Source organism: Oncorhynchus clarkii, chromosome 11 (assembly GCF_045791955.1).
Source record: "Oncorhynchus clarkii lewisi isolate Uvic-CL-2024 chromosome 11, UVic_Ocla_1.0, whole genome shotgun sequence".
Classification (NCBI taxonomy): domain Eukaryota; kingdom Metazoa; phylum Chordata; class Actinopteri; order Salmoniformes; family Salmonidae; genus Oncorhynchus; species Oncorhynchus clarkii.
In genome coordinates this window covers 32,944,876-33,146,798 of record NC_092157.1, presented here as the reverse complement: position 1 = coordinate 33,146,798, position 201,923 = coordinate 32,944,876, and the positions used below count along the sequence as shown (strand labels likewise).

Genomic DNA, 201,923 nt, shown 5'->3' with positions numbered 1-201,923 from the left:
CCTGGAACATCCAGTGAACTGCTATGCTGCTTTACAATGTTACCACGGCCAAAACAAGACATTTGGGGACGAAGTTTAATCTGAAGTTTAAAAGATCTCGGAACGACTAACATTTTGTTATTCTTCTCAGGTGTTTTGGATGGGATCCAGAAAGCGCTTTGTGTTTTGCAGAGTAACCACTCCTTCTCTCCGTTATAGGTTGGATCCCGTCCACTGACACCTTGCGTCAATGCTAACACACCTTGCGTCAATGCTAACACTATATGTTTGATTTGCAGGTCCTGTGAGAACACAATTGACAAATTTTTCCTCATCTTGATAATTCTGTCAATTTTGCAGCATGGTTTTGGACCTCAAACACCCGTGGCCAGACTTCTCCTTATTCCAACCTCTTTTCCTGTAACCCCCCCCCCCCCCCCTCCCCCCCCTCCCCCACCTCCAAGGTTGGCGTTGACTCAGTTGAGGTTTGTTGTTATTGTGGTGGTTGTTGCTGCTCTTAACCCTCTGTATCAAGCAGGGGCCTTGCCTGGATTACCTTTGTTTGTTAGCCCAATGGATGGAGGTTAACAACTCTGTGACGACACCCGGGGGTCACAGATCAGACACACTTAAAGCCACTCGCTTCCACTCCACCCAACTCATGCTAGCTATGCTCGGCATTCAAATGTTTGGTTGGATCGTGGAAAAGGTACTACACTGATTTTCTTGTGCGGTGTGATATTGTCAAGCACTGAAAAAAACGGACTTGAATCGTTGAAAAAAATAATTATACCAAAATGTAAGTTTCACATTTGTGTTGGAAGACATGTTGATCCGTCAAGATTGTACAACCCCAAAGTATGTGGTGCAATGTTGTTGTTTAAGAACTTCAGTGTTTCTCCGTGAAATGTTTGCCTGTGATGCGTTTGTACACTGAATATTGACGCAACACGTTGAACAGTTAAATGATTTTTACGAAATATACAAGCTACAATGTACTTGGTTGAATAGTTAAGTGGTTCTTACCTAAATAAACACTTAAATGTATTTTGTCTTTTGTTTTTCTTGAAATAACTTGTCTAGAGTGATGAAGATAATCATAATAGTAGTAGTATAAAGAGCTTACTAGAAGCAGATAAGAAATATGCTAAAGTTATGCTTATAAACATATTTCTATGTTATTACCACTTCCTTTGAAGATTGTGGTCATGTGCTCTTTTGGGGCTCTAGCTTTTTCCAAGTTACTACCAAGCATCTACAGTGTTGCAGAGACACCTAGTGGTTGGTGGAAACATTAGATGCAACCCATCAAAACTGTTTCCACTAACACCTTTAATGGAAACATCCATTTTCAAGCAGCCATAATTCAATCTGCCATTGCGGCTACATAACCCCTATGAAACCAAGTTGTGTTTTCAGAAATGCCGGACGATTGCTCATGTTTGCAAATGTCACCGATTGTTGAAACTGTTGTTCCAACTGCAGCAGGCAGGCAGCAGTCAGACATGAGGCCCACGCAGGGATTAGCGTGCTTTATTTACCTGCTTTGTGGAATGCTTTCACTCGGCAACTTTTGTATCTGCCAGAGACCCAAGGTCAACGCTCTGGAGGAGACGTGCCACTTTGTCCCTCCCAAGTTTCCACCTCACAATATCAACAACAACACATAATGTAGGTGACTCGAGAGAAGGAAGTGAAATTCCTAGTCGTGTTGCAACAGTGTTCAGACTTCAGAAACCTTGCAGTGGCCCTACCTCTTTTTGGAGACTTAAGGAGCATTTACTCTTTACCCCCCCCCCCATCCCCCATTTTTCTTTTAGTCTTCGTTTGCTCTTACTTTCTGCTCAGTATAAGATGTACAGCATTACACATCAAATCAAATTTGATCGGTCACATTTAGCAGATGTTATTCCGGGTGTAGCAAAGTGTTTGTGTTCCTAGCTCCAACAGTGCAGTAATATCAAACAATGCACACATCTAAAAGTAAAATTATGGAATTAAGAAACATATAACTATCAGGAGAAGCAATGTCGGCGTGTCATTGACCATAATACAGTGTGTTTGGAGATTATTCAGACCCCTTGACCTTTTCCACATTTTGTTACGTTACAGCCTTAATGTAAAATATATGTAATTGTTTTTTTCCCCCCACAACAATCTACACACAATACCCAAGAATGACAAATCAAAAACATGTTTTTAGAAGTGTTAGCAAATGTATCACAAATTGAAAGCTGATATCACATTTACAGAAGTATTCAGACCCTTTACTCAGTACTTTGTTGCCTTGGGTATTACGCTACAAGCTTGGCACCCCTGTATTTGGGGAGTTTCTCTTATTTTTTTCCAGATCCTCTCAAGCTCTGTTGGGGAGCGTCGCTGCACAGCTATTTCCAGGTCTCTCCAGAGATGTTTGATCAGGTTGAAGTCCGGGCTCTGGCTGGGCCACTCAAGGACCTTCAGAAACGTGTCCCGAAGCCACTCCTGCATTGTCTTGGCTGTGTGCTTAGGGTCTTGGTCCTGTTGGAAGGTGAACCTTCATCCCAGTCTGAGGTCCTGAGCTCTCTGGAGCAGGTTTTCATCAAGGATCTCTCTGTATGTTGCGCTGATCATCTTTCCCTCGATCCTGACTAGTCTCCCAGTCCCCGCCACTGAAAAACATCCCCACAGCATGATGCTACCACCACCATGCTTCACCATAGGGATGGTGCCAGGTTTCCTCCAGACATGATGCTTGGCACTCAGGCCAAAGAGTTCAATCTTGTTTTCATCAGACAAGAGAATCTTGTTTCTCATGGTCTGAGAGTCCTTTAGGTGACTTTTGGCAAACTCCCAAGTGGGCTGTCATGTGTCTTTTGCTGAGTAGTGCCTTCTTTCTGGCCACTCTAACATAAAGGCCTGATTGGTGGAGTGCTGCAGAGATGGTTGTCCTTCTGGAAGGTTCTCCCATCTCCACAGAGGTTTCTTGGTCACCTGCCCGACCAAGGCCCTTCTCCCCCGATTGCTCAGTTTGGCCAGGTAGCAAGTTCTAGGAAGAGTCTAGGTGGTTCCAAACTTCTTCCATTTAAGAATGATGGAGGCCACTGTGTTATTGGATACCTTCAATGCTGCAGAAATGTTTTGGTACCTTTCCCCAGATCTGTTCCTCGACACAACCCTGTCTTTGAGCTTTACAGATGATTTCTTCGACCTCATGGCTTGGTTTTTGCTCTGACATGCACTGTAAACTGTGGGACCTTATATAGACAGGTGTGTGCCTTTCCAAATCATGTCCAATCAATTTAGTTTACCACAGGTGGACTCCAATCAAGTTGTAAAACATCTCAAGGAGGATCAATGGAAACAGGAGGCACCTGAGCTCAATTTCGAGTCTCATAGCAAAGGGTCTGAATACTTAATGTAAATAAGGTATTTGTTTTTTATGTTTTATACATTTGCAAAAATGTATAACCTGTTTTCACTTTGTCATCATGGGGTATTGTGTGTGTATTGATGAGGAAAACATTTAATTGAATCAATTTTAGAATAAAGCTGTAACGTTAAAAACAAATGTGGAAAAGGGGAATCATGTGGCTATATACAGTGGAGCAAAAAAGTATTTAGCCAGCCACCAATTGTGCAAGTTCTCCCACTTAGAAAGATGAGAGGCCTGTAATTTTCATCATATGTACACTTCAACTATGACAGACAAAATGAGAGAAAAAATCCAAAAAATCACATTGTAGGATTTTTAATGAATTTATTTGCAAATTATGGTGGAAAATAAGTATTTTGTCACCTACAAACAAGCATGATTTCTGGCTCTCACAGACCTGTAACTTCTTCTTTAAGAGGCTCATCTGTCCTCCACTCGTTACCTGTATTAATGGCACCTGTTTGAACCTGTTATCAGTATAAAAGACACCTGTCCACAACCTCAAACAGTCACACTACAAACTCCACTATGGCCAAGACCAAAGAGCTGTCAAAGGACACCAGAAACAAAATTGTAGACCTGCACCAGGCTGGGAAGACTGAATCTGCAATAGGTAAGCAGCTTGGTTTGAAGAAATCAGCTGTGGGAGCAGTTATTAGGAAATGGAAGACATACAAGACCACTGATAATCTCCCTCGATCTGGGGCTCCACGCAAGATCTCACCCCGTGGGGTCAAAATGATCACAAGAACGGTGAGCAAAAATCCCAGAACCACACCTAGTGAATGACCTGCAGAGAGCTGGGACCAAAGTAACAAAGCCTACCATCAGTAACACACTACGCCGCCAGGGAATCAAATCCTGCAGTGCCAGACGTGTCCCCCTGCTTAAGCCAGTACATGTCCAGGCCCGTCTGAAGTTTGCTAGAGAGCATTTGGATGATCCAGAAGAAGATTGGGAGAATGTCATATGGTCAGATGAAACCAAAATATAACTTTTTGGTAAAAACTCAACTCGTTGTGTTTGGAGGACAAAGAATGCTGAGTTGCATCCAAAGAACACCATACCTACTGTGAAGCATGGGGGTGGCAACATTATGCTTTGGGGCTGTTTTTCTGCAAAGGGACCAGGACGACTGATCCGTGTAAAGGAAAGAATGAATGGGGCCATGTATCGTGAAATTTTGAGTGAAAACCTCCTTCCATCAGCAAGGGCATTGAAGATGAAACGTGGCTGGGTCTTTCAGCATGACAATGATCCCAAACATACCGCCTGGGCAACGAAGGAGTGGCTTCGTAAGAAGCATTTCATGGTCCTGGAGTGGCCTAGTCAGTCTCCAGATCTCAACCCCATAGAAAATCTTTGGAGGGAGTTGAAAGTCCGTGTTGCCCAGCAACAGCCCCAAAACATCACTGCTCTAGAGGAGATCTGCATGGAGGAATGGGCCAAAATACCAGCAACAGTGTGTGAAAACCTTGTGAAGACTTATAGAAAACGTTTGACCTCTGTCATTGCCAACAAAGGGTATATAACAAAGTATTGAGATAAACTTTTGTTATTGACCAAATACTTATTTTCCACCATAATTTGCAAATAAATTCATTAAAAATCCTACAATGTGATTTTCTGGATTTTCTTTTCTAATTTTGTCTGTCATAGTTGAAGTGTACCTATGATGAAAATTACAGGCCTCATCTTTTTAAGTGGGAGAACTTGCACAATTGGTGGCTGACCAAATACTTTTTTGCCCCACTGTATACCTTTTTATTAGCGTTGATTCAGGTTAATATGCCTACCGCACTTTATTCAAGAGGATTTAATACCTCAGTTTACTATTAGTGATCAGCCTCTGAAAGTCATTTATTTTATGTTACATTTCAGTTAAACACTTTATATAAAGGGGGCATACATAAGCACCTATATCAACCACCTTTGATTGTTACAGTATCAAGTATCATTCATAACACATGAATTCAACATAACTCATAAGTCCACTCAAATAAAACGTTATTCATCCATTTTACAACTGAAATGTGTATTCTTAGTGTCACAGTGCCCAACCTCCTGACACACTTCACTTAAAGGGGTACTTCGGGATTTTGTCAATAATGCCCTTTATCTACTTCCCCAGAGTCCGATGAACTCATTGATACCATTTTTATGTCTCTTGAGTGCAGTTTTAAGGAAGTGGCTAACTAGCGTTAGCGCAATGACTGAAAGGCTATGGTATATACCAGAATGCCAGCAGTTACCATAGACTTCCAGTCAATGCACTAACATTAGTTAGCAACTTCCTTCAAACTGCACGCAGACATGAAAATGGTATCCACGAGTTCATCTGACTCTGGAGATGTAGATAAAGGGGCTTCATTGCCAAAATCCTGAAGTATCCCTTAAAGACATTACCCTTATAACAGTTAAGAGGATTAAATGCCGTGCTGAAGGCCAACATGGCAGTAGGGGATGGCACCAGCCCTGGGTATGGTATCTTTCAAATACATAAGCTAGCTGTGCTTGATTTGAGCTTGCCTGGCGCAATGGAATAGTCACTAAAGTGCAAACCCCACCTGACCCTCTGGCACTTCAGGCAGCCTCATTGAAAAGCTCCCAGTACTTGAAAGATTTCAAATCATATTTGATCCCAGGTCTGGATGCCACCCGAGCAATTGTTGCCGTTGTAATGCTGTGCTAAGCAAATTTAGCTGAGACCTGAAGCCTTATATTAGATCCACAAACGAATGCCTCACCCTACCCTTGAACTCAGCAGGCTAACACAGTCTTGTGTTTACGCAAGAGACCCAACAAAATTAGTAACAGCAGCAAACCGTATGGCTTAATCCTACCAGATTATTTTATTTACGGAACTTTTTTGTACTCTAATGAAGAGGGAATTTTATTTTGAAGACCTTTTATGAATGATGTTGAATAAATGTATTATGAATGTTGTATGCATACCTCCTTCATGTGAACAAGTGTTACCCTACCTTCCTCACCTGGTGTGTTTGTAGAACGCATTCCTAATATTGAGTTGCACCCCCCCCCCCCCCCCCCACCCTTTTTTTTTGGCCCTCAGAACAATCTCAATTCATCGGGGTCTGGACTCTACAAGGTGTCCAAAGCGTTCCACAGGGATGCTGGCCCATGTTGACGCCAATGCTTTCCACAGTTGTTTCAAGCTGATTGTTCTTTGGGCGGTGCACCCTTCTTGATACACACGGGAATCTGTTGAGCATGAAAAACCCAGCAGCGTTATTGTTCTTGACACAAACCGGTGCGCCTGGCACCTACTACCATGGCCCGTTCAAAGCCACTTAAACATTTTGTCTTGCTCATTCACCAAGTGACATCAATAAGGGATCATAGCTTTCACCTGGATTCACCTGGTCAGTCTGTCATGGAAAACGCAGGTGTTCTTAATGTTTTGTAAACTCAGTTGCCTTCAGTAAGTATTCACACCCCTTGACTTTTTCCACATTTTGTTGTGTAACAGCCTGAATTTAAAGTTGATTCAATTTAGATTTTGTGATACTGATCTGCACATTCATATTCCACAATGTCAAGGTGGAATTTTGTTTTGAGAAATGTTTACAAATTATTTACAAATTAAAAGCTGAAATGTCTTGAGTCAATAATTATTCAACCCCTTTGTTAGGGCAAGGCTAAATGTGTTTAGGAGTAGAAATGTGCTTAACAAGTCACATAAGTTTAATTGACTTACTCTGTGTGCAATAATAGTGGTTAACATGATTTTTGAATGATTATCCCATCTCTGTACCCCACACATACAATTCATTTATCTGCAAGCTCCCTCGGTCAATTAGTGAATTTCAAGCACAGATTCAAGCACAAAGACCAGGGAGATTTTCCAAAGTCTCACAAAAAAGGGCACCTATTGGTAGATGGGTAAGACACTGAATAATATCCCTTTGAGAATGGTGAAGTTAATCATTATGCTTTTGATGGTGTATCAGTATACCCAGTCGCTACAAAGATATGGGCGTTCTTCCTAACTCAGTTGCTGGAGAGGAAGGAAACCGCTCAGGGCACTAAAGGAATACTGCAAAAAAATGTGGCAAAGAAATTCACTTTTTATCCTGAATACAAAGCATTAGGTTTGGGGCAAATCCAACACCAAACAACACTGAGTACTACTCTTCAAATTTTCAAGCATCATATTATGGATATGCTCGTTGTCAGCAATGACTCTTGAGTTTTTTAGGATAAAAATAGACAGAATAGAGCTGAGCACATGCAGGCAGAATCCTAGAGGAAAACCTGGTTCTATCTGCTTTCCAACAGACACTGGGAGACAAATTCACCTTTCAGCAGGACAATAACCAAAAACTCAAGGCCAAATATACACTGGAGTTGCTTACCAAGACGACATTGAAAGCTCCTGAGTGGCCTAGTTACAGGTTTGACTTGAATTGGCTGGAAAATCTTTGGCAAGACTTGAAAATGGCTGTCTAGCAAAGATCAACAACCAACTTGACAGAACTTGGCAAGTTTTTAAAAGAATAATGGGAAAATATTGTACAATCCAGGAGTACAAAGCTCTTAGAGACTTACCCAAAAACACCCACAGCTGTAATCACTGCCAAAGGTGATACTTACATGTATTGAATACTTATTAGTGTTTTATTTTTCATTCATCTTTTTAAAAAGTATTTTGTGTAGATCATTGGGGGGAAAAGAAAATTACATGCATTTTGTTGTTACACATTGGAATTAAAATGTTTATAAAAAGTCAAGGGGTGTAAATACTTTCTGAAGGATCTGTTTGTGTCAAATATATGTCATATGTGATGCATGCCAAATTACCATTGCACCACTTTCTCAGCTAGAGCCTTGTGTAGAACATGACCAGCAATTTAGCATCAGCAATCTCACCTACAGTTTAGTCTCCTGGGACATCCTACCAATTTACCTAAAGTTATATTCCTTCCACCTTTTCTGCTCACTCCTTTATAGGAATATTAAATAAAGGATATTTAGACATTTTAGAAGGTCAATGTGATGTTTTTAATCGTGATGGTGTTGCACCCCAGATTGAATTCATGGAGAGATGACGCTCGATTCCCATAGCTCTGTCTGTCGCCTGTGTACGGAACCATTTAAAATGCCTGAACCACGTGGTGTCGCGCTTGTACACGTTAACAGATTGACTAAAGACCGTTTTTATTGTGTCGAGTCTAAATCTGCGGATTTCATTCCTATCAGTCGTGCCCAATCATATCGATTTGATGAATATCGATAATCGAATGGGTAATGATGACCAGAAAACAAAGACTTTGAAGGTTGACATGTTCGATAGCTTTGACCTTAAATATAAACTAAATCATTTGCCAGCCTATCTTTCAGTTGTATGACCATGTGTAAAGTAAATCTTGACTTCTAAACAGTGTAGACTAGGTTCCTCAGCGCGATGTAGACTGCAGCCAGAAATATTTCCAATAACTCGCCATTGTCTGAGAACAACAGTCGCTGTTTCTTGAATTGACAGGCATCTGTGTATTGTGTGGCAGTGAAATCTTCATAAGTAGTCTGGTCATTGAGCAAATATCTGATTTAACGACGTTTCCTGTAAATGGATTTGCCGCTATGCTCACAGTCTGCAAGCAGTTTTAGGGCTAACAAACACAGTTCTGTTTAATCTGTCTGCACGTTTTTCAGAAGTTATTTGCGAAGGCTAACCTCGTTAAATGTGACATGGAGTCTCTACATTTCGCAAGCAGACATTGGGCCGTTCAAAGCAGAGGAATCCCTGCACTTTTACCTCAATATGTTAAACTTCACATTTAATTTGAGAAAAAAAATTCTACGTAATTCATAGCTATATAGAACTATTCCATGGGTTGAGTCAAAAATGCGCTTAACTGGAATTGTATAAATGCATTGGTGTCAGAATGAGATTTGCGCCAAAGTTATGCAATTGAAGCAGCATTTCGAATTCTAGATTTGAGTAGAACTAATATTAATTTCATTTTGATAGTCTTTAGGTTCTCTTATGGACCCAGAATGTCAATTTACAAGAGCTACTGGAAAAAGACATGTAACAACTGCAGGTTTGAATATTTTCTTTATCTCATTTTGTAATAAACATATAAATAATAAACTCTAGACATTTTTGACACATCGCCCTGTTATGAAAGTTAACTTGAACGCTATTATATACTATCCAAACTGTGCATCTGCCGCATGTTATTTCTATAAAACTATTTCCCTATTACAAAATATGAAAAGAAAAATACATTTTAGTACATTTACAGGAGTTACTTTTTAATTTATTCAACGAAACGTTTTGTTCTGTACTACTTAAACTGTTACTGAATTGTCAGAATGTGCATTTCAAATTTTCTAAAAGAAAAATTGAAAAAAGAAATACAACAAAAGCTGAGGAAATAATTATACGAGGCAGAATATCTGTCCCAATCTGACAATTGAAATGAAACGTTTCCAAAATAATACAATTCTTAATAAACAAAACAAGATTTCCAAGACTTTTCCCAACTATTTAAATTAAAATATATTCTCGTATCTAACACTATTTCAAATAACGAAATGTGATTCGGTAACGATCTGTCAAAATCAAATTTACAATTCTGTGTATAAAAATATAATTTATGGACCCCCACGAAGTTTGTTTATCCCCAAAATATATCAGTCAGTTGCACATAATATGCACAGAACATTGCAACCTGTCAAGAAGTTTGCTCCTTTTAACATGGTCTTCTTTTTCTTTGTGGTTTACTTGGAGATATACAAAAATAGATTCTGCACAATTTTGCTGGTCACACCGTTTTAGGATCCATCCGCGTGATACCAGCCAGTTCACATGAGAATAAATGATTCAAAGAAAACTTTTAAGGCTCCATTCATTCTTTAAAAGGGACACACATGTACAAGTCACTGAAATAAATATCCCAACTTCGCTGGGGGCTTTGTATTTTTCATTCCACTATTGTTTATTGTCTTATTTTGCTTTGCTTCAACTTGAGTTTATTGACATCCCCAGAGGGTGAAGCGCGTGGCTATCCAAGAGCCACGTTCCTAATTGATATAGAATTTTGGAGTACCAGTGCACTCCGTCCTCATGTAAGGTGGCGTTGGGCATCGAGTAGTCTTTCGGGGATAGCAACGAGGACAGCCAGTAGCTCAGTCTGACAGGTGCAAACGCCCAGTGCGCTAGATTGTGGTCTTCAATTACCGCGTAACATGACGCAAGCACCTGATCAACAACGATGGTTCCTTGAACAGTCACGGGCGCAAAGGACCCCTCGTGCTCCTCCATGTAAATCCGTCCCACGGTGACTGACTTCAGTTGGTTATGCAAATCATCAAAGACAACCACCTTTTGTCCAGGTTTGACTTCGCTCGCAAATACTGCTGACATGCTGTGGAGATCATCCGTTGAGTTGTTGACCACGAAGAGGAGATGTGCAGCAGTAAGTGTAATTTTCTGAGCCGGTTCTTTAGTCTCTATCACATAAAATACTCGTCTAGTTGACGAGTCCTGGTCCATGAACATGATGAAGTCGCTGTATGCGAGGTCCCCATCACTGTTGCCACCTAGCACTTTGTCGCCAACTCTGAGGTCTTTCACTGCCTTCCTGCTTCCATCTTTGAGAGTCACCGAAGCAGTGCCTGGGAAGCAGCCGCCTGATTTGGCAGCAACTGAGTTTTCTGTTGAAATAAAATATTGTATTAGTGATGGTGAATATGATTGTAAAAATACAGTATATCCATATACTAGGCTTTTTTATCTCCCCGTGAAAGCAGGACACGTTTTGGGCTCACCACTGTGGAACGTATGCAGCCTATAGCGCATGTGCCTATAGGTCTATGAATGAACCACTGTCACACATATAAGCTTTATTGGCTATATCCACACGTTTTAAAGAAAAGAGGAATGAAAATTCTGATTTTGGTCCATATCTCTCATTAAAACGAATTTGAACTTAACATCATTGAGATTGCATTGTATGTTCCCGCATATAAAACATGGTGCTTTCATTTGGCATAATGTGAATGTGGAACTCCGTCACAAAAAAACGTATTGGTTGCTTCTCATTGTGTGAGATGAGAAAACCGAGAGCCCTGGCTCCTCTAACGTTAATTAAAAACCAATAAAGAGCTGACATTGTCATTCTAAATCAGCTTGTGGACAGAGCCAGTCTTGGAAAAGAACATTTACGCCTTTCCCAGCTACTCTTCCCATATTTGCTCAGGTGCAGAAACCTCTACGTGACAATTCACACACATAGCCTACTCAGAAAAAAAACAAGAGCGCCGCAAACACTATTTACCCAGTGGAGCCACTTTTCCAAGCCTCTCAAGATGTAGATTTGAATTTAAATGAGGACCCAGACTCTAAATGCTTGCAGTCGACCAACATCAATGTCCCTTCTTTTTACCACTTCTCCCCTGCTTTGTTGTCAATCTTGATGACAATAATTCGGGTCTTGGGACTGGGAGAACTCTTCACATTCCGATCTCCAGGATCACAGTCAGTAAACACACACATCCACAGAATAGAACCGTCCCTCTCTGAATTTATGCATCTAATCTTCTTTTAAGATTCCGAGGCATGAAATAAGGTGACAATTGAAAACCAGATTTGCCCCTAACGAATTCAACGTTGCTAAGTCCAAATCCCTTTGGTAAAGTCACATGACCCCTAATGACACGGACTATATGATCTCAACACGTGTGTGTTGCATTTTAAATATAAGATTTCCCATTCAATTCTAAACGAATATGCTCTCCACGGGTAGAATAGGCCTACGTTGATTTCCATAAGGTTTTTAGGAAAATCAAGAGATGATTTTAACCCAAAAGATTTGTCTAAAGTAGGCCTATTTTGGTCAAATTCATTAGGCTAAACATTTTTGACGGCCAACACCGACGCAAACATAGGCCTAGAATAGATGATTTCGATCAAAAATAATACAAATCAACACATCTAAACATGTAATGTATTTTGTTGACGTGCAGTGATTTTGAATTCCATAGCCTATCAGTTGAATAATGAAAATACTTTTTTCCATATATGCAATGACATTTTATTTGTGTGAGAATATGTTTTGTGTAATAAATGGTCGTGGTTCCATCGAAGAGACAGTGTGGGGCGATATAAGATCATAAAATAGATGATATGCATTAACAATGAACAAGCAGCAAATACCCATATAAATAAGACAACTACTATGAAATACATATACATCCATATATTAAATATGGATATGAAAGGATAAAAGACCACGACATAACGAGTGTTAATAACGAGAATAGCGAGAGGACACATTGTGTGGAATTCTGAAATAGAAGGGGGTTGCCTAACGAGATAGCATCAAATAAGATCATAGTTGTTTATTTCATCCCAATAATATATGTTAATTCATTATCTAGCTGGAGTAGTCTATATTGTAAAAAAAAATATATATATATATATACATATATATATATATATATATTCAATATGAGGCGGGAAACGTTATCACGTTTTCCAAAATATACCAACATCTTTTTGACTTGACACCCTACCTGCTTTGACAGAACAGTGGATGTGGGCCTTGGACTCGTAGTAGACCCAGTCGAACCCAGCCTCCACTGCTAGTCTGGACAGCGTGCCGTATTTGCTCTTGTCTCTATCGGAGGTCGTGATATCCACTGCCCTTCCCTCGTAGTGTAGCGACTCTTCGAAATGGTGCCCATCCTCGTCCCAGCCCTCGGTGACGCGGAGCTTTACCCCTGGCCACTGGTTCATGACAGAGATCGCCAGGGAGTTCAGCTTGTCTTTACATCTCTGGGGGAAGGAACATGGAACACTTAGTCGTCTATTAAGATATATCAAATTCACTAATCATGCTCACCAGATGCCAATACCCTCCTGTAGGTTATATCAGGCCTGGGTAGTAAGACGACATTAGGCTCATATTTGATATATGATATTTAAGTGTTATGTTCCAGACAGCGTATATTCATTCATTCATTCATTCATTGGCTCTTGATCTTAAACTTAATTCACAAGCCTGAAGGTATTGTGATTTTGTAGATGCATTATTGGTGGCCAAAACAGCTATCCTATAGAGTTGACATTATACAGTTCGTCTTCATATCTGCACTTTGTGGACCAGAGACCAGGATTTATGATCTGAAACAAGGAGCACACACCCCCACCTCCCTACTGGTTTATGGATTACATAACACAAATCACTCAAATAGTTAACATTTCACATCCCATTACATCTGGTGAAGCTGAATATTCCACACTGGTGATCCTCCATCTATTGGTCTAAATAGTGATGTGATTGGATATATGCCTACACACAACAATGTGAATGGTTTGTTTGAATAAGCTTGAATATTCTGTGTGAAGAGCAGAGTCAGAGGGCACAATGTCAGATAGAGAAGCTTGTGATAAAAAATTGATAAGGCATTGCATTCGCTTCACTGGCCTAAAACATATAGATTTGGTCCTTGGAAAGATGCGACCACTCAATGGCCTATTTGTACTCTCTCCCAATATGCTACAACATGATAGACCCTGTCCAATAAAACAAAATGCTGGAATTAATGACATATTTGAAATTCATCGGAATTGAAAAAATATATATAACTCTATTGAAAGCAAGAGTCTTTAGTAAGACGTGTTTTATTTGAATAAATAACTGATATTGAGTATAATCTTCAGGAATAACTGAGTTATAAAACAGTTGTCTTATAATTGGAACGTTGCACTTCCTAACCTATCTAGGGACCCTTAGTGGAGATGCTTGGCCTTCTCCAGGACAACTCTTCTCGACACTTAACCAATATGTCAAATAAAACATCACAAAGAGTCTTTTCACCGCAACCAGAGGGAACGTTTCATTATTCTTGTCCCGCAAGTTCTTGGGACGTGACAGGACTACTCAACTGGAGGTGTTTTGGTTTTCTTCCCTAAAGGGCTAACTATCTGTATAGAGCAAGTAAGCCCCCCCCCCTCTCCCACACACCACATCCCTAGCATGGGCCACCACTCTCCATCCTCTTTCGTTTGTTGGTAAGGATCTCAAATGCTGGTCATATGGCTAGCCTACCAGTGATATCGCAATTAGCCTAACCTGTCTTTCCTGCGAGACGTCAAAACAAACCAACAATATACTCGCACTTGTAGCAGGCAGTGGGTAAAACAAATGCAAAGGGACCATGCCAAAAACCCTTTCCTGCACATTCTGAGTAGGACTGCCGGAGCCAAGAGCCGTGAAGCCTAAACTATTTATTAATTCATTGGGTCGTGTGCCGCAAATCCAGCCAAATTCTGTTCAACCACCGTGAAGCCCAGCAGGATCCCTCCGCTGGCGCTTTGTCCTCAGACTAAAAGTTTTTCAACAAGCCTCGCCCGCAGTCTGTCTCTTAATCTTCTCACAAATGAATTGGTTAGAGGAAACACTTATCATGTACCTGTCAGTGCAAACAACCCGCTGGTCCGTCTCAATTTCGCTTCGTTTGTGGGGCTATATTCAGCTCCCATTAAGCTGTGCTCGCTACAGACGACCATGTGACGTTTTTATTCGCGACAGAAAGGTCCGGGACTGCGCGCTAAAAATGTCTGTAAAGCGACGACCTCGTTAACTTTCCCCGAGACGAACTGTCTTTGTAGTTGTTAGTGGGCTGCTTGGTTAACCCGCTTACTCAAAATGAGTTGGAACAGCCAGGGGACATCACGCTTTTATAGTCGTCATCACCTTAAATGGAGTATGATTTACATTAGGGAACCACAACAGACAGACGTCTAATCTCCATTGAAATTGCACTTTGTTTAAACAATTGACAGACTGAGCTCTATTCCAGCTAGGGATCCATCCCATAGTTTATACCTTCCAGTGCACCTGTGCACCCACAGTGCGTCAGCGCCTTCCCCAAGACAGCCCACTGGATTGACCTTTACGCACAACAACCATACAATATAGAAGATGGCAAACATATTCTAGATGCTAACCATTAGCTCTTCATATTATTCAGATACTACGTTTGTAGGCTGTAACTATCTCTCTAACTAATGACGTGGTTGCAGGTGCATCTCGTCGTTGGGGCTACGCAGTGCGCCACTAAACAGCACATACTTTCAGTACTCCATACTTAATACATGTTTTGAACTTTGTTTATGTGTCCTCTTCTCATTGACTAAAGGTCATACGTTCAAATGCTCCCGCATAATGTAGGCTGGATGTCAGGTCGTGTTAAATGAATGGAGGGAGTGGGCATATTCCCACGGGGGTGTTTGTCTATGAGCCTCCTTTTGCCTTGCCTGGTCTATATCTATAGCAAATATGTAATATTTTAAATATTTCACCTTTCTATGAATTATAGTCTAGCACAAAGCATAAAACAGTGAGCTTATTTTGCTATTAATATGTTGTTGTTTTTGTAAATGGTTTGGCGCATTTTTTAAATTCGGTGATAACATAATAAACCAACATACATCCTCTACTTTCAGACCAATAAAGAAGGACGGTAAATGGAGATGAAAGCGCACAGTGTGTCAAAAAGTGGAGTCTTTGGCACAATTCCCTGTTCAACCACATCTTTAACTGGCAGTGGCCGGAGGGCTATAGACAGAGTAGAAGGTTATATCTCTCACTCTAGCCTCCATTTGAAGTGTGATAACGTATAGGCTATATTAGAGGAAGGGAAGGGAGCGTTTAGAGATATTTTGAGACTGCACGCAGGGCAGGGTGAATATTTAATCAAAGCTCGTGCCCATGTCGCGGTATACGGTTCAGGGAGTCTGGCGCGCGCGCCTCCATCATCACACTCCTTCAGGTTCAGTGGCATTTTTAGGTGGCCGGACGGAAGTAATTGACGTTCTTATTAAAATAGTAACACAGCATTTGCAAAATACGTGCAACAGACACCCAATATAGGCTAACAGTTGGTGGAAATCAAGTAACCCCATAGGTGAGAGACACATGCTGCCCAGACTGCATTTCTGACCGATATTTTTATGGACAATGCATGCAAGATAGCCACCCAAAATCGTATAAAGAAATCACAGACACGGATTCGACAGAGGGAAATCTGATTCAAAGAAAGTACTATGCTTGTTTGCCACTAATGCTTTCCAAAACAAATGCATTACCGGAGGCGCAGTCGGTGCAGCTTGCTATATCGTTGCACTAATTGGCCGCGTCCCAACCCATTTTTTAAGTAGTGATAGTGTTCAGAACATTCTCAAAGAAATGTCAATGTCTTCATGGGCCGATAAACAGTATACTGATAAATGGTGAATAACAGTATGCAAGAAAATGTCTGAATACGCCAACCATGCATACATAAGGCTACTGTTTTAGTCATATGCCAAATCAGATGACTGAAATTAAAGATTTAAAACGAGATGTAATCTAAATCTTAAAGGTGCAATTGCGGAATATCCAAATGCTATAGTGTTGCATAGACAACCGATGTGCGTCTGCACAAGGCCTTGATACAAATATAGATATGAGAGGACCACATCAATATTTCAAATAAACTGCCACAATCATGAAGGCCGAGTGTCCCACTGGTCTGCCAGCAGGCCTATGTCATGTCTCTGGTTTGATTATGAAAGCCCATGTCCATGCAGGACCTAATCAAAAGTGCAATGCTCTGGGATTGAAAAGGAACCTTTTCACACATCTACTAAAAAACAAACAGATTTGAGACTTAAATATGTATATGAATTTGTTTGTGGTGCGCAATCTGCATCCAATGTGAAAGGCTATGTTACACAGTGTCCTAAAAGATGCGAGGCATTTAAAAAGGTTCAATTTACCTGAGTCATGAGCCGGTCCGCACCAGTGTTCTCTTCATCCTTAAAGATAATGTCAGTATTGTAATTGGGAGTCAGTTCTTTAAATCGCTCGGAGTTCCGCGTGATCTTCCCTTCGTATCTGCCACTGGCCCCTAGGGTCTTCTCCGCGACGTTTGGGATGAACTGTTTGTACGCAAGAGGTGTCAGCTTCTTCGGATGTCTTCTCCTACCGTAGCCCCTGCCCGGTCCACAGCCCATCCCAGAGGACACGGACAAGGACAAGCAGATCAACCCGACCAGAACGATTCTCGTCAACAGCAGCATTTCGTCCATAAAATCTAAATGACTCGGAGCCTCAGTGTGTTATCAACCAGCGGCCGTTTGTTTCTATATTTCTCCTCCCTCTCGCGCGGCTGGTTCCACAATGTCCTTGTCTCCTCCTCTAGTTCGTCTGTAGGCTACGGTGCCCCCCGATCACTACCGTGGCAGGTGCGGAAATGAACGCCTCTGCAAAAATGATAACGGAACACATCGAAGGAGAGACGTTGCTGCTTGGGTAAAAAGTGAGAAAATTAACAACGGAATCTCTGCGCAGTCGAGCTACAGCCGCTTGTGCGAGCAGACCGCGTTTACTGCTATGTATTATAGCTCCGATCTATGGCAGGGGAGGGACCTGATTGGTTCGCCTAGACAAACCCATCTGATGTTATCACACAAAAGAGTAAAAAAAATCTTTAAAGATTTTTTCCACCTGAAGGGTGGGTTTAGGGGAGGGACTGCACTCCATGGGAAAACATAAATTACACCTTTTCTCTCTCTGTTTCTTAAAACGATTCCCAGTTGAGGAAAAACCCAACTCGTAGCCTATAGGCTTATGTTGTTATGTTATGTGACTTAGTGTGGGTGATTCGAATGTTGTGTCTAGAATTATTAGAATTATTACTTAGGTACATATTGACTTCACACTCATGGGAAATAGCATGAAAATGCGTGTGCGCGCACGGATGCCCATGGACATGCATGTCTCTGACTCTGGGAGTTTTTCACTGTGTAAGAGTCTATATTAGAGCGTCTGGGTCGATAGGCTCCATGAATAACCCGAAAGTTGTCAAAAAGTTGTACAATTAGTTAACCATATAGCCCAGTATTATTGCTTCTCGTATGTAACATTTACTCAGTGCGTAACCGCGCATTTGGATATTGCCTACAAACGAACGTTGGGAAAAATAATGGGTGAATCACGGTTTGGAAATTAGACGGGCCAGGGGGAAAAAAGATTATACAGAATATAATTTAGGCTAAACTATGTCCAAATGTCAGTTGAATAACTAATTTGACTCGGGCATGATACCCCTTATACTAGTTTTAGTATGGTAGATCAATTTTCAGTCTGAACAGAAAGTAGCAGGACACATTGCGTTTCAGTCTGAGATTGCATCAAAAGAGTACATCCCATGGCCGTATATGATATGTCAGTAGATGTGAAAATCCCTGCGTTTATTTTCTTGCATAAAAATACATGAAAAATATAAATGCGCATGACACTGCCATATACCATGGCGCACACATAGCCTATGTGGATGCATGTCACGCTTTAGCGCCACCGTCCAATTGTTCTTTTAGATACAGCGTCGCATAGAAGCAAGCTTATTTGAAATGGCCAAAACTAACCAATGACGTCTAACTCAAACTCTAATTTTATGTTAATGTTGCATGCGTAATGCGCGCTCTCGGTGCGCCTTTCCAAAATTCGCCAAAAGGTAATAAGTGGAACGCCACTTTCAAACCACGTGGACACACAAATTCTAACAGTAACAAAGACTTTTCTTTTACTTTGTCACACTTGTTAATACAAATGTTGAATTACATTTACATTGTTACAGTACACCTACGTTGTGTGGAAGAGTAGGCCTGTAAATACAGGTTCAGATTTTTAGCCTTAGATCTAGGGGAATTCCTTAGCAACAAACACTTTGAAAAAAAATCCTATTTCACCCTTACTCCAAACTAGTAACATCCTAGTATGGAATAAAATTATGTTTAGGCCTATCTTAAAATAAATTCCCCAAAGTCAATGGAACCATAATCCAAAACATATGGATAAAATCAGACAGGCACAAAAGGTTGTCCTGGTTTGAATGATGTTTTGGGGGGGGGCGACAACAACGACGACTTCGGGTGTTTCTGAGGGTGTTATCCCAGGCCTCTCCTTCCTTCCAATCCTGGGCCATTGGTTATTGGAATTGGCTTGTCAAGTGTACACAAACGTGCTGCTGTCTGTTTGGGCCAGGGATCAGACCACAAAGCTTGTCCCCCAAAGTCCACTTCATTGACAGATTAAGTCATGGTAACCACTGTATTCACTGGTCCATAGCAGCAGGCGAGGTATGTGGTAATTGTCTTACTTTCTCTTGTCTTCACATGTTTGCAGGACCGCTCTCAAAGATGGTGGCTGTTTGTCTTGGGAGACATATTAATGCTCTGCTTCTGCTCCTCCATGGCCAGGCCTTTTTTTTAGCAGGCCCCTTTGCAGATAATGATTTGTTGTCTTCCATTGGATGCTTCTAGAGATGACCAAAACTCCAGTGTTCATCGGTGACAATTTGATGCTGTATTGCAGACCATATCTGAATTTCACATAGATGGTGCTCTTTTAAAATGGCTTTATTCACTATTTTATGGGTACATCTTAATGAAAGCCTTGTCTGTGAGGTATCAATGAGTGAACCACTCTGGTCTGACACAATATAAAACATTGGGAGAGGCCTTGAAGATCTTGCCAGGATACTGCCACTGTGAATGACCACTGTAAAGGTAATATTATTTTCTTGCACTGATATATGTATATTACTACATACATAAGCAACACAGAAAGAATCCAAGGCTTGGTTGAATAAAAGTCGATTGGGAGGGGCTTTGTATGTAATCACAAAACCCTTTGTTAAGTAAGGAGGTGCTGATTTGGGTCGAACAAACAATGGATTACTTATCATTTGGAGATTATTCATTCAAATGTCTATAAATATAAATCATATTTTGTGTCATTACATAACGTGTCCAGGGTGAATTATTGGTTAACATTGGGATTCAATATCATAGTGATATTGCAGAAATATGAATAGTTCAGATTAACCTTTATTTGCATGCTAGAATAGGCCTGTAGGTCTTGCTTGTGCTTTGCTTTTCCCACATTCACCACGGTTGTGTGGCACATGAGATGGGGGAGATCCTGCCAACCACAGGAGAGATGGGTTAGGTCTAATTAAAACCTGCTCTGGCTGACCTCCAGCACTGCCAACAATGTGCCAGTGGCTCATGCCAGCTCAGTCAGGGCAGGTGAAGCTACCTACCGCTTAGTGTGCCCAGGAACGTGATGAGGCCCTTGCCAAAAGATGACCAGCGTAACTGGCAGAGCGCCAGGTCAAACCGAGAGTCCCCCTCTTCAGTGAGCGAGAAAAAAAATGACATGATTGGCTACGTATAGCTGTGCGCATGCACATCCTTGAAATGCCTCTGTGTTATTTGATTGCAGAGTGACAAGAGAATCTCAGTCGTCTTGGCAGTAGACACATTTCAGCAGCCGTCAACATGAAAGTCCAGAGTAAGCACAGGGAGGACAAGCCTACAGCTGCAGAAGACGTTCCAAAACCAAGGGCAGTGTTTGGGCTGAGGTCACAGGCAGTGAACAGGAGTTCAGGTATCATTACTCTGAGATATAGACCTAGGCAGGCATTCCAGTGATGCCACCCAGGTACCTCAAAACCACAGGGACAGACGCATGGTGTGGTGGGGATTGGTGAGGTCAGGTGAAGCCCTCACCCTCAGACTCCACCACCACATCCACCCTGGTAGCTGACGCCGTGACGTTGCGCTTTGTACCACCGACCGTCGACCGAAAAGGGTACATTACCTCAATCACACGAGGAGAAGAGAAAAAGGCCTCCCTGTAAATGTGTAACATGTAAAAATGGTAAGCAATGTAAATAATGCAGACTGAAGGCCATAAATAATGCAACCTGTACAGACGACTAGGAGGCTGTGCTGCTGCCTGGGCTCCGAGGGAACCAACCAGTCCACTGGAAGCACAGCTGACAACAAGAACACAGCCCAGGCCAGCATCTCTTCTCCAGCATCGACACAGCACCATGTGGCCATGACCATGGCTTCCAGGATGGAGTTTCCCCTAGGTACAGATCTAGGATCAGCTTCCCCTCCCCCAATCCTAACCTTAACCATTAGTGGTGGGAAATGCAAAACTGACACAAGATCAGCATCTATGGGCAACTACACACTATTCCGAGGCCATGGACAGGGGGTGGTGGTGGTAGAAATGGGGGAGGCGGCGTGAGATATCTGGATGATCTGAACACTGGGGCAGAATCTCAGCAGCATAATATTTATACAGCGGTAGAGACTACCCCATTTAGAGACAGCTCTCATAAATAGTAGAACATATTCACCAGGGACAGCAGAGCAGTAGCATAATGCCATGCTTACTGCTACCGGGAGTGACACAGCAACATTGAGAGTTGTTTGATGAAATCATTAAGGAGGGATTGAGGGCATTATAAATTGTGTAGCGCCGCAGGGCCTGTTGCATGTGATGGATAATACACTGTGAGAAGTAGTGAGAGGGATGACTCGTCAGTTCTCTCTGCGGCCATAGATCTCTCTTCCAGGTGACTACAGGCAGTGGCGATGTTAGCATGTAAATCTTGGTGGGGCAAACTCCTCCCCAATTTTCTTTAGATGCATGCCAGCAATGCCACAACACAACACTAAACAATACATTAATTGCACTATAACGGCGACAAACGGTACCCACAAACAGTTAGGCCCTATATAAAGCTGTCCCAACAGCAGAGCTTTCTTTTCAGCACCATGGAGTGAATCCTTACCACTGCTACACCTGGCTATCAGCGGAGCCTTGTCTGGCAGCGAAACAATTCATTCAGCCTCGTTTACTGCCTGTTTAAAAAACATAGCTGATATGGCTGACCATATCTCCCTGGCGTATTATATAATTTATGCAGTAACATGTAAGACATTTTAGGACTCACCTTGTTGTGCGCGGTGGTCCTTCTTTGGCAAATTTTGTCAGCAAAGAAAAATATTTACAATTCCGAGTTGGATGACCGTTCAAAACGTATTTTCCCAGTCTGACGTCCCAGTTGCAATGCTTGCGGAAAGTCACTGTCACCGATTCCCTCCAAACAACTCCTTGTTGAATTTGCGATTTCTAACTGGTTGTGTAATGTTTATGTCCAATGGCCGCTGAGCACCGATACGTTTTATCTATAATTTATCTTCATTATCTATCTTCATATGACAAGGATGAAAAAGGATTTGCCGGTAGATTGTCTACTTGATTCATGATGATGACGGCTAGCTAAGATTTCAAATGTAAGAAGTTGACATGATCAGTCCAATCAAAGCTACTGTAGATATAACGTGATTTAGCATAATTCTATCTGTGGCCAATGACCTTGAGTCTTCTTGGAAGGGCACTTCTAATGTAACTCTATGTATATATATACATTTGATTTTGTATTTTTTGGGGCAAAAAATGTGGGTCTCTAAGCCCCACCTTCCCTGAATGACGGGTCACCACTGACTACAGGGACATACCTGTAGTCAAATACCCAAATACAGCACTGGCTGTTTGAGCATGTTCCCCTCACCAGTTGGAGCAGGCATGCAGGATCTCAATTTGCCTCTGATCTGATTGAGTCCAAACAGGTGGATAATTTCGCCCAATACAGTGATAACCAAGCATGTGGCGAAGCAGAAATAAAGAGGTTGAACAGAGCTTTTGGTGGTCCTTCATGACTGTTCTAAGTTCCCCTAATGTCTAAGGTTTTGAAATCCTGTTTGATGGATTAAGGCTGCAGAATAATCACACACACACACACACACACACACACACACACACACACACACACACACACACACACACACACACACACACACACACACACACACACACACACACACACACACACACACACACACACACACAAATTCTCTGTTATGATTTGTTAGGGAAAAGGAGGTTCCTTTATTCAACCCAATAGAAAACCATCACCAAGGACAAGGTTAATAGTTTCAAATAGCAGGTCCAGATTCAGGGCTTGAGGGTTTTCATCCTGGCCTGAACCTCTGACAATCTGTAAAGGTGGAACTGGCACACTTATGCCAGTTATCTCACAACCTTTCCGCAGGTGGAATTATTTTTATATCTACAGTGCCAGTCAAAAGTTTTAGAACACCTACTTATTCAAGGGTTCTGTGTCACGTTCTGACCATAGTTCTGTTATTTTATTATTTGTTTTAGTATTCTGATTTATTTTTAAAACTATTTTCTACATTGTAGAATAATAGTGAAGACATCAAAACTATGAAACACATATGGAATCACGTAGTAACCAAAAAAGTGTTAAACAAATCAAAATATATTTTTTATTTGAGATTCTTCAAAGTAGCCACCCTTGGCCCTAATGACAGCTTTGTACACTCTTGGCATTCTCTCATCCAGCTTCATGAGGTAGTCAGTCACCTGGAATGCATTTCAATTAACAGTTGTGCCTTGTTAAAAGTTATTTTGTTTGAGCCAATCAGTTGTGTTGTGGAAAGGTAGGGTTGGTATAGAGAAGATAGCCCTATTTGGTAAAAGACCAAGTCCATATTATGGCAAGAACAGCTCACATAAGCAAAGAGAAACGACAGTCCAGGATCACTTTAAGACATGAAGGCCAGTCAATCCGGAAAATTTCAAGAACTGCAGTCGCAAAAAGCATCAAGCGCTATGATTAAACTGGCTCTCATGAGGACCGCCACAGGAACGGAAGACCCAGAGTTAACTGCACCTTGGATTGCAGCCCAAATAAATGCTTCACAGAGTTCAAGTAACAGAAACATCTCAACATCAACAGTTCAGAGGAGACTGTGTGAATCAGGCCTTCATGGTCAAATTGCTGCAAAGAAACCACTTCTAAGGAACACCAATAAGAAGAAGAGACTTGCTTGGGCCAAGAAACACGAGCAAAGGACATTAGACCGGTGGAAATCTGTCCTTTGGTCTGATGAGTCCAAATTAGAGATTTTTGGATCCAACCGCCGCGTCTTTTTGAGACGCAAAGTAAGTGAGCGGATGATCTCCGCATGTGTGGTTCCCACCGTGAAGCATGGAGGAGGTGCAATGGTGTGGGGGTGCTTTTCTGGTGACACTGTCTGTGAATATTTAGAATTCAAGGCTCACTTAACCAGCGTGGCTACCCCAGCATTCTGCAGAGATACGCCATCCCATCTGGTTTGCGCTTAGTGGGACTATCATTTGTTTTTCAACAGGACAATGACCCAACACATCTCCAGGCTGTGTAAGGGCTATTTGACCAAGAAGGAGAGGGATGGAGTGCTACATCAGATGACCTGGCCTCCATAATCACCCGACCTCAACGCAATTGAGATGGTTTGTGATGAGTCAGACAGCAGAGTGAAGGAAAAGCAGCCAACAAGTGCTCAGCATATGTGGTAACTCCTTCAAGACTGTTGGAAAAGCGTTTCTCTTGAAGCTGGTTGAGAGAATGCCAAGAGTGTGCAAAGCTGTCATTAGGGCCAAGGGTGGCTACTTTGAAGAACCTCAAATATAAAATATATTTGGATTTGTTTAACACTGTTTTGGTTACTACATGATTCCACATGTTATTTCATAGTTTTGATGTCTTCACTATTATTCTACAATGTAGAAAATAGTTTTAAAAAACAAAGAAAAACCCTTGAATGAGTAGGTGTGTCCAAACTTTTGACTGGTACTAAATGTCTTTGAATCACTTAACACGATTCAATCAACCTTTCAGCGTGGAGACAACATTGGTCGTACTTTGCATTGAAAGGATTGATACTGTATGTCCTGTAGGCTTTTCTTTTGAGTTACAATGGAGATTGCACTATCACAGTACCTGGGGTTGTAACTCTTAGTGTGTCACAGTGTCTGTAAAGACGTTTTATTTGCTCCCTGTAGCCGCTCCCAATGCTTAAACATTAAGCGCCAAGGCTAGACAGGTAAACCCCCCATGAACCACGGAGCAGGGTGAACCCAACACTGGGAGGGGTGGAGGGGCATGGTGTCGTGATTCAGGGGGGGAGTGAGGGGGTAAGTAGGCAAAGAATAGTTCTTCAGGTGTGTCAGAGGAGCCATGCTAGACCATCCATGTCTTGATTAGGATAATATGTGATGAGGAGAGAAAGTCTCAGGCCTGGTGTTTTCAGCAATGCCACTTATGTACTATTTCAACTTCAGTCCTAATTCCTACACTGGGAGTCACACAGATACACTGAACTAAGTTCACAAATCTGAACCTATCTATGGCTGCTTTTAGACAGGCAGCCCAATTCAGTTCTTTTGACCAATCACGTCAGGTCTTTTCACATCAGATATGTTTCACAGCTGATCTGGTTGGTCAAAAGACAAACAATTGAAAAAAAGATTTATCAGAATTGGGCTGCCTGTCTAAACGTATTCTTAGGTTCAAATTTTGTCCGGTTTGGACGGGCCTTGATTTGGCTCAAATGTAAACCTCGTGGTAGCCTAGTGGTTAGAGCGTTGAGCCAGTAACTGAAAGATTGCTGGATTGAATCCCCGAGCTGACAAGGTCAAAATCTGTCGCTCTGCAACCTGAACAAGGCAGTTAACCCACTGTTCCCCAGTAGGCTGTCATTGTAAATAAGAATTTGTTCTTAACTGACTTGCCTAGTTACATTTTTAAAAATGGTTCAGATTTAGTCTGGTCCAGACTGACCTTGATTGGCTCAAACATAGACGTTTATGATTGGATCAGATTTGATTCCAAATCTGAACCAGTCATAGACATCTACAGTGCATTTGGAAAGTATTCAGACCCCTTAACTTTTTCCACATTTTGTTACATCTAAAATTGATTCAATTGTTTTTTTCCCTCATTAATCTACACACAATACCCCATAATGACAAAGCAAAAACAGGTTTTTAGAATTTTTATCAAATTTATATGAAAATAATAATAAACTGAAATACCAAATTTACATAAGGATTCAGACCCTTTACTCAGTACTATAATGAAGCACCTTTGGCAGCGATTGCAGCCTTGCGTCTTATTCACCTGTATTTGGGGAGTTTTTCCCATTCTTCTCTGCAGATCCTCTCAAGCTCTGTCAGGTTTGGTCATTTTCATATTTTTTTGTATAAGGCTGTAACTTAACAAAATGTGGAAAAAGTCAAGGGATCTGAATACTTTCCGAATTGCACTGTAGGCTAGGATATTCTACACGCAACAGACCGAAGACTGAACACATCATTACCCACGGGGAAAAAACTGGTTGAATCAACATTGTTTCTATGTCATTTCAACCCAAATAATCTATATGATGACGTTGAATCAATGTGGAAAACTGAATGGATTTGAAAACAGTCATCAATGTAAGGGAATTTCCTATTTTTTTTCAACAAACTTTTAACCTAAATCTAATGACATGCTGAAATGTTTCATTAATTACACGTTCACGTTAGTTGACAGCTCAACCAAATGTAAATCAAAACTAGTTGAACTGACTTCCGTGCCTTGTGGGTAGCAAAGAGAAAGAGCAGGTGAGCCAGCGCAAAGCTGTATCGCGTTAGTGGAAACCAAGGCTAGCAGAAGTGACTTTCCGTAGCAGGTTAGGAGAATTAACGTGGCAGGTTAGAAGAATTAACGTGGCAGGTTGGGAGAATTAGGTTAAGGTTAGGAAAGGGTTGGCTAAAATTGTCCCAGAAGATGCGATAACCAGGCCTGCCCTGAGAAGTGCCTTGGTTTCCATGAGGGAGTGAGAGATGGGGGCAGGCAGAAATAACCGTGTGTCCGTATGTCTTGGTAGTATGTATCTCTTGTCTTGTATGCCTGGCAAATTCCCCAAGTAGCCTAAAATGTGCCTCTTCCTCTCTGGTTTAATTTAAATGACACACCTTTCACCAGACCTAGATAGCCTAGTTAGGCTAAAACACAGAGAATAATATGTTTTGTGATAACTGCACTGTGATTTAAAAAAGAAAAAAACAACAACATTGTTTCCGGTTAGGAATTTTTCTTAACGTGAAGGATCCCAATTTCATTAAAACATTTTAACATTTAAACATTCACACCCCTAAAATGTCCACCAAAGACTTTATTTATTTTTTATTTATTTGTACCTTTCATTCAGAACCTAAAAGGAACTTAACTTCAACATCTGGAAAGTACGTATTTTCGACGTATTTTCAACGTCATTTTGCTTACTGGGTTGGCCCTCTGCTGTGAAACAGTAATGGCAATTTCATCAAGACACATGATAATTGCTTTGGCGTAGAAATCTGGATATGCAAAACCAATGCTTATGGTGAGCAAACTCTGCTTCGACATGATCTGTTTAATCTGCGTTTTTTCTAAACCCAAGGAAACAGATACTATCTGTGTAATGATCCCGAGTCATTCAAGTGTGTGCCATATCACCTCAGGCCTACCAAATAGAGGCTATAATTCCCTCCTTAGTCAAATGAACTCCGGAACACAGAAAACACCAACATAGCTTAATTATGCCACAGGAACAGGCTACTGCGCTACCCCATGCCAACCACACTAACCACCCCAGTATCTGCTAGTCGTTAGCGTATGCTAACATGCCAGCCAAGCACACTCTCAATCTGCTCTTTTCCATCCATGTGGATGATTTCTGTCCTTGGAGCAACAATGCATCTGTCATCAGACTGGGTCTTTGCTGGTTCTTTGTCAGAAGTAAGCTTGGAAAAAATGTTCAACACTGTCCAGGATTGATTCCAAAGTATTACTCATGCTGTCTGAAGATACAGTTCGTCCCTATTTCCTAATTGATTATGATATTAACCAAAGGTAAAGTAACCATTAACTTCATGAGTCACAGACTGCATATTTGTAATGTCTGCTTAGACATCATAAAGCCAACGAGTCAAAAGTAGACAACTACCTCATACCAATATGGATAGAGTTGCATCCAACTGACCAGCTAGCGACAGTGACGATAACACAACTGACCAGCTAGCGACAGTGACGATAACACAACTGTCCAGTTCTCTTCGCAGGCAATCACACCAGGAGTCCTTTACATAGTTCACACTTAACCTGCAAACGTCAAAACTTCCAACTGACAAACTCTCGGGAAGAACTGAGTTTTGTGAGTGTGTGTGTGTGTGTGTGTGTGTGTGTGTGTGTGTGTTTGTGAGGGTTTGCGCCAAGACTAGCTTTCAGAAAAACAGAAAAACAGAAGCTAATAAGGCGAGTGACTGATAGAGTGGGCTATGTCAATAGTGTGTGGCAGACAGACAGTGGGGCTTATACTGAGGGTGCATCCCAAATGGCACCCGTTCCCTTTGTACTGCACTACTTTTGACCAAAGCATCACCATATAACGGTGTAACCCACAGTTATGGATGAAGAGCGTCATTAAAATAAAATACCTGTCGTATCCGTTGAAAAAAATATCTACGTCTACTTTGGGGGGGGGGGGGGGGGGGGGGTTCGAGGGGGGTGGAACCAACAGCTGACTGAAGGTGGGATCTATTCATTCTATTCGTTCTATTTTTACGGCAGCACATGCAGTCGGGAGAGGAGAAGAGGAGAAAATGTGTGCCTATTCGAACGGTTATTACGGTGACCGCGGTCATTTGGCTGGCCAATTACCGCCATCCAAAATGCCATGACCGTCACAGAGTGTCCCTGGTCAAGTGCACTATCTAGGGGATATGGTGCCATTTCGGACGCACCTTGAGAGACCAGCCCAATGTGGCAAACTAAGTTGAGGAGAGCAGAGCTGTGAGCGGGTATTGAAGGCAGATGTCAAACTGCGCTCTGGAGGATGAGCCTGGATTGTAGTGAGCTGATTAGACCCTGATGGCGCTGCACTCTGAGTCACACTTTCCCAGTGACCCCTGCCAGTCATTCCTCATCCCCACACCCCATCTCCTCACCACCACCGGGAACAATATAATCTCCCTCACAAACAGCACTTTAACAAAGGCTCGGTCTTCGTACTTCTGTTGCTGTTGTCTGTGGACTGTCTGGGGGTTCCTCCCAAATGGCACCGTATTCCCTAGAAAGTATTCCCTGACCAGAGCCATATCGGCCCTGGTCAAAGGGATCTGGTCAGAAGTAGTGCACTCAATAGGGAAGATGGTGACATTTGGGACACACACGGTGGGTTAGCATGGAGATCAAGTTCAGACGTTCAAGCTCACCTTCCTTTCAGCTCTGAAGCCTGGTGGACACTTCAAACAACACATTAACTTTCCAAATCCCTTTATGATGGCTTATAAAAATGCTCTGTCCCCCAGGCAAATAACAACCAGGTCCCTGTTAAGAAGACGTGTTTATTACTCACAGTCCTTGTCATGTTTTTATGTTTTAGACCACATGTAAGTGATACGATGTAGACACTTGTGTTCAAGTACCTGTTGTAGTGGTTGTGCACGCGATTGTGGTTTGACCCCTATTAAAACAGCTTTGATGTCTGATTAGTTAAATAAAAGTGAAATAAAATAGCAAAATAAAATAGTAACTGTGTAAAAATGTATCTTCTCATGCCTGTGTCTTATGTGTCATAAGTAACTGTGGATGTTCTATTCTGGTACCTCATTTCAGGTAAACAAACTGATTTCAGGGAAGAGGAAGTATTCAAACTAAAGCTATTGATGGAATGACTGTGCATGCAGACAGACAGTCAGCTATTGATTGAATGACTGTGCATGCAGACAGACAGTCAGCTATTGACTGAATGACTGCACAGACAGACAGACAGACAGACTAGTGCTAGGTGTGTCCTTTTACAATGTCCACTCCACACATACCACGCCGATAATACCCCTCCTATGAAAAGAGCAGAGAAAATCTCTCTCTGTCTCTTTCTCTGCCGCTCCATCTCTATCTGTCTCTCTCCTCTGGGGGCCTCTCTCTCTCTCTCTCTCTCTCGGTCTGTCTCTGTGAATTATAATGCTGTTAGTAGAGATGTAAAAATTGGCGTGTTAGATTAGTGCTGGGATAAACTGCTGTGGAGTAGACATAGCCCAGCTCCAGTGGCTCCAACCTAAAGAGCATGGCTATCGATCGCAGGCTGCTGCCATTGATTGCCCGTTCCCTTCTGTGACGTAATTGTGTTCTCCTCGTTATCTCTCACCAGACAGTGTCTGACTCCAATCTTCTAGTATTCTCCCAAATGGCACCCTATTTCCTATATAGTGCACTACTTTTGAGCAAGACAGACTTGACCTTTGGGCACTGATCAACAATCATGCACTGTAAAGGGAATAGGGTGCCATTTGGGATGTTGACTCTGAGTGCAGTTCCTCTACCTCCAAGTCGAGCCAAACCCGATTCGTTAACACTAGCCTGCCGGGATCATAGTCCAAAGAGCAATGAGGAGCCCCTCCTTCCTTCCTGATGACTAAAGTCTTGCAGTAAACTCAGTAAGCTGTCACTAATCCTGTGGCGGTCGGGAAAACAAGACGACACAAAAAACAAAATACACTTCAACGATTCAAAAACAAATGAGAACATTGTTTCCGGGAGTGTAGAGTGTTTGAACACATACTGTAAGCTTAGGACGTCAAATCTCCATATGTTCTAGTACGTCATCAGCTAAGGACGAACTTCACGGCCAAGCCAATAATGTACACAACCGCCAGTTCTATAAACCTTAAATTCTTTAACAAATCAGACATACGGTAAATTGGAATAAGGAGATCGTGAAGTATGGTGTATGTTATTACCGGAGCAACAGTAGTGCATTTTGTGACTGACATGAATAGTGGCAGTTGTGCTTATCTCAGGTCTCTTTGTGCAGGTGGGAAAGCACCCCGCCCTTTATCTTTACAGCCTGACAGCAGGTCGGTGCTTCGTCAAGTAAGGAGAGGGTTAGGTTTAAAGCTTTGTGCACTGCATCTTTAGGCTACTGTGGGTAGTAAAGTCTTTAAAAGCCCAGATCACAAGCTAAGGGGATCATCGCAGGGGGACTAGACAGGTGCCAGCTGTTTTGAGGAAAGGGATTGAGGCCTTTCCGATGCCGTGGACCATTAAACTATTAAACACATCACATCAGTTACGCCATCTTTGTAAAGACACGTCATCATTCTCATCCCTTACATCTGATAACATGTGAAAGCGACGTGTGATAACAGGAAACAACACATGTAAAAATGTGACCTCGTGAAATACATGTGACAACATGGGGATGCGAATGGCGGTCGGAGCCGTTTTAGGGCACTGCCTTATTTCTATTACAGCAAGTTGTATGACTATCATTCGTATTCCATTCACGCAGCTCAATGTAACATCAGTAGGTTTAAGCTACTACACGATACTCAAACTTTTCCTTATACCCATCATGAGGTTGCTACAACCTGAATGAAAGTTTACAACGTAAGGGCAACAGGTCGAGAGAAATTTGAGTAATCAAGGTGACAGACAGTGACACATTCAATACCACCTTGCACCTTGTGAAATCATTAGTCCGACAGTTGCAAATGAGAGTTTCTATTGGACAAATTCAGGTATGTTTATCCCCGCTTGCTTCCGTTTAAGAAAACGTTTTTCAACCGAATCGTTTTTCAACCAAACGAACACACTCCTGATCACAAGCAAACACACTTCACTTTCATAGCAGTCACATACAAACAGCGTGATCCCTTTGATCAATGCATTCCTTTTGGCATCTACACGCTCTCCTTCTCTCACCTTTTCACTTCGCTTGTGGACTTCAGTGCCTCTGTACGCCTATGTAGATAGTCCATAAAAAATCTGCCGTTTCCAGCTACAACAGTCATTTACAACATTAACAATGTCTACACTTTTTTTACTGATCAATTTGATGATATTTTAATGGGCAAAAATGTGCTTTTCTTTCAAAAACAAGGACATTTCTAAGTGACCCCAAACTTTTGAACGGTAGTGCATATTTCAGTTATCAGTTAATCGGACTATTCTCTCATCATCTGATTGTATAGTTGTATAATGTTGGTGGGGCATACCATTCTGTTTTAATGTTACTCCTGGATCACTATGATGAATATAATAGTCTTTCTTGAGTGTATTTTTAACAAAGCTGAGATTTACTTTACACCCCCAAAAAATTCTGGGTTAAAAACAACCCAATTCACTTAAATATTGGACACAAACAATCCATTGTTTTCTTTAAGTTGGGTTGTTGATGCTGGGTTATTGAGCTATGATCCACCGGGTCAGATCAGAAGACTAGAGGAGTGTTTTACTAGCGGTGTGGCTTTCAGATAGTTATTTTTGGCCACCCGTGAGAGTAAATATCATTCCAGTTAATCTGTTCTGTTCTATTGTCAACACATGTTAAGGTTGAGCACTGACAGTTTTGTAGGTTTGTTAGGGCTTACACAAGAATCATCACATGTGAAGTGTTCTAAAAACACATGATTTCACATATGGAAATTTCACATGTGAAATCGTGTGGTTCTTTCTCAATGGGATAATCCTAGTGTTTCTCTATAAACTGTCAGTTTGTACAATGTTAATGCAGGACCTAAGAAATCCACACGCTCAAACCCCAGCCAGCACAGAATGTTCCCTAAATATTCTTGGAACGTTGCTATGTTGGTTAAGGAGAATCACATATTTCTCATACATTGGTTATGGGTTTTTACAAATGCAGACGTTTCAGTCATGTACGCGTTCAGTTTAATTAATGTTCTTGGTACACAGTGTTTTGTCCGACCTCAACAATCTAAGAGAGGCCGGTTTCCGGCGGCATTACAGTTGGATCTGACCCGTGAGACTTTGCCACATCCTCTGCTTGCGAAGCGCCCTGAAAACTGACAGGGAAGTGTGTAAAAACTCACTCACTCGCTACAGACTGGACGTCGGCACTACAAAATGTGTTGAATTTACGGCCCCAAATGCTTTTCTATAAATACATGTCTGCCTCAGAGTCAATGAGAGGGATTCTTGTCATTTCACACACAGCGAAAACGAATGGACTCTCAGCCTTTCAGTGGAATGATTGTGATGATGGGGGCTATACCTCCCAGTCATCTCATTTAGAACTAGCTGGACCTGGTTTGGCCTAAATCTCTGCCTTTGTTAACTGGATGGTGAACAGACATGCCACTCACTGTTAAACGTGTCTGAATCGACAGAGTTTCATAAATACTTTATACTTCAACCATGTATTAGTAAAGAGAGACACGTTGAGCAATTGAGTAAGTTTGACTTAATGTAATCAAGTCATCATGACTACTGCTTGCGTTTTGTAAGTTGCCACTACTTAGTTCATTTAGTTACCTAGATTGTTATATTTGACACTGTAAGTTAAACAAACAGATATGGGAAATTAATATGATTTTGAATTGTTATAGAGCACTGTAGGAGAGCTGGACAGGGCACGTTTATATGTGGGAAGGAGGCCTACTCTCCTCTCCCTGTCTGTTTGTGGGACAGAGGGTCATACGCCCACCCTCACGGGTCAGGGTTGAAATAACGTGCACCGTGACACTGTGCAGGCAGACGGGAAGCGGCACGATACAGACAGACCAATTAGATGTGACTGTAGAGACCATTCAGCTGACTGGCATTGAGCATGACCCCTGGGACTCACAGGCAATTTGTATCTCCTCCCAGGGAACTTTGATGTGAGCCTCCAACCACCTTGACTTCCTTTGAAAGACACGTTTTATGACATCTTCATTCACTTCACCAGGCACCGACAGCGCCCCCAAAATATGCTATTACTTAGCTTCGTCCAATTTCCATCCATTTGCACATAACATGATTTCTTTATCATTGTATTTCCATCATCACTGCTATATGAGGATTTACTATATGTGTTCCACGGTGAATCTGAGACCTTAGCTTCTCCCACTTCATTTCGGGGGTCTTTCATATGTGAACACCGTGTCAGAAATAATGGGGTTCTCTTAAGTGGACATGCTTTGGAAGGACATGTTGGGAGTCGGGCAATACATTTATAATGTTAGGATTATAATGACTATAAAAAGGTTCCTAAGCTAGAGTCTGATCCCCAAACTATGTTAAGAGCCTTACTTTCCACTGGAAAAAAAACATGCACAAGCAATAACATAAAATCAGGCCATACTCTTGAATGTATGGAAAAATACAACTATTTTTATTCTATTAACATGACATGACCTGACAAGGTTCCTTTGCATAATGCCGTAGCCCGCGTCCCAAATGGCACCCTATTCCCTATTCCCAAAGGGCTCTGGTCAAAAGTAGTGTAGGGAATAGTGAACAGGGTGCACACCCTGGGTAGGTTGTCTCAATAATGGCTGCTGTCAACAGCTCTGAGAAATACACTCTGACTGATGCCGCGGTTCAAGCCCTTATAGAGAAAAGATTGCACAGGGGGGAGACAAAAGGGACTAAATACCTTTAATGGGTCTGTGATCAATGTGTAAGAATTGCAGAGTGTTATTGTCGCGGAAGAGGGATAGTGAGGGAGCGAGCTGATAGACAGGGTTAGAATTGGACCCTCGCTCTCGCTATTCCCCATAATAATCATACTTATCAGGACACCTCACCTCACCCCTGCATCAAACTGCAGGGGTGAGGGGGGGGGGAGAGAGAGAGAAAGAGACAGAGAGAGAGAGAGAGATGGAAAGAGGGAGAGGAAGGAAGAGAAAGTGTGCTCGCGGAAATGCTAATCACTCCATAGGGATTGTTTACAGGGAAGAGATTGTTTAAAATCGATATGTTTAATGACGTGCGTGGAAGAAATCAGAACACCTCCAGCTGTTATTTTAGTTGTTGTCAAAAACCCAATCTGTAACAATTTAAAATAGTCTCTAAACAAAGTGGGCTTTACTATTTAGATAAAGTATTGACTATTTAGAGAAAGACTAGGTCCATGGAGGCAACAGATGAGTGGGGGACCAATAGGGGGCACTGGGGGGCTAAGCCATGAGTTTGGGGAAGTGTGCCGAATTAGATGGACCCATTCTGTTACTTCTTTTAAGATGTATAGCAATGAATATAGGGTGTAAAATAGGATGCTGTTCTTTGCAGCACAGTGCTCAGGGTCTATTGAAAATCCTGCAGGTCTGTGACATCCAATCAGCAGCTTGATTGGCATCCTCGGTGGTGAGGCCAGTTAAATAATCAGGAGGTGAAGACGTGGAGTGGGCTGTTTCCAGGGTCTCTGCCATCAGAGAGCATGCATAGTATGTTTCCTAAATGGTACACACTATTCCCTACATAGTGCACCGCTTTTGACAACAGCCCTGGTCAAAAGTATTGCATTACATAGGGAATAGTGTGCCATTTTGGATGCAGACCATGTGTATGCTCCCATCATTACGACCCCACAAAGTTCAATGTACTGCTATGGAGAGTCATGATGTAGGATGTAGGATATTCATTTGATCACTCTTTTGATGCTGAGAACTTCTAGTGTAATTTACACTTTAAAATGTCAGACTTGATTTCCCCTAATCGAAAATATATCAACCCCTTCCCCAAAAGTTTTTATTAATTATAAACCACTTAACCACATAATAATTCCCATTTCCTGTTGCTGTAGGATTATTTTCCTGCTGTAGCATACCGGCTGAAATTAAGATCATACATCTGTAAAAAATACGGGATCTGTAAAATGTATATAGGTTCAGAACTTTTGTGAAATAGCACAGTTACAAATATATGCCAAATTGAAATCAAACTGAATGGACTTCAGAAATAGAGTAAGGGTAGGACAAAAAAATAAATATATATAACTACTGTAAAATAGATTGTGTCTGTAAAATGTGTATAGTATGTATAAACTGAAGGTAGAAGCCTAAATGTTATTAGTTTACTCCAATTGGGGGAGAGGTGGTAGGATTTGCAGGGAATAATAAGGTGTATTCTAAAAAAAAGTGTATATAAGTATGTATGTATGTATGTATTTACCCCAAAAATATATGGGAGATTGGAAATTATGCAGACAATTACATTGATGGAAGCAGTAATCTATCTGCAATATTAAAGCTGATCCACCCCCTAACTTTTTACTTTAAAAAAAAAAGATCATACATCTGTATAAAGGTAGCTGTATATTGTACAAACAAGACATGAAAGCAGGTAATTACAATGCAAAACACCTAGTATTGTCTGTGAAATTATAAATTGAGTCCTTCCCATTTGCGACATAGAAGGTGAACAGAGTGGACTGATGCCTGGCAGATTGACCAGCCGGTTTCATGCAGGCCTGTTGGTTACTAATGGAAACAGCAAGCCTAACATTTACCTTCCCCTTAAAGACCCTGCCTGCCAGACACAATGAACCGGGCACAATAACATGCATAAACCATGAAGGGAATAACATACGTGTCTCTGAGGAGAGTCTTGACTAAGCTCAAAAATAGAGAGAACGAGAGAGAGAGAGAGGGAGGGAGAGATAAAGAGAAAGAGGAGAGAGGGAGCAAGAGAGAGAAAGAAGAGAGAGAGAGAGGAAGAGAACAGAAAAAAAACCTTCCCAACTCCTACTCCTTCTCCTCAGTGGTGACAAAGATTAATTAGGCAAAGAAAGACAACAGCAGCCGACCCTCTGACATCAATTACCAGATTGATTATGCGGCTGAGAGGAGCGGACACTTGTCAATCAGTGCCATACAGGGGGAACCACAGGAAGGACGGATCTGGAATGCCGCAGGAACAAGAGGGATGTCTCAGGAGCACCATAGAGATGCACTGATCCATATGGCAGCTGTGCGCTCAACACCTCAGCAACACAAAAACACCAAAGGTGAAAAACACCACTCTACCACCACCAAACCCACAAAATGACACTAAAACAAATCTCAAATAGCAATAGAAGTTGAAACATATTGTTTCTGGTTCACAAAATCCTCTGGTTCATTGACAAACTGGGCTCTAAAGACCTCAGAGCTAGTTCCTTAGTGCGATGATAGTGTATATACCTGGATGGGATTGTGACCATAGAGATTGGGAGGGACTGTGTGTGTCCTTGTGCGTGTGTGTATGTTTGTGCATGCACCCATAAGTGTGTGTGTATGTGCAATGCACCTATCATGCATGTGTGCGTCTGTGATCCATGAGTTCCCGAGGGGTTGAGTGTACAGCGTGCTGCTCTGATTGGTGACAGGCCTGTTCGCCCTTCATTTAGCAAGGACACTCCAGCAAGGGCATCAGGTAAATAAACGCCAGCGCTAAATTTAGTGCCGCCTGACAGATGCAACGCCGCAGTCCTCGGGAGAGAGGAGAGTGTTCATCTATTTAACTTAAATTCACTGGAGGACTCTGCTGCTGCTGTAGAGACATGTTCAGGGGATCTATAGGCATACACTGAAAATGTATGGTTACTGAGCTAATACTGGTTCAGTTAACTGAGCTAATACTGGTTCAGTTGACTGAGCTAATACTGGTTCAGTTAACTGAGCTAATACTGGTTCAGTAAACTGAGCTAATGCTGGTTCAGTAAACTGAGCTAATACTGGTTCAGTAAACTGAGCTAATACTGGTTCAGTAAACTGAGCTAATACTGGTTCAGTTAACTACATTTATAGTGAGAGTGGTAAGTTATATATCAACATAAATTAGTTAGCTTCTTATATGGAAGAGACAGATACAAAGACATACGGGGATTATATTATATTTAAGTCCAAACACACACAGGTGCAGTGCCTTCAGAAAGTATTCACACCCCTTGACTTGTTCCACATTTTGTTGTGTTACATCCTGAATTTAAAATGGATTAAATTGAGATTTTGCGTCACTGGCCTACACAAAATACCCCATAATGTCAAAGTGGAATTATGTATTGAGAAATGTTTACTCATTCATTAAGAATGAAAAAATGTAATGTCTTGAGTTAATAAGTATTTGACCCTTGGTTTTGGCATGCCTTAATATTTTTTATATATATATATGTTTTTCACCTTTATTTAACCTGGTAGGCTAATTGAGAACAAGTTCTCATTTGCAACTGCGACCTGGCCAAGATAAAGCATAGCAATTCAACACATACAACAACACAGAGTTACACATGGAATAAACAAACATACTGTCAATAATACAGTAGAAAAATATATATTCAGCATGTGCAAATGAGGTTGGATAAGAGAGGTAAGGCAATAAATAGGCCATGGTGGCGAAGTAATTACAATATAGCAATTAAACACTGGAATTTTAGGGTGTGCAGAAGATGGATGTGCATGTAGAGATACTGGGGTGCAAAGGAGCAAGATAAATAAATAAATAAGCTTCAGTGATTTTTGCAGTTCATTCCAGTCATTGGCAGCAGAGAACTGGATGGAGAGGCGGCCAAAGGAAGAATTGGCTTTGGGGGTGACCAGTAAGATATACCTGCTGGAGCGCGTGCTACGGGTGGGGTGCTGCTATGGAGACCAGTGAGCTGAGATAAGGCAGGGCTTTACCTAGCAGAGACTTGTAGATGACCTGGAGCTAGTGGGGTTTGGTGACAAGTATGTAGCGAGGGCCAGCCAACGAGAGCATACAGGTCACAGTGGTGGGTGGTATATGGGGCTTTGGTGACAAAACGGATGGCACTGTGATAGACTGCATCCAATTTGTTGAGTAGGGTGTTGGAGGCTATTTTGTAAATGACATCGCCGGGAGTAAGTATTTGCTTAACAAGTCACAAAATAAGTTGCATTGAATCTGTGTTAATTAATAGTGTTTAACATGATATTTGAATGACTACCTCATCTCTGTACCCCACACATACAATTAAGGGTGTGTTTGTAAATTCAATCTGGCATTCTAAATTCCGAGCTTTGTCAGATTGTCAGATTGTAAATTCAGAGCGTGTGGCGCACACTGGACGCTCTGGTCGAGGAGTAGGGTTGATCCGAGCGTTCTGACCTCACAACTGCAGTCAAGCACCTAAGCTCACTGGCTAATGTTGGCTAGCTACTTCCAGAAATAAATGAGAGAACACCCCACTCTGACCATTTTACAGGCCCTAGCAGAGCTGGTTAGGCTGTTTTCATGTTATCCAGAGCGTTGGTGACTGTAACTGTGCTGCTGGAAACTTTTTAATAAAGTTTTTTTGCCAATGTTTACTGAACACCGGCCATATTGAACGGGTGTTGGTTGTTCGTAAATTCATCAGTTATTCTGTGAATTTACGAATGCACCCTAATTTTCTGTAAGGTCCCTCAGTCGAGCAGCGAATTTCAAGCACAGATCCACCCAAAAGACCATGAGGTTTTTTCCAAAGAAGGGCACATATTGGTAGATATAAAATTTTAAAAATACATTGCATATCCCTTTGAGCATGGGGAAGTTATTCGTTACATTTTGGATGGTGCATCAACACCCAGTCACTACAAAGATACAGGCATCCTTCCTATCTCAGTTACCGGAGGCCAATGGTGACATTATAACAGTTACAGAGTTTAATGGCTGTGATAGGAAAAAACTGAGGATGGATGAACAATATTGTAGTTACTCCACAATACTAACCCAAAATGACGGAGTGAAAAGAAAGAAGCCTGTACAGAATAAAAATATTCCAAAACATGCATCCTGCTTGCAATAAGGCACTAAAGTAAAACGGCAAGAAATGTGACAAATAAATTAACTTTATGTCCTGAGATACAAAGATTTATGTTTGGAGCAAATTCAACACAACACATTCAAGCATGGTGGGGGCTGCATCATGTTATGGGTATACTTGTCATCGGCAAGGATTGGGGAGTTTTTGGGGGATGAAAAGAAACGGTATTGAGCTAAGCACAGGCAAAATTCTAGAGGAAAACCTGGTTCAGTCTGCTTTCCAACAGACACTGGGAGACAAATTCACCTTTCAGCAGGACAATAATCTAAAACACAAGACCAAATATACGCAGGAGTTGCTTACCAAGATGACATTGAATGCTCCTGAGTGGCCTAGTTACAGTTTTGACTTAAATCAGCTTAAAAATCTATGGCAAGACTTGAAAATGTCTGTCTAGCAATGATCAACAACCAACTTGACAGAGCTTGAAGAATTTTTAAAAGAGTAATGTGCAAATATTGTACAATCCAGGTGTGCAAAGCTCTTAGCGACTTACCCATAAAGACTCACAGCTGTTGCTGCCAAAGGTGATTCTAACATGTATTGACTCAAGAGATTGAATACTTATGTAATCAATATATATTTGGGGGGTTTTCTTCCACTTTAACATTAGAGGATTTTGTGTAGATCGTTGACAAAAAATTACAATTAAATCCATTTTAATCCCACTTTGTAGCACAACAAAATGTGGAAACATTCAATGGGTGTGAATACTTTCTGAAGGCACAGTACTTAGTTAAACCATCTCAATCATGTATTCTGTGGGGTACTTGAAATGGAGAAGAGAAGGGCACAATGTGATTTGTCTGGATGAGAGAAGAAAGATAGATCATTATGTTCTGATATTCTCCTCTGCTCTCCTCTCAAAATATATGGTCCACAGTCACTCTTAAAAGGATGAGACTATGACATCACCTCCTAGTCTGAATACCCGTCAGTAAAATGAAAGAGTGGGGGGGGGGCAAAGGAAACAGGAACCAATTTCTTTGACTAAAAATGTATCATGCAGGCGCATAGGAGTGCAGGAGAAATATCAGATATGTGTGAGATGTGTGTGTGGGACATTTCTATTGGAGGGATATCACAAAATTAGAATTTTTCTTTTCTACAAATGTTCACAACACACAATAACACAGCCAGACAGCCACACAGACGAACACACAAACACTCTGGCCACATGATCCTGTGATCACCATGGCTCACATGTGGCCAGCCCCCCCCCCTGGAGGTTGTTGGGCCCCAGACAGCATATAATAGCAAAATGTGTAGAATTGCCAGAAATGTTCTCCGGGGCCCCAAATCCGATAGTCCGGGACTGCACATAGTAGACATACACAGGTACACACGTGTAAACTCACTCAACCCCCCCGGAAACTCCCCAGACCCACACACGGCTCTGACCACAGCAAACTGATCCCATTCTCCAAAGCCCTCTATTTCCTATTACTAAACAAAGGCCGGGTCAGGAAGAATTCCAGATTGTCTATAAACCCCGTAAGTAGCCAGGAAAAATGTTAAGCCGTTTTAGTGTTCCTTTCTTTCCTTTTTTTCACTTCCCATAATCATGCGCTCTCAGGCAGAGGTGTAACATTTTTCACCAAGAGGAAGTAAACATACACGCACTCTCTGCTTCGCCTCTTCTCACCTTTTCGTAACTGTGGGCGTGTTGTCATCTAAAAATGTGATATTTCACCTTGAACATGACACACATGTATCCCAACAGTATGAGGCAGAAGTGCTCAGCGTCCTTACAGACCCCTGGGACTTATGCAGGTGAACACATACGCTGAAATACCACACTTCTACACGGTGGATGCGTCCCAAATGGCACCCTATTCCCTTTATAGTGCACTACTTTTGACCAGAACCCTTGTCAAAAGTAGTGCACTTTAAAGGGAACGGGGTGCCGTTTGAGAAGCAAGCAGACATTTCCTTAAGTAAACCCTGTCAACCAAGTGTCAATCCTATAGCACATGATCAGACTGTACAACTATATTGCTTGGAGAAATCTAAGCAAACAAAAGGTTAGGATTGTTACATTTCAAATTTCATCAACGTGGATCAATGGAGTTCTCCTCTTGACTCCAACTGTAAATGAATGTTACATTGATGCAACCGGTATGGAAAAATAGATTATCCCTCAAAGCAAATGCATGACATGCTGACAACTGGAGTCCGTCTTGGAAGACGAACATTTAAATACAGTCTCTCACATATCTCTCACTGCCCGGCTGACTGAGAGTCTACCCTTGGAGTAGCATGTTTTTTTTTAAAGTCGAAGGCAGCACCATAGTGTCAAGCGGGGTCATCACAATAAACATTTTTGTTCAGCTTTTCAGGAGAGACTGCCTTAGTTTTCTCCTTTAAAGAAACCCAAAAGACGTGTGGACAGACACCTCAGTGGACCAGCTAAGCTGTTGCTAGCAGACATGCTCTGTTATGAACCACGGCCACTTCAGTCAACAGGATATATCTGGCCCGAAAAACACAAAAAAAGAGACGTTTCAAGATGCCCTCTTCTTCTTTTTTCCCTTCTTCTAGCTCTCTCTATCCTCTAAGACTGATACACAGCTCTTGCTCCCTGCCATCTAATTCTCTCTCTGGCATGTCGGGGCATAATTCAAGCTAAAAGGTGAAAAGCACTTCATCAAATGAATGGCTAAAATCCAGCAGACCGTTATTATTATCAGTCCAAATTGACTCGGTGGGTTCCTGTGAAGAAGACGGAGGTGCAACAGAGCAGCACACGTAATCTCTAACTGGATATAATTGCTAGTTGATGGGGGGAGGAAAGAAGGAGGGAAGGAGTACAGGGGATTGCCATACATGTTATGAAGATAAACACGATACTCTGTTTCTATGCTCCTCTCTTCACATGTGGTTTCTTAATATCGGGTCATCTAGCCTGCATCTGTTCTTAAAAAAAAAGGCAAGTGCTTGGAAATAGTTAATTATATATAATTAATGATATATAATTAATTATACGCTGTGCGGTTAAACGTTGTCTGGGTTATTGGTGTGGCAGCACGTTAAAATGTTTGCCATTCATAATTTCTAGGGCTTTTTTTTGTTGCTGTTTGAGGGTTTACTACAGGACCAGGCTTGTTGACCTGTCTGTCTGCAGTGTTTAGTCGACCCGTGAAGGCTGCATCCCAAACGACACCCTATTTCCTACACGACATAGTGCACTACTTTTTCAAAAGTAGTGCATTTACATTACAGCAGACACTCTTAAAGTTGTGAGTGCGTACATTTTCATACTCCCCCCTCCCCCCCAGTACTGACCCCCCCCCCCATGAGAATCAAACCCACAACCCTGGCCTTGCAAGCAGCATGCGCTACCAACTGAGTCACACAGGAACACATAGTGTATAGGGTGCCATTTGGGACCCAGATGTTACGTCTTCTTTGTTTGTGTATTCAGAAATAAAACAACGACTCTTTCGGGGAGTCCAGACGACACCCGAAGTCCCGTATTGAAGAGGAGACAGTCCTTTTCCGTTTAAGTGAGTTATGCACACCAGCCCGAACAAACATAGTGTCGAGATTCTCATCCTCCTAAAACCTCTGTCAAAGCCTTATTGGATGTGTAATTTACAATGTGGTTATCATCTGATATCAGTTTACTGTATGTGTAATGGTTCTCCTCTTCCTCTGAAGAAGAGGTGTAGCAGGGATCGGACCAAGACGCAGCGTGGTTATAATTCATGGTTCTTTTAATAACGAAACTATACATGAAATAGACTATAAAACAAGAAACATGAAAACCCGAAACAGTCCCGTGTGGTACAAACACTGACACAGGAGACAACCACCCACAAAACCCAACACAAAACAGGCTACCTAAATATGGTTCCCAATCAGAGACAATGACTAACACCTGCCTCTGATTGAGAACCATATCAGGCCAAACATAGAAATAGACAAACCAGACACACAACATAGAATGCCCACCCAGCTCACGTCCAACACTAAAACAAGGAAAACACACAAGAACGATGGTCAGAACGTGACAGTATGACTCAATAATAATCCAGTGTCATTGCCACACAAAATGATTGACATTTTAGTAGTTTGGTAATATGCTAATCAAATGATTGTAATTGTATGGGTGACATTGCAGCGACTTGCAGAGGATATCCCATTTCTTATGAGTTTCTGGGGAAAATGATCGTCCGTCTAGTCTTAAACATGTGCTTGATATATGAGACGGATTGCTGTCAAAAGGTTGGAAATGAATAATCTCATTCATTTGGATTGAAATCTACCTCCATGCTCATATGACTTTTCATGACTTGGATTTTTTCAATCTCCATTTGATGTGTTCTCACTGTGAGTAGCAGCAGCAGCTAATGCACAGGTATCAAGAGGAATGGCAGGACTGCTCCTGCCTGCACACTGTCAGACACACTTTCTTGTGGCTTCCTAAATAGAGTTGGCTGGCACGAGAGATGAAGGGGACTGCTGTGAAGTTAAACATAGAAGATCATGTCTCGTTTTTTTGATGTTCTCAAGCTCGACCCTTTGAACACAGGATGTGTTTGCTGGGTTGTTTTCAACTCAATTAGCTGAGAGCTTAGCCGTATTTATCCTAGAACCTGAGATAGAATGCTAAATGTTTTTGTGTTTGTATGACATTCCAAAATGATGCAAACTAAATACAGTATGATATTTTGTATCATATTTTGTAGTAAAAAGTACAAAATATGATATTTTGTACTTTTTTAGAGTGATTACTTAAACGATGACATGAGGTCACTGGTGCCAACTTGATTTTATCCAGGCACTCTAAAAAACCCTCTACGACTGAGTTACAATTCAAATGCCTCATCTGAACCCATTGCCATGCATTCTCAGAGGGGGGAAGTGTATTAAGGAATATAAATTACAGGGATATGAAATGACAAAGCATTTTTGGTGTGTCCTAAAATAAGACGATAAACGATCTAGGCGTCTGGTACCTGGAGGTGTTATGTTTTTATGCATTCACATTAATTATTCTCATCATGGTCTGGAAAGTGCAATTAACTAGAAACATTCAACGAATGGTGAACACACAGGGCTGATTCTCTAATATTGTTCACACACGAGCTGTCTATTATTCTGTAATGAGGTGGGAGGATGTCTTGAAATCAGTTTCGAAGAGAAGTCTTGCACACAACTCATTTTGTTGTAGTGTAGAGATGGACCTGGCGTCTCAATTTGAATTTTGCCCCACCAAATCCAAGGCTATAGTGTAAACAGAAAATGTGGATATCTGATGTGGAAGAAAAGCAGATCTTACTTCACATATTTTGTTAGTGTAAAAACGCAAAATGTCTGTGTTCCATTCCCTCTGTGATCTGATCTGGAGTCAGTGTAAAGGCAGGTGTGAAGCAGGAGTCGTACTCTGGAGCATTGCTCTGCATTCCTCCTCCCCTCACAACCAGGATAGTGAGAGCTTCTTGTAGCTCTGCCAGGATGTCACTCGATACAAGGGCTGGAGAAACAGTTTCAAGCTCCTTGACTAACAGCTTCCTCTGTCAAATGTGTCACAAGAGTTATGTCTCTCTCCCTATAACTTTCTCTCTCTCTTTCTCAGTCTTTGATGATGTGGAGAGGATCCAACTCAATGAGGAGGAGGAAGAGGGGGGTGTTGGTCGGGACACAGGTGAGAGTTTCTCAATCTAGAGGAGCAGGCAGCTGCAGCAGTAAGGATTCTGGCCTGGTGTTGGTGCTGCTGACAGATCCTTGTCTTCACTGGGGCTATGGCACCACTTCAGCCCAGCCTAGAAGCACCTGACCCGGGTCATGGCCTGCCTACCTGCCCCAGGCTCTCTGCTCCTCCAGCTCCATTACACTATCACAGCACACCCAGCTAGCACATTTGGTTCCTTGTAAGTTGTAGAAACGAAGCCATACGTTTCCTGACCAGTAAAACCATTTTTTTAGAAATAGAAATTAACATTTTGGCTGTTCTGGGATTGTTTATTTTTAGGTTGCAGGGAGGTTCTGATAACATTTTACTCTGGTTCCTTGAAAAGTTTTACTAAACTGATAAGGGAAATTCTAGGTTATTTGGAGGTTTTCAAATAATTTCCAAAAAGTTCACTGAATGTTTCAATAAGACTTTTAACAACACCGCTAGCTTATTTTTGGTTAACTTTTTTTTTTTTTAACTCCAAGTACAGATAGAAATTAATTTCCCCACTGGCTCCAGGTCATCTATTAGTCTCTGCTAGGCAAAGCCCCGCCTTATCTCAGCTCACTGGTCACCATAGCAGCACCCACCCGTAGCACTATATAGGCCACTATGGCCTATTTATTGCCTTACCTCCCTTATCCTACCTCATTTGCACACACGGTATATAGACTTTTCTATTGTATTATTGACTGTATGTTTGTTTATTCAATGTGTAATTCTGTGTTGTGGTTTGTGTTGCACTGATTTGCTTTATCTTGGCCAGGTCACAGTTGTAAATGAGAACTTGTTCTCAACTAGCCTACTTGGTTAAATAAAAAAATAAAAACATTCAAATCAACTTGATCACAGTGGGAGTTGTTGAGTCATGGCTATCTGCCACGGTGTCACCTTGAGCTGAAGGTTCCAATTATGTAATCCTCACTTCACTCAGAGATAGTGTTAGGGTAAGACAAGGTAGGAATCTGCTACTTCATCTACTATAACGGGGTGGCAGGTAGTTTAGTGGTTAGAGTGTTGGGCCAGTAACCAAAAGGTTGCTAGATCGAATCCCCGAGCTGACAAGGTAAAAATCTGTTGTTCGTCCCCTAAACAAGGCAGTAAACCCACTGTTCCTAGGCTGTCACTGTAAATAAGAATTAATTCTTAACTGACTTGCCTTGTTAAATATTTTTTTTTACATGGAATGGGAAAAAAGACACCAACCTTCTCTCTGGCATCTTTTTAGAGTTGTAGCCTAACACAGACAACAGGGAAAACAAAAATACGCAGGATGATTGAGCCGTTGATGCTTTTAAAAGGTGCCATTGTTAACGCTCAGCGGCTTTTCAGTTCTTTTTGAATATGGTGCTAATATGGCAATGATGGTGTCTTTTATCATATAGCAGACTCTTTCAAATTATGTGAAGTAGTGTGGGGAAAAGGAACAACTTGGGTGTCCATGAAGAGTTGGAAGAGGGGGAGGAAAATGTCAGTGACTATGTCCCAAATGGCACCCTACCCTTATATAGTGCACTACTTTATATCAGGGTCCATAGGGTAGTTTTTGGCAGAAATGTCTTCTGGAAAATGTATACTTTCATGTGCCTTAATAACAAAATTAGTTTGCCATTTGTAAATATGAATGAAATAGATCAATTACAAGCCAAGTTGGTTTGGCCACGGAAAAGACAGGAACCTTCCTGCTAGTCATGATTGGCTGAGATAATGGATGGGCTGGACATACATATATGCTTCTGTCTATAACAAGAGCGGCTCAGTGTGTGTATGTAATCCTTTCTAACACAGCCTTTTTGAAAGATATTACGAAGACTCTGCAAAAAACACCTGTCTCCGGATTACATCTTCAAACTAAGGGCAACCATGGCAACCGTGACAGAGAGGATGAAGCGTTCATCCACGTATACTGGTAAGAGAGTCTAGGTAGCTACATTTTCAGATATTATACGTTTCTAGTTTTGTCAGAAAGTCATTTTCATTGCAAGTTAAAGCATACTGTCAGCTAGCTAATGCTATGTGTATGATCTGTGTAGTAATATTATTCGTATCTCAGAACCACATGCATTGCTAGTTTTAGCCTAATGTTAGCTAGCTAGCTAGCTAGCTAACATTGAACCTAGTTGGTTAGCTTTAGCTAACTGTAGATTCATGCAGGATAATAACGTTATGAGTTGGGATTATGGTTAATTGTTTAGCTAGCTAGCTTCATGTCTAAACAAAATAATCCACTATGTGTAACGAGTGCGCTGAGAGTTGGCAAGCAAGTACAGGGAGTGAGTGTTTTAATAAATAAACACGAAACACAAAAATCGCACTGACATGAAACAGAGTCCATAACACCTGAGGAAAGAACCAAGGGGAGTGACAGATGTAGTGAAGATAATCAAGGAGGTGATGGAGTCCAGGTGAGTGTCATGAGGCGCTGGTGCACTTGACGAGGGTGACAGGTGTGAAGGATAATCAGCAGCCTGATGACCTAGAGGCCAGAGAGGGAGTATACGTTACACTATGCAAGTAACAATTTTACTGTACCATTTACACCTTCTGTATCCTGTGCATGTGACAAATACACTTGTGAAGAACAACATGTCTTTTTCTTCTTCTAGGGGGTAGATCAGCTTTAATACTGCTGATAGATTGTAGCTTCCATCAACGTAGTTGTCTGCATCACTTCCAATCCCCCATATATTGGTTTGAAAATATATACATATAATATAAATATATACATACAAATATACATACATACATGTCTTGCACCAAAGTCAAATTAGGATATAACGTAGACCAAGACACAGTTTCCAAGTAAAAAAATTCTCCAGTAGAATGCCCTGCTTTTATTCGTCACACTCACAACCGTAAGCTCATTTCTGTAAATAATGATCTTGTTGTGAGTTTATTTTCCTGTAATAATGAATACAAATGAGCTAAAATTAAGATGTTGTCAACTATATGATAGTTGGTTGGCTTATTGCTGTTATGTTATTTTGGACCAGCAGGCTGCTGATGTCACGCAGTCTGTTGTTCTTTGTGATTTTACTTTCTCATAACGACAACGTTCATAACGACAACAACAACGTTATACTGTTATGGTGAGTGAATGAGGACCCAAAAGCGAACTAACTTAAACAGAGCTTCTTTAATAACCAAACATAGGTAGGCTCAGATAGACCGGCAGATTCCGACAGGACAGGACAAGGTTACAGCAAACATGACGATAGTCTGGCTCAGGCATGAAACACAAACAAGAATCCGACAAGGACAGGAACAGAAACAGAGAGAGATATAGGGACCTAATCAGAGGGAAAAAGGGAACAGGTGGGAAACGGGGTGAATGGGTAGTTAGAGGAGACAAGGAACAGCTGGGAGAAAGCGGGGGAGAAAAGGTAACCTAACAACGACCAGCAGAGGGAGACAGGGTGAAGGGAAAGGACAGAGACAAGACACAACATGACAGTACCCCCCCACTCACCGAGCGCCTCCTGGCGCACTCGAGGAGGAAACCTGGCGGCAACGGAGGAAATCCTCGATCAGCGCACGGTCCAGCACGTCCCGAGAGGGAACCCAACTCCTCTCCTCAGGACCGTACCCCTCCCAATCGACAAGGTACTGGTGACCACGGCCCCGAGGACGCATGTCCAAAATCCTGCGGACCCTGTAGATGGGTGCGCCCTCGACAAGGATGGGGGGGGGGGGGGGGGGGGAAGACGAGCGGGGGCGCGAAGAACGGGCTTAATACAGGAGACATGGAAGACCGGGTGGACGCGACGAAGGTATCGCGGAAGAAGAAGTCGAACTGCGACAGGATTAATGACCCGAGAAATACGGAACGGACCAATGAACCGCGGGGTCAACTTGCGAGAAGCCGTCTTAAGGGGAAGGTTCTGAGTGGAGAGCCAAACTCTCTGACCGCGACAATATCTAGGACTCTTAGTTCTACGCTTATTAGCAGCCCTCACAGTCTGCGCCCTATAACGGCAAAGTGCAGACCTGACCCTCTTCCAGGTGCGCTCGCAACGTTGGACAAAAGCCTGAGCGGAGGGGACGCTGGACTCGGCGAACTGAGATGAGAACAGCGGAGGCTGGTACCCGAGGCTACTCTGAAAAGGAGATAGCCCGGTCGCAGACGAAGGAAGCGAGTTGTGGGCGTATTCTGCCCAGGGGAGCTGTTCTGACCAAGACGCAGGGTTGCGAAAAGAAAGACTGCGTAAGATGCGACCAATAGTCTGATTGGCCCGTTCTGCTTGACCGTTAGACTGGGGGTGAAAGCCGGAAGAGAGACTGACGGAAGCCCCAATCAAACGGCAAAACTCCCTCCAAAATTGAGACGTGAATTGCGGACCTCTGTCCGAAACGACGTCTGACGGAAGGCCATGAATTCTGAAAACATTCTCGATGATGATTTGTGCCGTCTCTTTAGCAGAAGGAAGCTTAGCAAGGGGAATGAAATGAGCCGCCTTAGAGAACCTATCGACAACCGTAAGAATAACAGTCTTCCCCGCTGACGAAGGCAGTCCGGTGACAAAATCTAAGGCGATGTGAGACCACGGTCGAGAGGGGATAGGAAGCGGCCTGAGACGGCCGGCAGGAGGAGAGTTACCGGACTTAGTCTGCGCGCAGACCGAACAAGCAGCCACGAAACGACGCGTGTCATGCTCCCGGGTGGGCCACCAAAAACGCTGGCGAATGGAAGCAAGCGTACCCCGAACGCCAGGGTGGCCGGCTAACTTGGCAGAGTGAGCCCACTGAAGAACGGCCAGACGAGTAGGAACGGGAACGAAAAGAAGGTTCCTAGGACAAGCGCGCGGCGACGGAGTGTGAGTGAGCGCTTGTTTTACCTGCCTCTCAATTCCCCAGACAGTCAACCCGACAACACGCCCCTCAGGGAGAATCCCCTCGGGGTCAGTGGAGGCTACTGAAGAACTGAAGAGACGAGACAAAGCATCAGGCTTGGTGTTCTTAGAGCCCGGACGATAAGAAATCACGAACTCGAAACGAGCGAAAAACAGCGCCCAACGCGCCTGACGCGCATTAAGTCGTTTGGCAGAACGGATGTACTCAAGGTTCCTATGGTCAGTCCAAACGACAAAAGGAACGGTCGCCCCCTCCAACCACTGTCGCCATTCGCCTAGGGCTAACCGGATGGCGAGCAGTTCGCGGTTACCCACATCATAGTTACGTTCCGACGGCGACAGGCGATGAGAAAAATACGCGCATGGGTGGACCTTGTCGTCAGAGAGGGAGCGCTGAGAAAGAATGGCTCCCACGCCCACCTCTGACGCGTCAACCTCGACAACGAACTGTCTAGAGACGTCAGGTGTAACAAGGATAGGAGCGGATGTAAAACGATTCTTGAGGAGATCAAAAGCTCCCTGGGCGGAAACGGACCACTTAAAGCACGTCTTGACAGAAGTAAGGGCTGTGAGAGGAGCGGCCACCTGACCGAAATTACGGATGAAACGACGATAGAAGTTCGCGAAGCCGAGAAAGCGCTGCAGCTCGACGCGTGACTTAGGGACGGGCCAATCAATGACAGCTTGGACTTTAGCGGGATCCATCTTAATGCCTTCAGCGGAAATAACAGAACCGAGAAATGTGACGGAGGAGGCATGAAAAGTGCACTTCTCAGCCTTCACAAAAAGACAATTCTCTAAAAGGCGCTGGAGGACACGTCGAACGTGCTGAACATGAATCTGGAGTGACGGTGAAAAAATCAGGATATCGTCAAGGTAAACGAAAACAAAGATGTTCAGCATGTCTCTCAGGACATCATTGACTAATGCCTGAAAGACAGCTGGAGCGTTAGCGAGGCCGAAAGGAAGAACCCGGTATTCAAAGTGCCCTAACGGAGTGTTAAACGCCGTCTTCCACTCGTCCCCCTCCCTGATGCGCACGAGATGGTAAGCGTTACGAAGGTCCAACTTAGTGAAAAACCTGGCTCCCTGCAGGATCTCGAAGGCTGAAGACATAAGAGGAAGCGGATAACGATTCTTAACTGTTATGTCATTCAGCCCTCGATAATCTATGCAGGGGCGCAGAGACCCGTCCTTCTTCTTGACAAAAAAAAACCCCGCTCCGGCGGGAGAGGAGGAGGGGACTATGGTACCGGCGTCAAGAGCTACAGACAAATAATCCTCGAGAGCCTTACGTTCGGGAGCCGACAGAGAGTATAGTCTACCCCGGGGGGGAGTGGTTCCCGGAAGGAGATCAATACTACAATCATACGACCGGTGTGGAGGAAGAGAGGTGGCCCTGGACCGACTGAACACCGTGCGCAGATCGTGATATTCCTCCGGCACCCCTGTCAAATCACCAGGCTCCTCCTGTGAAGAAGAGACAGAGGAAACAGGAGGGATAGCAGACATTAAACATTTCACATGACAAGAGACGTTCCAGGAGAGGATAGAATTACTAGACCAATTAATGGAAGGATTATGACAAACTAGCCAGGGATGGCCCAAAACAACAGGTGTAAAAGGTGAACGAAAAATCAAAAAAGAAATGGTTTCGCTATGATTACCAGAAACAGTGAGGGTTAAAGGTAGCGTCTCACGCTGAATCCTGGGGAGAGGACTACCATCCAGGGCGAACAAGGCCGTGGACTCCCTTAACTGTCTGAGAGGAATGTCATGTTCCCGAGCCCAGGTCTCGTCCATAAAACAGCCCTCCGCCCCAGAGTCTATTAAGGCACTGCAGGAAGCTGACGAACCGGTCCAGCGTAGATGGACCGACAAGGTAGTGCAGGATCTTGAAGGAGAGACAGGAGTAGTAGCGCTCACCAGTAGCCCTCCGCTTACTGATGAGCTCTGGCTTTTACTGGACATGAAGTGACAAAATGACCAGCAGAACCGCAATAGAGACAGAGGCGGTTGGTGATTCTCCGTTCCCTCTCCTTAGTCGAGATGCGGATACCTCCCAGCTGCATAGGCTCAGCTCCCGAGCCGGCAGAGGAAGATGGTAGTGATGCGGAGAGGGGGACAACGGAGAACGCGAGCTCCTTTCCACGAGCTCGGTGACGCAGATCAACCCGTCGCTCAATGCGAATAGCGAGTTCAATCAGGGAATCCACGCTGGAAGGGACCTCCCGGGAGAGAATCTCATCCTTTACCTCTGCGCGGAGACCCTCCAGAAAACGAGCGAGCAAAGCCGGCTCGTTCCAGCCACTGGAGGCAGCAAGAGTGCGAAACTCAATAGAGTAGTCTGTTATGGATCGATTACCTTGACATAGGGAAGACAGGGCCCTGGAAGCCTCCTCCCCAAAAACAGATCGATCAAAAACCCGTATCATCTCCTCCTTAAAGTCCTGATACTGGTTAGTACACTCAGCCCTTGCCTCCCAGATTGCCGTGCCCCACTCACGAGCCCGTCCAATAAGGAGAGATATGACGTAGGCGACACGAGCAGTGCTCCTGGAGTAAGTGTTGGGCTGGAGAGAAAACACAATATCACACTGGGTGAGGAACGAGCGGCATTCAGTGGGCTCCCCAGAGTAACACGGCGGGTTATTGATTCTGGGCTCCGGAGATTCGAAAGCCCTGGAAGTGGCCGGTGGATCGAGGCGGAGATGGTGAACCTGTTCTGTGAGGTTGGAGACTTGGGTGGCCAGGGTCTCAACGGCATGTCGAGCAGCAGACACTTCCTGCTCGTGTCTGCCTAGCATCGCTCCCTGGATCCCGACGGCTGAGTGGAGAGGATCCGAAGTCGCTGGGTCCATTCTTGGTCGGATTCTTCTGTTATGGTGAGTGAATGAGGACCCAAAAGCGAACTAACTTAAACAGAGCTTCTTTAATAACCAAACATAGGTAGGCTCAGATAGACCGGCAGATTCCGACAGGACAGGACAAGGTTACAGCAAACATGACGATAGTCTGGCTCAGGCATGAAACACAAACAAGAATCCGACAAGGACAGGAACAGAAACAGAGAGAGATATAGGGACCTAATCAGAGGGAAAAAGGGAACAGGTGGGAAACGGGGTGAATGGGTAGTTAGAGGAGACAAGGAACAGCTGGGAGAAAGCGGGGGAGAAAAGGTAACCTAACAACGACCAGCAGAGGGAGACAGGGTGAAGGGAAAGGACAGAGACAAGACACAACATGACATATACTTTTTCATAACGACATAACGACAAAATTCATAACGACAACGTTGTGTTTATACTTTTTCATCACGACAACGTCAACGTTGTGTTTATACTTTTTCATCACGACAACGTCATAACGACAAAGTTTGATGTCGGACGACAATAGAATGTTCATGATGTCACTGCGGCAACTGTATACAGACATGTCGACATGGTATAAAACAGCCTTAGTCTTGAAATCTTTGGTTGTTTAGTACAATACCACACTCACTCTGTTTAGGACATGGCCTCACATGCGAATCATTAACGAGATGGATGGGACTAAGGCTTAAGCAGGTGTGAACGAGGCTGAATGGTTGTAGACAAATAAGAGCTCTCCAGTAGGTGTACCAAAACATTCAAGGGCCATTTTCTCAAAAGTGAAGAGTTTATCAACTTTCAAAGCAGAATAACTTTCCCATTGTTCCTCAACTGTAGTGTATGATATACCATGTTGTAGCTATGAGTCTTTACTTTTATCCAATGTAAAAAACACCATTTAAAATGTTGCTACATAAGACCAAATCGAGCCGGCCTGTCACATTTTCCCTATCTGCCGTTTGCACATCTGACTGTGGAAAAGGGAGATTAGATGCCTTTAAAGTTTGTATCAATAATGAATGTTATGCCTGGGCAAATCACTGAATATTGTCAATGGAAATGATGTAGCTAACTCATTGTTTTGCACCCATTGAGGATTTGGAATACTTTTATTTTTCTAAATGTTCTTGAGGATTAGCCTGAATATAATCTTGGAAACCCAGAACCAGATTTCACGAGACCAAATGCTCAGTTTAGTTCTGTTTTTTAGTTTTTTTATTTAACTAATTTTGGAGATGTTGAACTAGTGCGAGTGACGGAACCAGAGCGCTTCCTCTTTGATAGTCCACAACATTTACAAAAGATGCCAGGTGTAGGTGCACCCCCACAGTTCGAGATTCATCCAAATAACCAGTGACACAAAACCAGTGCACCAAAATAATTGTTCCTCGTTATCTGACAGATCCCAGTCTTCCGACAGAGGTAACGTGTTTTCTTCTATCGCGAGAGACTAGCCCGAAATATTAACTTTCATAATGGTTTTGCAGTGCTATATTAATGAGGATGTACAACAAATACAGTTGCTATACATACATTCTCATACTTTGAACGTGCATGCATTGATCGTGTAAGAAAATCTTTGAATGAAGAAGTACATTTGTACTGGTTGGTAGACAAACTATTTGAGTAGAACATGTTAATGTTCATTTGATAACACCGTGCTGCACAGCCACAGTGCACTTACCCTGCTGTAGAAAGAATACCCTGCAACACAAACTCACATTATTATCCTGACTAATTTCATTATGATAATTGATGACAGTAAAGGAGGGGACAACATTTAAGGGTCAAGGAAACTGCATCTCTGTCTATTTGCCTTTAGCTGCAACGCTACAGGATGCATAACATTTATTATGTTCATGCCTAAACCTCTGGCATTAAATTGGCTATATGCATTGTATCAGATACAAATTGGGCCCTATTGATAGGCCGATAGCATTGTCTTCCAAAAAAGCACTGCAACACCAGCCAGAGGCCACACCTTCTCTCGACCAAGGTGGAAATCACTCAGCTAGCTACAATCCATCATGCTAAACCATCTGCAGCCTAAACGTTTTATTGGAACGGAAATATGTAATAAAAAAGTGATATGTACATCTCTTTATAAATCAGCCTCTCTTATCTGAGTTGTAATCAATTGGCAGATCCACATTTGGGATCAATCAGACATTCCTGTGCACTTTGTCAGAGCCTGCAGCATATTTGCATCCAGGGTCGCAGCCAGCTAACCTGGGAGAAGGAGGATTGTCTTTCTGCTGGCGACCACATTCGGGCTCTGGATTCAGTTCAAGTGTATCCTGAATTCCACAGCGGTCTGATGGGAGGAGTGATTTGAACTACTGTAAGTACTCCCTCAAATACTGTACATACATGTCACGTCTGCTGCAGCTCTCTGATCCAATTAGTTACTCATGTGGATTAATGACTTGGATAATATTCAATTCAATAACTACTGTATTCACTGTGACAGCAAAATATGGGTGAGCATGTCTGCATCTCTCTCTCTGTCCCTCTGGGGGCAAGAAGAGGAAATGCAACTCCTCTCACTCAACATCTACATGCATAACGCAATGCTGTGTGCACCGCAAGTGTCCCTGGTTTTGTCACGAGTAAACAATTTTACGTAACGGGACATTTATCTATTTGTTTGAATATATGCCATCACGTTCTTTTAAATAAAAATAGAAAGTTCTATTCAGTTATGTTAAATAGAAAGTTCTATTAAAACTGGATTGGGTACTTTGACACCGCAAATTCATTCCCCCTTCTGAGGGCGCTGGACTGTGAAATGACTCGTAAAACGGCTCATAGTTTAGTCTGTATTTTCCCATGGAAATGATAGATTGAGGATTACCTAGCAGTAACTATACTAGTCATCTCTGGCAATTATCTGTAAGTATCATCATTGTTTAGTTGAATACCCTCTGCTATTATTTTTCTTTCACCATGAATTAGGGCCTATGAAAATTACAGGTTGGAGGCCTGTCTCACTGTATTACGGCCTGTAAGTGCTGATATTGATGGGAAGGTAATGGTAGTCCTCGGCCCTAAATGTAAACAGTATCTAAGGTGATATTTATTCTGCTCTCACGTGGAGTGTTGTGGAGCAGAGCACTGGGGTAAAGGCAGGAGTGAGGCCTGTTGTGGATCTGTGTGGGTCAGGCCCTAGCCTACATATTATACATACCTCATGAGTGGCACAAGTCTGGCTAAGAAAGAAAATATGTAAAAATGTAAAATTACATGTTTGTAAATGTACATTTACAATGTCTGAAAATACGTACGATAAAGTGTTATGACGTAATGCCTAGAGGCTGGCATTAAAACGGACATTGTCAGTTACAGTTGAATTTGCTAGCACTGCCTGTTGTGCAAAATCTTCAACAGAGTGCAATAGACTACAACTTCTTAGCCAGGTAAGTATTTTTTCCCCGTGAACTCTGTTTGTAGTTGTGAACCAGATATGAATGTGTGATCAAGAGATCTGGCAGTCATCCACAATCTGTTCAGCTCCACTCCCCAGCTGAGATCTTAGTGACACTGAAACACATCTACTACCTTGAGTGTTACTTACTCTCCAATCAATCTGACTGCCAGCTCCTCTATTCAGGTTTAAGGGGCTGTTAAATTGTTATGGTTAATTTAAAACCGGGAAGCTCTTGTTACGCAACACCTCCTGAAACAGCTCTCTTGACACCCTCGCAGTGGTTAAGATATTCCGTTTTCATCTGTTAGTGGGTCGCCTTCTCTGGGAATGCAAACTGCATTCTCCGGGGTAGAATGTAGAATAGAATACGGCCGATAGCTTTCAATCAGAGCTTCTCTCAATGCAATCACACTGTCATTGTTCGTCTCATGTTGTGGAAAGCGCCTTTTGACAGAGCCCTGTAATGAATCACCTGGCCAAGTCTTTTGGAAAGGAGCGATTCAGATCCCATCGGCAGCCTTTTTCATAGAGTTAGAAGGGGTTGAAAAAACGACATTCAATTCATTTCTCATGCTCTTTTATGTCTGCTGCTTTTCATTGGAACACAGTGTTTTAAAAGTTATTCACTGCAGCATCCCCTCTCTTTTCTTCTCGCAGAGCTTCGCAAAGCAAATATCTAGCAGGGTAGTTCATAAAGAAGGGGTTTTACTTACTCAAGGTGCTGACGGCAGGGCACACTGTTATGTTGGAGGCTTAGAAAAACAAAACTTAAGCCAAACTGGCAGAGGCTTCTAATTGTACCGCGTTCATCTGGTGAACAATTATTTATTTGCTCAATCTTTTGTTTTGTAAAGCCATAGCGATGAAGATTTTTTTTTTTTTTAACTTTGACCAAAAAATCAATTCTACTATCAACTTCCAAGAGTCAAGTATGGGGACAAATATAAACTTGCAGGAACAGCATGCAAGCACATGATCTCTGGTGCAATATCAATGTTTTTCAAAAGGCTGAATACATCATAGGAAAACCAACGGACAAAATAGTGTAACTGACACTCCCTAATACTAAGCAGTGAAGATGAGTTGAAGCACCTTTGATTTACAGTGCATTCGGAAAGTATTCAGACCTCTTCCCCTTTTCCGCATGTTGTTACATTACAGCCTTATTCCAAAATTAATCAAATAAGAATGTTCCTCGTCAATCTACACACAATGCCCCATAATGACAAAGCGAAAACAGGTTGAGACATTTTTGCTTAAAATGTATAAAAATAAATAAATAAATGAAGTACCTTATTTAGATAAGTATTCAGACCCTTTGCTACGTGATTTGAAATTGAGCTCAGGTGCATCCTGCTTCCATTGATTATCCTCGATGTTTCTACAAGTTGATTGGAGTTACCTGTGGTAAATTCAATAGATTGGACATGATTTGGAAAAAGGCACAAACCTGTCTATATTAGGTACCACTGTTGACAGTGCATGTCAGAGCAAAAACCAAGCCATGAAGTTGAAGGAATTGTCCGTAGAGCTCCGAGACAGGATTGTGTCGAGGCACAGACATGGGGAAGGGTACAAAATAATGTCTACAGCATTGAAGGTCCCCAAAAACACAGTGGCCTCCGTCATTCTAATAACCACCAAGACTCTACCTAGAGCTGGCCGCCCGGCCAAACTGAGCAATCGAGGGACAAGGGCCTTGGTCAGGGAGGTGACCAAGAACCCGATGGTCACTCTGACAGAGCTCCAGAGTACCTCTGTGGAGATGGGAGAATCTTCCATAAGGACAACCATCTCTGCAGCACTCTACCAATCAGGCCTTTATGGTAGAGTGGCCAGATGGAAGCCACTCCTCAGTAAAAGGCACATGACAGCCCACTTGGACTTTGCCAAAAGGCACCTAAAGAACTCTCAGACCATGAGAAACAAGATTATCTGGTCTGATGAAACCAAGATTGAACTCTTTGGCCTGAGTACAAAGCGTCACATCCGGAGGAAACCTGGCACCATCCCTACGGTGAAGCATGGTGGTGGCAGTATCATGCTGTGGGGATGTTTTTCGGGGACTGGGAGACTCGTCAGGATCGAGGGAAAGATGAACCGAGCAAAGTGCAGAGAGAAAATCTGTACAGAGCACTCAGGACCTCAGACTGAGGCAAAGGTTTCCCTTCCAACAGGACAACGACCTTAAGCACACAGCCAAGACAACAGGAGTGGATTCGGGACAAGTCTTTGAATGTCCTTGAGTGGCCCAGCCAGAGCCCGGACTTGAACCTGATCTAACATCTCTGGAGAGACCTGAAAATAGCTGTACAGTGATCCTCCCCATCCAACCGAGAATCTGCAGAGGAGAATGGGAGAAACTCCCCAAATAGAGATGTGCCAAGCTTGTAGCGTCATACCCAAGACGGCTCTAGGCTGTAATCGCTGCCAATGGTGCTTCAACAAAGTACTGAGTAAAGGGTCTGAATACTTATGTAAATGTGATATTTCCGTTTTTTATGAAAAACTGTTTTTGATTTGTCATAATGGGATTTGTGTGTAGATTGATGAGGGGGGGAAATGATTTATAAGGCTGTAATGGAACAAAATGTGGAAAAAGTCAATGGGTCTGAATACCTTTTGAATTCACTGTACCTGTAATGTAGTATGCATTCAATTCCTGTAAAACATCACTGCAAACTGTTGTTTATGAGTGTTATTACACTAATATCATTGTAAAACATGTATACCAAGCTCATTTAATTTAGACAAGCAATATACTTTCCTTAGCATTTAGCTACAATGGGTAGACCATGCCCTGCTATGCCTATGTACACTCTGTTCTTAAAGGGGTACAAATGCTTGTCATAGTACACTGAAAGGTACTTCCTTTGTACCTTTAGTAGATAAAGTGACTTAAGAAAAATTTCATACCCCTTCCACATTTTGTTGTGTTAAAGCCTGAATTCAAAATGGATTCAATAGATTTTTGTTCTTACCCCTACACACGATATCCCATAATGACAAAGTGAAAACGTGTTTTTAGAAATGTTTGCACATTTACTGAAAATAAAAGAAGGAAATATCTAATTGACATAAGTATTCACACCGCTGAGTCAATACTTTGTAGAAGCACCTTTAGCGGCGATTACAGCTGTGAGTTTTTTGGGGGGTAAGTCTCTAAGAGTTTGCACACCTGGATTGTACATTTGCCCATCATTACGCTTCATTCTATAGTTAGAGGACTCCTGATATCTCCAGGAGTGGTAAGTACAGTGCATTCGGAAAGTATTCAGACACCTTCACTTTTTCCACATTTTGTTGTGTTACAGCCTTATTCTAAAACGTTTTCAATTGTTTGTTTTCCTCATCAATCTCCACACAATGCCCCATAATGACAGTCCCTTGATATTGTGGCTCTGACGGAGACAAACACTGCTACTCCAGCTGCTCTCTCTTCATCTGACTATGTTTTCTCTTATAGTCTGAGAGCATCTGGTCGTCGCGGTGGTGCCACAGGTCTACCCATTTCTCCTAAGTGGAGATTTGATATTTTCTCCCTTTCTCACCTGTCCATCTCCTCATTTGTGAATTCCATGCTGTCACTGTCACTTGTCCACTCAAGCGTAACATTATTGTAATCTATCGTCCACCGGGTGTCCTTGGAAAGTTCCTCAATGAGCTTGACACTGTGATAAGCTAATTTCCTGACGATGGCTCACCACTCTTCGTACTTGCAGACTTCAACCTCCCGATGTCTGCCTTCGATTCATTTCTTTCCAACTCTCTCTTTCCCATCCTTGCCCCTTTTGGCCTCACCCTTTCCCAATCCCCTCCAACTCACAGGGCAGGCAATACACGTGCCCTCATTTATACTAGAAGCTGCTCACCTACTGATTTCACTGCAACCCTCCTCCAGGTCTCTACTTTGTTTCGTTTTTCTGTCTCCCTTCCCTCCAACCCTAACCACTCAGCACTTACCCAGATGATCATGCGCCGTCACAATCTTCAATCTCTCTCTCCCACTTCTCTCTCCTCTTCTATCCTATCATCTCTCCCTTCTGCTAAATCCTTCTCCTGTCACCTGATTCTGCCTCTTCGACCCTACTCTCCTCCCTTTCCGCATCCTATGACTCGCACTGTCCCTTTTCCTCCAGGCCGGCTCAGCCCTCACCTCCTGCTTTGTGGCTGCGTGACATTGCGAGCTTACAGAACAGGGCTGCGGGCAGCTGAGCGAAAATGGAGGAAAACTAAACTTCCAGAGGACCTATCATCCTTCCACTCCCTCCTCTCTACCTTCTCTTGCTCTGTAGCCACTGCTAAAGCCACTTTCTACCTTTCTAAAGCCACTTTCTACCTTTCAAGCTTCTGCCTCTAACCCTAGGAAACTCTTTTCTACATTCTCCTCCCTCCTTAATCCTCCACCCCCTCCCCCTCCCTCCTCCCTCTCTGCGGACGACTTTGTCAACCACTTTGAAAAAAAGGTTGACGACATCCACTACTCATTCACTCAGCCTATTGAGTCCACTGGTCTCACTCACACAGAACTATCCTACACCTTGACCTCTTTCTCCCCTCTCTCTCTGGATGACATGCTGTGACTAGTGAGGTCTGGCCACCCGACAACCTGCCGCTCAACCCCATCCCTCTTCCCCTCTCCAGACCATCTCTGGAGATCTTCTCCCATTCCTCACGTCCCTCATCAACTCATCCCTGACCACTAGCTGCATACCCTCTGACTTCAAAATGGCCCGAGTTGCTCCCCACCTCAAGAAACCAACACTTGACTCATCTGACATCAAACTATAAACTTCTATCCCTTCATTATTTTCTTTCCAAAACACTTGAACGTGCTGTCTCTGATCAACTTTCTCGTTATCTCTCTCAGAACAATCTTCTTAACCCTAACCAGTCAGGCTTCAAGATGGGTCACTCAACCGAGACTGCTCTTCTGTGTGTCACGGAGGCTCTCCACACTGCCAAAGCTGACTCTCTCTCCTCTGTTCTCATCCTCCTAGATCTATCCACTTCCTTCAACACCGTGAACCATCAGATCTTCCTCTCCACCCTCTGAGGGCTGGGCGTCTAAGGCTCTTCACACTCTTGGATTGCATCCTAGATGCAATCCAAGAGTTTTCAACCTTCCCAAGTTCTCTCATGTCATCCCGCTCCTCCCCACACTCCACTGACTTCCAGTCGAAGCTCGCATCCACTACAAGACCATAGCGTTTACCTATGGAACAGCAAGAGGAACTGCCCCTCCCTACCTTCAGGCTATGCTCAAAACCTACACCCCAACCCGAGCACTCCGTTCTGCCACATCAGTTCCCTTGGCCCTCCCACCTCTACGGGGTTCCACCACCCCAATGGTGGAACCAGCTTCCCCCTGAAGCTAGGACAGCAGTCCCTGCCCATCTTCCGAAAACATCTGAAACCCTACCTCTTCAAACAGTATCTTAAATAATCCTCCTCCTCACCTCGACCCCACCCCCACATTTAAAAAAATGATAATAATGAACCAGCACTTGAATTTGACACCCGCTCCCCTTCTAGCTCTGACTCTACTGATAGCTATGTTATTGAGGAAAAATGTACTTTCTATGACTGTGATATGTGGTTTTCCCATCTAGCCATCTTAAGATGAAACTGTAAGTCAGTCACTCTGATAAGAGCACCTGCTAAATGACTAATATCTAAGACTAAAATTCTTCAAGCTCTGTCAAGTTGATTGTTGATCATTGCTAGACAGACATTTTCAAGTCTTGCCATAGATTTTGTAATGCGATTTAAGTCAAAACTGTAACTAGACCATTTAGGACCATTCAATGTTGTCTTGGTAAGCACCTCCAATATAGATTTGGCCTTGTGTTTTAGGCTATTATCCTGCTGAAAGGTGAATTCATCTCCCAGTGTCTGATGGAAAGCAGACTGAACCAGGTTTTTCTCTGGGATTTTGCCCATGCTTATAGCTGTATTCTGTTTCTTTTTATCCACCCCAAAAATCCCTAGTCCTTGCCGATGACAAGCACACCCATAACATGATGCAGCCACCACCATGCTTGAAAATATGAAGAGTGGTACTCCGTGACTTGTTGTGTTGGATATGCCCCAAACATAACGCTTTTATTAGCCATATTTTTTGCAGTATTACTTATGTGCCTTGTTGCAAACAGGATGCATGTTTTGGAAAATATATATTTTTTCATTTAGATTAGTATTGTGGAGTAACTACACTGTTGTTGATCCATCCTCAGTTTTCTCCTATCAAAGCCATTAAACTTTGTAAATGTTTAAAAGTCACCATTGGCCTCATGGGGAAATCCCTGAGCATTTTCTTCCTCTCTGGCAACTCAGTTAGGAAGTATGCCTGTATCTTTGTAGTGATTGGGTGTATTGATACACCATCCAAACTGAAATTAATAACTTCACCATGCAAAAAGGGATATTCAGCGACTGCTTTTTTAAATGTTGTTGTATTCGGCGCATGTGACAAATACAATATTATTAAATGTAATTTCTTTTGGAGTTAATATATCCAACAGTTGGAATTTGTATTCACCCACAACCTGCATTCAGAATAACTGTCAAGGTTAGGAACATTGATAAAGGAGACTACCTAAACTACGGGTGTCAAACTCATTCCATAGAGGGCTAGTACATGCAGGTTTTTGTTTTTTCCTTTCAATTAAGCCCTAGACAACCAGGTGAAGGGAGTTCTTTACTAATTGGTGACCTTAATTCATCAATTAAATATAAGGGCGGTGAGAAAACCCTCACACACCCGGCCCTCCGTGGAATAACTTTGGCCCCCTGTGACCTAGACCATTTAAACTGGAACAACCATTTCAGTAACGGGGTGCAATAAATCTAACTAACCGACTGGACTGATAAGTTTAGAAAATGTATGTTATTTATAAAATATAAAATAACAACAGACAGATTATTAATGAAGACTTAACTGATAGAATATACTGAACTATAGATTATCATTGCTGCACAAAACCATCTGGTTTCAGAGACTAAAATAGATCATGAAGATTCCAACTTTCTTGAAACTGTCACGTCCTGACCTTAGTTCCTTTTTTATGTCTCTATTTTAGTTTGGTCAGGGCGTGAGTTGGGGTGGGCATTTTATGTTTTTTTCCTATGTTTTGTATTTCTGGTTTTGGCCTGGTATGGTTCCCAATCAGAGGCAGCGGTCAATCGTTGTCTCTGATTGAGGACCATACTTAGGCAGCCTGTTTTCCCGCTATGGGTTGTGGGTAGTTGTTTTCTGTTTTGTGTTGCTACACCTTGTTTCGTTTTTGTTTCACTATCTTTGTTATTTTGTTTAGCGTTTCTTTTCCAAGTCAGAAGATAACCGTTACAGAAACGCTTTAGAATATTATGGAAACTAAAAGATAGCCACCTTGCTTTTCACACAGACTCATCATCTACACATGTACTGTATACATCAATCACCTGCAGACTGTATTCTGAGTGCAGCCAGGGTTGGGAAGAGTAACATGTGAGACTACCATAAACATCTAAACTGGAACCATCATTTCAGTAACAGGAGCAATAAATCCAAGTAACCGATTGGAATAGCTTAGAAAAATGAATGTTATTTATATTTTAGTAACATGAGATTAATTCATCAATGTACATGCAAAAATATAGATATTGAAACCAACAATTTAAAATATCAACCTGTAATAGAGCATGCTGGGAAATATGATAATGAAGGGTGTGGTTTTGGTTCAACTCTGGTTATCAACACCTACACTGTTTTTGTTTTACACCACTGAATGTTAATTTAACTCTTTACAGTGTTAATTTAACTCTTGAATAAACAATAGAAATGTTCCACTGAAAAATCATACTAGTTAACACTGGCCAATTTGCTGTGTGCTTTGAAAGGAACATCTGCAGGCTTCCATACATTCAAAGAATCTTTTCGAATTCTGAAGAACCGTAGACTTAACTCAAAGGTTCTTTATCGGGCAAGAGTTCTCCAAAGAGCCTTAAGAGCTGAGGAAAAACCATTTAAGAAACTTACATTTTTTTCAGTGTAGATTATCCATACAGGTATCGAACAGTACCATGTCAGAACATATGAGTGCCTCTGAAGGTACATTATGTATATTTTTAACGTTTTGTGTACCCCCAGGGAACAATACTGTGCCCTAACTGTACAGGGATTTATCTGCCATTGAAATTCTTGGGTGGAGGCCTCCTGAGTGGTGCAGCAGTCTAAGACACTGCATCGCAGTGTTTTGCAGCGTCACTACAGCCTGGTGTTCGATCTCGTGACATAGAGTCCCATAGGGCGGCGCTCAATTAGCTCAGCTCTGTCCGGGTTAGGGGTGGGTTTGGCCAGGTCGGCTTCTAGGGTTAGAGCGTTGGGCCAGTAACCGAAAGGTTGCTTGATCGAATCCCAGAGCTGACAAGGACAAAAATCTGTCTTTCTACCCCTGAGCAAGGCAGTTAACCCACTGTCCCCAGGCACCGAAGACGTGGATGTCGATTTAAGGCAGCCCCCCGCACCTCTCTGATTCGGAGGGGTTAAATGCATTCAGTTGTACAACTGACTAGGTATCCCCCTTTCCCCTTCACTGGCTCATCGCATTGTTGTGGTGGGCCGGGCGCCTGCAGACTGACTTCAGTTGTCAGCTGAACAGTGTTTCCTCCAACACATTGGTGCAGTTGGCTTCCGGGTTAAGCGGGCGGGTGTTAAGAAGCGCAGCTTGGCGGGTCGTGATTTTGGAGGACGCATGACTCGACCTTCGCCTCTCCCGAGCCTGTTGGGGAGTTGCAGCAATGAGACAAGATTGTAATCATGAAATTGGGGAGAAAAAGGTGGTAAAAAAATAACAATTAAAAATAATCCTTGGGCGGGCTGCGTAAGCTTTCTTTTGGGATGCCCATGTCCAAACAGTGTAATTAAAAATATATATATATATTTTTGATAAATATAATGTCGGGATGGGTCTGCACTCAAAAATATGTTGCTTAAAGCTTGTGTAGAAATGTGTAGAATTGCAGGAAATTGGCTTGAAAATGCAACATTTTCTGTGCAGAGAAAATTCAGGGTCACGAGGGGCCGACTATGGCCATTATCATGCCCCCTGCCACGCCCAACACCTATGCCGCTTTTTGTTCTGAAAAAACCCCGCTGTCCCCTTATTTCTAAGAGTGTAATGCTATCGAAGAAAACTGTGGATGTGAATTAACATTAGAGGTTTGGAGGGGAAAGGAAAATGTAGGCCTTGCTTACTGAACAGCTAAGGACAGGATAAGGGGTAAATTAAGGTTGGAGTTAAAGGAAATATTATTTTGTATTTGTGCAACTCAGAGCGATGTTCTATCGATTCCAGGGATAATTTCATGTTTTTGTGTGCATCTGAGCGATTCACCGTTCAATCAGGCAGAAATACAGTTGGTATGGTGCATTTTGCATCATTGAATCCCCCCGATGCCTCATATGATGCAATACTCATCAAACTTGGCTGTATTTCTGCTTGCTTGAACGATGAATACGTATGAAAACATGAAATGACCCCTGGAATCAATAGAACATCGCTTAGAGATGCACAAAGATGATATAACATTCAAAATGGATGAATCTTTCCTTTAAGGTTAGGTATGGTTGTTGTTGTCTCTGCTTTATGACAGTGAGATATAACTTATACACTGAACAACAATATAAATGCAACAATTTCAAAGATTTAGCTGAGTTACAGTTCATATAAGGAAATCAGTCAATTGAAATAAATAAATCAGGCCCTAATCTATGGATGTCACATGACTGGGAATACTGATATGCATCTGGTCACAAGTAGGGGCATGGATCAATAAACCAGCGAGTATCTGGTGTGATCACCATTTGCCTCATGCAGCGCGGCACATCTCCTTCGCGAAGAGTTGATCAGGCTGTTGATTGTGGCCTGTGGAATGTTGTCCTACTCTTCACTGGCTGTGGGAAGTTGCTAGATATTGCCGGGAAGTGGAAGACGCTGTTGCAGACGTCGATCCATAGCATCCCAAACATGCTCAATGGGTGACCTGTCTGGTGAGTATGCAGCCATGGAAGAACAGGGACATTTTTTGCTTCCAGAAATTGTGTACAAATCCTTACGACATGGGGCTGTGCATTATGCTTATGCTGAAAAATGAGGTAGTGGCGGCTGATGAATGGCACGACAATAGGCCCTAGGATCTCGTGACGCTATCTATGTGCATTCAAATTGCCATTGATAAAATGCAACTGTGTTCATTGTCCGTAGTTTATCCCCGCCCATACCATAACCCCACCGCCACCATGGGGCACTTTGTTCACAACATTGACATCAGCAAAACGCTCGCCCACACAACGCCATGCACGCGGTCTGCCATGTACAGTCAAAACGGGGATTCATTCATGAAGAGCACACTTCTCCAGTGTGCCAGTGGCCCTCTGAAGTTGATTACAATGCTGAACTGCAGTCAGGTCCAGACCCTGGTGAGAACAACGAGCACGCAGTTGAGCTTCCCTGAGACGGTTTCTGACAGTTTGTGCAGAAATTCTTGGGTTGTTCAAACCCTCAGTTTCATCGGCTTTCCGGGTGGCTTGTTTCAGATGATCCAGTAGATGAAGAAGCCGGATGTGGAGGTCCTGGGCTGGCGTGGTTACACATGGTATGCCATTTTGAGGCCTGTTGGACGTACTGCCAAATTCTCTAAAACGACGTTGGAGGCAGCTTATAGGTAGATAAATCAACATTCAATTCTCTGGCAACAGCTCTGGTGGACATTCCTGCAGTCAGCATGCCAATGACACGCTCCCTCAAAACTCGAGACATCTGTGGCATTGTGTTGTGTGACAAAACTGCACATTTTAGATTGGCCTTTTACTGTCCCCAGCACAAGGTGCACCTGAAGAATGATCATGCTGTTTAATCAGCTTCTTGATATGCCACACCTTTCAGGTGGATGAATTATCTTGGAAAATTAGAAATGCTCACTAATAGGAATGTAAACAAAACTAGACCCTCAAAAGAAGTCCTTATGAAATATGTAACGCCTTAAATAATTTCATTTTAATGGCAACATATTCACTTAAGATCTCACTTGGTGAAGCCCGAAGGACAAAAAAAAAAATCATGAATTTAACAACTCTGTCACTAGCAAACACAGTCATGGGTGGTACTGGTAATAAATGCTCACTAACAGGGATGTAAACACATTTGTGCACCAAATTTGAAATACATTTCTGGGATGATTTATTTCAGCTCATGAAACATGGGACCAACACTTTAAATGTTGTGTTTATATTTTTGGTTCAGTGTAGATCCAGCCGGACTGTATCTGTCAGCTGTGCAGCGATCAGTCCGCACAGTCCTCACGACTACAGACAAAGTACCTGAGTGACAGGATCCAAACCTTGGATGGCCCCTTCACCCCGGGACACAGGGACTTGACCTTAGACAGACTGTTAGAGCACATTTCATTAACACGCCCATGTCATATGAAGTGTTCCAAAACGGTTTTAGCTGCTTCTCTGCGTCTATATTTATCTATCAGAAATTCCTCAACGATGTTGCCAAGCGCCTCAGGAGATGCCTTTTTGACACACCTGAGCAAATATAAACTTTCACTCCAGATGCGTACAATGCAATCATATTTTGCAAGGTGAATTCTGGGCTTGATGATTAATGTTGTTCGGGAAGAGTAATGCCGCTGAGCTAGTAAAAGAATTTGCACAAAACATAAACAGCATTCAAGTCAAGCATCAGATCTTTCAGAGTATCACTTTTGCGTACACTGAAAAAAATATGAGGTTCTTAAATGGTTCTTCCTCAGCTCTTAAGGTTCCTTGGAGAACTTTTGTCCAATAAAGAACCTTTGAGTTAAGTGTGGGGACTTTGACGTGGCAACTAAGGTTCTTCAGAATTTTAAAAGGTTCCCAAAATTGTATGGAAGCCTGCAGATAGCACACAGACAAGTTTCAACTAGTGTTGATTTTTCAGTGTAACATTTTTAGTGTTGATTCAAAAGTGGTGTAAAAGTACTCCAGTGTTGGTGTTAATAGCCAGAGTTGAACCAAAACCCTTCATTATCATATTTCCCAACATGCTCTATTGCAGGATGATTTCTACAATTGTTGGTTTCAATATCTATATTTTTGCATGTACATTGATTGATTTAATTAATCTTATGCTACTCAAATATACTGTAAATAACATACATTTTTTTAAACAATTCCAATATGTTACTTGGACTTACTGACATGGTGGTTCTGGTTTAGATATTTAAGGTAGTGTCATATCTTAGTCTTCCCAACCCTGGCAGTCATTCTGAATGCAGGTTGCAGGTGAATAACAATTCCACATATTGGATATCCAACAATTCCAATAAGAATTACACATAACTTTGCAGGCCAGCATAATGTGACTTGAGTTTTAGGCCCCTGCATTAGGTTCAAACTAGGCCCTCAAAAAAAAGCCTTATGAAAAATGTATTGCCTTAAAGAACTGGATTTTAATGACAACATATTAACTTAAGACTCTGTCACTAGCAAACACAGTCATGGGTGGTACTGGTAAAATCCACTCAAAAGGCTCCCTAGGACATATGCAAATAAGCTGAAAACACTACAGCAGGGCTTTTCATTTCCGGTCCTGGAGGGCTGAAACATTTCTGGGTTTTATATGGTTCTTCAGAGACCCTAAAATAGTTACCCTATGGCGGAGGTGTCAAACTCATTCCACGTATGGCCGAATGTCTGCCGTTTTTTTCCTTTCAATTAAGACCTACACAACCAGGTGAGGGAGTTCCTTACTAATTAGTGACCTTCATTCATCAATCAAGTACAAGGGTGGAGCGAAAACCCACAGACACTCGGCCCTCCGTGGAATGAGTTTGACACGTGCCCTATGTTATCGCTCTCAATAACCTTATTTGTTTCCAACTTGTACCTTTAATTTTAAGGGTGTAGGGCATTGTGATTGTGTATACAATTTTAAAGTTAATTATTTGTTCGACTCTAATCTTTCTGGTCTCAAGCTGATTTTGTTACAGCAGCTTGTGTCAACATTAAGTAGGAATGAAATCATTTCCACGATTTTCACTATTTGTTTCACATTCAGGCTTTATAACGCTTTTGGCCATCTATATAATATAAAGATGTCAGAGGTACTGAAAAGGTTATCCATACCATCAAGACATTGACATGTGTAGACATGCAGGTTGAAGACCTGGACAAGCCCTTTGCTGTCTCAGTTAGGAAGACTAACACCTGGGCAAACACTGGAGCCCAAAGATCTTCCATCAGCTATGGAAACCAGTACAAACCTGGTCGCTTTCGTCGACACACAAAATAAATGACTTCAAATTCATTTAGCACCGCATTCATCTGCACTGGACACTTAAGACCTTGTTTATACTTGCAAAATGATAAGGGGTCTTCATTGGAGAATATTGGTTGGTTGATAGGCGCAGTAAAATGATATAAAGACATGACACGCTGACTGTTTAGTCAAGTGTCTGCATCCTGTTAATTTAGACAGTTGGTAATACCTTGGATCTAAAGAGCCCTCAGATAGTAATTCTGTATATACTTCACTTCTCTGATCTCTTGTGTTGAAGCTGTCCTACAAAACGACAGACCTCTTAAGGACATACAAGATAATTGTCCCTCAACGTTTCTCTCCCACAGCCAACTTCAAACAGAGAAATTCCAAATTCGAGATTACGTTAAGCGTGGTTGGTGATGACTTATAGGGATCTCTCAACGATGACATGTTTTTGTGTTCTTTAGTGTCTTTGTGACGCATTGTATAGACCTGAGGAAAATACTCATGCTGTCTGGAATGCAAATAATGAATACAGGGATTACATCTACAAACCCAAGGACCGAAGGCCTCATGTCTTCAAGAGCCCGAACACAGACTAAAGACTAAACGCTTTCGCTAAACTGATGATGGAACATCCATCTTCTCATCTGATATATTGTCTCGAGAATTTCATGAACATGTATTTCATTTATGAAGCTAGTTGTCTGGATTCTGAGACAATTGGTGCATATAATGAGGGTACATGTAAGAGACACATTTCATATTTCCGAGTAAATTGGCATTATCTGAATCTGAGCAGCTACAAGCTGGCATAATGTTAAACTAGCAAATGTCTTACATATATGACCTAAGTAGTTTGCCCAAGAATCTAATACATACAAAGACGGTGACCTGAGTGCCATTTCCATGGTAACTCCTATTGGCTGGTCTGTAATCAGGGTGTAAGGCTATTCAGACAGTACCGGAGACCTTGAAAGTATAGGGAGAGAGGTGCTGTGACAAGACCCGTTGCTTTTCAGCAGTTCATTACATGGCACACTGCTCAGACTTGATCACATACAAAAGGAACTCATTTTAAGCTCTTTAAGCTACCCCCATAATCCACCAATGTGTGCAATGTGACATGAATATTTGCAAAGAAAAGGAGACATGCTCATGCATTCATGTCGCCTAATTCATTGTCAATGTTATGCTACCCACATTGAGGTTCCTTTCTTCTCATAATGCAGACAGCCAGAATTAGCGACCTTAAAAGGGTAGACATTGGAGACGATTTGGATCTGAAAGGAGTAAATAACTACAGTATTATAAATCACAACATCTATTAGAGAGACGTGGGCCTGATGTACATAAGCAAAGATGTCACCAGACCACCAATCCCACGGCTTGCTTCCCTGTAGGTTCATTTTTTTGGGGAAAGGTTAGCCACAAGAGCAGATTAAAACCCCACCAATCATCCTCTAATACCAGCAGTCTCTATAGAGCCCTTGTTGGGTTTTGCCTGTTGAATGTGTGGCTTATGGCGGCCAAAGAACTCTCGAGGGGGGAATCCTGAGGGGATTACTCTGACGTTTCCCATAAAGTGGGAAATAAAAACAGTCTTGAGGATGATCATAAACACGCTTCATCTCCAAGCCGCCCCCCACCCCGAACTAAATAGTGGACGCCCACTTTCTCCATTCAGCTTTTTTTGACACCCAGGGATAGAGACCTGACAAGAGGCAACTCCACTTGGAGAGGGATTAGTGTAAATCCAACTGATAATGAAATCAAGGGCTGAGTAGCTCTTGTTGGATTTGATACAAAAGATGGGCGAATTACTTTGTCTTTTTGGAAAATCCTCTATTTTCCTATGGTGAGAACTCCCTGATAAGTAGCCCAGGGTTCCTGCACAGCATACGAGCCTGTGGCCCCATCCCTATGCCCAACGGACCAATCGACGCCTCCATCCACTCCACATTGCTTGGACATTTCCCCATCCATACAGAAAACGATTTATACTGATCTAGTGACCAGCTAATCGTATTGTTATTGAACTAATCTGCAATCCACGGACATTTTGATTGGGATGACACAGTTTATCATTGTTGCCCACATGAACTCTCACCCCAATAAATCATTATGCTAAGTGGATAGAAAACTGTGACTGTGCTATTGTAACTATCACGCTATGTATGCAAGCACTGATACACATTTCTCCAATGTCAGAAAGCTTGTCAAAATGTTGTGGTTTTCCTAGCGGTCTCTTGCTATATCAAGGAACTCTGCCAAAACAGACACAGCCTTTTGAGTATGTTGATATGACCAGAGGCAGAAATGGCTCCTTGCTTGTGACAATGCATGATTGTGGGTCAAGAAGAAGGTACATTTGAATGCAGAATATCAACAACCAGCAGCTGTTTTTTTAAGAAACTACAGAGTGGGTTGTGTTGACTGAATGTCTAGTTATTCGATCTCAGACAGCAGTTATTAGTCAAATTTGAGCTTAAGTCATGAGGGAATGGCCAGTCCCCACTGGGCACACAGTGGTTGAATCAACATTGTTTCCACGTCACTTCAATTAAATTACATTGAATCTAAGTGGATTGATGTCTGTGCCCAGTGGGTCAGTCCTTCCAATATATGACTGTATAAAAATAATACAAATACTGAGCTATATTTGCTGGTTAAGTGTGCCTTGAATTCTAAATAAATCACTGACAGTGTCACCAGCAAAGCACCCTCACACCATCACACCTCCTCCTCCATGCTTCACGGTGGGAACCATACATGCGGAGATCATCCGTTCACCTACTCCGCGTCTCACAAAGACATGGCGATTGGAACTAAAAAATCTCAAATTTGGACTCATCAGATCAAAGGACAGATTTCCACCGGTCTGATGTCCATTGCTCGTGTTTCTTGGCCCATGCAAGTCTCTTCTTATTATTGGTGTCCTTTAGTAGTGGTTTCTTTGCTGCAATTAAACCGTGAAGGCCTGATTCACGCAGTCTCCTCTGAACAGTTGATGTTGAGATGTGTCTGTTTCTTGAACTCTTTGAAGCATTTCTTTGGGCTGTAATATCTGAGGCTGGTAACTCTAATGAACTTATCCTCTGCAGTAGAGGTAACTCAGGGTCTTCCTTTCCTGTAGCGGTCCTCATGAGAGCACTTCAAGAAAGATGTTTCCGCATTGACTGACCTTCATGTCAAAAATGAATGATGGACTGTCGTTTCTCTTTGCTTATTTGAGCTGTTCTTGCCATTATACGGACTTGGTCTTTTACCAAATAGGGCTATCTTCTGTTTACCACTGCTACCATGTCACAACAAAACTGATTGGCATAAATGCATTAAAAAGGAAAGAAATTCCACAAATTAACTCTTAACAAGGCACACCTATTATTTGAAATGCATTCCAGGTGACTACCTCATGAAGCTGGTTGAGAGATTACCAAGAGTGTGCAAAGCTGTCATAAAGGCAACTTTGAAGAATCTCAAATATAAAATATATTTTGTTTAACACATTTTTGGTTACTACATGATTCCATATGTGTTATTTCATTGTTTTGATGTCTTCACTATTATTCTACAATGTAGAAAATAGTCAAAATAAAGAAAAACCCTGGAATGAGTAGGTGCTCTAAAACTTTTCACCAGTAGTGTGTGTGTGTGTGTGTGTGTGTGTGTGTGTGTGTGTGTATATACTGCTCAAAAAGGGAACACTAACACATCCTAGATCTGAATGAATGAAATATTCTTATTAAATACTTTTTTCTTTACATAGTTGAATGTGCTGACAACAAAATCACACAAAAATTATCAATGGAAATCAAATTTATCAACCCATGGAGGTCTGGGTTTGGAGTCACACTCAAAATTAAAGTGGAAAACCACACTACAGGCTGATCCAACTGTAATGTCCTTAAAACAAGTCAAAATGAGGCTCAGTAGTGTGTGGGGCCTCCACGTGCCTGTATGACCTCCCTACAACGCCTGGGCATGCTCCTGATGAGGTGGAGGATGGTCTCCTGAGGGATCTCCTCCCAGACCTGGACTAAAGCATCCGCCAACTCCTGGCCAGTCTGTGGTGCAACATGGCGTTGGTGGATGGAGCGAGACATGATGTCCCAGATGTGCTCAATTGGATTCAGGTCTGGGGAACGGGCGGGCCAGTCCATAGCATCAATGCTGACACACTCCAGCCACATGAGGTCTAGCATTGTCTTGCATTAGGAGGAACCCAGGGCCAACCGTGCCAGCATATGGTCTCACAAGGGGTCTGAGGATCTCATCTCGATACCTAATGGCAGTCAGGCTACCTCTGGCGAGCACATGGAGGGCTGTGCGGCCCCCCAAAAAAAGCCACCCCACACCACACCATGACTGACCCACCGCCAAACCGGTCATGCTGGAGGATGTTGCAGGCAGCAGAATGTTCTCCAAGGCGTCTCCAGACTCTGTCACGTCTGTCACATGTGCTCAGCGTGAACTTGCTTTCATCTGTGAAGAGCACAGAGCGCCAGTGGCGAATTTGCCAATCTTGGTGTTCTCTGGCAAATGCCAAATGTCCTGCACGGTGTTGGGCTGTAAGCACAACCCCCACCTGTGGACATCGGGCCCTCATACCACCCTCATGGAGTCTGTTTCTGACCGTTTGAGCAGACACATGCACATTTGTGGCCTGCTGGAGGTCACTTTGCAGGGCTCTGCCAGCATTCAAAAGTGACCAAAACATCAGCCAGGAAGAATAGGAACTGAGAAGTGGTCTGTAGTCCCCACCTGCAGAACCACTCCTTTATTGGGAGTGTCTTGCTAAATGCCTATAATTTCCACCTGTTGTCTATTCCATTTGCACAACAGCATGTGAAATGTATTGTCAATCAGTGTTGCTTCCTAAGTGGACAGTTTGATTTCACAGAAGTGTGATTGACTTGGAGTTACATTGTGTTGTTTAAGTGTTCCCTTTATTTTTTTGAGCAGTGTATATATTAATACATTTGCTCAGAGAAATAGATTTTGTCATTTGAAAAAATCAAAAAAAGACGAGGGTCAAAATGATTCTGCTTTCAATATTCTATCACTCTTCCCTTGCGAGGATAAGGACACGGAGCCTTTTTCTAAAATGTTTAATGAGATTGGAGACCATATTTGAAGGGATATTAGACTATTCTTCCATACAGAATCATTCCAGATCATTGATAACCTTCGTCTGTGCTTATTGCTCTCTTCAATTCAAACCACAGGTTTTCAATGGTGTTCAAGCAGTGGAGTGTCCAGAGCGTAGACTCAGGGTTGCCACGGCCCCCACTGACATCTGATTGGCCACCGCATTGGGTATGCTAATACCCATATATAGATATATAGATCCAGGGACCATGACACAACGTCGCAAGAACGTCCTAAAAAACATCATCGGGGATGTCCCCAGAACCAACCAGAACGAGACAAAAATCGAATCCAATTTTATTTGTCACATGCGCCGAATACAACACTGTAAGGTGTAGACCTTACAGTGAAATACTTACTTACAAGCCCTTAAACCAACAATGCAGTTTTAAGAAAGTAGAGTTAAGAAAATATTTACTAAATAAACTAAAGTTTTTAAAAAAGTAACACAATAACAACAACAAGGTTATATACAGGGGGTATCAGTACTGAGTCAATGTGTACAGGTTAGTCAAGGTAATTGAGATAATTTGTACATGTAGGCAGGGGTATAAAACAATGAGGGGTGGGGGTCAATGCAAATAGTCCAGGTGGCCGTTTGATTAATTGTTCAAACAGTCTTATGGCTTGCGGGTCGAAGCTGTTAAGGACCCTTTTTGGACCTAGACTTGGCCCTCCGGTATCGCTTGCCGTGCGGTAGCAGAGAGAACAGTCTATGGCTTGGGGGACTGGACAATTTTTGGGGCCTTCCTCTGACACTGCCTAGTATATAGGTCCTGGATGGCAGGAAGTTTGGCCCCAGTGATGTACTGGGCCGTACGCACTACCTTCTGTAGAGCCTTACGGTCGGATGCTGAGCAGTTGCCATACCAGGCAGTGATGCAACTGGTCAGGATGGTCTCGATGGTGCTGCTGTAGAACTTTTGAATGAGGATCTGGGGACCCATGCCAAATCTTTTCAGTTTCCTGAGGGGCAATAGGCATTGTCGTGCCCTCTTCACGACTGTCTTAGTGTGTTTGGACCATGATAATTTGTTGGCGATGTGGACACTAAGGAGCTTCGGGAGAATGTCCTAAAAAGGTTGTGACATGGTTCTCAGTGACCTCCTGGGAACGCACAGGGAACTAGACAAAGATCCCGCAGAGAAAGTTCCCTTGGGACCATCAGTGGGAAAACGTTGAGCTTAAACCTGGAATTTTACACATCTTGTCATGGGTTTTGAGGGAAGAAAATGTCAATTTTAAGCAAATTTCGTGCAGTTTTACACATTTTGCCATGGAATGGGGAGAAAATGTTGCAGTTTTAAAGCAAATTTCCTCCAATTCTCCACATTTTGCCATGACTTATGCTCAGCCTGGTATCAACTGATAAGCATCAGTCTGGTAAGCTTTTGCAAAAAGGTATACATCAAGAAGCGTGAAGCATAACTCAATACATTGTATTCAATACAAAAGGATATGCATTGAGATATGCTTCTTGGTGAAAGGCTAAGACAGACCGACATATACACTCACAGACAGACAGGCAGACAGGGAGGCAGGCAGGGGTACGGTGGGGGTGAAACTCCATATTCGCAGCCATGGCTTTACAGGAAACTACATATGTGAAAACATGATCGCATGTGAAATAAATTTGACAACATGAGGATGCAAAATTTCAACATGTGATACCATGAAACTACAAATTTGAGCACGGGAAAAGACAATCTCGTGAAATATATGTGACAACATGGGGATACAAAATGTCAACAGTGTGTCACGTGAAAATGCAATTCCACATGTGAGAGTTTTCACGTGAACATTTTTCACATTGTGAAACTGCAAATTTCACATCTGAATCTGCAATTCACATGAGGTGAATTTTTGTAATGCTCCTCACATGTGAAAAGGTGGTGTTAACATGTGAACTCTAAATTAATACATGTGAACATATGAAGACTTTCATTCCAAAACACTATATGTCCATTTACAGAAGTGTTAGTAAATGAGCTTTTATTGTTTAAAGAAAATATGAGATTGGTGTGTTTTTTCACTATCATATTATGACATGAGTTTGTTCAATGACAGATATGTATTTGTTTAAAATCTATCACTTGATGGTTTTATTTAAGAGACACAATTGTGTTTTTTGCAAAATCCTATCAAATCTGAGAACAGTAATATTTTACCATGAAGGTAAAATCATTTAGGATGAAAAAACACGAATGTGAAACATTTGTGGATAAATCATTTTTGAAAAATTTACCTCAAATGTGTCTGTTGTTTTCCATGTGAAAATTTCAGCTCATGAATGAAAATGCGATTTCACATGTGAACTGCAAATTTCATTTCTTTTTTTTTTGGTAAGGAAATGAAATGATCTAGGGGTTTTAAAGTAGGTGGTACGCTAAAATAATGTAAAAACTGTTGAATCAAGGAGAACATTATTACATTGGACATGATCACCTAGTACTGACTTTTCAATATGATCTTTCTGCTGCACCACAAAGTCTGTAGCATGTCTCTACGCATTCATTACCTATAAAAAAAAATATTATGCCATCTGCACTGCTATTTTAGTTATCAGTTAATATGACTATTCTCTCATCATTTGAGTATTACATTGTTATTGATTATTGCATTGTTGGGTTCTGAGTTTGCAAGAAAGGCATTTCACTGTACTTGTGCATGTGACATTAAAACTTGAGTTCATTTACTGATATCAGCAATTTGAAGGGTTTTCTGAATAGTTGTCTGCTGTTTGTTGGGGATATTATTCTGTTTTAATGTTACTCCTGAATCACCATGATAACTATAATAGTTTTTGTTGAGTGTATTTTTTAACAAAGCTGAGATTTAATTTGAATTCCAAAGTGTGAGCATAGCAGGACATAGCAGGACAGAACAGCAGCCTCTGGTAAAAAACGGGGCGGGGGCCTATGCATATTTGTAAACAATAGCTGGTGCACGATATCTAAGGAAGTCTCAAGGTTTTGTTCGCCTGAGGTACAGTATCTCATGATAAGCTGTAGACCACTCTATCGACCTAGAAAGTTTGTATTTTTCGTAGCTGTCTACATACCCCTACAGACCGAGGCTGGGACTAAAACCGCACTCAATGAGCTGTATTCCGCCATAAACAAACAGGAAAACGTTCAACCAGAGGCGGTGCTCCTAGTGGCCAGGGACTTTAATGCAGGGAAACTTAAATCAGTTTAACCTAATTTCTATCAGCATGTTAAATGTGCAACCAGAGGGGAAAAAATTCTAGACCACCTTCACTTCACACACACGTACAAAGCTCTCCCTCGCCCTCTGTTTGGCAAATCTGACCATAACTCTATCCTCCTGATTCCTGCTTACAAGCAAAAAGTAAAGCAGGAAGCACCAGTGACTCGGTCTATAAAAAATGGTCAGATGAAGCAGATGCTAAACTACAGGACTGTCTTGCTAGCACAGACTGGAATATGTTCAGGGGTTCTTCTGATGGCATTGAGGAGTACACCACATCAGTCACTGGCTTTATCAATAAGTGCATCGAGGACGTCGTCCCCACAGCGAATGTACGTACATACCACAACCAACAGCCATGAATTACAGGCAACATTCGCACTGAGCTAAAGGAGTTCATAAGAAATCCCGCTATGCCCTCCGACGAACCATCAAACAGGCAAAGCGTCAATACAGGACTAAGATCGAATCGTACTACACTGGCTCTGACCCTTCGTTGGATGTGGCAGGGCTTGCAAACTATTACAGACTACAAAGGGAAGCACAGCTGAGAGCTGCCCAGTGACATAAGCCTACCAGACAAGCTAAATAACTTCTATGCTCACTTCGAGGCAAGTAACACTAAACATGCATGAGAGCATCAGCTGTTCCGGATGACAGTGTGATAACGCTCTCCGCAGCCGATGAGATTAAGACCTTTAAACAGGTCAACATTTACAAGGTCGCAGGGCCAGACGGGTAACCAGGACGTGTGCCCCGCGAATGCGTTGACCAACTGGCAAGTGTCTTCACTGACATTTTCAACCTCTCCCTATCTGAGTCTGTAATACCAACATGTTTCAAGCAGACCACCATAGTCCCTGTGCCCAAGAATACTAAGGTAACCTGCCTAAATGACTACCGACCCGTAGCACTCACATTTGTAGCCATGAAATGCATTGAAAGGCTGGTCATGGCTCACATCAACACCATTATCCCAGAAACCCTAGACCCACTCCAATTTGCATACCGCCCCAACAGATCCACAGATGATGCAATCTCCATTGCACTCCACACTGCCCTTTCACACCTGGACAAAAGGAACACCTATGTGAGAATGCTATTCATTGACTACAGCTCAGCATTCAACACCATAGTGCCCCCAAAGCTCATCACTAAGCTAAGGACCCTGGGACTAAACACTTACCTCTGCAACTGGATCCTGGACTTCCTGACGGGCCGCCCCAGGTGGTAAGAGTAGGGAACAACACAACAACACACAACACGCCACTCTGATTCTCAACACGGGGGCCCTTCAGGGGTGCATGCTCAGTCCCCTCCTGTACTCCCTGTTCACTCATAACTCCATGGCCAGGCACGAATCCAACACCATCAAGTTTGTTGATGACACAACAGTGGTAGGCCTGGTCACCGACAACGATGAAACAGCCTATAGGGAGGAGGTCAGAGACCTGATTGTGTGGTGCAAAAAAACAACCTCTCCATCAATGTGATCAAGACAAAGGAGATGCTTGTGGACTACAGAAAAAGGAGGACCGAGCACGCTCCCATTCTCATCGACGGGCTGTAGTGGAGCAGGTTGGTTGAGAACTTCAAGTTCCTTGGCGTCCACATCACCAACAAACTAACATGGTCCAAGCACACCCAGACAGTTGTGAAGAGGGCACAACAAAACCTATTCCCCCTCAGGAGACTGAAAATATTTGGCATGGGTCCTCAGATCCTCAAAAGGTTTTACAGCAGCACCATCGAGAGCATCCTGACGGGTTGCATCACTGCCTGGTATGGCAACTACTCGAACTCCGACCGCAAGGCACTACAGAGGGTAGTGCGTACGGCCCAGCTGGGGCCAAGCTTCCTGCCATCGAAGACCTCTATACCAGGTGGTGTCAGAGGAAGGCCCTAAGAAAGACTCCAGCCACCCTAGGCATAGACTGTTCTCTCTGCTACCGCACGGCAAGCGGTACCGGAGCGCCAGTCTAGGTCCAAGAGGCTTCTAAACAGCTTCTACACCCAAGCCATAAGACTCCTGAGCAGCTAATCAAAATGCTACCCAGACTATTTGCATTGCCCCCCCCCCCCCCCATGCTGCTGCTACCCTCTGTTATTATCTATGCATAGCTACTTAATAACTCTACCTACATGTACCTAATTACCTCAATTACTTCAACACCGGTGCCCCTGCACATTGACACATTGACTCTGTACCGGTACCCCCTGTATAAAGCCCAGCTATTGTTATTTACTGCTGCTCTTTAATTATTTGCTATTCTTATCTCTTACTTTTTGGGGTGTTTTCTTAAAACTGCATTGTTGGTTAAGGGCTTGTAAGTAAGCATTTCACTGTAAGGTCTACTACACCTGTTGTATTCGGCGCATGTGACAAATAAAATGTGATTTGATTTTGATTTGACATGTCACATATGGAAATTTACGTGAAATCATGTTATTTTCCCGTAAGGGTATCCTGTCTGTGGATCTGAGGAGAAAGAGGTGGAGGTGGGACAGAAGAGGGAGAGAGAGGAGGAAGGTGAGAGAGGGAAAGGAGGGAGGAGAATGGAGAGTGGGAGGAGGGCTGAAGAAGGGAGAGATAGGAGGAGGGGAGAGAGAGAGAGAGAGAGAGAGAGTCAATATACAGACAGACTATCTATGTGTCAATATCCTGTCTGTAGAGGTGGGATAGAAGAGGGGGGAAAGGATAGAAGAGTGGGGGAGGAAGGAAAAGAAGGAGAGAGATATATTGGAGGGGAGAGGAGGGAGAGAGAGAGAATGGTGAAAGTGGGGGAAGGAGGGGGAGAGAGGGAGAAGGCGACGGAGGGAGGGGGAGAGTCTCAAATGTCTCAAGGCTTCAAAATCCTTCTTTAACCTCTCCTCCCCTTCCTCTACACTGATTCAAGTGGATTTAACAAGTGACATCAATAAGGGGTCATAGATTTCACCTGGATTCACCTGGTCAGTCTATGTCATGGAAAGAGCAGTTGTCCTTAATCTTTTGTATAGTTAGTGTATATGTGTCAATACCCTGACTCGTATATTTTCGCATTGAATATTTATATGTTATCGGAATGAGAGTGACTAACAAAATCAATGTGAGCCCCCTGGAGGTCAGGGCCCCTGAGCATGTGCTTTGCTTGCCCGGTCAGTAAATCATCCATGATTACTACAGGGTTTAGATAGCTGGCTAGACTAACGCACGGTTCAGATGACGAACTCACGACGAGTCAAACTGAATAGAAATGAATAGCGGGTTGGCGCGGTTGAGATCTTTGCTTGACATATCGATTGGTTTCATACTACCACTCTCAAACCAACACTGCAGACTTCCTCGTTGGTTTTGAGTCGATTTCAGGCATAACAGCGACCTTCTGTGTTAAAGAAACCACCAAGTTTATTGCAGTAAAAAGACAAATAAAGACAATTCACACACTTGTGCAGCAGTCGATGTTTGAAACAGTGAATATGATCAGTTGAATGTGTCTCTTCAGGTTTCATAACTCCCTTTTACTAAGGAATCACAAAAGGTCTCCTCATCCCTAAAATAAACCATGAGATTGGTAAGCGATAGTGATATTAAGCCTACTGTGCAACATAGATGTTCTATTTTCTCCAGAGATAACAAAACAATTTGTAGGTTGATGTAGTGCCCATCGGTTAAGAATGTTTCAACCTCTGTGTTGAGAGGTTGTGTTTTAATGTGACCACCTGTGAATCTGAGTCCATGATTGTGCCTCCGTTTTGGGCGTGGTAGTGAAGCAACCTTTATTTGCATGCAATTAACATATTTGTTAATTAACATATTTGCATTTGGAAAGTATTCAGACCCCTTGACTTTTTCCACATTTTTACATTACAGCCTTTTTCTAAAATTGATTAAATTGTTTTTCTTCCTCATCAATCTACACAGAATACCCCATAATTACAAAGCAAAAACCGGTTTTTAGAAATGTTCACAAATGTATAAAAAAAACCAACTGAGATATCACATTTACATAGGTATTCAGACTGTTTACTCAGTACTTTGTTGAAGCAGCTTTGGCAGCAATTACAGCCTCGAGTCTTCTTGGGTATGATGCTACAGGCTTGGCAACCTTGATTTGGTGAGTTTCTCCCATTCTTCTCTGCAGATCCTCTCAAGCTCTGTCAGGTTGGATGGGGAGCGTTGTTGTCAGCCATTTTCAGGTCTCTCCAGAGATGTTTGATCGGGTTCAAGTCCGGGCTTTGGCTGGGCCACTCAAAGACATTCAGAGACTTGTCTGCGTTGTCTTGGCTCTGACAATGACATGGTCGTTGTCCTGTTGGAAGGTGGACCTTCAGCCCAGTCTGAAGTCCTGAGCACTCTGGAGCAGGCTTTCGTCAAAGATCTCTCTGTACTTTGCTTCGTTCATCTTTCCGTCGACCCTGACTAGTCTCCCAGTCCCTAAAGGTGAAAAACATCCCATAGCACGATAGCACCACCATGCTTCAATGATGCCAGGTTTCCTCAACACGTGACGCTTGGTATTCAGGCCAATGAGTTCAATCTTGGTTTCATCAGACCAGAGAATCTTGTTTCTCATGGTGAGAGAGTCCTTTATGCTGCCTTTTGGCAAACTCCAAGTGGTCGGCCACTGAGGAGTGGCTTCCGTCTGGCCACTCTACCATAAAGGCCTGATTGGTGGAGTGCTGCAGAGATGGTTGTCTTTCTGGGAGGTTCTCCCATCTCCACAGAGGAACTCTGGAGCTCTGTCAGAGGGACTATCGGGTTCTTCTCTCCCAATTGCTCAGTTTGGCCAGATCTAACAAGTCTTGGTGGTTCCATTTAAGAATGATGGAGGGCACTGTGTTCTTGGGGACCTTCAATGCCCCAGAAATGTTTTGGTACCCTTCCCCAGATCTGTGCCTTGACACAATCTTGTCTCGGAGCTCTACTGACAATTCCTTCAACCTCATGGCTTGGTTTTTGTTCTGACATGCACTGTCAACTGTGGGACCTTATATGGACAGGTGTGCGCCTTTCCAAATCCTATCCAATCAATTGAATTTACCACAGGTGGACTCCAATCAAGTTGTAGAAACATCTCAAGAATGATCAATGGAAACAGGATGCACCTGAGCTCAATTTCGAAGGCTCATAGCAAAGGGTCTGAATACTTACGTAAAAAAAGGTATTTCTGTTTTTAATTTGTAAAACAAATTTGAAACCTGTTTTCACTTTGTCATTATGGGGTATTGTGTCTAGATTGATGAGGAATCAAATTAATTTAATACATTTTCGAATAAGGCTTTAATGTAACAAAATGTGGAAAAAGTCAAGCGGTCTGAATACTTTCCAAATGCACTGTACATTTGGTCATGTAGTGAAGGTGCAGTGGAGCAAAATAGGGTTAAGTGCCTTGCTCAAGGGCACATTGACAGATTTTTCACCTTGTTGGCTAAAATTAGGCTGATGAGCTATGTCCAGATTTTTTTAGATTGAGTTCCACGTTTGGTTACACAGATGGCCAGAGATACTGTATATAATGAAGAGATGCTTGTGTCTCCGCCCTAACAATGGGTGGAACAGAGCGGAACAGCGGGCTGTCAATTTGCTCCCGCCTATTCCTCTTTGGATTGGTGGATACCAGTGGAGGCTGCAGAGGGGAGGATGGCTCATAAAAATGGCTGGAAGAGAGCGAATGGAATGGCATTTGAAACCATGTATTTGAAACCATTCCACTTACCCCACTTCAACCTTTACCACCAGCGTCCTCCCATATTAAGGTGCTTATGGTGGAAACATCTTGTAATTTGAATACTTTTTTAAATATTCGATGAGGGGTGTTGACATCAACCGTCTGTACTCAATGGAGAGTGAGATGAAATTCTAGCCTCATGAATATGCATAGACCGTCTCCAATTTCAACAGGGACACCTCCAATATAAAAAAAAATGCTCAAAGTTTCCAGGATTCATGTACATCACACTTATACCAGTACACTCGTAAAAACCTAAGCATGACAAAACTTCTATTCGATCAAATAAGCCTCACATATCAAAATAGCAATTCATTTTTATCTTGACTAAATTCAACACTCTCTTATTGACCCCTGTACAAACTCTGCACTTTCTTAATAATTCATGATCTGCTTAACATGGACAGATTTTGGGCGGAGTAAACCCTCTCACTTTGCCTCTCCCACTCTGAGATGGGTCCTGGCAACTGCGTGTCTCTTTAGAATGACGCCATCTGATGCGAGACAACGCACACAGCCATAAACAGTTAGCTGTGAAAAGGAAGCTTACGTACTTGGTCTTCTTGAAAGTCACAGTTGTGGTGGTGAGAATAAAATAATTGCCTTGAAATGGCATGACTTAATCCCAGGGAAACTGACCTGCGCCCTACACACGAAAAGCCTGGGAGAAATGTAGGTCAAAAGCTAATTATGTGGTCTGGCAGTGGGGCTTATATATCAGGATATTTCACAAGGACTACTAAGAGCTCCACGTGCACACTCTCACTCAAAACATCGGTCATGCGATTGGTGGTGTTTATACCTCTTGTTTGGGTATGAAATGTCACACCTGAACCCTGTGAACTAAGTGTGCTACTAAAGAAAAAAGCCTTCAAGTCTCTTGATTTAAAGACAGCAACAGCATCATATATGTTGATTGGACAGTGAGATAATTGGGACATAGCGTGGGTCTGAAGAGGCATTATGGGTAGTGGTCTTCCGGTCAACTCTTCCTGAACCCTAAAATACTGGTCTCACAATGGGGCGACAGGTAGCCTAGTGGTTAGCGCGTTGGGCCAGTAACCGAAAAGTTGCTGGATCAAATTCCTGAGCTGACAAGGTAAACAATCTGTCATTCCATACATTAAGGGAAAGGGGGATACCTAGTCAGTTGTACAACTTAATGCATTCAACTGAAATGTGTCTTCCACATTTAACCCAACCCCTCTGAATCAGAGAGTTGTGGAGGCGTTGCCATAATCAACATCCATGTCTTCGGCACCCAGGTAACAGTGGGTTAACTGCCTTGTTCAGGGGCAAAATGACAGATTTACCTGGTCAGCTCGGGGATTCGAACCAGCAACTTTTCAGTTACTGGCCCAACGCGCTAACCACTAGGCTACCTGCCGCCCCATCGTGAGACCAGTATCTTAGGGTTCAGGAAGAGTTGACCGGAAGACCACTACCCATAATGCCTCTTCAGACTCACGCTACATCCCAATTATCTCTCCTTCCTCAGAAAGTGTACATTGAATTGAAAGGAAATTACCGATGGAAAGTCCCACTAGCCCATGTCTCCACCAATCCAATGCTTTTAGATTTATAATGTAGTAGGGATGGGGCATTTGAAATATTTTCACTATTTGAATAATATCATGATTTTTTTGGGGGGGAAATCTGGATAGTCAAAAAAAAATAATTCTCAACAGCACCTGTTTGCTGAGCGACTCAGGAGAGCCACAGCAGGTCGGGGAAGGGCAGGGCCTGGTGACGGGAGGTAGAGAGAAAGTAGTCATTCTCGTGCTCATTAGACAAACTTTTTGCTGCCATATGTTATCTGTTGTACCATCTGGTAGTGCCTGTATTGACTGCTTCAAATTGAGGTAAAGACTCTAGCTGCACTAGGTTAGTCAACTAGCTAGCTTTCCAGGCTAATTGTCTACAACAACTCCATTCAGGTTAAACAACAACCTACCTGTTGGTTGCTCATAGTCTACTCCTTCTCATTAAGATAACTTAATTGTGTAATTTTTTATTCCATTTTGCATTGACTAGAAATATCCTACTCCGCATTCTAGGCTACATATGGCTGTAGTGCCACTTTGATTACCCGACAACAACAAGCTACAAGTGTGAAACTGTGCAGGCTACCGCTATGTCTCTTTTATGGGGCGTGCTTCATAAAAACTATATTCAAAAGTGTGTTGTTTTATTCAATTAAGAATGTCAAATGTCATGGTATATACTTGTATGTAGCAATGTCACATGGATCATTTTATTTCATTCAGACAAATGCCTTTTCATGGTTAAAATAGGCCTGTAACTGTCTTCTAAAAAGAAGCAAGAATACTCTTGCAAGTCATCCAATACTGACATCCTTTTGGATTTTCCAGTAATCAATTAACCGTGCGCACATCCCTAGAATGTGGTCAGTGTAAAAGCTGGCCTTCTCAGAATGTTTATGTCACTGTTATGTTTTACCAGACAATTGTTTCTGCCGAAGCTATGCATAAGAGTGTTGGATCTCCTAATCACAGCATAGTATGGCGATAGAGTTCTGTCAAAATTCACATTGTTACTCATTCGTCAAATCAAAATCAAATCAAATGTTAATGGTCACATGCGCACGGTTAGCAGATGTTATTGCAAGTGTAGCGAAATGATTGTGCTTCTAGTTCTGACAGTGCAGCGATATCTAACATCTAATCTAACAATTCAACAACAAATATCTGATACACACAAATCTAAGTAAAGGAATGGAATAAGAATATATACATATAAATATATGAGGAGCAATAACAGAGCAGCCTAGACAAGATGCAACGGATGGTATAAAATACAGTATATACAAATGAGATGAGGGATGCAAGATAGGTAAACATTATTAAAGTGACTATTGATCCATTTATTAAAGTGGCCAATGATTTCAAGCCTGTATGTAGGCAGCAGGCCTCTCTGTGTTAGTGATGGCTGTTTAACAGTCTGATGGCCTTGAGATAGAAGCTGTTTTTCAGTCTCTCGGTCCCAGCTTTTATGCACCTGCACTGACCTCGCCTTCTGGATGGTAGCAGGATGAACAGGCAGTGGCTCGGGTGGTTGTTGTCCTTGATGATCTTTCTGGACTTCCTGTGACATCTGGTGGTGTAGGTGTCCTGGAGGGCAGGTAGTTTGCCCCCCCCCCCCGGTGATGCGTTGCGCAGACCGCACCACCCTCTGGAGAGCCTTGCGGTTGTGGGCGGTGCAGTTGCCGTACCAGGCGGTGATACAGCCCGACAGGATGCTCTCAATTGTGCATCTATAAATGTTTGTGAGGGTTTTACAACATTTTGACAGAAATCTATCTCCATAGCTTTGGAGGAGACTATTGGTTTGTCAGCTGAAAACTACGACAACCATTGTATGTAGACTATGTAGTCCTACCTTTTTATTTTAATTGAATTTTACCTTTATTAAACTAGGCAAGGCAGTTAAGGACAAATACTTATTTTCAATGACAACCTAGGAACAGTGGGTTAACTGCCTTGTTCAGGGGCAGAACAACAGATTTTCACCTTGTCAGCTCAGGGGATTCAATCTAGCAACCTTTCACTGCCGCCCCAGTCACGTTCCCAGTCACGTTCCTCGGTTAACACCATTCTCCTGAGTGCTCAGCAGATCCATCCAGTCTCAATAACACGGTAACACCAATGGGTTATTATGAGCTCAGTGGAATGCCATTCCCACAGTGAAAAAAAAAAGTATATTTAATCAGAATATTAGCTCGAAAAAAATGCCAGATATCTGTCCTGGCCTAAGACAGTATTGTTCTTGGGCTGTCCCTATCACCAAACCCTTTTAGACTTGCCTACATAACAAAGGATTTTATGGGGTTTTTAAATGATTGATGCATAGGTGTGGGCTTGGTTCCTTAGAACAGCATGTCAGTGGAAAGGTTTTTCTATGGCACAGTGTAAATGATTAAGCTGTGTTTGTCAAGGTAAACATACAAAGAAATGACTGCCAATAGACTCTTTATCATTTTGATTCCTATACCACTATTGACTTTTTTTTTCACTAGTTCCTCCTTCAGATAAGACATTTCACACAACAACAGTCAACAGGTTGCTTGTTCAAAACAATGCAGTTGAAAGCTAGTAATTAGAGGTACCAAACGGATGTATTCTCTAACATAGATTTTCATCCTTTGAAGAACTCCAATGACAGAACACTATCCGTTATAGGAGAGCAAATGAGCTCTAACCATGACAGGGAAGTCCACGTGCTCTTCTTGATAAAGTCGAGGCTAAATGTGACACTTTTCCCAAGGGATAAGAGGAATTGATTTATTCACAGTTTGTGTGTGAAGGAACTCCCACATCTAGAGATGAGAAACCATTCATAAAAGGATTGCATGGTTCAGACCCTATTCCTAAACAACTATTATGTTTGATGAGTGAGCACTTTCTGAGACCAGCGAAGAGCACTTAGCACTACGATTTAAGCGCGCTAACTAGATGTCAGTAGCACAATCAAACTATTTCAAAGGAAAGCATGTTCCCCAAGAGAGAACTGATGCATCACCCTCTGACCTCAGAAGTCAAAATAATACAACATATCTGGGAAAATAATGATGATAATCATGATGATCCCATTTGGCCTGCTCTCAGGCCACCTCATAATTATGCATAAATCAAACTGAGCTGTGATATAACTGAGTCAGCAAAGATTTGAAGGGTCTATAACTGAAATAGAAGCGGATCACAAAAATGTAACCACCCAAGCAAATATGATTTCTAATGTAGTGTACATTTTTATCCCTATCCAGCATGGAAATGTGTCAAAACGGACTTCGATTAGATCTGACAGCAAACTGGTGTTTTCAGCAATACAACGTGTTAGCAAAGCGCCCCGAAGAGGAATTCATCTTTTATTTATCAAATCTTATTAACCCATAAAAATACTGACAAATACAGGCTGTGTTTCAAAAGTATGTCTCCTTATACAGTGGGTATGCACAGTCCAATACATGCGTCTGTGATTCAGTGGTTTTCAAGTGGAAAATCAAAGATGATTTGCCTGAATCAAATATGAATCAAAAGATGATTTGCCCTTGTGCATCCCTTATCGGTTGTACGTAATCTACTTGTGCATCTAATTGGATATTATTTTTTTTTTTGTCACTTTACTTATAGTCAAGCTTTTGAGGTTAATGCCATTAAAAGACCAACTCTACTGAATAATTGAATTCCTTTATTTAACCAAGGTAGCACTCCCAACAGGGAGAGTGTTTCTATAAAAGAACAAGCGAGTCGTGAAGCTGGACTGAACTGAAAGCAGGGAATGCAACACAACTTCTTTTAATAGAACATCTGTAGCCAAATATACTTCAAATCTGTCTCTCCAGAGAGGCAAAATACATTGTTAAAGACAATGACCCCTCAACAATTTGTCCTAGACTTTTCCTTCTCTTTTAACCAGTTGCTTAAAATACCTACGGACAAACTTTTTTCCCATGCTGTAATTGCATAATTGCAGGAACAATAGCAAAGTATTGTAGGTGAACAAAATACAATTCTGAAGGTCAAGCCAATATAATTTCTGCTGACTTTCCATTTCAACTCTCCATTCTACCAAACTGCTCACTTATAGTAATAGGGATGTCAGTTAACAGGGGGGAGATATTTCTGAGCCACTGCAACCTCTTAAGGGCAGAAATTCTCCACAAGGTACCATTTTCTTCAATCAGGAGATTCGCCTGGGCCCTTGTCAAAGACGGCTATTGCTATAGCAACCGCTGTCTGAACCTCTGCATTGAGATATGAACAATGCGGCCGGGCAAATGGAAAAGGGCTGGCAGAGGAGTACGGGGAGAGATAGAAAACTTCAGCTATAATGAAGATGCATTGGGCCTGGCTTAAAGGGCAAATCCGCAGTTGGAACAATAACAAAGCCGACATCCCGCCTCTGTTTTGCAACAAAAACAATAGAGTTTTGAGACTACACCGTGTTATTTTACATTGACAATGTTTAAATTAGGTTTACAAACATTGGACTAAAACAAACGTATATTTGGGGGTTTCTGATGGGGTCTCACTGGGCACGGACATAAATTCAAAGTCTATTCCATGTTGGTTCAATTGGATTTCATTGATCGATTTAACCCGTGCGTGCCCAGTGGGGTGTGACAGTTGAACTAAGCTAATGAGACATTTACGGGTCGCATAGTATATGTCATTAATGTATGCGTCCAAAAATGGATGTAGCAACTGCAGATTGGCCGTTTAGCGACGCTCATCCTTTTGTGTCGTCGTCTGTTGATAACCTAGAGGGCATGCATGTAGTCTGGAAGCAAAAGGTACCGCGGTGGATGATTTCCATTGGCATGTGGTGTTCATTCATACTAAATATGCATTGGAGTTGGAAAAAATAAGGATAAATGAATTGCATAAGATCTGTGCATGGAGTAATTTGCCCTGTGTGGCACGCTTTAGTTCCGAGGGCACTTGGAATTACGCAATCTGTTATAAGGAGCACCAAACGAGATATATAAATGCATGGGCAACGGGTCGATAGAAAGGCTGACACGACGAGGAGAATGCTTGCCATACTGCACACTGTACCGGTGCGAGGGACACATGAGTGCCAAACCCAGCCAATGCTGAATATGTCATCCAGATGTGGCATCATTCTCCTTAAGGAAACCCCTTTTCCCTCTTGGTGGAATGAGTCAGGAAAATTCCTGAGGATCCGGATGGAGCGCTGTGAATATCACAGTGAACACAAAAAAAAAACAAATACTGTGAATTAGAATCAAAAATATGTACCTTCTGATTGGTTATGTGATATACATGCCCTGTAACAGAGAGGGGTTCATCTACCAGGTTAGGCAGAACTCACCGTTCTCGTAATGCAACATAGATGATTTTGTGCATCACAAATCTTGTGGATGACGATGCCGAGGATTCAGATATGCTATAGGAGTAAGAATTATACCGAAATGTCTGCACACCTAAAGCTGAACAATCAAAAGCTTTCAGATCCTAATGCCTCACCTGCAAACATCTGAGTTATAAAAACCAAAGGGGGTCAAATGAAATCTCAGAGAAAACTTCCGTTTCCCAGAGGTGCAGGTGAGAGAGAGAGGATTCACTTGTACTTTTAATCTGACACAGAATACCCTGAGGCAGTGTATGTCTACTCTGCCACAGATAAATAGCACAGTCAGTCTGATACAATATGTACTGTCTGTATGAGAAGCCAAGAGATTGCATGATGCAGAGGTCAGCAACACACCCTTAGAAGTAATATGGCAGTAGTAATAACAACTCCGAAAAGTTATAGTAAAACTATATTAGCGCAAGGATCATGATAACTGTGCATCAGAACATAGTTTTTTGGGGGCGGGAGAATGAAAGGAGAGGAAACACCCTGTAGGTGACAACATAGTTAATTATGGACAGACAGCATAGTATAGTGGTCTAAATTCAATTTTTTTTAAAAGGCCCGGCCGAACAGAGTTCGCTCCAACACCACAGCCCTGATTGGATGACAAAGATAAAAAGGGGGCTTTGAGAAAAAAAAATACAACTTTTCAATAACTCAGACTAATGTTGTCGCCTTAGCCCAGACCGGCTGTTGCCCAGGGTGCGTGTGAAATGCTTGGTGTGGACAAAGTAAACCTCTGCCGGTGCCCATACACCATTGTCCCCAAAGCCTCCTAAAGAGCACTCTTCACAGGTCCAGCAAACACACTCTCCAGACTCTTGGCATATCTCTGAAGATCCTCCCTTTGTGTGTGGAAACACATTACTCTCTCAAGGAGAGGAACGGGGGAAACAAGGCAACACTAGTGAAAAGGCTTAAGTAGCTCACCCCCCCACCCCGGTCAGACCCCCTTTCCTCGTTGCCAGATGATAATTGGTATTGAAACACTTTTTTTGGTTTAGGCCTAATTCAGTGAGTAAATTGCAACATGGGAAAAACATGAATGGGGCCCAATCCTCTGTAGTGACTCAGCCATAGAGATGCAGAGGGCTTCTCTTTGTAGATGGCTACAATAGATGGGGAAATGTGTTCTTTTAATCAGCATTTGTTCTATGAGCTGGCCTCTTGCTTTCCCAGATATTAATTAACGGAAATATTTACTGATGGAGAACGATAACAAATAAGATTGGTGAGTGGGATGGAGTCATGAGGGATCTCGGTAGAGCATAATCAACGGTCAAGGGAAAACCGTTGTCAAGCCTTGTATGCATCTCTCATTGGAGGTGAACAGACACGCAAGAGTGTGTGTGTGTGTGTGTGTGTGTGTGTGCGTGTGTGTGTGTGTGTGTGCGTGCATGTGTGTGAGCACACACTAATCTATGTGTGTGAGACAGAGAGCACAGAGAAGGGGAGAGAGTTTGAGAAGAGTCTCTTTCTGCACAGTGTGTACAACATGTTGGTCAGTTCGGCTTTAAATCCCAAGAACTGGCATGGAAAACAAACCACAGAGCTGACCTGAACAGCTTATCCTGCATTGTTTCCCTTATGTCCATGAAAAAAAGCAAAGCAGATTCAAATGTTGTAAGGAATGTAAAATATGCCACACTGCAAGGATAAACAGTGGTCCAAAGTATGCAATTGCTAGACGCTTGTTTATCTCACAACATTGGCCATATTGGGGCGGCAGGGTAGCCTAGTGGTTAGAGCGTTGGACTAGTAACCGGAAGGTTGCAAGTTCAAATCCCCGAGCTGACAAGGTACAAATCTGTCGTTCTGCCCCTGAACAGGCAGTTAACCCACTGTTCCTAGGCCGTCATTGAAAATAAGAATTTGTTCTTAACTGACTAGCCTGGTTAAATAAAGGTTAAAAAATAAAACAATATTGCAGAGGTGAATGTTATCTGCAATTCCAGAGAGAGAAAGGACAACAACACAATTAGACCCAACCAAATCATGAAAAAACGAAAATATAATTACTTGACACATTGGAAAGAATTCACAACAAAAAAAACAGAGCAAACTAGAATGCTATTTGGCCCTAAACAGAGAGTACACAGTGGCAGAATACCTGACCACTGTGACTGACCCAAACTTAAGGAAATTGTTGACTACTCAGTGAGCATAGCCTTGCTATTGAGAAAGGCCACCGTAGGCAGACATGGCTCTCAATAGAAGACAGGCTATGTGCACGCTGCCCACAAAATGAGGTGGAAACTGAGCTGCACTTCCTAACCTCCTGCCAAATATTTGACCATAGAGACACACATTTCCCTCAGATTACACAGACCCACAAAGAATTCGAAAACAAATCCATTTTTGATAAACTCCCCTATCTATTGGGTGAAATACCTCAGTGTCCAATCACAGCAGCAAGCTGTTGCCACAAGAAAAGGGCAACCAGTAAAGAACAAACACCATTGTAAATAAAAACCTATATTTATGTTTATTTATTTTCCTTTTTGTACTTTAACTATTTGCACATCATTAAAACACTGTATATAGACATAATATAACATTTTAAATGTCTTTATTATTTTGGAACTTTTTGGAGTGTAATGTTTACTGTTAATTTTTTATTGTTTATTTCACTTTTGTTTATTATCTACTTCACTTGCTTTGACAATATAAACATATGCCAATAAAGCCCCTTAAATTGAATTGAGAGAGAGAGAGAGAGAGAGAGAGAGAGAGAGAGAGAGAGAGAGAGAGAGAGAGAGAGAGAGAGAGAGAGAGAGAGAGAGAGAGAGAGAGAGAGAGAGAGAGAGAGAGAGAGAGAGAGAGAGAGAGAGAGAGGACTCCAAGAATAACTGTAGAAGCGTGATGTAAAGTAGATCCTCAGAATGATTGTTTGGAAAAGAATAGTCACACACAAGTGAAACAAGCAATTCCAAGTTCAAATCATTTAATGTACTGGGAAGAAAGATAAGAGACTGATTCACAATAAGAACAATACTGCAAGGCTAATACTACAATCAGGTAAAACATTATACATTTTTGTGCAAAGCTGGGCATGAAAAAGCCAATGATTCAAAAATATCTTTGAACATCTAGAAAACGAATTTTCTCAAACAGTGTGCAAAAGCCTATATGTATTTCGCTATAAATGTTTCATATATAATGTAACATTCAGAAAGGTCAGCTACCCCGTCACCAATGGGAACTTTCAGGACGCACACAGATGGGAGAAATCAAGCACCACAGACACGAGTGCATTTAACTGTATTTTCGAATGAGAACGCATATCTTCAAAAATAGGGGTGTGGTGGAATCGAGACTGTGAGCACTAAAGGCCCTGGATACGCAGCTCTAGTTGTAAATATAGTGTCAGCTCAACACTGGCTGGAGGAAGAGAATGACTAACTCCAAGAACCATTATTTTGGAGTCAGATGTTACTGTACGGCAAAAGAAAAGGCAGCAAATGGAGCTTGTCTGGATTGTGAGAAGGCATCAGAATGACCATGGTACATACAGAAGGGTAACTCTAAATGTAGGTCCCAACGCTATGTGTCGTATGGATTTTTAGCGTTCTGTATATTTTGATTTTATTGTAAAAATAAATATTTTGTCTTTATTCCAACAAAAAAATGTAGACTTTATAAAAAAAAAAATGTAAAACTTAAATCCAAAAATATTCTTTATTCTCGAAATATTTAGCCTTAATTCTGAAATATTCAGAATTTATTCCTGAAACACGATTTTGACCTGAATCTCGAAATACTTTTCATGTTTTGAATTATAATGCTTACAAAAATATACAGTATGTATATTTGTACTTAAGATTCTTCCAGAAAATGTATTTTTACCTCAAAGTTGCTTTTTGTTTGTGCCTTAGAGAAACTATTTTCTGCTCTGAAATGCACGATTTAAAATGTAGCCATTTAAAGGAAAGCTATTTCTGTTAAGAATGAACCATGGGAAGCTTCTGTTCAGTTAAATGTCGTGTTTGTTCCTTGACCCTCAGAGTATACGGCTGTGATATTCATGAAAACCAGAAAAGGAGAGACAAATGTGAATTTCCTTCTAGAGCTCCGTAGTCGTAAAATGCCCCCTAAAACAGAGAGAAATACTGCAACTGGCAAAGCAAACATGATTCTTAAAGCTGCGTAACTCACCAACCACGTGGCATTTTTTTACTCAGCTATCTGAAGCATGTCTCACCACCACTCTATGTTGAGTCTCGTCAGATGTGTATCAGGAGACAGGAAATGTTTGTTAAGATGACTTATTAAGGAAAGCATCTGGAGATAGGAAGTCGTTCCTTGGAGAACAGAAAATGGTAAAAACCATTCATGGACACCTGTGATACACAGAAGCAATTATGAAAAACTATCATTCCACTATTAATGTAGATATATTAAGGACATTTTCTGAAATGACAATTCAAAACTATTACACATAGCTCTATTGTGTATTAAATATTATACTGTACCCAAACATAACTCTAAGATCCACTAATTAATCATCTTCTCAAGTTAAAAAAAATTAAAAAGTAAAAAATGACATTATTATTGCTACATTCTGCATTACGCGTTTATGTTTTTGAGTTTTGAGGTCAGAGTGAATTCCACAGTGACATTATCCTTACCACAGTTTCAGAGGCATGGAAGAAAGGTAAGAAAAGAAAACCTAAGGATAGAATTAGTCAAAGCCAATTGGCTGGCATTACTGTAACTCATGGCACCTTGCTAAATGGCCATTATTCAACGGAGAAGATTCAATAGAGAAGACAGGTCTGCCTATACAAAGCCACTCATTACATCAAAAATAATAAGAAGGGATCAACATAACTATTTATAACTATTAATCACTGGATAAGTAAGTGCAGACTCAGACATTGTTTTCGATGACAGCACAGATCTAACTCTCCAGGGTCGTAAAACATGTCATCAATGCAGGACATTATCACCTCATCAACGAGTCGTCTTGCATCCATCCCCAAACCCAGAATATAACTGAGTACTCCACATGAATTCAACACAATAACAGAACTTCAGCAATTTGTACCTGCAATCTACTATTACAAGTCTTTAACTGGAAATTATAATTGCTGCACTATGATTCTTACTATCATTTCTCATTTCATTTGTTGTGGAAGGCAAAACAACACACACGAAGGAGTGCAGAACTAATCAAAATGCACTCTCACCTCATAGTCATAAAGTTACAGGAAACAGGTTGAAGATATGAACAAGAAAGTACAAAACTATAGCTTTGGGCTGTCTAAAGCAATAATTTTCAAAATTGCTAGTCTTTTCTTTCCCTGTCTCACCGTAGAAGTTCAAATCCCTCACCCAGACAGGGCTCTTATTACAATTTACTGAATCTAACTTGAGTGCTAGAATGCTATTTTCAAGTAGAAGCGACTTAATCAAGCCACACTAGCGGTTCACTGACTGTGCAACTGCGAGATGCTCAGTGACACTGTCATTCTAGGTGAGCGAATTCAATGAAATATGGAGTGATGGGAATCTTTCACGAGTTATCACACAAATGAATCTAGGCATGTCTGTATTTTTGTTGTATTGTTATATTATTGTTATAAAGTATATTTTCTAGTTGTCAAAGACCTGTGAAAGACTATTTAACTCGTGAAAAATTCCCATTCCTCCAGATTTCATTGAATTCGCTCACCTATTGACCTTGAAAGCTTCAGTGAAATACATGCACATACGTAATTAAAATGAACAGACCGACCGACAGAGACAAAATAGATCATCTCCCTGGAATTCCAAGGGACCTTTTCTTGTTTTCGAGGCAAGGAGCGTCGGACAGTGGGGTTGAGGTCAACGGGACCAGTTTGCTGAGGACCAGCTGTCGGCCTGCTCTGTATACGCACCATCCCTGAAGTGAAAGCAAGCGCCTCAAGAGCTGTCCTGTTCTCATAACACTACACCACATCATAATGGAGGAGGAGAGAGAGTCCTCATGCTCTGAACCCAGCAGCCTACCGACCAGGGCTGCACTCATTCAACACCTAGCAGGGCTATAACAAGGTATGGATAAAAGATAGAAGTCTCAGACGCCATTTCCTTATTCATGCTATGTCTTGCTTTGAATACAGAATGGTGCGTATCTTACTGTTAAAACAATATTTTGAAGGCGAGCTGAAGGCGAGACATCACGATTCTACTATACACGTTCTAACCTGGAGGCTACCAGGCCTAAAATAAGTATTTCCTAAATGGTATTTTGACTCAACAGTGTGTAGTTTCATTCACAAAATCTATGATTACACATTTTAATGATATGATTCCAGGCCATGACAGAAACCATAGCTGGTGTACTTATTTTTTTTTATTTTTTTTTTACTGAATATTAAAAGGTAATATTTTAAATGAGATAGTTTTCCTAACGATTTGAAACGTTGATACTGTATTTAAAGCAAATGGTGCCTGCACTTGTGAAAAAATTACAGTGCTCACTATGTATTTAAGTCAAGCTGAATACAGTAAGAGAGCAATATGAGAATCCCCCATGACCACATTAAACAGCAGAATATTGACTGACTTCAAAGGGGCAAAGCCAGGGCACTAGGAGCGAGCACCGAGAGCAAAAACAATAATTTAATACATCATTATAAATATTAGGTGAAATTCTAATTGATCTCATAATCTTTAAAGTGGGATTTTATTATGTTTACTCTGTGTAATAAGAGGTTATAGCATAATTAAGGTGTCAGTTGAGAGAGACCCATCTTGTGGGCTATATTTGATGAAATGACTCACTTTTCACCTGTACACTTAACAGATTTTGAACTCTCTGTGGTTACATAAAGTGGCTAGCTTACACTTTTCCCGATTAATGTTGGGGTTGATCGAACTTTGTAACACTACGGTGTTTTGATGTGATTGAATACACCAAATGTTTGTTTAAACAGTTTTGAGTGATTGTTGAGGTTTATATCACACACTGTAAACCCCAGGGCGAGATGAACTAAAATACTTCTAGTAAGTTGAACTGAAAGTCAATGAAAAGTAATTATTTCTTCAAATGTTTACGTGGTACTGACTCAAAACTAAATGAGGAGTCACATCACCTCTATTTTTGTAAATTATGATAACAAATCAACTTTCTCCCCAGCATGCTCTAATGCGGGTTTATTTGTTTTTGATATCTGTATTTTTGTATGTACAGTTGAAGTTGGAAGTTTACATACACTTAGGTTGGAGTCATTAAAACTCGTATTTCAACCACTCCACAAATTTCTTGTTAACAATCTATAGTTTTGGAAAGTCGGTTATGACATCTACTTTGTGCATGACACAAGTTATTTTTCCAACAATTCTTTACAGACAGATTATTTCAATGTATCACAATTCCAGTGGGTCAGAAGTTTACATACACTAAGTTGACTGTGCCTGTAAACAGATTGGAAAATTAATGGCTTTAGAAGCTTCTGTTAGGCTAATTGACATCATTTGAGTCAATTGGAGGTGTACCTGTGGATGTATTTCAAGGCCTACCTTCAAACTCAGTGCCTCTTTGCTTGACATCATGGGAAAATCAAAAGAAATCAGCCAAGACCTCAGGAAAAGAATTGTAGACCTCCACGAGTCTGGTTCATCCTTGGGAGCACTTTCTCAATGCCTGAAGGTACCATGTTCATCTGAACAAACAATAGTACGCACGTATAAACACCATGGGACCACGCAGCCGTCATACCGCACAGGAAGGAGACGCGTTCTGTCTCCTAGAGATGAACGTACTTTGGTGCGAAAAGTGCAAATCAATCCCAGAACAACAGCAAATTACCTTCAGAAGATGCTGGATGAAACAAGTACAAAAATATCTATATCCACGAGTCCTATATCGACATAACCCAAAAGGCCGCTCAGCAAGGAAGAAGCCACTGCTCCAAAACCGACATAAAATAGCCAGACTACGGTTTGCAACTGCACATGGGGCCAAAGATTGTACTTTTTGGAGAAATGTCCTCTGGTCTGATGAAACAAAAATAGAACTGTTTGTCCATAACGACCATCGTTATGTTTGGAGGAAAAAGGGGGAGGCCTGCAAGCCGAAGAACACCATCCCAACCATGAAGCACAAGCCTCCCGGGTGGCGCAGTGGTTAAGGGTGCTGTACTGCAGCGCCAGCTGTGCCATCAGAGACTCTGGGTTCGCGCCCAGGCTCTGTCGTAACCGGCCGCGACCGGGAGGTCCATGGGGCGACGCACAATTGGCCTAGTGTCATCCGGGTTAGGGAGGGCTTGGTCGGTAGGGATGTCCTTGTCTCATCGCGCACCAGCGACTCCTGTGGCGGGCCGGGCGCAGTGCGCGCTAGCCAAGGTTGCCAGGTTTCCAGGCTTCCGGGTTGGATGCGCGCTGTGTTAAGAAGCAGTGCGGCTAGGTTGGGTTGTGTATCGGAGGACGCATGACTTTCAACCTTCGTCTCTCCCGATCCCGTACGGGAGTTGTAGCGATGAGACAAGATAGTAGCTACTACAACAATTGGATACCACGAAATTGGGGAGAAAAAGGGGTAAAAAAATAATAAAAAAACATGAAGCACGGGGGTGGCAGCATCATGTTGTGGGGGTGCTTTGCTGCAGGAGGGACTGGTTCACTTCACAAAATAGATGGCATCATGAGGTAGGAAAATTATGTGGATATATTGAAGCAACATCTCAAGACATCAGTCAGGAAGTTTGGTCGCAAATGGGTCTTCCAAATGGACAAAGACCCCAAGAATACTTCCAAAGTTGAAGCAAAATTGCTTAAGGACAACAAAGTCAAGGTATTGGAGTGGCCATTACAAAGCCCTGACCTCAATCCCATAGAAATGCTGTGGGCAGAACTGAAAAAGCGTGTGCGAGCAAGGAGGCCTACAAACCTGACTCAGTTACACCAGCTCTGTCAGAAGGAATGGGCCAAAATTCACCCAACTTATTGTGGGAAGCTTGTAGAAGGCTATGTAAACTTGTACGTAGGTGTACGTAAACCTCCGACTTCAACTGCACATTAAATGATTGATGAATCTCATGCTACACAAAGATACATAACATACATTTTTCTAAACTAATCCAATCATTTAGTTTTTTGCACCCATTACTGAAATGGTTCTTCCAGTTTGTTCCTAAACCCGACAGTCATTATGAATGCAGGTGAATAATAATTTCAACTGTTGAATATCCAAACTCTGGCTGGATTCCAATTGGAATTACACATTACTTTGCAAGCCAGCATAGGATGGCAAAATTATGGTAAATTGCCCAGGATGTCCAGAAATCCTAGTTGGAAGATTCCTGGATATCCTTAAACAAGGATTTTTGGAAAATATGGACATTTTGTAAAAGTTACCGGACTTTTGCAGCCCTATTTGTAGGCCTGATGTCACCTGTAAACCCAGAGTTTCAGGCTGCTGTATTAGGGTAAAGCTAGGCCTCAAAATAAGGCCTCATAAGATATTTAATTTATTGTCATATAGCGTTAATTTATAATAACATTTGCCTAGGAACTCACTTGGTGAAGGCCACAGGACTGAAAAGGAATGAACTCAACAACCATGTCTCTGTCACTAACAAATACAGTCATGGGTGGTTACTCTACATTTCTACTTGAAAAGGCAAGGCACACTGGGAAATTATATTGGAGGCTTAGTGGGGGGGGGGGGGGGGGGGGGGGGGGGGGGGGGTGTTACTCAGAATATGATTATTTGTCAAACGGCAGTCAAGCAATGATCATCATGTCACCAGACTAAGCCCCTCGATATTTTTTGAAAAGGAGTATCAAGCTCATCCCCGTGCACTTTCACCATCCTATGAAGTACATCATCATTTATTTAATCTGTAGCCAAATGCCATGTTCAAGAAAACTAGGAACTCTCCGACTGAGATGTTCTTTTTTAACAGTCATCCAACTCGGAATTCCAAGTCGGAGACTCTTTCTAGAACTCTGACTTTCTGACCTGAAGATCACTGACATCCCAGTTGTCTTGAAAGCACCATCATCGCATGGTTTTCTAAATCGTAGTGGGAGGTCCACACACCATATCATCATGTGACTCTAAGTTTACTTCGATATGTTGGTTATTATATCAATATTTGTGCATAAAGGCATTTTTCTACCACCAGTTCTTGCATTATTAATTTTACTGACACAAAAAGATCCCACTACGTTGAACAAACAAATGACTTCTCTGCATTTATGCAATTCTACAGAAACTTCCTGTTTCCATCACAGCTGTCTTGATTTTTTTTATACTATGACTTAACACGCATAAAAACTGTGGATGGAAATGTGGTTAATGAGGCTGAGTCTTCAGAGATAACCTCTCTGGCTGAGTTGTGTAAACCAGGGAAATTCCTATTGTTGGCAGATGTACCAGCAGGCCTCAGACGTCCTTAGGCATTTAATGTGCAAGTCTTGGCTACACAAGACACTGCCTGGGGAGCTCAGACAGAATATACAGACCCCAAATACCAAAAAAAAGAAGTGAAAAAACTTGAAAATATAAACTGTCATTCCATCTGGCTCCAAAAGGGCATACTAGTGTAAATTGTTAAACGCTGTCACCTCTACCCGTATCATCTACCATGTACTTTTGAAACAGTCACAGACTGTGTGAACGTAAACAATGTAAAAGTAATAAAAGCAAGGACGTGAAACATCTTCTTAAAAATGAAGACTAGCTTTGTGTACATGGCAGACGAACTGAGCAAGTTCAAGCTTGTGCTCGTGAACTGTTTAATAAATCTTACATTTTGAAGGAGGAAAACACTTAACGGACTGATTAACCGCTGACAGTTTTATGGCAAAATGACTATTGTTGCACTTTGAGCACTCATCATTAGTTAAATCAATGATAAGGTACAATCATTTATACTTTTACCACACTTCTTGTGTCTGTTGCTTCCTTTTGATTTGCACCCACTCCATCACCATGCCACTGCAGTGCAACAAGCAGAAACTCATAATCGCCCCAAATATCCTATGACAAAAACAGTCACATGACACTTAATAAGTAGGCTTAGCCTATATCATATCTCAGCAATGCACAGTATGGGAAATCTGAAGGTCCCAAACACAAAGGGGGGAAATTACACAATCACAAGGAAGCCTAGGAGCATTGAAAACAATGTATTTTGGCAAAATGATTTTAAATCATTTACGTTTCATTTACGTATGATCCAACTCACCTGTGTTGGCCGTGATCTTATCCCAGGCAGCATACAGTACGCCTACTGCAGCTCGGTTGGAACTACAGCATCTTAAACTGGTAAGAAACCGTTTTTTTCAGCTATCATTAACAGAATAGGCATATTCCAATTGTGTTTTGACCAAGGATATTAGATATTTGGAACACCCTCTCTTTATAAATTGTTGTAATTAACTCTGTGGCGCGATTAAATAATTAGCCTACCTGTAGGAAACAGCCGACATAAAACAGTCTTTTAGGTCGCAAAAGATGAATATGCCCATAGGCTACCTCTAGCCTACACAGTAGCCTACACACTAAAATACGTAGCAAAGCAACCTTCAATGTGAGAACAGTCTTCATTCATTTGTGGTGTCTAATGACAATGACGCCATGTAGAGATTCATTTATTTTCTTCTTGTTTATTTCATCTAGTGAAATATCTAAGAAATGCAAGGAATGTCTTTTGTTTGGCTTCCTATATTGATCAGCCTACTCAAGAGGCCACTTTATGTCCTCTCTTTGTGGGTCTTTGGCCGGACACTAAAGCCTGATCCCATAGTTGGGTCTCAACCCTCCACTTCTGTTGAGAAAGGGGTGGCAGAATACCCCAGCTTGCTCAGATAATCCTCTCTGGACATGCGGCTGCAGAGAGGGGCTTTGACCATTGCAGAGTCTGTATCCAGGCTTGCAAGGTAGATGTTCTATGAGCTGGTAGTGATTACCTCCCTCACTCCCATCTTCCCTCCCTCCCTCCCTCCCTCCCTCCCTCCCTCCCTCCCTCCCTCCCTCCCTCCCTCATTCAAACCTTACACAGCAACTCTCCAAGGTTGACAGACATACAGTCATAGAATTAGGAACTTGGAATAACAATAATTTAATAGGATCTACAGTATATGCATACAGTCCACCTATCTCCTTAGAAAATGTATGTCATCAAAGTATCATGTATCCTATCCTTCTAGGAAAGCAAATCAAGCGTGTTTATTTTCAATTAGGCAAACTGGTGGATAAAAAGTGGGAAAACAATAGAAAATTGTTGCCTGCATCACACTCGGTTGGCTAAATCAGCTTTAAGCAAGAAACATTCACCACCAACAGTGTAATAACACGCTGACTGGAGAGGGGCTTAAACCATGTCGAAACACTGCAACAACTCAAACAATGGTCAATTGTCATCATTCTTTGTGTGCCATGGCATGACAGCACAAACTTTTAGTTCTATCAGGTTTAGACATCTCTTAAGCATTAAGATGTTGAAATAGTTTACTTGAACATTTGTTTTAAATTAATGCCAATAATCTTTATGTAAAGAAAGCAATCTTTCATGGTGAGTGTTTTGTGATGTTAAGGTGTCCAGGTTTGTCCAGGTATTTGTAGTACCGTGGTGATAGCTGACTATTTCCTCATTGTTGTTGATGTTGATCATTTACTTCAGGTCAGGTGAGAGTGTTTTCAGTGATCAATAACAAAGCGTGTGTGTGTGTGTGTGTGTGTGTGTGTGTGTGTGTGTGTGTGTGTGTGTGTGTGTGTGTGTGTGTGTGTGTGTGTGTGTGTGTGTGTGTGTGTGTGTGTGTGTGTGCGTGCGTGCGTGCGTGCGTGCGTGCGTGCGTGCGTGCGTGCGCGCGCAGACCTGGGTTCAAATACATGTGTATTTGAGTACCTTTAAAATACTTTTTCTGTGTAATTGAGCATTTTCAAATACACAGCCCAAAACAAGTACTTTTATTTGAGCATTTTAATGGTTATTTGTAAAAAACAAATTTGTATTTGACAGTATGTTCAAATACTTATTTCAAATACTATTTTCAAAAACCTGGGTTAAATGCTTGGGAGTGTATTTGAGTCAGTGTATTTGAATCTTTCAAATACTTTCCAAGTGCATTTGCAAAAACATTAACATATTCAACTACTTGTCTTTTCAAATAAAATGTATCTGAATACTTACTTTGAATGTATGGGAACGTACATGAGATATTTAAAATAGTATTTGAACCCAGGTCTGGTGTGCACCTTTACTTGTATGTACATGTGCACATGTGCATGTAGAGCTATGCCAGCTGAACCTTCTAAATTCACTCCACACGTTAGCCTTTCAAAGGGCAATCTAATATGACCTCAGCCTCGGGTCACCCACTTCTTCCTCATGTTATTTCAGCAACACAGGCCGATCTAAAGTAGTTAGTAACTTCATCTCTGGACATATTCTTCCACAAAAGGTGTGTTTGTTTACAAAACCCTGCAAACGTGACACCTACCCAGTCGGCGGGTACAAAGCCCCAGTCGTGTGAGTCGAGTGATCGCGGCACAGGGAGTGAAAGATGAAAGCTGGACTGAGGCTAGGGCTCTGCGCACATGTCGGGATGATGCTCTCACCGGCCTCATCGGCCTTCAATTAGACAGGTGGAAGAGTCAGCTGTAGAGAGGTCTGGGGGGGTGGGGGGGGGGGGGGGGGGTAAACCCAGACCGGTGTTGGTCTAAACGTATTTTTAGGGGTTGGATGCACTTTGATATGTACACTCCACATGAGCAGCCCAGACTGTGAGTGGTGCAGGGCGATGAGCAGGGACTTGTCGGAAGCTTTATGGGATGCAGCGTTTGTTTATTAATCACTGGGTTCTGTGATGTGTCTCTCATCACTCCAACAGGTATAATTAAGCTTTAAAGGGCATGGGAGGCTTGATGTGTCTGAGATACATTTTGTTTTATCTCCACGTCTCTTTTGAAGTCAGTGGTGCAGCGTGAGTGCGTTGTGTGTAGTGTGTAGTGTGTAGTGTGTGTGTGTGTGTGTGTGTGTGTGTGTGTGTGTGTGTGTGTGTGTGTGTGTGTGTGTGTGTGTGTGTGTGTGTGGAGGGGAGACTACTCAGCCGGGGTTGCCATGTTACATGTTCTTCAAAATGTATGCAGCAAGCTTTTTAAAACAACAGCTTGTGAAGCCTTACGTAACTTACTTAGCCTCAGTTCATTCATTGACTTGAAAAGATTGATCGTTCAAAACCGTCAGTTCATCAATGGCCAGAATGGGGAATAATTGTTCCCATGACATCCTTGATTTCCATCAGACAGCTGTGACAGACTGTTTCCCAGGCAAAGCTTCTGACAAACGTTGGGGGGGGGGGGGGAACAACACCTCATCATCAGAACCTGTGCAGCTTGACTGTCGTAGCCCAATTGACCCAATCGAAAGGTCAAGTGAATTGGGAGATACATCACAGGACATGTTTGAATTTCACAAGTTCCTCGTCACTTCATCTCATCTGATATTGATTTACGGCGTCAAGCGGGAGATGTTGAGTGGGACATCAGAGAAGAATGTAAACACACTGCACGTCACGGCCTTGATCTTCCATTTCACCTTTCCACCTTTAACGACCGGTCCTCTGCCGGACTGAAGGATGACATATATTTTTCTCTAATATACATTTTTCAGATTTAGGATAGCTTCATAGAGAGAGGAGAGAGAGAGAGAACGTGAGTGGCGAAGCAGGGGATCAAACCAATGTCTACAGGGGCTCGAAGGTGGCAGCACTACCAGTAGACCAGCCCCCAGCACGATTCTCTTTTTCTTTTTTGGAATAAACTTCAAACAGAAGTTATTATCTTTGTCAAGTGCTAGAGCTACATATAGCCTGGCTAGCTAGTGTTTCAGGACGCAGAACCAATGGGGGAGCGAATGGTGGCTGGCTACGCCAGCTAAAATTAATTCTACAAGTTACTGGGGTACGTTATATATAATTGGTGATGTTTCATGTGTGAAACCAGGTAACTTGAAATAGTAAAAAAGGTAAATTTGCTTAATTTTGGTTGTGTTCCATGTGCTTGATCAAGCTGTCATAGAGCTGGAGCTGGGGAGGTGTGAAGAGATGAGAAGCTCACCTGTTTACTTTGGCAAAGGAAGATAGAGCAGGCAAACAGCCAATGAGCTGTCACCTCTCCAATTCGATCACACGGTAATGTCCCTTCACATGTGAGTGAGTGAGCGAACACAAACCTTACAGAAAATGCTATCTGACACGGCACATAATAACAGTATAGTGGGCATTCAGAGTCTGAACGTAGTCTGAACGTTTCAGGAACAGTCGAGTTCGAGGATGTCAATGTATCTATCTATGTCAATGAGGCGAAAGGCTAATCCAATGGAACATTTCGTAAGCCTAGAATGGACCCCAGCCATGTTCTCAAACATCCAGTTGCTTTATTAATTCATACATTTAGCCTTTAGCGCCATAGTGGCATATTAGCGTGACATCTTCTTGAATTTTTAGTGAGGATGCTTTGTTGATGCTAGGGGCACATCCTAACACCTGACCAGTAATCAGAATGACATTAAGAAGTCTATTGACTACTTAGTAATACTTATTCATACTGTAGATGGACAGTTACATGACTGAAATACTCACTAAGTTGGAACACAAGTACAGATTGCAACAAGTCCTGCTAGAGATTGAAAGAAGTCTGCCCTATTTTGAACACTGTTAAGGAGGAACAAATTGCAGAGCGTATACATTGTAGATCAAAGACATATAATGACATACTGTATGTGCAACTGACTGGAGATTGAACTCAAGTTTTGGATTTGACTAATGGTCATGTTAGCCTACTGAGCTAAAGCCTAGGCATTCTCGGGTGTCGTTACTCATTCATGTGACCATAACTGACCAATGAACTTCAACCTTCTTTGACCTCCTAAACATAAATGTGACCAAAGAGGTATAAACCAGGTTTGCGAGAATAAAACAAGACTATATTATCATTATATTGCAGAACTCATGTCCTGTTCACAAACTGAATTCAAAGTGGTTCACTACATATTAGAATGAGTGTACAAAACATTAAGGACACCTTCCAAATATTGAGTCCCTTCCCCTTTTTTTCCTTCAGAAAAAGCCTAAATTCGTCGGGGGCCTGGACTCTACAAGGTGCCCAAAGCGTTCCACAGGGATGCTGACCCATGTTAACTCCAATGCTTCCCACAGGTGTGTCAAGTTGGCTGGTGGGCCATTCTTGATTGTGTAATGACGGGGAATGATCTAGACCAGGGTTCTCTAAACACAGTTCCTGGAGAGCTACCCTCCTGTGGGTTTCCGCTCCAACCCCAGCTGTAACGAACCTGATTCCGCTTATCAACCAGCTAATTATTAGAATCAGGTGCGCTAGATTAGGGTTGGAGCGAAAAGGATGGTAGCTCTGCAAGAACAGGTTTTGGAGAGCCCTGCTCTACACATCCTTTTTTGAAAACGTAACTGATCTCTAGACAAGTCATTATATCTCGGCCTCACTACACCACAAACCTAGGTTGAGGTTCATAGATAATCATTAATCACATGATAGAAGGGAGGGGTGGGGGGGGGGGGGACGTGTGATCGGACAGATAACGGAAACGAGAAAACAACGCGCTGTACCTTTGGCGCATTGAAAAATAAGTAAATAGGTGTTGCTACTTTACCTTTCATCGCTGTTTGAAATTACAACACGAGGCCAAAAGACTGCTTGCATTTGGCACAACCTCAACATGCTTTGAAGTATGAAAGCTGTGGTGAAGGACTTGCCTCCTGAATGGTTAAGCAACATGTGTCATTTAGACTTTGGGGGTTTTATGTTGTTGTTTTTTATGATGGGCTTGGCTTTTGACAATCAAACCATTTTGATTTTTTGAGTGAGGGAAATGTTTGGGAGAGGTTAATCCTGTGTGCTGTATTGGCACGAAAGTGTAACCAATGCCAAAATATATTGTCATGTATAATGGGAAATGTGGTAGCATTGAGTTCACTTGTGGTGGCACTGGCAGCAAAGGTACACCTGCCACAAAAACACCTTTTACCTAAAGACATTTGCGTTTTCCGGAGTAAGCACAGTAACACAGAAGACCAGAAAACACAAAACATTCAAGTCACGTGCCTTGATCTGTCAGTCTATTTGAAAATGTACATCTAACCACAAACCTCAAGTACCTTCTTAAAAAGTGCACCGTTGTTGTTGTTGTTGTTTTGAGCAGTTCAGTAACCCTGTGTTTTGTTGTTGAATTATTTTTGACTGGCACAAGAACATCTCTACCATGTTGTAAGCTCTCATCACCTGAACATGTATTCATACAAGCACTGTAGAGGAGACAGTGGGGTCCTGTACTGCAGACGCGGAAAGTCCTCAGTTATGTGGTAATTCTAGAGAGTGGTTGGGATATTTATTCTTATTGCCCAAAGAACTTGGCATTTACGAGACTCACCACAAAACACATTCCACCAAGCACAGCACAGGCAAACTTGAGGCTCCCTCCCTCCCTCCCTCACTCACTCAGATGAAATAGCTACTGATTTATGGTGTATTTTGAAGGAAGTCTCCAGGCTTAGTTTTTAATTCTGGCGCTTTTTAATATTAAATCAGTTAATTACCTTTTCTTTGAGGAGTGGTTGGCAATATTAACGAGTATGCAAAGAAACTACAACAAACAACCTGCAGTATTTTCACCTCACACCTCCACCATTCAATATGCCCCCCCTTAGGTAGGGTGTGAAAACCATAGAAGTACACATAGATAATAGGATCTCTATGGTGAAAACATTGCTGTAAATTACATGATCTCTAAATGGTCATTTACTTTTGCGTAAGACATATTATATACATATGTCATGTATATTCCAAATGTTATAACGCTTATTTCCAAAGTCACTCCATAACTAAGAACAGGGGAAGTCCTGTTCACTGTGCTCACAATGTTTTTTTAGGATTGGACCAATGGACCTCAGTGCTAAAGGTATAATTTGAATCATTTCTATGTGCCATGTATGTAATCAGCATGCAGTCAAGGATAAGTACAAAACCCCCGTATGGAAGTTTCAATGCCTTTCAGACACAGCAGGGTTGGTCAGATTTTCTCGAATAATTCCGTCCTAAAGCACCATTTAAGGCCATTATGTGAGTCTATTTTTGGCCACAGTGATGGATTCTGCTCAATTATTGTCCATTATGGAGAGAGATGGCCTAACATGCGTGACAGGAATTACTGGTGACGGCTGTGACATCCACTGTGAAATCCACTTTGCACATTTAGCTCAGCTCATCAACAAGTTTGTATTTCTAATTCACTTATTTGTGCAATGGCTGGCGGTTGCTTTCATGTTGTCTTCCATTGTCATATTAGGTATCTTTAATGGGATCTTAATTTGACCAGTTTCGTCTCAGGATTAAAATAATCCTGCGGCAGGAGGATTGGACTATAAAAAAAGGTGCTCATTTCTAACGGGAAATGTGTTTTGATAGGTTAAAGTAGACTATAGTTTTTGGCGTGAGATCTAGTGAGAGAAAGAGAGCTGCAGGTTTTCAATTCATTTATGTAAATGTATGTCATTGTTTTTCTGCGACAACAGATACAACACCTGTAGTTTATCAATTCATTGGTAAATGCTCCACATACTCAACATAATTGTACCTATGATGAATAGGTACCCATCACGTATAGCCTACCAACTCTCCATATAGCCCAGGGTTATGTGAAAATATCATAAAAGCATGAAACTTGGTACAGTTTTGGGGCATATATAATGCTATTTGCATAACCTGCAGTGGTAGTTGTCTCATCCAGACTAATAGAACAGAAACAGGCCACAGAGGTCGAGTTAGTTCCTATAACTCTTCTCCTGGCACTAGGGCACTGCAGTGGATGTCGTCTTGCCAGGGTTCAGTCACAGCAGTCAGCACAAACTGAAGCTAATTGAGAAGGAAAAGTGGGAACAAGTTCTACCAGAGGGCCTGAGAACAACCCCGAGAGCCACCAAGGCCCCCGCCAGAGATGAATCAAAATGGTCGATCGATAACTTCTCAAGTGCTAATAAGCGCTGGCACATTTGGTGATATGTGAGCCTGTTCGTCATTTCAACTGCGCAAAGAGTTATGGGAAATCCATTGTTAGGTCCAAAGTATGACGTAATGTAGCACTTAGTAAATGAAGGAAAACCAAAAGCCCTCTGTGATTTGTATTTCATTTACAAAGGACAAGTCTAATCATTAGGAGCTCCATCTCTTCGAAACACATAGGAAATGCTATAATGATGGCCATGTTTTTTTTTATAGCCAATTTAGTCAGCAACGAGCCAACGACGCAGGAGATTACAGCAAATAGTATAGCCTTTCTGTCTTCCATCTTTGATTGGTTCCTTCTCAGATAACCAGGGGATGGATTCCTATTCACCATAAGGTGATTAAAGTCATATTAGGAAACCGTTATAGGGGAGTCGTAAAATGATTTGATTTCTGTCCTCTCCACTGTCCCCTATCAAAGTGATTGGTCTACTAGGTCATCTGCAGTGTTTGACATAATTGTTAATTAGCCATTATGGCCTGGCCTCTCTCCCCCAGAAATGTAATCTCTGACCAATTATTCATTTGAAAACAATGCCTTATATCACAGTGTGATGTATGGATCCAGAACAGTTTTATTACCACAGACTGACACAGTGGCCTGAAATGGTGATATATTACACTCCAGTCTAGACATTGCATTACATATTGATTGCAATATGAAAATTAAATCAACATATGGCAAAAACTGCAAGTCATTCCCTGTATTCCTTCACTCATGCTGCCAAACATACCATCGTAAAACTGACCATCCTATCCATCCTTGACTTTGGCGATGTCATTTACAAAATAGCCCCCAACACTCTACTCAGCAAACTGGATGTCGTCTATCACAGTGCCATCTGTTTTGTCACCAAAGCCCCATATACTACCCACCACTGCGACCTGTACGCTCTCGTTGGCTGGCCCTCACTACATATCCGTCGCAAAACCCACTGGCTCCAGGTCATATATAAGTCTTTGCTAGGTAAAGCCCCACCTTATCTCAGCTCACTGGATACCATAGCTTCACCCACCCGTAGCACGCGCTCCAGCAGGTATATTCCACTGGTCACCACCAAAGCCAATTCCTCCTTTGGCCGCCTTTCCTTCCAGTCCCCTGCTGCCAATGACTAGAACAAATTGCAAAATCTTTGAAGCTGGAGTCTTGTAACTCCCTCTCTAACTTTAAGCATCAGCTGTCAGAGCAGTTTACCGATCACTGTACCTATACACAGCCAATCTGTAAATAGCCCACACAACTACCTCGTCCACATATTATTACTTACCCTTTTGCTCTTTTGCACCCCAGTATCTCTACCTGCACATCATCTGCACATCTATCACTCCAGTATTGATGCTAAATTGTAATTATTTCGCCTCTATGGCATATTTATTGCTTTCCTTCCTACTTTTCTACATTTGCACACACTGTACATAGATTTTTCTATTGTGTCATTGACTGTACATTTGTTTATGTGTAACTCCGTGTTTTTGTTTTGTCGCACTGCTTTGCTTTATCTTGGCCAGGTCGCAGTTGTAAATGAGAACTTGTTCTCAACTGGCCTACCTGGTTAAATAAAGTATTTTATAAAGAAATATATTTCAACTGTCAACTTTCAATTTCCCTGCATATCAAATAGTTCGGTCCAGCTATACTCATCAGATATAGTACTATATCACTGTTCAATGCGTTGTCCATCCAAGTAAGCACAAGGCTTATGTTTTATTAAAGAGAGACCCCGTTTATAGAGAGGAAAATGGAGGTTGGTAAAAGGCTGTGTGACCATGTGGATACATACCAGTGAAAGGGGTCAAGTCCAAGGTCAAAATATGTGAAAAGGAGAAGACTGCTTCCTTTAGAGAGGCAATTCGGATTGACAAGACTAAAATGAAAAGTTGATATCAAAATCATGGGTCACCTGCCTTTAATCAACAACGATGTAAAACAAATTGTATCAAACTGATTATTTCACAGTGGTATATGAGAGAATAGCTGTATAAAGCAGATTTTTGTCATCCTTTCAGTGAATATTCTTAAATATTATTTTATTTACCCTTATAATTGTATATCAGTGATTGAATAAACATGTGATATCATATCAAGCATTATAACATGTTTTGTTTGTGTTCCTGGCATCTGGGCATGTTGCTAATCAAATCATGTTGATAACCTGCATGTCTTTTTCAGCATAGATAAATTGTGGGATTCTTTTTTCTATCATATTCAAGTTGTCGTTGGCTCACACAATTTGCAAAGGGGTACAGCAAAGGGCTCTCTTTCAACCCTTTACCACTACAGACCACCTTTTCTTCAGTCGTCAGCTTTTTGCACGTTTTTGCAAGGTGAGTTTTTCTTTTCAAAATACCACAGATCAGGTAAAGAGGTTGGGAGGGAACAAAGTTAAATAAAAGGCTCTTTAACATGGTATTTATAAAGAAAAAGATAAACAGTGTCCCTGTTGAAAATAAAAGTTCGGAAATGTTCGGAAATCCATTCTGATGACAGTTGGAAGAATGCAGAGCTTTATGAAGGACTTGAGCCCCATCTTTGCCATATCTTTTAACCATGATTATTTACTTAAAAACACAAGCGAGGGCCCTAGTCTGGCATTTTGGACGGCAGTCTTTTGATAGGGGCTCAAGGCTTGAATTCTTAACTAATAATTTGTTCCACGCCTTTGTCTGAGGCATTAACGGCAGTGGTCTGCGTTTTTCTTTCTCTAATCTCAAGAATGTGCCAGCCTCTTGAGAAGCGCAGGGCTTCCCTCCTCTCCCTGAGCGGGCTCCTGGTTTTGTTTTCTTAGAGGGCTCCCCAGATTGACAAGCCTCATCGTTGGGCCCTCTCCTCAGCCATCTGTTTTCACTGATTATGTCCCAGCACATCAAAGTCAATCAGAGCCACAAAGCATTTTAAAAGACACATACCAACCCCACAGTGTGTGAGAAATAAGGCTAACTTTCATCAACCCTACAGAAAAAGATTGTTAGGAACTCATTTATGTTTGTGTGTACAATTGTCCATGTTGGGGGACCTGAGAGGGATTCCTTAGCTCACAGCATAGGTATGAGCAGCTAAGCTTTGTTCATCTCCAGCTCTGACGACAGCTCAGTGAGTAAATCCGTCCCAACATATACCATAGACTTAGATAGACATCGCATCAATATATCTGTCCATTATGCTGTCTTTGAGGCCATTTCCATTTTGAAGTAGTCCATTTTCTTATTCTACTAACTGAAAGGGGGCATACAAACAAACTGAAAAGGTGCATACTGCCACCTAGAGTGTGTTGTTTGAACAGGTATAAACCCTCCTGGTGACCTGGATGGAATGATGTGATCCTTCCTTAACCCATAGGAGATCCCACCCAGCTGACTACTTAAAAATTGTGAAAATCATCAATGGCGCTGCACATGCTAAAACAGGCTTTTTGGCATTAGAGTCCACTATTTATCTCTATGACATAGACTGATCTTTTTTGGTAATGTATTCAGTGACATCTCTTGACAATATTGGCAGACTCAACAGCCTTGGTTTCTCAAATGATTGCCTCGCCTGGTTTACCAACTACTTCTCTGATAGAGTTCAGTGTGTCAAATCGGAGGGCCTGTTGTCTGGACCTCTGGCAGTCTCTATGGGTGTGCCACAGGGTTCAATTCTCGGGCCGACTCTCTTTTCTGTATACATCAATGATGTTGCTCTTGCTGCTGGTGATTCTCTGATCCACCTCTACGCAGACGACACCATTCTGTATACTTCTGGCCCCTCCTTGGACACTGTGTTAACTAACCTCCAGACGAGCTTCAATGCCATACAACTCTCTTTCCGTGGCCTCCAACTGCTCTTAAATGCAAGTAAAACTAAATGCATGCTTTTCAATCGATCGCTGCCCGCACCTGCTCGCTCGTCCAGCATCACTACTCTGGATGGCTCTGACTTAGAATACGTGGACAACTACAAATACCTGGGTGTCTGATTAGACTGTAAACTCTCCTTCCAGACTCACATTAAGCATCTCCAATCCAAAATTAAATCTAGAATCGGCTTCCTATATCGCAACAAAGCATCCTTCATTCATGCTGCCAAACATACCCTCGGAAAACTGACCATCCTACCGATCCTCGACTTCGGTGATGTCATCTATAAAATAGCCTTCTGTGAAGGCAAGATGGTGCAGAATAGCCTCCACAGACACCCACTGCAAAAGAAACCATGTGAAAGGAACTGTGAATCAGAAAGGTTCTCGTCGTCCCCAGTCACACAATGGACCAGAGGAGAAACAGTATGTGCTAGGTAGCCCCAAAAACATCTAGCAATCAATTACATTTACTTTACAGTAGTCAGTTGGGAACTGGGGAACTAGTTCAACAACACTTCTGAACTAGGAAGTCTCATTGTGAAATCAAATCTGCATTTCGGTGCTTAGGCTACTACAGAGGTATTTGAATGTTTCACTTGCTGTTTGATATTGTGCCGTTGTCTGCCTCTCCAGACCAGATATTTGTAGTTTGGTGGAATCCCCGGCCAGGAGACTGATGGTGGATGAATGGAGTTGGGTCAAGTCGAGGTCTATTCACAAGGGAGACTCCAAGCAGCCCTGTGTGATCTGCAGGGAGGAGTTTCGCCTATAGACTCGGGTATTCCTCCATACACAATACCTGGTGTTAATTCTCAGTCAGAGTCAGTTAGAGGACCCTTTTTGAACGTTTTCAACGTTCCTCACCCTCCCCTAGGGCAGCCCCCCCCGACTCCCCAACACCCTCTCTACCCCTCCCTCTGGTTCTTGTATTTTCTAATCTGTGTAGACAACTGTACAAATGTCCCATACTGCCTTGGAACTCAACTGTGACACGATGATGTAGCAATCAGTGTGTTACTGTGAGGGGCATTCAGTCTTACATCTTTCTGATCCCCTTTTAAGATGCCAATCTCAAGAATGCGGGCTAGAGTAGACTGCCTCACAAAGCACAGTTGCCATACATGCCTGTGTAAATATTAGTTTGACTGGAGGGAACATTTTTAATTAGAGCTTGGAAAGTGACAAAAGTGAATCTTTGTTGACTTGTTGATGTGTTTGACAAAAACATGTTAAATGTGTTTGTTATTAGTGAAACAGTGCAATTATTTGAAATTGTCTTATTTCCTGTATTCTAAAATGCTTCCTTATTTTATACAATACAAATTATTGCAGATTATGCTTTCAGCTATTTAACACTGTACTAACACCAAATACAGACCATACCATGTATATATAGATATAGACTGAGCACTGCAGTGAGCCCTTTCACTGGTGATATAGTATGTTGGCCAGGCCAAAAACAATGGGAAATCAATATGGCTCCCCTGCCCTCTAGAGCTCGGAGTACACTGGTTTGTGTGTCCCAAGCCCCTTAGCTGGAGCTACTGACTCCTCAATCTCCTTGTGAGAGCAGACGACAAAAGAGTCTGTGGCAGGTGGAGCAGAGGAGAGGAGACTGCAGTCCCAGGTCCCAGCCCTCCCAGCAGGGGCTCGCTGACTCCCACTGCCCCCTGAGAAATAAACACACACGTACACACACACGTACACACACACATCTCTCACAGGGCTCACCAGAAACACTTAGAGAGATGTGAAAAACTATACATATGCTCCAGCATCCCCAGGAGACTCTGCATGCCACAATTATTTCAAAAGTCATTCAATCGGTAAAATGCAGAGGGTATATCAGTTGAATAAGACCAAACAAACAAACAAACCAAAAATCTAATCTAATTATAAGGCTGAAGATGATTAATTTAAATAGAAACTATATATATATATATATACACGTGTGTTCATAATTTATAATTGTGTGTATAATATTCAACAATCAGCACTAATGATATTCATATTGTGTCTAGGTTTGGACGTCCAGTTCCCAAGTGTTTCACAGAGCCAGTATGCCGGCCTTTGAGAGGTTTTCAGGTAGGACATTCTGTCCTCTTTACAGGAAGGAGCAGTATGAGACCAGAAATTCACGATGGAGCTCGCCTCTTCAAAGAGAGGTGTGCCATCAGGTTAACTTCTCCAGAGATTGGACTGCATGTTTCCCTCTATTTACTGGGTTGTTACACCAATTTGGTGCCTTTTCTTAAGTGTAACTTAATAAAACATTTTTTTTAAAGTTTCATTTCACCAGATTTTACCATTGTGCCATAAAGATCACATGTTCAAATTAATTAAAAACACATTTTCCCATCTCAAGAGGTTAAATAAAAAATAAAAACTATAATAGATTAAGTGCCAAATAAAATAATTGTTGGGTTGACCTTAACAGGGTTGAAGGTTTTTGTCAAATATTACCTGAGGATTTTAACAAAGCAAATTTGAGAACAATGCTACCTAAATTCTATCAGCATATTGACCACTGGCGCTGGTAAAACACTGGATCCCTGCTTCTCTAACTCTAACTTCCACAATGCATACAAGGCCCTGCCCTCCTTTTGGCAAATCTGACCACGACTCCATTTTGCTCCTCCTTCCTATAGGTAGAAACTCAAACAGGACTATTCAACGCTGGTCTGACCAATCGGAATCCACGCTTCAAGATTGTTTTTGACGCGGACTTGGACATGTTCTGACTGCCTCAGAAAATAATGTTTTACCCCTTTTTCTCCCCAATTTCGTGGTGTCCAATTGTTGTAGTAGCTACTATCTTGTCTCATCGCTACAACTCCCGTACGGGCTCGGGAGAGACGAAGGTTGAAAGTCATGCGTCCTCCGATACACAACCCAACCTAGCCGCACTGCTTCTTAACACAGCGCGCATCCAACCCGGAAGCCAGCCGCACCAATGTGCCGGAGGAAACACTGTGTACCTGGCAACCTTGGCTAGCGCGCACTGCGCCTGGCCCGCCAGCGACTCGCTGGTGCGCAATGAGACAAGGACATCCCTAACCCGGACGACGCTAGGCCAATTGTGCGTCGCCCCATGGACCTCCTGGTCGCGGCCGGTTACGACAGAGCCTGGGCGCGAACCCAGAGTCTCTGATGGCACAGCTGGCGCTGCAGTACAGCACCCTTAACCACTGCGCCACCCGGGATCTCAGATAATAATATTGACGTATACTCTGATTCGGTGAGTGAGTTTATAAGGAAGTGTATAAGAGATGTTGTACCTACTGTGACTATTAGAACCTACCCTAACCAGAGACAGTGGATAGATGGCTGCATTCGCGCAAAACTGAAAGCACGAACCACCGCATTTAACCATGGAAAGGTGACTGGGAATATGGTTGAATACAAGAGTGTGCAAAGCTGTCATCAAGGCAAAGGGTGGCTACTTTGAAGAATCTAAAAGATGATATGTATTTTGATTTGTTTAACACTTTTTTGGTTACTACATGATTCCATATGTGTTATTTCATAGTTTTGATGTCTTCTAAATGATTGGATGTCTTCTAAAATGTAGAAAATAGTAAAAAATAAAGAAAAACGCTTGAATGAGTAGATGAGTAGACTTTTGACTGGTACTGTGTATTAAAAAGCAGATGTATTGAGTTCTCCATGAGGTCTTTATTAAAGGGCACTTCATTTAATATAACAGGCTTTTAAAATGCAATACTGGTGCACAATTTCAACTTAAAATATCAAAGTTACACAATAGGCACTCATTTCGTTGAACGACCCTACTATATACTGAACAATGCCAATGACGGCTCAAAACACTTATCTGGTGAGTCTGTCAACTGGTGACCGCCAGGTCACATTGCTGAGGCTTTTCCCTACTCCTATAAGTATGTGTCTCAAATGGCACCCTATTCCCTATGTAGTGCACTGCTTTTGATCAGAGCTCTATGGGTCCTGGTCAAAAGTAGTGCCCTATAAAGGTAATAGGGTGCCATTTGGGATGCGACCTAAGTCAGCATTCTCCCTGAAACTCACCCGCCAGACATTCCTCACCTATTTAGCAGTGGTGGACTTTAGGTTGCTGTGATTGATGGACAGACAGCCGATCTGATCACAGGTCAGTGTGGAGTGGACATGGGCCTCAGTGGAGGTGGAGGGCCGAGTAAGGGGGAACTGAACTCTCTAAGCAGCTCCAGAGGGCCTTTGATGCCGTGTGAATCATACACTGTTTGTAAACTAATTATGGAGAGTGTGTGTTTTGGTCAAACAGTCTGGACATTCCAAGGTCAATACAAAAGCAAGTGTTTGTCTGTGTGTTTTGCCCCCAATGCACATCGGGGGCAGGTTCCCTGGTTGTCATTTGCATTGGCTTTTTTCACTGTCCCACTTTAAGAAGGAAAATATTCCATTGGATTTCACTTTGATCTGAGGAAAGAATACACATTCTAAAGGGTTAGTCCTTTCAGCTTTGGCTGGCTGGTTGCGGGATCTAGCAACTGGAAGGGGGCCTACCGACAATAAGGCCACTCTGCCTTCTCTAGTCTGTGGCTCCCTGGAAAAGGGAAGATTGCCACCTAGTGAGACTGAAATCTCCCCCTCCATTTTACTTACTTACCTCTGACTGGAGTGCAGGTTTGCAGAGGTTTGCAGAGACATGGCTGAATAGAAAACACTGACCACGGCTAATTTTGAGCTTTTCACTACATTTGGTTCTACCTTTACCGGTCGGCACAGTTGTTCACTAGTTATGCCATTTTTCCATCAAACATACAAGTTAAAACTTGAGTAGCAAATATACTGAGGTAGGCCGTCATTGTAAAAAAGAATTTGTTCTTAACTGACTTGCCAAGTTAAAGAAAGGTAAAAAAAAAATATATAATACAAATAAAATAAAATAGGGCTCTGGTCAAAAGTAGTACACTAAATAAGGAATAGGGTGTCTCTGTGGGATGTAGGATGTCCTACTCTATCCTAGAATCCTCTAGGAGCCGCCAATCACTTCTCTCTCTAGGGCTCTATGTAATCAATCAGCGTGCCTCTATGGATTCGGAGAGACCCGTTGATTACGCCCAACTTGTAATGCACTCGGAGAGGTCCATCACCTATAAACCCTGCCTTAGAATGTCACTTAAACACCGAGCAGACCTTATATTGGTCTCATTAACTCTGTTGGAACTCATTTGCCCCGTCCAGGGTCCCATCCTGGTGCCAGTGATGGCCACGTCAAGGATGGGGATTGGCGGCTCCTGGAAGATTCTGAGATAGAGTAGGGCATCCTCCATCACACAGAGACAGGTTGAGTCCCAAATGGCACCCTATTCCCTATTTAGTGCACTACTTTTGACCAGAGCCCTATAGGCCCAGTTGCTCCAAGGCAGCAAAGCCTTTAAGACGTTCTACCAGTTTTCACATTCTTATCAGCCGACTGCGATGACCAGCTTTCCATTTGTACCTTTTTGACGTACGACCCTAAGTCAACACATTAAGGAGGATAACTGGTGACATCAAAAATGCATTGCAGTGTGATAACGCGGCACCCTCTAGCCCCTTTCTCCCCCCCCCCCCCTCGCTCCATCCCTTTTCCTGTCCTCTGTGGTGAGACAAGGCAAAGTTCACCAGGGTCCATGTTTTTTGGATTCGCTGTAGAAAAGTTAGCTCATAAAACCTCATCTGAATGGTTAACAGTTGTTTAACTCGTGCTAAAAGCCCAGCAATAAAGCACTTGTGATGTCACTGTGACATGAGCAAGCTCGGTGGGGCAGCCTGAGGGATGGCTTGTGTGTGTGCGCACCCGTATGTGTGTCCGTTTCCCAACACCAGCTATCCTATTACTGGTTTCCATAAATGTTCCATGTAAGTCTGAGACGTGCCGGTGTTAATCTGGCCTGTTTAGCAACTTAACTTTGTCAGCAGGCTTCAAGCATTACAATATAGCAGCAATTAAATCTGAGATAAAATCAGAACTCTATTTGGTGTCCAATTGAAGGACGCCCCTTGGTACAACTAAATGGTTTACAATTAGTTGCAGGAGTTGAATGACAGCTTTGTCCAATACCGCCACACAGATGTGGAGGCTTTCCTGAAGGATATCGACGAGTTGTGTCATCGAGCTGAAGAGTGTTCCATCAGTTTAAGAGAGAGCACATCTCAGAGCCGCAGATGGATGACTAGAGGAAAATACAGGATAAGATTTGGGCCCTGAATGTGGAAAAGTGTTGCAAAATTCCTGGAACATTCCCAAAATTCCCAGGTTTTCCGGGAAAATCTCCAAGCGGGATTTCTGGAAAACCTGGGAATCTTGGGAAAGTTACAGGAATTGTGCAAACCCTACTGTGGGAAAACTCACCATACAAATACCATAGTGCGCCATCAAAGAGAATCTCATAAAGTTCTAAACCTGGTCTAATTCTCCCTGTAGCCATGCCATTCATTCAACATGCTAACGCTTGTCCAGGAGAGGCAGCTGCTACAAAGTCAAATCTCCCAGAGATGATCATTCACTTTTCCAAGTGAATGATGGAAATAATTCTCTGTGTTTACAAAAAACTGAGCGAGTCTTATAATGCATTCATCGCCCCGTCTGTACCATCTGCACTGTGGTTCGAAATGGAAAGAGATCCAGACTTGCTCTTCCATAGGCTCTGTTGTATATAGGTATTTTTAATGCCAGCCAATGTAGTTTCCCACAATCCCACAGGAGGTGAAAAAGGGTATGTTTCTTTATCTTGTGTTAAAAGGTTGTGCGCAGGGCAACAGGTGTTGCTCAACCTTGACTCTGCACAGAGAGAATCAAACGGTGAACTCGGGGGTGTTAATCGCACACAGTGCACCTATCCTCATGAAGGTAAACACTATAAATGTTGCAAAGCTCATTATCAAGCGCTTAAGCCTCGGGGGTGTTGACCGTTTCTGAATAAAGGAAGCCGTCTCAGAGTTAATCATTGGTGGAGTTGCAGCAGACACCTGTCCCCCAACGGTATCTCAGAGACACACGGCCAAATAATCAAGCTTGTGTGACGCGCTAAACCAGATAATGTCAACTGAACAGGGCTGTGTAAAGAGGCTTTTGTGAGAGAAGATAACCCTTATAAATGTGTGGTAGCAAGGTTGGGGTCAATTCCATTTCAATAGCGGAGGTGCATTAATATGGCGCCTTGCACTTAACACAAATTCCTCATTTTGTTAAGTTTGACATATTGCTCTCCGTTACTCTTAATTGAATAATGGGAAAAGTAGCCTGTGCTGATTTATAGGCACATTGAACCATGTAACACAACGTAGTTTGTGATATCTGAATTCAGACATTTTTATTCACATTCGCCATGGTCAATTCAGGAAGTAGACTGACATTCCAATTCCCCAAAATGTTCCTAGGCTTTGAGGAAAATGTGAGTTCCCTTCCTTAATCGACATGGAATTGACCCCAACAGTATGTGGTGGTGTGGTAACGTGTTGTGGGAATTTATTGAAGACTTGAAGTCTTATTTTGGAATGCTGGTGTGTCCCTTCAGGTAACAGCCCTGTCTGGCACAGGTCATCCAGAGAGTGACACGGGAGTGTCCCATTTGCCTCACCGCATCCCCAGACTAGGGACAGACGCAGGGAGGATAGAACAAAATACTGGTTGGATGTAACTTCAACACGCACACGCACATACACACAGTACCAACCAAAAGTTTGGACACACCTACTCATTCAAGGGTTTGTCTTTATTTGGAGTATTTTCTACATTGTAGAATAAAAAAACGATGAAATAACACATATGGAATCATGTAGCAACCAAATCAAAATATATTTTATATTTGGGATTCTTCAAAGTAGTCACCCTTTGCCTTGATGACAGCTTTGCATTCTCTTGGCATTCTCGCAAACGACTTCATGACCTGGAATGCATTTCAATTAACAGGTGTGCCTTGTTAAAAGTTAATTTGTGGAATTTCTTTCCTTAATGCATTTGAGCCAATCAGTTGTGTTGTGACAAGGTAGGGGTGGTATACAGAAGATAGCCCTAAACAGCTCAAATAAGCAAAGAGAAACGACAGTCCATCATTACTTTAAGGCATGAAGGTCAGTCAATTCAGAAAATTTCAAGAACTTCTTCAAGTGCAGTCTTAAAAACCATCAAACGCTATAATGAAACTGGCTCTCACGAGGACCGCCACAGGAAAGGAAGACCCAGAGTTACCTCTGCTGCAGAGGATCAGTTACCAGCCTCAGAAATTGCAGCCCAAATAAATGTTTCACAGAGTTTGAGTAACAGACACATCTCAACATCAACTGTTCAGAGGAGACTGTATGAATCAGGCCTTCATGGTCGAATTGCTGCAAAGAAATCACTTCTAAAGGACACCAATAATAAGAAGAGACTTGCTTGGGCTAATAATTCTCTGTGTTTACAAAAAACTGAGTGAGTCTTATAATGCACGCTAGGGCTTTCATCGCCCCGTCTGAACCACCTGTATTGTGGCACATCTAAACATCAACTGTTCAGATGAGACTGCATGAATCAGGCCTTCACCAATGATAAGAAGAGATTTGCTTGGGCCAAGAAACACGAGCAATCAACATTAGACCAGTGAAAATATGTACTATGGTCTGATGAGTCCAAATTTGAGATCTTCGGTTCCAACCGCTGCGTCTTTGTGAGACGCAGAGAAGGTGAACGGAGTATCTCTGCATTTGTGGTTCCCACCATGAAGCACGAATGAGGAGGTGTTATGGTGCTTTGCTGGTGACACTGTCTGTGATTTATTTAGAATTCAAGGCACACTTAACCAGCATAGCTAACACAGCATTCTGGAACGATATGCCATTCCCATTGGGCAAATCTGACCATAATTCTATCCTCCTGATTCCTGCTTACAAGCAAAAATGAAAGCAGGAAGCACCAGTGACCCGTTTAATAAAAAAGGGGTCAGATGAAGCAGATGCTAAGACAAAAGACTGTTTTTCTAGCACAGACTGGAACATGTTCCAGGATTTGTCTGATGGCATTGATGAGTACACCACATCAGTCACTGGCTTCATCAATAAGTGCATCGATGACATCGTCCCCACGGTGACTGTACGTACATACCCGAACCAGATGCCATGGATTACAGCCAACAACCGCACTGAGCTAAAGGGTAGAGCTGCCGCTTTCATGGAGCGGGACTCTAACCCAGAAGCTTATAAGAAATCCCGCTATGCCCTCCGACGAACCATCAAACAGGCAAAGCGTCAATACAGGACTAAGATTGAATCATACTACACTGGCTCTGACCCTCATCGGATGTGGCAGGGCTTGCAAACTATTACAGACTACAAAGGGAAGCACAGCCGAGAGGTGCCCAGTGACACGAGCCTACCAGATGAGCTAAAAACTTCTATGCTCGCTTCGAGGCAAATAACACTGAAACATGCATGAGAGTACCAGCTGTTCCGAATGACTGTGTGATCACGCTGTCCACAGCCGATGTGAGTAAGACCTTTAAACTGGTCAACATTCACAAGGCCAGACGGATTACCAGAATGTGTACTACATTTGCTGACCAACTGGCAAGTGTCTTCACTGACATTTTCAATCTCTCCCTGGCTGAGTCTGTAATACCAACATGTTTAAAGCAGACCACCATAGTCCCTGTGCCCATGAACATTAAGATAACCTACCTAAACGACTACTGACCCGTAGCATTCACACCTGTAGCCATAAAGCGCTTTGAAAGGATGGTCATGGCTCACATCACTATTATCCCAGAAACCCTAGACCCACTCCAATTTGCATACCGCCCCAACAGATCCACAGATGATGCAATCTCTATTGCACTCCACACTGCCCTTTCACACCTGAACAAAAGGAACACCTACAGTTGAAGTCATAAGTTTACATATACTTAGGTTTGAGTCATTCAAACTCGTTTTTCAACCACTCCACAAATTTCTTGTTAACAAACTATAGTTTTGGCAAGTCGGTTAGGACATCTACTTTGTGCATGACACGAGTAATTTTTCCAGCAATTGTTTAAAGACAGATTATTTTACTTATAATTCACTGTATCACAATTACAGTGGGTCAGAAGTTTACATACACTAAATTGACTGTGCCTGTAAACAGCTTGGAAACAGCCTTCTTCACAACAATTTAACCGCTCTCCTTGAAGTTCTTGATGATCCGATAAATGGTTGATTTAGGTGCAATCTTACTGGCAGCAATATCCTTGCCTGTGAAGCCCTTTTTGTGCAAAGCAATGATGACAGCACGTGTTTCCTTGCAGGTAACCATGATTGACAGAGGAAGAATAATGATTCCAAGCACCACCCTCCTTTGGAAGCTTCCAGTCTGTTATTCAAACTCAGTCAGCATGACAGAGTGATCTCTAGCCTTGTCCTCGTCAACACTCACACCTGTGTTAACGAGAGAATCACTGACATGTCAGCTGGTCCTTTTGTGGCAGGGCTGAAATGCAGTGTAAATGTTTTTTGGCGATTCAGTTAATTTGCATGGCAAAGAGGGACTTTGCAATTAATTGCAGTTCATCTGATCAATCTTCATAACATTCTGGAGTATATGCAAATTGCCATCATACGAACTGAGGTAGCAGACTTTGTGAAAATGTACATTTATATTATTTATTTATATATCCTTTGGCCACGACTGTACATACTGAACGCACAAAAAATTAAGAACACCTTCCTTATATTGAGCTGCACCCTCCCTCAGAACAGGCTCAGTTTGTCAGGGCATGGACTCTACCAGGTGTCGAAAACGTTCCACAGGGATGGTGGCCCATGTTGACTTCAGTGCTGCCCACAGTTGAGTCAAGTTTTCTGGATGTCCTTTGGGTGGTGGATCATTCTTGATACACATGGGAAACAGTCAGCTGGAAAAACTAGCTGTGTTGCAGTTCTTGACACAAACTGGTGTGCCTGGCACCTACTACCATACCCCATTCAAAAGGCACTTAAATATTTTGTCTTTCCCATTCACCCTCTGAATAGCACAAATACACAATCGATGTCACAATTGTCTCAAGACTTAAAAACTATTTTTTAACCGGTCTTCTCCCCTTCATCTACACTGATTTATTTAACAGGTGACATCAATAAGGGATCATAGCTTTCACCTGTATTCACCTGGTCAGTCATTGAAAGAGCAGGTGGTCTTAATGTTTTGAATACTCAGTGTATATGTAGTGAAGATGTTTCTACAGCACCTCCAGAATCTAAATTAAAAGCATTTTCACAGAAATCGTATAATTTCTCAAAATGGTTTAGATTGAGCGCTTCCAGCAGGCCTTACATGTTGCGGTTTGTCGACTGTAAAGGACACAAGGAATCAAATGTGCAGTAAAACAGGAAGTTATTCCTGTTGTTTTATTAAAATACTTTAAATGCATCATCAAAAGACAAATGCAAGTATCACTTTCAGGCATCCACACCAATAAAGTGCATTTATTACTCAAGTCCCCATTCCTCTGGCGGCTCAAACCCGGAATACTGTGTTACCACTGTGACTTGCCAGGAGTTCATACAGCCAGATAGTGCCATGGTAACAGCAAGCTTACTTTTGCCAAAGTGTGCCCTTACATCTCAAAAAGAAGCCTGTGAAGTACGCCACAAATGTAAATGTCACCATAAACATGATTTTCATTGTTTTATTTGCAAACAAACCAACATCGTAAAACAACAACACACATACATATATAGCAACTCAGAAAAGAACAAGGTAAAAAATATATACATTCACATAAATGGGCAGGAAATTACATGCAGACACAGAAAATCAAACAGACAGATATAACTACCAGCTACTCCACCGACAGTACAGGCCACCCCTCAACATTTCAAACCCTCTGCGAGTGGAAAAAAAACTGCAAGGCAATCAAAAGTGTTCCCTTAGGTTGGAACGGGCCTCGACTGTGTCCTCCACAGAAACTAAATGGAAAAGTCAGATTGTAATAGATTGTGATCACTGGTGTACTTCTTCAACCAATAATACATGCAGCATAAACATTGTCTGAAATAGCAATAAAAATATATATTTATTAAATTAATAAAACTGATAGTTGAGGGTGAGAGGAACACAAAGGGGGTCACAGTCATCAAGGAAACACAAAACAGATGTTATTAGCCACAGTAGTAACGGGTTTTGGTTAGTGATTTTTTTTTCAATTCTGGATTTTCACAGTATCATTTATCATCAGCATTACCAAATCAACCTGAGATGTGAAATTGGATCACTCATAATCTTGCATTTTAATGAGGGGACAGAACACAGTACAAGGCTTGGCACTGCGAACTCCAGAACCTAAGGTGAGCCTTGTGATAGACAATAGCTACTGCTTTCCTTACTTTTAAATTTCATCCAAAATATTACTGTATAATATACATTCCTTTTTAAAAATAAAACAGTCCCTGTAAAAAAACAAGTCTCAAATGCATATTTTAATAAAATACGTTAATCGTATCTCCTGCCATTTGCATCATGACAAGTCACAATGAAAACACATCAAACACATCATAAAAACAGTCTATGACACATTAATTATTGGGGCCCATCACCTTCCCTTTTCACAAGTGCTCAGGTTATCTGGTAATTTTTGGAAGCCCACTATGGCTATTTGTGTTAAGGGGAGATTATATACTACATTCACCGCAAAGGACAATGAAGAAGTTCAAACTGGTTTGCAATTGAAATCCAGAGACAAGGTGTTCACAGTAAAGTTGTCTTTTTTTTTTAAAACAAACATACCTACACGTGAGCACACACACAAATAGGAGCCTCCTATAAAGACTGTGGTGAATTCCTCCTGCTAGCTAAGGCATAAAAGGTGCTTCTAGTGACAAGTAGCGTCACAGTCCAAAAAGAGCTCCTGTAGACTTATTTACAACAAATACTTGAGGCTTAACGGCAGCCCACTATTTACATCCAAATAATGCAAGAGAGGTATGAAACATAAATGGTATGTACAAATACAACATTTACCATAGGAAGAAGTTCAACAAAGCTTCATGCCAGGTGAAATAAGATACATTTTAAAATAGCTTAATAGTTATTTGGGGAGATCGAGATCAAGTTTACCAACGCACAACCTTTTTAGGACATTCACCCACAGGATCAAACTCTGAAAGCTGCGATCTTTGCTCTTTGGGACCCCAAAAAAATACATAATTTTTCCCATCTCTAGAGTGATCGAAATCGACAGCACCGAAAACAACATTCATTAAATCAATACAAAATAATTAACTACATCTTTTATGAAATTAAAAAGCACAGTAGGCCTACAGACTACGAGTAAAGGGAAATAAAAAAGAGCACATTGTTACACATTCACAACTGGCCTGCGACAACCAAAAAGATGGAAGGCTTGGCTAGTCACGCCTCCACAGTGCCACCCCATTCTTTCTGTGTCAATGGAGCTCCGGTGTGGCCACTGTGGTGAACGGGTACTAAATGTACCGGCAAAGAAGTGGTAATACACAGGCACCTGTGAGGACAAGCAAAGCAACTGGGTATGACGTGTCAAATGGCTAAGAGTGATATGTCAAATGGCTAAGAGGCGGGGCGGCAGGGTAACCTAGTGGTTAGAGCGTTGGACTACTAACCGGAAGGTTGCAAGTTCAAACCCCCGAGCTGACAAGGTACAAATCTGTCGTTCTGCCCCTGAACAGGCAGTTAACCCACTGTTCCTAGGCCGTCATTGAAAATAAGAATTTGTTCTTAACTGACTTGCCTAGTTAAATAAAGGTTAAAAAAAATTTTTTTAAAAGTACGATTTATTTTCCATGCAAGGTGCTTTCAAAGCAAGTCTATCATAGAACGGCGTCATCTTTCACATATCTTCTGACATTAACAAATAAAAATGTCCACTTATTAAACCAGTAGCCATCTATACTTCACACATATAACATACATGACAAACTGAAATAGATGACTGTTGGAGACCACCACAATACAGGTAATCCATTGTGAATGCCCCCACGGCCACATCACATGTACTTTCTAATTCTGAAATGGAATTGTCTTCTCATTATACTTTGGTGAGACGGCATTTTTTTTCTCTCTCTCTCTCCAAATAACCCTGAGCTGCATTTTATAACTAACATGTATTTTAAACTGTGTTGGAAATAGAACAGGGTGTAGACGTAAGTGTAAAAATGGCCACAAGTCGAAAGGTTACATTGCATCTTCCAAGACAATACGGCATAGTGCAATGGTTAGGTTATGGGGGAGAAAATAACAGATAAGAAGTGATTAGGCAAGTGCGAAACACAAGAGGTTAGAATGAGATTGGTTAGAGCAGAGCTCTCCAACCCTGTTCCTGGAGAGCTACCCTTTCGCTCCAACCCCAGTTGTAACTAACCTTATTCAGCTTATCAACCAGCTAATTATTAGAATCAAGTGTGATAGATTAGAGTTGGAGTGAAAACCTACAGGACGGGAGCGCTCCACAAAAACGGTTAGAGGGTAGAATGAGATACAGTGCCTTGTGAAAGTATTCGGCCCCCTTGAACTTTGCAACCTTTTGCCACATTTCAGGCTTCAAACATAAAGATAGAAAACTGTATTTTTTTGTGAAGAATCAACAACAAGTGGGACACAATCATGAAGTGGAACGACATTTATTGGATATTTCAAACTTTTTTAACAAGTCATAAACTGAAAAATTGGGCGTGCAAAATTATTCAGCCCCCTTAAGTTAATACTTTGTAGCGCCACCTTTTGCTGCGATTACAGCTGTAAGTCGCTTGGGGTATGTCTCTATCAGTTTTGCACATCGAGAGACTGAAATTTTTTCCCATTCCTCCTTGCAAAACAGCTCGAGCTCAGTGAGGTTGGATGGAGAGCATTTGTGAACAGCAGTTTTCAGTTCTTTCCACAGATTCTCGATTGGATTCAGGTCTGGACTTTGACTTGGCCATTCTAACACCTGGATATGTTTATTTTTGAACCATTCCATTGTAGATTTTGCTTTATGTTTTGGATCATTGTCTTGTTGGAAGACAAATCTCCGTCCCAGTCTCAGGTCTTTTGCAGACTCCATCAGGTTTTCTTCCAGAATGGTCCTGTATTTGGCTCCATCCATCTTCCCATCAATTTTAACCATCTTCCCTGTCCCTGCTGAAGAAAAGCAGGCCCAAACCATGATGCTGCCACCACCATGTTTGACAGTGGGGATGGTGTGTTCAGCTGTGTTGCTTTTACGCCAAACATAACGTTTTGCATTGTTGCCAAAAAGTTCAATTTTGGTTTCATCTGACCAGAGCACCTTCTTCCACATGTTTGGTGTGTCTCCCAGGTGGCTTGTGGCAAACTTTAAACAACACTTTTTATGGATATCTTTAAGAAATGGCTTTCTTCTTGCCACTTTTCCATAAAGGCCAGATTTGTGCAATATACAACTGATTGTTGTCCTATGGACAGAGTCTCCCACCTCAGCTGTAGATCTCTGCAGCTCATCCAGAGTGATCATGGGCCTCTTGGCTGCATCTCTGATCAGTCTTCTCCTTGTATGAGCTGAAAGTTTAGAGGGACGGCCAGGTCTTGGTAGATTTGCAGTGGTCTGATACTCCTTCCATTTCAATATTATCGCTTGCACAGTGCTCCTTGGGATGTTTAAAGCTTGGGAAATCTTTTTGTATCCAAATCCGGCTTTAAACTTCTTCACAACAGTATCTCGGACCTGCCTGGTGTGTTCCTTGTTCTTAATGATGCTCTCTGCGCTTTTAACGGACCTCTGAGACTATCACAGTGCAGGTGCATTTATACGGAGACTTGAGTACACACAGGTGGATTGTATTTATCCTCATTAGTCATTTAGGTCAACATTGGATCATTCAGAGATCCTCACTGAACTTCTGGAGAGAGTTTGCTGCACTGAAAGTAAAGGGGCTGAATAATTTTGCACGCCCAATTTTTCAGTTTTTGATTTGTTAAAAAAGTTTGAAATATCCAATAAATGTCGTTCCACTTCATGATTGTGTCCCACTTGTTGTTGATTCTTCACAAAAAAATACAGTTTTATATCTTTATGTTTGAAGCCTGAAATGTGGCACAAGGTCGCAAAGTTCAAGGGGGCCGAATACTTTCGCAAGGCACTGTAAGAATAGACAAAGAGAGAGAAGAAAGTTGGTGCTGAGGGAAAAGAAAGTCCCCCAGACATCGGCTATGGCCCATGGTCACAGTCACTGTTGAGGTCAACATCAAGGTCACTCTTGTGAAGACGGCAGTCTGTCAGAGGGCTCAAATCAGTCCCTGTCCTGCATCCATCCATCCACGAGGAAGGAATGTCACGAAGCTAAATTGCAGTTTCTTCTCAGTTCGCAAAGCCCGTCAGACACTGTGGGAGTATACTAAGTCGCTTCCACAGACTCAATCCCTTTCACCTTCTGCTGTGGAGTTCGGTACTATCAAAATCTCCCTTTGGCTGCCGTTAGGTGTGTGTGTGTCGGTTGTCTCTTTTACAGAGTCTTCTGATGCCCGTTGGCCGAGAGCTTCCCAGACTCCGGGTCTGTGGGGCTGTTTGACAGTTGTAATTTATCCAGACCTGGCCAGGAAGAGATAAGGGGCAGAAATGTAATTAAAATAAACACAGTTAACCTTCAAGACGAGGAATGGAAAAAAATAAACTGCCTCCCACTGCCTTCGTCTGACATTTTCTACATCAGACATCCTGGGTCTGTCACAACAAGCTTGAGAGACGTCCCCCCTTCGCCTCATAATATTCACTGTCACATATCAGTCCTAAGGCACATTGGATTTTGCCGTCATTTCCCCACTTTGTCACTCGAGGTGTGTGTGTGACAGGAATCAACACTAGGCTATACATCTCTCTGGCTGCAGCCACAGTAGTCTTACTACTGCCTGAGTTGCAGAGAAGACCCAGATAACCGGTTCCAAGTCTGCAGGGGCTAAGAGTTATGATAATAAGTCATAGGGAGACTGACTTCTTTGTAATTAGTGTTGATTATTACTGAAATGAACAAAAACCTCAAAGTTTACTTCTCGTCAGTGCAAATAACTATGGTAAAAATTTGACGATATTCAATCATACAGCATTCATTTGGTTCAATCGGAGCATAAAGCGTAATAATAATGTAATTATTATAAGACAACTATTCATTTGGGACAATTCATACAAATACAGTGACTCAATGTGCTGTACATAATAAAATAACACAAAATAGATAAAAAGACAAAGCAATATGCATCCCAAAGGCTGGTAGATCGATGTAATATGCTAGAGCAGCTAAATGCTAATCCCAGATATTGTGTATCGCGTTCAGCCAATCAGGTTGCAGCAGTCTGTTGTTTACCATTGGCTGAATGCGAGGTGCAACATCAGGAAGTAGCATTCCTAGGCATTAGCCACTCTAGCATGGTGGAGGAAAATAAGTGTTTCATAAAGAAAGTATGCATATTTTCCCCCTTCTCGTCGTTAAATAAAATTGAGGAAATCGAAGCCTTTGCAGCCTGAATGGAGAATGTTTTCGGCACGAACCGGTCCACGAGTGTATTGCCGGCTGCATACAATGCATTTGGCCGGTAAAATTAGCTCAATATCGAGATCAAACATTCGAAGCAGCTTGGTGATCTGAATGGTCTGGTTTTATTAGAAGGTCTCATGTCGGCTGCTGAAGAGTCCAAGATTCAACATGGTGAAATCTTTGCCAATCATAAGTATGCAGACGTTCGGTCTTCTGCCAAGGGGCTAGCTAGCTATACTGCTGCAGTTAATAGCCAACTTAGCTTGCTGATACAGTACTTCCCTGTTTCTGGTGCATGTATTTCATGATAGCCATTTACTACAAACCCTTGCTACAACCAGTGGTAACTTTGTTTCAACGTTTTATCACGTCATTGTAAAGAGGCACCTCTACCGCGGGAAACGGTCTCGACCGAGCAGGGCTCCAAAGTAACATTTTTCATTGGTAGCACTGGTGCTCCCAACTAACACAATTGTTTTATTTTTTAAAGGAAGGAGACATTTTGGAAAATATATATATATATATATTTTTTTTAATTGATTGAGATGCAGCCTATATTGGGCCTATATGAATTCGAGCTACTTTTGAAGCACATGTTGTGCGCTAGAAACTATACTGAACAAAAATAGAAAAACGCAACATGTAAAGTGTTTCATGAGCTGAAATAAAAAGATCCCAGAAAAGTGCCATACATACAAAAAGCGTATAGTGCTCTAGTGCACTCGGAAACAACCACACAGCGAAACCTTTTCATTACAACAATTATTATCTGGGATATATTTTTCATAGTCGCACAGTGGTCCAAAAATGAAATTCCTGGTCACACAGCAAAATATTTTGTTGCACTTTAGAGACCTGCAACCAAGCAGCTTGGCTTTTTGACCTGAATGCCCAGTCTTTAGTCTGCTGTTCTACAAAACATTTTAAAGCTAATTTCCGGAAATTCTACATATTTTCACATAGCTCACTAATTAGTCTATATATTAGCCCATTATAGGAGATATGAATTGTTAAAATGATTTACATCAGCTACTGTGAAAGACCAAATAAATTAAAACAGATAAAATCTCCTGAAGACAAGATGACGTCGCTTAAATCTTCCCCTACACCCAACTCAAATGATCTTTTAATCTATTGTCCTCCCACTAGAACCAGTTACACATTTGGGTTCACAATCGGTTTGGGCAAAATATGGTTCATAATACAGTTGTATCAGGTCACTCCACCAAACTTCCTGCTGAATGCTGCCTTTTCATTGTTACAGCCTAATGAACCTAGTGCTGAATTACCGTGGGGCGGCCTAGTGGTTAGAGCGTTGGACTAGTAACCGGAAGGTTGCGAGTTCAAACCCCCGAGCTGACAAGGTACAAATCTGTCGTTCTGCCCCTGAACAGGCAGTTAACCCACTGTTCCCAGGCCGTCATTGAAAATAAGAATTTGTTCTTAACTGACTTGCCTGGTTAAATAAAGGTAAAATAAAAAATAAAATACCAATGACCAAACGAGGTGAATAACGTAGCCTATAGACCTGGGGCTGCAATTGGTGGATTCAATCACTAGTAGTAGATGACATTATCACATGCTGTCAAAAGGAAGCATTCTGTGAGTGGGAGAGGAGTGACAGCAAATTTATTTGTTGACAATTGTATACAGAATAACGCTACAAGTTCCAGTTTTGACAATTGAGTTCATGAACTTTGTTAAACGGAGAACGAACGTGCCTGTCCAGTCTGCCAGGGCTGCCTGCTCCACTCTAATCTTGAGGGGAGTTTCTTTACAAACACACATCCAATCTCCTTGGGTCCGGAACCTTACTAAACCAATCACAAGCTTCAATCTGCTACGGTTCACAATGCGGCAGGAAAATTATGGATCTCCCGAGTGAAGCTGACGTGGTCCCAATGCTCATGATATAGAATTGCAGGCGCATATGCTCTGATTTCAAAATGATTTGGAGGCACAGTTGAAAAGAAAACACAATGAATGGAGTGGATTAATTAGAAAAGAAAAGCAGTAGTTTTTTTTCAATGTGTGAGAAATAAAAGGTGTGTTGTGTGAAGAGGGTCAAATGTGTGTGTCTCAATGCGTGAGAGTTGGCAGCACTGGGTGAAAAGCCTTGAGATGAGATGGTGCCGATAGATAGGGCAGCCGTGCTTCTAGCGCCAAAGCAACTTTGGTGTATTTAGTTTATTTATGTGTTATTTCTTACATTAATAGCCCAGAATTAGTTTTGTGTTATTACATACCCGTACCCGTATGTAAGTCACCAGCATTACCACCAGGAATACGACATTCCCGAATTGGTCCTTTGTTCATACCCCCCAGGGCAATTTATCTGATTCCAGAGGCTGATCGAAAACACCGCAGGCAAAGAAGTAGTATTCGGAACGAACTCCTAGTCCGACTGAGGAGGTGCGCACACCACCCAGCGCTTCCGAATATATTACTCGCTAATGTTCAGTCTCTGTATAATAAAGTAGACGAGCTCAGGGCGAGGATCTCCTTCCAGAGATATATCAAGGATTGTAACATACTCTGTTTCATGGAAACATAGCTCTCTCGGGACATACTGTCTGAGTCCGTTCAGCCAGTTGGGTTCTCAGTTCATCGCGCAGACAGAAAAGGAAGGGCGGGTGTGTTTGTTTCAAAATTAACTACTCATGGTGTGATTGTGATAACATACAGAAACTCAATTCCTTTTGTTCACCCGACCTAGAACACCTCAATCAAATACCAACAATATTACCCCCCAAGATAATGGTCTTCGGTTATAGTCACAGCCGTGTATATTCCCCCTCAAGCCGATACCACGACGGCTCTCAAAGAACTACACTGGACTCTATGCCAACTGGAAACCGCTTATCCTGAGGCCGCATTTATTGTAGCCCGGGGATTTTAACAAAACTAATCTGAGAATAACGCTACTGAAGTTTACCAACACACTATATGTTGCACTAACTCAGAGAAAACGTCGGACAACTGCTACTCAACTTTTCGCAATGCCTACAAAGCCCTCCAATGCCCTCCCTTCGGCAAATCTGATCACAACTCCATTTTGCTCCTCCCTTCCTATAGGCAGAATCTCAAACAAGAAGTACTCGTGCTACGGACTATTCAACGCTGGTCTGACCAATCGGAATCCCATGCTTCAAGATTGTTTTGATCGTGTGGACTGGGAAATGTTCCAGGTGGCCGCAGAATAATATCAACGAATACATGGAAAAGGTGACTGAGTTTTTCAGGAAATGTATAGGAGATGTTGTACCCACTGTGACTATTAAAACCTGCCCAAACCAGAAACCATGGCAGCATTCACGCAAAACTGAAAGCGCGAACCACCACATTTAACCATGGCAAGGTGTAGTTATTCCCTCAGTAAGGCAATCAAACAGGCAAAACAACAGTACAGAGACAAAGTAGACTCGCAATTCAACAACTCAGACACGAGATGTATGTGGCAGGATCTACAGACAATTACGGACTACAAAGGGAAAACCAGCCACGTCGCGGACACCCGACGTCTTGCTTCCAGATAAGCTAAAACACCTTTTTCAGCTGCTTTCCAGAAAACACAGTGCCACCGACGCGGCCACTCCCAAGGATTGTGGGCTCTCCTTCTCCGTGGCCGACTTGAGTAAGACATTGAAGCGTGTTAACCCTCGCAAGTGTAACGATGTACGCTGAGAGTCGGGAAGCAAGTTCAGGGAGTGAATACATTTAATTAATAAATGAACAAAACAAGAAACATGAACAGCGCACAGACAAGAAACAGGAACATTGACGACTGGGGAAGAAACCAAAGGGAGTGACATACAAAGGGCAGGTAATCAAGGAGGTGATGGAGTCCAGGTGAGTGTAATTTTGCGCGTAACGCTGGTGACAGGTGTGCGGCCTAACGAGCAGCCTGGTGACCTAGAGGACGGAGAGGGAGCACACGTAACAGCAAGGCTGCCGGCCCAGACGACATTCCTATCCGCGTCCTCAGAGCATGTGCAGACCAGCTGGCTGGAGTGTTTACGGACATATTCAATATCTCTGCTGTCCCCACATGCTTCAAGATGGCCACCATGTTTCCTGTACCCAAGAAGGCAAAGGTAACTGAACTAAATGACTATTGCCCTGTAGCACTCACTTGTCATCATGAAGTGCTTTGAGAGTCAAGGAACATATCACCTCTACCTTACCTGACACTCTAGACCCACTTCAAATTTGCTTACCGCCCCAATAGATCCACAGACGATGCAATCGCCATCGCACCGCACACTGCCCTATCCCATCTGGACAAGAGGAATACCTATGTAAGAATGCTGTTCATTGACTACAGATCAGCATTCAACACCATAGTACCCTCCAAGCTAATTATTAAGCTGGGTCCTGGACTTCCTGACGGGCCACCCCCAGGTGGTGAAGGTAGGAAACACCACCACTTTGCTGATCCTCAACACAGGGGCCCCACAAGGGTGAGTGCTCCGCCCATGACCTCTGTCATTGCCAACAAAGGGTATATAACAAACTATTGAGATAAACTTTTGTTATTGACCAAATACTTATTTTCCACCATAATTTGCAAATAAATTCATTAAAAATCCTACAATGTGATTTTATGGTATTTTTTTCTCATTTTGTCTGTCATAGTTGAAGTGTACCTATGATGTAAATTACAGGCCTCTCTCAACTTTTTAAGTGGGAGAACTTGCACAATTGGTGGCTGACTAAATACTTTTTTGCCCCACTGTATATACTGTATTCTATTCTAAAGTGTATTAGTCTATGCCGCTCCGACATTGCTCATCCAAATATTTATAGATTCTTAATTCCATTCCTTTACTTTAGATTTGTGTGTATTGTGTCTATTGTTGTGAACTTGTTAGATATTACTGCACTGTTGGAGCTAGAAACACAAGCATTTCACTACACCTGCAATAACATCTACTAAACTTGTGTATGTGACCAATACAATTTAATTTGATTACCTGGCTTTAAAGGGATAGTTCACCCAAATTACAAAATTACATATTGGGTTTGCTTACAATATATGAGGTATGACTGCAATAGATGCTTTGGTTTAATTTCTCTGGCACTAAAGTTTTAGCATTTGTGGAACAAATCCCATTCACGTCATGACACCGATATTAGCATTATTATACCATACAGAAATGGTTTGTCGAGATCGGTGTGGAAGTCGGTGTGGAAGAACTTGACTGGCCTGCACAGACCCCTAACCTCAACCCCATCGAACACCTTTGGGATGAATTAAACCGCCGATTGCGAGCCAGGCCTAAACGCCCAACATTAATGCACAACCTTACTAATGCTCGTGGCTGAATGGAAGCAAGTCCCCGCAGCAATGTTCCAACATATAGTGGAAAGCCTTCCCAGAATAGAGGTGGCTGTTATAGCAGCAAAGGGGGGACCAACTCCATATTAAATGCCAGTTTGACCAATATCTTATAGTCAAAGGTATTAAAAGCAGTACTCAAATCTAAAAGACTGTACTGGTGGAGGATTTCAAACGCACAGAGTGCGCTTTCATCAATTGTTGAAAACAATATTCTCAGATTGTCCTCGTTGTCTGTAGTAATCTATGATAAGGCTTTATTATTGTATATAGCAATGCATTCTTTAAGAATGTCGGTAACTCAATGAACCAGTAATAACGTCATTTCAGCTTTGTTTGACATGAACATAAGTATATGAATATAAAAATGTTACCTAATGCTTTCAAGAGTTCCTCTCGGACCGCTGAGGTAAACTTCCGGACTAGGCAGAGAGTAGTTACCACGGCAAACAGCAAGTTGTACGATAGGACGATATAGAAGTTTCCCAGCCAATTGAATCTGCCGAAGTCTCCGAGAAGGTCAAACCTGGTGATACCTGTGAAGAGTGTGAAGATGTTAAATAAAAGAACAGCAGATTCAATATTTTGCTATTTGAGTGGATTATAACACAAAACAATTAATATAACTATATCATGATCATTTAGAAATACCGGACCATAGTTTATTATGTTTTTATTTTACTTCAAGCACGGATCATTTCACAACACTGACACCAGCTCTAACCCCTGGTTGAATTATCTAAGTCATGGGAGTTTGGTGGCAATTTAATTGGGCAGGACGGCCTCATAGGAATGGCTGGAACGGAATCGATGCAACGATAACGAACTCAAACACATGGTTTCCTTGGGTTTGATACCATTCCATTTACTCCATTCCAGCCATTATTATGAGCCCCTCAGCAGCCCCTGTGGTCTAAGTAATGTAGGCCTATCAATATTCTCTGATTGCCATTGAGGCAGTGACCAGCAGCATTACATGATCTGACACTGTGGACTGAAAACCAAGAGCAATCGATACAAACATGGGGCACAAAAAAATGTTACAAAAAACCTGGAGAGAAAAAGTGAGCTTGGATTATTTCCCAATGACAGGCACTAAGTCTACATGTTCCTTTTTCCAAACACCTTTGGCAAGACAAGAGTTGTGTTAATAATCACAAACCCTTCCCTTTCCACTACTGCTTCAGTGAATTAACTATTTAAGAATGTCTGTTCTGTCGGCAGTTGAGGCACTTTGAAAAGCGTCTCTTCAATAGCCTGACTCTTTCAACAGGCAAGAAAGGCCAAATTGAAAGAAGCGCTTATACCCAAAAACCATTTGATGTACACTGTATACTAAGATGCTCAGGCATTGCCGGATCCAGGACGGACGAAAATAAAACCAAAATAGCCGAACCCTTTATATAAATGATTTAGCGGCCAATGCCGCTCTTCCTGAGATAAAGTCATCTTCATTGTCTGACATTTGGCAGATTACTAATATTCCTTTCATAGGAAAGTGTTTTGTTAGTGGGACTGTATAGACAATTTGTTAGCGTGCAAAAATCGAGTGGAACAAAAAAAAATACAGAAATGAGCCACACCCCCAGGCAACATGGGTATCAATGGGACCATAGTCACCTGCACATACACCTGAGTCAACTGTTCTGAAGTACAGTAAACAAGCAGAATCTTGTAGGTTTCCGATGTTGCCGAGACCGCTTGTACAACTCATGGCTGGCGGGCCTGACCTCCCCCCTGCGAGAGGGAATCCTCAGTTTCAGGCCAGTCAGAGCCATTCACTCCATGTCTTGTCTCAGTATGCTCAGTATGCTTCGTATGAATCACACACATCGTAAACAAAACAATGTCGGAAATTCATCAGAACTTCACAAAAGCTACTTCAATATGGCCCAGTAGCCACCTCATCCTGTCCTCTATTTAGCTACGCACACTTCTGCAGTTACTGAGGAGGAACTAATGTGGAGACGTGCTGCAAACAGTTTCAATGCATTGGGAGGTTGTCTCCACTGCTCCACCTATCCATCTCTCTAGCATTGACAGAGACGGAACAGAGTTGCTAATCCCTCGTTTCTCTAGTGGGGCCAGAGCCTTTCACAGCCACGCTGGGACTCCGCCAGACCTGAGCGGGTTTTCCAATTTCAAACCATCTGTCATGGCAGATCACACGCTGCATGCAGAGGCGTCAACACCCTATTGTTTTCCTATTTATTTACCATGGGCTGCTGCTTCTTCTAGAACCTTCCAGAATGTTCCACCAGCCCCGGCCAGTACAATAACATCTCGGTCCCGAATGGCACCTTATTCCCTACATAGTGCACTACTTTTGACTAGAGCCCTGGCCAGAAGAAGTGCACTACGCAAGGGAATAGGGTGCCATTTGGGATGCAAACCCAGACTCATCTCAGTAGTCGAGGGTTTTGCTGCCGTCAAAAGAAATGTACTCAAAAAAGTGACAGGATAACCTACCCTGAGGTGGATTAAAACACGTCAGTTGTAAATAGTCTTCACTCTTATAGTCCGAAGCAGTGGAACTCATTCATTCCTGTGCTTTCAATGTTCTCTACCCGTGTGAACTAAATAACAGTGCATGCAGCCCACCTTTAGAAGTAAAACCACGACAAGCCTACCCAATATCAATACATGAACCAACCAGTCACTTCAGCGGTCTTGATCAAATTTCGCAATTCATAAACTGGCATAGCTCACAGTGTGAGGTAATGTTCTTGGATCCCCCCCCCCCCCCCTTCGGTAATGCCTGCGAAACTGCTGCGTGGCAATCAATTTGGTGTCTGGAAAGATGTATTTACAGCCTCTAAGCAGTTGGCAAGCATCAAGGGCCTTGAAACAAGTTGCTTGTAAAAGAGAGGCAGAGAGGTTGGAGAGATGGCAGTCAATACACCTTGCCACACCGGTCAAGCCTAATTCATTTCTAATGCAAAACATTTTGATCTTGGTTTGGTTTTTGGAGCTGTTGGGAAGTAAAGTTTTTGGGGGCCTTTGGAATGGCTCCGTTAGCAGAAGGGGAAACTATGCTTACGTCCCAAGGGCCCATAGGGCTCTGGTCAAAGGAAGTGCACTTTGTAGGGAATACGGTGCCATTTGGGATGCTGCCTATATGTTGTGTGTCTAGAGATGACGTAACCTCTCATAGAAGAACCTGTCTTCCTCCGATCACCCGATTCACTTCAGCCAGTTTTTCTCATCACCATTTGCAGAATGTATCATTATGTATCACTGTGTGTATGTGGGCCAAGTGATATCCAACATGTCTCACAATCCATTCCAAGTAAGATGGAAGCCGTTGTGGGTGATTACATTTGCTGATTCATTCTGATCATTCATCCACTAATTTGCGAGAATGGTGGCCTATGTATTAATTCAACTTCAGATAAGGAACGATAAATGACTATCTAGAATTGCATCTATGTAATAAATGATCATTTTCTGAGATGGTTTATACTCTGATAGGGTGTATCCCAAATGGCACCCTATACCCTATATAGAGCACTACATTTGAGCAGAGCCCAGCCACCGTGTATTATCCCAGGAACAGCAGCCAGGCTGACAGTAGTGACCCAAGTCCTCTCTGCTGCAGTATCTTACTGTGTTTTTTGGGGACACTGCAGACGAAATTTACGCAAACATGCAGGGGAGAAAAATAACTTCTCGGTGGGAGCGATGGGGGTGGGGTCCCCAAAATGTACCCCATGGTTTAAAGTAGTGCACTATGTAGGGAATACGGTGCCATTTGGGACGCATCCTATACCACTCTGAGGCTTTCAAAACACACACACTTCGATAACTGGTCCACCTGTAAAGCCTAGCCTCTTTTAGCCCCCCCAAATAAAATGTGTTCATTGGACTTTTACCCTTGTCTGCACCCTAACTAACCCCGACGTTTCTGCCACTGAGAAACGAGCACTCCCATTTCAGTAGCATTACAGGTCCCATGGCCCTCCTTCAAGAGAAGCTTAAATAAAACATGGCCGACAGGACTACTGTACAAGCAGCGGGTAACATTAGCCCCAGGATCTCCTACAGCCCCTCAACTCTGTGCAGTTTATTTCTCTCAGACATGCGTTCAAATACTTTGAGCATTTGCTTGAGTGCAAGATGGGCAGGGTTTACAGTTTTGGGACTTTTCTATTGGTTTATTAAGCCAGGCAAGCACAAACAGGTAAAGTATTTTAAATTATTTTTCAAACAGTTGAAACCCAAGTAATCTGACTTATTTTGCTACATCAATCATGCTCTCTGGTTTACACACACACACACACACACAATGTTTGCCATGTTAATATCTTCACAAAATAGCAGAACGGTAACACTAAAAGAGTTTACCTCTCCTATAACATTGACACACACATTACACAAGCATACACACTCCCTCTCCCTCGTCTTTCTCCTTTGGCTGAGGGGGGGGGGGATTCATTTATTCCTTTTCATCTATTCAGTGTCACAGAGCAGAACCTGTGGTATTTTGTAAAGCTCTCTATGACTCACTGTAAGCCAACACACACACACACACACACACACACACACACACACACACACACACACACACACACACACACACACACACACACACACACACACACACACACACACACACACACACACACACACAGGCGATGGTGCTATTTGAACAGCTGTGTCTGCTCCCTGCGTGTTTATTAGTGCCATTGTTATGCCGCTGCTATCATGTCATTTTCTCCCACTCTTGCTCCATTCTCTTCTTAAATCGCTATGGCAAACTATGAAGGAATTTAACTTGTTAACCTTAACGGTCTGTGAGTGGGGGGGGGATTCACCTTGCCTCCCTCCATCTCTGCCCTCCAATTAGTTTCTCACAAAAGCACTCCCGAAATGTTCACCGAACATCAGTGCTCACCTATTCATTCCATCTACTAAATGTTCAATCCAATAGATTGATTTTGACATCTATGAATTTCACAAAGGTAGCATCTAAAATGGCACCATATTCCCTATGTAGTACACTACTTTGACCAGGGCTCATAGGGAATAGAGTGCCATTTGGGACAGAAAATTATAAAATATGGATAAAAGCTAGGAGAGACTCACCAAGTGTTCTGGACATGACTGGCAGGGCTGAACTCAGCACCAGGATGGACACACAGCAACCAATGATCTACATGGAGGGAGTCGCAGAGAGTTAGAGTCAGCAGGTATAGAACCTTAACTGATGAAAACCATTAACATATAGATAGGCCATGATGAAACCATTGAGTGTGAGAACTGAGGGCGTGATTACCTTAACAAGACACTGTGTGTACACACACACACACACACACACACAGATGTGCACGCGCACACACCTCTTCACAGTAAATGGATTCCACACATATTGTGCAATTAGTAGTTCTGAAGATGCTCATTACCAGATTCTGCTCTTTTGTGGCTTTCAAGTCCTTTCACTGAGTCGCCATGGCTCGTTAACAAGCCTCACCGTTCCCCCCGCTCATTACTAAGTGAATGGCTGCCCCCGTGAGCCAAACAGAGCACACAACCAGCCCCCCCCCCCCCCCCCCACACACATACAACCACCCCCACCCACCCCCCACTGATGTACAAGAAAAGAAGCGCTTGTTTACGCAACGTCCATGTTTACGCAACTCACAAACAAATATTGGGTGCGAGATGAACTGAACCATTCAGACGGAGGACTGGAGGCAGGGGGATGAAGAGGATGAAACACAAGGTCTCAATATATCATCACCGCTGTGTGTGTGCATTTACCGTTGTCATGGTCGTGTCGTCTTTCCTGGGAGTGAGGCCTTCAAACACTCGCAAGCTGTAGAAGCCGACAACTGAGGATACCATCAAGTAGCTGGTGCGGAATCAAGGACAAGAAATCCAAAGCGTCTTGATTCGGACATTTGTTGACATTTTAAGTGGCCAGTTGGCACCTTTTCACCAAGGAAGAATGTGACGAAACACAACAGAATGTCCCGGAAAATGTCAGACTAAGCAAGGTCTTAAGTAAGTAAACACCACTGGCCCTGGGAATGTAATTCGTATCACCATGGAGCAAGGGCCATATGTATCAAATGTCACAGAGTAGGACTGCTGAAATAGGATCAGTCTTGCATTTTTTTTTATCCCAATAAAAAAATAATACATGGACAGAGGACTTGATCCTAGATCGGTAACTCCTACTCAGACACTTCATATGGCCCCAGAGCAGAGGGATCATTGAAAGGATACAACATGAGGATGATGTCGACGACAGCCTGGACCAGTCCAAACGTGGACAGCGAGGTGTTCCCAAGCCCCCGATCCTGGAATGACAGAGGAAGAGGGGGTTTTGTTGTTGTTGTCTTGTTAAGGAAGGGGGGCAGTCGCACTCCTCTTGATTTATTGTGGATAGAGACCAGGACAGGAAAGGAGACAAGGAGAGGAAATATAGGAGGAGACAGAGTGTGCTGAAATAGCAGTGGGCTCAATTCAACCCCATTCTGCAGTGGTATGTGTTCCAGAGGCCAAAAGGCTAGACCACAAATCAAATCAACATTCAAAAAGAGGATCTCTCATTTGTCTATGTGTCATCAGAAGAACACCAAAATTGTTTGTTTTTTTAACAGTGCCAATAAATCCTGAATATAATGATTTTATATGACAAAAGTTAAAAACTTAGCTAGGTTCTGTAATCTGTAAGTATGTGATTACAGAAAGAAAAGTTAAAACATTTACATTACAGGTTAGTCATTTAGCAGACGCTCTTATCCAGAGTGACTTACAGGAGCAATTAGGGTTAAGTGCCTTGCTCATGGGCACATCAACAGATTTTCACCTAACAGATTTTCACTCGGCCCTGGGATTCGAACCAGCAACCTTTCAGTTACTTGTCCAACACTCTTAACCACTAGCCTACCTAAAACTCGGCACAAGTCGAAGTTTCCCTTTCAACACAGACTCCAACCGGCTCAGTAATGGATGGAAAGAGATGAAAGAGAGAAAAGACTCCCTTTTCAAATCACTGTCCATCACACCATATGCAAACAGGTGTTGAGACAAGCAGCAAGGCACAGAAGTGCTTACGGTAAAAAGTGGAGAACGTGAATGCATGCCAATAACAAATAAAAATAAATTAAAAAACGCTTCGGCAAACACGCCAGATGTTTTCTGCCCTGCCCAATTGAAGTTCGTGCGGGGAAAAGAGACATCTATATATTACGCCAATAGTCTCGGCATCTGTGTTTTGTTTGAGTGATAAACATTTGCTTTTGTAAGACTTGGCACCCTAGCTGTTTACATGAACTACTTTTCACTTCAATCCAAAAGAGGATCAGTGACCTGCTTGCTCTGTGTTGGAGCGACTCGCAGCAGAGGAAGACGTAGGCCCGCGTCCCAAACGGCACCCGGTATTCCCTATACAGTGCACTACTTTTGAGCCAGGCCCCATTGGCCCTGTTCAAAAGTGGAGCGCTAGAAAAGGGAACAGGATGCCATTTGGGACGCATGCTCTCTGTTGGAAAGATCCATGCTATGGCACAGCAGCACAGGGACACGTTGTACAGAGGGTTGCACTTCTGTCAAGTTAAAAAACGGCACCGGTCGTCAATATCTAGGAGCTAGCTCCAGCTGCATTAATACTGACAAAAACACACTTGTACAGGTCACTTTGCACAAACACACACACACACACACACACGGCAAAGAAAGAGAAACTAAAAAGGAAAGTATAGTTTCACACCTTTTTCTGCAACGGTCTCAGTAGAGCCCTCTCTCTCAGCGAATTAGCACACAGCATCTGATGCCATTTATTAATAGTGGAGTGGGAGGGGTTGTGTAATGCATGTGTCCATGTCATGGGAAAGGTCAACTCTTCAGTGTTACGTTTCTGCCATTTTGGGAAGATATTAACATGTTAAAGTGACAGGTGGGTGGGCGTGTGGCAGCTTTCTCATTAAGCCACCTTTCAATCTGGTCTCCTTTTCATTCCAGTGGCGGGGTGGAGGGCTGCTAGGGTTGGTGTTCCTCGCAGCCTGGCTCATTCAGACACACCGTGTCTGTTGCTTCTGGGATTAGCGGGGAGCAACACCTGTGTGCCGGCGAGGTCGTGTGGAGAGCGTCACACCCAGCCAGGCCCTTCAGGCCCTTCAGTCCTCCTCCGTCACGCTTTGATGTACCTCACATAGTTTCAGTGACGGATAATAACAGAAGAAAAAAAATACTCACCGTGGATCCCCCCCCTTATCATTTCTTTGTTTTGCAAAGCCACAGATTGAGAAGGAACCGAATGTCATCAGTCAAAGGTTCAGAGGATCCCCTAGGTACGGATCTAGGATCAGCTTCCCATCCTCCAATCCTAACCTTAACCATTAGCGGGGTAAAATGCCAAATTGACCCAAGATCAGCACCTACAGGGGATGAGCTGGCAATAACACGGTTGTAAGTCCTCTTAACGCCTGTTCATCAAGCTGTAAAAAGCCCTGTCCTCTGACTGGTGCACCTCCTCTCCTCCCCTCCTGTCTGGCTGTGAGTCAGAGAGAGAGAGATGGAGGAGGCTGGAGGTTGGAGCAGCAGTAGCCCTGTAGTACTGAGTATGCTGAGTGCCATGCAGTGTTGTGTGGGAGGGAGGGATAAACAAACATCTACAGTTCCTCTCCATTGCTCTGTTCTGCTCCCAGCCCTACAGCTCTATCTGGAATGGGCCTCATTTGACTTTCCCCACAGTCTGGAGCCCATTGGCCCTCTCCCTCGCTTTCCCTTCTCTCTCCCTTTCTCACCTACCTGGCCCAGTCATCCCTCCCTCCCTTGCTCCCTCTCCCCTCCCCCTCGGCCCCCTCGCTCCTCTCTCAGAGAGTGCATAGTAGCTGAGAGGGCATTGCGATGCACCAGCCATCCCTGTTAAGTTGGTTAGATGGGTATGATATCCGTAATGATTGACTGTTAGGACACACGAATGCCCCCCCCCCCCCCCGGTCGCCTTAGCAATGTGAGATCAGAGGCGTGGCATCCTTCCAGCTCATCAAACGCGTAAACCATTTAGCTGTGCTGTGGCTGTCAGGGGGAGGCGGGAGGCAGGAATCAAGCTGCATGACAAGCATAATTTGGGGGATTTTCTGCAATGCGTCATGCCAAAGAAAATATCTCCTCAATTGGAATGTCGAGAAGGAGGGCGGACGGTCGCCCGTAAGACGAGCTGAGAAATTAGGCAGAAAGAAGATACCTTTTGTTGCCTTAGTCATACGAAAGGAAAACACACACAAACACACAAGAGACGAGCGAACGCGCGTACACACACACACACACACACACTTTGGTTGTAGCAGATGAAACGAGATAAAGAGATTAAGGAAGTACATTACATGCAAGAGTATTAGGTTCTCCAGTCAGACTCATAACAGGAGTTCACCTGGTCTGCCTGGTCCACACAGAGCTACTGACTGAACCTCCCCCCACACACACACAGAGGGTAAAGCAGCTTATTTCACCTGCTGCGGACATCACACATATCATCTGCATGCCGCTGTGAAATGACTTTCAATGAGCAGCAGCACAACAAAAAAAGGCATCCAGGCCAGCTCTGCTATGATAAACATCTGGCCCAGAGCTTTCTTTCCAACATGCACCTGAGCATATCCGGAATTTGATTTATATCCCCGACGACTGCCAAGCACCTTCGCAGCGGTCTAGTTCAGTAGCTGCCTCGCTCCGGATTTACCTGTGTGTGCGTGCGTTAGGGCTTGTATAAAAAAGAAACGGCCTCTGATGTGAATCTGTTCATAAGGGGAACAGGAAGTAAGTCTCTCTCGCCATTATAGCCTACCTCTGATCCCTTTGGCATGGCAGTCTCATCCACCAGCAGATAGAGGATATTCAGCGCCACCAGTAGGACTGAGATGGTCTAGAGAGGAGGAGGAGGAGAGTTGAGAAACAGAGGGATTTAGCTAAAAAGATCAAATCAAAGACAAGACGGAACTAATCATGGGTTTGTTTCTCTGTACTCTGCAAACGTATTCTGTAAGCAGTTCCACACTGCAGCTGTACAACAGGAGCATGTTAAAAGAGGCAGATTACTCCACGTGGATGGATTCAATCGAAAGCCCAGCTGCTTCAGCGGTGTGACTATTTAGCGGAGCCTTTTCTTTAACTGTCACGAATCCCGCCGAAGATGGTGCCTCTTCCTGTTCGGGCGGCGCTCGGCGGTCGTCGTCGCCGGCCTACTAGCTGCCATCGATTCCCTTTCCTTTTGTTTCAGTTAGTTGGGTCTAATTGGTTACACCTGTTTTGAGTTTAGTTTTGTTTGTAGGCTATTTAAGGGCACTAGGCCCGCTGGTTATTGTGCGGGCTTGTTCTCTGTTTTATGGTGTTGGTTGATTATTGTGATCTCTATTTTTCCGGACAGTTTTAGTCCTGTTTGTTTGGAAGGGTTGTTTCATGCGCCCTTGTGTTTTGCATGTCCGTTTTTCCGCTGTCATTGGAATAAAAGATCCCACGTACGGAACTACCTGCTCTCTGCGTTCGACTCCTCCACCCACCATTCATAGAAGTCTTAACATTAACATGGCCGGACAAACGATAGGGTGCCATAGGGCTCTGGACAAAAGGAGTGCACTACATAGAGAATAGGGTGCTATTTGAGATTGCAAACTAAGCTGACCAGGGAAAACTCCCCAGCAGCCACCAAGGCTTTATGCTTCATATGCCATTGGGAAACAGGGGGGGGGGGGCTTTAGTGGGAGTGACTGGCTGCAGTAGTATCAATCTGAATACTCACCGTCCCTGTGAGTAGTATTAACATCACAATGGGGTAGAGCAGGTTCTTTTCCCATGCAGAGGCTTTCTTCCTCCTCTCTAGGGGAGGGAAGAAGGGAAGGTAGGAGAGAGAGAGAGAGAGGGTGGGTAGGGGGACAGAGCGAGAAAGAGGGGATGAGAAAGAAAGACAAAGAAAGAGATGGGGAGAGAGGTCTGAGTTGGGAAACCACCACATTCATTGAGTTTGGGATTCTAACCATTTAGGCAAATACGACCAATACCTCAAATCAATAGAGTGAATCACTTACGATATTAAAGACTGTTTTCCTAAACTGTTTCATTAATATATCAAAAGTGAGTCGTGAAACCTCATGGCTTCAGGGTTTATTTCTAGAGTTAGTACAACTTGGTTTGGTAAAACATATCGTGAGTGTGGGCACCAACATTATCTGCTCTCTCATCAGAGAGACCATAAATCAGTCTTCCTCTTTAATAAGTCTATCTTCGCTATATAGAAACAATAACGGAGTACAGATGAAACAGAAAACTGAGATTAAAATGAACAACTTGATTTATAGGTCTACCTGTTAAAGGATGACAGACAGTGCCGCTACCGATCTGCCTTCTTGCTCTGACACAAATAGGTGGTTGCAGAGAATAGGTCTCTATCGTTTAAATCGTTCTACACATTGAGAATCTGCCTTATAATAGTATTATGTCAGCATTGATAGCTTCTGAAGACTGACGGAAGAGTACACCACAGCATGGGCCAAGGACAGTAAAGGACATGTGATATAAAGGGATTTCAGAAAGGACATTACAATACTGTGGTCCAGTGTCCTTACGACTAGCTTGACTGACTTGCCCTCCATCCTTCTCTCTCGCCCTCCATCCTTCTCTCACCCCCCCCCCCCATCTCTCTCCCTCCCTTTGTGCCAGGCTGGGCGGCCTGTGACGTTTGCCAAGGCGCACTCTATATGCACCCTCCTGCTAAATTAATGACATCACTAAAAGGCTGGGCACAATATAAAGTTTGCATCTTGTCCAATATCCTAAGTGCCTTTGTGGCCTCATCTCCCCCTCCCAACCCCCAAAAGCCTTGGCGCGCACCCATTGTACCTCATTTATAATATCCTAAAAAGGATGGAAAATAATAATTATCGGGCAGAAATGCTTTGGGACGTGTCCAAATTAAGAAATAAGACCGAGGGGGAAAAGAAAGGCTCGCTGGCTCTCAGCAATATCTGAAAAGCCTACCTCTTTGCATATGTTTCAATGGAAAATTCAAAGTCCCGAAAGACAGCATCTGTCCATACATATTATAATTTGAGAAAGCATAATGCGGCACCAACAACTCACCCAGTTTATTCCTCTGATCTCGGACGATGTCCAATTCTTTGTTGAGTCGATGAGCACTTCCTTGGGAATGAGAGTGAGATGTCGACCCTGTGGACAAGAGGGGGGGAGGGGAACATCAAATAAGGGTCTCAGGAATGGCATTTTATCAAGCTTTTAACTTACCTTTACACTTCACTCACTCACGTAGTCATTGTGATTCGACTGCCAAGTATCTGCCAAATAACTGAAAAGGTATATTTGTTAATTCGGTAAAAACAGGGAGGCTAAACAGACAGTTCGATTAGCTACACATGATTAATGTTCAACAATAATTAATAGTCATGGCAAGTCTCAGTCACTGCTCACGTAGGTGCAGTTCTTTCTCCAGAAAGGTTGCACTAAAGCCTCTAATAAAAAAGCTTGACTACTTCTGTATTTTCAACCCTCAACCTTTATGGCATTTCTCCTATTTTATTAAGAAATCCCATCTGAACGGGTAACGGGTACATAACACGTGTGGGTAACGGGTACATAACACATAACACGTGAACGGGTACATAACAATGTGGTCTCTCAAACAAGTAAAAAATAATCTCCTGTGTCAATGCTGTCTAGCGAGCGAACGGGTGCATGCTCCAACTGGTTCCCGGGGCTAGGGAGAAGACAGCGAGGGATTCTCCAGGAAAACCACAAGGGCAGCTCATTTAAGGCTAATTGATCTGTTTTACTCTGTTTTCCTTCCAGCCTTGACGTACAGGTTGGAGCCCTCAAAGCCAAGTGGAAGAGTATCCATTTGCATCCCCTGGGGTGATTGGCAGATCAAGACTAATTAGTTCAGTGTCACACTGTTACTAGCGTGCAATAAAAAGATGATCTTTCATCTTTGTTACAGGGGTGAAGAACCAATCACTTTGATCAAATATTTCCCCCCCCCCCAACTATTATGACACACCCTGTCTGGATGGGCTTTGGGATACAACGAGAAAGAGAAAAAAAGGATAGAGTAGGTTTAGTGGAAAAAAACCCCAGAGTGGATCCTGTCTGTGCCCTGCCTAATACCTGTCCCAGGAATGCAGTTGGGGAAACTTTGAACCCTCAAACCAAATGCAGTCGCAATGCAACAGGAAATGTCACGAGCAGTTCAACAGGACGTGATTTGAGAATTGAGTCGGACCCAACATCGAGTCCTGAGGGGCACCGTGACTGTTCAGCCACAAGACATCTCATCTATCTGGAGAACGTGTGCAAAACAAAATCCTCAGCCATCACCTTATCACACCTTATCACACCGACTCTAAATCAATTTCAAGCCAGGTCGCAGTTGTAAATGAGAACTTGTTCTCAACTGGCCTACCTGGTCAAATAAAGGTGAAATAAAAATAATATTTACAAAAAGCTCCAACTAGCCATGACTATTATTAGGAACATCAAATTATCTGACCACCAACCAAGAACAAAATCATTACATGATAAAAAACAACAACAATGCAGACGATAAAGGAAAAGTGAATAATTGCATTTGAAGAAGTGACATCCTTCAAGCAAAAGCAAGATATATTAAGGTACTGGCAGCAGAGGAGACAGCAGTCCCCCAAAAAGTTCCCGAGTTCCTGCACGTACCGACGCTGCTACTGCTGCCGAAAATAATGAAACTTCTCCTCTCCAACCTTCACCATAGTTTAGCGATTACGTCACCTAACATTATGCTAAGCAGCATGCGGAGGCGACGGACGGAGGCGTTGGCAAGGTCATCGTGCCGCAAAGCATCTGGACCAGAGCACGCTGCTGCTGCCGCGAAACCCACAGAGGGAACCAGAGGGGCTAGCGAGCCTCAACTAAGACAGCAGCTTAGCTCATGTCTGAGCTGCATCCCAAATGGCACCCTATTCCCTATATAGTGCACTTTTTTAGTCTAGAGCTCCTGCTTTTGGACACAACCCTGGACTGGAGTTGGAATACTGGACTAGCTCTGGTGCAAGGCCTTTACATTAGCATAGGGTCATTGTTACGTTGCCCTCTCACCTAATTAGCTACTGCGTCTGAAGATGTGGCATAAGGTCAAAAATCGAAACCATCCCTGTCACTCACTATAGAACGCCGTGAACTACATAGACCCAGGCATTGACACTTTTCAGAAAAGGCCAGAAGTATAGGGGGGAAAACCGTCAAAAGAGAGATAATTGGATATCTTAATCCATTATGAAGACATTTTGTGACATTGGACAATATCAAATGGAGCCTAACTTTGCATAATCCGTTTCCTAAAATGACCAACACACTTAAATTTATCTCAATGCACCAAACTGCAGTAACTTAACAAAAGAACACGTCCCAATAATATCTCCTTTTCTCCTGAAGTGTGCATTTGTTCACTCCTTCCCACAAATCTAAAATCATTGGATTGGTGGAGGCATGGGCTAAATGTTTCGGCCATATTTCTTATACCAGTCATTTCCTTTCAGTCAAGGGATGTGAACAAGTGCATACTTTGGGAGGAAGGAGAGACAACGGGGACATAGCTAGACTCTCAATGAAATAGGCTACAGCATAGCAAACAAACAGGGACACCTGGTGGAGGGGGCTCAGGACACATTCTGTCAGGCCAATGTAAAACTATGCATAATGTCAATTCTCCTGACGCGAATTACATATGCAGATGAATCATGCAACACTGTGCATTTTCAAAAGGACAAGCTTGCTCCCCATCACTGGCTAGGGTAGCCAGATCTGATATTGTAATGAGCGTGTCACTGCGCGTCTCCTTGCGGTTCATATGGTCCTATCAAACCTCTCGCAGAGTAAACACACACACACACACACACACACACACACACACACACGGCCACTCAGCCGGAATAACCTACCGCTCCTGCTCATCTAAAGCAAACAACCAAATCCTAAATGCTATTTGGGATGTAATTGCACAGAGAAGAGATGCAAACTCAAAACCTTGAAGAGTAAATATACATCAATCCAATCCATTGATCGGTCTCGTTAATCCAAAACAGCAAACATAAACAAAGCGTAATGAGACAGGTCTAATCTACGGCCGGGCAGGCGAGGGATGCAGAGGACGCAAGCCAAGCGAGGAGGACATTGGGCGCTTGTGGAGTGTGTCCTGTGAACTATCCCTGAACCTCTTCCTCCTTCTCGAAAAGATCAGAGGGAACCTCACCCTCCACTCATACCCTTCGAGTTACACCCAAGTGTGTGTGTGTGGTGAAAAAAAAAAAACATTCCTGGGATTCCCGATAAGGCGACACGGATCTCGCTACTTAGCGTCTGAGCGATAGCTATTCTCCCCAGCTCTCGCTCTCTCCACCACGGGAGAGCGGTGGAGTTAGGCCGCGCCGCCCCGGTGGACTGGAGAAGTCGTGGAGTGGGGTTATTGTGTTCAACTCACGGCGACATCAAACCCTCGTCCCGGTGATAAGGAACAGATTACACTTATTTTATCAGGTGTTCAAAGCACCAGCATTTGGCATAAGCCCTAGGAAACCAAACAGCTCAATAGCAGACCTATTGAGAGGAGCACCGGCGTAGCGTTTGAAAACAGCGCTATCAGCACAAGCAATCTTCCGTACCTCCCTGGTTTGTAAAGACACTCATCCTCTTTATTTACTTGCATCTGTACACTTTGTTGCGTGCTTCACTTGATATTAAAGTATGTTTGGCGGGCGCCCCAAATACTTCCTGCTTTGTGGGATTCTTCAACACTAAAAGAAGGAATTTGGGAACAGTGACCGTAGGTAGATAAAAGGTTGACAAATAGTGTATGTTGCAAGTAAAACATTTTAGCGGCCCTCTTGACAGCAAATAACATTTATTTTTAGTTTGATTTCATTTCCTTTTAACCATGGGGAGTAGAGAAGATTTTGCAGTTGTAAAGCAATAATGCTGCACATCTACACATTTTGACATGGGGTGGAGAGAAAAAATGTGCAATTTTACAGCTTATTTCCTGCAGTTCTACACATTTGGTGGAGAGACATGTTTGCAGTCTCTAGCATGATATGAGTGAGAGCGACTAACGAAATCAATGATAACCCTGTCGGTAATGTACGTTTAGATAGCTGGCTGCTAGACTAATTTACCAATCTAAAAATGTTTAGCTGACATGGGCTAATTGAGTGAAAAACTGCTGATGCACAACCAAATTTCGAAATGGCACCTTGTGTATTCTACTATTCTAACATTCAACAATAAGTTGAGATCCCGACTGAGTGCCAAAATTATTATTTCTTAAAAACCATTTTCTGGGGTCTTGGGAAGTTGATCCACGGGCCTACAAAAAAGGGGGGCCGCCACCAGTTGCCCATCCCTGGCCAAGTTAGTAGTAGTCTATCAACATGTTTCACCAACATCTACTACACCACCATCAGAAATAAATACAGTCTGCGTCCCAAATGGCACCCTGTTCCCTACACAGTGCACTGTTTTTGACCAGAGCCCTATGTGCCATTTGAGACACAGCTACGCTCCAAGACCATTTCAATTCCCTCCTAATGAGGGGCCTGTCATTACTAGTCTGGGGCCAGAGATCAAATGAGGAAATCGCCTGGCCAGTAGTGCCAGTGGAAGGCAGTGTGCTGTGTTCTTAAATTGACTCTAAAACTCTCCACCAATGTAATTTATGGTCTCTGACAATGGCAGCTGCAGCTTGTCCTTTAGAAAAAGTGAAAGAGAGAGCGAGCGAGGGAGGGAAAGAAAGCGAGGGAGGGAAAGAAAGAGAAAAAGAGAGCGAGAGAAAGAAAAAGAGAGCGAGAGAGAAAAAGCGAGAGAGAAAAAGAGGGGGAGAGAGAGAGGACAGGGAAAGAGAGAGAGTTGTTGGGGGAAGAGAGGGAGAGAGGGGACGAGAGAGAGAAGGAAGCAAATGAGAACGAGAAAAAGAGGGGTGGAGTGGGGAGGCTGATTTGTCAATGCTAATTGGTTCCAGTGCAGGAGCGCTCCATCACGACCCAATGGCGAACGTGCATAAAGACGACAGGACATCAGTTTTAGCACTATCCACTGAGTTTTAAAACTATAGCGTGCGATATGGTTCAATGTGCCAATAAATGCCAAATTGCCGGCGTCTTGAAGTTGAGCTTTGCTAACGACCATACAAAAAAAGAGTAATGGAGAGCAACGTACAATATGGCGCACTGAGCAAAAACTAGGAATTTGTGGTAAGTGCATGGGGGCCGCCATCTTTATGCACCTCTGCTATTGTGCAGTCATCTCCTTGTAATGTGCCAACACATTTCCTGGTTTGTGTCCGAAATGGCATCCCTATAGCCGATAGTGCATTACCATAGAGCTCTGGTTAGGGCTGGCACAATTACCGTATAACAGACGGTCATGGGGGGGACGAACAGCTGACTGAAGGTAGGATGGCTTTCTGCGGTAACATGGACTCTTAACAACGTGATGAAACTTTATTGCTCCTTGCTAAAACAAACAAGGCGTTGTAGCAAACAAGTCTTTGGTTGCCTAGGCAATGCACCCCACCCTATAGCAGTAGCACCCATAGAAATAGAATGAATAGAACAGGCTTGGAACCTCTAACCCTGGTAATTTGACAGGTAAACTCATAGTCCCAGTCGGTACAAAAATAGAACATCTCGGCCCTGCCCGCCTGTGAGGAAAACAACTTGTGGTTACCTCGGTTACCCCATTGGCTCACAGCCAAATCTCAACCTTTTTCAAATTTTGATGTCGTCTGCTTGTTTTAGCCAACAGAGAAGGTTTTTCTGGATCGAAAAGAGGGATAGATGATGGTCCTGTTGGGGTCGGGTAATGGGCGTGTATTGCCATTGTGTTCTTATGCTCAAACATTATAACAAAACCCATTTGGCCCCCAATCGGGTCCTCTGGGCATGTCGTTCTGCCCCTGAACAAGGCAGTTAACCCACTGTTCCCCATTAGGCAGTCATGGTAAGTTAGAATTTGATCTTACATGACTAAAGGTTAAATAAAAATGTTAAAGTATCTATTTTACATACTTTCAGTATGGTTTTAGTCATTTAAGGTTACACTGAAAGCCTTTTCCAAACCGGAAAATTAATGTAAAAAAAAATGTGGGTGTGCAGCGGCGATGCGCATTCTAAATGCATATAGGGGAAACATTGAACTTCTATTCATTCCATTTCTATGGCAGCACATGTAGTCAGGAGCTGATAAGAGAAAATGTGTGTCGTTTTCGCTATTCAAACGGTCATTACAGTGAACGTTGTCATTTGGCTTCCTCACAGCCCTAGCTCTGGTCAAAAGTAGCGCACTAAATATAAATAGGGCACAATTTTGGCCGAGGATCTACTGACAACGTACCGTTCAATCTCCTCTGAAGGGCTTCCTCTTGCAAAGTAACGCAGTAAATCTGCTCATCCAGGTCCTCCAGGATCTGAGGGGACAAAATGGGTTATAATAAGGTCCGAAGTGGGGCCGGAGAGTAACAGATGGGTGGATGAGTTGGTGACATGTTTGTAGTCCTCGTGTCCACAAGTCGCACATGTTAATAGCAGAAATGACCCATTTCAGAGTCAGACAGAGGAAAGCTAGAAGTCCATGTCGGTCAAACGTATAAAGTCACTAAAATATTTACAGTACACATAAATACATGTAGCAATGTGTTCCCAAAAATCTGAAGTAGCCAGCGTAATAAAAAAAAGGAGCCAGGCAGTGGAGGGGCATGCTCCCCCAAAAACATTTGTGCACTTTAAAATTGAATGTGGCATCTGCTGTACTGCAATTTGCTAAAGTCAATTAGGTAGCCAGTCATATGAGGGTTAGTATGCCAGCTATTTGGCTGGCATCTGGCGCTTATAAAACACAATGAAGGCGTTTGAGGTAGAGCATGGAATGGAAGTTAGCACTCACGGTTGGTTTGACTAGTAACTGGCCCATGACTGTGAACATTCTGGACAGGCCCACAGGAGTACACACTGGGGATGAAGAAGTTACAAGTGGCGAGACACAACCAAAACAGTTCCAGCATATTAGGGACCTAGGGATTACAACACAAATGACCTAGTCCAAGCCATATGTGATCCCCCCCACCCCCACCCCATACACTTTTTCTTAAAAGCATGAAACTTGGTACACTTGTACAGTTTAGGCCCCTATCAAAAGTGTTACTGAACCTGCCGCACATCAATCAAGATAATATTCAATTTGCACATATTCCATTGATTATGCTCCTATTGATTCAACAACAATACTCACTCAGGAGGAGCAGTCCCCCCATCAGAGATATACAGGAGTAGAGGTATGGTAAGTAGAACTCCCAGAGATCTGAAGGAAAAGGGATGAAATGTTAGTTAAAGCTGAACAAATACAGTACCAGTCAAAAGTTCGGACACACCTACCCATTCAAGGGTTTTTCTTTATTTTTACTATTTTCTACATTGTAGAATAGTGAAGACATCAACAGTATGAAATAACACATACGGAATCATGTAGTAACCACAAAAAGTGTTAAACAAATCTAAATATATTTTAGATTCTTCAAAGTAGCCACCGTTTGCCATGATGACAGCTTTGCACACTCATGGCATTCTCTCAACCACCTTCACCTGAAATGCTTTTCAAACAGTCTTGAAGGAGAGCCACATATGCTGAGCACTTGTTGGCTGCTTTTCCTTCACTTTGCAGTCCAACTCATACCAAACGATCTCATTTGGGTTAAGGTTGAGTGGAAGTTCTTGTCATTTTCCAGATGACTTTAAGACATGAAGGTCAGTCAATGATGGACTGTCATTTTTCTTTGCTTATTTGAGCTGTTCTTGTCTTTTGACCAAATAGGGCTATCTTCTGTATATCACCAAAGGGTGGCTACTTTGAAGAATCTCAAATATAAAATATATTTTGATTTGTTTAACACTTTTGGTTACTACATAACTCCATGTGTTATTTCACAGCTTTGATGTCTTCACTATTATTCTACAATGTAGAAAATTGTAAAAATAAAAATAAAGAAAAATCCATGAATAATTAGCTGTGTCCAAACTTTTGATTGGTACAGTACATCAAACCACACAGCTAGAAAACAGAGGTTGCATCCATAATGCCACCCTATTCCCTACATAGTCCACTACTTTTGACTAAGGCCCATATAGCTCTGGTCAAATGTAGTGCACTAAATAGGGAATAGCGTGCCATTTGTGACACACAAAATCCCCATAGCCTTACCATAGAGTGACTCCATACTGGCTGCGTCATTGTCGATGAGCGCGGACGCCACCCAGACTATTCCTAGGATGAGCAGTCCGAGGAGGAAGAGCATCACAAAGGTCTCTAGAACCCGTGACTTAATGCCCTGTGAGAAAACACACACAGATGGAGGAGAGAGAAGTGATGAACAAAAACAGCCATGTCACCGTTTTTATTCATACAAAGCTGTGATTTTTGCCAAGTTCTCCTAAGGCTATTCACACTGCCTAGGAATTGAGTAAGGCTAAGAAGGGTCAGCAAAACAAGCTCATTCTAAAAAATGACATCAGTTGAATGAATCACTTGGGCCCAGTTCCAAATGGCCAGAGCCCATGACCAGAGTCCTATGTTAAACAAGTAGGTAGCCTTGCACGAGCCAGAAAGGCTCGTCCTGCCCTATGGGCCAATCTCCTGTTTCTGTAGCGTTCGACAGATTGGTACCCCAATCCTTAACCTTAATGCTGAGTGCCAAGCAGAGAGGCATTGGGTCCCATTTTTGGGGTCTGTGGTATGACTTGACTGGGGTCAAAACCCCAACCCTGCAATCTCAGGTCAGACACTACCCACAAGGCCACTGAGCTGGTATGGGCCCTGGTCAAAAGCGGTGCACTATTGAATAGGGTGCCATTTGGGATGCAATCTTGGTTCATAGAGTGAAACCACAGACACTGCAGTCTTCCCACAACCAGTGTTGCTGCAGCCTCACTACGTTACTTCAAATATCAATGTAGCTACTACAGTGCCTTCTCTATAAAATCACCCAAACTAACGCTGCACTCTACTTTTAATAAAATGCCATTGCTTTACATTCAGGGAACGTCCCAAAATGGCACCCTACCCCTATGTAGTGCACTACTTTTGACCAGGGCTCATAGGTGCCTGATCAAGTAGTGCACCATTTAGGGAATAGGGGGCTGTTTGGGACGCATCCCCAGATCCATATTTACGGCCCCACGCATACTTAACTGATCCCAGAGAAGACCATGTTAAAGCACCTTCTACAACAGTATATTAAAAGGGGCCTATCCAGACTCAGAGTCGGGTCCGGTTAAATAAAAAAACAAGTTGAAGTGAAGCCTCGCTCCTGTGTGTAGATTAAGAGCAGGCCTCCCGTTACATCTGGGGACGATTAGGGGGCTCTTAACGCGCCCACGGCCCTGCGGCCCAGCGCAGACAGGAGTTGTGGTAATTTGGGTTTTCCGGGTCACAGACTGCTGAGTGGTTAATAAAGTCTTCTCTACCTGTTCACACAAGAGTCCATTTACCCCCCGCGCCGCCAGTGGAGGCGGACAGGCTCTACACGAACGCGAAAACAGTGGCTGCCTTCCAAATGGCACCATATTCCTTATCTAGTGCACTACTTTTGACCAGGGCCTATAGGGTCTGGTCAAAAGTAGTGTCGTTTAAAGGGGATAGGGTGCCATTTGGGACGCAACCTCTGTTTTACAACACTGTAGAGGAGATACTGTCTGGCACTATAGGAATAGGCTGCAGAGCATGACTTACACAGGGCTTGTGGGTTAGCCTCAAATTGGGCATCTATGATCAATTTGTTACTAGGTAAATCGTGATCCGCTAACTGGTGTGTGGAATTTGTTTATAGCCAGGTATATATATGGGGCTGCAGGTAGCCTAGTGGTTAGAGCGCTTGGCCAGTAACCAAAAGGTTGCTAGATCAAATCCCTGAGCTGACAAGGTAAAGATCTGTCATTCTGCCCCTGAACAAGGCAGTTAACCCACAGTTCCCCAGTAGGCTGTAATTGTAAGTAAGAAATTGTTCCTAACTGACTAGCCTAGTCATTCTTTGTTGTGTATAATTATGTATCTCTACTGTACCATTTTGTAAACTCTAGATACTATAACAGTATGAATCTTATCAAGGTTCAATCAAATAAATACATAGTGCAGTGATCCTCTGTTTGAAAGTGATCCTCATGTAATGTAACTGCTTTTTAAAAGTCTGAACTCAACATTGAGCCCACATCTCACACACTGAACACTTAACTTACCAATGATCTCAAACACACAATCTCTCCACACATACAGTGGAGCTGTTGAATCTAAGCTCGTGTCCCAAATGGCACCGCATTCCCTATATAGTGCACTATGTCAAAAGCACTGCACAATATAGGGAGCCATTTGGGGGACACACAGACTGTCATATTACTGACGTATCCCCCCCACATGTAGGTTAGATAGAAGGTACCGGTGTAGAATTTTCTAGCACAGCAGTGGGAGTAGTCTAGAGCGCCCCATTGTGGCCATGTCTGGTACGATCTGCTGCACCTCAGCAGGCAGGCCTACTGATTCTCTAAAGTGAGGAAAGGAGTTTTGAATATACTGTACGTAGTCTGCATCCCAAATGGCACCCTAATCTCTATATAGCCCTATGGACCCTGGCAAAATAAGTTGTACACTATTTTGGGAATAGGGTGCCATTTGAGACAAAGACATTCCCTCAGTAGACCTTATAAAACCTCATATCTAGAGAAGCATCTCATGTGGTATACTGAGGGAATATGTCTTCGTCTCAAATGGCACCCTATTCCCTAAATAGTGCACGGCTCTAAAATGGTTTAATGACAGGCCCTTTATCCTGACCTGCTTACTGAAACCTCTATCCTCCAATGTGTTCAGTTCATCCTGAGTACATAACTACTGTGATGCTGCAGTCTAGCAGCTCACATCAGAGCTGAACTGGCCAATAGGGAGCTCTCAATGCAGAGAGAGATGGAGAGAGGGAGGGGGAGAGATAGATAGATGGTGGAGGAGAAGAGGAGAGCAGTTGAATGTCTGAACGCATCTCGAAAGAGGTGAGAGAGGAATGCTTTCAGGGACTTCTGTCACATCCCCCCCCACACACACACACTCTTAAGGAGGCTCTGGGATGGATAGAACCTTGCATGGCCTGCTGCAGGAGGTGGCTCTGCTCGGGTGCCTCGGTCCACCTTAACCAGCAGCCCATGCCATGCTGAAGGTGTATTCCCTCTAGGCCAGGCCTCTCGATCATTTATAAGACTCAAATCATTACCCATTCAGATCATTTAGGGCAAAGGCAATGCCTGTCACCTCCCCTAATATTATTTCTGTGGAGTGTCAGACAAAGGTTGACCAAGTGATAGGAAGCAGAGGGTCTGAATTGCAAGCTTTCAATTAATCAAGTATCACATAACATATTCCATTACTTATACACTGCATTCTCCTTGTTGCTCTTTCATAACAAATTAGCATAATTATTTTCTTAAGTACTGAAGATGTGTTTTTTCATTAGAATGGTAAGCACTGCAGACAGTCGCCACAATCATCAAAACGTGGAAAACGTAGTTAAAACTCGTTTAAAAATAGGCAAGGGAGAGTGCCATGGCATCCAGAGCCAGCCCGAGCTGAATGTTTCTATTCTTGCCATTCTAAATGTGTACACCACTATTCAGCTTCCCAGATCCTCACACCGCACCGCTGTCGAGCGTGGGGCTAGCTGCCTGCTCTGCCCAGTGCAGCTCCACTAGAAAACCAGGGAGTCAGATACTTCTAAGAAATGTGTGGGTGTGTGTGTGAGGGACACTGCCCTGTGTGTATGAGATGACTGCATCTAAACAACCACAGCGACACACTCGCAACAACCTACACTTGTGTGTGTTCTCACCCAGACCCATCCACGAGAGCCATTCCAAACCACCAGCAACCCAGGGGACACTGAATTAGAGGTCTAACTACCTTACAGTGGATATACCCTAGTGGACCTGACCACGGCTCTGCATAAAGACTATAGCTTTTAGGTTAGGGGATGTTGCTGACTTATAGCATGCCTAAACCAATACATTAACCAGAGGGAAACTTAGCTGATATATTTTATTGTCTCTTTTTATTATTTTTTTACCGGGTCCGTTTAGGGTTCTTGTAGGAAATCCAGAGGTCAGTTCCTTTCGGATCCAACTTTTTGGACCTGTGAAGACCTCTACACTGAATCACTGGTTGCCCTAATACCAACACTGAATGGCTCAATGCCACAATCTTACTCTGTAGGATCAGAAACTAAATATCTGGATGGATACATGCATCCCCATGCGTGTCCTTGGGGAAGCAGAGCTAGACAGTGTCAGCATCTCCAATGGCCCCCTATTCCCTACATAGTGCACTACTTTGACCAGGGCCCAAAAGGGGTGCACATGCAGTGTTTCATCAGTGCTGAATGTCATTGTGGCATGGTGTGCTATTCCCTCCGCATCCCCAGGGCAGAGAAAGAGAGAGGGAAAAAGAGAGAGAGAGAGTGATGGGAAATGAGATGGGACAGCGAGAGGGAGAAAACGAGGTATGAGCAAACGAGTGAGGAGAGGGAGAAAACAGAGGAAGGTAAAGAAGGGGCGGGGCAGAGTTGCAGAGAGACAGAGAGAGGGGGACAGGAGAGGAATAGAATAAGGAAGGAGGATAGGGACTATAGTGATGGATAGAATAAAGAATAGCATGGGATGCATGGGAGAGGTTGAGCGCCACAGAGAACCAGACATGGGGTCTCTGTGGCGGGGGGGAGCGTTTCCTTCCCTCCAGCCCCATTAATCTGCAGCAGGTCAGCGCACAGTGGCAGAGATCATCCCACTGCCCATCGCTCCCCTCCCCGACAAGAGCGTGTGGGATGGAGGGACAGAGGGATGGAGGGAGGGGGCCGACCCCAATCCACCACTCCCAGCCAGTCCACTTCCCTGCCTATGCTTGCTAAAGAGACGCCAGATGCAAAGGGCCCTTATTAGCGTACCCTTCAGTCCCGTCCTTCAGCCCCGGCCGTGTCAGAGACAGAAAACAGAGAGGGAGTCGCTGGTCTGGAGGGGACTGGAAAGCTTCCCCCTGTAAAGCTGCCGCAAACTAAACTTCTAAAGATTCGCCCCAACGACACAGCAGTGGGCGCGTGGGAAACCGTTTGCTTCACGTCATAGCCCAATCATTCGATTCACGTTCGCCTTGTACGACGAGAGGACAAAAACAATGCCGTGAAACTCATGCTTCACTAGCACTCTCCTTTTTTAGTTTTAAATGTAAAGCCTTTAAATGAACCTGAGCCATTCGCTCCCAAGCTCCCATGGCCAAAACATTAGACGCGAGTCAGAAAAAGGGATTTACAGGGAGGAAGAGGATTCAGTATGCTAGTTTTGATGTTTTCCTCGAGTTTATTCAAATAAAAATGTATTTGTCACATGCGCCGAATGCAACAGACCATACAGTGAAATGCTTACTTACAAACCCTTAACCAACAATGCAGTTAAGAAAAACAAGTGTATAGTAAAAACTAAATAAGTAAAAAATACTAATAATTAAAGAGCAGCAGTAAAATAACAGAAGCGATGCTATATACAGGGGGTACCGATACAGAGTCAATATGCGGGGGCACAGGTTGGTTGAGGTAATATGTACATGTAGGTAGAATTAGTGACTATGGATAGATAATAAACAGAGTAGCAGCAGTGTAAAAATAGGGGGGCAACACAAATAGTCTGGGTAGCCATTTGATTACCTGTTCAGGAGTCTTATGGCTTGGGGGTAGAAGCTGTTACGAAGCATTTTGGACCTAGACTTGGAGCTCCGGTACTGCTAACTGTGCGGTAGCAGAGAGAAAAGGTCTATGACTAGGGTGGCTGGAGCCTTATTATTAGGGCCTTCCTCTGACACCGCCTGGTATAGAGGTCCCCCTGCAAGGACTCCATATTGTTGTCATTACCAAGAGGTGTCAGGCTGATAAGTCCTCAAAGACTTAGACCGTCACCTGTGTTAATAAAATCACAATTTTTGGATGTTGCACACCACGTTCAGCCAATCAGGTTGCAGCAGTCGGTTGTTTCCCCTGGCTGAACGCGGTGCGCAAGATCAGGAAGCAGCATTGGCCACTCTAGCATGGTGGTGGAAAATTGTGTTTTATTAAGACACTATGCATATTTTCCCTTTTTTGGAGGCCGTAATCTGTAATTGTTTTAAAGTCACCATTGGTCTCATGGTGAAATCCCTGAGCGGTTTCCTTCCTCTCCTGCAACCGAATTAGGAAGGACACCTGTACCTTTGTAGTGACTAGATGTATTGATACACCATAACTTCACCATGCTCAAAGCGATATTCAAAATATTTTTTTTACCAATAGGTGCCCTTCTCTGCGAGGCATTGGAAAACCTCCCTGATCTTCGTGGTTGAATCTCTGCTTGAAATTCACTGCTCGACTGAGGGACCTTACATATAAATTGTATGTGTGGGGTACAGAGATGCTGGAGTCATTCAAAAATCATATTAAACACTATTATTGCACACAAAGTGAGTCCATGCAACTTATTATGTGACTTGTTAAGCACATTTTTACTCCTGAACTTATTTAGGCTTACCACAACAAAGGGGTTGAATACTTATTGATATTTCAGCTTTTCATTTATAAAAAAATTCAATGAACATAAATCCACTTTGACATTATGCGGTATTGTGTGTGGGCCAATTGACAAAGAATTGAAATAAAACGCAATATAATCCATTTTTAATTCAGGGTGTAACAACACAATGTGGAATACGTCCAGGTGTGTGAATACTTTCTCAAGGCACTGTATAGCCGGCTGGATACATTAAAGTCGGACGCATACGACAAACTAAGTAAAATTAGTGTTATCTGGCGGCCGGTTGGGATCCCTTAAAAAAGGTGCAATATGCAGAAATCGCTCCACCATATCCTGGTTGCAATTAGAATATACCGCCTAACTTCAATTTATGTGACAAAACAAGCAATCATTGTGTAGATATTCATTGTAGCATCTAAACTGCTGTGAAATATATTTTCCATAACAGAAAAATATGATATTTTCAGCTGTTTGAAGCTGGTGTACAAAACCAAACTTAAAAGACTCAAAGCGAAACGTAAGAACAGGAAGCGTAGAAGCAGCGCACAAAGAACAGATCTACGGCTTCTTAGACATGCCTTCAATGAGAAAGACAGATCTATAACTCACATTTCTATACCGATTTGGTCGGGTCGCCCAAAAAGTTACACATTGCAGCTTTAAATCTTGAATTAAAAAATGTTTGTGCCAAAATCCGGGATCAAACCAATGAATAAGACTTATCTTGAAACTCTTAACATTGGACTTCAATCTCAGGCTTGTATAGCGGGCATAACATATTTTTTTCCAAACCGACAGAAAGAGTTCTAATACCACAAAAGACAACACAAGCTATAAAATAAACAGGCAATTTCATCCAAAAAAATGTAAACGCAGTCCCTCTAGGAGCTGATCAATTCATTTGAAAGACAGAGGTAAATAAGAAATTCTCAGCTCAAACTAATATGTTACCATAGCGATGGACATTGTAACAGAGGGGCTTTCGTGAGACATTCTGACCTTAAAGGAAGGTATGTAAACATCACTTTATATTCTCCGGCCACCCCTGCCAGAGCAAAGGCCTGGGAAAAATGTCTACATGTGCAGGGAGATTTGAAATAAACATCCAGGCTCCATTGTGGAGCGCCAACAAAGAACAGTATCTTAGTAACACAAGGCGGTTTACTCAGCTCAGACGTTTCCCCTCCACAATAAACACACACACTTTTCTTCATTAAAGGGTTTGGCCTAGGGCGTTAGATTGATGAGGAGCTTCTTTTAGCAACAGATGAAAACTGCTGGCCCATTGCTGGGTCACTTTCTGGGTCAGACAAAGTCTGTGTCCCAAATGGCAACCTGTCCCCTATATAGTGCACTAATTTTGACAAAAAAACAACAACTGTAGTGCACTTTATGGGAAATAGGATGCTATTTGGAACGTAACCTAGCGAAAGGAGAGGATCCGCAGAGTACTCAATATTGGTTAGAAGACAAAAAAAGGCATGCCACTCTATACTTCATAACAGCTTTGTTGACGTGATGTTTCTATCCCATATGAACTGGAGACTTCTCATGCCGAGGGGATGTATGAGGAATTAGGCCCACAATGGGAGAGGAAGTCCTTTTTTTGGAAGCCTTCGAAATGAGGTTGTCTGGGTGGACTGGGATAGCTGCGAGGCCAAGGCAGAGGAGAGACCCTAGGCCACTAGTCCATCATACAGATAGATACTGACCGACCATCATCATAAACATGCCATCTACTGGTGGCGAATACACAAAAGTTGCCATTTTACAGCTAATTTCCTGCAATTCCACAATTTTGCCATAGGGTGGACTGGTAGAGGAAAATGTTTTCAGTTTTTAATATGAAACCGGAGTGAAAGTGACTAACAAAATCAATTGGGGGCCCCCGTTTCGATAATTAGAATACAAATACTATAAGTTTAGATAGCTGGATGCTAGACTAACTTACCAAACTAAAACATTTTTTGCTGACATGGGCTAATTGAGTGACTGTCAGTGACTGACATAACAAGAGAAAAACTACTGATGCACTACCATATTTAGAAAATTGCACCTTGTGTATTCTACTATTCTAACTCAACAGTAATTCAGACCCTGACGGAGTCCCCAAAAAATGTAACCACGGGCCAGGGATAGGCCAGTGGCCCATCTCTAGCCTAAAATCAACCAGCCCTAAAAGGCGGTGCGTTCATCACAAAGTAGATCTAGTCTAGTATCTCTGAATAAGCATGAGATGATGACTGGCTGGCACACAGTCTGCAGCATAAATGGGTTTCTGGAACAAGACCAGGAGCCAAAACCGTTCAACGTTAAGATGACATTTCAAATCTGCAACTTCTCCGCAATGATTTTAAAAGCATTTTGCAACCATTAGTAATGAATCTTTTTCAGCTAAGAAAGTCAGAGAGAGTAAGGTTATTGTGGGGTGTTTTATGCCGGTGAACAAAGTTAGTTCATACCCACATTTGGGCCGTAATTCCGATTCATCCACAATTTGGACAATTTGAAAGACTGTTAATCATGTGGACAACACAACGTCTGAGTGAGCTAATAAAAAATAAAAAAAAAGCATAGAACATTTCAATCTCGATTCAACTCGGAGAGCTTTAGTGCCCTCGTCAAAAGTAAACAGAGCCACATGAAAAGCCTGACTTAAACCGTTACCAGTTAAATTCATCATTCACTTCATTTCCGCAGTCAAAGGGACTTTTCAGTGGCGTAACATTATGGCCACATAAACCCCTGAAATCTAATACTCAAGTCTCTTAATACTTTTATTGGGCGAGGGATAATATCACATTATAAAAACTTAAATCAAGCTTTTAAATGTCATCCTGTGGTCGGTCTGTTGAGTGACTCGGCAGGGTGCTTTCCTCTGTTCTCCACAAATACACACAACTATACCGGGATGTGTAGCCAACATTAAGCAGTGCTTCCTCTCGGCAAATTTATAGATGATCAGTAGCCAGAAAGGGTACAAAAGCCTAAAGTGATAGAGGCCAGTGTGTTCCACTTCCTTGCCATCCTGGACTTCATTACAAGAAATCCAAACGAAACAAATTAGCAGCCTGAACCCCCCCCCCCAAAAAACGGGGCTGTAAACTACAGTAACAGACACATTTTTATGTAAGTTTGCCAGGAGGGACATAAACCAGAGAGGTTTCAAACTGTGACACAGGATAGAGGTGTATTAAAAGTAAATCTTTCCCCGCGCTTTTTCAGCTCCATTGTGCCATCACGTTGTTCTGTCTTTATGGACCCGCGAAACACGGGCCCCGGCCTCTTTTCAGAGGTAATTAATTAAAAGAGGAAGTTTGCAGAGGCTTACAACTCGATTATTAGGTTGTCCGTTTGAAGTTTTATTTTAGGGCAGAGGGGGGGGGGGGGGGGGATCAGGCCCTAAATCACGCCGGCCGATGCCGTGGTGTTGAACTGTTTGCAGCGTCTGGCTTATTGGAACGGCTTGTCAGGATGTGGCGGATGCCGAAGACCAGATTGTCGTTGTTTCATGGTTAATGAGGTTTTTGCGGTCGCAGTTACGGTCAACTGATGAGAGTCAGAGAGAGGGCAAGGACCAGGCACCTGCTGTTGTCACTAGACATACTCTCACACAGACAGACAGACAACGTAAACAGGAATGAATAGATATTCTTAGACAACGAAAGGCGGAGAAACAAAAGAGACAAACTATCTACTCTGCAACATGCTCTGCTTATGACAATCGACTCAATAGCCATAATCATTAGGATTAATGATTGATGAAGATGGTGTAGTTCTGCTATGGCACAGTGGACAATTTTAAACAGCTGTGTGAAAACATGGAGATGTAAATCAAGAAGATCAAGATCAAGACTTCATCAATACTACAAGAGCATGTAAAACAAAAATGCACAGGTTTTAGCAAGTTGTTAGCAAACCCATGGGTTTTGTACCTTTTTTGATCCAGCAAATCCCTCGGACTCCAGGAAGAAATAGGCAAACGGCATCAGGACGAAGAGGCAGAGATTGGAGAAGAGCGATACCAGATTCCACAGGCCTGTAAGGGCAACATTACAGCTAGTCCTGATCAATTAATCAACTAATCAATCTTTCAAGATTATCACCAAGCAAAATACAACATGACAGAAATCACACCTTACAATAAAACATTATCCTCAGGAGGCATCCTAAATGCCACCTTATTCCCTACGTAAATGCACTACTACCCAAAATAGTGCACTGGGTAGTGCGCTATATAGGGAATAGGGTGCCATTTTGGGACACATATCTAGTCTCACGAGAAAGCGTTGCTTTGGATAGATAGACAGCACAGTTGTTCCCACTGGCCACCATGTATTCCTGCAGTCAACTGCTAAACCATGGACTCTGATGCCCCCTTGTGACAGCAAATGAAGATGTTTGTAATACCCTATCCTCTGCGGAATCCCCAACAACTGGATGTTCCAGGTTTCAGGGAAATGGAAAGAGAGTCTGTGACACAACGCGACTTCCACTTTTGGATGCTAACAAGGCGACACGCCAGCTTAACTCCTCCTCCACATTTACTGGGTTTGGTTGAACAACGCAGAAGAGAACCCCCCCCCCCCCCCCCCCTTCTTGTCAAGACCAGTATTAGGGGATCTAGTTTCCGGCGTTAGCTTACTGATACCCTGTTCCTGAAGAGCTATGGGTGTGAAGACTTTTGTCCCAGGCCAGCACGCCACGCCCGTTTCCGCTAATGATAAGTTGATTACATGAGTCAGGTGTGTAGAATCAGGTGCAGTGCTAGAACAAAAGCCTACAACCCCCTGCAGACCTCCGGGACTAGGGTTGGTGGCTACTGCTGTTGGGATGGTTTAGGCATGCTTTGCAGTCATGCTCACAAATAGAAAATCAGGTCTTGACTAATGTAACACTCTCTGACAAACCACCAGGTTGTGTCCTATTCCCTTTACTTCTTTTGACGAGGGCCCATAGGGCTCTGGTTGAAAGTGGTGCAATTTATAGGGAATAGGGTGCCATTTGGGAAGCACAGGTCTGATGGAAACAGATCTTTGTGACTGGATGTATAAAAGGAGTGATTCTGTTATGTGTGGTCAGTGGACCAAATCCAAAGAGACCAGGACTTACTTATCTAAAGCTGGAACTACAACATCGAAAGCACTCAAAACAAAACCAAATCCACATACAGTTTGCGTCCCAATTGACACCCTACACAGTGCACTACTTTCAACAAGACCCCTATGGGCCCTGGTCAAAAGTAGGACGCTATATAGGGGAAAGGGTGCCATCTGGGATTCAACCAAACAAACAAGATGTGAAATGTGAATGACACTACTGACCATGGATGAGGGAGCCATTGAGCCACTGAATGTAGTAGTTTTTGGGGAAGGAGAGCAGGATCTCATTGCTAATGATAGAGAAAGGCAGGAGGAGAACAGCCCCACCCGACATGGCCAGGGTGAAGGTGCACAGGTACAGTCTGTGGGGAAGCCACACACACACGTGCAAGAGCGCACACACACACCACACACACACACACACACACACACACACACACACACACACACACAGACAGTGAAAGAGAGGAATTAGTAATAAAGTCTACAGTTTTCTGTGAAATCACACAGCCTTGTTAAGGAATTGTTAAGAACTTACACACATACAGTATCTTACAGGTAGTGTCGGCAACAGGTGGCCCGCGGGCCAAAACCAGCACCCGAGTGATTTAAAAAAATATATTTTATTTGGGAAAATACAATACAAATATATTTTTTAAATCACCAGCTAAAATGAGTTTAATTTAGGAAATCTAAAAGTATTCCCATAAATAAAAAAAATACACTTATGTGATCGTTTCTCAATGTAATCAAGGCATTAAATTATTGTTCTTTTCAAATACAAAAATCACTTTTTGGGCTTAGTTGTGGTCAATTTGCAGTGATCAAATTGTTATAATTATGTTCCGGCCCCCCGACCCGTCGCTCTGACAAAAATCATCCCGAGGCTGAATCTAGTTGCCTACCCCCGTCTTACAGTTTTAATTCATATAAGAATGGCAGTGTCGCAGCTCTACACATCAGCATTCAAATGCATCTACATGAGCTGTGTCCACACATACAATGCCCACATTCATGCAGGCTAGGAATCGTTTGAATACATTTGATTACTCAAGTAGAACTGTATTCCAACGGTCATTAAAGGATTAGTGTTCAAATACAAGTCACATTAATGGAGAATCTTCTTATACAGTGTCACAGTGATTAATAATAAGGGAATTAAGTTGTTTAGTGCAGCAGGCTGCTCTCCAAATGGCACCCCATCTCCTATATAGTGCACTACGGGCCCTGGTCAAAAGGGGCTCTGGTCAAAAGTAGCGCACTACATGGGGAATAGGGTTCCATTTGGGATGCACGACAGTCGACCACTTCACTTAAATACTAGTGGAGCAGATGGCCACTTCAATGTCTATGAGCTGTATGTCAATCTATATCCCTCCCTCCCTCCCCTCCAACCGGGCATCCCAGCAGCGCAGGGGCCTGGGCTTTAGCCTGCATGTGGGGCTTGCCAGATTCTGCTGGCCAGAGGACTACTTCTGTTCCTGTCCCCAGTGGGATGTGGACAAGGTCACCACTTTGATATATAGCTTGAGAATTAAATTAATGTGGAATGCTACACCATTTACTTTGCTGAGCTGTTCTCCTTTGCAATATCACCATTAGCTGGACCCAAGAGGACAAGTGACAAAGTGGGCCACAAACATATGGTCTACTGTTTCTGCTTTACTACCAGAGTTTTGTTGGTTAGGCCCGGTGTGCAGTGGTGTGTGCTATGTGAAAGACAAGCCACATTCGAACCAAGACGTAGGCTACACCTGTGTTTCCCAAAGCGGTCCGCGTGACGCTCAGCCGTTCCACATATTTGTTCTATTCCAACACAAGCACACCTGATTCACCTAATCAGTACTTGCTGATTAGTTGGCTAGTTGATGCAGGTGTGCTAGTGTTGGAATAGAACAAATATGTGGAATGGCTGAGAGGCATGAGGATCGGTTCGGGAAACACTGAGATACTAGAAGTAGGGCTATTTCTTAACAGCTTTATTGAAAGTAGTTCCACTCACGATATTCTGTTGACGATGGCGTCTTCGTCCTCCTGGTCATCTGAGGGAGAGGAAACCACTTAAGTCACAGCAGGTACAGCAAGTGAACCCTACAGAGACAAGCAAGGGCCTCTTGGGAATACAAACCCCATGTTGCCCGGGTTCAAATCCTGGGTTGGACTACTGTTAATGCATCAATGCACTTGGCTTAGGGGAGTCCCTTTTTCCTACGGGCATGTCCCAAAAGGCACATTATTCTCTATACAGTGCACTACTTTTGACCAGGGTCCATAGGGCCTATGTAGGGAATAGGGTGCCATTCGGGAGTGATACATGTACCTACTGTACTGTAGCCACCTGGGTGCAGAGAAAAGAACAGCCTAGATTTTCTGGGCACAAAATTTCACAGGAGGATCTTTGACGTGGAGTGATCTACTTTTAAAAAGGAGCTTCGAGAAACCAGCGTGACCTGGACGTTCTATTCTTGTCCAAGAACAATGGGTGTGGAAGAGAGTTCATCGTAACTACATCTAGTGATTATTTTACTTTGATTCTACACATAGTAAAACTTGCAGTTAGGCTGGCTATAGGCCCATTCCCATCCATGGCCATGAACCATCTGTTTATACTATCAACACACTTCATGTGGGGGTGGGGGTCATATTAGTTTCATCGTAGGGAACATTACATAGAAAGCCATATACTTTTGATCTTGAGAGAAACCTTTCCCTCGGAATAAATATCAAAATGAGTGATTTCCAGTGCTGGACAGAAAATGCATCTGAAGTTTATTTAAATGTATAAACTGGGTGGTTCGAGCCTTGAATGATGATTGGCTGACAGTCGTGGTATATCAGACCGTATACCACGAGCATGACGGAACATTTCAATTTCCTGCTGTAATTACGTTGGTAACCAGTTTATAATAGCAATAAGGCACCTTGGGGGTTTGTGGTATTTGGCCAATATACCACGGCTAAGGGCTGAACCCAGGCACCCCGCGTTGCGTCGTGCTTAAGTACAGCCCATAGCCATGGTATATTGGCCATTTACCACAAACCCCCGAGATGCCTTATTGTGTCAGTATACATTTTCACTAGGTAGAGTGCCTTCAAAAAGTATTCATAACCCTCGACTTTTTCCACATTTTGTTGTGTTACAAGTAGGGCTGCCCCAAATTAGTCGACTTGTCGATTGTTTGGTCGCAAGGCTGTCGGTCGACCGAGATTGTTTTAGTGCATTCGGAAAGTATTCAGACCCCTTGACTCTTTCCACATTTGTTACGTTACAGCCTTATTCTAAAATCGATAAAACATTTTTTTTTTTTTTTTTTAAATACTCCTTAATCTATACACAACACCCTATAATGAAATTTTAGCAGACTTCTAAAAATAAGACAGAAATACCTAGAAATTGAGCTCAGTTGCATTCTGTTTCCATTGATCATCCTTGAGATGTTTCTACAACTTGATTGGAGTCCACCTGTGGTAAATTAAATTGATTGGAAATGATTTTATATATAAAAAGGTCCCACAGTTGACAGTGCATGTCAGAGCAAAACCAAGCCACGAGGTCGAAGGAATTGTCCATAGATCTCCACGAATGGATTGTGTCAAGGCACAGATCTGGGGAAGGGTACCAAAAAGATGTCTGCAGAATTGAATGTCCCCAAGAACACAGTGGCTTCAATCATTCTTAAATGGAAGAAGTTAGGAACCACCAAGACTCTTCCTTGAGCTGGCCGCATGGCCAAACTGAGCAATCGGGGGAGAAGGGCCTTGGTCAGGGAGGTGACTAAGAACCTGACAGTCATAGTGACAGAGTTCCTCTGTGGAGAAGGAAGAACCTTCCAGAAGGACAACCATCTCTGCAGCACTCCACCAATCAGGCCTTTATGGTAGAGTGACCAAACGGAAGTCACTCCTCAGTAAAAGGCACATGACAGCCAATGGAGTTTGCCAAAAGTCACCTAAAGACTCTCGGACCATGAGAAACAAGATTCTCTGTTCTGATGAAACCAAGATTAAACTCTTTGGCCTGAATGCCAAGAGTCACGTCTGGAGGAAACCTGGCACCATCCCTACGGTGAAGAATGGTGGTGGCTGCATCATGCTGTGGGGATGTTATTCAGCGTTAGGGACTGGGAGACTAGTCAGGATCAAGGGAAAGATGAACGGAGCAAGGGACAGAGATATCCTTGATGAAAACCTGCTCCAAAGCGCTCAGGACCTCAGGCTGGGGCAAAGGATCACCTTCCAACAGGACAATGTCCCTAAGCACACAGCCAAGACAACGCAGGAGTGGCTTCGGGACAAGTCTCAAAGTCCTTGAGTGGCCCAGCCAGAGCCCGAACTTGAACATCTCTGGAGAGACCTGAAAATAGCTGGGCAGCAACACTCATCCATTCAAACTGACAGAGCTTGAGAGGATCCCGCACAGAAGACTGGGAGACACTCCCCAAACACAGGTGTGAAAGGCTTGTAGCGCCATACCCAAGAATATTCGAGGCTGTAATCGCTTCAACAAAGTACTGAGTAAAGGGTCTGAATACTTATGTAAATGTTATTTCCGTTTTTTATTTTTTAATACTTTTGCAAACATTTGTAAAAACCTGGTTTTGCTTTGTCATCACAGGGTACTGTGTGTAGATTGATGAGAGAAAAACAAAACAATTTAATCCATTGTAGAATAAAGCTGTAACATACAAAATTTGGAAAAAGTCAAGGGGTCTGAATACTTCCCAAATGCACTGCAGACAGGTGTGTATTCAATCAATTGAATTTACCATAGGAGGACTCCAATCAAGTTGTAGAAAGATCAAGGATGATCCATGGAAACAGCTCAATTTCAACTCTCATATCAAAGGGTCTGAATTCTTATGTAAATAAAGTACTTCAGTTATAAATTTGCTAAAATTTCTAAAAACCTGTTTTCACTTTGAGGTGCCGGTACTCAGCTCCTGCCAAAGTCAAGCACTGCTTCTTATCCCTTGCGCAAATAGCCTAGAGCTGTGTCTGTCTCGAGCTCACTGGCGCTGGAAACTGAGGGCCCAGAATATTTTATGGCTGGACCCAAGTTAATAGTAGATACAATGTTTCAAGTTCGTTGCAGACAGGCCATGTGAAGCCAATGTGATTTATAGGATATTTATATTTATCTGGATATTGTCTACCTGCAGGCTGCAACGTTTTTATTTGTTGGCTTTTTGTAGACAATTTTGGGGCAAAAGAGATTACTTTTTAGGTTTGTATCATATAGACTTGGATATGAAGATGTTATTTTCTGTATTTATTATGGATCCCCATTAGTTGCTGCCAAGGCAGCAGCTACTCTTCCTGGGGTCCAGCTAAATTAAGGCAGTAAAACAATTATAAAAACATTACAATACATTCACAACACACTAAGTGTGTGCTCTCAGGCCCCTATTCTACTACCACATATCTACTATACAAAATCCATGTGTATGTGTGTGTATAGCGAGTATGTTATTGTGTGTTAGTATGCATGTGTCTGTGCCTATGTGTTGCTTCACAGTCCCTGCTGTTCCATAAGGTGTATTTTTATCTGTTTTTTAAATCAAATTTTAGTGCTTGCATGAGTTCTTGAGTTCCATGTTGTCATGGCTCTATGTAGTACTGTGCGCCTACAGTAGTCTGTTCTGGACTTGGGGAATGTGAAGAGACCTCTGGTGGCATGTCTTGTGGGGTATGCATAGGTGTCTGAGCTGTGTGCCAGTAGTTCCAACTGACAGCTTGGGGCATTCAACGTGTCAATACCTCTCATAAATACAAGCAGTGATGAAGTCAAGCTCTTCTCCAATTTGAGCCAGGAGAGGCTGACATGCATATTATTAATGTTAGCTCTGTGTACATCTAAGGGCCAGCCATGCTGCCGTGTTCTGAGCCAATTGCAATTTTCCTAAATCCCTCTTTGTGGCATCTGATCCCACGACTGAACAGCAGTCCAGGTGTGACAAAACAAGGGCCTTGTTGATAGTGTTGTTAAGAATGCAGAGCAATGCTTTTATGGACAGACTTCTCCCCATCCTAACTACTGTTGTATCAATATGTTTTGACCATGACAGTTTTCAATCCAGGGTTACTCCAAGCAGTTTAGTCTCTTCAACTTGCTCAATTACCACATTATTCATTACAAGATTTACTTGAGGTTTAGGGTTTAGTGAATGATTTGTCCCATGCTTTTAGTTTTTGAAATATTTAGGACAAATGTATTCCTCGCCACACATTCTGAAACTAACTGCAGCTCTTTGTTAAGTGTTGCAGTCATTTCAGTCGCTGTGCAAGCTGACATGTATAGTGTTGAGTCATCCGCATACATAGACACACTTGCTTTACTCAACGCCAGCAGCATGATGTTGGTAAAGATTGAAAAAAGTAAGGGGCCTAGACAGCTGCCCTGGGGAATTCCTGATTCTACCTGGATTATGTTGGAGGCTTTCATTAAAGAACACCCTCTGTGTTCTCTTAGACAGGTAACTCTTTACACACAATATAGCAAGGGGTGTAAAGCGATTACACATATGTTTTTCGAACAGCAGACTATGATCAATAATGTCAACAGATGCAAAGAAGACTAACAAAACAGCCCCCACTAAATAATAAATTAAATGCAACCATTTCACGAAAATGTGCATATGAAATCCGTAACTGGCATACAGATCGGTAGAAAATATAAATCGGCATTCCACATGAGAAAGGGTTGCCGACTCCTCGTGTAGCCTATTACCGGCAACTTCAGGAGAGTACTGGCAGAATCTGCAAAAGCCAACAGGAGTGGGAGGAGAAGTTGGGTCAGGTTAAGTTCTTTCTTATGGTTATCTCTGGCACCCTCTTACGGCATCAAACCGTAAACTTAAAGCATCAGACAAGCTCAATGCATATAGTTGGTTTTATTAAAACACAGGGTGTGTCTATATATGGAAAATACACATTTAGAAAATGTAGAGCAATTGATTGGTCAAAAGAACACACAACTTTAAATCTAACAAAAATTTTTGTCAGTTTAATTGTCTATTTCTGTCAAATTCTAATATTTGTAAAAACTTTATGTAAAATAAAACACTAATATAGACTACCGGTACATGAGCAAAACTACGTGGACACTAGAGGTCGGCCGATTAATTAGGGTCAATTTCAAGTTTTCATAACAATCGGAAATCGGTATTTTTGGACACTGACTTGGCCAATTTAATTTAAAAATAATATTATTTTACATCTGAACTGCCTCGTTCAGAGGCAGAACGACAGATTTTTACCTTGTCAGCTCGGGGGATTCAATCCTGCAACCTTACAGTTAACTAGTCCAATGCACTAACCACCTGCCTCTCATTGCACTCCACGAAAAGACTGCCTGTTACGCGAATGCAGTAAGCCAAGGTAAGTTGCTAGCTAGCATTAAACTTATCTTATAAAAAGCAATCAATCATAATCACTAGTTAACTACACATGGTCGATGATATTACTAGTTTATCTAGCGTGTCCTGCGTTGCATATAATCGATGCGGTGCGTATCGTTGCTCCAATGTGTACCTAACCATAAACATCAATGCCTTTCTTAAAATCAATAGACAGAAGTATATATTTTTAAACCTGCGTATTTAGCTAAAAGAAATCCAGGTTAGCAGGCAATATTAACCAGGTGAAATTGTGTCACTTCTCTTGCATTCATTGCACGCAGAGTCAGGGTATATGCAACAGTTTGGGCCGCCTAATTTGCCAGAATTGTACGTAATTATGACATAACATTGAAGGTTGTGCAATGTAACAGGAATATTTAGACTTATGGATGCCACCCGTTAGATAAAGTACGGAACGGTTCTGCATTTCACTGAAAGAATAAACGTCTTGTTTTCGAGATGATAGTTTACGGATTCGACTATATTAATGACCAAAGGCTCGTATTTCTGTGTTATCACACTCGGGAGTGTTGCTGTTACCAGCAACTCCCGAGATTAGGCTTGTGTAACCAATGTGAAATGGCTAGCTAGTTAGCGAGGTGCGCGCTAATAGCCTTTCAAACGTCACTCAGACGATGTGAAATGGCTAGCTAGTTAGCGAGGTGCGCGCTAATAGCCTTTCAAACGTCACTCACTCTGAGACTTGGAGTGGTTGTTCCCCTTACTCTGCAAGGGCCGCGGCTTTTGTGGAGCGATGGGTAACGCTGCTTCGAGGGTGGCCGTTGTCGTTGTGTTCCTGGTTCGAGCCCAGGTAGGAGCGAGGAGAGGGAAGGAAGCTATACTGTTAAACTGGCAATACTATAGTGCCTATAAGAACATCCAATAGTCAAAGGTTAATGAAATACAAATGGTATAGAGAGAAATAGTCCTATAATTCATATAATAACTACAATCTAAAACTTCTTATCTGGGAACATTGAAGACTCAAGTTAAAAGGAACCACCACTTTCATATGTTCTCATGTTCTGAGCAAGGAACTTAAACGTTAGCTTTCTTACATGGCACATATTTTACATGGAGAAGAAAGTAAAAGTGCGATATGTTCCAACACTTTGTTTTTGCATTATTTATTATTTATTTGAGGCTAAATTGATTTTATTTATGTATTATATTAAGTTAAAATAAGTGTTCATTCAGCAGTGTTGCAATTGTCACTATTACAAATAAATAAATAAATAATTGTCCGATTAATCGGTATCGGCTTGTTTTGGTCCTCCAATAAATCGGTATCGGCGTTGAAAAATCATAATCGGTCGACCTCTAGTGGACACCTGCTCGTTGAACATCTCATTCCAAAATCATGGGTAATAATAGGGATTTGGTCCCCCCTTTGCCGCTATAAGAGCCTCCATTCTTCTGGGAAGGCTTTCCACTAGATGCCGGAACATTGCTGCGGGTACTTGCTTCCATTCAGCCACAAGAGCATTAGTGAGGTAAGGCACTGATGTTGGGCAATTAGGCCTGGCTCGATGGGGTTGAGGTCAGGGCTCTGTGCAGGCCAGTCAAGTTCTTCCACACTGATCTCGACAAACCACTTGTGTATGGACGTCATTTTGTTCAAGGGGGAATTGTCATGCTGAAACAGGAAAGGTAATTCCCCAAAATGTTGCTAAAGTTAGAAACACAGAATCGTCTAGAATGTCACTGTATGCTTTAGTGTTAAGATTTCCCTTCACTGGAACTAAGGGGCCTAGCCCAAACCATGAAAAACAGCCCCAGACCATTATTCCTCCTCCACCAAACTTTACAGTTGGCACTTCGCATTTGGGCAGGGGTTTTTCACACGCAACAGGTTCCCACCCAAAGGACATCCAGCCAACTTGACAACTGTGTGAAGCATTGGAGTCAACATGGGCAAGCATCTCTGTGGAACGCTTTGACACCTTGTAGAGTCCATACCCCAACTAATTGAGGCTCTGCTCACATCCTCTGATATGGGCTAATATTTGACTGGAGCGAGATTCCCAATTGCTGTAGCGCAGGCCTCCTCGCCCGCTCCAGTAGCGCTCATTTCACGTGCTCAGGGCATACCTGGCCCAGCATGCATTTGTTGTTCACTTGTATGCTACTATCTATAGCCCCTTGCTTTAGATACTGTCATTTTCATACAGAAACTGATAAAACACACAGGTTCTAAATCAAGGTGACAAACAAAGATGAGGACCAGGAGCAAGACCGGATAGTGGTGATGTACAGTAGCGTCCACAACTAAAGAATCATTGTGGAATCTGAAAAGACAAGTATCCCGAAAGAAAAGGAACGAGGCGGGTAGATAAATACTTTGCTACAATTACACCCTTAGTTATAAAACTACAAATAATAATACCTCCTCTTACACGTTACCTTCGTTTTTGTTCTATTATCTACACAATAGGCCATAATATATTTCGGACCAATGGGCCTGGCATATTCCCAAGTTACAGGAGCTTTCCATTTTGCTTGGGTAATTTTACCTACAAACCTTTAGGCCTACCTATAGAATATATATATATATATATATATATATACAGTGCCTTGCGAAAGTATTCGGCCCCCTTGAACTTTGCGACCTTTTGCCAAATTTCAGGCTTCAAACATAAAGTTATAAAACTGTATTTTTTTGTGAAGAATCAACAACAAGTGGGACACAATCATGAAGTGGAACGACATTTATTGGATATTTCAAACTTTTTTAACAAATCAAAAACTGAAAAATTGGGCGTGCAAAATTATTCAGCCCCCTTAAGTTAATACTTTGTAGCGCCACCTTTTGCTGCGATTACAGCTGTAAGTCGCTTGGGGTATGTCTCTATCAGTTTTGCACATCGAGAGACTGACATTTTTTCCCATTCCTCCTTGCAAAACAGCTCGAGCTCAGTGAGGTTGGATGGAGAGCATTTGTGAACAGCAGTTTTCAGTTCTTTCCACAGATTCTCGATTGGATTCAGGTCTGGACTTTGACTTGGTCATTCTAACACCTGGATATGTTTATTTTTGAACCATTCCATTGTAGATTTTGCTTTATGTTTTGGATCATTGTCTTGTTGGAAGACAAATCTCTGTCCCAGTCTCAGGTCTTTTGCAGACTCTATCAGGTTTTCTTCCAGAATGGTCCTGTATTTGGCTCCATCCATCTTCCCATCAATTTTAACCATCTTCCCTGTCCCTGCTGAAGAAAAGCAGGCCCAAACCATGATGCTGCCACCACCATGTTTGACATTGGGGATGGTGTGTTCAGCTGTGTTGCTTTTACGCCAAACATAACGTTTTGCATTGTTGCCAAAAAGTTACATTTTGGTTTCATCTGACCAGAGCACCTTCTTCCACATGTTTGGTGTGTCTCCCAGGTGGCTTGTGGCAAACTTTAAACGACACTTTTTATGGATATCTTTAAGAAATGGCTTTCTTCTTGCCACTCTTCCATAAAGGCCAGATTTGTGCAATATACGACTGATTGTTGTCCTATGGACAGAGTCTCCCACCTCAGCTGTAGATCTCTGCAGTTCATCCAGAGTGATCATGGGCCTCTTGGCTGAATCTCTGATCAGTCTTCTCCTTGTATGAGCTGAAAGTTTAGAGGGACGGCCAGGTCTTGGTAGATTTGCAGTGGTCTGATACTCCTTCCATTTCAATATTATCGCTTGCACAGTGCTCCTTGGGATGTTTAAAGCTTGGGAAATATTTTTGTATCCAAATCCGGCTTTAAACTTCTTCACAACAGTATCTCGGACCTGCCTGGTGTGTTCCTTGTTCTTCATGATGCTCTCTGCGCTTTTGACGGACCTCTGAGACTATCACAGTGCAGGTGCATTTATACGGAGACTTGATTACACACAGGTGGATTGTATTTATCATCATTAGTCATTTAGGTCAACATTGGATCATTCAGAGATCCTCACTGAACTTCTGGAGAGAGTTTGCTGCACTGAAAGTAAAGGGGCTGAATAATTTTGCATGCCCAATTTTTCAGTTTTTGATTTGTTAAAAAAGTTTGAAATATCCAATAAATGTCGTTCCACTTCATGATTGTGTCCCACTTGTTGTTGATTCTTCACAAAAAAAAAATTATATATATCTTTATGTTTGAAGCCTGAAATGTGGCAAAAGGTCGCAAAGTTCAAGGGGGCCAAATATTTTCGCAAGGCACTGTATATATATATATATTTTTTTTAATAACTCTGCCCAACCTGGCAATAGTGGCCAAACGGGTGTTTAACTTCCCCAGCGGCTCTGCAAGTGTGGAGATGATATTCTCTGCTGTTGGCCTGCTCTCCAGGCACCATCGCATGAGCCTGAATCCACAGACTGGCCAAACTTGTGTTTTCAAAAATGAATTCTAAAGGCACTAAGTCCTTTTTCGTTTCATTTGTATTAATTCTAAGTAAATCACTGCCTATATGCACAATTTATAGACTATAATGATTTAATACAACAAAATGTTGTTTACATGCTCTGCGCTTTATGTCCCTACCAGCCCATTGTGTCGCACTCGCAAATGCTTGTATTTCTTTGTAGGCTATAGCCTTGAAATCATTTTTATAATCTAGCCTAAATAATTCATTTCCATCCCTTCTTAGGTTCCCTTTGACGCCTAAACCTATTTAGTGTTTATATGCTGTTTAATATGATATGTAGCCTATTTGAAAATGATGTGCGCTTCTTACATTCACCTTTTCATGTTTATTCAAATACTTGTCATTCAAATCCATATGGTTTGGTTTCAATACCAAATGGTAGGTTCATGTAGTCACAAAAATAAATGAGTGTTGGTTAAATTGTGATTTTAATCAATGGAGCGAATTTGAAGCGGCAGTTTTTTTGAGCAGAGCGCAAGCACCATGAGGGTGATTTCCAACCGATCAACTCAGCTCACATGCTCTGGCCACTAAACTGTCTTGAAACAATGTGATGGTCCCTCTGTATGCAAACATACTGTGAACAAAAGGTCGAGCTTGGCAATAATTGCTGTGAAAACTCTGGGACTGTGTGCGCATCTCAGGTGTGCAAGTATTACATAGAAACTGTTTTTGAAGTTGGTAGCACAATATGTGTTGGTAGTTTCAGTACAACCACCATAAAAACAGAACAAGACTCCTTACCTGTTTTCCTCTTGTACCTGGTGATGATGCAGTACGACACAATGTAGAGTGCTGCAAACAGTAGGAAACAAATCTGAAAAGGCAAAAATAATGAAACAATTATAAAGCTGCTGAAGTGTTATGTAAATTATCAATGTTACAATATCTGGCATTATACTGATGTGAATGCATAATAAATTTTGATACATATGTATTAGCCTTCCGTAGACATTGTCTGCATCCCAAATGGCACCCTATTCCCTTCTTAGTGCACTACTTTTGACCACGGCACATAGGGCTCAGGTTAAAAGTAGTACACTACATAGGCAATATGGTGGCATTCCGGACACAGATATGGTACTGTGACATTACTACAGTAGTTTATAGGGATGCACGATATATCGGTGAACATATCGGAATTTTGCGCTACACAGTATTCCTAACCTAGCCCACAATGTCTGCTGTGTGGATCAAGCAGTCAACAAGTCGAGCAGCCACTTGAACAAGTAAGAAAATTTCAGCGAGACAACTCATAGGCGAAATCCATTAACGCCAAGACAATGGAATTCATTGCCCTTGACAATCAACCGTTCTCTGTCCTGGGTGATGTTCGCTTTCGCCGACTGGTCGGGCACCCGTACACACTATGAAGTGTGCTATTTTTCAGATGTTGCCCTACCGGAGTTACACAGTAATAGCGTCACTGCTACTAGCTTCACGACATACATACTATGGAACGCCATTTAGGTCTTTGCGTGTCAAAAAATATACAGAAGGATTGTCAAAGCTGTACAAAAAAGGTCTGCAAACAAGCAAACACCGGCCACGAACGATGTATTTACAATACCGCGTTGGTAATAAAGCATAATTTGTTTGACCGCAACTTCTGGAGTAGCTAGCTAGCTTTAGCTTGGTACCTAGCTAGCACCAATACAACCAGCCTGAAAACAATGACCAGCAGACACTGCAGTCATTTTCATTATTCTTAACAATGATTTAGGAATTCTTGTGAATAAGTATAAGCTAGGTTGCCACTTGTTGTTCGCCTATTGAAATTAAACTTTGGTTCATGAAAATAAATTGCTAGCCATCTACTTAACCCTGTTACCCAAAACTAACTTTATAAGCAGCCAGCTAGCTCAATCCGGCTAGTGATGCTCGACCGGACCGGGTTGTGTTGTGAAGCTAGCCACAATAAGGACTAGCCACAATAGTGGACTTTGCGGTTAGCCTTCAAAATAAAAGTATGTCATTGACAGGATGCAAATGAATGCAAATAGTAGAATGTCATCCTTTTATTTTGAAGGCTAACCGCGAAGTGCACTATTGTGGCTAATCCTCATTATAGCTTGCTTCACATAGATGGGTCCGACCATCATTAATCAAATAAGAACTGTTGGTCTTGTAAATTAGGGTTATTTTAGATGATACTTTGCTATATAGTTAGCTAGCTAACTATATAACTACTGAAACAGATGTCGTTTGCTAGGTTTTTGGGGAGAACATTGCATCCATTAGCCAGGTAGCTTTTTTTATGACCAGCACTGTATGTGCGCAAGACAACTTTACCAGCATCATAGCATACGTATCGATGAATCTTTGTGACATATGAAATACGAGTGAAAGTGTAATCAATGTGTAATAACTACATAAAAAAATGTATGCACGCATTAAATTATTATGTGACATGCAGTCATATTCAGGTCCTGATTGGTCAACAAGCTTATTTGACACGTCAAATAGTGTTATTTAACATGTATATTTTTTGACACGCAAAGACGCAAACGGAGTTCCATAGAAATCCTGGTTGAGAATGAAACGACTGAACAAATGAAAAACGAAACAGAACATCAAGTAAGTGAAAGAAATAGGTTTTGATTATGTTTTACTGGTAATCGGGACATACGTAAATGCCAACAAAATAATTTTTTGGTCAGTGTGGTGTAGAGGTTGACCGATTATGATTTTTCAACGCTGATACCGATACCGATTATTGGAGGACCAAAAAACCCGATACCGATTAATCGGCCGATTTAAAAAATAAATAAAAATGTATTTTAAATGACAATCACAACAATACTGAATTAAAACTTATTTTAACTTAATATAATACATCAATAAAATCAATTTAGCCTCAAGTAGATAATGAAACATGTTCAATTTGGTTTAAATAATGCAAAAACAAAGTGTTGGAGAAGAACGTAAAAGTGCAATATGTGCCATGTAAAAAGCTAACGTTTCAGTTCCTTGCTCAGAACATAGAAAAGCTGGTGGTTCCTTTTAACATGAGTCTTCAATATTCCCAGGTAAGAAGTTTTAGGTTGTAGTTATTATAGGACCATTTCCCTCTATACCATTTGTATTTCATTAACCGTTGACTATTGGATGTTTTTATAGGAACTTTAGTATTGCCAGTGTAACAGTATAACTTCCGTCCCTCTCCTCGCTCCTCCCTGGGCTCGAACCAGCAACACAACGACAACAGCCACCACATCGAAGCAGCGTTACCCATGCAGAGCAAGGGAAACAACCACCCCAAGGCTCAGAGCGAGTGAAGTTTGAAACGCTATTAGCGCGTGCTAACTAACCAGCCATTTCACTTCGGTCACACCAGCCTCATCTCGGGAGTTGATAGGTTTGAAGTCATAAACAGCACAATGCTTGACGCACAACGAAGAGCTGCTGGCAAAACACACAAAAGTGCTGTTTGAATTAATGTTTTACGCGCCTGCTTCTGCCTACCACCACTCAGTCAGATACTTAGATACTTGTATGCTCAGTCAGATTATATGCAACACAGGACACGCTAGATAATATCTAGTAATATCATCAACCATGTGTAGTTAACTAGTGATTATGATTGATTGTTTTTTATAAGATAGGTTTAATGCTAGCTAGCAACTTACCTTGGCTTACTGCATTTGCGTAACAGGCAGTCTCCTTGTGGAGTGCAACGAGAGAGAGGCAGGTCGTTATTGCGTTGGACTAGTTAACTGTAAGGTTGCAAGATTGGACCCCTCGAGCTGACAAGGTGAAAATGTGTCTTTCTGCCCCTGAACGAGGCAGTTAACCCACCGTTCCTAGGCCATCATTGAAAATAAGAATGTGTTCTTAACTGACTTGCCTAGTTAAATAAAGATTAAATGTGTTAAAAATAAATAAATAAAATTCGGCGCCCAAAAATACCGATTTCCGATTGTTGTGAAAACTTGAAATCGGCCCTAATTAATCGGCCATTCTGATTAATCGGTCGACCTCTAGTGTGGTGTGTGTAACCTTTATTTAACTAGGCAAGTCAGTTAAGAACAAATTCTTTACAATGACGGCCCGGACGACGCTGGGTCAATTGTGCACCGCACTATCGAACTCCCAATCACGACCGGATGTGATACAGCCTGGATTTGAACCAGGGACTGTAGTGACGCCTCTTGCACTGAGATGCAGTGCCTTAAACCGCTGCGTCCATGTGTGTGTGTTAAGTATTTAACTGTACTAGAATGCTTAAAACCCTGCATTTTTTTTTATATCGGTCAAAAATGTCTTATCAGTGCATCACTGGTAATTTATGGACATGCGATACATGGTCTATGACAGCAAGTTTGCTGGGATATGCATCACTGCATATCATGTACTGTATACGTAGAGTTATTTCCATAAGACAGCTATGATTGATGGAAGTTGGCATGGCCTGGCTGGATGGATACCAGTTATGCATGTAGCCTTGATCAGGTTACAGGCAGACCTCCCCCCAAAGGCCTCTCTCAAGTCTAGGTGATTTACTCCTACAGGGAAAGAATAGCCTGGGTGGGTGCCGATACTTTTGCTACGTATATTCAACAACACCTTGCCCTCGCCTTGTAGACTGGGTATGTATTCATAAAACACCTCAGTGTAATGCTGATCTAGGAACAGGTACCCATGGCTATGTGATCTTCTTCGTTATGATACAAAAGTTAAAACTGATCCTAGATCAGCACTCCTACTGAGGCACTTTATGAATCATGGCCCTTGCCACACCATATCCAAATCTAAAGAACAGATAGCTTAAAACAGAAAAGTTGCAACTGACTAGTTTCAACCATAATAGTCATTGTTTGACACGAGATAGCACCTACATTTCCAATTTGAATTAATTTATCTACATGCAACTTGATCTGGAATTAGACGACCCAACAACAACTGAATACATTTTTCGCAGTGCCATTGCCAAACGCAGGGCCTCAGAGCCCCACCACTGACATAAATATTCCCCTACGGACGGTGGGACAGACAGAAAATAGGCCTGAGGACCTCCGCAGCAGCAGCAGCACTATCTCCGGTTTCCACATTATACAACACGAGGAGACATGAGTCAGCAGGAGTAACAGGCAGACAAGACACATCTTTGTCTATCATTATAAAGTATGATAGACAAAGGTTGGCTCTCAAAACTCTTCACAAAGAAAACTCAATTTCGCCACCACATGACAACAGACCAGAAAACAGCTGAAAGGTCAGTGCTCTGATCAGCAGCAACACAGCTAACCCCCTCAGACAAAACTTCAGATATGAGGTTGGGTGGATGCCTGACTGTGCCCAGAAGTGACAGGACACCGAGGGAGAACCCTGAGCTGGCTGATGGTGATCAACTGACAACAGTATACTCTACTTTGCTAATCGTCAAATTGCTCCACTGTATCTAGGCCTATTTCTTATTTTTCTCCCTTAGAATCCTCACTTATTTAACAGTAGGCTCATAATTTAAACCCAACTATCCTAGACTACATCCGCTTTCTACACACATTCCCTCGTGACAGGCATTGTTGCCCGGCTTCTACCAGGTCGATGTTTTGCATGATTCATGCATCTACTACCATCATACGCATGACTCAGTGGATGTACTGATAAAGCCTAACAGTCAAGGCGTTTTCAATATGCATTCATTTCTGCTTGAGGGTCAATGTTGTTAGACATCGCAGCAGAGACAACCCATGACATAGACTAGTTTAGAGTGAGTGCAGGGCACTGCCGGCACCTCAAATAGCATTGTACACCTCTATGATATTTGACCTCACACAACACAGGGGACACTATAGTGACCACACCTTTTTTTTAAGAAAAAAAAACCTTCATCCTACTAGCTCTGGTCCAGGGCGTTACTGCGTGTTAATCCACTAAGGAATGCGCAGTGGAGGAACGCAAACTAATGGCCTAGACCAGAGCTATGATCCCTCATGTTAAGGTACATATGCTGCTACAGCACTAGCTGTGTAAAGTTTAGGCTATGCTATAACTCTGGTGACAGCAACAAAATGTGGGTCACAAATGGTGGTCACATTCCATAGTAGAATCACTTAGGCACTATGTGCTAGAAGGGAGGAGGGAGCATTGGAATGCCAACGTGGATAGTGGCATTTCCATGTAAAAAGCTCCATGAGCACCGGCATGGGAAGTTCATAGGAGCATGTCAAATTCAGTGTCAAATGAAAGAGTCTATAAAAATAAATAAAAACTACGCAGAAATTTCTCAACCATTTTCCCATCCTAAAAACGTGGAATAAGCAAATGCTTGGCTTTCTGGTCAAACCGATAGAAAAGGGGTGTTCGACAACATCTACCATAAAGTCTTGAAAGATATTAGAAATAAGTTGAAACACATTCATGTTGAAGTAAAGACACCTGTCAACTAATATCAACACATTTAGTTTTGTACATTAAAAAAAAAAAAACTATATGGGACTGGAAGTGTGAGAAGATAGGGTATAAGTTAGTAAAAATGTATGGGTTATGGGAGCTGTGTAGTTGTGTTACTTTTTTTTATATCATTTTTTACTTGCTGTTTAATATTCAAACAACTGATATACAGTACCAGTAAAAGGTTTGGACACACCTACTCATTCAAGGGTTTTTCTTTATTTTGACTATTTTCTTTACATTGTAGAATAATAGTAAAGACATCACAAACTATGAAATAACATGAGAGAGGGAGGATAATGAAAGGATAATGAAAGTTCATAGAAATAACAAGGTAGCCCTACCAATTAGTTGGTGTTTTTACTGATGTCAACTTTAAGCGATCAAAACTCATAATTCTGTTACCAATTTATCAGTCAAGGAATTACTGTAATTTAATTGGCTAGAATGGGAATTCATAGTAGTCACAAACCACAGTTGGGTCACCTGCTACTGTCCTCCCTTCCACTGTCATACTGTTATGTTCAGCTCATAACTGGTGGTCAAAGCAATACTTAAAACAGTCTGGCCACCCCTCCAGTATCCAGTAACAGTATCCTCAACCTCTGGACACCGACCAACACCGGACGTCCATAGACGTTGAAAAGTAGTTGACATTTGGTCAGTCCGCCCTGGCCAGACCAAATCTGAACCAATCATAGGCGTCTATGTTTCATACATTTGGACAGCACGGTACAGTAAAGTAAAGAAAATTAGAGTAAAGTACATTACAGTAGAGAACTCTAGAGTACAGTATAATGTACTGTATTTTACTGAACTCTATTGTGCTGTACTGTGATGTAGATGATTGGTTCAGATTTGGTCTGGTCCGGACGAACCAAATGTAGTCTTGTTTTGGGGAATAAAAATAATAACCTGTGTGTAGAATAATACCCAAATATGCAAAGGAGGATATCGAATATTTCTACCTTTCAGGATACATCACCATGAAGAGAATGATATTCATAATTATGCATTTTTTTGTATGGTACAGATCAGGAACCCATGATGTAATTCCGTGATGTAAATCCACTTCACTTACTGTAGTTCAATAACCAAAAGTCAAGGTGTCATGTCATAGCTGACACCCCATTCTTTCTGCAGACATCTTTGAATCTTAATTCAGAGCAGATATTTAAACAGAGTGTTTGGAAAACGTGGCCACATTAAAAAAAAAGAGGGAGATTTGACAAAAATTCTGTTATCAAACTGAGCATCTGCACTTTTCTTGCAGTTTTTGTTTTTGTAAAATTATCAGCAAAAATTGTTAAAATTAGGCCTTGTGCATAGAGTTAATATACTTTTTAAATGACATTTTTGTTTGGTAACATTTAGAAGGAAAAAGACTCATTACCATGGAATTGCCTATAGCTAATTGGGTAGCCACTACCAGCATAATGCATCAAATCCTGAGTTGACAAGGCACAAATCTGTCGTTCTGCCCCTGAACAAGGCAGTTAACAAACTGTTCCCAGGCCGTCATTGTAAATAAGAATTCGTTCATAACTGACTTGCCTAGTTAAATAAAGATTAAATAAAATAAAAAATACTGAATAAGGAAGGAAGGAGAAAGATGACAACAACAGAGGCAAGCTAACTTATTTGGAAACATAAAGGCGCAATTTGCCTATCGAACAATAGCAAGGCAGCTATCCCGACACTGACTTGGTAAATAGATGGATTGGACTGTAGAAATGGAACAACTCAAATTCATATAGACGCAAGGATTGACCCATATATATATAGTTTACTTGTAAGTATGTTTTGAGAATACATGAGAATACAATGGTAGTGTTTGTTTACAAAACAAATGGGTAAAACAAGCTTATGTTTTGGGTTCTGATGAGGGTAAGGCACATGAACTTATGGAGGTATTCATAAGTTTGACTCTTCAAGAATTTTAAAGACCCAAAATGGATGCAGAAATCGCAGTTTTCCCCCTTAACGTAGCTATCCCTTGTTGTGGAGCTACAATAAAAGGTGAGCTAATCAGAAAGCTACTATTACAGTTACACGTGGGGAACGTTCGCTAGTTATCATTGGTAGCTAGCTATATGCAACTTGCCTGCTAGCAAAATAACGTTAGCTTTGCGTTTGACTGACCTAATGTAAGCAGCATCGCCACATATCAAATGTTGGCTAGCAAGCTAGCTAGCGAACGTTAGAGAGATTCACTTACAATGTACTCTCGAACTTGGCTGTGGAAATTCTGCTCTCTGATAGTAACATCGTCTTCTTCCATTCTTCATATTGCAAATGCAAGTCAATTGCCCCACTGAATACTAGTCGTACAACTGACGTCCATAAAACCTGTCTATGGTCAACAGAAGAAACGGCTCAGGCTACATACACTTCTGTGACTAGTATTCTGCCAGCAGCACAAACGATGACGTCACTTTGTATGGTAATAACAAAAACTTCAAAATAAAATCCGGCATTTCAAAACATTGCAATAATATATTTAAGCAATAATGTCCGAGGTGTTGTGGTATATGGCCAATATACCATGGCTAAAGGCTGTTCTTAAGCACGACGGAACGTGGAGTGCCTGGATACAGGCCTTAGCCGTGGTATATTGGCCATATACCACAACCCCCCGAGGTGCCTTATTGCTATTACAAACTAGTTGCCAACGTAATTAGAGCAGTAAAAAGACATGTTTTGTCATACCTGTGCTATATGGTCTGATATACCACTGCTGTCAGCCAATCAGCATTCAGGGCTCAAAACACCCAGTTTATAAATGCCATTTAGCAGACGCTTTTATCCAAAGCGACTTACAGTAATGCGTGAAGGAATTTTATGTATCGTGGTCCCAGGAATCTAAACCACTGCCCCAGTGTTACAAGCGCAATGCTCTACCAATTGAGCTACAAAGAACCACAATGTGGATAACTCGTTCAATTCTCGGGCCGACTCTTTTCTCTGTACATATCAATGATGTTGCTCTTGCTGCGGGCGATTCCCTGATCCACCTCTACGCAGACGACACCATTTTGTATACCTCTGGCCCTTCCTTGGACACTGTGCTATCTAACCTCCAAACGAGCTTCAATGCCATACAACACTCCTTCCGTGGCCTCCAACTGCTCTTAAACGCTAGTAAAACCAAATGCATGCTTTTCAAACGTTCGCTGCCTGCACCTGCATGCCCGACTAGCATCACCACCCTGGATGGTTCCGACCTAGAATATGTGGACATCTATAAGTACCTAGGTGTCTGGCTAGACATAAACATAACAAATAAAACACATTTTATAACACCAATAATGAAAAAATACAATGTTGACACTGGTATGTTAGGCTATAGAAAGAACACTAGCTGAGACAGGTAGAAAAGTTGTGTGGAAAATACTCAGTAGGGTCTCTCTCTACTAACCAAATATAGTTTGTTTTGGAGGGCGACTGTTTTATAGGCACATGCATTTAGCCCTGCATGTTAATTCCAAAATGATACATTAATGTACTGTTGTTGTGTTGAATATCAGTTGTAAAGACAAAACATTTTAACCGTTTTTTGGGGCTTACCCTGTTTGCTTCCTGTGTGAAATAAAATGTAAACAAAGACACAATGTAAACAATGATGGAATGGCATACCTGTTAAAGACCTATATTAACCTAATGGTGCTGATAATGGTTGTACCTTTACATATTTAAATCCGCCAAAGGCCAGCCTTGACATGTGCCATAAAATGCATCAAGTCAATCACTTGGCCTGACAAATTAAATATTTTTGAGAAAATATGCGATCCCTTCGATGTGGATAGGGGCATGCTCCCTCTGCTGTTTCCTGAAATCCACTATCAGCTCCTTCGTTTTGTTGACGTTTTATTTTCCTGGCACCACTTCGCCAGGGCCCTCACCTCCTCCCTGTAGGCTGTCTAGTCATTGCGGCCACGCAGTCATGGGTGAACAGGGAGTACAGGAGGGGGCTGAGCACTCACCCATGTGGGGCCCCTGTGTTGAGGATCAGCAAAGAGGAGGTGTTGTTTCCTACCTTCACCACCTGGGGGCGGCCCATCAGGAAGTTCAGGACCCAGTTGCATAGGGCGTGGTTCAGATCCAGGGCCCAAGCTTAATGATGAGCTTGGAGTGTACTATGGTGTTGAAGGCTGAGCTATAGTCAATGAAAAGCATTCTTACATAGGAAATCCTCTGGTCCAGATGGGATAGGGCAGTGTGCGGTGCCATGGCGATTGCATCGCCTGTGGATCTATTGGTGCGGTATGCAAATTGAAGGGGGTTTAGGGTGTCAGGTAAGGTAAGGTATAGGTGATATGATCCTTAACTAGCCTCTCAAACTAGCCTCTCCCTCTTCATGATGACAGAAGTGAGTGCTACAGGGCAGAAATAATTTAGTTCAGTTACCTTTGCTGTCTTGGGTACAGGAACAATGGTGGGCATCTTGAAGCAGGGACAGCAAACTGAGATAGGGGGAGACTAAATCTGTCCATAAACGCTCCAGCCAGCTGGTCTGCGCATGCTCTGAGGACGCGGCTAGGGATGCCGTCTGGGCCAGCAGCCTTGCGAGGGTTTACACGTTTAAATGTCTTACGTCGGCCACGGAGAACGAGAGCCCGCAGTTCTTGGGAGCGGCCGCGATGGTGGCATTGTGTTATCCTCAAAGCGGGCGAAGAAGGTGTTTAGCTTGTCCGGGAGCAAGACGCCGGTGTCCGTGACATGGCTGGTTTTCTCTTTGTAATCAGTGATTGTCTGTCGACCCTGCCACATACATCTTGTGTCTGAGCCATTGAATTGCGAATCCACTTTGTCTCTGTACTGACGTTTTCCCTGTTTGTTTGGTTTACTGAGGAAATGACTACACTGTTTGTACTCAACCATATTCCCAGTCACCTTGCCTTCACAGTCTACTACTATACTGCTAACCTTGATAGAAAAGCAACACATAAAGGCCAATAACTTGTAAATAATGTTCTCCATTGTTGTTCTGTAAGCTTGATTATGCTGTGTATTGTTAGCCTATCAGCCTTGTTGGCTCTTGTAATACGTGTTCAACTCTGCAAAATGTGCCTTTGCTGACCTTGATCGATAATCATGACAATATAGCTTGTAAATAATCTTCTCTCTGTTATTATTCGTTTAAACTAGGTAATAGGCCTTTACTGTATACTGAAAACCTTGATAGATAAGAAGCACATATCAGACTAAAACTTGTAAATCATCTCCATTGCTGTTCAGAAAGTGTGATTATGCTGTGTCTTAATAGCCTGGTTAATATGCATTACATTTAACTTGTAAATAAATTTGTTTTCATTTTGATTAAAACGTTTGATATTTGTGTTTCCTTTTCGTTGTTGAGTGTGTATTGATTTCAGGACCATGGATAGCACCAGGTAATTTAAAGCTGTGTTGCTGGATATGACGCAGTCCCCCTCCAAAACGACACATATTTGGTTAGTAGAGACCCTACTGAGTATTTCCCACCCCACTTTAGCTCTGAGACAGGTAGAAAAACATTATCTCTAAATAATACTGTGTATTTTATTTTATCTTCATTTAACTAGGCAAGTCAGTTAAGAACAAATTCTTATTTTCAATTAACTGCATGTTCAGGGGCAGAACGACAGACTCGGGGATTTGAACTTGCAACCTTTCGGTTACAGGCCCAGCACTCTAACCACTGGGCTACCCTGCCGCCCATTACAGTGGATGGAGTAAGGAGTCACAAGTACTCTGTATTAAACCCGTTGCCCAGAACAAGAGACCCATTTAATTTCTGCAGACTATATTGAGTAATTCCAATAACATTTATTTGTATTTTATAAAAAAATGCATTTCTTTAAATATAGCCTACACAACAGCTTTAAACATAGCAGTATTTGTGTAAACTGGTATAAATAATATAAGAAAAAAAAGAAAATACGTCAAATTATCAATTAATTTTTTCGACGGTGGTTACAATGCGCTGAAAAAACGTTCGATATTTGCATCTTTGCAGGGGGCTCTTATTATTATTATTTTTAATCCATGATCGTGCTCCAGCATAATATCCTGCTGCTAGGAGAACGGTAATTCAGCCAAAACCCACTGAATGGGTTGTTACTAGTTGACACAGTTACAAAGTCCTAATTATGCCTAAACCCCGCCGATTTCTACAATTTATCTTGTTAAAAACAGATTTTAAACCTTAACTCTAACTCTAACTACACGGTTAGCCTATATTATATACCATACAAATTAATGAAAACACACCCCCAAAAATCGTATTCATTTAAGGTTAGGTTTGGGCATAAGGTTAGCAGTGTGGTTAAGATGAGGGATACGTTTAACATCAGATTTTAAGAAGCTACATTGTAGAATAGTAGACATAATTATGACTGTGGTAACTAGGGACGACCAAAAATAAATGACATCATCATTCCGCGCTAAAAATGATAATAATTTGTTGTGTTTCCTGAGTCGTTTGTCAACCAAAATGTCTTGCATCATGAAGACTGGATACATGTGTCTAATTATTTGACGTTTTAAGATAGTTTTGTTCAACTATTTCAAGTGTTTCGAAGTAACCACGGTAGGGGTTATTTCACTTAAGTAGCCTTTTGCTTCATAGACGAGTTTTTTTTTGCTTCATACACGGGCACGTTTGTTTCTTGCCAAGCTTGAAACTCGTAGACACATCGAAGGAATGTAATTATAAAAGTCAGTGTCTTTCATCAAGTAACAATAAGATCATAGTTAAATAGTTAACGATAGTCATCTCTGTTGCAAAGTTGAAAGCCAAGAGGGAAGGAAAGACACAGGAAAATTGCAAAAGTATATGGTGACAGTTAACGACTTTGTAAAGAGTAAGGTAGGCTGTGATAAAACAGAAGATGGCTGTAGTTTGAGATTTGTTAAGTAGAAAAGTAAAAGTCATGCATAAGGAGAAAAGAAAGATAAAAAAGACAAAGTAAGAATTGCTATGAAGGCTAACGTTACAAGGCTCTCAACGCATCCACTGGTGACAGTGAGGAAGTTGCAACCCCATCTGATAAACAACAAACAAAGGTGAATGGAAAATTGAAGAAAGGATGAGCCAACAGCTCAACAGTCCAAGTCAACTCCTGTTGAGACTGCAGTTGAGAGAAGGCTGAGAAAACGGGACCTAAGAAAGCACAGTAAAGAAACAGACTTGAGGAATCAAGAAAAAAAGCAATTTTGGAAGCAAATGATGCCGACGACCGAGAAATTACGAGATTGGAGGGATCTCTTGGGTATAACAAGAGGGGAAACAATTTGCTGATGATGGACTTGATTACATTATGGGTGTACTGGAAGCTGGGTCGGCAGCTTCAGGGATGATGTATGACAGTGATGACGACATGGACATTGCCAAAAATAAATTCAGGAAATTGGAAGACAATCTGAAATGTCCGGCGAGGAGGAAGAACAAGGACAAGACTCTGAAGAGGAGGGCAGTGAACTAGACAGTGACGGAGATCTGGATGCCAATGCGGCGGAAGGCAAGTATGTGGAGGAAGATGAGATTGATGAGGACGGAGAAGGAATGGATGAGAGTGATGGAGCAGGTTCGGAAGAAGAAAATTAAGAGGAAGAGGAATGAGTTGAGACTCAAAGCTTGCTCAAAGCTCTGCCTAAGGCAGAAACTGTAAGTTGCCCAATTAGAATCTCATTTGTGAATTTCAGCAAAAAATGTATGTTTTGTATTCATGGACACAGATTAAGCCTAGTAGTCCTGGACTAAAAATAATTCTCAATGGAGAATCTCCACTGAAAATACTTTTTTTGTCCAGCATCAGGCTTAATCTGTGTCCCGGAAACCGGACATAAATGTATAGACTGAGAATTAAACACTATTCTGTGTATATATAGGCAGCCCTGTCAGCAGGCAAATATGTGCCTCCTCACTTTACGGGACACCGGGGATGATAAGCGCAAAGCTGAGCTAGAGAGACTGAAGAGACAAGTCAAATGACTTGTGAACCGGTAAGGTCATTCAAATTTGATTTAAAGTGTAGGAAGCATGAATTTTTACTAACCAATGTAACAACACAGTGTGGTCAAAGACTTAACTTAGTTGTAGTCACAATCTGGTTACCTGTAAAATACCAACATAGTAATTTTTTTGTTATAATATGTTATCACATATTTATGAACTTATTTCCAGATATCTTTGAAAACTATCCACAATCACAATGCACGATTTCTCCATGTCATATGTAGGATCTACTCTGTTTTACCGAGTTAGTATGCTAGCTCAAGCATGTAATTAAGTGTTAGCGGTGGTGAGCTACAATCCACCAATCACAGGAAGTGTGATGTAAACAAGAAGCAGATGGGGCACCTGCTGCCATGCAGAATGCTCTTCATGAACCTTGTGGCTGTGTTATCTAGCCAGGGCCCGTAAGCGTGGCACGCTCGAAAGAAGGAGAGAAAATCATATCAGCTCTGATTTTGTAGTACCTAGTCTGTTCTCCGTTTTGTTTTGTAAACTTTTCGGCATGTTCTCTGTGAAATAGGCTACAGCAGTTTTGTAACTTTTTCCACCTTGGCTTAGTGCTAGCACGCTAGCTGACAGACAGGAGAATGGGCGAGGGGTGTGTCGAAAGGAGTGGGTGTATGGAAAGCGAATCAGCTAATTGGGCAGGTTTCTTGCCACTCAAGAACGTTTTGCGTGGCTGATTGGGGTGCAGAGTCGATAAGCTGGCGACCAGTGCAATGGTGTTGTATTGGCCTGCCTGCCGACTTGAAATACTTCTTACTGGCTATCAAGGTCATGTCGCTGCTGTAGCTAAAGTGGCAATTTTTTAAAATGCGTATACTAATGCAAATCCATATGTGACATGTGGTTATGTTTATGCTACCTACCCTTTAAAAAATGTGAGGGGAGTGAGCTAAAAAAACTAAGTTGGACCCCCTTTTAAAAAAAATACTATCCAACCTTAGTTCAACACCTAGTGACCTCACCAAGTGATTTTTTTGTTGTTGTTGCCACACTTATATAGGGAATAAGGTGACATTTGGGATAAGGGAGCTAGTTACAGTCAACTAAGAATTACGATTGAATCCTAATGGATATGTAGCAGGTGTAGTTGTCCAGAACTCTGTTCTCTCTTGGTGACCTTTAGTTTACCTTTAGTTCACCCCTGTATGCTCCTCTGATAAGGGCACAGAAAGAAGAAAACAGTATTTTGTAACAACACAGTCTGTGTGAGAAAAGGAGTAACCATTAACCTGTGAATGATCATTAGCTTGTGGTTTGTTTGATTTACGTGCTCAGTGGTGACTTGTCACCAGTTCCTTTATAAGCTACCCCCCTCCCCCCTGTTTGATTAATGGGAAAGTGGCAGTTCACACCTTGGCCTTCTATTAGCATTATCTCTTTCAGTCAGGTTTACTCCCCACCTGTCAGTAAATGACCACACTCAATCAAACTTGAAACACACACGTTCACATACCGTCCAGCAATTCAAGGTTCCAATTACTTGCTTTATTTTCTGTTCTTTGACACAATGTACCATTTTGCAGGTGGGGGCTAATTTCTTGGAGAGAGTGGTGTGGAAGTTTGACGGAAGAGCCCGGTGGCCATGGTGGCACATCTCTACAACTTCCAGGTGGTGCACGCCCTCCTCACCTTTGACATCCTGAAGATGCTGGTTGGGGCTTTCACCGAAAAAGGACATTGAGCTGGTTCTGTTCATGCTGAAAAATGTAGGCTTCGCCCTGCGGAAGGATGATGCCCTGGCTCTGAAAGAGCTCATCTCTGGGGCCCAGCGCAAAGGCAGCGGTGTGGGCACCAAGTTTCAGGATGAAAACAGGGTACGGTCTGTCACAGCTACCACACAACACCACTCTCAACATCACCCTCTGTCTATACTCTGAAATGCACCTTATTGGTGGTAATGCTTTCGAACATGGTCGTTTAACATTTTGCTCATTTAGCAGCTCTTATGCAGAGCAACTCGCAATTAGCATTCCTTAGCAGTCAAAAATGAATAACAAGCCAACTCTCTTCTGAATATCATCTCTGTCTTTAGGTGCGCTTCAGCTGCAGACCATGTTGGCTCTGAAGAACAACTATATGAGGAAGGTCCCAGTCCATGACCCAGAGCCTGTTGAGAGACTGCAAAAGCTACAGAGAACTCTGGTGGGATATGGATCTGATTAACTTAATACTTACTAACAAACTGTCATATCATAACCTCAAAACCATTATTTGCTCAGCCATGAAATATTCATCCATTGTTGATGTTTCAACCCCAAGAATATATCACTTGCACATTTTAGCTAAAACCACCAGGGGGCGCTATAATCTCACATAGCAGTTTATGTTTAAGCAATAAGGCACAATAAATGGCCAATATTCCACTGCTAAGGGCTGTTCTTACGCACAACGCAATGCTGAGTGCCTAGATACAGCCCTTAGCCATGGTATATTGGCCATATACCACAAACCCATGAGGTGCCTTATTGCTATTATAAACTGGTTACCAATGTAATTAGAGCAGTAAAAATAAAGGTTTTGCCATACCTGCTGATCTAGGGTCAGTTTAGCATATACCTCACTTACATTTAAGGTTGGGATTGGGGAAAGGGAAGCTGTGCCTAGATCTGTAATTAGGTGAAACTTCACCCCAGAGCATTATGTGAATAATGTTTTAACTGCTGTGTTCAGATCCACCAGAGTTCAGGGGCCAGTGATGTGAAGCTGAGGGTCTCTTTCGAGAACATCTTGGCTGCAGAGCAGGTGGGCCGCTGGTGGATCGTGGGCTCATCGTGGAGCAGAGCACCCATGATAGGTGACCAGGGCAACATGACATCAAAACAGACAACTGCAGAAGGAAAGGTACTATAACCATAAAAGATCTTGGGGGGGGGGGGGGGGCTGATCCTAGATTAGCACTCAGAGATGCTTGATACATATGGCCCCTGGTGTTCCACCAAATCATTACTGCAGCTCTTTCATATGAACATTTGAGAAGTGAAGTGTGTTGAGGTCTGTGGCTGGCTATGCACTGGCTATTATCAAAGCCTGATTTACTGACAAATAAACCTTGATGCTCCAACAACCAGTGACATAGGCTATTAACTGAAATTAACAAACAATTTTCACCAGATGTAAAAACCATTGCAGCCAAGATACAAAAGCGATTGCCTCAGATGGCGACATATTTCATATCACCCGGCAAAATGGCACACTGCTCAACTCAGCTCGGCCATAGACCAGTGTAGCATCCACAGTTACATTTCATCCAAAACTCCCTAGCCTTTCACAATGGATTTACAATTCTTCCAATGCACCGCGAGTGGAATGCGCAAATGCACGCACGCACACAATAATATTATTATGTGAAATATTATTACACACGTGATGAATACGGTTCTGAAGGAAATCCCATATCAACAATTGAAATGACAATTGAAATGACTGGAAAGTGTTTCTTCAATACAAAATTCTAGCTTGATAAATTAAATGCATCAAAGGGGTGTTGTCTATTCTCATGTTCATTGAACAGTAGCCTAAACCGCAAATTGCAAAGGAAAATGCATTTACTTGTGATTTTAGTCCATTCATCTGTCCTTTAGGGTGAACCTCTCGGTGACAGTGCTGTCGGGCCAAGGCTGACAAAAGGATCAAACATGGCTTTTATTTTAACATTGATATTGTCCAAAAGGTTGTAAAACATTCCTCTCGTCTCTGATCGGTTGTGTGCTCCAGGATGCTGTGTCTGTCAGGCCAAGTGTGGTGCATTTGATCGGATTATTTTCTGTCCCTTCCTCTGATGAAGGTTAGGCAGCTCAGCTGTTGGTCTCCCTCTGAATTATACCAAGTTTTCTTTGAAAATCCAACTTGGAAAATTGTTTGAGGTGCATTTAAGGCATGGCCCCGGGAAGATGTTTTGCGGTGGGGGTGCTGAAATTGTTTGTCTAACGGATTTTGCTCCGTTAGACAAACAAGTTGACTGTTACTTACAACTGTCATGTCATCACATTAGCGCACGTTAGCTCAACCATCCCAGTATAGGGACACCCATCAGAAAAAAAACATAAAATATCTAAAAAATAATGACAATTTGTTATTTTCTTTTCTTATAACAGCGTTTTTAAATGATTATTATACTTTTTTTATGCACTACCTACCCTGACTGTATATCACTACATTTGAGCTGAACTAGATAACATTTTCAACGTGTTTTACTGATCATAATGCCATTTTTCCTTCACCTGTCTACTCAGTTCAGCTTAAAGATCTTAGACCTGGCCTGGAAACGGAGAATGAACAGACCTAAGGAGAAATGTCTTCTGCGTCATCAGGACCAGCGAGGATTACCTGGATGCCTTTTGAGAAGCTGGTGCGGCGTGTTTTGTGTCCCTACCCTTCTGCACTGCTGATATGCTCTCATACCAAAGCTAGACGTTGCCACAAGTTTCAGTATGTGACACTACATTATTTTCTGTGTACAGGATGGGCCTAGCAGCTGGTTGCTACTGGAGTGAAACGTGCTTTTATAAGCCCAGTCATTGCGCAACAATGCTAATGCAATCGTGTGTTTAAAAACAGTTTTGATGGCCACGATTAAATAGAGAAGGATCCCAGCTTTCTATTGCGGCTATTTCTCAACTCGTATTGAAGCGTGCCTCCATTCGCCATTCAAGTGCATAGGCAAAGGTAGGCAGGCTATCAGCACGTCACCTTCCACTTTGCAATCTGAGCCGGAGGCAGTAGGCTTATACATTTTGAAAACATATAGCCCTACTTAATTGTTTGAAACCTGAACATTTTACCTCATATTAGCCCCACAGGGTGGTATGGGGTGGTATGGAGAGGGTTTCTCTGGTCGCCAGGAGGGTGGATGTGGGGTTGGGGGAATAGGATGGGAGGTAGGGGGTGGAGGATCACTTATTTTTGTTTCTTTTCCTTGTATATTGTACCTGTAAATCCCTCTGACCTCCTCCCTATAGGCTGTCTCATCGTTGTCGGTGATCAGGCCTACCACTGTTGTGTCGTCAGCAAAGTTAATGATGGTGTTGGAGTCATGTTTGGCCACACAGTCGTGGGTGAACAGGGAATACAGCAGGGGACTAAGTACAAACCCCTGCGGGGCCCCCAGTGTTGAGGATCAGTGTGGCAGACGTGTTGTTGCCTCTCTTACCACCTGGGGGTGGCCCGTCAGGAAGTTCAGGATCCATTTGCAGAGGGAGGTGTTTAGTCCCAGAATCCTTAGCTTAGTGGTGAGCTTCGTGGGCACTATGGTGTTGAACGCTGAGCTGTAGTCGATGAACAGCATTCTCACATAGGTGTTCCTTTTGTCCAGGTGAGAAAGGGCGGTGTGGAGTGCGATTGAGATTGCATCATCTGTGGATCTGTTAGGGCAGTATGCAAATTGGAATGGGTCTGGGAGGATGCTGTTGATGTGAGACATGACCAGCCTTTCAAAGCACTTCATGGCTACCGACGTGAGTGCCACAGGGCAGTAATCATTTAGGCAGGTTACCTTTGCTTCCTTGGGCACAAGGGTCAGTTTTCTTAGCAATGGAGGGAGCAAGGGTATCATTTTTTTTTAGCAAGGGAGGAGAATTCTCCACCTGGGTGGACTGTGAGAGGATCAAGTACAAACTCAATGATACCCTTGGGCATGCTGTATTCTTTAAATCTGGTGGAGAAGTTGTCCCTCGGCTGCTTGATGAAATTGTCCATCACCTATTTGACAATGCTGCGGCCTGGTCCCTCTGCCTGTCATTTCTTCATGTGCTGAGGTGCAGTAGCCTTCCAGATGACAAGTCCAAATGGAACAACTCAAGCTTCCTAGTAAAGGCCTCAAGTTTTTCCATCATGTCCACTTTTTTCTCTCTTCCTTGTAACTGCAGATTTAACCCGTTTAAATGACAGAATGTCAGCCAAAAAAAGCTTTGTGTGCAGCTTGCAGTTAACTCTCAATGTTTCTGCGTCAGGCCTCCTGACTGGGGCGGAAGGCCACTTCGACAGTTCCATGCTTAGATTCATAATGACGTCTGAGATTTAAATGATTTGCACGCAGTGACATTTTCATTGCAAATAAGACACACTGGCTTGGCATTGGGAAAATATGGTAAGATGAACGCATATCGCTCTGTCCATTCTTCCCTGAAATGGACAGAGATATGCGTTCATCTTACCATATCCTCGATTTTTATGATCCACCTTTCTTTTGATACTTTTTGAGAGCGACATTTTCTCTTGCAATGAAGCTAATTGTTCTGAGCGAATGTTGACGCTAAGAAGAGTAGTGTAGCCTAAAGTAGGCTACGTAGACCTGGTTATCCCACCAATCAACGCACAGAGAAAGAGACTCAAATAATAATTGAATAGAGACATTGGTCATTTTATGAGCATAATCAAATCAAAATTATTTTCACTGAATTTATTATGTGATAATCAGATGTGTTCAATTGTGTTCAATTTGTAATGTAGGCCAATTAGTTGTGGTAATATTAAATGCTAATTAAGTTCTGGCCCGCCGACTATTAGCTCAGAAAAATAATTGTTGACGAACCCTGGTTTAGAATACATTTTATCAGGGTCAGATTCCTCCTCCTTTCACCTAGTCATTAAACATCTTTGGCCAGAGTCCTTTGGCTCTCCTGTAAAACTACACCGCTTAGGGTTGACCATGTGAAAAGTCTGGTATCAATATCTGCCATTGTGTTGTGTCTCGTCAGGATTTTGGGAATTCCCAAGCTAGGAATGCTGTGGGAGGGATTGAAGCTGTTCATCAGTCACTTCCTACTGAAGATTGCCCAGCCCCAGGGACCAGCTGAGCAAACAGGCCTTCTGTCAGAGCAAGCCGAGGTCGCCCCCGAGGCCAAAGAAACCAAACTCTAACTGTAAAACACACACAGACACGTTCGGACTCTGGGAGAATGCCAGGAGAACAAAAGAAAGCTGTTTGGAGAAAATGGTCTTTATTACAAAGAACAAACCCATCAATTTAATTTCAAGACTGAAGCAATGCTGTTTTGTTATGGGGTTTTTAAACTGTGATTTTGGATGTTGCCCCAAGGCCAATGGAAATGGCTCCTCTGGGAGGTCTTAGTCATCATATAAGTCATCTTTTTTTTAATGAATTGCAGTATTGACAACGACAGAGATGGTTTTTATGACATTATAAATATCAACGTTAAGTAGAGGCTTCATCAAGTGGCAATGATAATGGCCATGCCGTTGTGGACAATTCTATTTCCAGTGTAGTTAACACTGATGCATCAAGTTGAATTCATTGACGTAATGGAAATTGCCTTTGTCTATATATTTGTACAGAATGCCAAGTTATTCTGTATTTACCATGTAGCAATGGTATGCAGTCTTCTAAAATGCATGTTTCAGATGAATAGAGGATTAATAATGTAAACATTTGAGATGTGCATAATGGGAAATAATGAACATTTGCATACTGAATTCATCTGATTTGATGGGTCTTGATACATGCGAATGTGTTTCCTGTATGTTATGTCTCTGGAATTCGTGA

At 42.5% G+C, this 201,923-nt stretch overlaps 2 protein-coding genes and 2 pseudogenes across 3 annotated transcripts; 2 read left to right on the top strand and 2 right to left on the bottom strand.

Moving 5' to 3' along the window:
• Positions 1 to 8,048: 8,048 nt before the first annotated feature.
• Positions 8,049 to 17,783, bottom strand: LOC139420711 (sonic hedgehog protein-like). Its single transcript, XM_071170942.1, has 3 exons — positions 17,190 to 17,783; positions 12,938 to 13,199; positions 8,049 to 11,077 (listed from the first exon to the last, which is right to left on the bottom strand). The coding sequence occupies exons 1-3, from the start codon at positions 17,499 to 17,501 to the stop codon at positions 10,383 to 10,385; spliced, it is 1,269 nt and encodes a 422-aa protein (XP_071027043.1). The 5' UTR covers positions 17,502 to 17,783; the 3' UTR covers positions 8,049 to 10,382.
• Positions 17,784 to 46,755: 28,972 nt separating this feature from the next.
• LOC139420445 (limb region 1 protein homolog) lies at positions 46,756 to 188,828 on the bottom strand. 2 transcript variants are annotated; one of them, XM_071170585.1, is made up of 17 exons: positions 188,636 to 188,828; positions 180,766 to 180,838; positions 170,233 to 170,272; positions 168,453 to 168,592; positions 167,064 to 167,167; positions 156,749 to 156,875; positions 155,783 to 155,851; positions 155,438 to 155,502; positions 154,889 to 154,961; positions 148,601 to 148,687; positions 147,264 to 147,340; positions 146,313 to 146,390; positions 142,745 to 142,818; positions 142,277 to 142,367; positions 141,602 to 141,668; positions 136,891 to 137,052; positions 129,281 to 130,238 (listed from the first exon to the last, which is right to left on the bottom strand). In XM_071170585.1, exons 1-17 carry the CDS (start codon positions 188,696 to 188,698, stop codon positions 130,153 to 130,155), a joined length of 1,476 nt encoding a protein of 491 aa, XP_071026686.1. In that variant the 5' UTR covers positions 188,699 to 188,828; the 3' UTR covers positions 129,281 to 130,152. The 2 variants fall into 2 exon arrangements, with proteins under 2 accessions (XP_071026687.1, XP_071026686.1); XM_071170586.1 differs by lacking the exons at positions 129,281 to 130,238; positions 168,453 to 168,592 and adding an exon at positions 46,756 to 47,896 and having other exon boundaries at positions 188,636 to 188,802.
• Positions 66,585 to 118,977, top strand: LOC139420500 (uncharacterized; annotated as a pseudogene).
• An 897-nt stretch (positions 188,829 to 189,725) lies between the features above and the next one.
• LOC139420561 (nucleolar MIF4G domain-containing protein 1-like) lies at positions 189,726 to 201,498 on the top strand (annotated as a pseudogene).
• Positions 201,499 to 201,923: the final 425 nt, after the last annotated feature.

Coding starts and splice junctions, on each gene's coding strand:
- LOC139420711 (XM_071170942.1), bottom strand. CDS start 17,501: ATGGACGAAATGCTGCTGTTGACGAGAATCGTTCTGGTCGGGTTGATC. Junction 13,200..17,189: donor CGGACCGGCTCATGACTCAG/GTAAATTGAACC, acceptor TCCTTCCCCCAG/AGATGTAAAGACAAGCTGAA. Junction 11,078..12,937: donor CCACTGTTCTGTCAAAGCAG/GTAGGGTGTCAA, acceptor TTATTTCAACAG/AAAACTCAGTTGCTGCCAAA.
- LOC139420445 (XM_071170585.1), bottom strand. CDS start 188,698: ATGGAAGAAGACGATGTTACTATCAGAGAGCAGAATTTCCACAGCCAA. Junction 146,391..147,263: donor TAATACTACTCACAGGGACG/GTGAGTATTCAG, acceptor CCTCCTCTCTAG/ACCATCTCAGTCCTACTGGT. Junction 141,669..142,276: donor ACGACACGACCATGACAACG/GTAAATGCACAC, acceptor CCCTCCATGTAG/ATCATTGGTTGCTGTGTGTC.